The 256704-nt window shown below is 47.7% G+C and overlaps 8 protein-coding genes, 1 long non-coding RNA gene and 2 other non-coding genes across 21 annotated transcripts; 2 read left to right on the forward strand and 9 right to left on the reverse strand.

Annotated features, from left to right (window-relative positions):
* Positions 1-12590: 12590 nt before the first annotated feature.
* BICDL1 (BICD family like cargo adaptor 1) lies at positions 12591-62135 on the forward strand. Of its 2 annotated transcripts, XR_007629254.1 has the most exons (11): positions 12591-12926; positions 17543-17758; positions 42976-43092; positions 45160-45306; positions 46271-46450; positions 46734-46952; positions 48110-48253; positions 51501-51631; positions 54258-54378; positions 55242-55350; positions 57808-57952. XR_007629254.1 is itself a non-coding variant. In XM_050318150.1 (10 exons), the coding sequence occupies exons 1-10, from the start codon at positions 12606-12608 to the stop codon at positions 58006-58008; spliced, it is 1797 nt and encodes a 598-aa protein (XP_050174107.1). In that variant the 5' UTR covers positions 12591-12605; the 3' UTR covers positions 58009-62135. The 2 variants fall into 2 exon arrangements, 1 of the variants encoding a protein (XP_050174107.1); XM_050318150.1 differs by lacking the exon at positions 55242-55350 and having other exon boundaries at positions 57808-62135.
* Positions 52542-54267, reverse strand: LOC126641436 (uncharacterized). The gene is made up of 3 exons (XR_007629255.1): positions 54043-54267; positions 53423-53590; positions 52542-52793 (listed from the first exon to the last, which is right to left on the reverse strand). It is a non-coding gene; the product is annotated as an uncharacterized LOC126641436 (long non-coding RNA).
* An 838-nt stretch (positions 62136-62973) lies between the features above and the next one.
* On the reverse strand, positions 62974-77951 carry RAB35 (RAB35, member RAS oncogene family). 2 transcript variants are annotated; one of them, XM_050318152.1, is made up of 6 exons: positions 77797-77951; positions 74094-74144; positions 73208-73331; positions 66389-66513; positions 66174-66298; positions 62974-65618 (listed from the first exon to the last, which is right to left on the reverse strand). In XM_050318152.1, exons 1-6 carry the CDS (start codon positions 77846-77848, stop codon positions 65490-65492), a joined length of 606 nt encoding a protein of 201 aa, XP_050174109.1. In that variant the 5' UTR covers positions 77849-77951; the 3' UTR covers positions 62974-65489. The 2 variants fall into 2 exon arrangements, with proteins under 2 accessions (XP_050174109.1, XP_050174108.1); XM_050318151.1 differs by lacking the exon at positions 77797-77951 and adding an exon at positions 77518-77611.
* A 4201-nt stretch (positions 77952-82152) lies between these two features.
* On the reverse strand, positions 82153-122385 carry GCN1 (GCN1 activator of EIF2AK4). 3 transcript variants are annotated; one of them, XM_050318457.1, is made up of 58 exons: positions 122354-122385; positions 120303-120405; positions 119630-119693; positions 118950-119081; positions 117665-117797; positions 116928-117020; positions 116712-116846; positions 116148-116216; positions 115960-116068; positions 115468-115542; positions 115079-115207; positions 114804-114854; positions 114300-114398; positions 113852-114025; positions 113043-113195; positions 112244-112336; positions 110803-110878; positions 110509-110668; positions 109416-109605; positions 109175-109299; positions 108657-108835; positions 108391-108484; positions 107562-107675; positions 107163-107361; positions 106553-106708; positions 103801-103982; positions 103475-103555; positions 102875-103018; positions 101974-102101; positions 101607-101796; positions 101147-101217; positions 100238-100403; positions 99084-99278; positions 98663-98909; positions 98091-98212; positions 97667-97781; positions 97017-97196; positions 96473-96693; positions 95697-95765; positions 95432-95570; positions 95127-95323; positions 94651-94793; positions 93761-93878; positions 93387-93602; positions 92882-93046; positions 92341-92502; positions 91797-91889; positions 91415-91558; positions 90203-90472; positions 89976-90089; positions 89222-89452; positions 88412-88605; positions 87735-87849; positions 86598-86694; positions 85630-85778; positions 84926-85030; positions 83437-83655; positions 82153-82850 (listed from the first exon to the last, which is right to left on the reverse strand). In XM_050318457.1, exons 1-58 carry the CDS (start codon positions 122369-122371, stop codon positions 82725-82727), a joined length of 8031 nt encoding a protein of 2676 aa, XP_050174414.1. In that variant the 5' UTR covers positions 122372-122385; the 3' UTR covers positions 82153-82724. The 3 variants fall into 3 exon arrangements, with proteins under 3 accessions (XP_050174414.1, XP_050174413.1, XP_050174412.1); XM_050318456.1 differs by lacking the exons at positions 117665-117797; positions 118950-119081; positions 119630-119693; positions 120303-120405; positions 122354-122385 and having other exon boundaries at positions 85630-85775; positions 116928-117074; XM_050318455.1 differs by lacking the exons at positions 117665-117797; positions 118950-119081; positions 119630-119693; positions 120303-120405; positions 122354-122385 and having other exon boundaries at positions 116928-117074.
* A 305-nt stretch (positions 122386-122690) lies between these two features.
* On the reverse strand, positions 122691-125702 carry RPLP0 (ribosomal protein lateral stalk subunit P0). Its single transcript, XM_050318109.1, has 8 exons — positions 125672-125702; positions 125368-125471; positions 124843-125018; positions 124658-124745; positions 124314-124460; positions 123829-124014; positions 123099-123239; positions 122691-122928 (listed from the first exon to the last, which is right to left on the reverse strand). The coding sequence occupies exons 2-8, from the start codon at positions 125419-125421 to the stop codon at positions 122764-122766; spliced, it is 957 nt and encodes a 318-aa protein (XP_050174066.1). The 5' UTR covers positions 125422-125471; positions 125672-125702; the 3' UTR covers positions 122691-122763.
* A 272-nt stretch (positions 125703-125974) lies between these two features.
* Positions 125975-171669, reverse strand: PXN (paxillin). Of its 3 annotated transcripts, XM_050318111.1 has the most exons (11): positions 171596-171669; positions 146745-146971; positions 146138-146253; positions 144142-144281; positions 143667-143868; positions 143033-143165; positions 132952-133122; positions 132433-132606; positions 131869-131950; positions 131386-131534; positions 125975-129426 (listed from the first exon to the last, which is right to left on the reverse strand). In XM_050318111.1, the coding sequence occupies exons 1-11, from the start codon at positions 171606-171608 to the stop codon at positions 129160-129162; spliced, it is 1674 nt and encodes a 557-aa protein (XP_050174068.1). In that variant the 5' UTR covers positions 171609-171669; the 3' UTR covers positions 125975-129159. The 3 variants fall into 3 exon arrangements, with proteins under 3 accessions (XP_050174068.1, XP_050174067.1, XP_050174069.1); XM_050318110.1 differs by lacking the exons at positions 125975-129426; positions 131386-131534; positions 131869-131950; positions 132433-132606; positions 132952-133122 and adding an exon at positions 136167-138932; XM_050318112.1 differs by lacking the exons at positions 125975-129426; positions 131386-131534; positions 131869-131950; ... (1 more) ...; positions 132952-133122; positions 171596-171669 and adding exons at positions 136167-138932; positions 148831-149411.
* Positions 171670-175536: 3867 nt separating this feature from the next.
* On the reverse strand, positions 175537-175677 carry LOC126641793 (U4 spliceosomal RNA). Its single transcript, XR_007629299.1, has one exon. It is a non-coding gene; the product is annotated as a U4 spliceosomal RNA (small nuclear RNA).
* Positions 175678-176267: 590 nt separating this feature from the next.
* LOC126641794 (U4 spliceosomal RNA) lies at positions 176268-176408 on the reverse strand. Its single transcript, XR_007629300.1, has one exon. It is a non-coding gene; the product is annotated as a U4 spliceosomal RNA (small nuclear RNA).
* Positions 176409-177758: 1350 nt separating this feature from the next.
* Positions 177759-187661, forward strand: SIRT4 (sirtuin 4). Of its 3 annotated transcripts, XR_007629290.1 has the most exons (6): positions 177858-178048; positions 180024-180529; positions 181188-181482; positions 182573-182775; positions 183223-183411; positions 186253-187661. XR_007629290.1 is itself a non-coding variant. In XM_050318743.1 (5 exons), exons 2-4 carry the CDS (start codon positions 180030-180032, stop codon positions 182735-182737), a joined length of 960 nt encoding a protein of 319 aa, XP_050174700.1. In that variant the 5' UTR covers positions 177759-177806; positions 180024-180029; the 3' UTR covers positions 182738-182775; positions 183223-183953. The 3 variants fall into 3 exon arrangements, 2 of the variants coding, with proteins under 2 accessions (XP_050174700.1, XP_050174699.1); XM_050318743.1 differs by lacking the exons at positions 177858-178048; positions 186253-187661 and adding an exon at positions 177759-177806 and having other exon boundaries at positions 183223-183953; XM_050318742.1 differs by lacking the exon at positions 186253-187661 and having other exon boundaries at positions 183223-183953.
* A 1933-nt stretch (positions 187662-189594) lies between these two features.
* On the reverse strand, positions 189595-192504 carry PLA2G1B (phospholipase A2 group IB). The gene is made up of 4 exons (XM_050318529.1): positions 191417-192504; positions 191186-191345; positions 190310-190437; positions 189595-189716 (listed from the first exon to the last, which is right to left on the reverse strand). The coding sequence occupies exons 1-4, from the start codon at positions 191448-191450 to the stop codon at positions 189595-189597; spliced, it is 444 nt and encodes a 147-aa protein (XP_050174486.1). The 5' UTR covers positions 191451-192504.
* A 1203-nt stretch (positions 192505-193707) lies between these two features.
* On the reverse strand, positions 193708-223394 carry MSI1 (musashi RNA binding protein 1). 3 transcript variants are annotated; one of them, XM_050318537.1, is made up of 15 exons: positions 223134-223327; positions 222849-222889; positions 222643-222724; positions 222445-222529; positions 217668-217709; positions 215910-216002; positions 206336-206384; positions 204283-204365; positions 203544-203661; positions 201873-201953; positions 200551-200607; positions 197647-197715; positions 197367-197521; positions 196780-196845; positions 193708-196003 (listed from the first exon to the last, which is right to left on the reverse strand). In XM_050318537.1, the coding sequence occupies exons 1-14, from the start codon at positions 223190-223192 to the stop codon at positions 196804-196806; spliced, it is 1056 nt and encodes a 351-aa protein (XP_050174494.1). In that variant the 5' UTR covers positions 223193-223327; the 3' UTR covers positions 193708-196003; positions 196780-196803. The 3 variants fall into 3 exon arrangements, with proteins under 3 accessions (XP_050174494.1, XP_050174493.1, XP_050174495.1); XM_050318536.1 differs by having other exon boundaries at positions 222445-222724; positions 223134-223394; XM_050318538.1 differs by lacking the exon at positions 200551-200607.
* Between the last annotated feature and the right edge of the window lie 33310 nt (positions 223395-256704).

Genomic DNA, 256704 nt, shown 5'->3' on the forward strand with positions numbered 1-256704 from the left:
AAGTGGTCAGTTTTTCATACCATTTATCAGAAGAAGCCTGATAGCCAATCTCAAAATGACAAAAAACAGCAACCAAAAAGTCTCTGCTAAGTAATTGTTCTTTGCTTACAACATTTCTGAAGCAGAACACCAGCTACCTCTTTAAAACCCTCCAGAAAGCAGCAGTAAAAGCAGCAGAGGAGGTTGGGTTCTACACCAACCCAATCCATCAGGAATAGGTGTTGGGAAACAAAGGTTATTTAGAACACAAGATGCTGGAATAAAAGAGATTTGCACACAGGCTGCAGTGTTTGTTGTGGCCTCTGTCCTCTCTACATTCCCCTGGCTTTCATTCTGATGCCTTTCAGGACCCCACCCTCAAAAGGTGATCTATCATCTAGTTCCTGGAATAAGAGGTCCTGTTTTTCTCTTGAAAAGGGTTCTTTAAATCCTCCTGTTTTTCTGGAATTCTTCAGCTCCCAGCTGAGCCAGAGGCAGAGCCAGGCAGTGCTGGCAGTGCTGTTCAACAGCTGAGTGGAGTCTGCAAAACAACGGCTATTCTAGAGCCAATCTTGCCACCTTATCTGTAGCCTCTTGGGGCAAAAAATACTATTCAGCATTCAAAAATATCCCATAAACAGGCTGAGACAAGGTGTTCATGAATGATGAAGGTACAGTCTCACCAGCCTGTTGTTGACTGCCCAGCTGTGGAATGAGAGAAGGACACACGACTCCCACAGCACAATTCAGGAGTACCAACACATCAGAAAATGGCAACTGCTAAATAACATTTTCCTTTGCATCACTATCAAGTCGTTTGTAAAGGGCTATTTCTGCCCAAGCTGCATATAAATTGCACGTTGTTAGTGGATTGATGCTCTCTGGCTTCATCTGCACAGCGCTTCGTGCCAAAAACCCCGAGACTGCAGGACCTCAGTCGTAAAGAAGAAAATAATCAATAAGCCTGGGCAGCTTGTGACGCTCAGTGACAGATTCTCACTGCCTCTATGGCTGTATTTTAATTTAGACAAAAATAGTCAACACCGCACTTGCATGCAAAAAGAAGTCATCTGCTTCTTATCTAATGTGTAATTCAATAATTCCTATAATTGATCTTCATTGACAGTTTTTGCAAGCTCACTCACCCACACTGCACATATTGTGCTTCCTGACATAATTCCCAACATAGGCAATGATATTTCAACAGAGGAAGCTTGTTAAATCAGGTCAAACAAAATAAAGAATCAGAATGTGCTGCAAGTCCTTGCAGCTGTCTGTCTTTCTACCATTCCCTGCCCTTCCAAAAAAAAAAAAACTCCAATCCCAACTGTTGGCATTTTTGCAATGGGCTAAAAATACAAACCCCAGCTTTGTTAATTGTTGATAGGCTTCTGAAATACATCATCATTATCTCCCTAGATGCTGGACTATTACTGTTGATCAGACATAACTGCCAGTCTTTTATTGCTTCCACAAGGTTTAATTTTCCCTGCAAGTGCCATATATATTCTAATGACCTGCTGAATTAAAAGGATTCTAAATCGGTTCCCAGTTGATGAGATGGTGTTTCTGAGATCAGCCAGTAAAGGGCATTTTCTCTCATAGACAAAGGAACACAAAAATTGTGGAGCTGATAATGGGTCTTCAGGTGTCGGAAAGAGTGATACCTAATTTCAGAGAAACGCAAACAATAGATGCATTTTCCATTTACAGTGATTGTAAATAAAGAGAAACATAATGTTTCTGTTTTATAAACACAATCACTTGCCTGCTCAGCGTTCTCCAACTATATCAAACTACTGTTATTCTTCAAAGAATTGAGATACAGGAAGAATTTAACAGACTAACAACTAATAGATACAATTAATGGAAGCATGTTAGAACACTAGACAGGAAAGGCTGGAGGATCGTTTCCAGAGCATATGCTGGCACAGGAGAACCCCATTTTAATTTTCTATAAATACAACTCCAGCTTTTAAAACAAAACATTGTTGGAAGCACAGAGCAAGGCACTTTTCCAAAGATGTAGATTCCTTTATTCCCAGGTTCTCTTTCCAGCTCTAAGCCCTCATTCTATAGCAGTTAAGAAATGGTTCCCATAAATCACCTCCTTCACCCAGAAGCCTTTTCCCCCATCTGCCGGGGGAGGGCTCTCAGTTTGACTCCCGGCCGTGCTGCTGAATGATTTTCCAATTTCTGGTGGCTTTAGCACTTCAGGTTAGTTATGCTGCACATTATTGAGCTGGTAAGTCATCAGGAGAAAAAGGGAAGCAACCACGGGTGACGCATGTGCAGACACAATAAAAATCAAAGCAACCTGCTCTTGCCACAGCAAGTTCCAGGGAGGCCCCTGCACAGGGCAGGGCTGTTGATGTGCCCCGCAGAGCAACACAGCATTTCCTGAGCTCTGCAGATGTAGCAAGTTATGTGGAAGCATCTTTTTTTTCCCACTGAGTAAGTTCTGAAACACTAAGCAAACAAAAACACTTGAAGGGCAAACCCATAAATATTTCAGTTAGTTGGATGTAGGTTACTCCTTTGGAGTCAAACACTGGAGTAAAACAGGCACAGGGTGTATCTTACATGTCAGACACTGAACAACACAAAACTGATCCAGGGAATAGCAAGGATTCCAAGCTATAGGCCAGACTGTGGCACAGGAAGCCACAGAGCCTCTTTGTAGAGGATATGTAATAATGGAATGTTTGGAAAGTAGTTGTGTCCTTACCTTTTAGCCTTTGCTGAAATTTCCTCCCTTAAATGTAAATTTGGGGAAGTAATATTCATCTATGGGATGTCCTTAAATCAAAACAGCAAGGGAAAATATAAAAATTAATTAAATTCTTTACATCTGACACTGACCTAAAAGAGGGGGAAAAAAACAAACCACCCTGTTTATTTTAATTAAGATATACTTTTAATAGTAAAGTGTTGCTGAAAGAATCCAGATACCCAAATATATGGCAAGCTAACCCACAGCACTGAAATCACACATGTAAGGTGACTTCTGATGACTCTTCCCTTCCTGCCTAACAAGGCTGATTCCATGTGATTCAAAAGATTGTGTCAGGCACAAGTCCAGAAGTTTTATAAAATAACCTGATCTAAGAGAGAGAGGAGAATCACAGAGCAAAGGGCATTCAGCCAAACTCAGCTCTGCTGGAGAGCCTGAGTTGCTGTGGAGCTTTATCACAGCCTCTGCATCCAGGATGAAAGGCCATCAAGTCAGCAAAATATGCACTCGATCTCTCCATCCCCTACAACAGCATGTCAAGTGCTCATCGATCCCAGTGAATTATATTTGGCTGCGTTTTTGGCACGATTCTCGTCTGTCCTGTTGCAGGTCACGCTGCCTTCACACACCCCACGGGAGAAGTTCGCTGTGAACTCACACCCAGGCTGCGCTAAATGTTCATAAATGTCATTTCTGAGGTGACTGAGCTCACCAGGCCTCTGCAGGCACCGAATGCTGCACAGCAAAATGGAAAAATGGGAAACAAGAATAGAAGACACTTTGTTAAGGTAATGCTCGTATCTGAATTTCACCCCCATACAGATCGTGTGTGGGTGAATATTAGATTTAAGCAGTTAACTGAATGCTGAATATTTTAGTGACAAATATGGTCTATGCACTTCCTAAAGTGTCTAGAAGTATGCAAAGCAATAACATGGGAAAGGCAGGATAGAAAGAGAAAGGAAACGTTTAATCTTAAGGTTTATTTTTAGGTGATACATTGAATGAAGGTTTGGCTTTTCCACAGAACACCCACCCCCATGCAGCAGAGCAAAGATTCTGATGAATGTGATACCCAGAGTATCACAGCTTTCTTCATGGCTGGTTTTTTTCATATAATGTAGTTAGTTAATTAGATCTCCTCTGATCAATCACTGAATTACCGCTTCAAAAGGCATTATGATACGATGAGAGTGCCTCGCAGCAGTTAAACACTTTGATTTTTCTGTCCTAACACATTTACAGCTGGTGTCAACTAGGTCCTCCCAGCAGGAATAAAGAAATACTTTTTTAAATTACAAGCACAATTTATCTCACAATTTAAAAGCTGACCAATAAATTTACTGTAATATGGATTCATTCTCCCCACTGCTCTTTTCTGGTACTTAAGAACAATCTCTTTCATGTTTTCTATGTGCCTCATGTTTTGATCTAAAGTTCTCTGGAGCTGTGACCTTCTTTCTTGCTCATGTTCTATTCAGTTCTTTTATACCATCACCATCCCACATCTGTGACTTCAGCTGTGTCACAGCGTCTCCTTCCTTGGTCCTCGGGAGTCCCTCTCAAAACCAAAGCAGTGCAGTCCCCACACGAAGATATTGACAGGAACTCTTTTGTTTTCCTCTTGTGCCGGCTCTTGAAGAGAAATTGTGATCTAAGGGTCACAACTTCACCAAGGGATTTGCGTGACCTGGAACTGGGGACTGTTGGCAAGTTACTGGCCTGGCTTCTCTTCATCCCTCTGGGAAAGAGCAACAGGGATTACAGGACAATGTTACCCCAAGACTTCCCTTGTTCCAGTCTGGACTGCTTGGAAAGCAGACAGTCCAGGAAGGGCTGATGTGTAGTTTAGGGAAAGGTCTGGGTTTGCAGTCCCTCCAAAAGCAGATGCCACTCCACATATGTAACATTCAGGGATCTTTGCACAGTGCTGTACTGAGGAGTTCTGGTGCTTGCAGAAAAACAGGCAAATAAAAAAGCTCTCAAAGATTTGCTTCTGTTAGTGATGCAAGTCCCCAAATGGGGAGAAAAGAGGCACTGGTTTTCTGAGCAGTATAAGTGATGGAAAATAATTTACTTTATAATCCTAAAGAAATACATTTGCCTCATGAAAGAGAGCTGAACTGTTCTGCTGTTGCCTTTCCAGCAGGATAGTGCAGTTTGCAGGTAATTAAACATCAAAAACCGATACCCATAATTCAGCTGTATGTCTTAGCTATTATTTGGCAATTCTTTTTCTCTTGGAAACTCTTACACATAATATGTGCTTAAAATGGAAATTACTCATAGCAAGTTTTATTTCATTGTGAATTGTTCTCCTACAGCAATATGTAACCACATTTGTAAAAACCCAAATCATCTTCTGCCAACTGAAGCTGTCCTGCACTCTTACAAAGTCTGCTATTTTGAATTTGAATGTGCTACCTGCTACGTGGGCAGCAGACCCCAGAGAGATGACACACCAGTCTGGCAGCTCTCCACTCTGTGAAGTGGAAGGGTTCTGACAAATTGAAGGGGATTTAGAAAGCAGCAACTAGAATGAGAAGACATAGGATTTCCATTTTTCTGGAGAGATTAAGACTTGGGTATTTTTAAAACAAGGTTGATTACCACTCTCAAATTAAACACCGCTACTCAGGGAAATGTATTATCATCTGGACACTCATTTCCTAGTACTTGCAGGTCTCCCCATGGCCAGGCCAGAAGAGGAAAGAGATTTCCAGGTGCCCTGCAGAGCCAAGATGAGAAGGGGTTCCTGCTCTGGACCACCCTGCAGAGCCCAGGGAGGCTGAATGTGGTCCCTGCCCTGTGGTATTCACAGACACCACTTCACCCTCCAAAAGAAAGGAACGGACATCTTGAATAGAAGTCACTTGGACTTCTCTGACTTAAATATTCAGAGGTTTTGTTTCTTCTTTTTTAGCGTTGGTTTCTCTCTGAACACCTGTTACAACTGCTTTTCATGAGTTAGTATTTAGTAAATCGTAGGAAGCAATGTAATATTTAATCTACATTAAGAGGCAATAGCTGGCTTTTCCAGCTGAAACTGATACGTGGAAGGTGAAAAGCAGGAATGTTTCCCAGTATGATCCTGTTACCAGAACACTGATAAGACACCTCACCTGCCTGCCCACAGCATCTGGATACCAGAAAGATCAGGCAGCTGACTTTGGGCTTAAGCTGAACGTGTGCAAGGTGGCAATGCTTTTCTAATAACTCAGCTGTTAAAAAGAAATGGAAGAAATCACATCTGAAAGTGTTAGAAAGGGGAAGGATGCTGGGGAATAGCACTGACTACCTCAAGCTAATGCAGGGCCCCTCATCCATGTAGAATGAGCTGCAGCTCACCAGGAGCAACTTAATTACTTCTGTTCAATGGGTTCCCACCCACATGTTTATCGAAGTTCACGCTCCTGAAAAGTGCTGAGGAAACAGCTCAGGGGATGAAAGGGAATTATAGGCAATGGGTGCTGCAAAAGCTCCTTGTGAAAGCTTCTGTGCTGCACATATCCAGGGTGCCTCCACCTGGGCAGGATTGCCTGGCTCCTGAGAATGTGACAGTTCAGGCTCTGGGAATTTTTCCAGTGCTTGGGATTAGTAAGTAAGGGGATTCCTTTGCAGTGGTTGAAAGGGTAAGTTTTGTTTGGGTAAAATACCCCAAACTAAAAATCCCTTAAAGCTGCACATTCCTTCACTTTAAGGCAAGAAACTAGCAAGAGATGGAAAGGAAACTCTGTTAGACACACATCCTCTCTGAAATGTTTAAATGATTGAACGGGAGCAAGAGGTTCTTGTATCAGATAATCAATCATTTGCAGTGTCCAGTCCTCCATAAATCTTGCTCTCAAAGGACAAATCCTTCCTGCCACAGCCACACACAGCAGTGACCACAGCACAGCCAGGGCAAGGTTTTTGAAGCTCATGAGCCCTGCAGATGGAACAGAGAAATGTTCTCAAAATCCAGCAAGGTTGGCAGGGGCATCACCTAAATATGGGCAGGAACAACATCATCTTCAGCTGTGAGCATCCATTAGTCACATATTCCCTAATGAGGGACAACAACTGAGCAGATCCTGCAAGGACACGAAGCTGCTGCTGTTTGCACCAGGGAGTTAGCAGGCCCTAAGGATCAGTAATTACATAAATAAATATATAGCTAATAAAAAAACCCTATTATCCTGTACTTTTTACTTTAAAATTTCTTGTTCCCAAGAAGTGAATCAGGTCTCTCTTCATATAATTTATAGAACACCAGTTTCCATAACAACGTAATTGCTCAATGAAGCAAAAATACCTGGCAGAGTTGCCATTATCATGAAATAATTGACCACAACAGTGAGTGAAAGAGGCTGCATTAAACCCCACATTGCTATGTGCCAACATGTTCAATTACAATGCAATAATGCCAGATCAAAGAGCAGCATTCCTAACACGAGTCATTACAAATCACAGCATATCCCTAAGAAGCAGAACGAGATAATAGCCAACAAATATTTTTGCCCACAACAAAGCACAAAGTCATGTCCAATCATTTAATGGTTGCAGAACTGCATGGCCAACACCACGACAGGCAATTTTAAGATCTCAGGGTTTGCTATAAAGAAACACAAGCAAGAACATCTCTCTCACTTGGTATCTTCATATGAGCAAAGGTACAGGCTACTTTATATTTCTCAAAAGGGGTGTTTGTTCCACAAAGGCTTGTCAAGCACTGTCATGTGGTAAGATCCAAGAGGGAGTAGCTCACACCCACTGCTGAAAACAGATACTTCATTGAAAAACACAGCCCTAGTGTAGATGTAGATCTACATCTGCCCATGGAGCCATTACATCCTTACTCTTGCAGTGGGGTGCAGAAGCAGCAAGCCCCAGAGCCAGGTTTGTGTGGAAGGGCTCAGAGCCAACACCTCTCATGCAGTCCCTGCCCTGCATTGACCCATCCCAGGTTGCTCTGGATCCTGTTGTGCTCACCATGTCCCCAGGACAGTTTTTGTTTCCCTGCAGTTTGTCCATCCCAGAAAGCCTGAAGCACTGCTAAGCGGTGCTGCAGCAGCTCTGAGCAGCAGTGTGTGTGAAGGGGGCTGAGGGCACACACTGCCAATCCCTGCAGCTGGTGCAAGAGTATGGGAGCCATCCCAGGGAAGTGTTGGAAGACTGTCCCTGCAAGAAGGAGCCAGCTTGGACCCTGTGTCCAGAGTCTACCTGGAGCATGGTAAGTCAAGAAAAAGCCCCAGGTACAAAGTAGCCCATGTATCAGCTGAGAGCCAGGTGTGAACCAAAGTTAAATTGCTGCTGTGGTACCCCAAACAGATCAAGCTGATCTGAAATATTGGCCATACAACTCCTCCAACTCCAGGGAAGTTCTGCATGTTCCCAGCACTGACAGCTTTGTTCTGGAGAGGCTGTTTCAGCATGCTTCCAAACTTTACACCTCAAAAAGACTAAAAGCTATGGTACAAAGTATTCACATCTCTAACTCATAGATGTCTCAGCATTATACTTCTATGTTCCATATAACAAGTCCAAACTGTTTCCGTGTTCTTTTCCCTTTGCATCCCTTGTTCCTTACACAGGGGCAGGGTGAGCACAGCATGGTGCTGGCTCTGTCCTTGGGCACTCCTGAGTCACCCAGGCCATGCTTTGCACCTTACAGTCAAGGGATGTTTCCCCTGACTCCGGTGTTATAAGTCACCTTGGTGGGTGAGTGCTCTTTCTGCTCTGATGTATTATTGATAACCCTGGAAAAAAACCAGACTTGTCAGAAACTCTGTGGGGATATTGAGAAAAATGAGGATGGTCTTTTATTTTACTACATGTTCCTTGGCTAACACACTCATAACAGCTTTCTTCTCCCTTCTGTTTAAGAAGAAATTTCTGTTCTTTTCTCCCTTATCAACTTTTGCAAATACACCTTCACATCTTGTATTTCCTCTGCCCAACAGCAGGGAAGACCCTGGCACACACATACCAGGTAGGTTTGGACATTACAGAAGCAAAGAGGAAGAAAGGTCACACATGAGCCTTATCTCTGGCTTTGCAGTTCTGGCCTCATTTGAAAGCAAGACACATGTGTCCTTTAATTATTCATGAGGGTAACAGCAAACTCTGAGGCTGCCTGCACCTCTCACTGCCCATCTTATAGCAGCAGGAGGCTGTGGCACACAAACACCTCAGCACACAGGTCCCAAACAAGCAGAAAAACCTGAAACATTTGCCAGAAATAATGTGCAGTAAGGCAAAGAGAAAAATAAGGCAATTAATCATTCAGAAAAAGGGGGGGCGGGGTGAAGGGGAGAAGGAGAAAGAGAGAATGGCAAAGGAAACCTGATAGCTTGTGCTGCCTCTCCTGGAAGTCTGTCAGCCCACTGACAGGAAGATTAAGGATGCTGATGGGAATTCCTTTCTCACCACAGGCAGCTTTAAAAGCACAGGACAATAATCTACTTTTACAGGTCTGGCTGTGGCTTTCCCACAACACGTCTTTTTCCTCCTTTACTCTAAATAAAAAAGGATGATCCCTTGCAGCTCAGCTTGTTTCCTGAGTGCTGCCTTCACAGCTGTGCTGAAGGTATTGATTGAAGCACTTGGACACTTATTGGATTTGCGACTTTTCTGATGTGTTAAAAATGTTTTGACCTGCTTAACTCATACAGTCCTACATTCTCCAGCATTTGTTGGTGTAACCACTAAAGGTCCAGACCCTCTGCCACACTTTCTTTGTGAAGAGACCAAGCAGTGAAATCCCTGGAAGGCAGAATACAGATTTCAAAGCATTGGATTTAACAATATACTTGACACTGGACTCAAAGAGCCTGCACAGCTTAGAATTCACCTCTCCTTGACCCTCTGGGAAGGACAATACACATTGCTGTACCCACAGCTTAAGCTGGATTGCTGGTTTCAGTGTCTTGCTCTTTTAGGAACCTGTTCAGCAGAGTGAATTGCACTGGTAGGTGGCTTTGAATGGCTCCTTGAGTCGAGTTCTCCAACCATCCCCATGGCTCATTTACTGAATGGGGTAATTGTGGGATGAGGAAATGCAAGAAGGGGAAATTACTTAGGGACAAAGTCAGTGCTGTCCTTTTGCCCCATAAGGACGGAATTTTTTGCTACTGCTTTTTCTATATAGACTTCTAAGTTTTTCATCTGAGCAAAAAAGAATGATTAACCCTCTTACACCACTCTCTTATACCTATGCTTTATTTTCACCCTTGATTCCCAGTTCCACAGAGAAGGCCTTTGTATGTCCTGGAGAAGGTGACATTTTTGTGTTCTGTGATGACATCACTTGCTCTCAGTTCTCTGTGTGCTTGAGTCAGCCTGGCCTTTTTGCATTTTCAGAAAGGGTCATCCCTGTGGTGATTTCCAGGCTGAAGGATAATTTGTGCTGTACACACAGGAACATTCCGTGTTGCAAGAGCATCAGCTCTTGAAATGTTTGATTTAAATCTCTAGAAGAACCACTCACTACTGCAGTCCTGATGTCTCACATCAGGCTTCAGCAGTGCAATTAAAAACCAACAGCCTCTTGTTTGATTTGCTCCATGTAACTAATTTTTCTGTTTTCTGGGCTGAGGCTCTCCAAGGGACATAACCAAGCTTAGCAAGGGGAAGAAGAGCAGAAATGGGAGTCAAGTGTCCACTTCTGGGCAGCAACTGTCCCAGCTCCCAGCTGAAATAAATTCTAGGATCCTAATAGATAATGCCACCATATGACTGTAAATAAACTGTATTATTATATTCCTAATACTTTTTCATGGATATTCGAATGGGATAATACACACAAAATAAAATACTCGTAAAATAACCAATAAAGGAGTTTTAAAAAATAGTAACCTAATATCTTTCTAAAAAGTCAAATCAATAATTAAATTCACAGGACAATGGAAATTTTTACTATTTTTTTAAGTGGAAGTCAATAACATGTGTTGTAAACAAAGCTTTAATCCAAGGTTACTCCAGATACACAGTAATGTTTTGCAATCAATAGGCCCCAAAAGAGTATTAAGCTTGCATAGATGCCTGACTAAGATGGTGACATATTTACAAAACATACCACTGATTTATATGTGTTTTTTCCTCTCCATCCAAGCAATAGCATTTCCTCATCCCTATCCTAACAGCTGCAGCTATGGGTTTTGCTTCAGGCTTTGTTTGGGGGGATTAAAACCATCTCAGTATAATCTCTTTTTGTTTTATACACTGAAGGAAGCATTAGAGATGAAAATTGATGCCACAATGGATTTCAATAATCACACCAGGAGGCTTGCTTTGCTGTAGTAGGCACTTCCAGCAGAAGGTGCTCACAATCAGCTTAAATATTAAACGCCCTCCTGTGTTTAAATAGCGATGATCAAATCTGTGAAAGCACAGCTCCCATGTCAGGGCAGGGGTTCTTTCAAAAGAGCCAGTGCTGTTCCAACCAGCTCACCTTATGGTGAATCCTGCTCTCCAGCAACACAAGTATCAGTTGATTGCAAGGACAAAAGGACTAGAAAAATCAGTGCCTGGGGGAATTGCTATGAGATAAAGGAAGCATCACCTCTGGGTCACCAGCGCAAAAGAAATCACGATGGTCATAATGGCCAACAGTTACCACCGTGGGACGGGTGCTGGCAGCTTGGCACGAGGTACCAGGTGTCTGCCTGGCCCCCGGGGAGCAGGAGCTCACGTTACAAAAAGCCAAGTGTTAACTGACCCTGTGTTAACTGACGCTGCCAAGAAAAGGGCCGAGAACAGACAGGTCCGGCTGGCTGGGCTGTTGGGGCGTATCCCCACGGAAGGCCAAGTCCCAGTGGCAGATGGCCAGAGGGAAGTTTGCATTCCCGCAATTCACGTTCTAACTGTTAGGAATAATCAGCAGCTCTCCAGGGCCCTGGGTCTGACGCGAGACAGGAGCCAGCCCTGCTAGAAAACTGCATCAGTCACCAACTGTCCCAGCCAAAAGCATCCTTGCACTGATGTGTTGGGGCTGTTCCATACAGATGAATGTGGTCTGAATATTCTGTAGAAGAAAGGAAAGCAAGCCCCATGGAAACAGGGTCTACAGAGAAAAACTGTAACACTCATAGTTCCTTTCTGCAGAATCCAGGAATCAAAAGCACAAGTTTCCTTAAAAATGGTTTTGTTCAATCACTATCAATGTATTGCTTGAAATTAGAGCATAATCAGAAATTGAGGCGAATGGGGTCTCAGCAAACACGGCAATATACAGGTTTATGATGCCTTATTCTGCCTCAGCCTCCCTCCTGTGGTGAGACGGAAAGCGATGCTGGGATCTAAGGGGATAGAGAGTCAATAAAACCAAAACTGAAAACCCAACAAGTCCTGCCCCCCACAGACAGAACACTGCCAGGAGCAGAGCTGACTACAACTCCCAACGTTCACTAAGGGTACCTTTAGGACAAATGCTATCCGGGAACATCCCAAACAATCTGAAATTGAAAGCGAGCCCCGGTGGCTGTTGGAAGCTGTAGTCAGCTCTCCCGGGCGAACCACTGAGCAGAAAGATCCCGAGAGCCGCTTTGGTACCCAAAAGATCCCCTCTAGAGCTCAGGGTAGCGAGCAGGCAGAACGCTCTGTGCGCCTTCCGAAGGGGCGCCAAACTCCGCTTTGGGGCTTTCCCAATGTTTTGGGGGGATTTTCGGCCCGGGGCTGCGGCAGGAGCAGCGAGACCTGCCGGCGGCAGGCGGCTCCCGGAGGACCCGCGAGGTGCCGGTGCGGTGCCCGGCGGCGATGGCGGTGCCGCCGGAGGTGCCGGTGCCGCTGCGGAGCCGGCGGCGGGGCCCGGCGGGGAGGGGCGGGGGCCGGGGCGGCGGCGCTCCCGCCCAGCCGCGCGCAGCCGCGGGCCGGGCGCGGGGGGCGCAGCGGAGCGGCGGCGGCGCGCAGGGCCATGTCGGCGCCGTGCCTGCGCCTGCCCGCCGCCGGGTCAGCACCGGCGGAGGCGGACAGCGCCGGCGGCATGGAGCCGCCCGGGGCCGCCGCCCTGGAGCTGGCCCTGGAGGAGGAGCTGGCGCTGCTGGCCGCCGCCGGGGAGCCGCCGGAGCCGCCGCCCGCCGCCGCCGCCCGCGACCCCGAGCTGCTCTCGCTGATCCGGCAGAAGGAGAAGGACCTGGTGCTGGCGGCGCGGCTGGGGAAGGCGCTGCTGGAGCGCAACCAGGACATGAGCCGGCAGTACGAGAGGATGCACAAGGAGCTCACCGACAAGCTGGAGGTGAGGCCCCGCCGCCCGGCCCCGGCCCCGGCCCGCGGGCGGACCCCGCGGAGCGCGGCCCCTTCCCCGGCCAGCCCCGGGCACGGGCCCTGCCGGGCAGCCCACGGGACTCCCCGTGGCCATGACGGGCAAGGAAGGGCCTGAGCGATCCCTCCGAGGCCTGGGGGAGGCAAAGCTGCCGCTTTCTCCCGCCGGTTCCGAGCTGGGGCCGGGCTGCAGCGCCGTGCTCGGGAGGTTCCCTGGGGGCCCTTTCGCCCCAGGATCCAGGTACCACCTGGGGGGAGGAGATGTGCGCGGTGCTCGGCTCATCTCGTCACAGAAATACCTCGGAAGTTAAATCTGCGCAGCAGGTACCGAGCTACAGAGCATATGTGACCCTTATGCTTAAGCTGTTGCAGCTCAGGCATTAGGCATGGCAGGAGATAAGCCCTAATGATACATCTCTGTTAGCTGCTTCCTCCGGAAAATACCTACAGGTATCTGGAGAGAACCGTTTGCCAGGGACTCAGTGGATTGAGCTCTTCATTGATTTTTAAGGACAAAATAGAGCTATTACAAAGAAAAAGGCTTGGGCAGGAAGCTTCTTTTGGAACAACTCTCTTGCACAACTGTGTGAGAGGCACTGTTATTACCGGCACTCTTTTTCACAGAGGTGCTCTTGAAATAGTGTTTATTCCAGTAATACTGCTTAGAAGGTTGAGAAGAGCCTCTCTCACCTTTCTGGGGAGAGTTTGAACACTGCTGGATGAACACTCAAATTTCAAGTCACAGCCCTAGACCAGTTCTTTCTGCACAGTCTTGCATATTCCTGTATTCCTTCCTCCCAGGCTTAACATTTCTCAAGTTCAAGAGGATTTGTAAAGTTACTATATGGCCTTTGTTCTCCTGACAAAATTGCTCTCTATTATTAAACTTGTCACTTTACCCCTCTAGCTGGTCCCTTCCTCTTTGCAGGGAAATCTCTCTGCATTTATTATTCCAACCAAAGAATAGTGAAGGTGACATCTGCTCAAGTTGTTGTTTAGTGGCTCATTTTATCAGAATAGAATTTCCCAGAGTATTAAAACTTGCCAGGATGAGTGTTTTCAGGTTGGTCTTTAAACAAGAACAGACGTATGTGGCGTTGTGCTGACGTGGTTTTCCTTATGAGTTGGAGTAGGATCGTTTCTGTCATTAAAGGAAAAACGCACAAGTTTGGATACTCACTGAGCAGCCTGTCAGGGAATTCAGGAGCCTCAAATAGCACTCACTGTTTGCAAAATGTGGAGATGAAAAGGAGAGGGGGGAAACTATGACTTTATATAGCACTTTAAATAACATCCTCCAAATGTTTACCTCTGCTCTCGGAGGCCCGTTCAGAAGGTGAATGAAGGGACTGTAAACACAACCAACTGTTTACTTCTTTTCATCCCATTACTATCACTCTAACTTCCCAGTGGAATAACAGATTGCTATTTTCCAGGCTACCCATCTGATAGAGTTAGTGTTATCTACTTAAGGGTCATTTTTTTTTTCCGCTGGGTTTGGCAAATCTAACCCAGTGCTACTTCACACAAAAAAAATCAAATTTAAACATTAATCTTCTACAACACAAGCCTGGTAATCCCAGCCTCTGCAGATTAAATGTTGGCCTCCTCCTGTTGCCACTGAAGTGAATAAAATTTCACAATAAGCTTTCCAATTTCAGAGGAGCAGGGAGGAAGGACCCACAGCTGTTACCTCCTTCTCTTTGCTGAGAACTTTCTGATGATGACCAGGTGCAAAGTCTCAGATGAGATTCTTGGTGACAACCTGATATAATGATGTTTAAGCAGCATTTAGGAGAGATTTTCTTCCAGTTCACAGTTGGTTACAAGAGCTCAGTGAAGCCTATTTCACAACAGCCAGGGTGCTGCCCTGCTCCTCAGGTGCTTTGCCTCGAGATTAAATATGTTCTAGTTTTGTGGGTTCATTACTGAGGTACAGCATTCCTGCTACACACCTAACTCTAGCAAACCTTTCACTTCACAACCTGGAATTAAGTTCATTTCTAATCATGGAATTGAAGTCCTCTAATAAATTCTGGTATGTGATCCTAGTCAGTTTTATCCTCTGCAAGGGATTAAAACAGTTAATACCGCTGTTCCTCTGACACACAGAAGCCTGCTGTGTCCAAGCACTTTACAGTATGAACCCTCTCTATCAGCTGGGAAACACCCCCTTGCTTTCATCTCTTTAAATGAGGACCAGCCCAGCTCAGTTAAGTAGAAGAGAAGCTGTTTTCAGAAGAAAAACATCTTCTAGAAAGCAGTTCTGTGTAAAAATCAATGAGCAGCTGGTGAATGGAAAGACACTCAGGAAACAAGAAACTCCCCCACTGAGGACAGCAGTTTGCCCTATCAGCACTATGTGCACAAAACCCCTGTCCAGATCTGCAGCTGTGAAGGTGCTGGGGTGAGGGCAGGCGAGGGGAGACAGCTGCTGAGAGAGGCAGGAGGGACCAGTCAGCATGTCTAGTCTGGTTTATCCTCCTCTTTGCAACAGCCTCTTTGCACCCCTCTGCACCCATAGTTCTGCTTCCTCCATCACAAGAGAATAAACTTGATATTCTTCACGTCCCCCTAATTCCAGCCTTTGTGATGGCCGCTTATTGGAGCCAAGTACAGTGTGGGTTTTCTTTTACAGTGAAGGACTAAAGTGCCTTTTAAATGATTGACAAGGCTTATCAGTGGCTTCTAAATCACATTTGAGTGTGTCTGGGGCACTTCAGCTGCAGTGCTGCTCCTCAGCAGGCTGAAGTTCCATTTTCCATTTAGAGAAGGCCCTGGATCTTTCTGAACGTTGCCTAGCAGTGAAGGAGGCAGAGCTATAAAAGACAGAATTTTCAGTGTGCCACTAAAAGTGAAATTGTGGCTGCTCTAGCCACACTTGGGCTACAAACAAGAGTTCTTTGCAAAGGTTGTCATGGGCCTGGTGCTGGGATCTCATGCCTACCTATTGCATTAAAATATTTATAATACTGCTTAGCATTCTTATTTGCTAAGGTGCTCTCTCCTCTAGTGTCTGAAACACGGGGTAATACTCTGCTATGGGCCACTCTTTTTAATCAGCCTCACATCTGAGGGTTTTTCATGAAAGTCCGGAATTTGCAGAAGGATTTGGAAGGACACAAGCAAGGTGCTGTTACACTGAGCTGAAAGGAACATAGGAAAGGATTTGGAGATAAGGTCAAGAAAGAGAAAACACGGCAAAGCAAAAGAGGTGGAGGATCAGTGATACAGAGGCCAGAGGACTGCTGGGGAACTGGAGGGCTCTGACATTCAGACCTGCTGGGGAAGGTGACAGAGACCCTGCAAGGGAGGCTGTGTGTCATCAGCAGTAGGCACCCAGGGGAAACAGCCCCCTCACAGCCTGTGTTTCTAACAGGCAATAAAAAGCCATTTCACATAAATGCAGCACAATTTTCTTTTCTGCCTAGCAGGTTTATTTTCCCCTCCTCTCAGAAGTGCCATGGGAATTGTTCACCAGGGAATCATACCCTGGGAAAAATGGGCGAGTGCTGCCAGTGTTGGGCCCAGTGGGTTTCTGTTCTTTGCTAAAACACATTCCTAAAAGACTGGTAAATCCAAAGAGAGTAGGAGGAGATTATTCTGGGGGTCGGAAGACAACCAACAAGGAGAGGACTCCTGCTCTTCAGGTTTCCCTGCTAATCCTGGGACTTGGCCATGTCCCCAGTCTGTGATTGTTCTGCAAGTAAGAGTGTGCTTCAGTCACCAGGGGAAATTCAAGCTCAGTTTTGGAGCAGGGATTCTTTCAAACGGGCACAACATAGATCTGCTTTGACCTGATTTGCCGCTCTGTTTCAGTCAAGCCCTCATTTAACTGAGCCTGTAAAACATGCAAAAGTTTCAGATTCAGATTCGTGCTGTCCCTCACTTTCCAGCCAATCCTGAGCAGAGCAGAGTCTCCAGAACTGAGAGTGGTTTCTAAGAAACCTGAGCCCAGAACTTGCACATACATAATGTCTATAGCAACCAGTTCATTGCATCCACTGCCATTCCAGAGCGGACTGCATCAAACAATGGAGTTACTGTGCACTATCAAACTCTCAGACAACTAATTAGGTCAGCATTAGAAGGAGCAAATGGATAGATGATTCAACTGTTGTTCATAAGACCCGTATGACAAGAAGGATGCCTCATCTACATTCCTCATCAACAGTAAGGATACAGTTCGTGTAGTTTTGACTATAAAGGCAATTCTTAAAGAATTATTCTACTGGCCACTGAAATATTGCTTTGGAGTTAAGCTGGGCTCTGCTAAATCAATTGCTCTGCCTGACCTATATATTCTGCCTATTGACATGCAGCCTACTTTACTCTTTTGGCAGTTATTTCAGTAAAAATTCAATGTGCTGATCTCCAGCGGCCAAGGGCAGGCCAATTGCTGGAAATGGAAAACGACTTCAGTGCCAGTGACCTGCCCTGATGTGGGATTGCAATCTCCATGGCACTGGCACGCTCCAGTACCATTCCCTTTCCCGCACAAGGTTTCAGCCCTAAGCACAGACAAGGAAAAGGAGCCACTGTTAACTTTCTTTTTGCTCCCATCCTAACCTCTTCTCTCCCGTTATTTAGCACCTAGAACAAGAGAAACACGAGCTGCGGAGGCGATTTGAGAACAAGGAAGGAGAATGGGAAGGAAGGGTGTCAGAGCTGGAGAGCGACGTGAAGCAGCTGCAGGACGAGCTGGAGAAGCAGCAGGTTCACCTGCGCGAAGCCGACCGCGAGAAGACACGGGCGGTCCAGGAACTCTCCGAACAGAACCAAAGACTCCTGGACCAGCTCAGCAGGGTGAGTCCCCACGGCACAGCCAGGGCAGGCACCCGCCACCCTGGGCACACCAGAGCAGCTCTGCTGTAAACCACCTTTTGGGCAAGTGAGTGGGGAAGTTCCCACTTTAAGGAGAACAAATGGTTCTGCCTCTGGTCGTATTGCCCAGGTGTCCCAGTAAGACATCTGCCTTTGAACTGATTTTACACCTTTAAGGAGTGATGCGTTTCTTTGGTAAAACAGTTATGTTTCTGCACTGAATGGTCATTTACTGCACAGATGTCTCTCACCTGTTTTTCGTACCTTAAAACTGATTTAGAAAATCTGTTTCTAATTTACTAATAGGCTGAACAAATGTAGCATGCAAGGAAAAGGCTGGTCTGTGACAGTGAGGTGAGAGGCTTTTCGCTGGCCTCCCTTTTTTGAGCTACATTGGCTGTAATGTCAAATTGAACATACCATGTCATTCTAGGATGGTGTGTCACTACAGATAACTTTGCCTTGGTCAGATGTGTGAGAACCTACTGAAATTCCTTGGAATGGCATGTTTCATCAAAGAGCTTAACTTGCCTGTGAATGAAAGAGGATTTCTTGTGAGGCTCTACAAATCAGCCTAATTGACTGAATACTGAAAACATGAGTTTCTTTCTGACAGCAAAAGACTTAACAGTTTCTGCCTCCTTCCCCCAGAAGTTATCCTGCCTTCCAGAATTAAGAACCTTGGTTTTTTGTCCCCACTGGACAGTTAGTACAAACCATAATTTTAATGCTTGAGAACACAATTACTCCAGCAGATGAAAGCATTTTCTTCTTACCAGTTGATTATTCCCAAAATAGCATAGAACAAAAACACACACCACAGATTCATGGTGAAGAGGCCCATCTAATGTTCTAAGAACATCTTTCAGACTAGATTCTGTCCTAGGTGAGTTTCTGGGGCTGACATAGGGATTTTGCCTGGGATTTTCACCCCAGACCAGGAGCCTCTGAAATGGGCCAAGTGTACAGGTCTTCACTCAATCTGTGTGTGCAGTTTTCCTGTGCCTCTGCAGGTGAGAAGAGCAAGTTTTGGGTATGACACTCTGTACTGATGCTTGAAGAGATAATTCCTAATTCTGCTGTAGATTTCCTTGTCAAAGACTAAAAAAGCCACTTTGTGCAATTTGATTTTTTTAACTATCTTTAAAAAAAACCCACAAAAATACCTCAACTTCCTTAACTCAGGAACATTACTAAGTTTATCCATGTTTTTAAAGCAGTATCTCCCAAGTGCAGCAGATGAGCTAGAGAATATATTTCACATACAGCATGGATGAGAGATTCCACCCAAGCTTACACAAGTCATGTTGTCAGGTTTCTTATGTGGGGATAAGAACTTATCTCCCATCAGATTTGGTGACCCTCAATAATTTTCTGTGTATGGATGATGTCTGTCACTGACTGGGAAATGTAAGACTTGTTATGGTTCCAGCAAAAGTATAAACTGAAAGAACAGACTAGAAGGTAGGAGAGGAAAACCAGACAGCTTGCTTTGGGCTTTAAACCACATGGGATTATCCTCACATGACACTTGCGCTGCAGGAGCCGCTCACAGCCAGATGCTCAGAGAGAGACATTCAGCTAAGCCTTGTCACAGGAGCCACCAAGTCAAGTCTACCAGCTTGTAATGTCCAAGCATGCGTTTTGTTCCCTTAACTCCCTGTTACTGCCAGAAACAGCCTTCATCGACCCACTCCAGAACTGCCACATCTGAAAAAGCTGAGTCTTGGTGCTGCCCTTCCCTCTCCAGCCCAGCCCTGGCACGATTCGGTGCTCATCGAGTTTGTCACCTGGCCAAAACTTGCCAGTAACTCAAATACAGATGTAGAACTGGTGTAAACAGTCTTCCTAAAGTCAGGAGAATCTGGGCAAATTAAAAGAGAGTGGGGAATGATCTGTTGTTGTTCACAGGGATTTAGCTGAGGCTTTTTAAAATCTCAGCATTATATTAGCACTTGATTACTGGCTGCTTAGTATTCCACATTTGCTGCTCCATAGTGCAGTTGCAGTCTCATGTGTCTGGTCTCTTATTTTGAAGAGGTTATGCATGTAATCCCTGAGGCAGTGGTAGTGCTTAAATCCTGCACCCACATAGTTCTGGCTTCTGTGCCACTCAGGCTTTCAATTAATGAAAAGGACAAATAGAGCTGCATGGATGTGCTTGCCTACAGCCATACTGCCATGGGCTGGACTCCTGTCTGGGATCCTAACTGAGCACTGAGAGAGGAAAGGTCCTACAAAGAAGTGCTGTTACAGCTTCTGTGACCTTTGAGGTGTTGCTGGTGTCCTCCTTGCATTCCTGGTTCTTCATTTTGCACCTGCCTTTTGTGTCGTGGTGGGTTCTTTGGGAGAAGGGGGTTAGGAGAAGTCTGGGATAAGGCAGTGAAAGCCTCACTCAGAGCCTCAACTCTGCCCCATCCAACACTGTGATACCCTGCTTCACCCGCAGGACAGAAGGACAGGCTGCTCTCTGGTAGGAGTCATTCTACACTAGTAGGTACTAACTCTTTAAATTTGAATTTCCACCGTTTTTAGCAATTAACACCTCATAGCCCCATTTCACAATACTCGATCATCTCCCTCCTGGAGAAGGTATTCCCTTGGCATAAGCTCTGTATGTCAAATGACAGTCTCAGCCTCAGGAGCTGCCAGCCCACATGGTCCTGTTTGCTCCTTCTTGAGCCCCTGGGCTTCAGCCTCTTTTACCTCAAAGCAGGGCAGCAGCCACCATCCTACCCCTCCTCCTCCCTGCTCTGATGACATCCTTTAACCAACTAATTAGGCTTTAGGACATTTTTTTAACCCTGCCTTCCCCAGAGATGAAAAGCCAACACAAGCACATGCTTTGTCTGAACGTGGCACAAATGCAAACCAACCATGCACACACCCCCACACACAGATAGCAAGGGGACCTGGAGAGCTCTGTCTTGCAATAAATGCATGGGAGTGAAAAAAACCCATCCTCAATTCCAGCAAAGACTGATAAGGAAAACTCAAGGATAGGGATTTTTAAGTCTGTTCCAATCTCTAAAAATTAGCCTTTTGCCTCTGCCAAGAGGCTAAAATAAGGTCCTTAAAATGATTTGAGGTCTTCCGATGAGGTGATGATATAGGAGAACTTTATATATCTAATAATAGTAAGTAGGCTATAAGGAACTTTGCCTCCTCTTGAAATACAGCCTTTGGTTCTCTGCTTTTGGCAGAATGAAGATATTTCCTGAGGTTATAAGAGCATTAAGCCATGGGGAAAATTTGGTGAGCTGGACCAGGAGTGCAGAGTGAAAGAAACAACTGAGATGCCAAAGATCAAGTTTAAGATCTCCAAAGTAACCTTATTTTTTTTAATTTGCTAAGTGATGATTAAAATCCCTTCTGCACATTGCTTTGATTTCCCTCCCCCTGCCTCAGCACAGCAGAGCAGGAGCTCTCAGCAGTGTGTCCACACCAAGCTAAATGCTGAATTTCCCAAGGAGAACTGCAGAGCTCATCGTGAGCAGGATGCCAGGGTACAAACTGCTCACCAGAAATGCTCAGAGATAAAGTATGGGAGTCAAAGAACAGTTCTGCTGAGAAAGTCAAGGCTTGGGAATTATTACATGTTTTGTTTCCAATTCCTTCAGTCTCTCCCATCTGTTTCAGTTCTCCACTTGGGAAAAAAAAATCCTGTTCTCTCTGTTCTTTAGTTATAAAATTTGAGGGGAGTGGGTATAGGGAAAGCTCTCCTCCTACAGGTGCCCACAGCAGGTAACACAGCTTAAATCCTGTCCCCACCTCTGGGCTTTAGGAGTTACTGATGCAGACAATAATAACAGGGAGCCCTCTTCCTATAATGAGGCAACATATTACTACTTTGTCAGGAAGTGAATGAAAAAAGACTTTCACACTGTTTCTAAGTGCCTTCACCAGATGGCTTTCCCACACATTTCCTGCTACCCAGCTCTGGGCTCCTGGAGCTGTTTGCTGCGTGCAGCTTGGGCGAGGATGGATCCCTGGATCCTTCCCCCTTCAGCTGGGCTTCTTTTATGGCACACGGAGCAGGAGGAGGCAATTTCACAATGTCAAGCTCAGGTAGTTTTTGCAATGCAAATCTGTTTGCGGTGGCAGGAAGAAGCGTGTCATCTTGCACCGCTGAAACAGCTCTTTGTGTTCAGAGAGGAGCTCTGGGTCCCTCAGAGGGGCCCTCAATCACCAAGTTCTTATTTTTACTCAGCATCTAGAGCCAACACGCTGCTACAAAGAATGAGGTGTTCCAGTCAGTCCCTCTGGCACAGCAAGAACATGATCAGGCAGCCCACAAGTCTCCAAAGGAGGTTTTATTTACTAGCCACAAACCCTTCCTTTCAGTAGCATTTCAGTTGGAGGAGTTCTGTTTCTAACTTCATGCTCTAACATGCAGCAAAGCTTCAGAGGACTGGCAGCCACTGCCTGGCTTGGATTTGAGAGAAACAGGTTTTTATTCAAGAATAAGCTGACCGTGTAATGTTCTCCTTTCCAAATCCCTTTTATTTTAAATACATCCTTTTGTGGTCAAGAACACACAAGAGAGGCGAATCTGTTGTCTGTTACTGATTTGAAGAGATTTTTCTGAATGGGTTGGTTGTTGGGTCTATCAGCATAGGAACAATGTTGGTTTTGAGAAATTCAGACTATTCACTGGGAAAAAAAATTACTGGAACCAGTGTGCTGAGGTAGATTCACTGTTCTGGCCCTGACAGAGACTTGTAGCTATTACAGTATGAACTAGCTTGTCTTTAATTCTGTATTTTATCTATACAGGTGCTTAATGCAAGCCTCCTTATGTTTCTTGTTTATTAAGTTGTCTCTCATAGCCTGACAGGGTCTATTGGGAACTTCATGCTTAGCACAGAGGCAAAGGGGTCAAGCTAAATTTAAGTCCTGCTTCAGGGGGTTTATTTTTAACCAGAAGAGGATCTGGGGTGCACCTTGGCTAAAGAAGAGTTGCTCTGACTAGCCCCACGTTTCAAGGTGCAGATCAGTCACTACACTGAATTAATTTTCATTAAAAATTGTCCAGTTTTTGCTCAAAGGGTTTACTGGACCTATTCAGTGAGTAGCTTACTATGAGGAACTCCCCTCTAAACTACTCAGTAGCACAGAGTTTTGTGTAGCAAATCTTGATCTGCATCACCTCTGAGCAGTCTAAATTCAACAGAGGGGGGAGATTGCACGAGAAAAGGCAGCAGCTACTTCAGGGGCTGAAGTACCTGCTCAGGTAGGGCTGCTCACTCCCTGGGGGAGGCACAGAGTCCTCCCAGCACTGCTTTGTGCCTGGCATAAGGCTCTCTTATGCTTCTGTGAGAGGAAACAGATACCACCACAAGACAGAGCCAAACACTGGAGCCAGCAAAGCTCCCATTAACCACATGAAGCATTCCCCAGGTCCCCACCCCTCTGGAGCAGATCCTCACACCACACAGCCAGATCCCTCATCACCCAGGGAATACTGATTAGTGCACAAACAGGAAAGGCTCCTTCTCTCCAGTTGCTTCTCCCCTGGCAGAGAGCACTTGTTAATAATTCAGCTTCATGCCACATCAGGCCTGGAGTGCTGAGGCTTTCTATGCTAAAGCTGTAAATATGGGACGTGACTGCAGCTGCGTGTTCTCGTCTGCAAAGCCCTTCAATGAAATGATTCAGTGCCCTAGAAGGTAGTGAAGAAACATCTCGAGGTCACTGCTGAGTGGCACTTACCCACCATCCCTCTGGAGGAAGGGACACAGGCAGGGAGAAAGGCTCAACCCTGTGCTGAAAGTCTGCCTATTAACCCTATTTTAGGACACCCAGAGCTTCAGGACCCAGCAGGAACAGGGCCATCCAGACACCAAGGCATAAATACAGGAAATGCCAAAGAGGTCATTTCAGCAAAGATGGGTGAAAGGCACCCCTGCAGAGTTTGCCCCAAAATTTTGCACCACTCATTTAATGAAAGATTTTTACCCTCAAATCCTTTAGTTTGAGTGCTGGTGAGCACTGAGGGAATGGACAGAAAGGCAAGGGGCTGTAGTGATAGGACAAGAAGTAATGGCTGCAAATTGAAAGAAGGGGAATTTAGGGTAGATATTAGAAAGAAATTCTTTACTGTGCAGGTGGTGAGACACTGGAACAGGTTGCCCAGAGAACCTGTGGATGCCCCAGCCCTGACAGTCTTCAAAGCCAGGTTGAATAAGGCCTTGAGCAGTCTGGTCTAGTGGGAGATGTCCCTGTTCATGGCAGGGTGGGTGGAACTAGGTGATCTTTAAGGTCCATTCCAGCCCCTTAACATTCCATCATTTTAAGAAAACTGTACATGGAATAATGGCTACTGAATAGCAAAGCCCTCCTTAAGGAAAGGGTTAAAAATTACTATTAAGGTAAAAAAATATATAAAAATGCTACTGTTAAGGCAGTAGAACTACAAAATCCCTGTGAAAGGATGGCAGCCATGGGTCCCGGGGACTGGGTGGGATCCTCATCCCCCCGCGGGGCAGCAGAGCAGGTACCCCGCCATCCCCGGGGACCCCCGGCTGGTTGCTGGATGACAGCACCGCAGGTCCCAGCTGGTGATGTTGCTGTGGCAACCGGGTGTGATTCCTGAGCTGGCGGTGCCACGACAGCGGGCGGACACGCAGGGAAACGCACTCGGTGACGTCCGAGGCAGGCGGGCGGTGGCCGAGGTCCGTCTGCCACCGCCCTGGGCTCGGCTGGCTGCCAGGACGTGCCCCCGCAGCGCCACCTCGCTCCCCGCACCCCGGTACCCACAGTTCCTCCCCCCTCCCCAAATCCCGCTGGAGCTGTCCCAGCCCAACGCAGCCTGTTGTCCCTGCCACCCACAATGAGCTCCCGAGCCTGCTGGGGATTTTGTTTCCTGGGTTAAAAGAAACCCTTCTGAGCGGGTCGCTCAGCCCACAGGGGGTGACTCCACCAGGGCACGTCCCCAGAGTCCGGCTCGGAGCATGGCACGACAGAAATGATTATCTGCCAGAGCCACTGAGCCTCCACGCTGTGCATGGCTCATCTCACACCCTCAGAGCATTGTGGTGCCTGGGGGGAGCAGCAGAGGCTGGACCCAAGAGACATCCCAGAGCTCAGACCTCCTGTCCCACCACCCCTCCTTTCCCCAGGGCAGCACATCAGCAGAACAAGTGTCCAGAGCACTGTCGAGGACAAACACACATAGGTATAAGCACATGGTAGTCAGCCATACAGCTTTTCCCTGCACTTCAGCTGAGCCCAGCTCATAGCCCAGCTTTCTCCTCTAGCCAGTGGTTCTAGAAGAGATTTCTGAAGTTCCTGAAAGGCTTCTGCCTTGAGACAGCAGCAGCAGCACTAAGCTGAGAACACCTGAAAGCCAGAATCCAACACAAAACTGAAGTCGAATTTGTCCTGGAGCGAGGAGATAAAATCTGAGTGCTTTCTTCCCCTTTTGCACTGCAGTAGAAATTTCAAGTGGCTATTCAAGTGGCCCATGTGATTATGTTTATAGGAATTGTTTTATTGTGCAGTAGCTCAGAGGTAGGAACACATGGGCAGAAGAAGTTATTTCAAAATATTTCTGCTTATTCACACTTGCTGTAAACACTTCCTCCAGGAGATTCTAGAAAGTAGGACACAACACAAGGTGTTTGCATCCAGCCACTGCATGACTGGCTAGAACTAGAACTGAACATGATTGAAGGCTTTGCAAATATCTACACAAGAAAAAGCCAATTAAAAGCATTTGGTCTTTAAAGAGCCATTCTGGGTTATAAAGGCTGCACACCTTATAATGGAAGTCCTTAAATTCCTCCTTTTTTCAAGTAGGATTGCTTTGTCTAAATGCAATTTAATAGACAATAGCTCGAGAGGGAGGTCTCTTCTACACTGAGAGAGGTTTGCCAACTGTACTGGGTGCTCTGATAACCCATAAAATCACAGAGGCCCCTTGCAAAAGAGCCCAGAGCTTAACCAACATTTTGTTTAGAATGGCGTTTAGCAAAACCTGGTTTGTTCTGAGCACAGATGCAGGATCAGCAAGACTTGCTGATGCCACAGTGCAGTGCAGAGCTGGCTAATGCTTGGCAGTGCCACCACAGCGATGGGAACACAACACCATCAAGGGGCAAGAGCACAACAGGAAACAACTGATGGATGAGCACATAAGTCAAGGGACCTGCATGACAGAGCAACTGGAGTCAAGGCTGCTCATAAGTAGACCAAGGGAGCATCATCTGTTAACAACCTCATTAGGTATCCTCCTGGAGAGGCTCAGTTCTGTAGCTGCTGAGATGTGCACCAGGTTTCCATATTGGAGAGGATCCCTGTCAGTGTTTGAGGGGGGGACTGTCAAGATCAGAAGTGTTGGGAACAGTTCCATTAGCTGTTGTCACCATCTCCTAACTGTTTTTCCTGGGAAGGTTCTAATGCTGAAGCATGGAAACAACACTTCCAAAAGGAAGAATTTCTTGGGTAGTTTCAGCTGAGTTATGATTAATGCAGATGTGTCATAAATGTAGAGCTCTCACAGAACAATTACAAGATCTAAGGATGTTTGGATAACTAGAGCATCCAGCTCATTGAATTTGCCCTTTAAATACCATTTACTGGTTTCACTGTGCAGTTCATCCGACTTTAAAGAAAAATTCTGTTGCATTTTGTCTTTATTGCACCCCCCTTCCCTTTTGTCCCTCATTCATTCTTCCCTTCTGGAGACGTCTCAAGCATCAGTTGAAGCTTGAGCTGTCACCAGCCCCATGCTGATAGTTGTCTCTGCAGTTTTGCTCCTTAAACTGTTGTGAGACCACGTAATCCCTCAGTTCCTTTGGGGTCACCTTGGCCCCAACTTCCAGTACACCAAGAGAAGAAAACTTAACCTTGTGATTCCCTTGATCTCCACATCCTTGGAAGTCTGGAATCCAGTTCCAGGCTTGGCAGAGCTCTGTAGTGACAGAGGTGCTCTTAGAAAGCTGTTCCATTTGGCAACCACTTAGCCTAAGCTGTTTGTGGTTACTTGTTGAACAAAGCACCATTGTATCTGTTTGCCTACAAGCTCAGGTCCAGGAAAACTGAAGTCTGCTGTAATTCAAGTATTAGACCAGCAGATTTGTTGCTCACACCAGGACTCCAAGGAGGTACAAGCCTTGAGACTTGCTACAGAGAAAGGTCTGTACTTGCAGAAGAGATCCACAGTCCCAATTGCTTTTACAGGTGAAGTGTTTCAGGACCAAGTAAACACCCACAAGTTTTACGAGAAGGGAACCTTTTGGAGAAGTCCTTAAAGAGTTCTCAATTGTTTCTTTACTTAGTTAGCAAGTGACTTGCATAGATTTTATTGCAACACCGGAAGACAAACACTGACAGACTAAGCAGCAATTGTCGGTATAAACCAGTCAAAAAGACCTTAGTGAAGGCAAAAAATCTCCTCTCCACTTAGGTAGAATACAGAAGAGCTCTTGATCTTATAGAATGGGGATGAACTGAGTTTTGAAGGTGTGGATTAGAAATTTAGTGAGCTATGTCCCATACTGAAAATGTACCACCCCAGGAAAAGGCCAGTAGTCAGGCATTACTGTCTGCCAGAGTTTAAGCTTCATTCTTCATGTCCCTTCCATAAAGGACAGCGTGGATAACTTGCAGGGTAAGAATTAGACTGACATGAAGAAAAACATCCTTGTTGAAAGGTTGGCTGAGTAGAGGAGATGGCCCAGAGATTCTACAAGGTCTCCAACAAAGGAAGCTTTTGGGAAGTGGCCAAGCAGTCACTAGTTGGGCAAGGCTGGACAGTTTTTGCACTGATATGAGAAGAACTAGGCAAAGTTAAGCCTTCTGAGGTTTCTCTTTCATGCAGACCAGACTTTCACTAACATCAGGTCAAGCCTTCTTGCTATTTATGAATACTAAAGGAAAGAGGCAGAGAAGCCTGAAGGAATACTCACAAGGAATAAATGATCTCAAAGACTTTGGAACTGACTTGCATTTTCATCTTCATGGGCATAAAGTAATGAAAGAGTGAAAACAAATGTAAGCAGGGCACTATTCAGAGGAAGGTTCCAACCTTTGCTTCAACATGAGTTTTTGAACAGGCTCAGATTTCACAGGAGTCACTTTCCAGCAGATTTATGTTTAGATGAACCCAAATGAGAAAGCCTGAAATGACCATGTTTGTTCAAAAGAGATTGTTTGTAGAATTTAGCAGTGTGATATTTGTCCAAGTAACATCTATTGATCAGCTATGAAGTTGCACAGGGATTTGCCAACTCACATTATTCCTCTAGGTTTGCCTCTATTCCAGAGAGATTTATTTCCCTAGGCTTTCCTCTATGTTATTTCACTTCATGCACAAATTCTTCCAAAATGTTGTGTTGCTTAGTCTTCATTTCCCTCTCCACCTCAGCACAAGGGACCAGGCATCTTAGTGAAGACTAACTAATAAATATTCAAATTTTTTAAGAGCTCAAGGCAAATGCTTATGAAATCCATTTCATTCATACCACCTCTTCCTGGGGCCCTGCTGTGCCTGGGGCAGCAGTGCCATGGGCACAGGCCCTCACCCTGCAGAGCTGCACACAAGGAGGGGTCTCTTAGTCTGAGGCTGCTTTATCAGCAGAGGCTGCAAGAAACCATTCCAGGCATTATCCAATCCAGCAGCTCAGTTAATCTCTGCTTACCCAGATTAACTCTGGCATCACGAGACGCAGCCCATCAGCTGCAGGCTGGCTCTCAGCAGCTCCCCCCTTTCAAAGGAGTACTCAGGCTTTCCAAACTCAGGAAATTCCTTCTGTCTTCCCATCCTTCATAATCCTCCATCAAGAGACAGTACCAGAAACTAAGGAGGTCAAACTGGGGGACAGGGAAGGAGACAAGGCAGCCTTTTGCCCTCATTTGCCTCACCTCAGCACAGGAAGGGAAGATTTGCCCAGTGTGGGACAGCTCCAGCCCACAGAGCTTTAGTGCTCCTGGTCCCAGACCTGGGCCTCCTCCATCAGTCTCTGCCCCTTCGCATGGTCAGTGAGCACAGTGCCAAGAAAATACTTTGCCATGTGAAACAGGGGATGCAGAAGCCTTTCCAAGCATGAACTTGTTCACATGAAGATATTAACTCTCCAGCTTCTTCTAATCTCCCTAAGCAGAGCTAAAAGTCACCCCAGGTCAGGGAAAGTGGCATAATTGACCAAAATACCTGCTCAGACCCACATCCCAAGTAGTCTGTGATGTTAATCCTGCCCACAGCTCGGTGAATGCAAGATAAGCACCCAAAGCCCACAGCCAGGTGGCCATGGGGAACAGCTCACCCTGGGGACAGGGATGGAGGAAACAGCTGGTTGTCTGGAAAGCCCCTGACAAAGCACATACAACCTCCAGGCCTGTATGTACACACACACCTCCTCCACTCTTCCTCCCCCTCACATCCCTTGGCACGCAAGACACTTGCATGAGGCACCTCCTAGTATTTCAGGCACAAGAAGTGGACAGTTTTCATTAAGCCTGTCAGCACCACAGACTGAAAGGGCTTCTTTGTACTGCTTTCCCTGGTTCATACTCTGCTGATACCACAGAGCGCAGGTGGCTGGACAGCCATCTCACAGCACCACAAAAACCTGGTTTGCTTCTTCCACAACAGTGGATGAGGCCACTGCAGGATGAATTGGAAAAATCAAGGCCAAGCTGCTGCTGCTTTAATATCACTGGAACATTTTTTTGCATGTGTACCAGTCCTCCATATTCATCACAGAAGAGACAGTACTTCAAAGGCACTCATATAACCACTTTTTTGGTGCATTCCACCAGCATCGTTAGGCAAATGTCCATAAATACCCTTCTCACATATCTTGTTTCACTCAGATTATCCTTGTCTCCTTGGCAACTGTCAGATGATGTATAATGCTAGCAGGGATTAGCCCCAATGAGCCTCATAACCCTCGAGTAAATTCCAACTCTCTATGAAGGGACCTGACCAAACACTCTTCTTTCCTGGTAATGTTTAAATGTTGCCATAAATAATATTAAATCCAAGAACCTTTCAGCAAACCTGAGTAAAGATGAAAACCAATATGGAGCTTTTTAAGTGGTAGTACTTGTCTTGTCCTCCAAACAAATAAGTTGGAGACATGGATACACTTGGTGTTTCTCATTGTGACATGTAAGGCTGTATTTTGAATCAGTAGTTAAGAAAAGGCTCGTGCTGAAAACTTGGGCTCTGATATCTTTATATTCCCCATCCCTTGGTGCCAGTGGGGATCACACTGGAAAATTCCAAATCCCTGCAAGAGTTTAACAAATTTATGCTCCACTTTAGCCCATTAATTTCTGTAAACCAGGTGGGTTTCAGGTCATCACTTGATGTGCATACACGGTCTGACTTGAGACTTTCTGCTTTGAGACAGCGTTGTGGCTATATAGGAATTCCACAATGTGCCATGGCTGATATCTATTAGACTAATCAACTAGAGAGAGCTGAGGGAGGAGGGGAAAAAAGGTCTCCAAGATTGTTCCAGGAGGTAGGTCACAAAACAGTCAAGCCAAGGGGTGATGGGGAAGCCAGTGTAGGCAGGGTAGTGACAGGCAGAAGAAAATCCAAGTCATGGCACCAGCTGGTTAACAGTGATGCAACCTGGTTTCTTTGCATGTTTCTGTGGACCTGTTTGCTCTCCAGCCATCTGCCAGCTCCAGCACACATCTCATCACATGCAAGACATGCAAGGAAGGGGAGATGGGATCAGTGGCTTAAGGCAGGTGATTTTTAGCACAGATAGGATAAAAATCTTCCTGACTCACATGCCTGTGTACTGGCAGAAGTTCTAAACAGCACCATTTCAGACACTCCAGCACACAGCAGGCGCTTGGGAGATTTAGTGTTGCTACCACAGGCTTGTGCACACAGAGAAATTCAGCTACAGCAGCAGCAGTAATAACAACTGCTGGAAGCTGAATACCATGACCTCCTCTGCCACTGGTCACATTGCTCTTGATTTCAGGCAGCAAAAGGGAAGCAGGGAAGGTAGGGAAGATCCCAGTGTAAAATCCTACTGGAGTAGCAGAAGAACTGGAGCAGGAGATCAGCCTGTGCTCAAGTCCAGGATAACCCACACACACTCGAGCCCTCTCTGCTGAGGATAAAGTGATAAAAGAACATAACTGGAAAGCAATGAAATTTGCCCCACTTAAAGTATTTGCACACTCAAACAGGGCTTTCAAAATGAAGCACACTCCCAACAGTAGCTTGTCAGGGAGCTTTCAAAGCTGAACAACTGCTACCACACCAGTTCTGTTGTGTTTTTCTTGTTGGACTTTATAGCTGGTCTCCTGTTCCCCAGTTAGGGCTAAAAAGCACATGCACAGGGTCCATGCCACCAGTACTGACATTTGCTTAAAAGCACCAGAGCCAAAGCCAACAGCGTTTTCCCTACCCCCTCTCCTTGCTCCCAAAGGCACCTCCAGGCCTTTGTACACTCTGTCCCTCCAAGACAAGTCACTGAAGGTGAAACAGGAAACTTTTGGTGAAGGGAAGCATGCTCCCCTTTTCTCTGTTCATGACAGCTTTATCAAGGGTGCTTTTCCTTACCAGACAAAGCCTCAGCCATCAAACCTTCACCCACCAGGGAAAAGAGATCTTTTCTCAGCATCAGACACACAGGACAGGCTGCCAGTTCTATCTGTACAACATTTCCCAGTCTAAGATCTTGTGAAGTGCTTACAGGTCTCCACACCCCAGTGCCGGTTTGTCCCATGCCTGGGCATGCAGATCAGTCCCCAGACCTGCCTGTCACTGCTCCCTGACTCATCCCAGGCTTCCTGAGAGCTTGTCAGAAAGCAACAGCCTCCATGCCAAAAAAGCACAGCTTGAATGTTTCTTATCCCTCTAAGCAGCATCTTAGTGGGGGAAGAGGGCTTTTGGTTCAGTGACACCTGACCTGCATTTGCAAACCCTTGGCTACAGGTGCAAGTCTAAATCCAACATGTTTGGGCCAAATTTGCTGCCCACAGCCAAGCACAGTCTTTGCAACGCTTTCAGTGGACTCCCAGCTCCCAGGCAGTTACTCTAACACAGCTGCTGGGATGTTGCTACAGCAGGTTTTTCTTCCTCTGGCAGCACTGCCCCTCCCCTCCTTCAGAAAAATAACACAAGAAGGGTTTGTGACTGTGTTGTCTTCCCCCATACAGGACCATTCATGCTTTACCTTTAGTGATGTTTACAGATACACCAAAGCTTGAAACTCAGAGAGAGAGGGGCTCTTTCCAGTCCCTGGTAATGATTCTGCTGCATGTGTATGATTTGGCATAGTATATTTTATATGCCATCCCACAGCATGTGCTGCACCCACCTCGTTTTTCAGCTGTGTTTGCTCTCCACATCTACTTGCTTAATTTTTTATTTCCAAGCACAGCTTTCTGTAGGACCTAAAGTACCAAGATGCCAGTGTGTTTGCCAAAAGCTGTTGTTTAAATATATTCATGCAAGAACTTTTAAAAAGCTGGATTGTAGGAGGACAAAGCCCCAAGGAGAGATCCACATTCTTGTTTCCAGACCCTCCCATCATCCAGAGACTGCCAAAGCTACACCTGTGCAGTCTGTTCAGAGGAGCACTTCACCTGCCAGGCAGGCACGTGCATAGGATCTGGCCACTTAACACAAGTACTCAGCAGCTTCCCAAAAGCTGGGTTACAGGTGTTGTTGGGAAAATTCATCTTCAACTTTGAGTACACCTGCTGTGGCTTGCTTGGGGCTCTAAATGAGAAGTTACTATTGCACATTTGCCCCTGCACACTCTGTGGAGGTTCAGGCTGCTCCCAAGGCCAAGCCCTGCCCTGAGGATCTACGAATTAAAGGCTTAATCCCCTTAGTGCTGACATCTGTGGCACTGCACAGGAGGTAAACAAGTGCTTCTGTGTTCAGGCATCTGCTGCACTGAGTCACGGGCTGAACCTTGGTGGAAACAGAGCAAAGCTGGGCTGAGAGGAGACAAGTGATCCTGTACTTATTACATATGGTAATGTGCAAAGTATAGATTGGGCTTCAGCAGATCAAAGTGCTCAGATGTTGTTACAGACACACTGTAATTATCTTTTGTCAGCGATCACCAGGAGCAAGGTCTGCCTTGTGCTCAAAGTCTGCTCCAAAGACCTTATGCTCTAAACAGATCGTTTCACGCTGCCAGCCAGGGAGAACAATTCAGATATAGCTGGAGGCTGCCAAAGTACAGGAAGAAGCATTGCTAAGCTAAATGGTATCTCCAGAAGCTTTTTGTCTGCAGGTATCCAGCCCAGTTCTGCTGTGCTCAGAATGACAGATCAAATACCTGCTGACCAAGAAATATTTTTAAGTAATGTGTTACCTAACAGCTCCAGAACAATCCTTCAAGAAAGTAGATTTGTACCTTTTTATTTAAGCATTGGAATGTGACGTTCTGCCACATGAGTTTCATATTTTTTTTTTTTTTCCCAAAACTTTGTGATGGATTTACTCATTTTTATGACATTCACTTATGACCCTATTTGCACATATCAGTGATTAAAGCATTTAATGGAATAGTTTGAATCTGTAGCTCTCATCCTGGCCAATATTCACTATAGGGTTTGGGTTTCCTTATTTTTCTAAAGAAACGAGCCACGAGTTCTGCTCTATCAGCTATGAGAAATAAACCCTCTGCACAAAACATCTTTTGTCTTGGTTTAGTTAAGCCAAGCTCCTAAACATTACTTCTTAGCTCTTTGTCCTCTGAGTTTTGAAATAAATTCAACAAGTTTTGGAAGAAAGGAGCAAACACACATCAGCACTGTGTTTTTAAGAAACAGCCTGATAGAAGTTATTTGGACTCAAACTTGGCAGGGATTTAAAAGCTAATAAAACATCTCCAGGTCAATCCACCATAAAATCTACATTTTAGAAAATGTTTCCTCTCTTCCTGTCTGAAGACTTCACGAGAGAGATTAATATATTTTAAACCAACTCCTTGAATTTTGCCCCATCTTTTTTGGCACTCACTCATTTCACATATATGGGAACAGGCACCAACATTTTCGTGCACTCAGACATGTTTGAGCATCAGGTCTACATATATTGGAAAATTTTGGTTTGTATATTACTACTAAATCCTAAACCAGTACATTCTGAGCTTAACAAGGTGTAGAGATGAAGATTTCAAGAGCAGACAGAGCTGCTCTGAGCTTACCATCACATGTTAGATATCCCCAGTGGAGCTCAGTTAATTTTCTTTGAAATAAAGGGGAGAGAGTTCTTAAAGCCAGAGTAAGAGACTGCAGAGAGTTTAATTATTGTCTCTTTCTTCCAGGCACATTTGAGTTTGAACACCTTCAGGCTTAAAGTCTCAGACTAAAAGAATTTCATAAAAAAATAAATTCAAGAATGGAGATTGGCTGTCCTGACTTCTGGCTACCAGGGAAAGACAGCAAAGTCTCTCAGAGCAGGAGGGAATGTTACATTCGTCCTTGCCTCCACCATCATAACCTTCTGCTTAATTTTTCCAAAGGTTTTAATGACCAGGTTAAGTCTTCATGTTTCCAGTTCAGTTATTTCCAAACTAGTCAGGCACTTTGTATGTCATTATCCTATCATCTGACCCATGCTTATGGCTCACTAGAAATTTACTGGAATATTTTTCAACCGTTAGCTCATGTAGAAAAGTCAGACTAAGCTCAAGCAAATCTGGATTAAAAACCCACATCAAAGGTAACAGCCAAAATGCTCTATCAAGATGAAATATGCCTTTTGTCAGGGGAAAAATAACTTATTCATGGAAATTAGGCATTAGAAATGGATTAGAAATTATCTAGGAGAGCACACCACTGAACTTACTGATTCTAAACATGAACCATCCACCTTTCAAACTGTACCATTCCCTCTGCTAGTCCAAGACAAAACTTCAGGAACTGCAGTGTCACACACAGGTGGGGGGGGGGAATGACAGACTTTTCAACCTGAAGGTCCCAGGCCCCCTTGCAGCGTGTTGGACCCAAGCTGGGCTCCACTGAAATTAATGTTGTGGTTCCTCTCAGCTCCATTTGAGCAGCACCAGATCAACTATTGCAGCCATAAGCCCTTTCTGCTTCCACGTGCAGATAGATAACTGAAGTGCAGAGGAACAAACGCTTCATTCCAGGTGATGTGCAGCATCCACACAGAACTGGAAGAGCCTGATAGTGTTACATGTTACATGTTATTACCCTACTCCTCAACAACCAGGAGCTAAGGCTGAGCTGCTGCCAACAAGCCCATATTCAGCTCTGTTCAGAGCCCTACAACAGACACCAGCCTGGGAGCCTCCTGTGCAGAGCTGTCTCATCTCCCACACTACTTCTGCAAGGGGAATTTGCACACAGAGAGCAAGAGCCACTTCGTGCACTGCTTAGCATGGCGTGTCCTCCAGGCACACTTTGTCCTCTGAGTTATCTCCAGTGCTAATTCATTGCAGCATTCAAAGCATCGTGCCTCCAGCAGTCCCTCCCACAGGAAGCTGGCTGACTCATTTTTCCACACACCGTATTTTCCTCTCCACAAGAGCCAAATGCTTAGGTCAAGAATAAAACATAAGAAAAAAATAAAAAGGGAGGCTCGTGTTTAAGCACCTCCTAAAACGTGGGCACAACCCACAGGCACTCGTGAAGCTGTTTCTCTCATTCAGGCAATGAACCTGGAGATGTTACACCCAGAGAGTTGCCCCCATATGGCTCACAACTGCCCTTGCTTCTGTTCTGAACAGCTCTTCCTAATCCTGTAAATTGATTTGGTCCCAGCTAATGGTTTTTGGCCTCAGTCAAACAGTTGTCTGAGCACTTAATAAAAGACAAGATGAAGACCACCATTTTGCATTCATTCCCTAGAGCTCTCCACCAAAGCACTCAGGTGTTTGCCTTACAAACTGGTTCTCATGTATCAGCTAACCTTACAGGAAGGGATAAAAAGAACAATTACATTGCCAGGAAAACCCTGCCTCTCTACTCCATTTTCATGCTTTGCTTAATGATGCAGCAAAAGTTCACTATCCTTATTAAAAGGACTTTTCAAGGACACCTGGAAATAAAAAAGTAGTAGTACCTTAATATGTCCATCTCCAGCAGCACTTCCCGTCTTCCAGCCGTGAGAAACATGGGAAGCAACCGAAGTCAGCCAAGGCAAACATTTCACCTCCCAAAACAGGCAATCCAGCTTCAGCCTGAGGCAAGCTAAGTTTTGTAGAGGTTTCCACCAAGGAACTAAACATCTCCACTCCAACAACGCTTCACCTCAATGAGCAGGTTTCATCCCACCCCCCTAAAAAAAGCCCCAGGTGCTCCCCACTCTCCCTTAGGGCCAGCTGGGCCTCTGCCTCTCAGGTGCGAGGCATCAGAGCTGGTGGGCATTAACCCATTGCCACCCACAGCAGCCACTCCATGACTGGCACATGTTGAGAAGAAACAGCCCACATTCTTGGTTTATTTTATTTTACAACACAAGTAAACAGGAGTGAGGTCAAAGGACACGCCAGGCATTTCCCACTTGTCCTACAGAAGGGAAAGGAAATAAATCTGCAGCAAAGAATTCTCACTTTCTCATTTGGAAAATGAAGGCTCATATTTCTAAAATGTCTCAATCGTGAAAGTAGTGCAGAGCTTAGCATAAGCTGCCACTGCTGCCCTTTGTCTCACAGAATCCTCTCAGAATAGGTTTAATGCTACAGCCACGAGGCTTTTCCCATCAGTAATGTGTCCCGAGCCTGATGCTTATAAAAGAGTCATTCCAGTGCCTTTTCTCCATTAGTCAGTCTCCTGACTTTAACAATCCTTTGGATCTTCGATTTCCTTTTTTTTTCTTGACAAATCCATTTTGTGCAAAAATAATGCTCTTTTGTTTCCTCCTTTGTGCCCCTGCCCTGTTGTCATATAGGACCCCCCAACCCATCTAGGTCGCCTGTGCCAGCCTGTTTCCCACTGAAGGGAAGGCTCATCAGCCTGCATGGCTGTAACAAAGGAGGTCAGGCACTGTGTCACAACATCAAATCCTTCTGTCTGAGCAGATAGGGATTTATGGGATACTCTGAATTAAAGGAGAGAAGGAATAACCAGGAGGAGACCTGCACGCATGTAAAGAAATTTGCAGGTAGCTGAGTGTGAAGGGGTGTGGTACCAACGTACCAAATGTCAGATCCAAAGTAATTTGCCTGAATTGCACTGAAAAAGGTGCAGAGGGAGGGAGACCGGCTGGATCCTACTGAGGCTGCCTCACTTACCTTACCTAAATGAAACAGCAGTCAGGGGTCAGAGCGAGAACACAAAGGGTGGGCTGATAGGTGCTATGGCAGGTTGCAGAGGTGGTTCCTGAGCAGAAAAAGAGACCTGTAAATCTCACCTGCAAAAACTGAGCAGATACAGCCACTCTGGCTACTGTCTGCTTATAGATACTGGATATACAATAGGTGTGTACTGGATAGCACTTGTACGGTCTTAAAAATCCATTTTTTTTCCTAAAAGTATCCCGTGGGATCAGTGTTAATCGTCTCTCTTAGAGATTTACAACCAAAATATCTTGTAAGTGTTGCAGGTTCCTTGACTTCTCATTTTTCCACACACCTTCTCCCACGTTTCTCACACCGGGACCAAGTGGCTACATACCCTGTGTAGTTAAATCCCCCACACCTGGGCAGTAGCAGAGGGAGGGATGAGACAAGGAGAGGATGGTTTGTCCCCACCAGATGGTTTGGCTGGGATGGGGGCAGTGCCGGCCAGCACTGTCCATCTCCAATGTCCTGTGCTGCACTAGGGGGACGTGGGAAGAGGGTCTCTGCAAAAGCCTTAGCCAGGGCCACCCCCCCTCCTCCCTTCAACCATGGTGTTCCTAGGGCTGTTTCTCACACTTTTTACCTCAGTTGTCACTGTCAGACAGTGTTTTGTCCTTTCCTAAGTGCATTTTTCCAGAGGCAGTGGATGACAACCTCAGCCGTGCCCTGAGTGGGGCTGTGGTGGAACCAGCTGTGTCCATCTTGGGGCCGCCCCGGCCTCGCCTCAGAGGGTCCCTCAGCCCCACTGACAGTGCCTGGGCACCTGGACCCAATAAATTCCACCCCCTCTTGCCTCAGCAAAATGAGTATTTAATAATTGTCATTAAAATACTCACTCGCCACACACCCTTCACAGCTTTACTGATGACATCAGCCACAAAAAAATCTCACCCCAAAATGGAAGCGGCACCACCACAGCCCCGCCAAGGTGGGCAATATACACCCTCAGTACAGCTCCATCCTCGTCCCTCATCCTTTTAAACCACATAAAAAACCCTCACTAATAATCCAGCCCCTGGCAGTAGCCAGGCTGAGCTTTGCCTTTTACTCTTCCAGTCACTGTTCTAACTTCACATTCCTCTAATAGTAAGTGATTTCCTTTTCTTTAACTCACCCCACGAGCTTTTTAACCTTATTTTCTCCTCCATTTTGTTGAGGAGGGGGAGTGAGAGCAGCAGGGTGGGTTCTGGCCAGCCCACCACATTTTCCATTGTCTTCTCCACACCCAATGGAGGAGGTGTCTTGGCACAGGGAATCCCTCTGGGCACAGAATTCAGCAAATACAAGCTGAAGCCCTCAAAAGGTGATGAATGCAAGCACCACTATTACATAAGAACTTTCTTGGATAGATTAATGCTTTGAATAATAATTTAAAGTTGACCTGAATTAAAAACTTTGGTAAAAATCTCTCAAAGATTCCCAAACTGAGCAACCCTCGAGTGTGCAAAATATTGGTGGTGGCTTATGGTGCCAGCCTAACAAAATTTTTTTGAAATTATTATTCTAAAGCGAGATTTTTGTTGTTTCCTCCTTTCCTTGTGTTTCAGTAGCCAGATATATTTTCTTTCCAGAGAAGAGCTGGGAATCCAGGAACCTGCAGTCAGGGGAGGCAGCAATTAGTGGTTTGAAGTGTTAATAGGACCACAGTGGGAACGGGGAGTCCCTTGAACTCAGCTATTAGCAAATTAATAAAAGGAGTAACACGATCTCCTGAGTGTTATAAATTTAGCACTAATTAGGACTTCTCTTTCTTAGTTATTTTAGGCAAGAAAATCTTCAATATCCTTTGTTAAATCTGAATCATCTTGTTTGTAGAAGTAAATCATATGGAAACATTGGGTTTTTTACCCATCTACAGTCTATTAAACCCTTGCCATTCTCTCTTTCTTTCTGACATGACTTATAGCTGGATATTTTGTATACAGTTAGTTTAATTTATCAAATTTTCTCCCAAAAGAGGGTTTCCTTTGAATGAGAGTAGTCTACAGGCCAGTAATTTCTCACAGTCCCTCCCAAACATTTCAAAGATCCCCACTTCACAGGAGTGTAATTGCTCCAATTTATTTACATTTATTTATTTGTTTGTTTGTTTATATTCCAGATGTTAAACCTCACGGAGTTATTGTAACTGGCAAGCCATCTTTTTCTGCCAAAGATTTACACAGTTTTGTGTATTTTAGCACTTGGGAATTAATCACGAGAGAAACTTAATCAGGTTTGCAATGATAAAAAGCCTTTAATTAGAGCAGAAGCCAAAACGTCCTCCTGCTCTTCCTTTCTTCTTGCACTGCCCAAATCTCATTGAAACTTTGCCTGAAGTCCAGAAAACAAATCTCACAGTTGATGGAATATATCTAATTGTGAATTGATGTCTATGCTTTTGCAGATATGTTTCAAACCCTGCCTGGTGGCTGTGTTGGCTAATTTGCCCATATCCAGGAAATTAATTCTTTTTTAACTACAGAGCAAAGCTGTGATGTTGGGCAATACATGTCTGCCTTTCTGCAAAGAATATGACTTGTCTCTAGCAAAATCAATGCATCACCAAATGATTGGCATAACCACAAAAGATTTAGCTTTTAATGTTTAGGAAGCAGTGATTGGGGAAGAGAAAGCCCAACAGACTGGCTGAGGCAGAAGAAACTCACTTCCATTCAACAAAAACCATAGCTTATTTGAGCAATAAAGTGTAGATGGAAGGTTACATCTTAATTGATGTCACTAAGTAAAAGAGCATGTTAGAAGTAATCAGCAGTGAGCTCGTGGTTTAAAACACACATGGAACACAGGCACATGTACAGCACTGTGGAGAACTGAAGTAGAAGCCATATGAAAATACACCATAAAGCCTGAAAAACACTGGACACTGTCAAGGTGGCTTTCCATAAAATAATGCAAATTGATGTTAAAATCTCTGGTTTGTGATCAGTTAGAAAGGGTAGTTTGGCAGCAGTGTTAATAACCTCTGGAACAAATGGAGCATGAAAAGGGGGTTTTCATGACCAGAGCTCAGCTCAGAAGGCTTTGTCTCATGTCTGTGAAAAATCAAATCTTTGCAAAGGTGAGCAAGGCATCAACCATTTCCCTGTTTAGGAGAACTGGATGAAGACCTTTCCTCATTCTCTATGGAGGGAAACACATTTCTATTTATTTCTGTTTAACAGTTGGTCAGAGAGTGTTGTCTGCACTGACTAGGAGGCTAAAGAAAGTGTTAATTTTCCTATTCTATACTGAATGAGGTAGGATGTGAATGGTGTGTACTGAGGTAACACTGGAACATTCCATCTGCCATAGGGACCTAAGTACTAATGATAACTGAGTCCTTTCTTCCCTCCATGTGGGTTAGAACTGTGGAATAAGATGTGTGAGCGTGTAAGCTGAGCAGGATGTAGATAAATTTCAGATGATGATTTAATGGTGGTGAATACAAATCTTATAGTGCTGCACTCAGTCTGGTACTGGAGAGGACCTCTGAGGTCAATTCATTTCCCTTCTGTCATAGACAGCCCTCTAAAAGAAACTACGTGATAAAGTGATCCAGCCCCCTCACAAAATTAATTTTTTGCCACCATTTCTACTCCTGTAACAGTGCAGGAGGAAGAATCCTCCTGCAGCTCCTTGGAAATGTAGAAATCTTCCTATTCCCAGCCTTAATATACTCTTATTCAGTTTATTCACATAATTCTTTCCTGCCAAAATTGTGCTTCTGCTTAAATAGCGCTTCTCCCTTCTGTGTGCTCATCCGTGATGTATTTATAGGGAGTCCTCTCTCAGCATTCACTGCAGGAGATAAAACAAGCCATCCTTTTTTTAGTCTCCTTTCGTATAACAGACTTTCCACAATCTGAATCATCCTTGCAGCTCATCCCTTCACCTGCTGCAGTCTGAGCATGGGGAGCAGAACGAGCAGGAGCAGCTATCTGTTGTCTTACCGGGGATTTTTACAGTGCCATTAATAGTCCCTTGTTTCTCGCTGCTATTATTGTGCATTTACACTCTCTGGATGTAGAATTGTTCAAGCATATCAATTATGTTATACAGTGAACCATCAAATTCTGGTGTGTCATCTCCTCTGGTGCCATTTGTGCTCCTTGGGAGTGTGGTCAGCATCTTGCAGGCAAAATCCTTCAGTGCTTTTCATCTGGTGCTTTTTCATCCTTGATAGCTCCTGCAGAGTGTTTCAGCATGAAGATGTTTCAGCAGTCATTACAAAAGCAAGTGAATCATTCAAGAAAAGCACAATCCATCCATCTTCTTTAGTGTCACCAATTAATAGCTGCTCGGGATGCTTTGAAACCTATAGCTGCCTAAGGGAAGAAAAATAACCAAGCCCTTCCCATAGTGCTGTGCTATCATTATACTTTGAGTACCCTGCCCGTGCAAAGAACTTCATTCAATAAGTGAGGTGAGGGCAATATGCAAAGGGCTCTGATGTGAGGCTTTAAAGGAGGGTAAAAGACCATTTATGGCAACCCAGGATAAGAAGGGAACTAAAAAACAATTGGTAGTCAAGAATATTTCTTATTATTGGAAACCATTTCTCATTCCAGAGCCAGTGGTCAGAGCCTGGCTGATTTTGGTAGCCACACTTCTGTCTGCTGCTGCCCCTCCAAGCAAGCAGCGCTGGGGCAACCACACTTTCCTCCACTTGATGGAGCTGGAACAGCCTTTTACTTCATGCTTCTGATTTGGAATAGTTTGCTGCAGACTGTGCAAAATAAGGGACCATTTTTAAAGGGGGGCAGTGTTGCCTTTGTGGGCAGCTCAGGCTGGGTCTGTGTGCTCATTCCTCAAGTCACAGGGTGCTAGAGCAAAGCCATTGCACCCTTTGGTGGGGCTGCTCCTTGGGCGCTCTGTTGTGGAGTCAAATCCTGACCCACGTTTGCCAGACATAAGGATACATTCCCAAAGCTGCCCACAGCTGCTGACCCCCCTCCCTCCCATCTCACCTGCCTACCTGAGACACTGTGGCTGCTGATGGCTTTTGCCACTGGACACACACAGCTCTGTCTGTACCGGGTGGCACCTGTACAGGATGTCCAAGCAGGATGGCAATGCCACCTCTTGAGGGGAATCAATTCACTTCCAGCTAATGTGCCAGAGGTGGAGGTCTGTGCCTAAGTGTAATGGAGCCTGATGGAGGCTAATTAAATAGAAAACCATCCATTTGTGCTGTCTCATTAGGGATTTGTCATAAAAACCTTATGTTCTCTTACAAGCCTAAACAAGTGTGTTCCCCATGTAAAAATCAGCTGTAAAGCTGTCTGGAGGGTAGTTAACATGTCTAAGCTGTCATTTATAAGGGCTGTCTGCAGCCTGGATCCTGCAGGTGGGAATGGCCTTTCCAGTGTCCTCAAACCACCCTGCATAAGTGGGGCATCCCTCCCTCAAAATGGGAAAGAGGGACAAGCCAGTGATCCTGCACTGACAGTCGTGTGGAGCGGATGTTCCTCCATCTGGCCCTGACGGGAGCTGGGAATCAGAGACAAAGAGCACTTGTTATTCTAGAGCTGTGCCAAAGATGTTCAGAGGTCAAGAAAGTATAAATCTAATAGTAGTGTTTCCTGGGGGCTGTGGAGACTGGCTCCCCTCACCTTTGTAAGTGGCCTGGTCTCCTCCTCAATCCCAACTAGGCTACTATTTTTGAAGAGAACTGATTATCCTGTAGGACATGGGAATCATGGTGTTATTTTTAAAGTGGAAGGAAGTTCAGGGCTGTGTCCCCTTGGCTGCCCCGAGGGAAAAATCAGCATGGTGTCAATGGCAGCTCTCCTCAACGTCTGTCCAGGATGAGCTTTTCACTCACCCAAACTGTGCAGGATTCAGAGTTTCTGCCAAAACTGGGGCTTCTGCAGAAGTCACACGAGGGCAGGTCTCCTGTGCAGGAGGAGATAAGTGCTTTGGGTCTGTGGGACCACCCTTGGGGTAACGCCAGCCGGTGTCTCCTTGCAGGCGTCGGAGGTGGAGCGGCAGCTCTCCCTGCAGGTCCACACCCTCCGGGAGGACTTTCGGGAGAAGAACTCCTCCAGCAGCCAACACATCGTGCGGCTGGAGAGCCTCCAGGCCGAGGTGAGTCACCTGTGCTCGGCCCGATCCTGAAAAGGTGGCCAGGGCTGTTTTAACTTGCATAATGACCCTCCCTGAACTGAGTAAACAGAACCTGCTGTTGGAGCAAACAGAGGGATGGCAGCAGTGGGGCAAAGGACTGCCCCAGAGGGAATTTTTGCTGGAGCCCAGGGCTCACTGGGCTGGCTCAGGCCAGTTTCCAGTGCTACCTTGGCCACAGCATGCCTGGAAAATGAATGGATGAGAAGGATCTTCCGGGAGCTAAACCACGGCTGTTCTCCCACAGGGCTGCTGCCCAGTTCGGATTAAACTCTGGGGCACGGTGGGAAGGACTGCAAGGGGTTCTTTTATCCTGTTCCTCATGCTTGCAAAGAAAGCAGCAATCCTCTCCTGCCTCTCAGCCATGCACTTGGAAAAGCAAGGAGCCCCTGCCTGTTTTAACTTTGGTACTTTAGCAGGAATGATACAACTTTTCTTCCTCTTCCCTTCCCTGATGAGGTGTCACTGGGAACCATGTAGGCAGGAACTACACAGGTAGATGGCCAACTCTACTGCCCAACCAGTTTTTTCATTTAAAAGCTGTCTGGAAAAGCTTTCCCTAAAATCTCTCCATTTCTTCTTTTCTCCCACTCCCACCTGCTCCTTGCTGGTCCCTCGCCTTTTCTTCCCCTCCCCTTGGTGTGGAGCAGCAGGTCCTTGAAGTAAGTATGGAGGCTTGGAAGGGTTTGCCTGCGTGTGCATCGCTGTTACCATGCATGCCTGTCACTGTGCATGCCCACCTTGCCTCCTCACCTCCTTCCTGTTTTGCTTTCCAAATCCCTTTCTCCCTGTGTCCTTCCCATGGCCTGGGGCTCATGGCAGAGTGGTTCTTTTTCCTGTTATACAGCTACTCACACTGTGTTCTTTACTGGTTTGGCTGCCAAATACAAACTCTTGCTACAGTCTCCGTATTAAACCTCTTATTTTTCTTTCTCCAACCCCCTCAAATCATGATGGTGGTGGGCAGAGACATCTCAGAAGCCATTAGTCACCTAAGAGCAGTTTCCAGTACCTCCAGCAGCCTTTACCCTACAGAAATACCAAGTTCACACACTTGGCTAATATTCCTTTGTGCAGCCAAATCTTTCCAACAACCTGGAAAGCAGCAAAGAGACAAGGTCCTAAAAAGGCCAAGAAAGCAATGGGAATTTGCTGAATTTGTCTACGGTCCGTGGGTTGAAAGGAGGCCATAGGGAATATTTAGAGTTATACTGGGCTGGTGGATGGCTGGCATACCAGTCCCCAGAGATCCTGTGTGCACTAATCTGGGAAAAGGCTCCTTCTTCTTGGTTAAACAAGAAGTGACCTTGGCTAGTGCTGATTCATCCTGTGCACTGTTCCCAGCTAACTGAGTCACGGAGGGTTTGTTTGGCACACTGTCCCTCCGTCTGAAATCGCTGCCCTTGACAATTAAAAGAAATGAACCAATTTTAAAGGCAACTGATCACTGGGAGGCTAAAAATAAGTGTGGCACAGAAAGGAGTCTTCACAAGGAAAAAGACAGAAAAATCCCTGATGAGGACCTGATGAACACACAGCAATTAAACCATGAGCAGTGCTGTGGCACAGCCCTGTGGGGAGCAGGATCCCACAGGCTCACCCTGCATCCTGCTGGCTCACCCTGTGGTCTCCAGCACTCATAGAGGAGAAAATCCCACCATGCTCAGTCAGGGACAAGTAACTAGACTGGCCCAGTCTAGCAAATATTAAGGTAAAAGGGGTAGGCAGGGATGGTCTCTGCTTAATCCCTTTGGACATTTGTGCCTGCTCCCTGACATGCCAATGCCCACCCAGCCCCTTGGGAGCTGCCTTTGCAGCCTGAAGAAGGAGGAGTTTCCTTCCAGAGCCTTCCTAAGCTTTAAATCACACACACAGTTTCTCTCATACAGGTACAGGATACTTAGGTACATACTTCTGCTTTTTTTTTTTTTCATTTTTGCTGTTTCATTTCTCTCTCCGGAATGTGATTTTCCCTCCTCTCTGCTCCCTGCAAGGCGTGGGGTTCTGACACTGCCTCTCTTTCCTCTGCAGATCAAAATGCTGACGGACAGGAAGCGGGAGCTGGAGCATCGCCTCAGTGCCATGATGGAGGAGAACGACCTGCTCCAGGGAACCGTGGAGGAGCTGCAGGACCGAGTGCTCATCCTGGAGAGACAAAGCCATGACAAGGACCTGCAGGTGAGGAGGCAGCAGTGAGGCAGGGAAGGGATGGGGAAATGCAGTACAAGGTGTGTTTGGGGGTAAAATTGGCCAGGAAGATAATCAAGAACTGGGATCAAAACAACTCCTAAATCCATAGAATAAAATGGCTCATGGCAGCAGGTAAGGTCCCAGGTGTTCCCCATAGGAACAGATAACAGGAGCCCCAGTGACAGCAAAGAACAGCTTAGGAGGGAGATGTGAGCAAGGGAGTGGGACAGGGTGCTGTGGAAATGAGGTAAATATCAAAAGAAGTAGAGCATTTTGGTTGCAGTTCATTTTAGTTAATTTTTTAATAGTAGAATTGGCTCCAGAAAGGGCTTCTTTAGACCCTGCTGTCCCAGAGGGCAATCACTGGCCTCGAGGCTCTCACTGCTCAGACAGTTTCCCATGGTGTTCACAGCCATTGTGTCACCAAACATCACCCCCCAGAGAACCACCTGGCACCTCTGGGGCTTACAGCATCTTGGGAGAGAATAAGATTTTTCCATTTTGCTTCTGTGGGTTAACAACCCCTGGATCCCCAGGTCTGCGAATCAGCACCGAATAATTTTTTCTTTTTTTAACATGTGTTTGTGCATATAATTTTTAAAAACCTGTCTATATCACTTTCTTTTTGGATTCACTTCCTACTGTGTTGTTTTCAGCAAATTGTTTTACCTGAGTCCTAACTTCTTCACAATGTTTCTCATTTTAGTGCTGATTAACCTGCTATTTTTATCTTTCAGGATATTCTGGAGTCTAAACAATGTCTAATGACATTTGGAGATTATTAAGCTCCAATAAATAGCAATACCAGCCAAGAGTACTTTTCTCCTGGCTGGAAACCCTGCTTTGTGTCACTCATTTCTCCCTCTCAGCTCCTTCAGAAACCAAGAGATTCATCCAGTCCATATCACCTCCACTAATACTTTTTTTCCAATACCTTGATTTTCTTCACAAGCTGCACCAAAGCCAGATGGAGCTCCAGGAGGTGCGTCTGTCCTACCGGCAGCTGCAGGGGAAGGTAGAGGAGCTCAGTGAGGAGAGAAGCCTCCAAAACCTCAACACAACCAGTACGTCCCTCCTATCTGAGATAGAGCAGAGCATGGAGGCAGAGGAGCTGGAACAAGAACGAGAACAGGTATTTGCCCTCCAGCCCCTGGGAAAGCCCACAGGCCTCTGGGACCAGCCCCTGAGGGAAGGGGAGTTTAATGCATTTGATGTGGGTTTGGAGCTGAACCAAGGGCCAGAAAATTGGGAACGACACCCTTTTGACCATATGAAGCCAAACCTCTGCATCCATTTCAAAACCAACAGAGCGAGCTTGACAGATATTTGTGAGGTTCAGCAACCGTGTGCTTCACTTACCACGGAAGGAGGATTTCCATGGCCCTGATGTCCCGGGCTCTTGTCTCTTGTTTCAGCTGAGGCTGCAGCTCTGGGAGGCCTATTGCCAAGTGCGGTACCTCTGCTCCCACCTCAGAGGAAACGACAGCGCCGACTCCGCCGTCTCCACAGACTCCTCCATGGACGAGTCTTCAGAAACCTCATCAGCCAAAGACGTCCCAGCCGGGAGCCTTCGGGCAGCTCTCAGTGAGCTCAAAAGACTGATACAAAACGTGCTGGATGGGGCAGACTCCACGGTAAGTTGGTGCCACAGAGACACCTTGGCTTGTGCATGTTCCGGGCCCAGGTGACAGAGCTTGCTGCAGGTTCTGCTGGATCTTGAAGTCCCCAGTCTCCAAGAAAACCTCTGTGGCCCACGGAGATGGGCTGTCACAGTGCACAGCTCCATGTGTCTCAAATGGTCAGACAAGAGCCAAGCACGTGGGGTTTCAGCCCTGCAGTGGTCAGACCACCTAAAGTTTCAAGCTCATGCAATACGTTTCAAGCTTCATGCAACCGTCGTTGGCCTGGGAGTCATTCTGGAAAATTAATAAACATAGGCTTACTTTGAGATTTTCAGTAAGTTAGAGTTTCAGCATGGAAGTACTGCAGATTGCCTTATACATCACAGTTCAGTTATTTCCCTTAGGGTTTTCCTAACCCTACTTTATTAGCAATAGCATCACAAAAGCATCATAACCCCTGTGTGGGTAGGTTCTGTCCTTGCAAATTGTCACTGGGTACAAATGTCTCGGCAAGAGCTGCCAGACAGGTGAAAGGTTTTGCTGGCACAAGATGATGTCTGTGGGATATTGTCCCCAGACTGCTGAGCAGGAGGGAAGGACCACTCAGCATCCACAGGAGTGCAGAATTACAAGGAAACACCTCCCTTTTCACAGTGGCTCAAATCAGGCCTGTTCCCACTCCCCACAAGCTGGTTGCATTGCCAGGATGACATTTAAGATGTTACATTTGAGATGCCATGGTGAGGAACACAGTGCAGACCCTGCAGCTGCAGCCCTGCATGGCAGTACTCACCCTGCTTGTGTAAGGACCCATTACAGCTGCAAGAAGGCTGAGTATAGAGATGTAGTTGTATTTGTTAAATAAAATGTGGACAGTCCTGCGAAAGGTCCACAAACACAGAGACTGTACCCATGTTACCAAACAGCTCTCTGTACATTTGGTTTGTGTTACGCTCTGCATGCTCTTTGTATCGTGTGTAGAAGCACTGCCACTGGCTGAGCATGTTTCCGCTGTGGAGGTGTATGGGAAAAAACATGAAACTCTACCGAGGTCACATTCACATTTTCTTCTTCCTTGTTTAGTACCTCCATCCCAAACCAGTATCACATTAATGCAATTGCCTTTTCTAAAGTGAAATCTGAGCAAGAGATTTCTCTCCCGCTCTCAGAGCTCTCGACGGAGCGACGACGACACGTTAGAGGAACAGATCAGGAGAACAAGCGAGGATTCACGAGCCCTGAGGGAATTAATGGAGGGAGAACGGGGGAAACTGAGGCAGAGTTTGGAGGAGCTGCAGCGACTGCACAGCCAGGTTAGCAATTCCCACACTTTACATGTGGTCTTGTAACACCAGTGTTCATCCTCCAAGACATGCCTGCCATCGAAGAGATCAACATGATAAATGACCCAGGAGGATTTAGGCCAAAACCACTTATGGCTGGATGAGGGAGACCTTGTTAAACCCAGTGCAGAGGATTTATGCATTTAGAATGGGAGTTTTTGACAGGTTGTCTGGGGTCCATCCCAGGCATTGTCTCAAACAGCCAAACTTCCTTTAAACCTTTCTCCCAATCTGCTTTTCAGCCAATCTGTGTTACTTAAGTTCATCTCAGCAGAAGACCCCAAAGTACAAGTCTGCTTGATATGGGGTACTGGAAACCCAAAGGTTTCCAGTCTGACCTAGTCTGCTTGCACTAAGCCCTTGTGAAAGGCACGTACACCCACTGGATGGATATAACAGTGCTGCTCTGCTGTGCACAGAGCAGGGTTTGACCCCTTGCACAGCAGCATCACAAAACCCTCAGAAGTGCACACCCAGAGAATCCTAATCGTGGCCAGCTTGGCACCCCAGGGCCAACAGGGCAAAGGCAATCTCAACAGCAACAAATGATCCAGCCCTGAAACCAACTGCACACCAAGGCACAGAATCCCACTGCACCCACACTGAATGTAGCACTGCCCACGTCTGAGGTCCTGTGCCAAGAGCAGCAAAAGGAGAGAGGCACCCAAGGAGATGCTCTGCAAGCCCTGTCTCTGTGGGACAAGACTCCAAATGCTGGGGAGGATCCAGAGGCTGCAGCAGAAGCATCCTCTGGTGAAGGTGCTTGTGCAGCCCCAGCTGCACTGGAGCAGGGAATGGGATTAACGCTGGTCTTGGCAGTGGTGCTGTATTGCCCTTTTGATGTACCCCTTTGGAGAATAAATAGGAAAACATCCCTGTTCAGAAAGTCAGCCCAGCCTGGGGTCTGACAGCTTTGTGAAGGGCTGTGGGAGCTCCTACCATGGCACAGAAGAGAAAATAGTGAGAGCATCATTAAATACCCCAGCAGTGACAGCTGATGTGTGTGGGGGTGGGAATGGTCCTGCTGACAGAGCAGCTGGTCAGAGACAGAGTGGAGAAGGGGAGCAGCCCTGGAGCCCATCCTTCTCTGAGGACTGCTCCTCTCAGCCATGTGGCCACCACAAGAGACCGTGCTGGGGGTCCAAACTTCTGCCCCAGTGAGACACGAGCCCAGACACTTCTCTGGCTGTGCTGCCATGGTCCTGTGCATCACCCCCAGGTTCCCCTTGCCCTTAAACACACCTGAGGTGGAGGAGACAAGGGCTTGATCACTGCAACCTGGCTGTGCTGACCCAGACCTTTGGAGGCTCTTTCACACATTTTGAGTGACCACCTTCACACCACCCTGCGTGTCAGGATGCAGCACCTCACACATGAGGCCTTGACAGGACACCAGGAAGGAGCAGCACTTGGTTGTTTTTTGCTGTGACTGATCTTCCCAAACTCCCCAGCCAAGAACGACTAGAAGACCAGGCCTGGATTGGATGTCTGGAACCCTATCTCTGCTTTTAGGTGTCCCTGACTACCAAAGCTCTGAATATTTAGTGAACAAAGGGAAAACTGCAGTTCTGTTTTCTTCCCACGCCTCTATGTGATATGAAGAAAGATGGGGCATAGCTACAAATGCAGCAGACATCGCTCTTGGAGAAGCCCTCCAGCCTCGCACAGCAAGTACACATCTCCCACAGCTTTTGCCTCTAACCCATCCTTGCACTTGCTCCAGCTTAATAATTATTCTCACCTCCCACTGAAGAGGCAACATCATCTTCTGTTCAGGTGCTAAAGAAAATCGATGCACATGGAAATCTGGTCCAACCCGGGGGAGCAGTGCTCTGCTGCCTCCTCATCCCTCTGTGCTGTCACTGCTATTGATACAATCAAAGGGAAACTCCTTCTAAATGGCTTCTGGGACCTCATAGCACCACACACACATTCACTGCTCCTGCCTGAGAGCAAGGTGAGCTGGTGGAGATGGGAGTCACCCCTGCCTCTCTCTACACTGCAGAGTGGTTTCACCTCTTCTCCCTGTCCGTCTTCTCCCTCAGGGCATCCCATTCTTACCTGAAGCACAGATAAAACTAGTCAAAATGCCAAACCATTCCCCAAACGCTGTGTTTTGGGCCTCTTGATCCTCTGTCCGCTGGGATTTCTGCAGAAGTGCTCAGCACCTTTCACCACTGCTCTCTGTCCCAACCCTGAGTGCACCCCACGGGGGGGCTGTGGGAGGGCACGGCTCAGGAACAGCTCCCCAGTTCCCTGGCAGCCCTGGGACACCATGGGGAGTCTCTGCACACAGACAGGGTGTGTTCACACCCTCCTCCCCCCGGCCCAGCCACGCCCCGCTAACGCAGATCCTCCCACGCCCTGGATGTGATGAGCCCTTTTTGACTGTCTGCCCTCTATTTAAAGATTTCTTTGAAGATTCAAGCACTACTGAGCTGCATTTAGAGACAGGAGGTGGGTCAAACGCTGGAAGGGTTTTCAGGTGGTGGAGTAGCGTAACAGAGCATGTGTGTGCCCTAGACAAAGAAATTAAACGTGTATGAAATATTGCAAAGCTCTGCTAATGCGATCCTTGCATGATTTCACACCCTATTAACTCACTCTGCACAGGACCAAAACGATAGATCATTTCTCAGACTATTTAAGACTCCACACATATTTTAAAGTCTAATTAAAATTGTAAGATGTGCCAGTAACACCTTCCATGGCGTGAAAGGGAATTTTCACATCCTTTGTCTACAGCTTCGTTCTACAGGAGATGTAATGGCCCCTTCAAAAAATCTTATTTGCTGCTAAATTATGTTAGCAATAATTTAACCCTGGAAAGATCAGAATTACAACAGGCAGGCTCAGAGGATGCATTCACAAGACAAACTGCTTGGAGAGGGGCAATATTTTAGTGCCGATGCCACAGTGACAGCAAAGTCACAGATGAGTCCTGCTCTGCTTTCAGTGCTGTTTCTGCCTGGTACTGAGGCTGTCCTAGTGACCATCTTGCTCAGACCAGCACTGCCAGCATCCCAGGGAAAGCCAGCACGTTCCATGGGGTGTTGCAGCAGCACTAACAGCCCCCTCCCAGCAGACACAGCTTCTCCTACAAGCAGGGGAGCTCAGCCTCCAGCTTGGCCCTTGTGGGTTTTTTTCCACACACAAACACACTCGTGGTGAATTTGCCTGAGCAGCCCTGGGTTTCACACCCTCCCTCTGCCCACAGGTCACGCTGCTGAGCGTGGAGATGACGACGCTGAAGGAGGAACGGGACCGGCTGCGAGGAGCTGCCGAAGACAAGGAGACGAGTGAGCGGCTCCTGCAGGCCATCAGGGACCGGGACGAGGCCATTGCCAAGTACGTGGCACAAACAGCCAAGGCCAGGCTGGGTCAGCAGTTATGGAGGGCCTTGGCAGGAGGTGCCTCTGGGGTGGATTTCTCCTACCCTCTGCAAATCTGTTACAGTGTGATGGAGTGAGGCTCAGCTTCACTGGAGTTGGGAAGTGCTGCCAGGAGCTTGGGAACAGGGCTGGAGATGAGAACTTCTAGAGCTGCCCCATGGCAGGATTGGGGGCATTAAGGAGGATACTGTGAACTATGTTTTTGCCATTCCTAGTGCTGGTATGAGTCACTGCAAGGAGGAGAGGGCTTCAGGGAACCAAATGGTCTGCCCTATTTGTCATATTTGAATTCTTTTGCTCTTCCAGACACACCCTGCTTTCCTGCCCATCCCCATTACAGCCCTGCTTGGGCTTCTTCCCTAAACCATTTCATTTCTCTGGTCACTCGCTCTCCTTTCCTGTTCCAGGGTCTTTTTTGCATCTCCAGTCCTGTAATTCTCTGTTTCTCCTTTAGGGATTCTCCCACTGGTTTGGCTCTTTATTTTCCCCATCCTCCTTGCAGACCTGTGCAGTTCTGCTCCCCTGTACCCTATGCCCCCCTTCCCCAGCTCTGTCCTCGGGCCTGCCAAAATGCCCTGAGCACTCTTTGCCCCAAGGAGAAACATTCCCACCCCTGTGCTCCAGCTAGAAAGGATATATATGTGGTAATCTCTTTAATAAGCAGATGGACCAGGACACCACAAGTCCATCTTCTTAGGGAAACATCTAATACTCAAGCCCCGGGCAAGAGGAGAAGCACAGGAGCATTGCAGCTCCGAAGGTGCAGGAGTTGAATCAGCCTGCACCACCCCTTCACCTTTTTTGAAGCGACCTGGCCGTCCGTGCTGCTCTGGCCCGGGTAGCTGGCTACCCAATTCCCATCGCCATCTTCTGTAACACCTCCATCTGTTGGCAAGGATCAGGAGCATCCCAGCTGCCTGCCAGGCGCAGGGAGAGGTGGTTCTGACATTTCCAGTGCGTGTGGGTTGCTGGTTGTGCCGTGGCTATGGCAACACGCTGCCATCAATCCCCTGGTGATATCCAGCCAGCAAGGGGAGCTCCGCAGCACAAGGCTGGCTGAGGTGCCCAAATCACAGCCGGGAGGGGAAGGGCACAGTTTCTCCAGTCCACTAATGACCCTGCTGGGACAAAGCACCGATAATTACGGCTGACTGTCCTGCAGCACAGGAGCCCCGGGAACGGGACAAGAGGAGTGTGCCGGTGGGGGGAGTGGAGGGTGATTAATGAGCAGAAAGTGGCAGCAAGTGAAAGCAGACAAGAGCAACTTGTTGCTGGAAGTAAAAACATCCCTCCCAGACCGAGTGGGCCGTTCCAGGCACTGAACCTCCTGGGAGGCTCGTGATATGCTTCCCACCTCACACCTCAAGGGTTAAGTCGCTTTTGTTGAACCCATCCCCCGAAAAATCCCTGACTCTGAACAGAAATAAAATCACTGCCCGAGGCAGACATCTGGTGTGGAAAATTTCTGCTTGAAGCTGAAGTTTGGCAACATGGGAAGCAATAGGAAAACAGGATCCTATAATAGGAAGTGTTAAGCAACCAGCACCTGGAATATAAACACAAATTCTCAAATTGCTCTTCTGCAGGGGAGCACAAGGGAGCTATTAGGAGGGGAGGAATTAGCTACAGTTAATAAGATGCAATTATTTCCCTCGAAAATGTTTGCAAGGAAAGATGGTCCCCAGCAAGTCATGTTACAGCTTCCCATCACACAGCAGTTAATTGAAAACTTAAGCTTTGTGCTCACCTGTTGTGCTCCCAGCATGGTGAGCAGCACTTCCCAGCTTGGGCAGCTTACTCCATCCTGCAGGATAATTCCTTTCCACTAGTCAGGAGCAGCTGGAACATCTCAGCCACTCAGGGCCCTTTGGGCAACCTTGTCCATGGTGTCACAGGCCCAGTGGCCATCACATGCCTGGAAAGAAATGCAGCAGTGGTGTTCCCAAGGGCTGGCACAACCCCACTGAAACTGGGATCTCTCCTTAAAGCATGACATTTAATTCAAACAATTTAACAGTTTGTCATTCTTTAAAAGCATATGCTGTGCTAAGCTCTCTTCTTTCATTTCTTCCTTCCTTCAGTCCAAGTCCCAAGTAAAAGCAGAGTTGTGCTCTTTAAAGGTTTTGTCTGTTTGATATTGCAATTTATTGATCAAGTGATCAGACACAGATCATTTGATTTTTAGCACATACTATTTTTGTCTATGCATTAGTAAACAGGAAAAAAAGGAAAAAATATTTATATAAAGATTCTACCTCGTTTCAGATCTCTACCTTTAATGGCAGATCATTCACATTACCCAGGCACAATATTATCTTACACAGCATGCATCTGATTTTCTTTTTGTATTCTTCATAGTGTGCTTACCAGAAATCTGCTGGTTTTATAGTAATGATGTCACCAGCTTTGTCCCACTCTTCAAATTGATTGTCCAGAATCAAATGGAGATGAACAGTTTAGGATGTGAGGACTTGCCAGTGAAAGAAACTGTTGACTTCTCCTCGAGGATATGTTTAACTCTTGCTTTAAAAAAAAAAAGAAAAAAGAGAAGTCATATGCCCCAATTTCTGTCCTCCCCACAGGAAGAATGCAGTGGAGGTGGAGCTGAGCAAGTGCAAGATCGACATGATGTCCCTCAACAGCCAGCTGCTGGATGCCATCCAGCAGAAGGTGAACCTCTCGCAGCAGCTGGAGGCCTGGCAGGTGAGCAGCCTTGGCCCCACGGGGCAGGGTCTGGGTGGCACGTGGGCCCAGAGGCACCTTTGGGTGACTGTCCCCCCTCCCTGTGGGTTTGCTGCGTTCTCAGCCCGTAGGTTGGGGGGTTTGGTTTGGGCTCTGCTGGAGCCGGTGGTGCAGTGGGACTCAGGGGGGTGAGCTGCCTGCCCTGCTCCAAGGGCAGCTGAGAGCTGTTCATGGTGCAGGAACACTCATTGCAACTGGAGAAACACACTGTGTCTCGTGGCTGCGAGCAGAATGGGTAAGGTGCACGTTGCAGAGTAACCTGCTGTGCCCCTGGAGGGGAGGGCTCCGTGCAGGAGGTGTCCCCAGGCAGGTACAGCCTTGGGGACGTGTGGGCACAGCGTGTCCCTGCATTTCCACAAAGGACCAGGAAGGTGGGAGAGTGGGAGACAGAGGGGTTGTGATGGCTGTTGCTGCACTGTTTTCATCAACTCAGAAGATCCATCAAGAAGGAGAAGCTAAAATCCCAGCTCTCCACCAAGGTAAAAAACCCAAACCCATGGCAGTCCCACAGCTGCCCTGGAGATGCTCTGCTTGGGGTCAGTGGGGAAAACCCTCATCAAGCCCTTGAGAGCAGGCAAAAGCGGTCTCCTCCCAGAACCAGCACCGAGAGAGGGATACTTTAACACCAAATAAAGCAGAATCAAGAGGTCTGTGCCATTCAGAGTGATTTGTTGCAGACCACGCAAGGCCCCAACTCTACTAAAAACCAGCCTGACCAGTAGAAACCTTTCCCGTACAACCTCGCTCCTGTCTCAACTCCACTGTGTTTTCGTTTCTCTCTCTTTTTTTTTTTTCTTCTTTTCTTTTCTTTCTCCTGCTTACAGTTTGCTTCCTCAGGGCTTTTTACTATCTGGCTCCTTTGGTTTCTGATCTAGTGGCCTTTCTCAGTTCCTGTACCAACAGCTTTAGTCGTACACCCCTCCTGCCTTTGAGGTGAGCTCCCCACACCCTCGCCAACACCCGCCATCCCCTTGCCTGCTCCATCTGCTGCCACCATCACCCACATCCTTCTCTGCCCTCACCATCATCTGGCAAGAGGGGCCAGTGGGGGGTCTGCATTACCCACAATATTCTGCACACACCCCTCCCACCCCAGCACCAGGCCAGGGCACGAGGGGTAGAACCCCCTTATCCCCACGGTGAGGCTTTACCAGGTCACCATGGGGAGAGCCAGGCTGAGGGGCACATATTATTAACCCTCTGTATCCACATATCTAGGATCTGGAAAACTTCCTGAAGTAGAGACTGGCATAGGAGCTGTCTAGATCCATGTTCTGCTTCAGTTTGGATGGGTGGTATCTGAGAGCTATTTAGTACACTCAGTATTTAGTTCTAGAGTAAACCCAGCTTAGGGTTTAACAACAGCAGCAATACAACAACCCCAGAGCTGCTCCCACCAGCTCTGAGATGAAGCTCAGGCCCACTAGCACAGCAGTGAGTTGTCTCTAACTTACTGACCTAAAGCATTATTACACAGCAGCAAAATAGTTTCCAACCACCTTATGTCCCCAGAACAGGAGCTCAGCCACAGAGGCACAAAACAAGTCAGGTGATTTATGTATTTTGGGGACTATTTTGCAAGGGTGAATGTTCCTGATAAAACAGAATAAGAGTCTCTGCTTTAGCTGGGCATAAGTAAAAGCTTTAATCTGATAGCATTTTGTTCTTGCACCCTTCTAGTCTGCATTTTACCAAGGACTCTCAACAAGATTACTGTGTTCTGTAAGCACGTAATCATACAGGCTATAAAATAGGGCACAAGCAAAAAACCTCCACAGCCAAGTGCTGTTGTCTCTGATTCACACATCTGACAGACAGGGGCCCAAATGCAGTGCACTCTCAATAGTGCACACTGTATTTTTATATATATATATAAAATATTCTATGTGTATATATGTATATAAAAAATATATAAATCATACTCACCCCTTGTTGTGTGGTTGATCAAGGACACAGATCTGCCATGCAGGAGCCTGGGTACCTACTTCATTTACTAGAAGAGGTGCCTTCAAAATCCCAGTGCCATACATTTTCATGTGGCAGCTTCAGCTCTGGAAACCTGTTCCATCTTAATACTGATGTTTACCTTAACCTCTTCAACTCTCCCTCTGCCTTTCCTCTCTCCAGCCCTGCTCTTAAAAGACCCAAAGCTTCCCCAGTCTGTGTAGCTCTGCACCCTCCTGCTCCCCCAGGGAAAGTCCCCATAATAAATTCAGGTCCAGGTCATGGCTACTGGTCCTTTTCCCTGCAGAAAATGCTGCAACAAGAGATTAAACATCGCTCAAGTTTCCACTCCCACTTGGCTGATTTGATTCCACATACAGAGCACCTGGGTCACCTGCTGGGCAATGGCAGCACCTTCCCTTCTGTCCTGGTGCTTCCCTGACGGGCTGCCCTGCATGAGGTGCCAAATGAACAGCAATTCACCACTACAGCCCATCCAGAGAATCCTTGTTCTCACCAGATAGTGCCCTCAGTCTTAATCAGGGACCAAGCTGCTGGAGAACATTTGATTCCTCCTGTAGAGCTCGTTTGTGGACACACATTTTCACTAAGCTGCAGTTTAAACATGCAGAAGTAATGGATTTGAAGGTTTAAAGTCTGTAGAATAGGTAGCCAGGTTTTCAAGGAACACGGCAGCACACCGGTACTGGCAACAGAACTGGCTAATTATTTTGTGTAGAGCAATTCCACAGTGCAGCAAACATGGACAAAACCAGAGAATTTCTGGTGCATCTCCAAAGCCTCGGTTCATGCCGAGCTGTCAGTCAGATTGCTTCCACTGCTCTGCTCTGGGGGAAGGAGCAGGTTTAAGGGATGAGCTCAGTTCTCTTTGGAAAGTCTGGTGCAAAGCTCACATGGGGTCTGGTGGGCCCACACCTTCCCCAGCCCCTCAGCACCTTCCCCGAAGAAGCCCCACTAACGTGGCAGTGCAGGCAGCTCTGCCACACCTGCCTGCTGCCCATGGTGCACACACAGGTCTGCTCAGCACAGACGTCCTTCCTTCTTCTGACATCTGCTTTCAGCTGCATTTGTTCTTTTTATTTATATCTTCCCCCCCAGGGGGACATCCACAAGCTGCAGACAGGGGAGGAACATAGTTCAGGGGTGTCACAGAGTCCCAAGCAGGTGCAGTGCTCCTGGGCAAGAGCACCTGAGCAACTCATCCCTCAGAACTGTGGGATTTCTCTTCCTCACTCACTGAAAAGCCTCACGGCAGCAAGCACAGCTGAGCCTGCTGTCGGGTGGGGGCTTAGCCCTGTCCCCACTCCTGTCATCCCTGCTCCATCCCATCACTGCACGTTTCATCCCATTTCAGCCGCGTCCCGGCGCGAGCTCCCGTGGAGCATCAGCTGCCACTAACACCCCTCTCCTCTCCCTCTGCTGCAGGATGACATGCACAGGGTCATTGACCAGCAGCTGATGGACAAACACCCGAAGGAATGGAGCCAGCTTGCTTATTCCTTCTCCAGTGGCTCCGGCGCCAAGCGGAGTGCCAGACCCTCCCCCGCGTTCAGGCCGGAGCAGCAGGGGGACGAGCCCGTCGGGGCCGAAGGAAACCGTCTCTTTTCCTTTTTCAAGAAAAATTGATTTGAAAAAGAGAAAACTCTCCAACAGTTCCTGCTTCAAGATGGGGAGTGGGGCAGCTGCCCAGCTTGCTGATGGACCCAAGTCTGATCCACTGAGTAAAAAAAGAAGGGGGCAAAGGAGTTAACCCTTGAGACTCTGCACTATTTACACCGCACCTGGTCTGAACCAAATGTTTACATGAATTGGAGATTTGCAAATTGACAATGCGATACTAATAGAAAGAAACTTTTCTTATTCTGTAAGTGAAGTGATAAACTTCAGGGTATATTTTAGGCGCTTGGGCACAGTCCAGTTTCTGCTGTGAAGAATACTCTGATTGTCTTAAAAGCATTCTCATGCTGGAGAAGGAAATAAGCAGCCCCAAGACAGAGCAGTGCAGGGGACTGAGAACTGCTGTCACAGTGAGCACAGGGGGAAGAAGAGGCTGAATGTAAGAGAGGAGAGGGGAGTCATTTATATCACCCTCCAGTCCTGGCAGCTGTGACATCCTTCATCCATTCCACCAAGACTGGAGTCACTCTGGCCCCAGCATTGCCATGTTTTGACAAATGTAGCTTTCTCCGTGGTGGAAGTTGAGCCCTCACTGCAGATCCTGCCTGGGCACCTGCAGCTCCGCATGGCTGTTCACCCTCACTGGGAATCCAGGCTCCTCACAGCTCAGGGCAGGGGGCAGATTGCTGGTGTCACTGTCTGCTCCAGCTCCCTCCTGTTACAGAGGTAAGAGTTGCAGTCTGCAGCTACACAGAATGTTAAGGATTTCTCCCCAAGAGACTGACCATCTACAACAGATTACAGACTGCATTAAAGTTGTGGATGTTCGGTCCTGGGCAGCTGCTGTCCCTCTGATGGCCAAAGGTAGTTGAGGAGCTTCAGCAAGTCACACACCTCTCCCCAAAGCCATGCACACCTCCCAAACAGAAGAAACCTGTCATTTTAACTGGATAGGCCCCCAAAAGCCCAACTAATAATTCACTGAAAGCCTACCCATAATGATGTCAGTCGGTCTTTGACACTGGGTTGGCACTCAGTCCTCAGAAAGCACACTGGCATCTGCCTTCACTGAGGCCAAAGGCCATCAGGGTGTCTACAAAACTCTGGAAAGCCTGCAGGTTACCCTGCCCTATGCAGTAACATTGGCTGGGGCCTGGCAGAAAGGAGGAGTACTCATTTCTGCCTGCAAATGAGTTACTTCTCAGCCCTTTGGCAAGCAGGGAGCCAAACCTCCTATTGATCAAAGACGATCAGAGCCTGCTTTGCACGAGTTGATCAGCATGAAGCAACATGATTTTTCTGGTGTATGCACACAGCAGTGCTGGAAATCCTGCAATACTCAAGTGGGGACCTTCCCTCTGCACTGGATGGGCACCTTACAGCTCTTCTCTTTAACACAGTCTACCATCATAAGCCAGTGAGGAATGCCAGGCTCAGTTCAGAGATGTTCTGCTGCTGTCATGCAGTTTTCACACATTCTTGCAGCTCATGATACCCACAGGCCCTAAGTTGTCTCCCTGCTGCTTTAAGGAGGCCACCACCTACACTGTCCCACAGGAAACAGAGCTGGGTACACCTTCAGCTCTGCCCTGCTCAGCAACTTTGGTGCTAAAACACCATCCTACAGGGAGCTGCTCTCTCTGCTCACTATTTACAGGAACAAGCTTTCTGCTAGAATTAGGTATCAAATACCTTCTTCTAAGCAGCAGGTAAGAGGCTGGTGGCTTGGGTTTTATTATTATTCAAGTTACCTATATGGGATGGAACATCCATAATACCTCAGTACAAATATCCTTTCTGCCTACAAAGATTTGAGCATTCCCATATTTCCTTGTTAGCACGAAACTACCGCACTGATATTAAATCATCTTGCACTAAGACAGCTCCATATTACAACAAGCAGAGTACTCTGAGGTTGAAAACCGTGGTAAAGAGCTGAGTGGTAAGACCCATTTACTTGAAAGCAATGACACCTGGATTGCAGAGCCTGCTCCAGGAAATACTTGGGCAAAGCCCCACCAATACAGCTTGATGCTTATGGGGAATAGGAATCTGAAGTCTCACAGGCAGGGAAGGAAACTGAATCTTGGCCTCTCCTTTCTAGGCAATGCTCAACTGTTGAGTATCTGCTTGTATCCACTTGTGCAAGTGAGGGAAAGGGATGTAGCACAGTGCCGAGTGCTCTCAGGATGGTGAGTCCTCATCTTCCCGTCTTACCTGTACTGTGACTCTCCATAGGACAAAGACATGAGGCACACGCTCAGCATCTCCTGCTGCCAGGACTGTTACACCCATATGCATTAACATAACCTTTGATACCTGCAAAAGGAGGGTTCATGGATGCCAGCAATACCTGTGAACAGTCACACCCTCAAAAGGATGTTCTGCTTACCGTGGGAGAGCCACGTGAACATCTCGGTCCTCACGGACCTTTTTTCTGCCGTCAGCTGTCATTCCCAGACCGCACCAGCTCTCTTCAAGCCACATGCCCAGCAGCTGTGTGGGACTCTACCCTGTGAGGATGGATGGATGGATGGATGGATGGATGCAATCCTAAGGCAAGGGCCTTAAGTTATCCCATGAAGATGCAGCAATGAGAGGACGAAAGGTGCCTTCTGTACATGTTTGCTGAGGAAAGCGACTCATTCAGCTGCAGGGGTAGGCACAGCACATCTCTTCATTTCAGGAGAATCCTTAATCCCATTGCAGTTCTATGTACTGAATAAGAGTGATGGAAGAGATTGCAAGAGGAAAGTCAGCATGTTCCAAGGTGCCAGTTGGGTATGGTTTCTTCAAACTACCCCTTAACCCTAAAGACTTAGTTGCACTACTAAACCCAGAAATACCAGAGAACTGGGTGTAATGAACTGGACAACACACCAAAGGAGACCTCCTTGTGCTGAGCTGCTACTCCACAGGAACAGAAACTGCCTTAACATAGCAGCTAGATATTGTCCTTCTGTCTTCAAAAACCTCACCCGTGCAGTCCTTCACACCCATTTGTCACACTGTGTTTTAACAAGGTCCCGGCTACTTCACTTTGCACTGTCATTAAAACACTCACCTCCATCCTGTCACAGCCAGGAGCCCAGAGTCAGCCTTGCAGTGCTGGTTAGAAGACACTTCACTTGTGGTACTTGATGCTCCCAGGACACACGTGGCATGAAGGAAACATCGGCTCCAGTGGATGAGATGGAGGAAGCACATTAATCCGGCAGGTACTCAGGATCCCAAAGGAGATTTAAGGAGTGGGATCAGCAGCTCTAAACACAACCCTCAGCCCTGCTTTTGAGATAATGGTAAATAAAGTAGTAGTGCTGCACAGTCACTCTTCAAATATTGCACAGAGAAGAGATGCCTGCTGAGATTAAGGTTACAAAGGACTTTCCCACAGTTCAGTAACAGGTGACTGTTTGGGTAAATGTTTGTAATGCTGGCCTGAGGGAAAAGGGATCAGCCTCCCCTTCGCAAACTCTGTAAGGGAAGCAACTGCAAACAAGGACCGAGTGTAACTGAAAGGCAAGTCACTAGCACTTTATCTTATCCCAAACTTAGATCAGCAGCTTGCCATCGAGGTGAACAGCAGGCCAGCTAATGCCAACGGAATAATTTTGCACAGAGAAGCAGGAAGGGAGGCTGCAGGCAGGGCCGATGCACTTGTCCTACTTAGGATGGTAAATTCCAGGTTTGCCTCTCCATCAGGCAAACTCTCTACTCCCCACTCGGCTATAAAAAGCAAGATTGTTTGAACCAAAAAGCCAAGAAAGGAAGTGTCTGGGTGCTGCAGCAATGATTCCCTTGGATTGAGAGGGGAAAAGCACACAGCAGGGATAAGCAGAAAGAATGTATCTATAGATATGTACATATACCACAGTGCTGTAATTTTTGTATGTAGCAGTAATGTAAATAAATGTATGGTTTTTATAAGATACATATTATAAAAATCTATAAAGGCATATTTTTAGTAAAACCAATGCTCTACTTCTTTTGTAAATAGTTCTCTTCAGAATAAAACAGATCATTTATAAGATACCGTCTCAGCTCTCACTGCTTATTGTGCTTAGCTGCAAAACAAGCTCCTTTTTTGAACTGTCATTTAACACCCAACAGCATTTTTAGTGCTGCATCATCCCAAGAAATTCAGCCATGTAAAGCACCTGTGTGTTCAGAAGAGAACAGGCCAGGAGAAAAAAACCCAAAAAACATTTGAAGCATCTGATCTACCAGAGGAGCTGGTAAATCTTCCCACCCTCCAGCCACTCGTGTTGTTTACTGGCTGTTATATGGAGGCAGATTCAAAGTGTAAAGAGTTTAGACACCACACACAGACAGTGACACACCTCCAGCCTGCACCAGCCACAGTTCAGACCGTCCACACGTGCTCAGGATTCCCCTCTCCCTAGTCCTACTAGAACGGTGCAGAGGGAGAAGAGGCACCTCCCCACAGCAGGGTCCCATCACACCTCCCCACAGCAGGTTCCCATCACACCCCCCCAGGAGCACGGCCTTGCCCTGGGCAGCTGCTCGTGCATGGAGGGCAGCAGGGCAAGGGGATGCTGAGGGCAGCAAGCACAGCCACGGCTGCAGAGTTCCTGCACAGATTAATTAAACACACATTCATTTCCTGGGAAAGTGAGGAGAGACTCCAGATGCTTTTTAATCACCTCAGGGGCTGACCCCTGCTGCCTTGGAGGAGCTTTCAAAGCTCGCTCAAGGCTCGTTGTTGAACAGAAAGACAAAAGATTACAGCACAATCACGAGCGTCACGCAGAAATAAGTTACCACTTCCAGCTTACTCTTCATTCACATTTAAAACTAAAATAGCAACTGGACACTTGAAAGCATTAACTGTGGTTTTGTCAATATGCCCTCCCAGGAAAAAAACAATACAGCAGCAGAGCTCACCCCTGGCTTGCCACCCTCCACCTCCAGGTGCTGGACAGCAGAGGAAACAGAGCCTCAAAAAAAAAAAGATTTGGCAGCTTGTAACCTTTATTTTTAGTTTTTTAAAATTATTTAAAAAGCATAATTAGAAACTTTCATTACAGAAATAATCCTAGCAAACCAGTTAGACATTCCATTGCTCAACATTTAGGAAACTTCACATCAGCACCACTAGAGACACAGTCCCCACCCCTTCCAAGTGAATAGTTGTGGCAAGAGCAGAGGTAACTGCTCCTCTACAGCCAGCTCTGGGGAAAAAAAAAAAAATTCCCACTTTAAGCCAGGAAGATGGAAACCTGGATTGGTAGAGTTCAAACTATGGCCACCAAGACCTGGACTCAAAGAGGACCAACTTTTCCATATAAGAGAACACTCCAGGCTTGGGTGCACCATTTCCTCATTTTATTGCATCATTTCCAGTAAATTCAGACATTTTCTTTACTTCTGCCTCTATGAAGTTACTCCCTCCTAGATCTGCACACACACTACCACAAGAGTCCCAAAGTTAACACAGCTGGGCCCTTTAATCTGCAAGGGGTAACTGTCACAGGACAGCTCCATTCCCACGGGAAGGCTCCAGGGATGCCCAGCTGCTCCTGGCACACACCACATTCAACATCAGAGAGCAGACGAGGATGGACTGGTGGGAATTCAGCCGCCACTTTCCACAGCCACTCAAGTCTTACAATTATCAGAGCTCACTCCAGCAGTATCATCCCAGCTCACTCTTATTCTTGGGTTACCAATGCAAGATATGTGAAGAAAAGAGATGGGTGAAGGCAGCTGGATACATATTCCCAGCACCTGAACTGATTAAAAAAACCACGTGTTGCACATTCATTGTTTGCATTTTGTAAAAAGTCTTTAAAGTGATTGACTGTGACGTGATTGTATCATTGGGGCTTTTACCACAACCCGAAAAATCTAAAAAAAATGCAGGCAAAATAAGTGACTAAAATTTAGCCTCTCCTGTGGGAAGAGGGAGGAAGGGAGAGAAGTGGGCTGACTCCAAGCTCAGGGACATCAGTGATTCACATCCTACCAAACTAAGGCCAGCAATTCCATAGGGCCACTCACTGAGACTCTGAGTATGCCCACCTTCAAGGCCTTAAAGGAAGTCACACCCTCCATGCCTTTTAGTCATTTTAAGGAAAAATTATTTTTTAATATTATTTAGGCAATTATTCAGGTGCTGAGCATGTCCTTTCAGCCCAGACATTTGATATTTTAGTTACACACACAGACACTCTCCACCTTTAACTACATCTATTCAGGCTGAGGAACTGAGCCCTTGTTTTCCCGGAAAGGCCAACAAAGGCCAGGAAAACATTGAGCACAGTGAGCCCAGTTTGTTTCCAAGGGTGATCCTCCACCACCACATAACCCAAGCAAGCAAGCTTTCCATTTCTTTGCATTAAACAGCAGTCCTCCTTCCTACCAGAAGAATCCTGGGAATGATCCTGCAGCAGCTTTCATATTCAGACATCAACCCAGAACAGCTGGATTTATTTTCATGCCTTTCTCTCTCTCAAAAAACAAAAGCTTTGCCACCAAAATTCACATTCAAGTTCAGATTGCCTATTTGTGGACAGGGCAACGAGGAGAAGTTTGGGTTTTTTGGCAGAATCACACGGATTTTGTTCTTCTCAAAAGAAATGGACCCTCACTTAGGACACTGGCAGAACCAGAAGCAGAGGTCAAAGGAGTTAAACTTTGCTTTAAAAAAAAAAAACAAAACAGAAAAAAGAAAAGTTTTATCCAAATAAATCCCACTTCTGCAGGTCAGTTTGTTTTCCAGTATCTTGATACAAACTACAGAAGAGCACAGGTACAGCTGGGCTGCAGCACGAGGATCCAGCCACAAATCTGGACCATGGCAAACTGAAATTCAAGGCCCCAGCAGCAGCACCAGCTGCCAGCCCAGGAGCTGGTGACGTGAAACCCCAGGCTCCAGCAGTGCCACCTGCAATCCTGGTACCTAGAAAAACACAGCCTGAGCCCCAGCAAAAGCCTGGGACTCCAGGAGAAGCCAGAGGCCCCAGGGGCACCAGTTGCCAGCCTGGAGCCCGACAGAAATGCAGCCAGAGGCCCCGGGAAGCAGTCGCTGCCAGCCTGGGGCCACCTCGAGTTAAGAACTTGGTACTATTTCTTTAAAAAGATGAATTCTGCAGTCCATGATTGGTTGACATTAAGAAGGCAGAAGCCAAAGCGACAACAGGGAGGCGAGGCTGGTTAAAGCAATATACATTATATACAAACTCTTGGGTTAATTAGTCCACTTGGTAGGCAACGTCCTTCTTGTCTACAAGGCGCACTGGAATGAGCAGGGGAGGAGAGGGGGGCAAGATTCCATCCGATACCTTCTTGGCACTGAAGTGGTAAGGTGCCAGCGCCTCTTGATAGAAAACATGGAGAAAAAAATAATCTTTAAATAACGGCACAAAACTGAGAAAGTCCTCCCAAAGCCTGCCCCAGTGGAATTGCCCGAGTCTAGCTGGAGGGGCTGATCTGTCTGAGAGCAGAGTCTCTGCAGCAGGGAAGGGGCATTAACAGCACCTCTTCTTCCTTTTACTGTTCTTCGTTAGCTTCACCACATCGTTCTGTTGCTGCTGTTGCTGCTTTGCTAAGTTTTCTTTCTTTGCTCGCAGGACAAGCTCTGTAATGCAATTAAACATCTGCAAGAGAAACAAGCGCCGTCAGAGCACCCCAAGACTCGGGCTGGCTCCTGGGGGGTGCTGCTCTTTTGAAGCAACTCCACTGTTCTAGGTATTTCAATAATGCTTCAGAGATCCTCCCCAACCCACTGCAGGCCAAGAGGAAATCCAGTACGTTCCCAACCGACTCCCAAGCTAAATCAATAGCACCTCTATCCCCTTTTCCAAACCAGTAAATAAGAACAGGTCAGTTTGGCAGCTGAGGCCACGAGTGAACACTGGGCAGTCCTACCTCCTACACGCATTCTCCCTCATGACAAGTCTTTCCTGAGCCCATGCCTAATATGTGAGCACTGCAAAGCTACTGAAAACAGCAGCGTGGGCTCCTTCATTTCGCTTCCCCAACTCTTCCAAGCACAGCTGGGTGTGTCTCTTTTTGACATTTTACCTACTCACTTGCAACTCACACAAAGCACTTTATCCTTCCTCCTCAATGGGAAGAATGTAATTTTAAGTTTTTCCCCACACCACTATCCCCAAACAGTCATATCTACACCCCTCTGAACATTATATTACCTCTTCCACATTAATATTTTCTTTGGCGCTGGTCTCAAACAATTGGATCTCCATCTGCCCAGCAAATTTATAGGCATCTTCTGTTTCTACCACTTTTCGCTCTGGGTCATCGTTCTTATTCCCCACTGAAAAAGGAAAGGAAAGAAAAGAAAAGTCAGTTTGGCACTTGGACAGGTGACCCCAGTAAACAGGATGATGTAGCTGTCATTATTTACCTAGTATCCGGCAGACATCGTCACAATTTTGATTAATTTCATGTAACCACCGCTTTACATTCACAAAAGATTCTGCACTTGTTACGTCGTAGACAACAATGACCCCGTGTGTTCCTCTGTAATACCTGTGGAGCAGGAAAGGACAATAAATGTTAACTCAAGCTGGGTATCACCTTCTCAGCTCTTTCACTGAGCCTCCACAAGATTCCTAACAAATCCACAAGTTGCAGCAATCAAGTGCCTCCATTTTCTTTCCATGGAGACTCATATAATTCTTTTATAACAGCTCGATCACATGCTATTCCTCTAAACCTACAGACCTTCCTGCTCATTCAGTCTGTACAAGCAGGTTTCAAAGTCCAAAGACTGGTAATAACTTCCTTGTTCAGGTTGTCAAGAACTTCAAATGTTAATATTGTCTTCCAGCTCCATGACCAAAGGCAGTGAACCCCTGGCATGTCCTCAGGACTGGCTGGGATGTGAACCCTGGCGTTGTACAAGCCCCATCAAGTTTTTGCAGTAATTTTGTTATCTGTGAAAGATCACTTACAGACTAAAATTTCAGCAGATCTCCAAATAAACTCAACCCTCAGTCACAGCTCTCTTGAGCTCACAAAAATTTCTGTCTTGTTGAGCGACTGTGTTCTGATCACACCTTCCTACTCAACAGATCGACTCCATATGTGCGTTCACTGCGCTCTGCTACCTTTAGCCATTAAAAATAAGCTTCATTTCAGTTTATTCCCATTAATCTTGGGCAACCAGCACCTTTAAAAGATGATGAGCAATTCTGATACGCAAGAAAAATATCTGAATTCAAGTTCCAGCATCATCACCTGCACGAACCTACCAAAGGCAGGCAGTGGGTGCACCAGGAAAATGCTGTATAAAAAAAAAGCAAGCTCCACCTTATCAGTTTTCAGTCACATTCACAAGGCTACCAGGTTATGTTCCCTACTGCAAATTAGGCACCCCAAAAAAATGTTATTAAAACAGTTGACAGTGAAGTCTTCACTAGCATCCACTTTTTATGTTATATGTAGCTTCATTCTTTTTCTTTCCTCCTCTCCTATTTCTTATGTACATTAAAATTTTTAATAAATTCAAGAACTCAGCATACAATATTGAGGATTTTCCCTTAAATGTTGACAGTATTCCTAGTCCTTGCTCTCTTACCACAGGTAGCACTCTCCCTTCCACTGCACTTCAGGGATCTCCACCGTGACCGTTCTGCTCCTCTTTGATAATTTATTCCAACTCAGCGAACACACCTTTGAACCTCAAAGCCTTTGAATCCAACCCAAACACACCTTTCAGAAGATCTCAAAGCTTCAGCTCACTTTGCTACTGATGCACTTGTGAACAAGTCACTGTCTCTTCCCACCTCCAGCCTCATCATCCTTCTACAACAGAAGCCACCTTTGTAGATCATCAGACAGACTTCCAGAGAGGCACATACCACTCACAGTCACACACCTTCCTCTCCTGATCTCAGCATCCCTGGGTGTCAGCACTCCTCCATGACATGATACCTGCTCTACAGAAGTAGAACAGTCTGCTCCTACTGCTCATCTGGGCACTTGCAGCAGACAGTCAAATACTTCTCCCACACCATGTTTTATCAGTAATTTATGCTGTACATTCACTTTACTTGGCAAGAACTGACTCAGGTAAGAATTACTTATTCCTGTCCCATAAGAGATCCTGCACTTTCAAATGTTCTATTCCATTCACAGTCAGTTCCTTTCACAGCTTCAAAACTTGCTACAGCACTGCATTTGTGCTTTACTTTGTTACAAGCCCTACTTTAATTCAGAGCTTAGCTCCTTTAGAGGAAAAAGTATTCCATGGCTTGAATCCACATGTTGCAAAAACCAACCCATCCTCTCCTGACTCACTGCACACTGCTTTTGATGAATGCTGTTCTGTGAGCAGCAGAAAGGGACCAACACACTGGATTTCTCCACAGCTGAACAATAAACTAATTATCTCCAAACTCTCCCATATCACCTAACAGCCTTTTAATTCAGCAGCCCTCGGGCTGACCTACCCCTTCCTCCCTAACTGGGAGCATCACACTTGCAAAGACAACACCGAGCCTTTGGAGAAGCGCGGTGGTTCAGCTGCACCTCCACAGAGCTGCTTCGCTCTGCCGTGCGCACCACCCAGCCTGGCGATCCTGTCATCCAAACCAGAGGACCCCACGGAGCATCCTGCTGCTCCCACCTTGCCCACGCACCTAGATTTTCTTCTGAGCAAAGCACACGATGTCGGGGAGCAGAAAACATGCAGCCAGCACGTACAGATCCCACTCCTGACACGTCGTCAGCACACTCTGTTTTCGCTCCGGGGACGAGGACCGTGGGCTGGACCCGGCAGCAGAGACCACCACGGCAACCGAAACTCTGCAGGAGCTGGGAGCTCCAGACACAAAGCACTAACACTGCCAGCCAGTTTATCAGAAATATCTTCCTTTGTGCAAGACAGCAACCCCTGACTCCTGCTGAGTGCCTACCAGCACACGCTGCTTCTATTTTTGGAAAGGAAAATTGTCTGGCACATCGTTCTAGAAAGGTTACCAACCCCTCATCTGCACTAAAATGTCATTTTTCTCCATTGGCTGTCATTACCAACAGCAATAAGTCTGAGAAAGAAGACCATGCCTACCTGTTATTCTCTAACTCTGAAGCCCCATTACACACATTTTCTCTCAAAAAGCTGGTCATGCTGTTTTCTATCAGTTGTTGCACTGCTGTGTCCTAGATAACACTGTAAACTTAACAAGCACAGCAAAGATTCTCCAACCCCCAATACAGGACAGTAGAAAACAAAATCTAATTTGTCCTACCCCATACTTCAACTTCCAGCATGATGCAGTGCAGAACTGCTTTTATAACAAGTTGTGGGCTTTGGCGAGTAGAGAACAGATGGGGCTTTTGGCATTCAGGGAGGAGTAGGTGTAAATTTTGTGCTTTTGGCAACCAAGAGGTAGTTGAGGCTTTGACACAAGGGAAAGAATGTCTTATTTCCTTCCCATCCACATTTTAGGGAAGATGGATACCACAGAAATGAGAGCGGAAGAGAAATGAAGTTCTCAATCTCAGCCCCCCACTGAAGGACTGACTGATGCTGGCTGTCCTCTGCATGGGGGGCACGCTCTGCCATGTACCCTGCAAACCTCCCAAACCACACCTGCTACTGCTCCTGCTGATAAACACCTTAGTGAAATACAGAAAAAAAACCATTATAGACCAGTCAGTCGTGTTTAGAGTGTCCCTGAAAGTATATCCTGTTGAGGTGAGAAACAAATAAACTTGACCTGTATAAACCCCAGGATGCTTTGGTTGGAAGAGTTCCCGAGATCTGAAGGCTTTACACTTGGCTTTAGTGCAGAAAAGGCTTAAGAATGACAGCATTTAAGTTGAAAAAAACCACCTACGTTGCTTATTCTACCATCAGAATTAAATTTAAAGCTTAAAGACATAAGCTTACTGCCTTTGACACATTACCTAGTAATGCTGCAGACTTGGCACAGAGGATCTTCAGAGGTGGTTACCAAACTCACCGTGTCCTTCAGCCACCATCATCCTCCCCTCCACTCTGAACACGGCCTTACTAAGCAGGAGGGAACATCTGCCATTTACCAGGGACTCCCTACTGCAAGATACCAATGAGAAGATTCTCATATTCCTCCTAGTAAATGCTTCCCAATATTAACATCTGGGTTTTTATCAATCAGTTCTGTGAAGCACAGCAGTAGCTAAGTCAGATTTAAAAGAACACAGTGTTATTGACAACATCATTCAGTAGGGCCCATGTGTTCATTTTGCCAGGAAAACATGTCACTGCCAAGTGTGAAGGATAGGCCACTGGTTTAATCCAACTTCTTTGTTAACATTTCACTACTTTGCAGCCCACATTTCCTTGCTCTTTGTTCATGTAGAATTCTAAGAATTTCCAAAGACTTCTAATAATCTGGTTTCATCCTCATCTTTCTTTCAGGTTCCTGGAAGCCCATCTGTTGTCACAGGTCAAACAGACCAGTCTTTTAACAGTCATATCTGGTTTACATGACGCAGCAATTCTACCATCTAAAAAAGTTTATCCCTCTCTTGAACGTGCCATGCCAAGGGACACCAAGGCAGAAGGTCCCTCTGCTATCACTGTTCATCCTGAACTGGCATCTGACAACTATCATGTAAAGCTTAAATCCCTAAACCCACAATCCTGAATCAGGACAAAGCAGTCCTGTCTACAAGAGGAAATCAAGTACAGGGACTGATTGTTCATGCATCTTAAGTGTTCCTGCTAATACAGCTGTGTCCTGGCATGCTAAATCTCTGGTGAATTTAAATTTAATTTGGATGACATTTCATGCCAACCAAATTCACACAGCTTGGCCTCTCCTCCCACAAGGCACCAGCTATCCCAGTGTTTCCATATTTAACAGACAATAAAACCAGCTGCCTTTATACTTCCCAGTATGAAATTCTGATCTAGTTTAGTTTTCTTGAGCTTCTGCAGAATACTCCGGATCAACATGATTTCTGTTCCTTAACAGTTTTATTCCATTTTACAGCTTCTGTAACTGTAGTCAAGTAAAATCAAACTAATACAACCTTTTAATGCTTCCCAATTTTCCACTATTAACTTCCTACCACCTCTACCATTTTGCAGTTCCAAGTCCAAACAGCAGTACTTCCAACCTATTACTGTAATTACCAGATGGGCTCTAATTTCAGGCTTGCTTGCCAGCCTTGGCTCAACATCAATCTGAACTCTGCCTTTCACTGTAAAAGGGACTTCCTGGCCTACTGTAATACTGCAGGAACACCTTTTATATCCTTACCCTCAGTGTAAACCTCAATCTAGTCAAAGACTAGACAGACTACTACATTCTGTTGACAGGGCACTCACACTCCACCCATGATTTGACAGCCAAACCCCTTTGCAAGTACTAGCAAGGTACCTCGATTTGTCACTTAATTTGGGATGGGTAAATCAGTCATAGTATTACTTTGCCAATAAACAGAAGAAAAAAAAAAAAAGGCAGAACCATTTCTAAAATCCAAATCTTATCTCCTGGTTTTACAGGTGATATGATTAGAAATGCTGGACAAGCTTGCCAACCTAGCAGCAAGAAGAGCCCTTGTGTCCATGTAATCAGCATTCCCAAAGTGTTTTCCTCACCACTTTAAATGCACTCAGGCACATGAACTTCTTTACTTAAAACTGCACAAAATTCAAATCTTTCTCCCCAGACTGTAACTACTTCAGCAGAGATAAGGCAGGAAAACTGGGACTTTCACTGGCCCCAGAATAAAACATACCTCACTTGGGTACAAAGCTATGCAAAAGGAGTAGTAGCAGAGTTCCAACAGGTCATGGCACAAACACCCTCAAACCATTTCAGCTTATCTATTTTAAATGTTAATCAAAAAAAAAAAAAGTTACATAAAACACTACACCAAGTCCGATCTGCAGCTATCCCTGCTCACAAAAGGAATCCTCCTTTCCTGGTGTTCCCTGTTCAGGGCTGGATACCATGGCTTTCTAAACTAGCTGGCATCAGCCCCACGACCCAGCGCTCATTAACGCAGCTCCGAGTCGCATCAGGGAATCTGCAAACAGGAAGGCCATTTGCTGACTCAGCAGTAATTGGGGCACTCTGACTCGCCTGTCACAGCTGATGGGGCCGCAGCACCGCTCTGCTGCCTCCCCCTCACCACTTCCTCCCCAGAGCTGCCTGCAGCGCTGAAACAAGAAGTGATGTCACACACAGGAACCCTACAAGAGGCAACTGAGTTTTTTCAAGCCAAGCACTTAAGAAACAATAGGAGCAGCCCAGTAATATCCGTGCGGGAGCGCAGAGGAAAGGGGCGGCGCACACATCAGCTTCGATTTTGCCATTTCTAGCTGTGCAGACGTAACACACATGCAACCAATCTCATTATTTTCAAGTCTGAGTAAATTAACCAATTCATCAGAGATCCTCCTCTAAAACAGGAGCCAAAGGAGAAGTGAGTCATGAAAGACCAAGTGAAACATCTCGGTCTTTTAAGAATTACTATTTTCGGTTAATACCCAAGAAAACAAAAGTTCCATTTCCAAGTGTTCTTCTCCCTCTCCACGCAGTGCAACAGTGAGCGGTCCCACCTTTACTGCCATCAGTTTACACACACATTTTATTCTTAGTTCCCACCGCTGCAGCTCTGGGTGTGGTTTCTTCGGGAACCGGAAAAGCTCTGCACACACTGTTCAGAAGGACAATGAGCTTGAATCTGAACTCCAACCAAGGAAAAGGTTAATATCATGTGGGCGTCCGCTTCAGCAGAGCTCCACACAAAGATAGCTGCTAAAATGCTTTTGTCCTAAAGGAAAAACTAAGTATCAGAAATCCTATTCTTCGATCTCCAAGCTGTTCATTAGTTATATGACGCTGACAGAGGGTTTGCACTCTGTGCTTCTGCAGTGCACTTAATCAGAGGACATCTTGGACAGGCTACAGAGACAAGTTTTCTGCTATATGCAATGAAATTTCTCTGGTTCTACCATTTGGAAACTACCAGCAGAGGAATAAGACAAAGCCACCATGAGAAATGCACAGAAGAGTGAGAAAATCTGAAATCCTCGTCCCAAACCCAGGCCACAAGGTATCACCACCACAATCAGTTCTGAAACAGCTGGGAGAGGTCCCACTGTACAGACAACAAAGCCATGGTTACCTCATCAACTGCAACATCCAAACACCTCAACCCTAACGCTGAACTACGAGACCTGCACCCAGAGCTGCACATCACAAAGCCCAGCGATACTCACGTTGATGTGATAGTCCGGAAGCGCTCCTGGCCCGCTGTGTCCCAGATCTGGAGTTTCACCTTCTCTCCATTGATCTCAACTGTCCGGATTTTAAAATCCACTCCAATGGTGGTGATGTAGCTGCCTGGAGGGAAAGTGTGGGTAAGTGAGAACCCAAGTCTTGTTTATTTTGGATGTCCCAAAGCACGCTTCTGAGCACTGCTTGGCAGCAGCTCTCACACTGGACAGCAGAACAAGGTTCCCCATATCTGCTTACTGTTTAAAATGCCCTAAGTCATGCTGGCCTGCGGATTTTTATCTGCAGAAAACAGCTTTTTTTTCCTAGCCATAAAGTCACTTCTTCCAAACCACCCTTAAAATTTAAAGGTCAGGGCTACAAAACAAAATTATTCTTCTACCGCATCGGTGATCAAGAGTAAGCACCCAAATATCTCAAGAAACAGTAACTAGGAGAGTATTTCACTTGTGAAAATTTTGAGACAAAGCTCTCCTTTAAATGCTTGTGCAAACACTTATTTTGAATACACTCTGTTCTAAGAGTTTCCTCCCAATAAACTGGTTATATGACAAATGTAAGTGGTTTACCACAACATTCAATCAAACTCCAAATGGCTAATGGGATGTCTGCAGAGAGTACAGCATAAGCTCAAACACCGAAGCTATTTCTGGAACCATGTCAGTATTTAAATACTGTGGGACTTTCAGTTGCAAGTGAAGACCAGACAGGATGGCCTGTACAGGCTTATACCAAGAGATGCAAAGTTAGAAAAATGATGTATTCCTAGTACAGCTATCAGTGGGCAAATGCAGAACAACTCCTTGCCAAACCAGCAGCACTGGAGCAAACCTGGAGCATTTCACTTATTGAAGTAAACAAGCCACTCACCTGAGAAGGTATTATCTGCAAAACGCAACAGCAAACTGCTCTTGCCCACACCTATGACAAACAAACACAGCAAGATCTTTGAATACATCATCTTGGGTGTCAGGTAACCCAAAATAACAGTGTTTTGCCCATCCATTGCATTTTTAACTGTAACTCGGGTATTTTCTCAGCAGATCGTTTGGTACCATCCAACCTTGACTGTTCATCTCAGCACTCTCCTCGGAGATTTGACCAAGCACAATCAACCCAAGACTCAAGATGCTTCTGGTAGCAGTGTTGGGGGGGAGGGGTGTCCCTCCTCCCTCCAGCCCTCAGCAAAACCCCAAAAAGTACCTTCTGCACTATGGTCAGTTCAAGAGGTCAGAGAAGAGTAATAACTAAAAGCAAGTTTACAACCAGTAGGCTTAAATCTGCTAAGGAAAGAGCCAAAAATGGGCATGTCCTGCTAATTAACAAGGGCTCAGGAACTACTCTATTGAATTCCACTGCCCACCTTCCATTCTCTGTGCCCTGGTGGAATTTGGACTGCTCTGACAATAACCAGACCAGGGCTTGGTACTGTAAAGCTTATCATGGCCACAGTTTAACGGAAGCCTAAACCTAACAGAGGAATTGGGAATCACTGTCCTGTACTGCCATCCAAAACAGGCCTGTTCCACACCTAACACACCTTTCTGAAGCTGCCAAAATGTTCCACGAAACATTCCTCTAAGTGCTTGGAGTAGCACTTCATCCAGGTTTTCCATAAAACGTTGTTTGCACCCTGATCACACCCTCTTGCAGGGACGCATTTTTCACAGTGCTTCAGACAAGGGCTGTAAGAAACTCGTTCCTGCACAGCCAGCCAGGGGAATCTGGGTATCCGAATGCCTCCACCTTGTTATCTCTGCATAACATCTCTGCTGTTAATGACCTTTCCTCCCCAAAATAAATCTGCTATGGCATGAGTAGGAAATTCAACTTCACCAGGGTAATTATCTGTTAAGTCTCCTCGGGTAGAAGTTATTCAAGGTAATTATTATGATGATGTATAACTTGAAAGTTCTTCTTAATAGAAGACCTATGCAAAGACTGTGCAGAACTCCAGTGGTTCTCAGCTGCTGGTGTGTGATGATAGCTACCAACAAAAAACAAAAGCCAACCTAAAAATCTGCAAAAATTCCAGTGAGCCAGGCCTCACTGGCAAAGAGTTGGAATCACCAGCCATCTGGAGAAGCCATGCTCACTTCTCAAGATTACCAATCTAAGAAGGAAGGGAAAGGAGGGAAGAAAGCTTCTAAAAATACAGTTAGAGTGCACACAGTCAATACCTCTGAGCTCAACAAAGGGAGCAGAGCAGTTCCTGAACTTTAACAGACGACTTGTTATTTAACAGAAGCTAAACTTCTGCAAAGTACCAGTCAGCTAAGAAAAAAGAATAAAATGAAAGAAAAGAAAATTAAATAAAAAATAAAATAACATAAAATGTTTCAGCAAGTGCTATGCTTCTTGGCCTTGGCCTCCAGCTCAATAAAAAGCAAGTAGAGATGCCAGAACCTCCAGACCTGTCTGACCACACCACCTTCTCCAAAGTCAGCTGGCCCTGGGCAACGCTGCAGAGCTGCACATGACACTGCTCTGTCACACTGCCCTGCACTGCACAGCCTGCTCTGCACAGCCTGCACTGCTCCCAGCACGCTGGCAGCTCCCAGGGAGGAGAAACCTCCCGATCTCAGGAAGTTCTCCACGCTCCCGATGACAACGATCTCACTAAACAAACACTGCCTCTGACCCACACTGTTCACACAGAGAGAAACCACACTCTTGGTGACCCCCCACTTCCCACACAGAGCTATTTGAAGATCTGAAGACAAGGCTCGCAGAGCCTCAGCCTGTTGGAGACAGCACAATGAAACAAACAAACAAACAGAAAGGCCCACTGCCCGCACAGTCAAAATTAAAAGCGAATTTCTGTGCCAGGCGGGGTTTCTAAGAGCCACATTTTACTGAATGGCAGAGCGAATTAAAGAAGCAGATGCAAAGCACAGATCATCTGTATTATTTTTAAATATCTGGCACAGCTGAGATCACCAGCAGCTTTCCAGGATGACCTGTTCTAAAAACACACAAACCTACTACCCTCTTGATAGATTTGCATACAGGGGAAAGCAGATGAGCCAGATTCATCCTATCCAGTGTCAGTCCACTTCCTATTGCAGGGAATACATGCCAATAAACAAGGCAAGCAAACTGTTTTGTGAAAGCAGGGACAAAGCCTTCCTGTTGGTGTTAGCAATAACAAAAACAAAGAAAAATCAATACTCAAACTACACAGTGAGATTTAATTACCAACAGAGAACCACAGGCAGCCCGACAATTCTCACAACACTCCTTTCCTTTCACTGGATACACTGTAGGGACTTTGCTCAAGAAGACTCAGCTAAGAAATTTAATTGTTTAAAATGAGGAGAAGTCCTCCTCAGAGTTCTCACCATCCTGTTTATCTTGCCTGAACAGTTTTGAGGCTCATCAGCAAGCAGCAGAGGCACTGCTTTACTCAGAACGCAGCATTTGGTTGTAATAATCCACAGGCTCCCAAAACTGCCTGGGGTTTGAGCTGTTCTGAAGCTGTTGATCTTTCTCCCTCCTTAGATCCCTCCATGCAGACACAGTTTAGCGTAGAATAAACACTTTTAAATACAGCTAAAGCTTCTGAGGGTGACAAATGGTAGGACAGAGCAACTTTACACTTTCACCCAAGAGCTGAGCCTCGCTGCATGCCGGGACCTGCCGCCCCAGGACCACACCTCTGCTAAAGAGCAGGGTGGATGCAATCTTCCCCAGTTTATGGAAATTAAACTGTGAGCTGCTGGAGTGTTACCAACACCGAACTGGACTCGAAGGCAGGAATCTTCCCAGTCCCAGTTCTTATGTACCCAGACTAAAGCACCAGACATGGGCTGAGTTCTCAGCCTTCCAGAGGTTTCTGAAGCTGCTGCAGAAGAATTTACGGGTCTGTTCTGAAGAAACTCACACCACCCCTTTATTTTCTGTTTATAGATGTTTGCATCCTATACTATAAACAGAAATACACAAAGCTACCAGCTCTTCAAGGATTTATTCAAAGAGAGTGATGAACTCTAGAACTGAGACTTCAGGCTGAAGCACAGAAAGAGTCTTAGGGAATAATTAAGATAATAATGACTATTAAAACGTAGTAGTTGCCACACTGGAAACAATGGTCCCTAGGGCAGCCAGCCCTTCCCATCGATCTTTAAACCGCCTGTCAGAAGGAGAAGGGAATTCCCTCCTCATCCCAGCAACAGATTAGTGGGCGCCGTCAAAACACGCGCTCGCCAGGGTTGATGCCGGCAGCACTGCCGGTGCTGTCCTGACTTCTACGTGCCCAATCTGCCTTTTCCTCGAACGCAGCCAAGCTATTTACCATAACATCCCGCGGCAGCCCGTTCCGCAGGTTCACCAGACCAAACCCCGCGAACGCCCGAGCGGGCGCGCCCCCCCATTCACACACAGCGCGGGGGGTCCCGGCACAGCCCAGCAACCGGGGGCGCCCCGGGAGCAGCAGCAGCAGCAGGAGGAGAAGGAGGAGGCCGGCCCTCCCCGCCTCCCCGCGCCGCCGCCCTCAGGCCCCTCACGGCCCGAAGGGGCGGACACCCGCCAGCGGCCTACCCGCGCCCCCGGGGCCGCGCCAGCCGCGCCTCACCGCTGTCGCCGATGATGAGCAGCTTGAAGAGGTGGTCGTAGTCCCGGGCCATGGCCGCGGGCGGGGGCGGGTGCGGGGGCTCGGGGGCTCGGGGCGGCGGCGGCTCCGGCCGGAGCCACTTCCCGGACAAACAGCCGGAACTGACAGCGGCGCCGCCGCGCGTGCGCCAGGCCTCCGACGGGAGGGGGAACCTGCCGGCCGCGCCCGCCGCGCCTGCGCCGGCCCTGCCCCCGCCCCGCCGCGCGCCGCGCCTGCGTGGGGAGACGGCCGCGCCTCGCGCGGGGCCGCGCCTGCGCCGTGGGGAGGGCGAGGTGGGGTGAGGGAGCTGGAACGTCTGGGCGGGGCGGGCGGGGTCGTGAGGGGAGCTGGGAGGGACCCGCCGGGGACCCCCCCGCCCCGAGACCCGGGAGGGGACCCGTGAGGGGACCGTGAGGGACCCGCCGCTCCGGAACCCGTGAGGGGACCGTGAGGGACCCGCCGCTCCGGGACCCGTGAGGCGACCCGTGAGGGACCCGCCGCCCCGAGACCCCTGAGGGGACCCATGAGGCGACCCGTGAGGGGAACCGTGAGGGACCCGTGAGGGGAACCGTGAGGGACCCGCCGCCCCGGGACCCGCAGGGGACCCGTGTCCTGCTTCCCCTCCACGGTCTCCTCCACGGGCAGCTTGTTTTCCCCGCCGAGCGATCACTCAGCGTGCCCCCCGCAGCTCCCCTGTGAGCTCGTGTGAGGGAGGACAAGGCAGAAGGGGAGGCTGCCCCCAGGGAAGCGCTCGAGGCGTGAGGGAGCCCCAGCACTGTCAGCTCCTGACGAGGCACAGGAGCAGAGCGCAAAGGGCAGGAGTGTGTTTGGCAGCTTTAACAAGAAGGTTGTGCACCAAAGCAGCGATTTGTGCAGCTGCGGGAACAGTTCCCATTCAAGCCCAGCCTGCAGGTGAGGAGTCCCACAGTAGAGTGACACGAAGTGGCCGAGTGTGTGTCACAGGCCTGGCGAGTCAGGCCAGTCTGGAATTAAATTCCTGGGGTTTTTAATCCACAAAAGTGCCTCTGTGTGGCTCAGGGTGGGCCTCACATGTATCAGCTGTGCCTGCACCATCCACAGCCCAAATCCACCGTTCAAAGAGCACTCTCAGAGTTGTTTAACACACAGACAGCCTGAATAATATTACTAATAGTTGCACAGACACTGACTACGCAAACTCTGCAAGACCATGGTCACTTTTTATGCAGTAACCACTTCTAGGTGAAGATGTGGCAAAGAAAAGTGCTGTTTTTCCTCTGATTAAATTTTTCTACAAAAGTATTCATACTCGTACTTCAACTCTAAAGATCAAACAATGCAGTTTTGATGTAGAATATGTAAATTACTTAGGACTTCCCAGTTGCTACGATTTTTCAATACATTTGTAAAAACACAGCAACAAAAGCATGTGTTAGGTTTATTTGTCCAGTTTGTATGCAATTCATCTGTAAACAAATCAACCCAGAATGGCTCAAATAGCATGTCTGGGTTAAAGATTTTTTTTTTTTTTTAAGCACATAAAATTGCATCTTCTAAATATTTCTGATCAACGGTATGTCTGTGGTTTTAATTATAAACCTTCCTTAATCTCAACCTTCAAAAAACGTATTCTAGCTTTCAAAGCTCACCCCTGTTAAGGCCCCCCACATCCTGGAATCCACTGAGGATGCCACGTAGCTGCAGGGAGATCCCTTGAATCCAGCTTGCAAACCACCAGCTCAAACCCAAAATGCCAGGGACTCCTATTACCTTTACTTTTAAGCTCATTAAACCTCATCACATGAAAAGTGTGATGATACCTAACAAAACGGACAGTAAGAACTGTGACTTATCCAAAAAAAAAAAATCAAAATATTTGAATATTTTATGCTTTTACATTTGTCTCTCTCCCATTGTAATTTTCGGCACCCCTGTTAAGTTTAAACCTCTCTCATAAATTATTTTTTGATCTTCTTGAAATACACACAGTTCAGCTGTCACTCAGAGACAGTTTGCTTGACAGTTCAAAGATGTTATTACAGTCAGTCTTAGGCAAAAATCATCTTTTACTGACAACTGGTATTTTTAAGACACTTGAAATGAGGAAAAAATTAATTCTTTAGTCTCCGAGTTGGCACAATCAATTTATCAGATCTCATGTTGTGGCAAAAAATTATGGGTATTTTATCTCTGATGTATTATAGTGCAGTGTATAAATAGTTCAGCAAAAAGTAGCTATCGAAATCCAAATCCAGTGTTTCACTGTGACTGAAAAATCAGCATATTCTCCATAAGTGTCAGTGAGCTCCTACCTTTCACTCCTCCCTCTCAACTAAGCTCAGTGCAGAAATTCAGGTGCTGTTCGGGAAGATGAATGAGTTTTTCCACTTGCTGCCACCTAAGTTGGAACTACAAATCATCAAAATACCCTAAGTAACAAAAGATCTTATTGGCTAACATTAACAAGTTGATAAAAAAGGCTTTGTTCAACTGTAATTTCCTTTCCCGTGTTTTTATGTGGGGCATCAACTGGAATCAGATATAATAAAATAGGGAAGCCAAGGTGCTCACAGTCAAGTGCTCAAACAGCCATTCTTCACCAAAACTTGCCATTTTTTCATTCCTTCCTCTCTGCAGTGATGGAGTGAGTGATTCCAGTACAACAGCTGAGCATTTTGCCATCTATTTAGTAGCTTTTGAATGGCATAACATTTTCTACATGTCTCAGTGTAGGGGTTTCTAAGATGGTTTAAGATTTGCAAGTATTTTGAAAGGCAAAAATTAAAGGCAAGAATTAAAACCCACCTTCAGAATGCAGCTAAATGTGGTAAGTAGAACACAGTTTCATTCAGAGCAGTTGGGAAGCACCGCAGTGGTGTAGACATAGTGAAATGCATGAATGCAAGATTAGAAATAATTAGCTAAAGAGTAATTTTGTAGCTTGGCTTTGTAGCTGAACACAAAATAACGTGTCACCAACACAGCAGTGTTGCAACAAAAGAACACCCAGACCTTGCTTAGAAAACATGAAAATCTATGAGAAAATACTTAGAAGATCTAAATTTATTTCATCCAGGAGTGAGAACGCTGAAGTAACAATGCAGTTGCTGCGAAAATGAACTGATGAACTGTTTTCAGTGTCTGTGGGAACAGGACAAGCAGCAATGGACTCAAGGAGCAGCAAGGAAGATTCTGTGTTTTTTTAGATGTGAGGTAGGTTCTGACAGTCTGAAAAGTTTATTTAATTAAATAGATGGCATAGAAAGGTTATAGGATCTCCATCCTACAATTCTATAAAAAATAATTATGTGGACTTCAGCTAGGAATGCTTTAGTTGGAACTCAGTCTATCTTAGGTATAGGGTAAAATAGCTGATTTTCCCAAGTCCCTTCCAACACCATTCCACCAACTCCTACAGCAATTCCCTGCTGTCAGGAGCCTACACCACAGGCTCAGGAGCTGACACAACATCAAGAACCTTTTGACAGGTTCCTGTACTTCTGACCAGAACAAAGCACAGCATTCCCAAATACTCGAGATTGTATTTTGCTCTTTGAGGCACATGGTAAAAACTGAATATTTTCCTGTTTGCTGCTACTGCCACAGCAATCAACAAACTGGTTCTAGCAGAATGTGTGTTCCATGAGGTTCCATTTTCTGCTTTCAAATTTTATGATGTATAATACTGTATTCTCCTCCCATCACCACAGTTTGAGGCATCCAGAGTTACAGACAAGAAAGATTCCCACACACCACCCACACCACCCACCCACTTGAAACAACAAATCTTAATGCTCAGGTGCAACCAGCTTCTGTGAGTTTCATAAAATAGATAAGGCTCACTTAACTGTTACTCTGCATGGAACGTAAACCTTATTTTGCCTTCTAAAAATTCGTATTCTGCAACAAGATTCTCACTATTTCCATCAAGTAGGATAAAAGGTATTAGTAAATGAAAATAATTTTTTAAAAGAGATATATATGTGGCTAGGTGAAATAAAGTACTTTCTTGGAGCAGCACAACTCAGTGACTAAAAAACCAAGTGGTGGAAGTGCCAAGTATCTTGTGAAGTCTTTGAAGACCTAAACACAGAAGACTTTTCACAAGTTGGATAACTAAAAAGCTGTCATAAAAAATACTTTGGAAATCAAAAGGAGTAATTACAAATTACATTAAATGTCAGTTCTGGCTTGGCTTTAAACCCTGGCTTGCCTCAGTTTTGCAAAAGGTTTTTACAGACCACAGCGCTGCCCACTCTACAAACTGTATCCCCTAAACCAAGCAGGTCTGAAAAGTAAATCACAGTATGAGTTTGTTGACAAATGAATTTGTAAAAAGAACAGTTTACAGCAGCAGGATCAAAGTCAGAGCCTTTATTAAATGTTCCTTCTCTAAACAGGCTGCATTTAATCCCCCTTTCCCATCTGTGATTTCTAAGGCTATTTTAAATACTTCGTTTTACAGGGATTTTCAGTCTTCAGAACCGTCACAAGCAGCAAGTTAGCAGTACACAAAAACAATACAACTGAACTTTCACTGAGTTCTATTCCTGCTTCCCAGGGTGCGTGGAAAGACCAACAACACTTCCAGTACTGGAGGTTTTGCACAAACCTTGGAAAGGAAATAGCTGTCACCAGAGTTTAAGCCTGATGTGCTCTAGCCACATCTCACAACTGGCCACAGCTGACCAGTACTGGTTAGTATGTCTGTCTCTTGCTCATTATCTGTTTCAAAAAGGGGACCAAATTTTTAATTTTCAGCTAATGTGGGTCTAATTAAGGCTATTCTGGTATATTTGATACTAAAATACTCTCTGGGAGTCCTTTTCCTGAAATCCCGTCAGAATTAACATTTTCAAAAATGAAAACATTTAAAATAGGTGTTCTGAGTTGAAATGCTGATGCAGCGGTTGGTTCAGTGTTCCCGTGTATCACGTCAGGATGGTGTCATCGATCTGTTCCTCGGAGTCAGCCTGCCCAGCCAGCTTCCGCAGCGACCTCCGGCAGCTCTCGTTGAGGAGCTCCAGGCTGGCAGCATCCAAAATCTTGGAAACCGACTGTGGAAGGAAAGCAGCACCAATTACCAGCTCCTTCTGACACAGCACTCAAAGTAAGAATAAGCGTGAGGGCCTTACGAGCTGTATTTAGCTAAAATCTTTTGAATGTACCAAAATTCTTCATCTGGTTTTACAATTCCAGACATGGGAACTACCCAAAAGCAGGTCCCACTTAGAAAACAGGTCTGGAAATGGATGAAGTAGTCCATCCTAAAATACCCCCTGGCACCACTGCTGCTGCAGTGGGATCATACAAGTGGCCAAAGCAATAAATTATCAGTGCCAACTGAGGGAACTCCAGCTCAGGGGAGGATTAAGGCATTTGTCAAACATGGGGAGGGGGTGTTAAAAGCCTTGATTCAATTAATGCTGCACTGTAGGGTCGTACAGTATCAGTATTGCTGATTTCTTCAGGGCTTAGCATGAGAATACTGCTGAAGGCCTCAGTGCAAATGGGAATGTCCTACTCCACCTACTTCATCAGAGACTTCCAGCACATCCTGAGGCTGCAGGCACCACACAGACCAATGCAGAGTGAGGTGACACAGCCTTGCTACCAACAATGACATTTGCTTGTGTCTCATACCTCAAGCACGTCTTCACCCGCTCTCATCTTCAGAAGGTTGACAATAGCCTGGTCACTGTAGGCTCTTACACTGGTGTTTTTGTCCTTTGTGTTGTCCAGAAGCGCTTTGAGAATTGGTTTAATTGTCTGAGGATCCAGTGGGGGAAGATGGCTTTTATTTGCCCACCAAATCATCTTTTCAGCAACTAATTTTATGTCACTGGATGAGTTCTGAAGACACTGAAGGATACAAAGGTGAAATTAAATTCAGATATACCAAGAATAGGTATATAAAGCAGTTGTTTATATTTTTTCAAATTTTAAGTATTTTAAACTATTCTAAGAAAAGCAAACAGTTTTCAACTCACGGGTACATAAGAGACATAGCTGATACCAACAAGTTTGACTAAACTGTGTAAGAGAAGAACAAATGTTGAAAGCAGAACACCTTTTCAAAGAAAATTTCTAAATATGTGGCTGACGACAGTGTCACATGCTCCTCTCAACTGTCTCAGGAAATGACAATGACCACTGAGTGCAGAAAAGCTGATAGTGTCAGCACCTCTAAAACACACTCACTCAGCAGCAACGGCCAAGTCAGTCTCTGGCTGGAGTGTAAGGTGCATTTCAACAGTGGATTTCACTTGAAAATTTAAGAAATAAGAGCTTTGATTTTAATTTAATCTTAACACATCTAAAACATGAAAGCTAATATCTGAATGTCAAATGCATTACATTAATATGATGATACAAGTATTGTGACAATAGTGGTATTTTATATTTTAACACAATACTACAAACAAACAAAAAAGTAGGATTTCAAACAAAAAAATCTGCTTTGAAGGATGTTGGCCTGCATCATGCCAACTTGCACGTTTGGTAGTTTTTCAAGTAAATTGTAAAGAAATGTAAACTCTGAAAATGTAACATGCTGCAGCATGACCCCTCACTGTATCTACCCCTGTCTACCAAGAGGGATAGTGGGGGGTGGAGGGTGCAGGGAGGGCATACAACTAAACAAAGAAATTCAGCCACACACCTAAAGAAACAGAACAACCCATAAAGGAATTTTGAGGTAGAATATTTAAATAGGTAGGAATTGAAAAAAGGTGTTAAATTCAACACTCTCAGGTAAGGTGAGGGTTGGTATTTGATGCATTTCTAACAAAAAGGTCCTTTGACCTTTAGCAACCTTAAAACCCAACAGCTCCCCACTACTCTTCTCTGCTTCCTTGCCAGCTGCTTGTTACTGCAAAGGAAAAATGCACTTATAAGATTCAGACCCAAGGTTTAGCACAGAAAGCTCAAAAGCAAATTTCCGTGTTAGAGCAGGGAAGGCAGTATGGTATTCACAGTTGCAAAGCAGGCTGATACAGTGATTCTGTCTGTGCTCTGACACAAAAAGAAATATCTAAATTTTCTGAGACTTGATAGAGAGCCACTCTTGAGTTAGCTCAGAGATTCAGATCACATGAGAACACCACCAGGTAGTTATCATAAAAATTCTTACCTTAATAAAGAGGCTGGAAAGTTTGGGAGGCAGGTTGCCTCCCTCTTCCATGTGGTATTTCATGAGAAAACCCATCCCTCTGATGCCACTAACTGCAATGGGGATCTTCAACATAAAGAAGAGAATTGGTGTTACTGCAGCAGAGTTCAACAGCCTTTATAACCAGGCTCATGGTCTGTCAGCTTTTGTGGAAAGCTAAACCCATCTTTCAAAAGAACAATAGCACTAAAGCAGGAAAACATTGGGTTAATGTTATTGGGTAATATGATGAAAAAGTCCCAATGCAACCATGAGCCAGATGGAATAAGGTGGCAGGCCCCACCAAGCTCCGCAAGACCCTACCCCAAATTACTCATTCAAACCCTGATTTAAAATCCTCCTAAACAAATAATTTGCTCTTCTTGTAAACCTGGCCTGTGAATGGCACCTTCCACAGGGAAACCGAAGTGGAATTTACTCCCAGTGAAAGCTACTCTGCAGTTGAAGATTATTTAATCTTCATCTCCACAGAGATGAGAACTTGAAGAACCTGAACAGTTGTGTCATTTCACCATAAAAACTGCACCTAGCCAAGGGAGAATCTCCAGATGGCACTTGAGGGTTTTGTCCTCTTTGGTAACACAGAGAACCTGCTCACACACCTTTCAAAACTACTCCCAACGAGAGCTCGTGACAGCACTTGCCCATCCTGAGGCAGGACTCACCCTGTCGGCCGTGGCGTTGCTGAGGATCATCTCCTGAACGCTGTTGTAGTATTTGGGGGAGCACAGCCTGCCAGGAGCAACGTTCACAGCCACGGAGAGAGCCAGGCTCCGGCCGTGCCTCACCATCCAGTCGATGCCAGACACGTCTGCTGCAAAGGAAAGAACAGAACCATGGCAAAGCTCCCGCCATCCATTCCTCTTCATCTGAGGAGGCTTCTGGCAGTTTGTCAATTCACTGCCATGAAATGGAATAACAAGAAGCATCTAAAGGGATGCCTTGCTTCCTCCACCCCTCCCAAAAAGAGCTAAAACGCAACACCTGTACCAGGCAGGAACAGCACCTGAGCAGACAGGGAAGGTCACACAAACAAGGGATTCTCTTGTTCGACCCAAGTATTTCTGATGGTTCAAAATTATACAAGCTTTGACTCTGCTAAAATTGTAAAAGTCGTGTGTAATTTGATACCAATTAACAGATTCTCTTCATAATCCCACAGGGGAGAGTAATCCATACCACTCTCAAGCACTATGGGTTCCTGTAAAATTCGTGGGTTTTTTCTACCTTGGAGCCAAATTGGTCAATTCTTCAAAAGCATGTGAGGCCATCACATGTGGTCTGCAATTAGCATGAGCCAAAAGGTGGGATGGCCCTCCTGTCTACCCTTGCCTGAACATCCTGCCACCTCCCACCCTCTCTGTGTCAGCACCAGCAATTACTCAGCCATATTGATACTTTTATCAAGTCACCTGATAAGAAATCCAGGGAAAAATAAGTCTGGTTCTGCCCAAATGACAACCAGTACCCCGTGCTCACCGTGTACCAGAGTGCACGAATTAACAGCACAAGTAAAGAAACGCACAAGAAAATACAGAGCAGAGATTCAGTCACAGAGCCTGAACCAGTGCCTGAGAAGGAACCTTGCCTGCCTTCAGAATCAGTTCCAGTGCCTGTGAACAGTTTCACCTACCCAGTAAGTGCTGGTGGAGGACAGTGCTGAGCTCCTCGTCCGACAGGAACGCGCACAGCTCTGCGAGGCAGCCGGCCGAGGCCATGCGGGTGGCGTCCTGAGGGGGAACGGGAGAGCAGGGACAGGGGTTGAGCTCAACACACCAGGGACAGGCAGCAAGCAGAGCAAGTGCCAGAAGATGACAGGAAACAAAAAGAGAAGGAGGAAATAAATAGTAGTATTTCACTCCTACTCCCTGTGGATTTCTGTCAGTTCACAAGGTTTCTTGTACCTAATGGACCTTAGAGCCAAATCCACAGTCAAAAAAGCCAGCAGAGACTGAAGAATTACAGATCTTATCTAAGTTCTGATTTGTTAAATGGAAGTCATAAAGATGAAAGGGAATGTTTTAAAAGACATGTTCACAAGAGTTTACTTTAGGTTCACTTACTATAAGTGTCACTTCTAGCCATCTCTGGATGAGCTCATCTCTGTGATAAACTCTTACTACTTTTAATTTAACACTCCCAGGCTGTTGTTATTTTGGCTTCCTTATGTGACAATCCCATTACTTCTCCTCTCACCAAAAGTTACAACCCAATGGGAATGTTTCAATTTTTCTATTTCTAGAATGTCAACAGTTGCATGTCTGTTGCACGGATTGACATAAGTAATAAATTATTAGATGATTAATTTTAATCTCACAGATGTTACTGTTGCTATCTGCCATATAAAAAAGACCCTATATTACACTTGGAGAGCTTCTTGCTTGTTGGAGAAAAATCTGCCATTATCTGAAAAATTCCTTACACTGAACAACAAAGCCCAGCCGAGAGGCTACAAACACACCATCACAGGGAGGGTACTGCAGGTTTTCTCCAAGATAAAAAGCAAATGCTGACTGCAGAGCTGGCTCAAACCTGTTGGTGAGGAGCTACAGGTCAAACCCACATATGCAGTTGCCAAGGAAACATTAAACTGGCAGATTTTCACAGTTACCAGGGACTGGCCAGGGATCTCCAATTCTTGCCTCTGACTACATCATTAGGAATTTCCCCAGAAGTTATTTTAGAAAATAACTGTTAGACAGTTCAGATTTTAAATGTAAGAGAAAGCCTGTCTACAGCAGGGGTCCCCTGCAGCTGGCTGAAGCGGTACCTCATCGTGTCCCAGCATCCCGAGAAGCACCGTGCTGATGTTCTTCCTAATTGCAGCATCCACCTTTGCACCAGCTCCTCGTGTCACAAACCGCAGCGCTTGCAGCATCGTGTCCCTGGAAGAGAGATTTTGCTCTGGGTACCTGCAGCAAATTCTTGCACAGCAGTTACACTCATATGCCTTACAGTTTGGGAGACACAGGCAGAGCAATCCTCTCTGCACTGCTGAAAACTCCATCCTAGAGACTATTTCCATGTTTCTGTATTTGTGTCTGTCTGTTACAACACAGATGTTTTCTGACTGTTCAAACATTAAAAAAATTCTCAAGTCAGGAAGTCCATGTCTTAGGGCTGTGTGCCCTTAGGATACAAGAACAGCTGCATTACTTCAGGTCAGAATGGCAGCTGATAGTGTCTTTTATCTGAAAGTGGGCTGCTGGGGGTGTGCAGGAGAGAGGAGAACTGGACAGACACCAAGGACTGCTTCTCCCAAACACTCTCACAGCGCAGCTTCTGACCCAGGCAGGCCCAACCATCCACACTTTTTACAACCCTTGGATAACAGTTAACTGCTTTCACTAACATGTTACTCTCAGAACGGGGGTTTTGTTCATCCATCCCAGCCCTTTCCTTCACCCTTTGTCAGCAGGACAATCTGAGCCATCACCTGCAGCTTACCTGATGGCAGAGTCATCGCTGGAACGAATTCCATTCAGGAGCTCCGTAAAGAGAGGATCCACTTTGACGTGGATGACAATGAGTTTCCCGAGAGCATCGGCAGCTTTGAGGCGAACAGCACGGTTTGAGTCTTGTAGAGCTTTGGTGAAGGTTGTTTGCAACTGGGGCAAAAATGGTTTCAGGGCAATCTCAACCTATGCCAGAGATGGAAGAAGGGAAAGTGGTGGGGTCAAGTCAGAAACAGCCAGAGATCAAAGCCTGGAAACAGCATGACCTCTACTACAGGGTTTGTTATCAGAGAGCCCCTGTTAGATCTAATGTGCTACTAAAAGAGGAAAAACATGAAACAATAACTTATCACAAAACCGTCAACCTTTTCAAATGTTAATCTTATTTTCTGCATACTGAAATGCAAAGGTAACGCTGAGAAATCTTACACTGTCACAAACAGCCTGGGCATTCAGAGCACTGAATAAAAGCTCAGCTTAGTTCAAAGACACATAAGATGTCTGCACTTAAACAATTCATAAAAATGGTGGACACGGGAGAGATTAATTACATGGTGGGTTTTAATCTCTGGAAAGTGGGATCAGCATTTAGCAACATTTATGCAAAGACCAGTGATTCAGCAATGGGGGCTTTTTTGGTAGGCCAGAACCTGCTGGAAGAATGCAATCCAGTTACAGTGCTATTCCTAAATATGAAATCCACAGCAGCAGGCATCCCAGCTGTATTTACATGAACAGCAACAGATATTTCTGAAGGTTACCATGGAAAATGTTCACAAACCACCAATACTTTGAATCTTACCTTAGCTAAAAGCAGGCTTAACGTTTCAAGCAGAGCCACCTTGACATTCCAGCTGAACCGATCTCCCAAAATTCGAATAAGCGGCCCAGTGATGCTCACCACAGATGGTTTAAGAGCTTCAGCAGAAGTCAGCTTAATAACCAGCCCCAAGGCCTTTGCTGCCTCCTCCTTCTGCTCTGGATTACCAGTTAAAACACCTTCCCGCAGCACCACGAGTATGGAACTCACTCCCTGTCACGAAAATCGGATAAGAAAGCTTAGAAGCTAAGATGCAAAAAATATGTATCTTATTTTTGCTCCCATTATACACCAGATGCATAAACTTGGAGAGTTTCTCTCAATTTCCTGTTGACCTTCAGCTGCCTGATTCCACTTTGACAGAGCTACTTTCATTTGGTTTGATTTCATGCCTCTCTGCCTTACTAAGCCAGTTGCTATGAGGAAAGTGGTGGCGGCTCAGGGAATTTTTAAACCAGAGAAATTTGGCACAGAAGTCCAATGTTACTCCTCCACAAAAAGCAGCCAGTGACCATGACTTACATGCATAACAGAATTGTCAGAGACCTCATTACAAGAGGACTCTTCTGGAGGGTAACTCAGGAGAGCTGTAACCTACAAAAAGTCTCTCCAACGTACAGGTTTGGAATGCCCGAATAGTCGCAGCTTCTAAGAGCTGTGAAGTCACATCAATCAGCTCTCCCCAAAGGTGGGGTCTTGTGGCTGTGATGAATCCACATCCATTCTGATCCTTTACCTTCTTAGGAATACAGAATCCCGGCACGTGGTCCCCCTTGGCCTCATTCCCTACAATCCGGATATCCCGGTGCAGGTCCTCAATGAGAGCAAGCTGGTTCCCAGCATCTAATTTCTGCAGGAGAGAGGGGAAAGACAAAGATGAGGCAACACGGCATCCAGATATTCTTTGTGAATTCTTCTCAGGACCAGGCATTACCCCTGTCACCTTTTTGAGATGCCTCTCACCTTGGTGATGGAATTAAGCGCATCCCAGCTTTCATTCAGAACCACAGGGTTGGTGTCGTTAAACAGACGAATCAAGCCCGAAACCAAGCTCCTGAGATGACCAGTGTAGTCTGCTTTTGTCTTGGAGCAGTAGATATTCAGCATGACAGCTGCTGCCTGTCTCATGCCCAGCTCAGGGCTGCGGGTCGCTTCTAGCAGATCTTCAGTTATAATTCTTTGTCCAACATCATCTTCCACAGACAGGATTACAGACTGGCAGTTTGCCATCTCCTGAAGAGTCCAAATTAACTTTACATTAGCTCTCAAACAGGACAGAGGCAGATTTAGCCCCAGCAGTTTCTCTTAGAGAAATACTACAACACACCTCACTTGCTAATTGTTTCTCCTTAGCTGCTCACATCACCACTAAAGGCTTGACTCAGTCCTGGAGCAGACACAGGTTTATGACCAATTCTTAACATTTAACAAGTGACCAAACTCTGCTGAACTGATTGCTGCACCAGCTACAGGAGAGCTAATTTACAAAAATTTAGAGTAGCTCAGTCTCCCCCATCTTACTCATCCAAGACAGACTGTGAGTCTTGTCAGATAACATTCTTCTGATTTAGGTAGTTTAATGCTGTGCGTCATAACACTAATTACAAGAACGTCTGCGGGTACATTAGAGATCTCCAGGCAGACTTGGGGCTAGAAGCTGATCTAATGGGCATCCACAGCAGACAGACAACAGGACTCTGTCACTCATTCCTAATTCACTGACTGATTATGTACATGTCTGTCCGCAGTCACAACTCCAGGATGTTCTCTGGAGTCCAAACAGCAGATGTTTTGGAAAGCAGTCCGGGAGCAGTGCTGCATGCAAAACAGGAGAATTCCTTCCTGCAGCCCTTTAATCTCTCAGTCTTCTACACCAAGAATAAATATGAAGTTAACTAGACACTCTGGCAGTTCTCCAGGAATAAGTAAACTGAGAATTGTGTCTTGCAGCAGGCCAAAGAGACTTTTAAATGGATACAAATAGATTTGGAAAGCATACGGTTTTTGACTCACAATATGCCACCAGGCAAAAAGACTCATCCTGGAGAAGCTAATGGACTGATTTAAACATGCAATCTGTGAATCTAGAGAACACAGATTCTAGGCTGGGAAGTAAACCTGATGCACTATGTTCAGGCAACCTGTCACAACAAAGAGCTGAGCTGTGCTACTTGCCAATTGCTCTTCACTGGTGCCCAGCTTCTCTTTGAGTGCAGACATCATGGCAGGCAGGATGACACTCAAGTGCCGTGTCAGAGCGTCCCCTGCCACTGAGGAGAGGAAAGCCAGCACACGGGTGTTCACTGGAGGGGTAGTCAGCTACAAAAACCAAAAAAATAACACCAAAAAATGAGAAAGTTTTTTCAGAAGGAATCTCACTTCATCTACAGCATGAAAAATTTACGCATCACAACCCAAATGACAATGTTTTGAGCTTAAAATGAGAAGAAAATTTCAAATTATGATCCTTCCTTTTGCCATATTGGTCCAAAGAAAACTGGCAGCAAGCAGAGGAAACAGCACAGATATGAAGTTAAAAATTTGTTTCCCGTTGTACCTTTGGCACCAAGTAAGGCAGCACCACACGGCTCTTGACAGCCATAACTTGTTTAAGACCATCCACAGCAAAGTCAGCTGTCTCTTCATTATCCTACAGGGAAAGAGAAAGTGACAAACCTGAGAAATTATCTCTGACACACCAAGCTAAACCCTGTTTCAAGGGACAATTTACCCTGTGATCATATAACCAAAACCAAGTCCTTCTATTGAAAAATGTTCTCCTACTATATAGCAAAACCAAACACACACTCTTCTGTCACATCTGAAAGATTTTCCATTTCAGGCACAGTGGCCAAGCAACTTAAGCAAGGGACAATGGCAATTCCATAGCACAGCCAGGTGTAGCAACTTTTAGGCCTAAGCTTCAGCCACAAGATCTTCCCTACCAATGGCTAGGATGACTCCATGGAGGAGACAAAATACTGCTGCTGTTCCCTGGAAGGTCTGTCTCTAAAATCCTCCTTCTCCTTTATGTAAATCATTCAAAACTTGTCCCACAACATCATTAATCAGGTTGTTGACTAATGCTGAGCAATGCTCACCAGCTGCTTCAGCAAGAAGGGCAGGATGTCTTCAAGAGCCTGATGGCCAATTGTTGAGTGCAGCTGTTCAAATGTTTTGGCTGCAGCCTCACGGACTTCTTCCAGAGGGTCACACAGTGCTTTTCTCACTGTAGGAACCAGGGACTCGGAGAAAAGCAGAACCTGAAGAGGCAAAATTACAGAATATCTAAAGCACAATAGTCACATTTATCTCAGTGAAGTGGCTGAGAATGCATAATTTGCACAACTGAAACTAAATTGCAGTTTAATTGGAATATGTTGGAAGACAAGCAGAGTTAATCAGTACAAACAAGCTGCAGTGCTCTAAGGCTACCTAGTGGAAGATTTTCATGTTTGAATTTACCAACAGATACAAATCCATACATCTGCCTAACAGCAACTCAATGTGGTTATAAGCCCTGAATTCAGTCCACAGAACAAGTCCAGCACTATCTGTATTATTGTGTCTCAAGTGCAATACCTGCACCATAATACAGAAACCTTGGAATCTGGGAATTTCCCCCTTGGACATCTAACTCACCGCATCCCTGCTGGTCGATTTCATGATCTCGCTCAACCCAATGCAGACTCCTTGTCTCTCATCACTCTTGTCTGACTTCAGCCCATCTTCCAGGATAGGAATGATTTCAGGAAGGATCTTCTCTCCTAACTTTCGGACAAGGTCTCCTAATGTCCGTGCTGCAACCTGTCCCCAGAAATGTATTAATTAACTATTTTTCTTTTTATAAAACTTTAGAAGGTGAAACTTGAGCAAATGTTAACTTCTGATCATAACCTACTGTTCACAGTACAGACAGAGCAGTAGGAATGGAAACACTAGCATTATAAATAACCACAGAAAAATTAGTTTTACTCTCATCATAGTTGAGAGAACTTCAGCAGAGAACTCAGACATGCTCATGCTCAGAACATTTAAACTGATGACGGCTTTGAAGTGATTTATAGAGAAGAATTATCCCGTGTTCCTCAGGAATCAGTTTCTACAGTCACCTGCAGAAAGAAGAAGGTGCAACTCCATTTCTCACCGTTCGCTTATCTGCACAAGTACTGGCCAGGAATTTCAGCAGAAGCCCAAAGAGTGTTGGCAAAATTTCCCGCAGCGTGCGAGGAGTGTTCGAGACAACAATCTTCCAGACGTGTAAGGAGGCCTGGCGCACCACCAGCTGGGTGTCAGAGCGGCCCATGTACAGCCCTGCCAGCACCCTGTTCCTCCTCTCCACTCCCAGAGCATTAATAATAGCCTGAAAAGAAATAGCACAAATTGTATTATATTATCCACTCGTGAAACTTACAAAAATACATGATTACTCAATCTGTCTTTCCATCAGGCTTTCCGTGCTGATTTAAAATAAGAGAATTAAAAAAGAAATAAAAGCACAACACAAGAGAACTGCTTTACCTTGTTTGACTGGGCTGTTCCAAAGTTGTCATCCTCTGAGGCAGTTTCTGTGGTCATTTTTCCAGTGACTCCTGAGATATGGAATAGAAGATCTCCAAGGAGCTGAACTGAGCTAAACCTGCCAACAGGAGCAAGTCAAGTGTTACAAACAGGGCGCTCAGGCGGTACCTGTCCAAATCTGACAGGACGTCAGCTCCAGACAGGAGCCAAACATGAGGCAGAGCTGGGTCAGCACTGAAACACTGCACAGGCTGATGTGTAACACCAGTCTGCCAACATGGCTGAAAGCAGCATGCTAAAGAGAAAGGGAAGGAACGAATTCCAAACTGGAAGGGCTGGGAGAATTTCCAAATCAAAGCGATGAATCTGAGAATAGCCTGGCTTCTCAAAAGGAGCAACACATTGCCAGCATCTGTCTCAACCCAAACGACATTCACCTGGGGTAAGAGCACTTAGCAGCACTCAGCTGACACAAATCATTTAGTGCAACTAATTTTTGAGCAACTGCTATCCGCTGTGAGCGCTCCACTGCACATTTCCATACACAGGAGAACAATAACTTACTCAGCATTTGGAAAAATGAAAAACAATACACGAGGGCTAAATATTGCCACATAACTGCCTTGGAAGTGCATTTCAGAGTCACCACCAGAATTAATAATCCAGCAGGAATGCTCTGCAGGTATCAGGAAACCTGATCCAGGCTGGCAGGGCTTTGCAGACTCGGTGTTACAAAGCATCATACTCAAATCAACAAACAAAAAGACACACTTGATTTTGCTTCCTGGGAGGTTCCCTGCATTTCCTCGAGGAGCAACTCAGAGTCTAAATTGCACTAGTTTTTCATCCATGGGAGAGAAATGTCTGTGGATAAGCTGGTTATCCCTCACCTTATCCTCCAGAGGTCATCAAACAGGCCATCCTCGAGCTGTGGCAGGAGCAGTGCGATGGCAGTCTCGGCGTACATGCTGATGATGCGCTGCCCCGCCCGCAGCGCCGTGTCCCGCACGAACTCGTTCTCGTCTGCCAGCGCCTGCACACAGACAGAAAAGGGGCTCTGGAAACTGGGGGGTTCAGCACAATACACAGTAGCTACAGGAGGAAAACAATTGATGTTCTTCTCTCTCAGCCATGAAAAGCAAGTGAACTGCAGAGCTGTGAATGCACAAAAGTGATTTCAAGAAACGGCTGGTGATTACAAATGAAAGACAGCAAGCAAACAACTTGGAAGAAAAAATAATTTATAATTTCAATTCCCCCTTTTTGTCTGACATGTCCCACAATTACTGGAAATGATGATTAAAATCACTCTGGAGACTTTTTTTTAACCTTTGAATAGATAAAATTCTTCACGTCTGCTACATACCTTAAGGATACAAGGAATGATGGGGCCAACATAGGGAGTGAACTTGTCTCCAAAGGTTATTGGCAGGTAGTTGAACATCATGATATAACCATCTCGTACATGTGGAGCAATATCCACTTTACTGGCAGTAGCTACAATCTCTGGCATAAGTTTCTCCAGCTTTTCTACCCCCAAACCAGCCATAACTTCAGCCAGACCTGAGGAAAAAAAGCAGGGAACAGAGCTGATACACACAAGAAACAAGCAGCTAATCTGGTTTAATAGGAGAAAGTCCAAGCTCAGTATTCAGACGTGGCTGTCCCCACCTTGAGCAGCACCAGAGCGATCCACCGAGCTCTGCTCATACGTCAGTGTCTCCATCAGCCACGGCAGCAGATCCTCAAAGCACGACTCTCCCATGCCCTTCACCATGGCTCCCAGTGCCTTTGCAGACACTGTGCGCACCTACAGACAGGGGAAACAGAGATCTGCAACACACCCGCCCCAAGTTACTGCAAGAGATGTGTCAAGCTGGTTAGGATAGTGTCCAGTCTAATGAACTGAAAGAAAAACTTTGCACAAAAGACTTACTTCAGGAACAGGATCCAGCAGAGATGCCTTCAGTCCGGGAGTCACGCTGGGCAGGTACGGAGCCAGATCCTGAAACAAAGAGCCCGGAGAGTAAGAACCAGATTCAAAACGAGAAAAACCGTAAGTCACCTTCAGGTAAAGGACATTCACCCCTTATTATTAGCAAACATCCCTGGTATCCTGAGAGTTTAATCAGTTGCTTTCACAATCCTGCAAATTAGCACAGTTCTGTAAGTCCAAGAAACAACACCAGTTCCATGCAGATCAAAACCTTTTCGACGCTCACTCACAACCCAGCACTTTGTATCTAAGGAAAATCCAACACTCTTAACATTTACACAAGGTTTAAATGTAGAGATTATCAGCACAAAAACTAAACACAGATCTTCAGCCTACAGTCAGGTCCTACAAATGCTTTTCAAACAAACCCTGGATCCATTTGTAAGCAGCTGATCTGTGCTTCACTTGTTTGTTTGTTAAGGTATTTCTTATATGGTAAATATAACAAGACCTTTTTGCAGGGATAAATATGGTACTAACTAGGTGACCAAAGCACAGAGCAGACAGTCTTAAGCACCTGAGAACTGTCACTGTGTTTAGAGTCACGATCTGTTCATTTACATACATTTAATTAAAGAATCTGCATGGATGCTAATATTTTCTACCTTAACAGCAAAATTTCCAAGCCAAATAAAGTCTCTGTAGTGCTTGTCTGTTGTCCCCTACCCAGTAATGTATTAGAGTAATGCAGTTAGAGAGCATTTTTAGCACCACACCTTCTGGTCAGTCAGGGAGTACATGTTCCCAATGATCTGGGCAGCCATTTTCCTGGTGTCTGTGGAACGATCCTGAAAAGCTCTCTGAACAATTGGCATGATCAGTGCTAAGGATGGAGCATCAATGAAATGGACAAATTTGGTATCCAGCAGAGTCTGCAGACACTTCTGGGTCTTCCTGGAGGGGTCAGTGAGAGCATCCAACAGAACTGGAGCGATTGCTGAACATTTTTCAAAAGGAGAGAAAAAACTTTATTTGTACATAACCAAACATGCATTGTCAGGCTGAGCTGGTGTTCTCTCATGGGATGTTTTAGATCCTTCTAAAGGAACCAGCAGCATAGGGACAGGGGAAACCCTATTAACACCAGCTGACAAAATGGACAGGAGCATCTGAAAAGCCCAGAAGCAGACAAGCTGTCAAGCTTTCATGTTATATTCCGTAGGAGTAGTTTCATTTCTATACAAATTTGCATTTGAACCTAAATCTTGCTGTTATAAACCACTGTCAGGCCAGGACATTAGAGATGGAGGCAGTTCTTACCCAGGATCTCTGGGTTCCTGATGACAGACCCAATCTGCCTGAGAGCCTGCTGCCCTGCGTTCTGCACCTTCACGTGGGAATCTGTCAGCACTTCAGTGAGTTTGGGCACGATGTTGGGTAAGCAGGAAGAGAGCTGTTTGGGAGCACAGTATGCCATAGCCCCCAGCAGTTCCACTGAGCCTGTGCACAAAGTACACCAAAAAAAAAGAAAAAAGACAAGACAAAACACAAACCAATACACAGCATTAAGAATCGATATGAGAAGATAAATCACGTTTATCTCAAATTCAAATCTACCAGCTGGAGAACACAAAGAAAGGCTGAGATGCATTAAGACACTCTGTGCTACCTAAAGACACTAAAAAATACTTTTTTTGCTTTTGTACTAGGTAAAAGAAGTGTGGGAGGAAAATTCCAGGTTCTGGTGTACTTCTATAGAGACAGGGATACAAACTGTCCCTGGACTATGCTGGGAGGAAAACAGGTTGCCCAAATGTGTCAGGAACTCATTTGTATCTCCAAAGCTCTAAAAGTTCTACAGATAATAAACCATCACAGCCATCTGTAGGGATGATGGAATGCACGAGGGGAAAGACAGCAAAGGGAACTGTGAGTTACTCTCATCTCGTCAGTCAGATATTGCTCCATACCAGCTTTAGTTCTCCAAGATTCCTCTTCCAGGGCTGCAAGAAGTGATGGCAAAACCAGCTTCACTCCGTGAGTACTCAGATTGCTCATCACGGCTTTGGCACAGTCATCTGCAGCCTCCAAGGAGAAGAGAACACTTACAAACTGTGACACAACACGTGTTTTTTCCCTTCCTCTGAGACTCACTGGGAACAAAGCCTTCATGTGAATAGTGTCTCAGTACAATGATGCAGCTGGCTAAGTAGCTCCCCATTAATGCCCAATGAAATCAGATGCTTTCAGTTATTAAGAAGATCAAATTGTTATTAATGGCAACTCAAGGGATAGGTCATCTTTTCAATTTGCCTGGTTACAAACAGGATTCACATCCATTCCATCTGTCTTTCTCTTAATGCTCTGTGATTGCAGGAAGTGAAGGCACCTTACCTCTCGCACGTACTGGTTCCCATCTCCAAAACAAAGCAGCAAGTGAGGCAGCACATGAACCACATAGGGCTCAAAGAGCTTCCCAAGCATGCTGCAGAGCATCTCGAAGGCAAACAGAGCCCCTAAAAACCCAAAAAGCACAGTCAGAGGAAAATACAACTTCACATAAAGGGGGTGGAAAAAGAAGATTGTTTGCCAAATATCTTGAGAATTCCTTCAGAAGCACTCAAATCTCACAGTTTAAAGTCTCTTGCTTTCTTGCCCTTGTGGCTTGTGCCTGTAGTGGGGATCTGTGGCCTCAGAAAAGGAGCCCCCCCAGCAAAACCTGCCTCTGAAAACAGGAGGGAGAGGCACATGTGTATGGTCTAGCACCAGAAATCCTTCTTCCACCACGATGTGAATGGAGCAATTTTATGGCCTCAAAACAGCCACTTCCCATTTCTTTCTCTTCAAACTTTAGTAAAATAAACGTAGCTAAGCCAAGCACAAGGGTGCAGGCACTTCATCTGACCAGCGTGGTAGCGGGAACAGGGAAATACCGGGTATCTGGAGGGAAAGCTTTTGTCCCTTACCCTCCCGCCGGCGAAAGTTCTTCTTGTCCTGGATGGCATCGGTCAGCGTGGTCATCATCTCCTGCTGCTTGAGAGAGAGGATGCCCAGGCCTTTGACCAGCCCTGCCAGCCCATAGGCTGCACCTTTGCGCTCAGCGTACTTATCCGACTCCAAAAGCAGCTGCATCAGCTTCTGGATCATCCCTCCTGCGTCCTCCTTAATGGCGGGCACCAGAGGTGGTAAACAGCTCGCCACCGATTCCTGAACCTGTAAAACAACCCACCAGCCATCAGACCACTAAATACTCCCCACCAGACTGCACCCCCAATGACACCTTTCCGTCACCAGAACCATTTGTCATCTCTCTGACATCCCTAACAGTATCCTAGTGTTAAACTGCCTCTGTGGGGAACCTGAGCACTCCTCCCAGAAGGCACCTACCTGCTGAGATGGGGTGGACAGGGCTGCTATCAGTTTGCCAACAATCGGTTTCACTTTAGGGTCACTCTTGTCCAGATGTTTTGCCAGTGACCCCATCAGAATGACCACGCTTTGCCTGACAGCATCATAGCTGGCATCATTAGGAGCATTTTTCAGGAATTCTTCAAACACTGGCAAGAGAGAGTTAACATTGTCCTGAAAAACAAAACCACAGAACTTGCCACTAGAGTCCACTCAGAATGAGATTTGCTATGCTCAGTGGACTTGTTTGTTCTTCTCTGAGCCAACAACTGAACAATCACACTGTATTTACAGTTCATTTCATGTGTCACATCACATAAAACCTTGTGCCATCCCGATAGGCAACAAATATTTCCTGCTAGAGAGAAATTAGCTCTTCAAAATTAGATTCCCCGAGCCTGCCAGCGTGATGTTCTGCCAGAAGCAGTGCAAGCTCCCAGGCCTGAGCATCAGTGCCTGCTCCTCCCCATTAGCAAAGGGGGAGCAGAAACATCAAGCAAACTTCACACTGTTTTTCTAGGAAACAGAAGGAAAGAATGAATGTGAAAATACCCAAACTGTCTTGGGCTAACCAGGAATACAGACATCTGTCCAGAGGTGACTGGCACACATGAGGAAATCAGAAGCTGAGCAGTTCCCACCCTGCACACCTCCGCCATGTGACACTGCTTGGGAAGGGCTGGCAGGGAGAAGGATGGTCCTCAGTTCCCTCAATGACTTCAGCTGTTTTCAGTTTAATTAAGCCAACAATCGGCAAGCTTTCATGTTTTGCTTTGCATGAAGCCTGAAAAGGAATTCTCATCTTCCCAGGATTAAAAGATCCATGGTCTGATTTCACTTTTATTACTCTAGTTTTATACCATTTTAAATCCAGTTGATTCAGGGGTATTTCTTTTTTATAGCAATGACAGGGAAGAACCACACTTAGTCAACACTAACAGAACAACTCTGAACACACAAAAATTCCTAACTGAAAGTTTTCAGCTGTTACAAGTAACAGCAATCTCTTAAGAAATTTGGAAAAAAAAAAAAAACTAAACTTAAAAAAAATAAAATCTGTGGGCTCCAAGACACTATCTACAATTCCATCACATCTTTGTTCCACTGCTAGAGAAAGAAACATTCAGACTTACTTTGCCATGGGTGTTGAGCGTCGAAAGAGCTGCATCCAACATGCACTTCCTGACCTCAGGACTGCGATCGTTCAGAGCATCCGGCACAAAAAACTGAAAGAGGGGCTTCACCTGAGAACTGTCCAGATGCTCTGAGAGCTTGTTGAGAGCCAGAGCTATGCCACACCTGTGAAGATGGGGAGCCTGTAAGCTTACTGACTTTTCACAGAATTTGCTTGAGCTCACAGTCACATTTGCTACCAGCAGTACATTAAAAAATGGAGAGAGAAACATAATGAAAACAAAGAGCCTCAGAGCGTCCAACCTCTGTGTATTTCATTACATAACCCCATGCTGCAGCCTCCCAAAAGGTCAACAATCCTCTGCCATATAATGACTTTTATCTCCATTAGGCATTACAGATACTTGAGCCAACTCAGACACCAGGATCACCTCACCTACTGCTGGAATACAGCAGCTTTACAAGGTACATCAGACTAAAGGACAGATTAGCTCAAGACAAGTAGCAGACAAGATGATCTCCAATTAAACCTGTATTGTACACAAGTAAACAAAAAGTTAATTATCCAAATTGGAATTCATCCAGTTCATTAAGGCTTGCACTGCTGCTCTTGAAACAATCAATGGCCCATACAAGAGGTGAGAATGCAGTAAGATAAGACAAAAATCAGACAGTCTCTGTTCTTTATCAGGACACAGAGAAGATAGCATCCAGTATTTTGCTGGAATTAAAAGCATTTCAGCTCTGCCTGCCCAGCCTGCTTGAGTGGCACAAATATTCTCTACCGGAAGGACACGTGAAACCAGCAAGTCAATACAATTGAATATAATTTGTTCTTCTAAATAAATATCAAAAAATCTCATTTGGACACACAGGAAATGATGAGATCAGCCTGAAGATGACTGTACCTTGCTTCCCACTGGTCAGGGGGTGATTCAGATATCACTCGTCCCAAAGCATCCAAAACTGGAGGTGGCCTCTGGAAGGAGAAAATATTTCATCAGAATTCCTTTTCCAAGGACAGGCACACAGAGGATCTGTCAGCCATTGCTGCAGTGCCATTTGATAATACTGCACAGAGGTATGATACTTCTAGCAGAAGAGCATGGTAAAAAACCAAGAAAGTTTAGGCCTCAAATGACTTAAACTGACCCTGCCCTGTCACAGCCTTCCTCTATCACCTAAGGCACACCTTCCATCTCTACAGTGGTGCCATTACTGGTTCAAGACACTGGAGTCTGTGAGAAGCTCAAACACAGCAGCTGTGGCTCAATGCACATCCTCAAGAGAGACAAAAGGAAAAGCAACTCACAGAAAATACAAAGCACAGGCTCATGCCTGTCAATCCCTTAGGACAAGAGTACTTACATAGAGCTTCTCCTGGTAAATCTCCGTGAGTTTGCTCATGACCTCTGCTGCTTGCTTTCTGTACTGAGCTACAGCTCTGGAAAGAGCTTCAGCCCCTGCTTGTCTCACTGCCTCTTCGTGGTAGATGACATCTTTGATCAGCAGAGAGCAGAGGTCGGGCTGCAGCTCCAGCCCCATGGATTCCCACAGCCTGCAGGGCACACAGAGAGGTGACAGGTCACCCTTCAGCAAGGGCAGCCACTGCTACTCGTAATATCGAGGGGACCCAAAGCTCCAGCTGTGGGGGCAAAGTCCTGCAGTAACAACCCACCCAGGTGAGCAGAGGAAAGGCCCCCTTAAAACTCAATCAGCCAAGAACAACTCTCACCTCTCTGCCAGCTTCTGAATCTCATCTTCGACATCAAACTTCACTACCCAGAGGCGCCGCAACAGGTTCAGTCCATTCTTCTCATCGCTGTCTGGGGTTGGCAGAACCATTTGTAGCTCCATCAGTCCCTGAATTAGTTTACAGGAGAATCAGCGCAAGGATCTGATTTTCACAAACAGATGTTTTAAAACACTTAAAACCTTTGCCAAGTCAAGCTCTCAGTAGCTGGAAGTGTCAAAATTCACGTTTGCTTGTGCCTTACAATGCCTATCCTAGTCAAGGACTTCCTGTTGCTAATAGGTGAGCTGGTGAAACTCAGGAATAGTGCTCCACAGGCAGGACATAAGAGAGGCTCTGGTGACTACAGTCTTTTCTGCTTCTAAGTACAGACAAGACAGCTCAGTGAGCTAAGCTGGAATTTGTTTCATGGCAAAGAAAACCAAGCACCCTTGGGTTTTTTCTTTCTATGTTCTTAGAAGTGACTATGCTGAGACTTTCCAATATCAGGGCCTTATACACACACAGGAATTTTTTGACAGTTTCTCTCTCTAAAATTAAGATCTATGCAATTGTAAATAGAAGGTGTTCAGTTGTCCTAAGCACACCTGTTTTAAGAAAACAAAGATGTGGATAAACCCAGAGTACCCCTAAATCAAGCCCAAAGAGCACTGAGCATTATTGTTCAGACTGGCCCCTCCTGCCAAAGACTGGCATCACAGCTGAATCCTCTCTTCCGCAGTGTTCAAGAGTCACCTCCCAAAAATTGTTCAAGATTCACCTCCCAAAAATCCCACACTACCCAAAGACTGGCATCACAGGTGAAACCTCTCTTCCGCAGTGTTCAAGATTCACCTCCCAAAAATTGAAGGAATTCGGTGTGACCCTGAATGATTCCACCTACCCTGAGCGCTGCATCCCGGACATTCATGCAGGGAGACTGCAGGGCCTGCAGGAGCACGTCGATCTCCTCCTGCTCGGCGTAGGCACAGCCGTCCTCCCCGCTGCTGCTGGCGCACAGCGCGGTCAGCGCCTCGGAAGCCAACACCTAAAATCCAGGAGGAAACGTTAGGGATTCCACTACAGCTTGTACTTCTGTCAAAGCAAGAGCAGAGTAGGGGCTGAGTGTCATCACAGGAGGAGAAATGCCCAAAGAATAGTGATAAAACTGAGTTCAGTCCTGCTCTTTGCTTTTCATTGTTGACCTTCCTGCCATCCCTTAGAACAAACCCTGAGAGGAGCCACTACTGAACTTCTGCAGAACAAAGCCTCAGGGAAGGAATAAATGTCACCTGTGGAAGACCAAAGGGTATGTTTGGTGCAATAAAATCCACAGGAAAAAAAGATGTAGACATTTTATTCTAAGATACCATAAACACAGGAAAAATCGGGAAAGTATCAACCACCAGTCTCAAGAGACTTAAACTAGCTGAGTGCACTTCCATTATTTAGGTGCTGATGAAACTTAGGGAGAATCCTGATGGTTATGAAGCTGAGGACTCACCTGTAACCGTGGAGAACCTGTTCCTATCACCCGTGTCAGCAGAACCAGCATGTCCCTCCGGGGCAGCAACTCTGGGCCATTCTGAAAGGTGGAGGGAAGATGAAAAGTTTTATGTCTTGTGACTCCAAAGTACCTTGCCTGTGTATGACATTTATAAAATCACAACCAAAACCTAGGGCTGGACAGGTACCTGTCAACCTGTGACATAAAACAACCTTACATTGTTAACTTTAACTTGCAGAATTAATCTGCTTTGTCCAGTTTACACATCAGCTGTTTAGTCCCAAGGCTCATCTGAACAACTGCTGGATTCCCACAGCTCTCACCTCATCCACCAGCAATGCCTGGCCATTTCCTGATGATCTCAGCTGAGCATGGACCGTAAGGATCTGCAGAATCTTGACCAGGAACTCCTCCTTGTCCTCACTGTCATGAGGTGTCTCAGTCATAACTGCCTTCAGGAGAGGAAAGACCAAGGAAAATGCTGGAGCTGATAATGGGGTAGCACCTGTGAAGAGGAGAAACAACCCTGTGAGCACAGTTGATCTCCCTGTGGCTTTGTTTGTAGCATTGACTGGTATAAAATGTACTCCTGGGTAGCCCATAATGGATGTGGCCAAGCTTCACCCTCATGCACAAACACGCTGTGACCCTAAGTATTGTTAAGTACTGCTCCATCAGTGACTTCTGGCATTTCAGTGCTGGGTTAAGGGTAGGACTTGATGATCTTAAGGGTCTTTTCCAACCTAAATGATTCTGTGATTCTGTTTGGCTTTAATTAAAGTCACATTAGGACTCCAAATTACTTCCAGTGCCTCAACAGTGCAAAAATACACACTGTAAATGAAATTCAAACAATTCAATGGATTAAAGTAGACAGGCAAAACTGAGGTTTTGTCTATCCTGGAAATACTTGCAGGCAGCAGGGGATGGGACACAAAATCTGCTCCATTGCACAACCACAGATGAAATAAAATCTATTTTAGTCACTTTTAAAGTTCATTTGTCCCAAAGCAAGGGCCTGTTTAGCAGCTACATTTCCTTTAAACACTTCCTGCCAAACCAGCTAACCTGTCATTCCAGTCTTCAGCTGGATCCTTGAGAATGAGGTCCTTCTAATTCTGGTGCAAATCTCAACTCCCCTCCTTGAAAAATTAAAGCTTTTGGATTCCCACTGTTATGGATTCTGCTCCTTCCTTCTTACAGAACCTTGGCTATAGGATATAGAAAATGCTCCTTCCAGTCCCTCAGTTAGTCCAGTTAAAATTCAAGTATCAGATGTCTGGGGAAAACGTTTCCTTTCTACATCCAATCTGTGCTGACAGAGAACGCCCAAGTTTAAATTTCCAAGATGCAGATGAAGAGCACTGCAGATACAATACTGCAGTATTAGTCAGCTTATGTAGGGCACAGATACTGCAAAAGTAGTTCAAGGGAGAAATATTAAATCCCATACACACAGCGAGCTCCTATTTAACATGAAAAGCTTTGGTAAAACCCCCTCCATTTCTGATGTGGGATTTTTTCTCTCTGTTTTCTCAGTATCTCTTCGCTTTTACACTTTTGTTTCATTTTAAATTATTGGCCAAGTATTTCCAGGCTTCAACCACTATCCCTATCTATGTAGCAGGAGAAAGAAAGCTTTATCTGAGATGATAAATGTTCTATTTATACAGTAGCTGGTATTGACCAACATTATGGAATATATCTCAGCCTTTCAGCAATGAATGATAAATTTTATTATCCACATTATAAGGAGGTTGGGTCTGTCTTAGGTCTCATGGTAACCAGAGAAATTAACCTCCACTAAATCACATTGCACAACTACATTCCAAAGAACTTTGAAAATAAGGGAAAATCATTTGGGAATATAACATGACTTGTCCAACAAAGTGCTACGGAAACTACTGCCTTTCTCTTTTGCAGAAGTGGAAAAAATAATCAGATATTAATTTAATTAAGCACTGTAGGAAATCTTGAAGGACTGAAAATATTTCCACTTTTCTCTGGAAGTGGATTCAAATGTTAACGAACTTGCACTTACTATGGCAATAAATTGCATAGTGGAGACACTGAATTATCACTGAGATGTTCAGCACTGAAGTGCTGTTCAACGTGGTCAACTGCCACTGCTCAGCTGTGACAGTGACATGTCAGTCCCACCTCTGCACATCTGACTGGCAGCTGAACGGCAAGGGGAGAACTGAACTACGGGGGTGAGGGACCAAACAGAACTCCACATTTCCCTTAAAAATATACACCATCTACCACAGCAGCTTTTGTTGAGTTAGATGATGAACAGCCTCAAAGCCTGGGTGAACCACCTCTAGCGCTGGAGCACAGCACATGCTGTGAGACAACCTGAGCCAGCCCAGCCCCCAAAGGACACACAGCAACCCTCCTCTTCTCTGCTGTTATCATCAGTGCAGTGGCACAAGCACTTGGGCACCCCCCTCTGAAGCAGATTCTGGAAGTGATCTGGATTAAAACTTATCTCTATTAATACAAGAAAAAAAGGTTTATTTTTAACTCAGATCATATTCTCGCACTGTAGAAATAGTGGTGCTTGCCCTCATGTTAGAGAGTGGAAAGAAGTGCTCCTTCTACAACCATGCTGTAATAAAATATTCATGAACTGCAGCACTACACAGCAAACAAGTAGAGGCCACGGGCACTTCACTGCTGAGATCACAGATAACAAGCAATTATTTTGTCTTTCTACTTAGTCTCGCTGAATCCCTTATGCTAAGTAGTGTTGAAAGGTAGGAGCTGTCCTTGGCAAAGATGAGCCTTAATTTCACTGCTATTATTTCTGTATGAACCATTTTAAGAAAAAATACTGCTATTTTCTTTCTACACTTACTACACTTGTAACATCACCTCTACTACTACCAGCACACACACACAAAAAAAACCCTTAAGGTTTTTCATATCTATGAAGAGTTATCTGATTAAAATAAAAAAAAGTGAAGTCTCACTTAGAAAATATTATACAATCTTTGAAAACTAAACCAGCTTACAGTTATTGGAGGGGGGCAGAATGTCAGCAGGATGTACCGTATCTACCATCCCTCTTACCTGGCTCTCCCTTGCCAGTTCGGCTGGGGATGGTGTGGGCATGCAGCAAGCTGACAACTCTGTTCAGAGCAGTGGGCAGCTCTTCCTGGCACCAGGACTCATCCAACTCACATTCTGGTTTCATCAGCCGCAAGGTCACGTGGCTCACCAAAGTACCTGGAATGAAAGAATGAAGAATCCGTGAGAGGACTGAACCCAAAGATTTCTCGAGAGGAGAATCCCCAGGAACAGACTCAAGAACTGTAACAGAGCTCAGAGCAACAGCCAGGCTGCAAAGAGGCACAGAGAGGAGGGCCAGCCCCAGGGCTGACAGGGGACAGCTTTCTTCACAGCACATCCTCTAAACTCTGCCCAGGGGAGATGGTCCCACAGTGACCAACTGCTCCTCAGAGCTGGTCACAATGACCAGACAACTCCTTGTCTTTGGTCCCAGCCCTATCCAGAAGTCGTATCTCTGGGAAATCACATCATCTCCCTAAGAACTGTTCCAGGTGGGTTTTCCTCTTGTCTTTTCTTGGTTCTGATCCACAGCTTGTAAGAGAAAGAATTTTCACTGCCCTGCCACAATAATAATGCACCTTGCCCTTAAATAGCAACTGCAAATACTAACCAAAGGTTTTCAGTCGAGCAGGCATGACACAGGAAGCTAAGGAAAGAAAAAGTTTCTTAATCCTTGGAGCAGCCAAAGGAGATCGAAAAAGTGGCAAGAAGGAACTGATGAGACCAGGGATGTACTGAGTGAGACCAGGAGGCTTTTTCTTTATAACAGTGTCCAGGAGTCCTAGAGCTGTTTCCAGCTCACTGTCAAGCTGTAAGAGAAACAATTCAAAAGGTTACCATAAAAAAACTCCATTGGGAAAAAACCCCAGGTTGTTAAATCTATTTTCTAATAAAAGAAACAAATAGGTGATTGCCAGATATTCTCTATGTTACACCATTTCCCTTTCATCAAAATTACTTGGCTCAAGGGAGCTGCAAAGATGTTGCAAAAAATACAATCAAAACTCACCTCCTTCAACCGTTTTCTTATCTGAGCCTCCCTTTCCAGCTGGGCATGCATCAGCTCCTTCTGCTTGCTTGTCAGCTGCACCTCATCCTTTATTCCTTTCTTCTTCTTTATCTCCTGCAGTAGAGAGCCATGGGCATCATTAGGCTACAGTTATTAACACCAGCCCCTCAATTAGGTAGAGAAGAAAGCTGAACACACTGAGGTTCTTTGCAGTTTACTTTTAAAACAGTATCAAAATATGCTTCCAAATATATCCCTCTTGAGGAAAGACACAAAATGGAAATCAGCAGGTTAACAACACTTGAATGTCCCATTAGCAGCATAAGTTTCTCCCATGTTTAAATTGGTCACAAATTATTCAATATCATTAAAAAGAGCTGTCCTCCCCAGAGCAAAGAGAAGTCAACCTTTAATAAAAGAATGTTCCAGTCAACCTGGTAAATTCCCCTCATTTAACCAAGTTCTTCCCCCCACCCACACCCACTGCCCTGGCCAGGATGAACAGAACTGCTGATGACAAGATGGAAGCACCTATGGAATAACTCTTACTGGGACACACTGGCACAAGACACGTTGAACCAGAGATGAGGAGGAAAAACAGGTACTAGCAAGTAGTAAGTGCTCTCACAAACAGGTAGAATAGCACATCAAAATACAAATATAACAGAGAAGAAATGGATACATACAGATACAAGAGAAGACAACATTTAACTATTCAAAGAAGGTCAGAGAATCTTTTCCACGCATATGCCAGAAGCCATGCAACAAACACAGATGAGTTGCAGTGAAGGTTCTGATCAGCCTGGCTTTCCTGTTCTCATCAACTCACCTCCTTCAGCTCCAGCTCAATGATTTGTTCCTTGAAGGAATAAGCTTTATTTTCCCTCTTCATGTTAGCCTTTTTCATGCTATCCTGTTGAGCACTGAGAAGGAAAAGTAGAGAAAAGAATCATCACTGATCTGGACTGAGATCCAGACACAAAAATCTGGGAACTCCTGTCCAGAAAAAGCATCTGACACACCCAGTCACCCACTGGAAAGATGCCAGCAGTGCTCAATCCCCAGGTGCACAGAGACAAGAAATTTAAGTCTTACCTCTGTATTATAGACTTGTCATACAGTTCTCCCTCGGGTGTCTTCATGATGGCGAATTCCTCTCGAGTAACCTGGCACAGAGCTGGATTCTCCATTGATGCTGTGATAGTGCTGATGAGCTGGGGGAGAACTCTACCAGGTGAAAGCAGAGAGAGAGATCCCACTGCATTCATAGATGACTGTCAGGGAAACGAAGGAAAAAACATAATCAGAATTCCTTAAAATTGTCTCCAAGAAGTATACCCTGCTGAGGCAGCTCCCATTATGTTCCAATCCCTAATTCCTTGTTTAGTGGGTACTTGAATCTTATCTAAAATTCTACTCAGCTGCTGGTACATTCTTTCTCCCTTAAATCCCACCTCCTTTTCACCAGAGGTGTTCTCTTTGAACCTGCCTTTTCCCCACTTTTTAGACAGATGTCCTTCCTTACAGACCAGTTAGTACTGAACTCCTCCAGAAAATTCTCCTGTTCCAAGGTATGTCCCAAAACTAACACAAGGAAAGCAGGAATTAACCACCTGGTTCTCTGGAGTGTAGGCAGTGATCCTGGGCAAGATGTCATTCAGGTGTTTGCTGATGAAGTCTTTGGGATCTATCTTCATCTTGATGAGGAGGGCTGGCCAAAGTCCGGGCTGCACTGCCACTGGCAAGGAGAATAAATGAGCATAATAAAGATGAAGCAGGTTGCTGATACAATGAAATAAAGATGGACAATAAACCCCCATACACTGACCATCAGGGTCTTATCCCTGCTCTTACCTACAGAAGGATGATGGCTCACCAGCAGCATCTCCAGGGCCAGCTTCTCGGGCTCAAAGGAATCCACATCAAGCCCTGCCACGCTTGAGATGACACAGAGAGCCTCAAGAAGCACTCGGGGGGGAATGTACGTCCTTCCCAGCTCCGACAGCTCTCCCGACTCCGTCACCAGCACCTCGTGAGGCAGAACCTGGGTGGACAACACCAAACCTTCCTGAGCCCTGAGCACTTCCCCACAGGAACAGCAGACTGAATGCCAACAATCACCTCCCTGTCAGTAACAAACCCCTGAAGTTTCCAAAGGAAACAAGGGATAAAGGATAACAGCAAAACCAGAGCACAGAGATGAGTGACAGAAAGATTAGGCATGGAGGACTATAGTCAGTTTGGCAAGCTGGGGTAAAATAAAACTAAAATGATCACTTCTGGCAAAGAAGACTTTGGAAAAGGTTGAGCCAGCTGGCTGAGAACAGTATGCCCGACTTCTGCAGTCTAATTTTACCCAGTATCTTTTCAAAAATACTTTGTTCAGGCTGTGTCTGTTACATGGGAAGATTATTTACCAAGTCCCAGCCTTGCTACCTAATCAATGCAACTTAATCTATTACACAACTTGACACGGTGCTGCCCCAGCAGCAAGCCCAATAATACACCGCTCAGTGTTTCCTCTTTTATTTTTCATTTTAGTTGCCATTAAAGTATTTTTATTACATTTGTTTTAAATAGGCAGCCCGAGCTATAAGCCAGGACAAAGGAACCAGAATACAAAGAAAGGAATTAAGCATTTGGTCTTCCAGCAGGGATTAAATTTGCATTAAAATAATAGAAAGCCATGGAAAACTACAGCTTCCTCCCCAAATAATTTAGAATAATATGGTTTTTTGTACATATATAGAAGACTAGGTACACTACAGACATTGATGCTGTAATATGCAGTAATCCAGTAACAAATGGCAATCCAGGAGAACATCTGGAGCTGAATAATCTTCACATCAGGCTGTATGTCAATACTAACAGCAAATCTAGGGCAGGGAGGTGACTGGCAGTACACAAACAGCTGCCTGGGCAGAGATCAACCTTCTTGGTTACTCACCTTGTGAGAACTGAGAACCGCTTTGAGCTCCTCCAAGAGCCCATAGGCCAGCTTGTACCCTCCCAGAGAGGACAGGAGCTTCTTAACTGTTTGGTGGGCCTGCCTGCGAACGTGCCAGGTCCGACTCAGCAGGACGGCAACGAGGGCACGGTGATACTGCCTGAAAACACACAAACACACGGGGGTAGCCAGGGAGGCAGCTCTGCAAACCAGCTGCCCACCAAAGCACCAAGAGGTGCCCACACCAGCACTCTGGGATCAGACAGATCTGTGGCAGAAGTGACCTCTACGTACTGAACTTTACTTTCCGGCAGCCGCTGGGCGTGATCCAAGAGCAGGCGCTCTGTCAGCTGCAGCACCGTGCACATGGCTGTGGGAAAAGACAAATATTTAAAATAGCATGGAACTTCATAAGGAAGCAGTTTGGTTTTTTTTACCTGAAAACAAACAAACAGCAAGCAGGACACGGTAAAATAGCTCCGCAAGCTGAGCCTCTACATAATCTTCTCAGTGAAGCTACAGATAAATCCAGCTCAGGTCTGCCAAGACTGGGAACAGAACCGTGATTTCATAGAAGTGCTGTTAGCTGGAACCCAGGACAATTTTCCCGACCACTGTGTGTGACCTATTTTGGTTTAGGTTGACAGAGCAAAGCAAATGATAAACACCACACTCACTGCACCAATACTTTAATTCCTGAGCCCTCCCCAAACAGCTTCAGTGACACGAAATGAGTACTGAGTGTCAGCTGTCACTGGGCCCTTTGGTTTGTGAATGGATGCTCAACCACATCATAAAAGCAGGAGCAGAAGCCCTGAACCACGGGGTGGGTTATAACCCCCTAAGCAGGGATCTGACATCCAAGGTATCGAGATTTGGGCACGTTAATGATGTCACAGCTGGATGGCTTTGCCTAAATCAGCAACAACAAACCATGACAGTATTTACTCTCAGCATTAGTTCTTGGATCTAACATCCTAAGGGACCATTCCAAAATTTTCCAAATCACGCTGTTTCAGGATATTTGCAGACTTAGGAGGGAAAATGAACGGATACACACACTGCCTTCAGAAAACAGGGACTGCAGGAAGCAAAGGAGAAATTACATTTCCCATTTAGAAAACTTTACCTATTGTACCTATGTACAGAAGATAAATGAATTCATTTCAGAGAAATGATTAATGAACTCTTTTTCAAAACTTCCAGTTTACAATGTAGGTAGTCAGTAATGTTTTCTGTTGGGCACATTCCATTAATTTTTTTTTCAATTAATCTTTAAACACAAGAGATCAAAACAGAGCACAGACACACTAATTTATAGCCCAATTCAATTCTATCTGTTATTACTCTTCCCCCACATTTCTTAAGATTTTCACCTACATTTTTTATTCTCCTGCCTTATTTTACTTTCTCCCATCTTACTGTAAATTTTAGACTTTTCCACATCGCTCAGATTGGCTGCACCTCTTTACTTACAAATGGGAACACCACTCTGACACATTTTGTATTGGAATGATAAATGTGTGATAACAGGTTTGTCAAGAAATAAACTAATTCATTGTCAAGCTTAGACTACAACTAGTCTAGGTGTACTTCTGAAGAGTACACTGTTCATTTTAATCTGAAACTGAATCCTCCAAGGATCACAGAACAGGGCTAACAAAAACATTAGTTCTTGGAAGTACTAAGAAACAGACTTAAACAGCAACTGGATATACAATAACTGCCAATTTACCTTCCTCTGATGCAGACTGCAAGAACTTCTCAGATGTAAAAATTTGTTTTTTCTCATCCAGAATCAGCTGCCAGAAACCACTCAGCTTAGACTCTGACAGGAAAAGAACAGATGTCTATCAAGGATGTTTCAAAATAAGTCAGAATCACCAGTGTACATAAAATACAGTCAAATTCTGTCTCCTGAAATCCCTCAAGTTCCCTCTAAGCCTTACTTGTCTTCAGTTCTAAAGCCTCTCATCTCTCCCATTCAGAACTATAAACATGCCCAAAAACCACCTGCTGACAAAAATGTATTTCTCTGCCTTGGAAATGTGAAATGTAAAGTCTGATTCACCTTAATCTTTCATAGGACAAACCATACTAAACATGAAGGAAAGGAGGGAAGTGGTGTGTTGCTTTTGGTAGAACACACCTGGTTTTTATATCCTGACAGATGTATGAACTCAGACACTTCCTCATGCATTCCAAAACATTACCCAAATAACAATCAAGTAATTTTTTCGATACATCGATCAACTCCTACCATGTAAGGTTTGAGTGAACATCTTCTGTCAGAATGAAGAGGAATATTGCCCTAACTGAATGGAAGCTGGAATTTGCAAAGCCATGGAAGAGCAAGAATTCTTCACTGAATGAGACAGGAATTAATCTTTCCTTGGTTTACAAAATAGCAATGATTTTCTACGAAGACACTGTACACAGATTAGGGAATAGTATCCCCTGCACATTGTCAGGAAGAAGCATTAATCCTCAGAACCTGTTTATATTGGATTCTGCCAGATGTTTTGTGACCTTACCAGTTTGTCCCTCAATTACAGACATCCTGCAGATCAACAAAGCTGCAGCAACTCCTTCAGTTACCATGGGAACCTGAGTACTTTGAGATGCTGCTTTTTCTACTGTCTGGATGAGCATTGGCAGCAAGTCCATTCCCTGCAATAATGTGTCACCTGAGGAGACAAAAGAGACAGGTTACAAAACAACATGGTTGGAAAGTGGTTCTTCTGCTGTCATGAGACAAGGAAAGGAATCAGACACGCACTGGGGGGGGATTCTGAATCTCCCAGAGTATTTGCCAGTCACTACCATTAAACTGTGAAAAGCTAGATGGTAACCACTTCAGTCCTTCCCTCACAGACAGAACAGTCCCACCTCAATACCAGTTCCTGTTCATGGGATGCAAAAGAAAATGCTAATTCAGTTACATTAAAGGAATTAGTTCAAATCACAGGAAGTCTGACTTCAAAGATGAATGTTTCCCTAAGAGAGGGAAAGTACATTCCTGGCAAGCCATGACCATCTGTTCCACTTCAAACATTCAGAAGTTAAGGAATCCCAGAAGTCTAACAACTGTGGATGAAATGCTGCAGTCAAAGTGGATAGGACCAACAGATGAAAATCTCAAGAGGATCACCAAAAGATAATAATTTTTTAAGTTCTTAATTTCAAACACAATAATTTAATTTCTTTTTTTAAAGCTTCCAAGAGTCAAAGACACAGACCAAGATTTCAGTGAGCTGGGTGCTATATAAAACAAAAGCATGGTCCCTGAGCTAGAAATCTGACCATTTAAGTGTAAGACAAAAATAAAGCTGCCCAGTTTTACCTTTGAAGGAGGCCAGCATGCACTGCAGATAGGCATGTCTCACAGCTGATGTCGAGGTTTTAAGGCTGAAGGCTTTCTTGAGCCATTCCACCAGCTTTTTAGGAACCTCTGTGGTGAACCGAACACACCAAAGAGCCAGCACAGAGACTGCATGAACCAACGTGCCCTCGTGCACTAGGGAAGAAACACAGAGCTCATGTCAGTTCAGCAACTGCACAGGGCACAGGAACATAAACCAGAAAGCAGGTAATGATGTCAGAATGCAAGAAAAGAGCACGAGTGCTCCTGACAGGCACTGTGTCCATGTGGCTGCTCATCACAACAGGGCAACACACTCCATAGCACAGCAGCCACGAATCCAGATTTATCCTGAATTACAGGCCATGTGGAAATCTTGCTCAAGATAAAAGCAGCTTAGCAAACACACAACAAAGGCAAGAGATCTCACCTTCTTGCTGCAGGAAAGGGATGAAAAGCTCAGCCATGGTTCCACTCAGAGCTTGACTGGAGGGTCCAGAAACCACATGGTGACTAAGGCTGCCAATCCCTGAAAGGACAGAATTCTCTCAGCAGTTCCCAAACTACCAGCACAAAATCTAAAGCCAATCAAGAATGACCCTTCACATTTCAATCACTGCACAGACATCTTTTCTCTTGTCACTACCTCTGGATGTCACATCCACCAGGTACTAACACTGCAGGATCTCTGTCTTCATTTCTACTCAGGAAACAAGTCTTCTTTGAATAAAATATTTGGCCACCCAGCCAATTACTTTCTTTGAATAGAAAGCCAGGAACTGGTAGGTGGCATCCAGCACCCTCTGTGGCTTCATCTACAGCCAATTCAGAGAGACAGGCAGGGAACCCTGAAGGCTGAAGCACAGATCCCTCCCATTCAGCCTTCTGCTGAATTTCTTTCACCAGAAAAGCAGTTTTCTTCTAGGATCCTCACCTGAAAGGACGCTCATCTTCTGAGCAACAACTGTCAGCTTCCCCTCTGAGCCTGCCAACAAGAAACACATGTGTGACAAGTGACTTACAGACAACTGCTGTGTGCTACATCGAGAATCTTCTCCAAAATACAACAGCTTGCCCCATTATCCCTGAGCCAGGTTGAGCCACCCCTGCCATACGAGCAGCAAAAGACAACAGAAAATACAATACACAGACTCCTTGAGGCTGTCACACCTGTATTCATCCCCACTGCTTATCCTACAATTTACTCACCCCCTAAGATGGCAAAAAGGTGTTTGCCCAGCGACTCCACAGCTGAAGGATCGCTACACTGCCGAGCCAGGTTCCTCAGTGCCACAACCGCTTCATCCATCAGCTGCACACTGTTGGATTTCAGATGACCTGGAAGATAATGCACAAGCTCAGAGTTCCTGATGACAAACTGCATAAAAGCTGCAAGGCAAGGACATATCTTTACACCTGGCTTAACTCTGCTTCTGGAACCGTCACGTGAACTATTCCAGTTCCAAGTTACAGCATCATCCTCCCTCCCATGTAAAACCACCTCTTCATCAGTAATGAAGCTGTTATAGGTGTAGCCAGAAAGTTAAGGAAAGCTTTATTCTGAAGTCATCATTCCCTCCAAAAGTGAGAGCACTTACTGGCCAGTCCTTTCACAATGTCTAGAGCGTACTGGCTGAGATCCAGGTTCACAGACACGAGCAAGCAAGAGATTGCTGAACACAGAAGAGATAATGGCACATTACATTCTGTTAAGTAACTGTTTTTAGCATTTTAATATACCCTTCCCCACAATACACATCAAGAGAGCCAGGGAAGTAAGGAGTAGGAATAAAAAAAAACCTACTGAAATTGATGCCCAGTGAACAGATTAATTCAGTATTATTCTTAGCACTCGGCTGTGAAATCCCATCCTTGGTGCAAACAGTAGCTATCACATACCCTGACACTTGGGATCACATCACAAATGTCGCTTCTCCACCTCTAACCCACAGATTCCAGACAATCCCGCTGCCTGCACTCGCAGGACCAGCAGCACAGTCCAGAGAGACGCTGCCCCAACAGCTCCAGACCTCTAAGGAACAGCTCTTCAGGCTCCTTGACAGAGCAACACACAGAGACAACACACTCACTTTCAATGACATTCTCAGGACTCCGAAGCAGGGACTTCTGCAGAGTTGGCAAAACCGAGTCCTTGAACTCGGCGTGGGACACGTAGCGCAGGAGCGGGGAACAGCTGTCCTGCAAAGGAACAGAGCGTCAGCACCGCCGCCCGCGCTGCCACGGCACAAAGCACAGCACCTCCGCAGCAGTGGCTCACCAGCACGTGCTTCTGGGGCTTTGTCTTGCTCATAAGGATGGTCTTCAAGTAGAAATCCAGGAGAGCACTCTGAGCAAGCAGAAACACTGGGTTACAGCCACATCACAACCTGTACACAGCTCCCAGCATGCTGTCAGGAAACCAGGCTGGACACCCCACCTCCTTCTCCTCTGGAAGGCTGCCCTACTGCTGGCACAGCAGCTTTGCTTCCACCCTCACCTAAGTCGGCCAAGCAGAAGTCACTGCTCTCTGCTCTATCCTGAGCCCCACACTCAAACCACACTGAGAGCTACCTGCTGCCTTTCATTCCCACAACAGGGAGAACGCAGGAAGCTGCAGTGCTGGCAATCCACAGAAATGCCCAGGCAACACCAAACAGCCACACATCTGGCACCTCCTCTAAAGCTCCTCTAAAGGCAGAAGTGCAGAACTACTGAATATATACGGTGAAACATGGGCAGATGCAAAGTAGCAGCCTCACTGAGACATCTGTTCAGCCCCTTCTCCATGATGACAAGTGGTGCTTCTTGTTCCCCCAAAAACCCAGCAGTACAACGGACGTACCTTGTATCGTTTAATAATATCCAGCTCCTTCTGGGCTGTGCAAAACTGCACCACAAGTCCCAGCATCGCAGCATAACTCTGGTTTGGTTCAAGTCCAAGAATGACAGACAGGTACTGATCCACCAGATCCTGGTTCTGAAGAGAAAAGGAGCAAGGCATGTTAACACCAGAGAATCCAGAACAGCTACTGAGTGTGGTACAGAAGGTTCACATCACCTCTTTCCACAGCCTGTTCAGCTTCTTCACGGCCCCATCCACCGCCTGCTTATGAGAACCTCCCAGGACTTCCAAAAGGAGCAAACACTGAACCTGCCACCTGCCAAGGGCAACAGCCAAGAAAACCTTCATGCACTTGCTTCTCAGAGAGCTCATATCAAATAAGACATGCCAAATGCCAGTGATTAAGAAAATCTGCTTAAGAAAATATCCTTAGGTCATGTAAGTTCTTCCCACAAGCTGCCATTCCTTTCATCCCACATGCACCTCTTTGCAGAACCATGAGTAACAGTTTGGGAAACTCCACCTTTGAAAGCAGAAATTTATATCAGATTACATCCCTTCTTAAAATGTGTTTCAACTATAACCCGAGGTGCTGTCAGCGTGGTCACAGGTTCGTGTTGTTAAAGGAGGTGAAAAGAAAGTAAAAAGCTACTTGATACTGTGTGACAGAATCTCACACTTCAAGGGAGGCACAAGGACTTCATGCCACGCTGCAGATACACCTTGGAAGCACCAGCAGCCACCTCTGTATGCACAGCTGCAAGACTGCCCCTCTCTCATGCTTTATACATCTCCTGCTTTCTCCAGCAGAACAGGAGAGATCAAAATACACCAGATTCCCACATAAACCTGGATTTTAACTTCCTGTTATCACTTACATTCAGAATTATTTGCCATGTTTCAGCAACTTAAAGACATTAGAAATATTTAAGTCCTTCTCTCCAAAGGGATACTTCTGCAAACCAAAAAGAACTTACCAGTTTTTTCCATGTTTCTCCCTGTCTCTTGTCAGGTGTTGGAAAGACTGTGCGTACAAGCAGGCATGTCCAGGAGAGCGCCAGCAGAGCTGCAGATCCACTGCTCTTACTGTTGTACAAACAGGATAGAGGTAAATCTACATCTACTAGACCATAACAGACCCATCTTTGCCTGTATCAGAACAGCACCTGACTGACAGGCAATTCTGTCACACAAGAATGCAGCTGAAGCCTTAGCTTTTAAAGGAAATTATCAGCCCTCAGAAGCTGTTTCAGCTCTGGTTTGACACTCAGAGCTTCCAAATGGCACACCAGAGGACAAGTCTTGCCTGCTGGGAATGAGAAACCTCAGCAGGAGAAAGAGACCATTTCTGGATCTTCCCAGCGGCATTACAGAAATGAGAGTTAAATAATTTACCAACTGAGAGTGCCCAAAAAGTGACTCAAGATTTCTCACCTGCTGCTCAACTTTACTGTCAAAAGCTTCCCAGCCTTAGATTGCCAAATCTTCCCTCAGCTCACATTCCCTCCTGGCACACTGCTTGGTTCTGGTTTCTGCCAACTCTCACCCCCTCCCCTCAGCTCCAGGTACCAGATCCCACCTCGCAGCTCCCTGAGGATCCTCACCCCCTTTAGACCTGTACCTCAAAGTGAAAAAATGTACATAATGCCCTTGTACACAAGGCCAGCCACCACGACTGAAGGGTGAATATCCCATCACTGCAAGCCTTGAAACCAAGATCAGGGATTTTTCTAAAGCTGCACTTAGTTCAGCCACAGAAGCACTATAGGATGGCACCCTGTGTCAGCTGGCCTGTGTCAGCTCAGCAGTACCCTAAGTCAGCCTTTGGAACCACAGCTGCTTCCAGAAGTTACCACAAGAGAAGAGCTGCTTGTTGCTCAGCTCAGCCTCCAATTTCATTATCTCCCTGTCTATACTAAGGGATTGAATTCCACCAGCTGAAGACCGGATGGGTAAGGAAATCCCCTCTCCTAATCATTCTGGAGACTGTTTCTTGATAAAAGATCTGAGCTTTAACAAAAGCAAAGTAACTCAAACCCAATCCACCAGCACTAATACCAGGATGCTTTCCCAGAAGACAAGACAGAGGTAAGAGAGGAACATCTGAATGGCATTAACAGCTTTGTCTCCAAAGTTTTTTAACACGTCTGCCAAGCAGCAGCAGAAGAACCACTCTGAACACAGGAGCAACTACCAGCAACCCAGAACCATTTCCACACAAAGCAACTCATGCAGCACCTGGGAGCTCCAGCCTTGCCGCCGATCCCTGAGGACTGCAGGGAGTGCAGGAGGTTTCTCGCTGTTGCCTCGGGCTGGGACTCTGCGAGCTGCTGAAGGGCCGACTGCAGCGCTCTGCGGGACGCTGCATCCCTGCAGGGACAAACGAGAGTCAGTGAGCGTCACAAACCTGCCAACATCACACAGAGCACTCTCTGTGGAGATAGTAACTAGTCTATCCTTTCTGTTCCAAAAAACTGGAAAAGTTTCTGGCAGAATGCTCCATTCCCTTCCCCAAGCGACAACAGTTATGTGGAGGCTCTCCAGCATGTTGCAGAAGAAAACAGGTTCTGAGCAGCTCCTCTACAATACACCATGACTTAATCCTATCTAAAAGTGTCTGAAAGGCATCTAAAAGACACCTCAGTCTTGCTTCACAGGGACATGGGTGTTTACTCTTGCAAACTGAACCACAGGACGAAAGTTTTAATTTCAAAATTAAAGGTGAAAAGCAAGGCAGGTGTTGCAAAACTTTAATGTCAAACCTACCCTGAGAGCCGAATTACAAGATGACACCCTTCAGTGTCACACACATCTCTGTGACGCTGCATGCTAACATTTTCAGATGCTTCAGTCTAATTAATAAACATGTAAATACTGACAGATTAAATCATACAGCCTTTCCACATCAATTTACTCACCGGTATCGATGCAGAGTAAGGCAGAAGAGTTTGCAAAGGCCTTTCACTGCACCCTCTGGAAGATCTGTAACAATGTATTTCAAAATATTTCTTCATAAATTGATGAGCTCTTAATCTTTAACACAAGCACAATTCACAACTGAAATCAGTTAACTGCTCACTTCACATCTGTGAAACTGCTTGCAAGTAAAAGTTCACTCTTTCTGTACATTTTATGCATATTTTTTAAAATAATGGCAAAAATGGGAACACGTGGAATACAGCCATCTTCAGAAAATGAGAGAAATAAGAAAGTTTTAAAAAATTTGCTTCAGCTGTTTTATTAAGACCACCTGAAACCTTCTACACTCCCCTCCCCAGACATGTATCTAAATACTCCATGAGCATTAAAAAAACAGACTGAGTCAGGAGAGAAACAGACAACTGAAGCATTAATGAAGAACTAATACACACAATGCTACAACTACTGACTGGAAAAAGCACACGTGCCAAAAACCAGGGTTCTGTGCTACCTACAAACTCCACACTTGGCATTAACACTGTGATGGAGCACAGGATCCAAATGCTGCCAGCCCTCCCCACACACAAACACCCCTGACACAGCCCTTGAAACAAAACATTTTAACATTCTCCTCCACCCTGGTAAGCAGGACAATGTCCCCCAAGCTCTCACCTTTCCCAGAAATGCATTTTCCCAGCTCGCTGAGGATCTCTCTCCGTTCCTTCACACTGGCTGTAGTTACTTTTACGGCAAAGCGCTTCAGTGTGTCAGAAATCTGAAACCACAAAGAGCAAACAACATCAGATTGCCTTTGATATCAACCCACAGAACACAAACCAGGCAAGTACAACATGTCATCTGCTGCCACACGACCTCTTAGTGCCCAAACGTTGGGCATCCATGGTCTCATCTGCTGGGGAAGGGTCACTTGGCATCACACACCATGAAACTCCGTTCCCTTGCCTGAAGGGTGACTGCTCTGTTTGTTAACCTGTCCCCCTGGCACAGTGCTCATGCTCTCTAAGAGACACTTACCCCTCTAGAAGTAACACAGAGTAAGAGCTAACACAAATAACCTGGAGCACAGGACCTTTGAAAGCCAAAAATAATGCACTACAAGGACTCAGAGGAGCTTTCCCTGTACGTTATAGCCTAAAGCCCAGGCAGCCCTGCCAATGAGACTCCAAACTGCAGACAGCCCAGGGTGACTGTAACTGCCCAATCTGAAAAGCTGACCTGCGGTTCCAGGTGTCAGTAGTTGTGAAATTGTGCGCTGGCACGTCCTCTTTTCCAAAATTAACAAGCACATTGCAGGGATTTTGTCAGCTGGACTTGCCAGATTAGAAGAGGTTGTGTCTTGCTACCAAAGCCCTCCACGTGCCATCAGCCGTGTCCAAGGTTACCCAAGCAAAACAAAAAATCACATCACACAACCCAAAGGGTTTTTTATGCCTGTGTTAATGTGTGCTGGGATCTGCTGGAGGGAGGGGACTGAGACCACTAACCTCTGCATTTACATAAACCAAAACACAGCTCTGCAGGGAGGGCTTTTAAAATCCTGCTCTTAAATTCAGTAACTTTATATCTTAGCAATAATCATCATATTTGGGGAGGGCAGCAAACGAGAATGTCTTTAGAAACTCATCAAAACTGTTCCTTCTCCCCTGAGTCTTTTTCAAAGAGTTTCTCAGGAACTGCTTTCAGTGAAGTTTTTTGCTGACACACTGAAAGGCTAATCCTGCTCAGCAGCTACCTGGGATTTAGGGACCATCCACACCTCCCTGAGCCTGTGACCACTTCACACCCCCAGCTCTCCTTAAAACTGGCTGGAAGCAGGGCTGCACCCCTGAACAGCAAGGACTGGGTCGAGCTGTGGAGGACAACCAACAATTGACAAAACCAGAAGCCATTAAGGAGCTGCTCTGCCTTCAAACCTTCCAATACAGGAGTTCATCCTATGCAAACTCAAACCAAGCTGTGCTTACTCAAGGTGTTTAATCACAAGCAGGCAGATGTACAGACAGGAAAAACGTGTTTAAATTCTCCCAACAGCCTAGAAACTGAAATTACAAATTATGTACAGGACTTCCCCAGCATCTCAGTGACTTAGAGAAACTGCACAAACCCCGACTCCCCAGTCACCACTGAGAAGCAGCTGGGACAGGCTTCACCCAATTGCTTTTTACTTTTATTAGGATTTTTATGTACACACACGCTACAGAGCCAGCCTACAAGCAATGCTGCTGCAAGCAAATACAGACGACAAAAAGGTAATATAATAAAACAAGTTAGGAGGACCTAACTTGAGAAGAGCGGGGTTTGCCTTGGGAACATCCCAAGCCCATCAGGGTTAAACAGGCGGTCCCGGGCGGCTCGGGCACGGGGAGCGGGCACACCGGGCTGCCCCGGCGGGGGGGCGGTGAGAACCGGGGGGCACCGGGGCAGAACGGCGGCCCCGCCGAGCCCACCGAGCCCCGCAGGGGTCGCAGCCGGCGTTGATCGGGACAGCAACGGCGGCTCCCCAGCCGAGCAGCGCCGGCGGCGGGCGGGCCCTTCCCGCGGGCCGGGCACGGCCGCTGCGGGCCCACCACGGCCCCGGGCACCGCGCCGGGCTCCGCCGCCGGGCCGGGGGCGCAGCGGGGCGGGAGCGGCCCCGGGCGGAGCCCCCGCCACACTGCCCTGCCCTGCCCTGCCCGGGCCGGCGCGGCCCGTCCCGCACTCACCTGCGTGTCAGCCGCCATCGCTCCGCCGCGACCCCGGAACCGGTAGCGGCTTCCGGGGCGGGCCCGGCACCGGGCGATGGGCGCTGCCCGCCGGGCCCGGGAGCCGCGGCTGCTCCGCACGGCGGGACCCGACCCGGGGAGCAGGCACGGACCAGCTGCGGGCGAGGGGGCTGCTCAGCCCGGCCGGGAAGGGCTGAGCGCATGGGGCTACAGGAACAACCGCTCCCCTGCAGCTCCTCGGCCCGAGGAACAACCCCTGCAGTACACTGGCCACCTCGGGTTACGTTTTTCCCAACCCCAAGTGATGTGGAGGCTACACCATCAACACAGGCACGCATGAAGGTGTAAAATAGCTTTTTATTTCTTCCATTAGGCCAACTGTGACACAGACAGACAGAGGGTGGCTGCTGTTAGTCAAAGAGACCAAATCCCATGTCCTCGTCAGACTCCTCCGACTCCTCCTTTGCCGCCTCCTTCGCCGGAGCGGCGGCTGCGGCAGCAGCAGGGGCAGCTGCTTCAGCAACCACAGGCATGGCTGCCACGAAGGCAGAGGGGTCTGCCAGGAAGGCCTTCACCTGCAAGGGAGAGGGAGAAAAAGGTAAACTCACAGGAAACAAAACACTTGGAAGGACCAAACCTTTGCAATGGCAAAGGCAGCACTTGCAGCTTGCCAGGAGCCAAAGAGGCATTTATCACTGCCAGTTATGAAGAGCCAAAGGCACTTCAGCTACACCGAAGCCGTTACCTTTTCAGCCAGGGGGAAGGTGTAGTCGGTCTCCACGGCCACGGCCAGGACACGCTTGTACCCGTTGATGATGGAGTGGGGCACAGAAGCAATGGTTGGGTACCCAATTTGCAGACAGATGCTGGCAACGTTACGAACACCCTGCAGAGAGAGAGACAGACTCGTGTTTCTGTGCTCTGGGGAACAACCCGGACTTGAAACCACGGCAGATGGCCAGGTGATGACTTCTACACTGCCAACAGGAGGGACAATCAAGGCATGAAGATTTAAATGTCACTGATCTGTGCTCTCTGGTGATCAGTGACAGAACCCAAGGGAATGACATGGAGCTGTGTCAGGGGAGGTTTAAGTCGAATACTAAGAAAAGATTCCCCCCAGAGAGGGTGGTTGGGCACTGAACAGGCTCCCCAGGACGTGGTCACAGCCCCAAACCTGCCAGAGCTCAAGAAGTGTTGGGACAATGCTCTCAAGTTCAAGGTGGTATTGCTGGGGTGTCCTGTGCTTGGGCCAGGAGTTGGACTTCATGATTCCAGCTCAGGATATCCTATGATTCCAAACAGCCTCGAGCACCTTTTGAAGCAGCATCAGATGAACAATCCCACAAAAAGTACCCCCTGACACGCTGTCTCTGCAGGGCACCAGGGAGAGCTCCTGGCTCTGCAGGACCTTACAGAAAATACCAGAAAATGCCCTTCACTCTGGGGCAGTGCACAAAGGATGGGGTGCTCACCTCCAGGAAGCGCTTGTGCAAGGTCTCCTCGGTGATGTCCAGCACCTCAGGGTTGTAAATGCTGCCATTATCAAAGACCTGCTGGATCACCAACCCAAAGGAGAACGGGGAGATGTTCAGCATGTTGAGCAGGGTGGCTTCGCTGGCACCCACTTTGTCTCCAGTCTTGATGAGCTGCACATCGCTCTGAGGAAATCAGGGGAAAAGGAGTGAATACACACAAAGAGATTCCAGTACATCAGTTCAAGGGGACACAAACACAAATGGTCAAAATGGAGCAAATGAGCCCAACAAATACACTCCACGTTCACTCCACAAGCCAGGCCAGACACTCTCCTTCCAGTCCCCGAAGTGCAGCAGTCACACTGCTCAGACAGTATCTCAGAATTAATGGGAGCTTTGGCCTTCACAGCAACCTCAGCTGCCATAGTCAGGGCCCCCAGTCAAAAAGCAGCTTTGAAAACCACAGCACGCAGCTCACTGACCAGAATTTCAATGGTCCCTCTGGAAATCTTCGTGGTGATGCCCAAAGCCTGGAAAAATGAGGTCTTCTCTGGCCCAAGGCCCGTGTTCTGGGCTGGCACAGTCACATCACAAGGAGCAATAGCACCGGCACGGGCAGCAGCTGGCACCTGAGAGAGAGGAGAAGCTGCAGGAGTGCTCACCTTAGATCTTGTGGGATCATCTCCTTCCTGACACACTGCTCCAGGAAGGACAGCACCCAAGCACACACCAGTGACGCACCTGAACTTAAACAGTTTGTCTAAGGCTGCGTGGGCCAATTCCATAATGACAGCCCAGAGACGTGGTGAGGGCTGATCTCCCCTACCTTGTTAGCCAGCAGCATGTCCCGGATCTCGGTCAGATCCTCCTTGGTGAAGACAAAGCCCACATTCCCACGGATGTGAGGCAGCAGCCTGAAGTGAAGACGACAGCATTCAGTTCCATTTCTCAGACAACATTCCCTCCTCCCAGGCAGAGCACCCCGAAGTGCCCTCAGGCAGCAGTACTCACTTTTCTAGGGCAGGGTTGTTCTCCAGGTGACCACGAATAGCTTTGCGCATCATCGTGTTCTTCCCCATCAGCACAACGGCCTTCCCACGCAGGGACATGCGGATCTGCTGCATCTGCTTGGATCCCACATTGTCAGCGCCCACAATGAAACATTTTGGGTAATCATCCAGGAGTTGCTGTAACAAAAGGAACTCTGTAGCTATGCAAAGACATCCAGACCAGTGTACAGAGCAACATTAAAAACCTCCACATGTTAAAATGCACAAAAAGGCTGTCAGAAGTTTCAGAGTGCTGAGCTCCAGCTCAGGCTGCGCATTTCACTCAGCCATCGAGTCACATCCCTGAACATGTCGCTTCTGCAACCACCGCAGCAGATTCTCACAGGAATAACTATATGGACCGTCTTAATATCTTCGTAATGCCACGTAATCCTTCCTTAAGCAGACACCCTACAGCACCCATCTCTTTAAAAAAGCCCCCACAGCCCGGCCTTCCCGCCTCCCGCTGCCCCGCGCCGACACTCACGATGATTTTCATAAAATAGTTGGACTTCCACGTAGCCCTGTCTTCCCTGGGCATCTCGGCGGTGCTCCAAGGATCGCCCGGTGGGTTTAAAGACGAGATGGGACCTGCCAGAGAGAAGCACGGCTCAGGTGGGTCCGCACCATTCCCTTTCCTTCCCTCCTCCCCACAGTCCGGCCGCGGCCCAGGACCCCGAGTACACCCCGGGTACACTCCGGGTACACCCCGGGTCCACCCCGGGTCCGCTCCCCTCCGTCGCGGCCGCCCCGCCCCGCCCGTGCCCGGAGCCGCCGCGCCGCGCCCGCACCTCCACGAGGGCTCCGGGAAAGAAGGGCCGCGGGGCGGGCCCAACTCCTTTTATACCGCGGCTCACGCCCAATCACAGCGAGCCGCGGCGCTGCCTCCCCTCCGTCCATTGGCCGCCCGCCGCGTCAGTCACCCGAGCGGCGCGTGACGCCAGCGGAAGGCGCGCGGCAGCCGCGCGCGGGCGGGCGGCGGCGCCCCCTGGCGGCGGGAGGAGCGCAGCGCCCCCCTCAGCCCCGCCCTGAGGGACGCGCTCCGGGCCTGATCCCCCCCAGCCCAGGAGCTGGAAACAACCGCGACACAGCCGTGAGAATAACGGTAAAAACTTTATTGGCGTAACTGCAAGAATTTTAAATGGAAGGAAAAAAAAAAAAAGCGGAGTTAGAAGTTTACATGGGAGGGGAGAAAAAAAAATATAATCAAATAATTGTCGACCCAGCGAAGCTTCCCCCAGCCCAGCCCGGACGTGGCGCGACAGACCTTCCCCGGGATAGTGCCCGGTCCGGGGTGCACACACAGACCCTCCCGGAGCACCTGTCACAGCCCCTGCCCGCTCCTCTCCAGGGCTGGCACCCCGGCACCCCCCAGCCCCACACGCGGCTGTGCCACCCCAGAGCTGCACCTGCTACGAACCACACAGGCTTTTGGGACACCACAAGGCGTTATTTGGCAGAGTAGCATCGGTGCGGGATCCCAGCGTGTCAGGCACCAGATGAAGGCAGGAGGTAAATGTGTAATGATCTCAGTTAAGCACTAAGGACACCGAGCCTGCCCTCAGCACCCAGGGCCTTCCTTCCACGTGTGCCAGGAGTGTCACTGACACAACCCTCAACTAGCAGTGAGTGAGGTAGGTAAAGACTCCCCGCACAGGGAAACTGAGGCACATGGTTACACAGTTTGCAGGTGTCACACACAGCGAATGGCAGTGCCAGAAACATCTCACCCCTTTCTGACACTCGGACACAACAGCTGTGTGTCCTCAGCGGCACCAAGGACTGACCTTTTCAGTGAGATAAACACATGCAGCTTAGGAACACCCATTTAAGTCAAATCGACTTCACAGATGGAAAGGCAAATGCATAAGGCTTCTTGCCTCATGAACTCTCCCAGAGCTACACTCAGCCCAGCTGAGACAGCTCCAGTGCTCCCACAGCTCCCTTCGGCCTCACACCCACACACTGAGGTTTTGTAGGGGAAATGAGTGAAACAGTTTCAGTGACCCAAGCAGGGCAGAGCAGCACCACGACAAGGTTACGTGGGACAGTGACCTGCAGATCCCAGCCCAAGGTTGGGCTGGTCTTTGACACAGCCACCCCTGGGCCCCTAATGCACCTGCCAAGCTGCAAAGCACACCCAGATGTCGCTGGGGACAGTGCTGTAGCACTCTGGAGCAGTAATTCCAAACACTGCTCCCTGGGCTGCCTCAGCTGGTACCACAGAACAGCACCGGGAATTCCAGCCAGGTTCTTCCCTCTCCATAGCACCCTCCAGCCAGAGACCTAAAAGTGCTTTAGCAAACACAAGCTAAGCCTCACAATAACCTCACAAATCCAGGCTAAACTGCCCCCATTTTACAGATGGGGAAACTGAGGCACGGTACGGTTTAGTGACTGGCCCAAAGTTACACAGCTAGTCAGGAATAGAATCTGTCTCTCCCAGTTTCTCCTCCGCAGTCACAAGACCTTTTTTCTACAGGACAAAAGGAGCCCCTTCCCCAATACACCCTGCTCTGATTTCAGGTGGCTGAAGAGGAGAAGCAGAGGGCAAAGGTTTGAACTCCTCCCCCAAAGCATCACATTAAGACTTAACCAAACATCCTGGAAGCTGGGCTTTGGGAGAAAGGCAGGTGATTCAATTACAGCAGTTTACAGGTTACAATAAAACCAGAAAACACACTTTTAGGTGACCCAGAGGAGGGGGGAAAAAAAAAAAAGCTATTCACAGTCCACCTGCCTGTGGTAGGGAAAAAAAAATACAAGTCACATAGTCCCCATAGATTCCAGCCCCTCCCAACCCGCAATAAAAAGGAAATATTGAATGTTAGTTCGGCTTAACAAAGCATTGAGGTTATAGATGCAGTAAGCCAGCACAACTGGCACACTGCCTAGAACAGCACAGCTTGATATAAAAGTTGCTTTCTTAAAATCACTTCAAAACCGATTTCTGTATAAGAGGATTAAAAGTAAATTAGATATGAATTCAAAATCAGTGTAGAAATCTACAGTTCTTATCAAAGACAGGATACAGTATTCACTTTGATAGCAAAACTCCAAGTGTGTCACGCACACCTGACCCACGGGACTTGTTATACCAGTAACAGTCAATATAAAAGGTTATTGCTGTAGCATCTCTCAGTAGAACATGTTTAACAAGAGCACAGAAAAGGGAAACACCAAGGGGCTGACAGGTCTCAATAGCAAAGAGGAAGAAAGGATATAAATTTAGGATTTTGATTTTTCTTCTGGCTTCTTAACCCCCTCCACTTCACCCCACTCTTGTGACAGTTTCAGGCCCTGACAGATGGGAGAGTTTCAGGCCAGATAAACACACACACGTCACACTCACTCATAACAAGGATGGATGAAAAAGGCTGCTCTGACCTCTCTGCACCTGCATTTACAGAAGGGATGTTGCCTCTTCCTCTCTCCCAGGAGCAGCAGGAGAGGGGAACAGATGCCCTGAGCTGGCCTGGATGGAGATGCCAGGCATGGGATGTTCCCACAAGGAGCACACATCAGCACTGAGGAACGGTCAGGGCTTGGCCCACCTCCTGCTCCGGTGTGCTGAGAAAAGGCATCGAGAAAGGGCATAACAAACTAGGGGGAAAAAACCCCCCACCCCACACAGTAACATCTTGATTCCTCTTAATTAAAAAAAAAAAAAAGTAAGTGGTATTATCTCCTTACAGTGTAATGGAACTGGAGAGACCCTTGCAGGGCCTTGGCTGCCTGTGCTGGTGCTCTGGTCTCAGCAAGTCACACACACGGTGTGGCTCTGTGAGGGGAGCCAGGGTGGCCCTGAGGTCACAGGGAGCCCTCGCTGGGCTCCCGCTCACCCTGCACACCTGCAGCAGAAGCCTGAGAAGGAGGCGTCAAAGCAGAGGGCTGTGTTGTCTGCAAGTGTCTCGATTTGCTCAGGGAGCTGACACAGGCTGAAACGCACTGGCAAAGACTCCTGCTGCCAGGAGGGGGCTGGGAAGATCTCCCTGCTGGAGCCCTCGAGCTAAGCTCAGCTGTCAGTCACACACACAGACACACACACCGTCATGAGGGATCTCGGCCTCTCTCTACTGAGACACAGCAAGGGCGTTTCCAGTTTAATGGTCCGTCTCATCTCTGGATCTACTGCCTCTCCACAGCAGCAGAAAGCACTCCCCACCCCCACCCCCCTCCTCCCCTGCCTGGTAGGGTTCCTAAATCACAGTAATGTTCAGAGAGACAGAACTGCCAAGGGGGTGGCAGAAAGATGCTCGAGCGCCCGTCGATGGTGCCTCTAACAGAAGAGCTTGAGGAAGCAGTTCTGGCAGTAGGGCTTGTCGTTCTGCTCTTTGAAGGTTCCTTTGTTGAGCTGCTTGAGGCAGAAGGCACAGACAAAGTGTTCAGGGTGAAATTTCTTGCCCATGGCAGTGATGCAGCGTCCCGTGATGGGCTTCTGGCACCCGGAGCAGAGGGAGCCGCGGCGCTCGTGGTAGTGCACCTCGCAGTAGGGCTGCCCGTCATGCTCAAAGAAGCTGCCGTTGACAAACGGGGTGAAACATTCCTGCAGGAGGACAAAGCAGAGGGGACAGGTTGTGTGAGAAGCCACGGATGTGGGGAGAGGCAGCTCCACGAGCTGTCTCTGTGGCAAAGCCCAGCTGTTCTGTGGGCAGGTGAACTGCTGCCCTTCACTACTGTCCTGAGCCTAACTCTGTCCACCAAGAAGAGTTTCCAACAAAAGGCTGAGAGATGGACAGACACAGGCACAAGCAAGGGAATTAACCTGCTCCTTCCCCCAGCTGGCTTCACTTCTACAAAGAAAATACTATGGATGAACTACCAGATGTGTCCAGCCAGGAGAAAGGAAAACACTCCTTCCTCTGAGGTGGGAAACACTGCAGCACCTTTCCCTGTTTGGCTTTTTCTTACTCCAGCTTCCCCACAAGGGCAGGCAGAAGGAGGGACCAACACAGACTTTAATGCAGCAGAATCCTGATGAACACTGGACTGGTTCCAGCTGAGAAAATGAGGCACAATTAATCTTCACAAGTGACCTCTCCACAATGGCTGGCATTAGGCTGGTACACTCTGCAAAGGATTGTCCAGCCTGAAACATCTCCAGCAGTTACACACGGATCACTGCTGGGAGGAACTGTTTGTTCTACAGCACTAATGATTTTGAACAGACAAGGAGAAGAGGATACACCAGCTACATGTGCTAATTAGTGTCCAGAGCTCCTCCTCCCCCTCCGGGTCAGGCAGCTGAGGACTCTACACTTTTGAACCTGCAACAGAAGCACCCACCACCCCTACCACAGTGGGGAGACTCCCGTCCTTGTATGAGTGGGAAACTGAGGCATCAGAGTGTGGGAGAGAGTCGAGGACACTGCCAGATTTGCCAAATATATCAGCAGCAAGGCCCCAGAGGAGAAGCCATGTTTACAGAATCCTGGTGTTGCTGTCCCCTTCCCCGGGGAGGACACTGACTATCACACACAGCTGGACCTCAACATGTGGAAAGGGGTCCAGCAAACAGCAGGCAGAGCTGTTAAACACTCCCAGTACCAGGATGAATACAGTTTGCCTGCAGCGAGTCCCAGACTTTACTAATGCTGACTGTTCAATAAACAGTCTCTTCCCTCAGTCAGCAGGACAGCTGAAAAGTTTGCTCTGATTTAGCAAAAACAGGAAGAGAATCACATCTCCTGTCCTGGAAGACATCCATGTTGGACCCACTAATTCAGGCAGTGCGGCAGCAGGGGGAAAGGAAGGCAGCACTGCTTGATAAAGTCTCAATCTCTGCACAAGAAGGCACAGCCCATCCCAGCCCCAGAGAGTCAGGCACAGTTTCTGCCTCCACTCTCTGCACACCACTGCAGAAGCCACAGACAGTCCCAATGGTACAGTCACAGTTGGATCTGAGCATCACACCAGGAATCAACAGCTTGTGGTTCTGGCTGCTTGATCTGGTTTCTGCCCTTCTCTCCCACTCTAGGAAGCACTGGTTGATTTGGTTCATCTCTTGGGGCCTTCAAGAGTTAATATTTGCAATGCTCTCTGAAAGAGTGCCAAGCATTTAATCTGCAGTATTCCTGTTTATTATGCCTGTTGTATGGAGCCTGCCACTATTTCACTGACTTGCATGTTTGTCTGAACAAGGTCAGTCTCATTAGTTTACATTGTCAGATGGAGCATGGGAGGAAGATCCTCGAAATCTGATGGCTGAGGCAAGTGCTCAGAGAGAAGCTTAGCTTATAATTATTTAAAGGTCACAGAAAATGTCTCTGTTTATCTGTGAGCTGCTGCAGAAGCCCATAATTGCAGCTGGGAACAGAAAGAGAAAGGCAGCTTGAAAGTTCAACGTAAACAGGCAGAGGAACAAGAAGGTGTTTGGTTGCTGACATGTTTTTATCTTGTGGGACTGGCTGCCCTTCACTGCCCCAGAGACGCCTTTTCCCGATACGGGACCAGATGCCTGCAGGGTGGAAAAGAGGGGCCGTGCAAAAGACCTTGGGTTTCTTACCCGACAGACAAAGCACTCGGGGTGCCACAGGGTGTTCAAGGCAGAGATGTAGTTTTCCAGGATAGCCCGGGCACAGCCTCCACACTTGGGAGCAAACATATCAAAGTAGTCCTTGCGGCAATAGGCTTTGCCATCCTTCTCATGAAATCCTGCCAAAGGAGAGGAGAGGCAAAGGGATCAGCTCCCCATCTTCACCTATGGCCAGACAAGCTGTGTGGGATAACCCGTGTGGGTGGGATCATCCTTCCCCCTGCTAACACACACAGCAGAGTTTTTGTCCTGTTCCCATCCCAGCACGTGCATTCTCTTCCTCTCAGGGAGAAGAGATCATTACTGGCAGCATCCTTCCCCCACAAACAGCTCCCTTGGAACTCCAGTAGTTCCCCTGCCCCCTCAGACTGTCCCCCAGCAGCAGCTCTGCCTTACACCCTTGTCTGCATTTTAGGGAGGAGATTGTTTTCTCCTTGCATAAACCAGCAGTACCTTCAGGTCCAAAGAAAGCTCCACACTGGGCACAGAAAAAGTGTTCAGGGTGCCATGTCCTGTCCAAAGCCGTCACCACTTTCTGTTCAGGAGAAGACAAAGTGCAAGTCATGTAAATGATGGTTTCAGCTTGGAGATGAGCGGGGGATGGAGGGAGGGGGGAACACATTAATGTTGGTGCTGACAAGAGCAAGCATTAAAACAGACTGTCCTTTAGAGAGCTGAGTCAATTCGCCCCTGCCTCTGGCTCATTCAGGCTTTCCCCACTGCACACTTTTTTTACCCTAAAAGGATCTTGGGCACTGCCTCCTCCCTTACACAGGGCCCTGTCCAGCCCTCAGGACTAGCACTGGTGCCTGTTACCACAGGCTACCAACACACAAATGCTGAGGAATCAGAATGATGGAGCAATGTGGGGTTCTGAAGGAACGTCACAAAAGGTAAGAGGGACTATGTCCTCTCACTAATGTAAGAATTTGACTGGGCCAAGTTGTTTCCCTTTCAAAGCAAGGACAAAGGAAACACAGAAATCCCTAAAACAAAATCTTCCCCCAAGGGACTCACATCAAGGATGGGCCCGTTGCAGTAGTAGCAGCGAGGGGAGAAGAGGTTGTGGTAGTCCTTCTCGCAGTAGGGCTGCCCATCCCGCTCAAAGAAGTTCCGCGACCCGATCTCCTCCTGGCAGTGGGTGCAGACGAAGTGCTCAGGGTGCCAGGTCTTCCCCATGGCCGTAACCACCTGTTGGGAAGACAAATCATGAAGAACAACTCTACCTCCTCTCCCCCCTAGAGCACATGACAAGATACCAGCTGGAGATCAGCAAGAATGACAAGTTCTACTACTTAAGTGAGCCCTGGACTGGGGTAGCATGAAAACTGAATTACCTATCATCTCAGGAGAGGGCAGTCCCTCAGGGGCAGGGTAGAGGTCACTGGAGGAGCTTACAGCGTACCTAGCCAGTGGATAAATAGAGTACTTCAGTTTCTCCAGCATCTCCAGTCTCTTCAGCCTCACGAAACAGCCCTCCCCATTACTCCCAGCTGCAGCCCAAGGTTCAGCAATGAGACAGCACCTTCCACTCACCTGCCCAGCAATCGGCTTCTTGCAGGCTCCACAGACGCCTTTGGCAACTGTAGCTACACCCAGTTTGTTCAGGTCGGACTGGAGACTTCCCAGCATGGTGTCCAGCTGACTGCCAGGCTTGGAGGCTGTGGATGGCGGGGAGCTGCTCCCGGCTTTCCCCTGTGCCATGAACTGCAGGGAAGAGAAAACAAAAGACTGTGAGTGCTGTGCTTTACCAGATAAATGCCTGCTGTTGCTGCCAGCGGCCCCTCTGCAGAGGGGTTTCCAGGAGTCAGGTCTCTGAAGAAGGCAATGAGAGCCAGGATCAAATACACACATGTATCCTGCCCATGCAGAGACCCTGGGATGTGTAACAGCAGAGCTGTGCACTGAGGATTTGATTTTCCTTCACTGCACATACAGCAGAAGTCACCAGCACATCTCAGGCAGTCAGTAAGTACAGTGCTATCTAAGCCTCTGCCAAAAATCTCCCTTTACCTCATCAGTTCCTGGCCAGCTGACAAAGCAGACGCCATCCAGAGGGCCCCTTCCCCTTGACCTCTCTCCACTCCTATGCTGCTGCTCTCAGTTCTGTCTCCTCTCTGAGAGAGATGCTCTCCTCTTCCTCATCTCACCTCCCTTTCAGCTAGAAAATCTTCCCCCCTCTCCCCACCTTCTGCATATCTGTTTGTCAAGTCCCCTTGGCCTCTCAGGGGGCTCTCATCCCACGCTTGAGCCAAGCAAGTGGAAGCAGGAAGGAAGCAGCTCCCTTGCAGTTGCCCACTGTTCACCTACAGAGAGGGCAGTGCATCCCCAGCAGACAGGGCTGCCTGTCTGTTGTCAGACCTGGAAATATGCCAGGTGGAGGGAAGGGGAGTCAGATATTTGTCTCAGAGGCCTTTTCTGAAACTCACATCACCACAGCACACACAGCTTGGAAAGGCTTCCCAGAGGAGAGGGAGAAATGTTTTACTGAGGCTCATAACTTATAAACAAAGCATATGCTCTCCTTGGCCACCACAGCCCCCTTTGCAGACAAACCACTATAAGGAAAGAGATTATTTTAGCTGACTTTGCACTGCCACAGCTACTGTCAGGTTTACAGACACTCAAAGAAGTCCCTCTCTCAAATGCTTGTCTGGAGCATGTTTTCTTTTACTAAGAGAATAAATTAATACAGGTATAAAATCTACACTTGTGAACAGCCCACCAGTGTGCTGCCAGCACAGCCAGAGGAGCAGGGACATACTGAAGTGCTCAGAGCTGTACTAGAACGTGCCCTTCCAGCCACAGGAGGAGCTCTATTCCCTGTCCTGCAGCTGCTTGTCCTTGCAGTTGATTAGTTTACTCAGTGACAAATCCTGGTTTCTGCTCCTTTGTATAAAAATTCTCATGACATACATAAATTCAGCTTTTTTTATGCACACATTCACACACTCCTCAGCCTTGCCTCACATGCTGCAACGACTCCCAACGGAGCCTGACACGCAGCTTTTCCCCTCCTCTTTCCTCCCAGCCATCCCATAACTTGCAATCTCTCCTAGTCCAGCGGCACAGAGCAGCCCCATCACACCCAGTGTCCTGAGCCTAAAGCAAACCTTCCACCACAGAGCAGACAATGCTACCAAAGTGTTACAGTGACAGTCCAAAGCACAGCACTGCAAGGAGACAACAGGCCTTTGGAGACAAAGCCCATCCAGAGCCCCAGGATAAATCCAGGGCTTCCTGCATAGCACAGCAGGAGGAAAAGGACTGCACTGCGTTGAGAGGAATGCATCTCCTCTCCAAATAGAGGTTTGTGGCCACCAGGCAGGACAGGAATACATGCCACACACAGGTGATAAATTCCACCCAAAGAGAAGGCAGATGAGATGAATTCAGCATGTAGCAACAGAGCACTTCACCTCTGACCTCAGGAACCACACACTCCAGCCAGCCACAGCTGACCCAGTGCAGGCTTACAACCACCTGTGCACACCTCAATGGCTACCTGGTCTGGTGACCCAGCCTCCCTGACAGCTCACAGAGGTTTGTTTCCACCTCCTGCAGTTTACAGGGGACACTCAGCACAGCATCCACATGAATTCATCATGCAAAGGCCCTTCAAATTCCCACCCTTCACCCATGAGATCTGCCATCACTCAAGTTCAGTGAGGAGCTCTAGGAGCAGCAAACCATGCACTACAGGATGTTATCCACGTTAATGCACTGGCAGCTCTGGGAGCAGATCTCAGCACACACTGACCAGAAAAGCACACCATGCTGAGGAAACAAAAGGAGGTCCTGCCTTGCCAGGGGTGGGGGGGCCCAGGGGTGCAGGAACAGCCAGCAGATTGGCACTGGGGACGAGGGGAGGAGCAGAGGTCACCTGGAAAGTACAACAGTTCAAGATGCAGAAGGGTTTCCTTGCTCCTTGCTTGAGAGCTGCCTGTACACTAACACTGCACTACTTGTATACATTGAAACTCCCCAGCACCACAGAGCCACAGCCCTTCCCTGACAGGAGATGCAGAACACACATCTTGATCATGCCATCTCCTCCCCACATCCACTCACACTCTGGACACCTGTCTAAACAGGCAAACACAGGAAGGACTCTTGATCTGCTCCTTCCAGTATGGAGATTTTGCCATCTTTTATTCCCCCCACTTCAAGAGAGATTATGGCAGGGAGAGCTGCAGGTTGTGTTTCAGAGCTACCTTCTTAACCTCAGAGGGAAATGGAGTCCCTGCTGCACAAAGGGACTGTCAGGACAGGCATGACCCACACACCCCAGCAGCTACTGCACAGACACCTACTCTGCAACGCTACGGCTGGGCTTAGACATTGTCCATAAATCCTCTCTCCTACCCAGCAGTTCATACCAGCCCTTACCTGAACACTGTTATTTACTGAGCTATCAAGTTACAAGCAGCATTTGGATTGGAAAACACTGCTAGAAACACAAACCAGAGGAGAGAAGCCTGTTTGCATTTCTGGGAAGAAAGCTTCATCTTCAGTCTGACAGCCAACAGAAACAACTGTCTTGGTGCTCGGGGTCCAGGTCTGGGGAGAACTGGAATGCCTGGGATCCTCAGAAGGAGAGGTGCCCACAACAGAAACCTCATGATAATCATCATCAGAAGTTTCCCACTGGAAGAGAGGCTGGGGAGCCAAGCTGAAGGAAGAGGAAGAGACTGGACTAGGAGCTGGGGTAGATGGCACATGGGAAGGCTGAGGTGGAAATGGGAGGAGAGGTCCAGGGCCAGAGACATGAGAAGGAGCAGCATTAGCAGGGACTGTCTTTGCAGTTTCTTTGGAAGGCTGGAACTGGGAAGAGGCTGCAACAGAGACTGTCCTCCTTGGGAGGAGTGGGGATTCTGGAGGAAAAACCACCTAGAAAGACACAGAGGAAGAAGAAAAGTGAATAAATCCAAAGAGGAACCAACAAGGAACTGGTTGTTACCAGTATGTTTATCTAATCTAAGGGAGAAAACAGCAAGAAAAGAAAAGGAGATTAGAAAACGTGTTGTGTAGCTCAAGGAAGAGCATCATCTTACCCCCAAAATGTCCTGCACAGGTACAGCACTGAGAAAAACAAAGCCTCCCTCTATGACAGGCTTCCCAGTGCGGATTTAAAAATAATCCCCACATGGACATTTGACATGTGATAGCAGCAGGCTGCAGAAACAGATACCATCACCAGCTCCCTCAGATCCCACTCTAATTCCTAAACATCCAGAACTAGAACCACATGCTGCTTCCCTTCACAGGCCAGAGAAGGGTGAACAGAATTAGCCCTTCATTTCAGGTGGCTTAGGACACTCAAACTTAATCTGCACCACCACACAGTGCTATGTGGGCAGAGGGACACGCTGGGATTTCCCAGCACACGTCCCTGCTTTCTACCTTCTCTACTTGCTGTCCACCACTCTGCTCTTCCCCCCGGGGTCTGGCAGTGACAGTGACCCCCTCTGTCAGCCAGGCACCCTGGCTCTGCCATTCCTCCTGTTCCTGCTCAGCGACGCCCAGTGTGTCCTGCAGCTCTTCGATCAAGCGATCTTGGGACTCAGTCTTGTGGAACATGGCAGGACCTAGCTTACGCCTTGGAGAGAGCTCCCGAGACATGGGGTGCACATTCGCTGTCTCTTTCGTCCTCTTGATTAAAGATTTAATCTAAATGACAAAGGTGAAAGTATCAGCAGAGAAGAGCAATGTCACAGCAAGCTCCAAGATGCAACCGCACAAACTCAAAGACGTTAGTGACAATTGCGAGCAGGAAGAGTGATGACATTTATTCCACAATGCCAAAATTCCTCTTGGCACAGCCCAGAACAGTGACTCAGTGCAAGGAAAAACCCCGTAAGAATAATCACAGCAGCCAAAAATAACTGTCTAGAAAAGGAAGGGAAAGATTAACCAGAGGGAAGCCAAGATAGGAGGTGCAGCATGACCACTCCACTGAGCATTACAGAAACCTCAGCATCACAAGGGCACAGAGCAGGCTCTTTGTGTTTGCCCTTGACGGGCACAAGGCTCTTGGTGCACAAAGTGTACTTCCAGCACAGGAAGGAACACCAACAGCTCCAGTAATGAGACCTAAAAAGGCGAGCAGAGGAGCTGCCCTCCCAATCAGGAACATCGTCCAGTGCGATGAAACAGCCCTTGCAACTTTTCAGAGGTCTGTAAGGACTGAACCTCACCCCCAACTAGGCAATAAAAATCCGTTTCATGAGGAAAGCCCTACAAAGTGCCGTGTTCTGTGCTGCTGAGTGACGTGCAGGAGGGAGCACAAGACAAAGCCGAGGGTTCCGAAGCTCTGTGCCATGCAGTGCAGTGCCCCTGCTCAGAGCTCCATGCTGTTAGTGGGGTGAGCCCGGGCACACTCACTGCACACACTCAGCGTTAGTGTGCGGGCAGAACAGTCCCAGCTAGGACTCGTCCTACTCCTACATTCACTCAGTGCCTGCCTGGCCTGATGCAGAAATCCTCTCAATGGGTGGTTTGGAGACCCATGGCAGATCCCATTCAGCTTTCCCAAAGTTTTCAGGAGATTCCGGAGCGGCTGCAGAGCTTCTGAACTGCTCATTTTCCTGGTCTCCTCTGGCTTTGTTCATGTCAGCAGTACCTGCCTTCCTAGGAGTTCTGTCCCTGCCCTGCCTCTTCTTGCCCAGGTCAGGACCATTATCTGCCTTGGTTTCATGAGGCACTTCAGCTTTTACCTCCTGTCCTTGCTCCACTGTAAAGCCCAACTGGTTTTTAGTGTCTGGGAAGACATCCCACCGATCCAGGGCAACAACAGAGGGTTCATACACAGAATCCAAAACGCTGTCATTCTTTGCATGTATCTCTGGTGCATGTGCAGGCAGCTCCAGGGCCCACAGCTCATCTAAAACTGTTTCCACACTTCTGCCTGGGGAGGAAAGGGCTGACTTGTCCCTGAATGCTCCCTGCTGATCCTGCTCTTTGGGTTCCTGCCCCTTCCCCTGACCATTTAAAGCATTTGAAATGGGTACACTTGAGATTTTGGGGTCAGTTCTCTGCTCCTTCTTCTCAGTCTCTTTGGCCAAATCACAGCCCAGACCCCGTGCCTCCACATCAGCAGGCCTACGGAGAAGCTCCACACTGGAAGGCGGCAGAGCCTGGGAGGAGTTTCTAGAAAAGTCAGGCTTTCTGCTCAGCTGAGCCAAGCTTGCAGGAGTCACCTGCTCCCCACGAGTGGCATAACCAGAGGAGCTGCGTGGCGGGGGCACAGGGACTGTTTGTGTCAGACGGGGCACAGGCGGAGGGGCAGCAGGATGCCCTGGAACAGCCAGCACTGCAGCGTCACTGCCTCCCTCAGCGCAGAGCTCTGCTGAGGGGGCACGTGCTGGCACTGTCCAGTCCCCACTGGGAGCTGCACAAGGGTGTCTGCACTGGGGCAGCACTGTTACACTGTTAGGAGTGTCACTGGAGTCTGCTTTTGCTGAGCTGGGAACCGGTTCTAGGGAGGGTTCAGAAATCAGAGACATAGTGGAACTAGTCTGCAAAAAGGAGACAGAAGGATAAGGAGAGAAAGAGATAAAGACAGAGGTAAGCAGAAGGGGAAAAAAACCAAAGAATGAAGCATTTTAACAATCGACTTCCAAATCAAAAAGCCATGTTGATCCAAAGCTTTACTTCCAGGAGTAAGGAAAAAAAAATATCAAAGAGCAGAACCAGTATGACATTGTGCTGATCTTCACACGAGTCCTGCAGCCATCGAGATCCTTTTCCTGTGCCTCCTCCTGAGTGACAGCTCACGTGTTCACCTGCAGCTGTGACAGGGGGCACGTCACAGCCACTGGGAAGCCAGACACAAACCCAGGAATGTCTGGGCTGTGAGGAAAGGTCACTTTTTGAACTTATTAACAGTCAGGCATGTAAATTTTATATTTCAAAGCTGAAAAAAATGCAATCAATGAACAGAACAAAGCATGACATTTTCTTCTTGATACACTAATAAAATGCTCCAGTTGGCTGAGTTCATGGCAGTGAAAACAAAGCTTGAGGGCATTCACAGCAAGAGCAGATGACATGGGCTTTGTTCTATTCACATCACTAATCTCACCTTGGACGTGGCACACACTGAATCTATATGAGTCTGTCAGTCACTCCATGCCCTTGTGAGCATTGCTTAGGTGGCAGATTAACATCTTTCCCTCAGGCCAAAGTCTCCACATTAACATTGTAATAAAATCAGTATTAATTTTGATCCAAAATACACTTTAAGAAGAGCAACTAATGCAGTGGGTTTGGTTCTCTTTGACTTACAGGGTCTTTTGAAAACAAAAAGTCATGGGTCCTTCTTTCCCCATTTCCAGGGGTTCCTGGCTAAACTCCGGGAGACAAAGTGGTATTACTCCTTTTTTCTTAAAAAGGGAAAATCAGAACAGTGGTTTGGATAAGCTCACACAGCAGGTCAACCTAAGACCAACGCTTGAGCCTTCAGTTTTAAAAATGTATCCACAAAGGATTCCCAAATCCAAGAGTTATCCAGACCTGCTCTGATTCCTAGTCATATTTTCCAAAGAAGCCTCAAGCAATCAGATCCTTACACTGTAAGGTAGCAGGGCACATAACTTCCTAAGCCTCATGGTATCTCAGTCTCTGCTTACCTTTCTGAGATGCTTATCATGAATAAAAGGATAAAATTAACCACAACATGCATAAACCCCGTCAGTAGATGGGAGAGTCATAACCTTGAGCTGCCCTAAGGTGCTGCCATCCTGAGGGGCCAGGAGCTGGCACACACACACATATCAGCAAAGTCACAACAGCAGTGCCCAGAAAGGGAAGAGCAGTAGGAGACCAAAGTGCATTTCAGACTGCTCTTCTCCCTGAGTAGCACAGCAAGGCCCACCACAAGTGCATTCAGTAGAAAAGAGGTAATTTCACAGTATTCTGCTTAAGTTGGATGCACCTGTAAAAGTAACCTGGTGCGATCTGTGGTTCACAGCTTCCAGGCTTCCTGATGAAGTCAGTCATTTTCAAGGCAAGACTAACATGTTGCTGAAAAGCCAGTATTTCCAACATATCAAAAGCATACTGGCACTGGGTAAGCACCCAACAGTAACAGAACAGTTAACTACCAGCATCCAGCTATGCAGTACGCAAGGCATCACATTACACAGAAATGGCAGAGGGTGAAAAAACAAGTGCATTAAGTGATCTCAGTGCCTGCTGACCGATGAGCCAGATAACCAAAATCAAATGCACTCTGTAAGCAAAAAGAATGAGCAACTCATTAAAATGATCAAAAGATGACAAAAGGGTGATGTATCAGCCTGTAACTGCACCTCTTACTCGGGAGTACCAGGAAAATCAAGCACCAGTGCCCTCCACTCCTCCCATCCATTGCAACTTGTGGTTGTACCAACAACCAACTCCAGCTAATTACACAGCATACTTAGGTTTTCTGTCCTGTATCCTGCAATGACACACAGGTCTGGTACTCAAACAGAAGCCTTTCATCTTTCACCTTCGGAAAAACTTCACTTCTCCCCTTATATTCAGACACTGGCACAGACCAGAACACATTTTTACAGACAAGCTAACACCACTAGCTGGCACAAACAGAGGAGGTATAACCAAACAAAAAGGACTGAAGGGAAAATGAAGCAACCTGGAGGACAGGAAAAAAGGAAAATAACTTAAAAACAGTCAATGACATCATTAACAAAAGGAAAATGATCACAGAAATCATGTTATTTGTGCTCCAGGAAGAACGTTCGGACACCAGATGATCTCAATGCCTCACAAAAACACAACTACTTTACTTGTAAAGCCTAAATCTTAAAACCTTTCTACATTTCAGTTTGCTCTCGGAGGTCAACCAGAAACCAAGCCAGGAAGGCAGGCAGTGTTACAGAAAGCAGCTTGTCTCTGTCACACAGGTTTTACTGGAGATTCAAGACTGCAAAGTATTGGAACACCCACACTTAAAAATGTCCTCTCCTTGTACCTGGCCAGGAAAACACCTGTGCTGGGCAAGGTCATTCTCAGTTGCCAAGAGCTCACCTGGGAGCAAAGGCTGGAGGCAGCAGCCACACCCTGAGCTTGTTTTCTGAGCCCTGATAAAAGCAGCAGGGCAGGAGGCCACTGTGCTCGGCTCCCAGAGCATGTGGAAGGGGCAGGGCAGGGCACACCAGCAGCACAAGTGTGAATTCTCTGCAGCTTCACTACACTGCAGTGTTTCAACCAGGCTGAACAGATCTTGTGGACACCCTGCACTACACCCTAGGACCTAATATGGAGAAAAAAGGCAACACTAAGGTGTCAATATTTGCAGTTGACTGAATACACACCACACTAAGTCTAGAGAAAACAGTGAGTAACTCCCAGATTCTCACAAAATTAAGTGCACGTGCTGGAAATGGCAGGCTGAGTTCCATTCCAGCAAGCACAAGGTAAGCCAAGCCCCTCAGAGCATGTCTGTTCACTGCTGGGTTCTGAACTGATACACTGGGTCACAACTCTGGGTATTGCAGTGACCTCCATGGAACCCAAATGGCACAGAGAGAACAGCAAAGCTGTCCCTGAATGTCCCCTCTACCTCTCCTCACAAATCAGAAGGTTAGGGACTTTCTTAGGATTAGAAAGCAGACTTGCATGTGTATGTAAGAAAGGCAACCTAACAAAGAGAATATCTAGTATACTTGCTTCTTCCACCACTCTCAGAACAAATTCAAGTCAATAGTTAGTAAGGCTACAAGCAAAGCAGCTGAAAGTAAAAAGGGAGAAAATATTTTTCATTTTGCTATGATTATGGGTAAATGAAATCTCATGAAAATAACCTCCACAGTTAATCATCTAGTGCAGGAATGATAACTTACTTATATGAATGAAGAACAAGTTATCCAAGTGCCAAGGGCCTCATGTATCAAGAGGACCATAGGCAAGTTACTCCTGGAACTATGCTATTATGGGATTTTTATGTGCTACTTGTGACTGAAATAGCAGTTCTTTTCTAATACAATAGTTTAATTTCCAAACAAGAGTCTGAATGGTATTTACCATCCTCTGCCCCCACAAGAGGCTCAAACTTTAATCCCATTTTTAGGTGAATAAGAGGTTTTATGTTCTAAGATAAAACCTTTGAAATCTCCAACTGCCTGATGCAAAGGCTTCAGTGCTGGCATCACATGCCTGGAAGATCCTTCTCAGGGAAAGCACATCAGGGTAAACACACTCCAGAGAGGAGGGTCATCCCACAGAACAGAAGGGCCTGTTCTCTGTCAGTGAGCAGAGTGGTGTCCCATGCCCCCTCCTTCTCATTAAGTTTTAGCACAGCAAAATAATTCACCCTGTACTGAGCAGTAACAAAGCTCATTATCTCTGGCAAACAGACAAACTGCAGAACTGAAGGAAAAACAGATCCCAGAACTGTCTTACCCTGCCAGTGATGAGAATTTATAGCAGTCAAGAACACCTACAGCAGCACTCAGAAAGCACAGATACACCACGGGAAGTTTCTCAGGGCAAGTGTGAGAGGTAAACAGGGCATTCTGGAGACCAAACAAGGTCAGCAGACGTGGCTAACACAGAAGAGAGACTGGGGGTGGGGAGGGACAAGATGAAGTATTAAGGTGTCCTGAGAGGGTACCTTGAAGTCAGAGAGAGATGCCATCAGCTCATCCAGTTCTCGAGTAGCTGAGGAAGCCGAGATGCGAGTCTGCTGCTGACTGGTGACCCGCTGGGGGCTGCTCACCTCACCCTGGCTCACAGTGATGGCAGGCCTGGGAGGGGAAAAAACAAAATGAAATTAAAAAAGAGTGCGTTTAAGCCTGGCAGGGCACTCCTAGATGGAAAGTCCCACTGCTCCCCTGAGCAAGCAGAGAGTGAGGAGTTTCCTCAGCATGGCCCACCCTGGCCAGCCCTCCCCCAGCTTCCCCGTGTAACACAAGCAGGTCCTGCCTCTCTGCCCACTCTAACGTGCACACACACACCACCAAGACACAGACAGTGACTGAACACTCATTTTGTCAGACAGTGGGCACCTGTGGTCAGCTGAGTTTGAACATTCCACCTCTCACACATGACTTATGCGTTTTTTTCATCCAGGAGTAGGTAACAGAGCAGCAGCATCTTCATGTGCCCACTTTATTTCTGACCCTTTAGACAAAGCCCACCTTCCATCCCTTGCTCTCCTGCAGCAGCTGCCCCTACACTACAGAAACCAATCCCACAGGAGCCTGTCCCACCCCACCCAAGCCTCTGACCAGCAAAACGTGACTCACACTGGACTTGGCACGGAGCTCTCCAGCTCATCCAGCAGGCTCTCCACGCTGGGACGCACATCTTCGATCCCACGGGCGCCGTTTCGCTTTGGCTTCTCCTTGGTCGGGGGCGCAGCCTTCCCTCCCCCAGAGCTGCTGTTCTCTGGCACAACGTAGTGAGATCCAGCCACGCTGGGCAGTGAGGGGCTTCTGCCAGCTTCATCTGAAGGAAGGGGAGCAGAAAAGAGCCCTTCAGAGCCCCAGTTCCACACATACATGATCATCATGGGCAAGAACAACAAACTGCCCAGAAATCTTGTGAAACATCCATCCTTGAAGTTGACCTTGCTTGAGCAGGGTGCCCCACCCATAGTAAAGGAACCTTTGATCAAGGGCTGGAGGGGTCTCCCTCAGGAAGGATGTTGGAAGGAAAAACCAGGCTGCTATTCTGAGAATAAAAGTACCCACTCATACCAAAGGTCTTGCTGTTCCTCACCTGCTGGGAAGCCACTGGCAGGTGTATGTTGAACAGCGTTCAGTTCCAGGAGGAGTCTGTCCAGTTCTGAGAGGTTGCTGCCCAGAGAGGAGCTGGTCATGGTGGGAGATGGTTCTGCAGACTTCTGCTTGTTCGGGAAACTAAAGATAAAGGGAAATGTGAAACTTCTGTGTCAAGATACAGCAGAAAGATAGAGGGAAAGTCGTATTAGATTCCCAAAGTTTACACATGTACTGTGCTCTTTTCAGGCTGATGTTTTTAGCTCTGGGGGAAAGAAGATGTGTACTTTGTGACATGACTAAACACAGCCACTGCTTAGTCACATCTCCAGCTGTCAGCCATGAAGAAATATTGGGTGGAATATTGATGGACAGGGCCTTATTTTAGGACTATGAGCTGCCCAGCCCTTTGGAAAGAGTTAATTGTCTGCAGATCTGAAATGCACAGAACAACAGCAGAACCATTAGCTCACATACAGGAAAATGACTTGTTTCTGCTGACACCACACCAAGCAGCAAAACCCTCCGCCCTGAAGTGAGGGAATGCAGGGCTAGCAAGGACTGGAGAGAGAGGCAAAGTACAAACCTCACGCTATCAGCAAAAACTCAGAAGCAATAGGTTATGTGATAACCTCTTACAACACTCAAGTCCTCAAAGTTTTAATTTGGGGACCTCTAATCAATTTATAAGAAAGTAATTTGATATATTTTCTACTGTGTGAAATGCACAAGGCTGTATGAAACACTGGCTGTAATTACAGCTTATCTTACATGGGTGATACCATTTACCACACAGAACTGCAAAGCGTTTCAAAGCAAAACTTAGCACCAATGCAGTGATTTTTATAGTAATTACACTGGGGACACTTCTTCCCACTGTCCATGGAAGGGAAATTTTTTCTTCTAGTTTTACCAATGAAGGAATAACTTCTAATGCTCTAGAGGTTCTCATTTTATCAAAAAGATACTTTCCAAATCCAAAATGGGAACTTCTGCCTTGTGCACAGGACCACATTATGCCCAGAAAGTTAATATCTAACAGGTTTAAGGACTCTGACACCTGTAACACCAGTGACAATCATGAATGCCATAAGGGCACTTCTTATCCTTCTCTTCAAACTGAAGAATAAAATGCAATCTGAGGAGAACACACTTCATCCCAAACCCACACACCAGCTGCAATTCACACCAGAACCAAGCCATGCCAGACCCTTGCACAGGAGGACTTATGGCTGTAATTACTTCCATTTCGTGCTAATTGCATGCAGTCCTCTGAAAAAATTACAATTACTGCCTCCATTGGGCCATCACTGGCTAGGCCTGCCTCTACCCAGAGTTGGTTCTGGTTGGAAGTAACTTCCTGCTCAGCAGAAAGAGCTGGTATGGTTAGAACATGACACCAAAGAAACACCAGTCTCCACGCTGCAAAAAGGTGTCCAGGATGAAATTCTGACTCTTCCTCACTCACCCCCATGTCAGCAGAAAGGTCTGTCCCACTGCACAGGCTACTCCTCCAACCTCTCAGAGTAAGAGCAGCTGCCTTTGTGAGTATAAACTTGTTCTCTATCAATCATCTACTGAGACAGAGATTGTCAGAGGTTCAAATTTACCTGAAAATTCAAGTCACTGCACAGGTACTGAGTTCCCTGGTTTAACCGACCCAGAGGCCACCCACTTCCTAAAGCAGTTTTGTGCTGATTAACAGGGGGGTGGATTTGTCACTTGTGTCTGGATCATATCCTTCACAACACAATCCAGATCCTGCTCTGTCTGATGGACCCTTAACCTCTTGCAGCTGAGCGAGCCAAAGGGCCGGGTCAGCGTTTGAAGGGAGTATGAAAGTTAAGGTGGCGCGTTACAAAAGAGGTAATCACAACTGGCACAAGGCAGCCTGGCACACACGGGGAGCAGTGCTTGCTGCCACTGATAGAAGGCAGCTTGAGCCACAGCAGACTCAAGTTGTGAGTCAGGCTTATCTCTTAACAGGGACAAGATACCTGTAGACGTGTTCCTCTTCACTGGCACGGGGAGAAGGAGAGCTGAGCCCGTCTTTGGGACCTGAGGCACTGGAGCTTTTGGCACTGGAGCTGTATATAGGAGACTGGGACTGAGGCTGTGGAAATGAGATTTGCATTGGAAACAGAGAATACAAAGCAAATATGTACCTTATTGCATTGCAAACCCACACATGGATAGGGCAGAACAAAGCCCAGCAGAATTTAAAAGAAAATTCTGCTCTTTAGTCAAGCCAGCCTTTATCAGATGAGCTACACCAGGAACAACTGTTCCCCACTTCCTTCAGACTTGCCTATGAGTCGCAGCTCTGTGCTGGAAACCCCCTGTCTGCTTCCCACAGGCTACAAGGCAGATGACTAACACTAATCTCATCACGCCACCATTCTGTCAAACAATGACGATGGGTTTCAAATTCTTCTGTGCCATTTTCTCCAGCCAGTTAGTTCTAATAAAGACCCACACCTCCCCCATTTCCCCACTCTGTTCATAGCCAAACTCACCCTCACTTCTCCCTATTCCTCCTCTTTACTCTCCTGAGAGATACTGCGCCCACAAAGCGAGCACTGCGCCCCTCCCACATCCACTTACTTGCTGGTGGCTGTATCTGGGTGTGTTGGGTTGCCACTGGTCTAAGGGGTCAATCACAGTTCCATTCAGGGCCTCATTGGAAGGTGGTGGGGGCACTGGAGGGGGCACAGCAATCTCCTGGTACGTGTGGTTTCCAGTTGGATAGGAGTAGGGCGTTTCCTCTGTGAGAAACACTGGTCGCTTGGAGATATGTGAGGTGGTGGATTCCAGGTCTGCCAGTAAGGCGTCTGCAGGAAAGCAAAAAACGAAAAACAAACACGGTAAAAGCCAGGACTACAGCTTTGTCTCCTTCTTTTCATTCAAAGTATTTGTACCAAAAGGTTTTTAGGAAGAATTTTCAATTAGGGTAATCTACCAAACGCCCTGAAAAACATTACTGCTGCTGAGGAATGAACGAGTTACCCAAACTTCTACTGCAAAGGAAACACCGAGATGTAACAAAGCAGCCAGAAAAGCTGTGTCAGTCTCAGATTTTTGTCTTAACTGGAAATCCACCCAACAGCAGGGATCCGTAGTCTCACTGCCTGCTGCAGAAGAGCAACCCAGGCAAAACCTGCCCGGAGATCTACTCGCAACAGGATATTGACACAGACTAATTACAGGCCCCACATCATCACCGAGTCATTTACTGTGGCCGCAGGCATTGCTTTCTGCAGGAAAGATCTGAGGAGGTGTTTTCTCCAGAGTCTAAGGTAGTGGAAGAAGCATGAAACGTTCAGATCAGTCCACTGGTGCAGCAGAAGTACGTGCTTCCGTTTTTTTAATAGAAGGCCCTCTCAGTACATCACACAAACAGTTAACTAGTTTCCAGAGCCTGCCAGGTAAACGCCATTTTTCTCCTGGAAACAATTCTCAACTAGCTGGGTGGAGACTGCTCACAAATTCCTGAAGAGAAGGAAAACTTCCACCAGCTAAAACACTGTCACTCATGCCAGGGAGAGGACCCACGTCACACAGTTAGCATCTCTCAGAAATGTTAAAGCTGAAAAACGCTCTCCCTCAGAGACAAGGCATAAAAAAGGCATTCCCACCTTTCCAGATTTCTCCCTGTAAACTATCCTCTGCCCATTCCCAACCCTGCCCTCTTCTGCACTGACTCACAGGCAAATCCCAACCTGTTGGACCTTCTGACCTGTGAGCCCACCCTGCAGAGCCCACTGCAGTCCCGGGAGGGGGATCTCCAGCGAGCACCTGCAGGTCTGTGCCATGCTCACTTTCCAAAGAAAGCCTCCCTGGCTGCATTCCCAGCTTTCCGCTGGGGCAGCGGCACTGGGACACACCTCGGCAAGGCTGTTAGAGAGGAGTCAGTTCTCGACTGTGGGAGCATCAGGACATACCTGGCAGGTCCCTTTGGAGATGTGGACTTCAGCCAGAAAATAACACAACTTCAGCAGAATTAGCAGGGGAGGCTCCCTGAAACCCCCTGGGCCCCCCTGCACAGACGCAGCCGCCTTCAGTCTCAGCAGGATCTTTCTCCCGCACACAGCAGGTACTCACACTCAGTTTGGGGTGTGAGGGCTCACCCTGAGCGTGGCCGTCCCGCAGTGTCCCCCACCGGGGTCACAAGGACCTGGAGTTATCTGGTGGCACCAGAATAGCAACCGAGCAACTGCTCGCCCTAATGGCTGCCCACGGCTCCCAGGGCAGCACCTGCCAGCCCGGAGCCACCTCCCAGCACAGCAGACCACAGCAGCCAATGCACTCAGCAAGCCCTCAAGAAATACATTAGAAGAGGACAGTATTACAGCATTAGAAGATGAGGAAGGTGCTGCATTTATATTTGTTCTTCCGAAACCCACAGCTTCACAAAAGAAAAAAAAAATAAATAAGCAGTCCTGCACTCAGAGAACAGAATACAGCCATTAGCAAATTAAATACTGTGTTAAATTAGTTCCATACGCCTTTCACTGAGTTAAAAATATATTCCAAACCATTTAAGTCACAGGCATCTTCCTAGAGGGGCCAAAATACCCCAGAGGCAGATTCTCTGACGGGATATAAGCATTCTGCAGCTGGGGAAAAATGAACTGAATCTTCTTTTTAAGCAAAAGAACAGCTGGTGGATTCCAGAGTGAAAGGCACATACCTCCAGGGAACTGCCGATGAGCTGCAATTCCTACAGTCAGGCAGGTCCTGTGACTGGAGGTTTCATGCACACAACCTCCCAGAGAAGTGCTGGCCGAGAAGGAGTGGTTTTTGCTTCTCCCCTCCAATGACAAAGGCAAATCAAACTCCACCAGGAAGTGAAAATCCCGTGAGGGTGTTGGGCTCCTGCGGCCCTGCAGAGGGGACCCAAACCATTTTTCCACCCTCCAGCCCTTACTGCAGGACAGGCAGCTCTAACTATCTCGCCTCAAAACTGCCCTGCTCGGCTCAGCGCTGTGCTGGACGATCCACCGGACAGAAACCCCTGCCCTTTGCTACGGGCAGAGAGAGCCCGAATACACGAACCCCTTGACTTTCACAAGTCTGCGGAAGATCGGTCTGGGAATACCAGGAGCACTCAGCCCCATGGCTGCGAAGGAGTTAAGATTAATGATTAACTTCCCCCATACCTCCCCCTTCCTGACTTGAGCAAACAAGGCAGAGCCGAGGAACGGGAAGTGGAGGGAGGAGAAAAGGAGAGGAATCACTCGGTTACTCAAACTAAACTTCAACTTTACAACTGATACCGAAGCAGCTGCACGAAGGCACCACCCCAAGCCAGCGGGGCAGGACAGGCGCTCACACACCGTTTTCCCGGTGGAAAAGGACCTCTCCTTGTGCTTGCTCGCCCCCAAGTTCTGTGTCCCCCCTTCCCTGCGCCCCAGCCGCTCCCTCCGAGCTCGCAGCCACGACACAGGAAAAGTCTTCCCCACTTGCGTCCCTCCCCGTTACTGTTTCCGGATCCAATCCCATCAGCAACCGCAGGTTCCCAAAGCTCTGCTGGAATGGGAAGCTGCACCCGTTTAAAGGGTCCAACACGGGCCGCAGAACGTCCCCGGGGAGTGCAGGGGAGAGCGGCGGTGGCACCGAGCCCATCCCGCCCCACGGGCATCATCCTGCCCGAGGGAAGGCACGGGCTGCAAATCGCTCCCTCGGAGGTCATCCCAAGGAGTTCTGCAGTCCAGAGCGCGATCTGAGGCAATTACTCAAAACCCAACGAAAAGGAAATCAACCAAAGGGATTGACGCTTTGCTTTCCATGCGGCACCTCATCCCAAGAGGTCCAAAAGCACTGTGCATTCATTTAGGATTTGGGCAGTTTTTAACACTACCAGAAAACAAATGTAAGATAAGAGATGGTGGGAAAGAAGGGAGATTTATTAAGAAAAAAAGGTGTGTCACTCTCACAAATGGACCAGCAGCTGTAGCCTGATGAACTGTGACAGGGATGCTGTGCCTTGTGCGGTGCTGCACCTCGTGTCACAGCACTGAGTTCACTACAGTGGCTGCTCCTTAAATGGAATATTAAATGCTTAAATAGAAATATTAAAGGCTCGATCGATATGCTGGATAATGAAGTGTTCCTGCCCAAGGTGACTCCTCAGGGACAGCACTGCAGGAGGTGTTAATCATCCACTTAGTCTCCCCCAACCCGTAGGAAGCAGCTGACTGGACCATCCTAAGGCCAGGTCCCACAGGCACCATCCATGAGAGGGCACCACCACATCCTCACACGGACAGAGCAAGGAAACCCCACAGCAGTGCCCACTCTGGCACTCCCTTCACCTCACTCGCTCAGCCCCGCAGAGCCGGGAACGTGTCCCCGTCACAGACACAAACTTTCTGCCGGTGCCACGTGTGCTGCACCTCCCCACGGAGCTGCATCTCACACCGGCACACGCTGCAGAGTCCCGGGGCTACCGCCCAGCGCTCTGCAAGCAACCACACACTGACCTCACCCCCTCTAACCACTGCCCTAAATACTCTCTACAACGCTACAGGCACAGCTCTAGCAGGCAGGATCTCCCAAAGATAAATACCATAGATTTATTTATCTCCAGAGGATGGATTAATGATTTTGCAGAGCTAAAGTAAGCCAGACAGGGTTATACTAGATTTTCAAGCCATTGCTCCTCCACGGGATCACCCCTCCTTCCACTCTCACCCCTACAGCAAGCTACTAACACAACCCACAGACAAAATGTCAACTCATGGAGCAGAATGACAGTCCAGTTTCCAAAGACCTGGTAGAGCTCAGCCTACCCACAGGCACGGGCTGTGCATACAGAAACCTGTATTTTCCACTCCATTAGGCAGCGTGCTGCTCAGTGGGGTGTGAGAAGGAAAACCTGCTAAAATACCACCAACTCAGCTGCTCCTGCTTGTCATGGCTATGCTGGAGCAGTCACAGAGCTGATAAAACCCTAACTCAGCACAAGAGCATCTCAGAGTGTGCACAGCTGGTCCTCCACGGGCTCAGGTAACTTGACCAAGCACCTGATAAAGCTGCATGCAAACATGAGAGAGGACAGAGTCCTCCTCCCTCCACTGGGCAACCCAAAAATTACATGCTCAATTGAAATCACATTCAGGCCTGAGGGCTACTCAAACCACATCCTCCCCAGTATGGGAGGACACTGGTGTTTGCATTCAAGTGGTTTTTCAACGTGAATTTTCCTGTGGAGGAGGGACAGTTAAAGAATGATACCATTTCTGATACCTTTGTTGCTATAAAGCATAAGGCACATGGAGGTCCAGGGACATTATTTTGCTTCTCTCTACCTTCCTTCCCTTTTCCCCAGAATCATTATTAACTATGAGCTCCCTGAATCCCCCACACAGCTCTGCCCCTACGTTAGGTAGGTATGAGTGACCCTTAACACCAACTGTGTTGCTTCAGGGGAGTTCCCAGCATCTGCCAAAGCTCTGCTGCCATTTCAACAGCTCAGGACAAGAACTCTCAAGCTGATGTCCGATGCATTGAACCCTCAGAATAAGCCCTTTTACCAAGAAAACTGGCAAGGTGGAAGAGCAGGACCCATTTACCAGTTCCAGTTACAGACTGCACATTCCTGCACTATCTCCCCAGCCCACACCTCTGTGGGCCGAGGAACAGCTCACGCATTCCAGGGGCTCCAAGGCAGGCTCCTTCTGCCATCGCTGCGTGTCAGCACTCGCTGTCCTGCAAAGGCAGTATCCTCCAGCAGGAACAGCTTGTGTGCAGCCAGGGGCACATTCCTCAGCTTCCCACATCCAGGTCTGCCTGACAAAGAGCAGTAACGCCAGCCTGGGGATCTCAGCACTGCTCTAAGGTACAGAACAGGAATGGGTAACACCAGGGCCCCTCTGTACCATGCATCAACACCCTTTTCCAGAAATCTTAGCCCCCTTAAAAGAATGAAGTTACTAAACAAAAAATTATATATATATTTAGATGTATCTTCCCATGCATATGGAAACATACTTTGTTCATTCTCCCCTTCCTGTGCATCTCAAAAACGCTCTTGGATTAAGGTGACACAGTGAAGCAGAACATTATGCATTAGTTTTGTAAAAACCTGTATGACAAGGCATCAACAAATTCACATTTGCCAACTGACATCAAGCAGCTTTTCAATGCTAATTTTTCCTCAAGCAATAAATAGTTTTCCACTATTCATAAGCAGCTTAGGGGTTTTAATTTATTTTTTTTAAGTGATGCAATTTAGAGAAATCTAAATTTGCTTTCCTCTGTCAAGGAGAAGCAAAGTGTGTCCAGGAGAAGTGTGTCCAGGGTAACTGCAGCCTGTGTGAGGGCTAGAGGGACACAGCATCCTCAGGGAGCTCAAAGACTACAAGATTATTGCCAGGAGAAAGCAACTTCAGATTTCCACGTGCAGTTCATCTCTCTCAAGAACTGAGGATTATTAAGCCACGCTGACACAGCAAATCACAGCATTATCAATATGGTAAGTAGATCAAAAGGATGGCGGTCAATTTTCTTCTACATCTCGTCTGCAGCTGGGAAGGAAATGGAAGCATAACTGAAGCGAGACACTTCAAATGCCTCAGATATCAGCCTTTCTTTTTCAACAGCTGAAAGCCACATCTGTGCATCCATCAAACTGCATGTTCCCTGTAGCTCTGCTTCTTGCATGGGACATCTGGGAAGTGACAGTGGAGACAGGGTTTTTCATCCAGCCACCACACAGAGCAAATATATTCAGGCACAGAGTCCCATCTCCCCCAGATCTCTGGTGCCACATGTCCCTGACAGCCCAGACACAGCACAGTGGGAAATAGGGATGAGATGTCTGAGCACAAACTGCAGCTGCACTGAACAGGTCTCTGCCCCTGCCCTGCTCTTTCCCCCACCTCTACTTACCCAAATAAGCAGAACTGCTACAGGTTTTCCTGGTTTAGGCAGCAGAAGATTCCCAGACGGTTGGCAAATGGAAATAAGAAGCAAGACAGCCATAAGGGCAGCTCTAAATGAGGACATGGACTTTACATGATAACATGTCTCAGAGTAAGACAAGTTGCAGACAACTCATCTGCAGAATCACAAACCATTTTCCAGCCCTTTTCTCTTAACACCTGTAAGATGCTGAATTCAAATCCTTGATTTTTGCTATTCCCTAAACAAACATGGGGAATTGCACATCTAGAACTGAACTCTGAGCTTGCAGCCTCATCTGAGCAGCCTCTTTGCAAAATCCCTGAATCCAAACTTTAAATAACCTCATCAGGTTCAAAGAAGTTCTCTCCTCCACCTTCAGGAGTAAATGCAGCTCCAGCTCACAGATGGGGAGACAGCTCGAGGTGGTAACCCAATCCCTGGCTCGACAGTTTTACATTGTGAGTAACTGCAGAGGAATGGGGAGCCTGGGTATATTTATCCTATTAAACAGCCTTTCAAAAGAAACGTTTCCAGTGCCCTGAAAGAGCTGCATCAAGCAGACTTGTTGGAGCCTTGCTGCAGGACTTCACTGCCCTGGAACTGGACTCCAGAAGGTGTAGGGAGCCCCCAAGACCAACACTGATGGCAGGAATTCCCATTTTAATGGCAGTTTTGACTTTTCTCAGGTGAAAGCAGGCATTGATTTCCAGGTAAAAGACATTTATTAACAAGTTCTTAAGGCTTTATATTCTAATCAATGCTTTTAAATGCAAAAAGATCAGAGACTACAAAAGCAGTAAAATACAAAGACTACATTCAAAAAGCGACCTGAAAAATTCAAAGTGCAAGTAGATGCTCTTAAAACCCTCAAGTTCTCCAGTTCACATGTATAGAAAGCATGTAAAATAGGTTGGCTTATTTTCCAAAACATTTTGAGGAGATGACATTTAAAAATTTTCCAAAATTTAACCAGTATGTCAAGAAGGTAATTAGAATACAGGACACGTAACAGCTCTCAGCTTTCTTGTGAAGCAGGGACAGATTGTTATTTAAGATATAGGAAAGTTCAAGGCACAAAAGATAAGTCATTTTCCAGACCTAACAACTGCTGCAGTATCAGTACAGAGCAGCCACTGGGATTTTTACTTCATGTTGCCTAGACCTGCCTAGAGGAAGTTCAGATTGCATGGTCAAAAAAAAAATTACCCAGCTATTTCTTTAATGTACTGATGCTTATTTGAAGCCTTGTGCTTTCTCATTATCATGAGAAATGTGTCACTGCTTAATAAAGAGAATGTCCAGACTAATATGTGGTATGGTGAATTCTGATTAAGACAATATCCATGAAATTCTTGAAGCTTCTCTGTACTTTGAAACCAAACCTGCACCTCCTTAGAATAAGAAAAAGTTTGCATTTGTGGCACTGATTTACCAAGGTGGGTGGGTGCTTCAGAAAAGCTTAACAGCAAAGGCAGCCACCTCATAGCAGTTATACCTGACTACACCAGGCTGCAGGGACAAACTAAAGCACAACTCATCCTGTGACAGACAGAACTGCTTTCAAAATCAGATGTGGGCAGCCCCTGTGAATCCTGTCTGTGCCAGACCAGCCAGCTTGGCCTGGTACAGCAGCCCATGCACCAGCTCTGACCACTATCAGCAAAGGCCTAAACAAAGACAAGACACTGCAGTGTGAGATGTGGTCTGCACGAGCAGCTGCACCAAGGGCTGTGGCTTCCTGTCCCAACCACGGAGACCCAAGCTGGGGACTTTATCCCAGAGCTTGTGGCCAACTAACTGGTCACAACTAACATGCACTACTGCCACCCCAACCACGGGGTTGTAACAGAGCGTGCAAATGCAGCCTGTGTAAAGCAATTTCAGTAAGTGTTCATCAGTAACTACTCACTGCACATTTGGGGATGAAATGCAACCCCGTGGAGTGCTCTGGCTGTAGTTCCAGCAGAGCTGCCACCACCACTGCCACCACCACCCACTGCCAGTGTAAGGGAAGGGCCGTGGGGTCCCTCCCCCACCCAGCAGGCGACCCCAGGATGTTCCTGAACTTGCCCTGCTGATCACCAGATGCTTTCTAAACTAATTCAACTTACTAATCCAATAAAAGTTTGCTGGGCTGTTGGTTTGGTTTTTTTAGATAAACTCATTAGGTTTCTTGGAAGCACAGCTCCAACCACTCCATGACTTAAGCAGCTTTTAGAAAATGTATTAAAAAGACCAATGCCAGAATTGAGCCCAAGTAAGTGAATAAAGTTTCTGCTTTAAATGGGAAAAGCTCTACTTTCACCTTCAAAACTCAGGCCAGGACAAACTGTAAATCCAGCCCATCCTGCCATTAGTTGAAAGAAATCACCTATCCTCCTGTCTGATTCCCATAATTCATCTGCATCTCGGATGCAGACCAGAAAAACTGCAGCCTGAAAAGATGCAATCAGCAGATATCACAGACTGAAGTGCTCTTATGATTCTGGAGACATCCCTCACCACTACCTGCCACTTCCACCTGAGCTTATTCTGACATCTTATTTTGGCTTTCCAGCCCCAGAACTGTGATAGGGCCCGGTCAGTAGGGCAGCACATGTTATGTACCCACTGGTGTTCTCTCATCTGTGCCACTGAGCTTTTGACAGAGATTCCTGACTATAAAACTCTGAAGAGGAGCCAACTCTGAACACTACAAAAACCCAACAGAAGCCATCACATGAGCTCAGACCTTCCTCCAGATCCCTCTGAGGGGCAAGAGGGCTATTTGTGTATGTGCTAGAAAACCATAAAGGTCACCCACCGCAAGATCCTTCCTGGAACTGGCCACACCATTTCCTTTCAAATTAACACAAGCATTTCAGTGAAACTCAGAGCAGCCCTGTAACCTCAGCAGTGGAGTTTTTGCCCACATGGTGAGGGTGCTGGAATGCTGGCAGCATCACGTGGGGGCAGCAGGTCCCTGTGTAACCCAGCAGGCTCTCAAGGGCACAGCGATGCCGTAGGAAACCAGCTGGCCAGTCTGCAGCTTGGCACCACCACAGTCCCTGGGAATCTCAGCCCCACTCCTTGAGTGAGAACCTCGGATCCACCTCTTGTCATCTTTGATGCAACAGGCTGGGAAACCCTTCAGCTGCTGGCTCCGTTCAGATCACTGAGTTGGCAGAAAGGTAAGACAGCACAGGCTGAGAGGCACTGCAAGTGCCTCAAAGATTGAGTCAGCACAGCTTCCTGGATGAAATAAATCAGGGCTCTCTGGTCTACAACCCAATCTGTGTGAAGGAACCACAAAAGATTTTCCTGTAGGACCAGAATTTTTCCACTTAGCTCTTGAACACTAAATTAGACCCCATCTCAAACTGGCTGAGAGAAGTGAACCACCACCTACAAAACAAAAACACAGTAGTCATTCTGCATTTCTCCAACTTCCTTAGAAAAACTTTCATCCCCTTTCCACTGTTTCAAAACAGTTCATTAGATGGTTGAGATAATGGAAGTCTCACAAAGCACATAACTTCTTTCATGGTCAGAAATATTCCTCAGCATGTTACAAGTTTGCTGAGCATCCTCACACTGAAAGTGATTTGTGATTTAAGTACCATCTCCTTTCAGAGGGGATGCACTTGATGCTTCTGAGAAAGAAATATGGTTTGAATATGGTTTGTTTGGTTTTCAGATAAAAAGCTGCTAAAACCAAGCACAGCCTTTTGAAGGTCTTCAGATTAACCTCAGCTGTGCACTCCACTGCCACGGCAATTCCATTCTGTAGCAGGAACACCAGGAAGAACAAACTCTTCCTGGCACAAAGATCCAAGGACAGCACAGAGCAAAGCAAGGCCATGCAAGCCCAGCTGAAGTTGGCTGTTGTGTTCTTCCCATACTGCCTCCAAGAGGAGTACTCGAACTTAGCAGCAGCACTGTGACATCTCCAGTTTCAGAGCCTGTTCCACCTCCACAGGTGTGTCCTCCCGCTTATTTCTCATTTCCAGAAGTGCTGGGGCAGGGGGGAGGGAAGGGCTATTTCCTGCCCTATACAGCATCCTCTTTTTTATAGCATGGCCTTCTCCACACTTAAAGTGAAAAGAGACATCTTACATTTACTCCCCTCTGTTTACAGTCCTGAGCAGCAAACAGCTCATGCCAAGAGAAAACGCCCTATGTTAAGACCTGCTGCCTAAAACTGAATTCATGTTCCAGTTTACTAAACAAATCAACGTTTTCAGTTTCACAGCACCCAGAGACTTCTGAGAATTCCAGATCCAGCTACACAAGCCTTGAATGCCTCTGTATGGCAATTCACAGTCGACCCACGGTCGTGTGAAGCTAAAGCAGCAAATAATCCCTTGTGTGGCTCCTTTCTGTGCAGATTCACAGAGTCCTGAACAACAGGAAACAATTTCCAAAGATGGATAAGCGTAGTCAAAGAATTCCTCCACCGCTCTATGAACAATCTTCAGCAGGATGAGGAAAAATTTGTCAAGGGTTTGCAAGTCACAGTTCCAGCTGATCTCAACACTTGCACAATGCTGAAGAGCACAAAGCCAGGCTCTGCTTCACTGGACAGAGAAGTTGGAGATTGCACAAGAAGTTTGTGATGCTTCACAGAGACGTAACCAGCCTTAACTCAGCGCTCCAACTTTTGACCTCCAGTGATTCAGACCTCTGTGATTTGAGTACCACTGTCCTCAGATGATTGTCCCACCCACAAGTTCCAGAGCTAATCGCAGTGGAATCCATTTTCAGTTACAGTTTTCAGTCACAGCTGTCGACAGTCTCACACCCTAAACCTAAATCTCCATGTATTCAATTTTATATTGCTATAACGGGCTGTGACAATAAAGTCTGCAGCAACTGTAGGCAGTAGAGTCTGCAGCCACTACACCTGAATTCAGCCAAGGATCACAAATCAGACTCCTCACCCTAATGTTCACACTTCCTTGTCAGCACAGAAGAACCTGTACCTTCCAGAAATGGAGAACTGATATGCAGCCCTGAAGAGCCCAACATAACATGGCAAGCCCACGTTACATCAGAACAGAAAGCAAGTCTGACTCTCAGGCCTGCACTAAAAATATTTAAGTTGGAATTTCTCAGCCTGAATCTGCAGCCTGCTATGAGCTCCACCTGCCACCCAAGTCTTCTGTCAAAATCCTCTCCTTCTGGAAGTGAATTGACTGGTGTTCTGACAGTTATAGTTAGTCTTGTGAAAGATTACAAAGAACAACTATCTGCACAAATTAGAGAGTCTCCATTTCACTCCTTGTGTGTCAACTGTGAAATTGAGAACAGCTTTGGGCTCCAAGGAGGGTAAGTACAGCCTCTGACAGTCCTCTCCTACAGTGGCTCTTCTTGTGCAAGATCTGTTTCTGATCTCTGCCTGACAGCAAACACATCCTCAGGCGTTTCTAGGAAGACCCAGACAAAGGCATTAGCAATGGCCAGTAGTGCCCCAGCTGTCTCTGGGAGGGAGGTGAGTTGGCTCACACAAAAGTGAGGAACATCCGCTCTGTTCAAACACAGCCCCAGCTGAACAGGAGCGAAATGACATCCTGGATGAGACTGGAGCGAGTGTAAACGTTTTACACGAGCCACCAAGCAGTTAATACCACCTCAGTACTGACCTGGGCTGGACTCCAGCCAACATCCTAGATGGGAAGAAAAACTTAAATACAACCAAAAACATCAGTAGCCAATACACTATTTCTGTTTAGTCCCTTATTTACCCTTAGGCACGCAAAATAGGAAGTTTACCCTCCTTGTGCATGTCATAAGAATTTTTATTTGCTGCTGGCTCTGAAAGTTTCTAGAAAGTGGGATGAACATTCAAAAAAAGTCCAACAAGATCTGCTCTCCTCTGCCAAAACAAAAAAAAATATTCATGAAAACCAAACAAGCAGCCACTGAACTGTCCCGTCAGGGAAAATTTCCCAGGGCCAAGGCCTCTGGACAAAATACCAACTCCCTTGTATTCCTACAGGAAGAGGGGCTCAGCCAAGCCAGCTATCTGAGGAACCAGACCCTTCCTGCTACACCAGTGTGCAGCTACTCCAGCAGCACTAGGTCAAAACACAGCGCTGCCGTTTTACAAACATCTGACAAATCCAGCACAAAGGAGACCTCCCTTAAACAGAAAGTCCAAGGATGGGGATAGAAACAGCAGGAAACAAGACACCGTGGATTTTAAACCATGGGTCTGGTAAAAGGAGGAAAGAGAAGCTCAAGGTTTGAGTGCAGAGGTGTGCAGCACCCTGCTACCACCAAGACAACTCTACATGTCCACTGAAAAGAGGTGTGGGGGGTTTTTTTAAACCCTGGGTTGGTATTTGGTTGAGATTTGCATAACTTTAGGCAGCTGGGTCTGACTTGAACTGGAAGTTGCCATAAGCAGCACCGAGGTTACAACACATTCTAATCCAGGACTGGATCACTCTTCTGAGCAGTTCCTAGGCAGCAGAAATCTGCTGTGGCAAATCAGAACAGTGTGGACACTCAGCAGTGGCCTCCAAATCTCTGGGCATCAGCAATCCTCATGTGCTCGCGCTCCAGAGCCCTCAGGTGGAAGTGACAAGTGCGTAGGTTTGACCCCTTACAACAGCTGTGGAGCACTTACCACGTGGAGATCAGAATTTGGTAACTGCTGATTCTAACTCATCTAGGGAAGGAAAACACGTTACGTCAGGATTTACATTGCAACAGAGCACAGGAGTGCCACTGGACAGCGAGCACCCCGGAGTGAAGGATAGAGTTTCACAAGATGCAGAAAGGCGAATTAACAGTTCACCACTGCCAAAAATGGAGAGGTTTTACTCCCTCTTCCAGACATGTGCTGCTGCCATTTACTTGTGTAGGCTGTGGCTCTCACACGACCCTTCTGTGAACCAGTTCAACAGAATATACACCCAGCCAAAAAAAGCTGACTGTCTCCTTTTGGGTCAGAAAAGAGAGGAGCACAGCAGTCAGCAAGAAGGGCTATGTCCAAACAGTCAGAGAGTAGAACAAGGTAAGGATGAGTGAAAGTAAAGCCATCTCTCCCCTTTCAGCAGCAGCAAGCCCTTATATTGACTCAACTGCCAGCAGGACCACTGCCCCAGACACCCCAACATCTCATATTGCCACACAGGTAACCACAGTCAGGAATAAGATTGCCAAAGACTGCTGTGTTCCTCTCCATCCGCATAAGTAAAAATGGGTCTGGACGCAGCCGGAGACAAAATATTGTCAGAGCTTGCACATTCTAAGTTAATTATGAGCCTTTTAAAAAGTAACAGTAACAGGAAAGCATGTGGACCCTCTAACCAGTAAAGGGAAGAGGAGGATTTACATGGTTATGCAAGAATAGGCATGAAACTTGAGGAAAAAAAATAGCATCTTTTAAGCTGTGGAAATCCTATCCATGCAGCATAAACAGAGCTGAATATAGACCCGTCCAGGCAAAGCGCCAGTTACAAAATTTGAGACACACATAAAAGATGATGAAATGAAGGACTGAAATATTAGTGTAAATTCTGAATTCATTAAAAGCATTAGAAGCACAGATTCTGCCCATGAGATGAAGAGTGCCCTGGCTACAAGCAACAGGAGGATTCCAGTAACAAAGGATGGGGACACTGAAGAGACACTGCAATCACATCCATATTTAGAATAGTCTCATTGAGGCATTCCTATCCTGAAGGCTCTTAAATGGGATATGGGAATGCAGACTTGAGAGACTGTAGTCCTTGAAGAGAACATTTTTCTTCTTCCCATTCAGTATGTAACAAGCGTAACTCCCAACAGCATAAATATAAAAGCTTTCAACAAATGCAAACCTACCCTTAAAAAACCAAGACATATGAAGTTTTAAAAGCCGGAATCAATAAAGAGATATGAAATTCCAGCAAATCTCTCCCAGATAGTGGGGATGCCAAATAAAAGGTTAATATATTGATATATAAATAAAGACTTGCTGGCTTGACCTGTCAACCAATCTGAAATGGTTTGTTTTCCTTTTTTTTTTTTTTTAAAAAAAGGAACTTGTGTCAAATGTCATATGTGGTTTAACTGGCTTGTTAAAAATCTAATTACTAAGGAAGTACTCACAAAATGGTGGATTTTTCTTTTAAGAAGTTTTCATTTCTGCAAGGGTTCTCTGCAGCAGGGTGGGAGCAGACTTGGAAGCGACACTAAACTCTTTATAAGCCAGAAAGTGTAAGTCATCGTCAACAATTGACTTTACACAAAGCACTGCCAAAAGCACAGTGTAAACTCACGGAGCAGGGCAGGGGGAAATGACAACAAAATAGTTAACATTTTTCAGTTGTGTGGATCTTGGTACTACTTATAACTATAATAGGTAGAAAGTTTTAAAATCAAGGTTTCAATCTGATGAGCACTGTACTAAAAGGTAACCCAAGTAATTACAGACAGTGGACCAGCAACAGCTCTGAAAGACAGGGTACAGAGGGCCAAGGAGCACATGGTTACAAATCTGGTTAAAGCAGCTACTTTTCACTTTAAAGGAGTTCCTGGGAATGAAAGGAGGACAATGTTTCAGAACTGGTCCCCCAGTCTACTCTGGGAGATGTGGGTGGTAATTTGATGGAAACTGCTGATGGCTCTACAGCTGCAGAGCTCTTAGGGGATTTTTTCAGCATTGGCAGAAGAATGTGGCTCAAGAGTTTCACAATGTCACGACAGAGGCCCGCTGAAAGAAAGGAAATTGTTAAAGCCAGACAGAAAACTAACATTTTTAGAACTGCAGTGTATTGGAGCCAGTGGATGGAGAAGAGCTGGAGAATGTTTAAGGTTTTCTTATCTCTTCCTACATGAGAAGGTAGATGACCTATGGCTCTACCTGTCATCTGGTATCCTGACAGAAGTATTAGGCACAAGTGTTTGGCTGTCTTGTTTCAGCAGCAGTAAGAGAAATAGTGAGGATTTCTTTTTACCAAGAGCAGTATTAATAAAGCAATTAAACGCATGACAGCTTCTTCATCTCAGTGCCCTGAACAGAAGTTATTGTTTTGTTATTTGACAAAGACAAATTTTATTCTATCAACCAAAGGCTGTTTTACTCACAAGAGAACTCAAGCCCACAGAAAACGGCAACTAAAAAAAAAATAAACTGCAAAGACCAAAGGGAAAGCAGATTTTTGAGAGGTAAAGATGAGTAAGAGAGACCAATCTCCAGCACTGACCAAAAATGGAAATGCCAGCAATACTGAAATAGAAGCAGCATGAGAATAAACTTCCCTTTCAGAGGTACATGAAATAAATCCTTCTTCAAATTACTTTCTAAAAAAGGGTTTTCACCATGATTTGATTGTTCCACCACCAATCCTACGATAAAAGTCAACAATCATCTGAGATAACTGGACAGAATATTTTGCACTAGTCTAGAGAAGTAAAGATTCCCAGTGCCTACATTTCTGCTTTGCTGAAAATTAAGTTGACTTCTTTGTCTCAACTCATCATATTCTTCTCTGCTCTGCACTGAACTAGGGCACAGAGGGAAATGGATTAATTTTCCTATCACATACCTAGATGGACATGTAGTTCACATGGACACGTACCTATTCACATCACTATCATCCCAGTACTGCTGAATACTTCAAAATTAACCTCTGACCCACCTCAAACCACAGTGGCATCCACAACCCACAGAGAAACAGAGGGACCAGGCTCTGCCACTTACACAATAAATCTACAATTTCCCACACATGCACAGCAGTACAACTGCCCCCTCACCAAGAACAATATTCCACTTCTATCTCTGCCACAAATCCAAGCCCAAGAGTTTTAAAGCAGTTGGAAAATAGAGCAACCCCAACTCCTTTCCCCCCTCCAAAACAGAAAACCAAAAAAAAAAAAGAAAAAAAAAGAAAAAGCTGTTTCTGCCAAGCAAGCACTGAATACACTGCATTCCATTTCATTAAAACAATTATTCAAAAGCCAGCCAAGAATTACATAAAGCTTCCTCCCTGCACCACCCCCAGCCCCTTCCTTCAGCCCTCCTCCCCAGCAAACAGCCTCCCAGCTCTGCAGGGCTGGGATCACAGCAGAGCAAAACTGCTCTGGGGAAGTGGCACCCAGCACCTCACATCCCACGGGCTGTTCCACCCCACAGACTGCATTCCCCAAGCCCAAGCAATGCACTCAGAGGGCTCCAGAAGATCCAGGCAGCCCAGGAGGTCTCTGAGTTTCCCCCCCACCTAAGCAGCACCACGGTGATCTCTTTCGAGTAGTTTTCTCCCTCACATTTGCTGGTAAAGCAGCACGCAACAAATGAAGCCCTGAACCAACTCCTACACAAAAATGAATGATAATCTAGCAGATTTTCTCTCTAAGTCACACAGCCAGGGCTCTTAAGCATGATCCCAAGGCAGAAGGTGCTGGAGGCACCAGATTTAAGCAATTAAGAAGTACAGGAGCAACAAGCCAGAGCAGCTGTGCTTGGGAGGCACTGCCCAAGGGAACTGCTCGGGACAGCCAAGCAGCAAATCTCAGATTAAGCACCAGCAGGATAGACTGAAAACTACAAGCTTAGGGTTATAAGAACCTGACTGACAAATTCATCCCAAGCTCCACACAGCCACTCCTCAGCTCCCAGCCTGACTGACAGTGCTGAGCTCCTCGCATTTCACAGCAGGAAAGAAAAGGCAGCTTCTTCTGGCCAGCACTGCTCACCCACCCACAACTCTGAGTTGGCCACTGATAAGAGATTTCATGACGTGGATGAAATGGCATTTCATTCCCTCCCCCAGTGCTCCAGCTCTCTGCAGGGATCCTGTCTAACTGCTGGAGCTGCTCACAGCCAGACGGAATAGTTCCAGCTGTGCATCACGCTGCCTAACCAGGCCTACACAGCCCCAAAAAAGTCTCTCACATAAAACCATAACGAACAAGAGCTTCAAAGCAGAAGTACCACTCCTGAGCACCTTCCTCTTGGGGACCACCTCTGCCATCAGCAAGAAATAAAAAACCAAACCTAGTCCCAAGGCTGCTGCTGGTGCTGAGGAATGGAGAGCAGCAGATACAACTAATGGTCAGACAACATGAGAAGAAGAGACCAGCCAAGCCATCATCTTATTCCAACTCGTGGGGCACCAGTAACCTCCAGTGACGTGCAGTTAGCCTTAGGCTCTTCTGCCTGACCCAGCTGAAATTAGTGGCTCCAACCCAAAAGAAACCTTTTCACAGAGAAACCTTGAACTTGTTTAGAACCATGAAAGAGGATAGAACAAGGGCGTACTAAACCTCTAATCCACGGCAAATTATTTACAGCCCTCCTGCCCATGACCTTTTCTACCTCTGGCTTCTTTTACTGCCTCCTGCTTTTATTAAAACCCAGCCTAACCACAGGTCCTGAGCCACCACAAACTTCCCCATTGCACAAAGTGAAATTCCCTGCTCACCTTCCTCTTCAGCAATAGAAATAAAGCAAGATCCTACGAGGCGTCTAGACAGACACAGGATTAATTCTGTCTGCCAGCTCAATTCTGTGACAAAAACATGGGATTGGTTTATTCCTGGAGCCCCCATACAGTTTGATTTATAGCTGAGCCATTTAAAGCACAATTCCCCATGCAAAGTGTCATTCAGAAAGTTTATTCCCTGGAGCGCCATTTACTTTTTTTGATGTTCTTCACATCATTTGCAAAACGTTAAGAGATTTAAACACATGCAATAAACAGTAAAAACCACAAGAAATCAAGCTACACTCCACTGCATGGTGCCAGCCAGACACACTCAGTACCTCACCCAGCAGAGCCATCTGCACCAACGTGGATATGTAGTAAGAACACTGTGAGGAGAGGCATGACAAGCTGCATTGGAAGACTTCAGACTATCTCATCATCATTTAAATAACTTGAACTGAACTTGTTCACAGTGCAGAGACAGTCCAGCACAGGGAAAAAGGAGCCAAGCACTAACAATGCAGGCTGCCTCCCCCTGTGGGCTGCCATAAGTTCTCTTGGCTCCTCATCTTACAGTTGTCTCAAACTGCTTAGATAAATTTCCCATGTAAATTCAGAGTAATTACTGTCTGCTACAAGAAAAAGCTGCATTTATGTGAACAGAAGAAGAGCTTACCAAATTCCTAAACAGCACAAACACAACCTCGGGGACTCAGTTCCTGTAACCGAAACACCAACACCAAACATTGCTCCACAGCACTGCAGTAGCCATTTCTACTTTGTTTACTCCATCAGCATTTAAAAACACACATGCACAGAAGAGAGAGTGTGGATTTTGACACCAGCCAGTCAAGGGAGGCTGTCCCCAGCCAGCTGGTTGCTGCTGCTTTGGGGCCACTTGCAAAGAGAAGAAGCATGAATGGGAAAAACAGCTAAGGGTGATACAAGGAAGTCATCACCCACCTCCTATTTTTATGGTGTATCTTTAGCACGCAACATTCTTTGAATGACTTCACGAAGCTCTGTGGTAAAGGGAAAGACTAGAGTAGAACTACTGTGGGGAACTTGGAAGGGAAAGGAAATCTTTTCTCCCTACTCACAGCCTGTCATAACAGAGGATGAAGAAAGGATGAGCAATCAAGAAAGGCAGAGAGGGAACACTCAACAGGGCTGAGAAGGGAATAAAAACTTGAAAATCTAACTCTAATGTGCTACTGTAAGCTTTTCCAGCAATGTTGACCAGAAAAGCTTGAAAGAGTTATATTCTGATATATTCAGCTGGAAGCTATTTCAGAAACACAAAGATCTCAACCAACATTAACCACACTTTGCAGGTAAGGACTAATTATCCCTGTTTAACAGACAGAGAAATAATATGCCTTAAGTCAGGCCACATTTTTGAGGCTGTGGATAAATGGTTACTTTATGCTATATTAAACATAAACCACAGCTAAAAGAGGTGGCCTCACCTACTTCCCAGTCCACTGTCCACGTAAAAAAATGATGACCCTGAGAAGAATCAGCTTGCTGACCCAGCTAACTGTCCAACAGTTACTGTGGACACAAGGAAGGGAGACGGCAGCAGGGAACACACACCTCACAGTAGCCAGCAGTTAAATCAGGTTAAACCAATCTGAGATCACAACTTCCACTTTCTCTCCCATCCACTTAACTCCAGCCCAAAATGGAAAGGAATGGTGCCACTCCTTGTTTCTGCTCTGCACTGGGTCATCGATCCACTGGCAAATCATTTGTTCAATTTGGGGTGAAAGGCTGGTTTTCCAAAAGATGAGAAATTTGAACTAATTCACTCTGGAGCCTGATCTCATTAAGTAAACAGTGAACACACAAGAGATGGGGAAGCTGAAATCACCATTTTTGGCTGCCATCTGAAACTGGATGACACGCAAGGTGAAATTTTACAAACACTGAAACAAGGACACAAAGGTCTCCACAGTTCCCTACTTAGAGTTTTAAAATATAATATCCTAACAGTCATGACAACCTGTACTACCAGGGCTTGTTCTTAAACATCTGTTAGTTAGGACAGGCTAAAGTGAGCAAGAAACTCATTCCCTAAACCCCATCCTCTCATCAGAGCACAGGGAAGCCTCCCCAGACAATGTCTCACTTTCAGGCAGCTGGAGTAGAAGAGCATCTTCATTAACAGCTTCCGCATCAGACAAAAAGGGACACACAAGATCAGCACGCAGAGCAGGAAACTGGGATCAGAGATCCTATTCACTCCCACTGATTTTCCACTAGCACAACACAACTACATTCAGAATCTGCTCTGGCTGTCTCCAAAGCTGCAGCAGATCCTGGGTATCACAGCTAACACTGATTCAAACAGATTTGTTTTGTGGCCATGGACAGGCTTTTTCCTCCCTCTGGTTGCAGAGATTAAGGAATTTATCTGTCTAGCTGTCTTAGCAGGAGATCAGAAAACCAACTCTGATCTAACTAGAAGTGCATTATTATTGCTTGTCCTACTGCCAGACTTAAGAATTTTAGCCGTCATTTCTGTAATTTTGCAACTTGTTTCATATAATAAATGCACTTTGAAGGGGAAGAGGTGAAGAAAAAGGGGTCCAGAGAAATCGAAGCATTGTGATTCCCTGGGAAAGAAAGAACAAGTAGAGAGAGTTGAAGATGTATGAGAAGTTGCCCATTTCTCTCTCTAGAGGCAGAGATGGTGTCGGAGGATCAATTTTAACCAGGAGGGCAGCTGAACACTTGGGATAAGTTGACCTCTCCCAGCGAGGGACAAAGGAGCTAAAGACAGCACAGAGTCCAGCCTTTCCATGGAAATAGAGCAACAAGAAAAGAAGCCTCTCTCTTCATCACACACTGCTCGAGGCAGAGGACTCCCTGTCTGAGTTGCTCAGGACAATGAAGTCCCTGTTTTACGAGGGGTCACAACAGCTAAGGAGCTGAAACAAGTCAGAACCCCATTGTGCAGAGTATTAGTTCTGTTTACAGCCTTCTCGCCCAGCAGCAGGAAGGGCTCAAGAAACCTGAGCCAGAAGAAAGCCAAGGGACCAAATTACTTTGCCAGTTCTTCCCCCCCAACACCATTTCCTGGGCATAGCTGACCATGAGCCATTTCACAGAAAACTTTCAGTCAAGTAAGACCAAAAGCCACAGCACATGACTCCCAGACTGAAGGAACTGAGTCAGAAACGGGCAAGCGTCCCCCTCAGAAGAGGGACAGACAGCACCGCCCTGCAGAGCACAGCAATCTTCCAAATGTTAGGACAGATGACAGATGGAAACACATGCATGTCCCTCCACACTCCCATGAAAAATCAATGGCAAGATTGCTTCCTTTAGAGTCAACCTTGAGAGGATTAAGGACTGAAGAGAGGGTGGATTAGAGTTCCTAAAACAAAGGGAAACAACTTTTTAAAGCAAAATCTGTGGTGCCACTGAACCTTCACTCCTAGAATTTTGAAAACACATTGCTAGACAAACCTTCTGTGACAGAAGTGAGCAAGCCCTTCTAGAAGTGAGCAAGCCCTTCTAGAAGTGAACAAGCCCTTCTAGAAGTGAGCAAGCCCTTCTAGAAGTGAGCAAGCTCCTTCTAGAAGTGAGCAAGCCCTTCTAGAAGTGAGCAAGCCCTTCTAGAAGTGAGCAAGCCCTTCTAGAAGTGAGCAAGCCCTTCTAGAAGTGAGCAAGCCCTTCTAGAAGTGAGCAAGCCCTTCTAGAAGTGAGCAAGCCCTTCTAGAAGTGAGCAAGCCCTTCTAGAAGTGAGCAAGCACACCTAAAATAAGGACACAGACCAGTTTACATGCCCAGCCAAAACACTGCCATAAATATGTTCTCATTAAAGAGGAATAACTTCTTTGTAAAACACCTTTTACAAGCTCCACTGAATGCTGTTTTGTTTTTGATTGCACAATCCAGTTTAAAAAAATCTGAAGACTTTAAAAATAAAACTAAAATAAAAAAAAAAACAGCAGAAGAGAAACAAGAATTTCAAAGCCATCAAATGAAAGCTTCTAAAAGCAACACCATTTCTGTTTGGAGTAACCAAAAGGTTTCCCAGTAGTGTTTGCAAATAACCCCTTTCAGGAAAAGGCTGTAAAAAACATTCAGAGTCAAAAATCAAACAGTATCTGACTAAAGCAAATGTCAAGCTTCTTTTCTCTTACTCCTCACCACAAAAGACATGACACATTACACAAATTAGGTTTCTTCCTCCACAACCAGGAGATCTTAATGGATCTGTTCCCACATACTACTTAGACAAAGTAGCACCACAGAACCAAGAATAATTTAACATCTAATTCAGTATCTCAGATTGTCTAAACAGAGTATGCGTGGTCGGTCGCTTGTGTGCTGGAAGCACAGGCTGTGCTTTGGCAATCCCCTGAGAGGGACGAGAGCCCCAAGTCAGGATTCTCACTCTTTAGGACAAAGTTGTACTCTCTGTGCCAATTTACAACACTGAAGAGCAGCAAACTCATTCAGCAAACTTCCTGTCAAACTCCAAGCACATCCGCAAAATACACTTCCTTAGAGAGATCCGAGGAAGACAATCTGGACGAGTCTGTCAGCTGCTCTCCTCCCCCCTTCCCACCACGGGCTGTTCTAGTCTATATCCAGCCCCAGCACTGCATGTCCTGGGCCACAGAGGCTCCCCCACATCAAGGGGGTGCACAGTTCCAGCTGCAGAAACAGTTTCCCGTGTGAACTGTGCACTGTAACATCACTTCTTCAATGCTGACGGGGAAAAAAAAAAGGAACAAAGTTTTTTTTCCAACTTCAAATGAAACCTCAATGGAAGACAAATCCATTCTCACACGTTTCATAACCTCTCCAGCCCAAGCACCAAACTGAGATACTTCTGGACCTCCATTTTACGGTGCACAAGTACACACTGATCAAATCCTCCCACTCTGCCATGAGGAAGATTTTTTTATAAAGGCAGAGAGTTAAAAACAAGCACACCAATGGGCTCTGTGAGGGATTCCCTCATGCCCAGCAAGGTCCATCACTCAACAGTCATCTCTGCACCACGCAGATTCAGAAGCATGGTGTGGAAACATCTAAGCTGATTTTACTTGACATCAACTCTGAACCTGCAAGGCATATCAGTCCCAGCTCAATACTACACTGCTTTTGGGCCAAAACTGGTCCTGGAAGCAGTGCAGCTATGTCCACATGGCATTGTGCCTGAACCAACAAGTCCTGCCGGACCAGCTTGACTCTGGACAGAGCCAGCACAGTCGTCTGTATCCATGGCACAGTTAATCCACAACTCAGATAATCCAGCCATAGATAATGAGGAAAGAAAAACAAACAACTCTCACTTCAGTTCGAAAGTCTGACTTATTTCAGGGGAGTTGTATCAGCACATTGTTCCCTTTTGTATGCATCTAAGGTGAAAGGCTTTAGAGAAATAAGTGAGCCATTTGGGGGCTAACAATGATTTGCAGAGAGAAAACAGCTGGTGTGCTTTTCTGTGGTGAAAGTTCTGTACACCAAAGAAAAGCTTAGAGAGGGAAGGGGTCACACTTTTTTTGTTCAACTGCTTACTGTTAATTAGATCTTGTCCAGCCTGAAAGGCTGCAAAAAAGTTGAGACAGACGCGGTGTAATTAAGACTTGATGAAATCAAGTTGCTGAAAGTAGAAGTTCTATTTTCAAAACCAGATCACAACTTTAACCTCTGGTGGTGCCAATACATTTAGCACCTCAGAAGAACAAGCCAGACAAACTCAGAAGTTTTTCACAATTTCTTTGCAGTCCACCTCTAATCCTCCAACAGAAGGAAGGAAGAGTGTGATGAAACCACAGAAGCCTATTCCAACAAAAACTGACTTCCTGGGAAGTCACACTGCCACTATTCAAGGAATGCAGTAGTTGCAGTGAGTACAGTACAGCTCCCATGGTTCACTGAAGAGCATGCTGATGAGACACTAAACTGGAGACACCAAAGCATCCCTACACAGGGGTGCTATCTGTATGCTCACCTCGAAGGGCCACTCAGCAAGTCACTACACAGACTGGGTGAATCCTGTTCTGACTAGCAAGGCATTCCTGAACACGCTAGGAACATGCACCAAATCTCCAAGAGATAACCAGGCTGAGGGATATGAGAAAAGGTAAACAGAACTGTCTCCACTTAAAGAAACAACAACCGTGAGAAGAAGCTGAAGTGGAAATTCATTCTGTTTCCACCACCAGCTGCTCCACCCGGGTAGAGGGTGAGATTTCACTTCCCAAGGATGAATCCTTCGTGGTGCACCTTTCACCAGGAAGCCACACAGCAGATGGACTCCTTGTCCCTTAAGTTTTATCACTGGCAAAATTCAAAGTCTGCTTTCTGAAGGTGTGATCACCAGCTTTATGCCAGCACTGTAATGTGAGCTTACAGGTCCAGGAAAAAAAGGAGCAATTTGCTTGGACTATATCTTAACAGAACGTCTGGTTTCTATTAAAGGTAGGATGGAAGTAACGGATCACGGCCCCTCCCCAGTGTCTGATTTAATCAGTTTCATAAGCGGAACTCAGTCACCCTAATGTCTCCCAGAGCACAAGGGATTTTGGCAGATCCACACCCTTTCCGGCTTGGTACCAAAGGAACTCAAACTCTCTAGATCTTTCCCGTGCGACCAGCTGCCTGACATTTCCCCACTGCACGGTTTCGGATGGTTGCAGCACACCTGGGAGAGGCAGCGGGAGGACGAGGATGAGCTCTGAGCCCGGCTGGGCTCCTCTTACCCCCGAGGGCTCCCCACTCCGTACCCGCGCAAAGTTCTGCTCTCGCCCAAGAGCAGGCTGGAGAGCCTGCGGCAGGGCAGGGAGGCGGTGTCTGTGAAACCCGACCGCGCTCCGCTCCCCGCCGCTCCGGGCACGGCAGCACCGGGCGCCCTTCCCGGCCGGGGCAGTGCCGGGACAGCCCCCGCCGGCCCTGCCCGCGGGCCTCGGGGCAGCGCAGCCTCGGGGCCCGCGGGCGGAGAGCCGGGATGGCCAGCGCGGTGCGCGGGCAGCGACACGTCCCCGGGCGCCGGCGGGCGCGGCCCGAGCCCCACGGAGGGGGCGCAGCGTGGCCGGGCGGGCCGCGGCAGCCGCCGCCCGAGGCGCGGAGAGGCGGCGGTGCGAGCCCCTCACCCGGCGCGGGGGACCCGCGCGGCTCGGGACTCACCCAGGTCGTCCATGGTGCCGCCGTGCCCGGTGCCGCCGTGCCCGGTGCCGCCGCCGCCCCAGCGCCCGCAACTTTCCCGGCCCGCCCCCGCGCGCGCGCCCGCCCCGCGCGCCCCCGCCGCGCCCGCCCCGCGCTGCCCCCCCTGCCGGCCGCGCCGGGAGCCGCGGGGCGGGGGCGGCTCCGAGGGCCGGCCGCGTTCGCCTTCCTGGCTCGGGGGGGAGAAAGCGCCCTGGGAAATGTTGGGAAATGCAGCGCCCGGAGCCGCCGCCCGCCTGCGGGGCTCCGTCCCCGCCGCGATGCCCGCCCTGCCGTCCCGCTCGCCTGCGGGCCCGCACACGGCCGAGGCTGGCGGTGCCCCGGCAGGAACGCGATCCGAACCCTGCGCTCTTCACTAGAGGAGCAGGACCCTCCCAGGGTAGGGTGGGTGCCGGGCCCGGAGGAGCCCAGCATATGGGAAAATTGTGCCCCAAAACCTTCAAAGAAATCATCGTTTCTGAGCCCCGGCTGATTTACCCCATCCAACAAGGGAGGCTGGGCAAGGGAAACCCTTCCTGAACGATTTTCCACAAGCTGTGGCCACCATAAAGGAAAGTCACCAACCACTTCTCCTTCGCTGTGTTTAAAGAGTGTAACGCTCCTCCTGGATTTATCATATGATGGTGTATCTTGAATCACTGCCCACTTGCTTTTCCTTTCAAACCTCTATCAAACCACACACTCCAAGGCAGCAAAGCCCTTGCCTTGGCCGAGCCACAGCACAGCTCCACCCTCATCAGAGCTAGTGTTTACCATTGCACTCTGGCCAAATCGGCAGTAAAAGCAGTTGCTCAGCCCAAATATTCAGCTCCTATTCTGATGAGAGATACACCAAAAACTATCAGTGTGGGAACTGCTAAGGATCCAGGAAACATGACTCTTGTAGCACTTTTCCTTACAAAATTACTACCAAGTCAGAGAATGTTCCCAGGGCTGAACAGCACATGTCCTGTTGTTGAGCTGAGATTACGGGATTTCATTCCCATAAAAACAGAGACCATGAGGTCAGCTGTGAGCAATGTCCAGTGCTGTATTTTTCACTCTCTAGGCACAAACACACCCAGTTTCCCCTGCTAGCACAAGTCAGACATCATTATTTCCTGTGTTAAGTCATGCTATAACGAGAACTATCACTAGGGGGGCAGAGAAATATCCCCTCTCTCATCCCAGCCAATGCTTACAAATAGTCAACAGCCTCCAAGAAATTCATGCCAAGTTTTACTCCAAATCCAGGACTTGTCAGCAAATTATGTCCTTACCTAGATCTAAATACAACACAAATATGAGCAAAGACTTTCATTGTGTGCTTTGCCACTGATGCCAAGGACCTCACCTTACATCCCCATTGCTGGTCTCCCATAGCAAAATTTAAAACAATATTTGAAGGGACTGTTACATTTTCTCAAAACCCATCACTGACTGTGCAATGATGACTTCAGGATGTCACCCCAGGTGCAGCAACATAAACCACTGCCACTGATTGGTGGCAAAGCAGACCTAAGGTCATCAGAAACATGTCCTTTCCTGGGATCTGTGTTTTTCCTACAGCAACACGGCAGGCATCTGTCTTGGCTTGGGTTGTGTTTTTACCTCTGCATAAATAAAGTGCCCACTGTTCATATTGGAGCCTAGTATGCAATTTTTATCTTCACCTTCCTACCATGTCCTTTGGGAGTCTAGAAGTGAGTGCAAATCAAGAAAGCAGTTTCTGTTGTGTCTCAGGGCTGAAATTAAGCTGTCATAGCACTAGTTAGGGTTGTACCTGCAAGAAATGGGTTGTGTCCAAGCTGCTCAGTGTTAAGAATAAAAAAAATAAAAAAGTCATTGCATCTAAAGCTTTGCCTGTGGCTTCAGCATTGCTTTGAAAGGGTTGGGGGAGGTGGGGAGGCAGGGCTGCCACGAGTGATACTATCCTCTAGTAATACTGCTTTTAAAACCAACCTTGTTCTCACTGCAGTGCTCAAAGCCACGTGCTGTTCACAACTGAATTCTTCACACACGAACATTTCTTTCTAAAATTGCCAGTCCCTACCCCTCCTGTGATTGCCTGAGGACTAGGGGCAGGTTAAAACCCAAGCTGCCAAGACAACTTCTCAGTTGCAGGCTCAAGCTAAACTCACTCAAGCATCATTCACTCTCTCCTAACTTTCCTAACACCCTGGAACTACTGTTTTCTCATCACCTACCTGCTTTCTGCCTCAAACTCTCGCTGACTTTGTGAACACCTGCTCAAGCACCATCCTTACACAGCCGGGCAGAAGTAGCTGCAGTTCCCAAGTGATTTCCACCTCCAGCAATCTCTTTCCCCCTGGATCAGCATACCCAAGGTGTGCCCAGAAGGGTTAGTGATGCTGAGAGCAGCTACATCCCTCCTAATTGGTGTTGGATGGGAAGTACTAGGGAATGAAGGCAGGCAGTGCATCAGAGAAATACATGGGGTTTCCTCTTACGCTGTTCCCTGTGGCTACGACACATTGTGATTTACACTTATCTTTCACAGAAGGTGTAACAAGAAGTTATGACCCCAATTTATAGACGGGAAACGGGTCTGGGAGCTGGAAATGAAGTCAGAAAGTGAGTCAACATCAACAAAATCTTGGACTTCAGGGCTTCCTGTATCCACACAACCCGTGTTCAGAGTACTTGCTCAAGGCATCTTTCCTTCTTGTCAAAGCATCGTTTACCAGTTACAGACCAGCCCTCTAGAAGGGTGGTTTAACCCCCACACACTTGACACTCAGACTGCATGGATTAACAGTCCACCTGTCCCCTTCAGGGCTGTAATCTCAGACTGGCTGCCAAACAGAGGAGCGATCCAAGTTCATTTCTCGGTACCACTGATGAAAAGCACCATTAATTACAGAAGATAGTGTATGCAACTTGTCAGGTTTCATCATCAGTCTTTGGTCACTGTTGTGGATAATACCCCAGCATAACTGAACGTTACAAAAAACACTGTTAAAGAGGGAACTCTAGTATCACTACTAAGTTTTCTACCCTGCCTGGCTATAGTTTAAAGCAGCTGCCCAGCTCAGGGTCTTACCGGCAGGGCAGGAGCATCCAGATGGCACACGCGACCGTGCAGAGGACGTCAGAGGAACCTGTCAGCAGCACAAGCTACATCTGATTCATACAAAGTGATGGACAGCAGCTGCTTCCAGCTCCAGTGGAAACTCAGCCCAGGGAGCTGGTGTGCAATGGTTGTTAAATCTCCCTCCACAGCATCTGCTTAGGTATTAAATAAGACAACAGCTGCAAATTAGAAATGGATTCGGTTTACTTATATAATAGGATTTAAACACTAAACTCAGCAGCTTCTTTTTCCAGAGTAAAGGTCTGTGATTTCTTTGACAATAAGGAGTCTTTTTCTTTTTTCTTTTTTTAAGCAAATGATGCCAATGGATATATATAAAGAAATGCACACAAAATGGAGGTTACAGTACTTTACAGGGAAAGCTGTTCCCTAATAGGTTCTGAAGCAATTCTGGAGCCAGTCAAGCACAATTCAGACTTTCATGCCCCTCCAGTTGCTCCAGAAATGCTCCCTCTCCTCCCTGCCTAAACTATCTTCTGAGAGGCCAAGCTCCTCAAAGGATCCTCCTCAACAAGAGCTACAGGAGAAATGTTTCTCTGGTACCTCGGTCCCTCCATTTCCATTTTCCCTGACCGAGTCCTCCTTCAGCAGCTTTACAAGGAAGAGGCAAGAACACAGCTTTTTATGCAAAAGCACCCTCAATTTATTAAACCACGTTTTTGGCACAAGCAACTGCTGGCATCGCTGAGAGTGAACAAAGACATATTCATCGCTTGAAACGAACCTCTACAGCTGCCGTAAATATAACTATCAAAGACCAAGGGCTGGGCTCTAGCAAAAGTTTTCATCTATTTTTCACAATATAATTCAGTCTCCGTAGAGACTGTCAAAAATTGCCAATGCCGACTATATTTCAAGTCGTCATGGCGGGGTATTGGGAAAAGTTTTCAATTAGCAATAATCGCGCCTCGGATTAACCTCATTGGCTACGATACTGCCACTGCGCAAAGCTAACCCGTGCTTCCCGCCGCTGCCAGCCCTGGCCCCGGGGCCGCCGCCGAGCTCGGGGTGAGCCCCTCCGCCCGCCCGCTCCGCCCCGCAGCCCCCCTGGCAGCGCCCCCCGCCCGCTCCGCGCCCCCCGCGCCCCGCCGGGACCGGAGCCACCCGTTTTTCCCGTCGGTGCTGAGCCCCGGGACGGCCGCGAAGGCTGGTGGGAGAGGAGTATGCAAAGTAGGAGCGACGTCAGAGCGGCAGCGCGGTGCTGAATGAAGGGTCCCGAGCGCCCCCGCATCATCCCCGCGGGACCCCCGCCTGGGCACCCCCGGGGTCCGGCATCCCCAGCCAGCCCCTTACCCACCACCTGCTCCCGCCAAAAACGGGGTTTAATAGACTGAGGGCACTTTTAAATAAAAAGTTCGGTTCTTGCCTTTTTCTTTCAATGCTGTGGGAGAAGAAATGGGTCACTGAAAAAAAAAGTGGAGAGAAATTGGGTGGTCGAAAAACCTTACTCCTTCGGGGACCACATCACCTTAATAACATCCTAGTGGAATATGCTGTTCCCTTATTATTTCAAATATCTGTCTTTCAACCACACGAAATCAGCCTCTAAAGAGGCTCTCAAAAATTGCCAATGCCGACTGTATTTCAAGTCGTCATGGCGGGGTATTGGGAAAAGTTTTCAACTAGCAATAATCGCGCCTCGGATTAACCTCACAGGCTACGATACTGCCACTGCGCAAAGCTACCCCTCTTTCTCCCCCTCCCGGCCCCATGGCCACCGCTCCTCCGGGGAGGTCAGAGCGCCCCCGGGCGCTCCCCGCGCCCCGCCGGCCCGTGCCCCCCGCCCGCAGCCCGCGCTCCGCCGGGGCAGCGGGGATGGAGCGGGGGGCGCTGGGAGGATGCCCCGGGGGGCGGCGGGGCGGCCGGGACACGCGGAGGGTGCCGGGAGGGCGCTATGGTAATGAGCGCCTGGGAGAGGGCTGCTCTGAGCCGGGGACATCGCCCAAAATCGCCGTGTCCCATCCCGGGTGGGAACGGGGGGTTTCCCTCGGGGGGCGCCGGGGTGAAACGGGGTCTGCCGGCTGCCACCTGCCCTTTGCACCAGAGCAAAGCACCACCCAAGGGTTCAAAACCACGGTTGAACTATTAAGATAAAAGGCACTAAAAGTGATTTAGACTCACGGGGCTGCCAAAAAGAGAGTAGCGTCCCACACCTCCGCAGGGCCCAGGGGCGCAGGGACGGGCAGGGTGGTACCGCACAACGAGCGAGGAGGATGCGCTTCTTCCTCATGATCACAGTTACACACAGTGCTGGGCACAGGCTCGGCTCACCTGGTCTTGGAAATAACTGCAACAGGCAAGAAAAGTGGATTAGGAAATCGTGCAATGTTTGGAACTGATTAGCAAGAGCTCTTTGGCGACTGCATTCGAAAAGCAGTCCAAGTTACTAGAAAGAGCCCATTGCCTGTAAGACAGGTGAACATCTATTGTCAAGCTGCTACCATGCAGCAGACTGGCCTTCCTCCTACGGATTTGTTCCTCAGAAAAATAAGGCTCCTTTGAAACAAAAAGACCCAAAAACAAAACCCTCCTTATTGCCAGGCAATTGGTACAGCTTATCAGGTGATTATCGAGACTGAAACTAAGCAGAGCGACACCATGGATTTCTGCCAGGGCACACAGAGTCGGCAGCAGGCAGGTCGGCACAGCCCTGACTCCCGAGCTAGAGGAGATGTCTTTAACAGCCCTCAGTTTATTTTTCTTCCATTACTTGTTTAATCACATCATCAGCCTAAAACCTGTTAGTATCACTGAAAAGAAAATACATCTTTTATGGGGACAAGCATTTACAATGCATTTTATCAACGCTCTGACATGCATTTGTATCAAATCAAATCGGATTGTAGTCTTGTACGTTTCCATGAGGGCTGCCATGGAGTTCTCAGCGTTTTCAGATTGACTCGAGTGTCAGGATGTTGAGACACCTTTTCTCTCACCAGCCCTCCCCCCCTTTCTCTGAAGCATGGGAATTGTAGTCTTTGTGCTTAGGGCTTAATTTCCCCGCGAACTACATTTCCCAGAAAGCTCCTCTCCCGGCACTCAGCCCTTTCCTTCCGCGGTCGGGCACGGCAGCAATGAAAAGTGAGTTTCCAGGCATTATTCGCCGTATCCCTCTTATTCCATTAGCCGGGTTTAGTTCGGCTGTTACCCCGCACCCCTTCGTTATCACAGCACAAGAGACCGGGTTGACATGGGAGTCCCTCTGGATTTCTGGCCTGTAACCGTTTGTAGAATCCTGTTTATTTTCTACCTTAACCTTGCCTGATCTTTGTCTGTGGAGCATCTTGGCTGTGCTTTAAAAAAAACCCTCAAGCTCTCCATTGGTACGTTTAAAGAGTTTCACTTATTATGTACAGTAGTTATTTTTTTAATCTGAGAACGTTGATTTTTAAAGCAGCTTTGCATTTGACAGGAAACATTCTGTCCTTTGTAACTTTCCTCCACAGTCCTTCTCTGGTTCATAGCAGCTCTCAAATGTATCTGGTTTTTTTGCCTCCTCTCTCTTTTGGGCCAACCCCTACATTTCTATTTCATTTCCTCTCTGAACATTTCCTTCTGAGAGATATTTTGATAACGGGCAGGAATGAGGAGTTTTCATCAGTTAAAGCAATTTAATTACCATCAAACTGGCTTAACAGCCTTTAGGGAGCATCATGACAAGTTATTATCAGAGCAAATTAGTTTATTGGGAGACTTTGTCCCTTCTAATTAATTCATATGGGAAATTAAACCTCTTTGGAGGGAATGCCCAACACAGCTCCTGCTAAGCAGCAAAACAAGGCAAAAATCATTGCAAACAGCATCCACTGCTTAGATTTAAAAAGCAATACAGACTATGGAGGCAGTCCAATCTTCCCTGTAGTTCAACTGATGATTATGCAAAGCCTTTAGAGCTGGAGATTAACTGAGACAAATCTATTCTTTGCCACTAGCCTCAGTTAAATATCATGATACTTACAGCTGAAATTAAATGTATTTAAATATTGCTTCATTTACTATAAGAGGTCCATTTACTATACTTGAGGGGGGCTGGGGGCTTGAGGCAAGGCCATTTAGATGCACCAGGTTATCTGGCCTGTTGCAATCAGCTTTTAGAGATCATGCCCTTTTGTTAGTAATTAAAGTTCCTCCTCCATCTCCCACATCCCGTACGAGCCCCCTTGCTGAGGGAGATGGTGGGAGGCAAAAATACCCAACAGTCAATTCTCAGTACTGTCACTTTCAAACCTCTTTGTACTTTGCATGCAAAATCCCAGAGAGGCCCAGAAAAAATACTTTCAAAATAGTGAAATGGAGAACGAACTGCAGGCTGCCAGAAAGCTCAAACAAAATCAAAGTCCAAACCAATCCACTGCTGTCTCAACAGGTCCTGCACACAATTCCAGGCTACTTATCAGCAAAGTCATCCTGCCTGTCCACAGCAGGGAATGCTGTTCCTCCCTTTAAGCAGGGTGTCAGTCCTATTCCTGCCTTTCAGGGTGTTGTTTCTGCCCCACACCCATTTGGATGATCCCTTCTTTCTCAGCCCTGTTTGTGCTGGAGAGGCAAAGCAATGCCCCTTCATCTGTCCACTGACTCTGGAGAGGTGGCACCCACAGAAGAGGAGATGCCAGAGGCATTTAGGGAGTGTCCTTATAATCTTCAGTCCCAATTCAAGGCCTGTTATGCACCAGGCCTTTGGGGGGGGGTGGAAACAAACAACCAAAAACCAAACCAAAACACACTACAGAGGAGTCAAGGCCTTTGTCCTGAAAAAAAAAACATTTCAAGGTTGGTTTTCTTTCCCTTCCCACAACACATGTTAAGGATGGAGTAAACAGAAAGGACTGATTTGGAGCAGGCAGAAAATTAAAAAAGCAGAGCAAGGTCTCTTCTGGGGAGGAAACAGCCAGCACCTCTGGGGCAGGCACCACCTGCTTGGCCTTCCTGCCATTTCCTGCACATACCTGGGGAAGACTTTGCATGCTCAGGTCTTTCTGGGCTCTTCACAAGTCCTGTTATGCAGCTGTCCTTCACACCAGGATAGAAGAGCAGGAACCCTACAAGTCAGGGCTGTTAACTTTGTCCTTGTACCTTGAGCAGTGCTCAGTGTTGCCATCTGTCAAAGGGATATCCGAGTGCTGTCCTCAGATGTGGGCTTTAGTTAATGTTTCCAAAATAATTTGTTTCTTTACTAAACAGATAAGAGAGCAAAGAATACGTATGAGCATCATTTTCCAGAGAATCCCAAGAAAATGGCATTAAGGTCATGCTCTTTGCTTTCTTTTATCTTCCTTGTGTTCTGTTCTTGACTTTTAGCTGAACATGTTCTCTGCCAGGAAGTTGTCTGGAGTTTTCAGAACCATCAGATTCCATCATTTCAGATCCCATTCTGTGTCCAGAACCTCTCCAGACTTGACTTTCGTGCCAGCCTGTCTTCCCCCAGATCCCCTGCAAGTAGAGGAGCTTCAGCGCTTTGTTTCTAACTCCAAGAGGCTGTTTGTAATGACTGGAGCTGGAATCTCGACCGAGTCAGGGATCCCAGATTACCGCTCCGAAGGGGTCGGGCTCTACGCCAGGACAGACAGACGGCCTGTCCAGCACGCCGAGTTTGTTCGCAGCGCCAGTGCCCGGCAGCGCTACTGGGCAAGGAACTTTGTGGGCTGGCCCCAGTTCTCCTCCCACCAGCCAAACACAGCGCACCTGGTACTGAGAGACTGGGAGAAGCTGGGGAAGCTGCACTGGCTGGTGACCCAGAACGTGGATGCCCTCCACACCAAGGCCGGGAGCCAGCGCATGACAGAACTGCACGGCTGCACACACAGGTACAGCTGCGGGCATGGGGAGGGTGGGCAGTGCTCCAGCCCCTCCTCTGGGTGACTGACAGGCTGCTACAGCATCACCAGCTGAGAAACGAGGCAACACGTCCATGCTGTGCTCCTGGGGATGATGTGCTTAAAGGTGGTGCTGGGCTGGGGTGGAGAAAAAGATCACAAACCAGTGCTGTTCACAGCAAAGTATTTAAGAAAAATGACCACCACTCTGTTTTTTCAGAGCATTATTTGGATCATTCCCCTTGAAGCCTGCATCAGTTTCCCCTTTCCTTGGTACAGCAAATGTCCTCTTAGTGAACAGGACAAGGGGATCCTGAGAATACAAGGATTATCCACCAGGGCTAAGCAGAGTGGATAGTGCCAGAATTGCACAGCATGAGCGGACTGGAGAAGGGCCATCACAGCCTGTCTGGGATTACCCAGGTTTCCAGATGAAAAAGCACAGCCTGAACTGGGAGAGAGGATGCACAGGGTTCAAAGCACTTCCTCTAGAGCAACAAAGCAACAGTTGGAGGTAGAAAGACCTTGACCTGTACTCTTTGGTAAATAAATATGGACAATTATGACAGGCCTCCTAAGGAACAAGTTACAGGCTCCAGATCTTCAGCTGACACAAAACTCCCCATTAAGACTTTGCTCTGAATTTCAGGGTTTTCTGCTTGGCCTGTGGAGACCGAATCTTGCGTTCTGAGCTCCAGGAGCACTTTGAAGCTCTGAATCCTACTTGGAAGGCTGAGGCGTTTGGCGTGGCTCCAGATGGGGATGTCTTCCTGACGGATGAGCAGGTGCGCAGTTTCCAAGTCCCAGCCTGCCGTAAGTGTGGTGGAATCCTGAAGCCTGACGTGACATTCTTTGGAGACACGGTGAGCCAGGAAAAAGTGAGTTTTGTACACCAGCGCCTGGCGGAATCAGACTCCATGCTGGTGGCAGGATCCTCCATGCAGGTAAGTAGGTGCACCTCCCACACTGCATCCCTGCTACTCTGCCTGCAGCCATCCTGGGTCCCACAGTGTAGGACTACAAATGGCTTATGGATCAGATCAGCCTTTGCAGAGCTTCTTCGTATTTTATTTTTACTGTGGTTGAAATCTGGCTCCACAGGTGACTTGTTTGGGCTTCTCTGTCACTTCATGCTGCCATAAATAACTCCATTCAGACCCCTCTCTGCTGCCTTCTCCATCTCCTGTAGGTTCACAATTGCCCACAAAGCCAAGATAACCTGTCACAAATCAGTCCTCACTTTTTTTTTTTTCTTGAAATTTTTAGCCTTTGGCAGCTTTTTAGGCCTCATGGTGTGCTGTGTGAAATTTCAGATTTTAGGACCTCTAATTCCTTATTAAATTCTCAAAAAGAGAGCTGAAATACATTTCCTTACTGCTTAGGATTGTCCTTTGTATCCCAGTGTATTTTCTCCATTAGCCTCTTATAGATAAGGTAAGGTAATTAAACAACAGGGGTTTCAAAACCATAGAAGCTTTTGTAATAGTGTTTGCATAAGAGAAATTTGTTCAGGAACAAGTTCTATTACATTAAAATCCCCTACTCTAACACCTCCCAGAATGAGATAAAACCAAGGCTGCCTGATTGTGATTCTCTTGGCTTCAGGATACTGGAGACAAATTCCTTGAGCTTGCACTTCTTAAGCTTATAATCCTTTGTACAGGAATGATTGAAATGCCTTAGGTTTGTTCTTGTACCACCTAAGCTGGGCCATGTGAGAACCATCAAAGTGCAGCATTTAAGAACCTATGATGACTAATAAAAGCTGCTGCAGAGATTTACTAAAAGACAAGGATGTTTCCCTTCCAGCTGCTATGAAGTTTCAGTTTCTATGAAATTGCAAATCCTTCACTGACAGAGGTTAAAAGCTGTTCTTTTCTGTGCAATCCTGAAGGAAAACATTTCCTACCTGAACCCTGCATGTACAGCCCCTTTTCCCGCTGCCAACAGCAACTCTTTTCCTTTCCTTACTCCTTTCTGTAGCTCTTCCCTGGCCTAAGCTGCCAGTGATTTTGTCTTCTGGTATTCCTGCAGGTATACTCTGGTTACAGGTTTGCTCTTGCTGCCCGGGAGAAGAAGCTGCCAATTGCAGTCCTTAACATTGGGCCCACCAGGTTAGATCACTTTGCATCCCTGAAACTGAATTCCCGCTGTGGGGAGCTGCTGCCTTTGATTGTTGCACAGGACCCAACCAGCTGAGCTCCAGCAGCCATCAGGAGTAAAGTTATTTCTGCAAGGTGAGTGCCTTCCCTGGTCAGTCACAGGGTAAAAAGATGGGTTCCTGGCAAATGCTGAGACTGAGATGTGCTGACTAAAAAGATGTTCCCACACTGTGCATTAAAATGTGGCTGGAAATTTTCATCTGTAACAGTTATGCTCTGATGGGCCATGATAGTGTTTTCCATGATCATAAACAAAAAGCATACTGAGTGCTAATGCTCCCAGAAAAATGAGCAGGAGTAGCCAGAAGACTCGGCAGCGTTGAATTCCAATCCATTTTTCAGTACGAGAAAACTACAGGGGCTCACCTGTAGTTCCAGAGAACCTGATCACGCTGTTGCCTTTGCAACTGACAATTCCAAAGCTGTTCCTGGTTGAGTTGGTCCAGCTAATCCTAAGCAGATACTGCCGTTTAAAGTAATCAATTCCATCGATAAAGCAGCTTCTTCCTCCCACTCCTGCAGGAATCATCATCTCAGAAGGGGAAGAACCTCGATCCAGGAGGCAGCAGTGAGCCCGGTACGTGGCCGCTGAGGACACCAGGAGAGGGCAGCAAGCCTCGCACGCCTCAGCCTTGCCAGTCGCCTCCATTGAAACCATCAGGAAACAGGATGATGATGAAAAAAAACACTTCTCTGCCTTACCTTGCCGTGGTAAACAGTGCCTTTTCATTCACTGGGACAGGATAATCAGACTGCTGTATCTGAGGATAAAGTACCTTAATTATAATTGTCCCCAGAGGAGAATGAGGGACAGGGATTTTGACTGAGTAACTTGAGGCTACAGCACAGGAGGGCGATGTGGGAAACCCGGGCATCTGCTGGAGGATCCAGTGTCATTAGGAAAAGGAGGCAAGAGGAACTGTAGTTGTCATTTAAAGAAAAGATTTAAAATAGAAGCTGAACAAAAACACTGCTCTTTTAAGAGATTATTTGGAAGCACAGGCTACAGGGCTAACATCTTCCAGCAAGGAGAAGTCAGCATTTCTCTCAACTGTCAGTTGACAAGCTAAACTGCTTCCTATTTGAACCCTTTAAAAATTAAATATTGTTGAAATGCCAGAGGAGTTACTTTAAACTAATCTGACCAGCACTGCTTTCAGGGGGGCTGCTACATTTTCCAGAATGCATTTTCTGAGTATGTTATTTTATTAATGAATAGCTAAGTAGTGAATTAAAATTGTTTACAAGATTGATACTATTTGCATTGTAATTTTCTCTCCCTCCTATGATTTATTTAAGTACACTCTCAATAGCCAGTTTAGATCCATTTTTTCCATTGCAAAAATGCAGAATGTAATTACTAGCAGCTGATGAATTAAGAGGGAAATACAATTAAATCTGTACAATAGGTCTCCCTCAGGAGGTAATCTCAAGCTATTAATAGATGCAATTTCCATACTCCTAACAGGAGATCCATCACTACTGGGTAACCATTTTTTGTTGATCCTGAGGGTGGTATTGTAAGCCATATCAAACCATTTACAGAGTAAGAGACAGAACCTTGCACAAACTAGAACACCGAATTTTTTACTTGACCTTCTGCAGGGATCTACCACTTCCCTTCTGGCTATGAGGGATATTAATTGTTGGGGCTTTACAAATGCCCCCTCCTACTCTGCAAATAACATGTCCTGTACTAATATTTTGACAAGAACTGTAACAAGCAGTTGGAAACAAGGATGACAGAGTCATCTGCTAAAAGGTCAAGTAGCAAAGCAAGGACAACTGACCACGTGATGCAACATTCTTTTTTTGCTTTGTTGTTGATTCAAATCCATGTCAGGCAGGAGAAAGTAAAGCGCAGAAAATAAGGGATGCATAGGCACCCAATTTCTGGAGAAGGTAGAGGGCATTAAGATGCTTAATGGATTTCAAGATTTGGCTGTTGTGAGTCAGAGAAGAGACAGCTTCACTTAGAAACCGAGCGAGATCAGTTCAGGACCCCCACCTGCATTCTGCTCTCATTTAATGGGGACCCCACTTTGCAGCGAGTCAGGTGTCTGCTGTTTGGCAGTGAAGAAAGCACACAGATGTCATTCCATATTTACCTGTCCTGTCCACAGTACAGCTGTCCTGCTAACCAAGGCTTTTGCAGACATTATGGCTGAAGTAGAGCAGAGTTCTCCACACACAGGGAATTTATTTGCATAGGTTTTTCCATGTAGGAAGAGTCACTGATGCCTCCTTAGCAGAGGAGCTGGGGCCGAGTTTCTCACCATCTGCATCATCTTCTGCCCCACCTTGAAACTCCTGTGACATTGGGGTGTCAAAAACAGAGGCTGCAGGTTTACTGCCAATAGAGCCAGCATTTTGAGAAGGTGTGGGAGCATTGCTAAGACATCCAAAACAAGAAAACATTTCAAGTGAAGACTTGGAATTAGCTATGTGACAGGTAACTAAACCTCCCACATCTATCCCTGCCTCTTCTCCAGTTCTGCAGCTGAGCCTGTGGGAGAGGAGTCAGGGTGTCTCTTCAGCATTACTGACAGATGAGTCATATTACCCCAACCCTCTAGGGATTATTCTTTTAAGTCCCTAAGACAATGATTTACAATAAACACACATTACAGTAGATTTCCTGTGCATAACTTATTTCTATATGTTAATGAGCATATCTACAACAAGTATATGTGGCTGAGACAAAGGAGTTCCTTTTTTTTTCCTGCTAGGCTGATCTAATACTACTAAAGTTGACTTCTTTTAGAGCAGGATCAGAGCACTTCAGCTCTTAACATGTTCCCCAAGACACCACTGAGAAGTTCACTCAACTGAGAAATGCCTGAGAGCGCCTAAAGTTCCTGCACCAAAAGCCAGATCTGCACCACTCTAATGCTGATTGACACCTTCCCCTGTCACTCCTTGGGGGCTGGTTGTGTGGGAAGATGCAATGCAGAGAGATAACAGCTATCAGAAGATAACTATGTAATTGCAGGCAGCTAGCAAAGACCTATCCTGAGAAGTTTGTTTCTCAGTTTACTGATGTCATCACCAGCCTGGAGGGAGTTACAGAAACCTCCAGGGCTGAGCACTATAGGATGTGAATTAGCCATGCTGTGGGAAAACAACAAACTCAGTAACATAACTGACCTAGTGTTCAGCTTCATTCTCTCAGACAATGCAGAATTTGCAAGGGAGGAGGGTTTAAAAAGGGGAAGAAATATTGTTCCTGAAAGATTAAAACAAAAGGGCCATAATCTTTGTGTTACTGGCTAAAACTGTGGGAAGTGTTACAGAGCCTGAGCAGTGTTCTCACAGATCCTTTCTTTCTATGTTGTCTGCTTTAAGTCAGTCTTATCCTCCACATGATTCAACCCTTTCCCACCTTTTCTGACTCACAGTTTTTAGACCGGTCCACCAGTAGATCATGGCTTGCAGTCGTAGCTCTGTCCACCTATGGGTGCCAAATGTACACATCAGACAACAGCACAAGGACAGTTTTTTACCATGAAATTAGCTGAATCAACAGCTTATGCTCTTCCCTTTTTCTTACAGCTGTTCCTCCTGAGGTTTGGATAGAGGAGCTGAGAGTACCTCATAATGGCTTTTTCTGCTGCTCCTCTGAAAGTGAGGTTGGAGTTACCCAAAGCAAATAAAAGCCACTTCCTATTTGGTAAATCTTGTCTTTGTTTCTGGGCAAATTCTCAGAGCAAACTGTAATGCAGCCCAGCAGGCTGAGAGAGGTATTTCACACACCGAGCTCCAGTGAGGGCAACACAGCCTGCAGATGGCCTGGAGGGCTGGGTGGCTGTGGTGTAAGTGCAGCCTCCCACATCTTACAGTCACATTGCTCCTACCGACACACCTGCTTGTTCACGACTTCTGGAAAACAACCCAAACCCCTGGGCATGGTGAACTTGGCAGGTTCAGGAACCTGGAGTGAAGGTGACTAAATCTACCTTCTAGAGTGTGCTTCTTCCCCCATGACTGGATGTCACCCTTTCCCAGCCTTTGCAGCAGGAAGGTGAAAGACTGTTCCAGACACCCGCAATTCTGTCCTCTCCCTTCCCACTAAGGAAAGGTACCCAAGTACCACCTTCTGCACCGCTGACTAGACAATGGCAGAGAAGAAGAAAAGCTGAGCCTGAGAGGAAGAGCAACAGTACAAGTGTCCTGTATTGGTCTCAGGCCCAAATAGGAACTGAAACAGGATCATTACCAGAAGCATTGTTGTTTGCTCTCTGCATGTCTCACCTCAGCTGGAACACTTTCCCTTTCATCTCTGCAATGCCCATATAGTTAAGAGTAATTCAGCCCTCCCTGCAGAGCCTGAAAAATCTTGGCCTAGAAAACAACAATAGAGAAAAGGGAGATTAAAGGCTGAGATTTCACTTCTGCAGTGTGAGCCCACAGAGCTGCTGTCCCTCCAGCATCTCTCTGCCAGCTGCAGTGCTCTGTGGGGCCTCAGAGCTCCCCAGCTTGCTGAGCACAGGGATACCTTGTGTTTCAGGTACTTTCTTTCTGGTTTGGAACAAAATACAGGCTGTCACGGCAGAAGATCTTCACACACACCTTGCACTCCCCATACACCGGCAGTGAGTCAGTTCAGGCAATCACTGGCCCTGCTCTTTCCACGACATTCCTCAAAGCCCTAATTAGCAGAACCCCTTCAGCCTCCCCACCTGTGCTGTTCATTAGGGCCCGACACACTACATTTTGTGGGAAGGTTCCCTAAGGATGAATTCCCTATGTTTGAATTTACTGTTAGGTCTTGCACACCACCAAAGCAGCATGGAAATGAGAAGCACGGTCAAGGGACTAAACCTAAGTGCAGGCTTATAAAATCTGTACAGAGTAGGATGGATATAAATTGAAATGGAGCCTTCATTTATCCATTGAGTTTATCTATGGAATGCCCCAAGTGCTGGATGCCAGGAGTAGATACTGCTCACCTCAATCTAGACAGTTCCTATTACAGGCCAAATTTATACCAAAAGGTTCTGAAATGCTTCCAACTGCACCCCAGCAATCTTCTCTGCTTGTGATGATACAGCTCAAAAGTACAGCGTTCCTTCTAGATAGTGAGGGTATTTTACTTTTTTTCCTCTACAACAAGGTTTATCATTTATCACTACAAAGGGATTTCAGTAACATTTACTTAGGAGCTTTACTGTTCTACAAAAAATAATTTCAGAGAATCAGAGCTAGTGTGTGAGCACAGGAGATCTCATCTTTCACTTCCAGCCCTAGGCATGATTCATCTTGGCCACATCCTGGGAGCACATCCAGGATCCTCAGGATTTCTGTGGAGGAACCTAAGTACTCAATGTTTCCAGAAAATTCATGTATACAAACACCCAAGGACAAATAAGCAACAAATACTGGTAAAAACTAGGACTCGGTGTGCCATAAGATGGAGTATCTGGCTGTCACATAGTTCCTTTTTTTCTTTCATTAAAAAAAAAAAAAAAAAGGACAAAATGCAATTTACTGTCCTATCTCATTATCATCCTAATGCCCTAAAAGATCCAGTGATCTTCACTAGGAAGGCATTGCAAGTACCTTCCAATAACATAACAAGCCAGCTTCTTCCTTCTCCATGTTTCTGGTTTCTCAGAGCCCTCTCTCAGATCAGTTCATTCTGGTGAGGAACAGGAGTGAGCAACCCCTGCCCCAGGAGCTCACCCACACCTCCCTAAAGCCTCTGCCAGCAAAACTGGTACCAAGGGCAGGGGGCAGCTTTGGCACAGGACCTTGGCAGGGCTGGGAAACTGGGGCAGATACCATCCCTCAGAGGGGCTCCCTGCGTTCCAAGCCAACATTACCTCCTATCCTGCAGCTCCTGACCGGGAACAGCGCCGGGCAGCAGAAGGGCTCCCGTGGGTGATTACACAGAGCTCCCTCAGAGCAGGGAGCGGTCAAGCAGCTCAAGCCCCTCACGCAGCCGTGCCCCGGGGGGCAGCTGTGCCGTGGCCATCGCCCCAGCAGCCCGACGCGAGGGTGAGGGCGGGCGGGAAGGACGCCCTGACCAGCCCCGTGAGGGCGGGAGAGGTGCCCTGGAGAGCCCCTGCAGTGGGAGGGAGGGTGGGAGAGGTGCCCTGAGGAGCCCCCGGGAGGGTGAGGGCGTGAGGGTCACCATGAGGAGGCCCCGGGAGGGTGAGGGCGTGGAGGTCGCCATGAGAAGCCCCTGGAGCGTGAGGGAGTGTGGGAAGGTCGCCCTGAGGAGTCCCGGGAAGGTGCGGGAGGGAGTGAGGATCACCCTGAGGAGACCTCCGAGGGCGGGAGACGTGTCCTGAGGAGCCCCCGGGACAGGGAGGGCGGGAGGATCGCCCTGAGGAGCCCTGGGAGGGCGACGGAGAGCTGGAAGGGCCCCCTAAGGCGCCCCTGGAAGGAGTGCAGGAGGGTCGCCCTGAGGAGCCCTTGAGGTGTGAGGGAAGGCGGGAGGGTCCTCCTGGGGAGGACCTGCGAAGAGGGGAGAGGTGCCCTGAGGAGCCCCTGGAGTGTGAGGGAAAGCGGGAGGGTCCCCCTGGAGAGCCCTGCGAAGACGGGAAAGGTGCACTGAGGCAACCCAGGCAGGGTCACCCCAAGGCGCCGCAGCCCCTCCCTCAGCCCGCGGATACCTGAGGGGAGGGCGGGGCTGCACGCGGGACGCACCTGCTCGCGGCCCCGCGCGCCCCGCCCCGCCCCCGCCGCTTCCAAGGGCCAATCAGCGAACGCGGGGGCGCCGCGCGCACCTCAGCGAGCCGTGGGCAGAGGGGGCGCGGCCTCCTCTCTCCCCTCACGCCGCGTCCCTCCCCTCCCCGTTCCCTCAGCGCGGCAGGAGGTAGCGGGTCGTTGTAGGGCGTTTATTGAGGTGGTTTTTAAGTTCTGCGGCCCCCCTGAGGGGCAGGAGGGAGATTATTTGCAGTATTTGTCTGTGTCCAGCTTATGGTGGTCGGGGTTGTAGGGCGCCTCGGCGAAGCACATGGCAGCGGTGCGGTCGCAGTTGCAGATGAACATGGAGCACTCGTCGTTCTTGTCTGGAGGAGAGAGAGGAGCGCTCAGACACCGCAGCTCTTTCTCCAGGCACTGCGGTGGCTCAGGCTGGCATTTCTGCTGTCAGGGTGTAGCCGTTTCACTGCTGCCATCGTTTTGGGTGCACAGGATTCTCCCCACTAACCCTCTGCATCCAAAGCTGTGTGCTCCAGCCCGGCCATCTCTGGCCCCTTCCTCCCTCCCCTCCTTCTGTTTGCCAGCCTCTCTGCTTTTTACCTCCGTTCCAGAGCCCTATAAAGGCTCCACATTCATCAGAGGTGTCCAGCAAAAGCCGTGTAACACTGCCCAGTTAACACACTGATCTCTTGGGTACTGCCATTAAAAGGGCTCCCAGAAAAGTACCACAAGGACTCAATCCCCGGAAGAGGAGACAGGCTTCCCTGGGATACCATATATCTTCATAAACTTCAAATTGTGGGCTGTATGGAGAGTATTCACTCCAGTGCCTGTGCGAGGTGTGCCTTTTCTGACAACCAGCCCCCCTGTCTTCCTGCCACAGAAGTGTGAGTGCAACACAGCCCTGTTCCTTCCAAAGAGAGAATGGGGAACATTTAGAGTCATGTCGAAGTGGACGTACTGCTGCATGTAATCTGGCTGTTGGAGCAGCTGAACCTGTAGAACTTAGTGTAGGGGTTGTCCAGGAGGAATCTGCATGATTCTAATTCCATTGCCTGTGTGTAGCAGTTATCATGTACTTGGCAGCACCTGGGAAACAAGGAGAAAAAGGTCAGAAACCACCAGAAATGCAAGCTCAGCTGACGTGTAAGACACACAAATATGCTAGAGTTACTTCGACAAGGCACTGAAAAAAACCAAAAAAACCCCACACCCCAAAACGAAAAAAAAAAACCACCAAAACCACACCACAATCAAAAAGAGCAGACACAAAGGGTTGTGCCAGCTCATAGTCCCAGACATGTGTGGTATACCTGTACTTACTGGAGCATCATCACAGTTGTCTGTTGGGCACAGGGAAAGCAAAAGCCAGTGTTTACCCTACACAGCCCCTCAGTGGTGCTGAGAGCTCACAGCCAACACAGAGCTTGGTGTCTTGGCTGTCAGACTTGTGTGATCTCTAAACTGCCCAAGCCATTTCCTGGCATTTTCCAGCTCAGCCCCGCACATGTTGATGGTTGTGCACTGGGCAGAGCGTGCAGAGCTGCGCTCGGGCCGCTGGCACAACACTGCTGGAAAAAATGCTGGAATGAGGGCGCTGTGCTGCCATAGAAAGGAAAAGAGAGTTGCTGGGATTATATTTTATCTTAATAATAAGGCATCAAGGTGTGACACTGCACATCCTTGTTCCCTTGAATCGATCTGTGAGAAGAAGCTTTGTTCACAGCAGCCGGAGAGTTTGAGCATTTATAGGCAGGGCCAGCTGAGACGAAGCTGGGGCACAAACTGGGAAAGCATAAGCAAGGACAGAGGTTGGTAAAAGCAGGGTGTTATAAACCTGTCGAGCTCGTCCACTGGAGTCCCGCTGCCTCCCAAGCCGCAGTAGCAGCCGTAGCCGTTGAACTCCAGCAGCGGGTGGCTGCCTGGCAGCGTGCACTTGATCATCTTGCGGAACAGCCACACGGCCCGAGAAGAGAAATCGGCGCTGGCTGCGCCCACTGAGGAGAGACACAGAGGTTAGACATGGAGGCTCACTGTTACCAGTCCGGGGGTGAGGGCACCTACACACCCGACAGCAGGAAAAGCAGGGCCAGGAACTTCATTCTTGCAAGACTTGACAGACTGGTGACAAAGGAAATTGGTGTCTTTATACAACAAGCTCACCTTGACATGGGTATGAGATAAACTAGCCAGTATTTATGTTACTAAATGTAGACTTCTTCCATTGGAGATTGTGAGTGGGAGGTTGTGACGTGACCAGTTGAAGGCCAATTGAGTGAAATCTATGGAAGCTGGGAAGGCAAATATTTGCTCTCTAAATTTTTGCGTTTAAATTCTTGTAGTGCTGCTATTGGAAGTCAGAAAGATCTGGATATTTTTAAGGCCTCTCTGCTGGAAAATAGTAGCAGTATGGTAGTTAAGTTGGAAATTGCTGGCACACTAATAACCACCTGTCACTAATACCTGCCACCTCTCTTTATAGTATCCCACTTATCATTAATCTTGTATCTCTCCATGGATTCTTCTGGCCTAATTCAGAGAATAAGGTTCAAGTTGTCCACTCACCTCAAATAACCATTTGGCATGAGCTGAACCAAAAAAAATTCAAGCTGCTCTTTACTTTGAAACCACAGAGAAGAAGAAGGTACTACTAGGCAAGAAACAGGAGCCAAGTGACTTGGAAAGTGTCTGCATCTGGCTTAAACAAGGAGTAGTGCCTGGTTTTACGTGACCTTAAGGGATTTACACTGGAAATGAACTGGGCTTAGAAGTGTCAACATACACAGCAGACTTCGCTAACTTCCCAACTTTTCAAGCTGGGAACCTTGAAAGAAGTTCAAAAAATGGGTAAGAAAAAGCTTCCTGGAATCAGCCAAGGGTAAGTCCAAAACATTGCACTCTCTATTTAGGCCCCAGAGGCTCTGGCGTTTTCAGGGTGACAGGTTTGGCATTTTTACACACTCAAGATACAGATCCTAGCCTTGGTAGTCAGAGTCTGCATTTATTTCCAAAGCACCAAACAAAGCCCTCAGTTTTTCAGAGCAGAGGAAGAGGCAAAGCCCACCTTTCCATAACAACCTAATATACCACAGTGCTTATGCAGGAAACCTTGGGCTCCACAACTGTGTCAGTAAGTTCCAGAAGGGGTGATGAGGACATTTTGTTCCTCACGGGGTCTGAACATATGCTAGGGTGCCCACAGGATCCATAGGATGTTGACACATCCATAGACATGCTGCTGAACAACCAAACCCATTCTGACATTTCTGACCTCTTTGAATGCTACAATTCTCTGGGGCTGCCCACTCATAGGTTACTTACAGCAAACATGCTGAGTTATAGATTGATGATTCTCAGTGTTCTAACAGAGCACTGGACAAACATTAAAGCCTGATGTAAAGGACAGTCCGTACCACAGTTAGCTCAGAAAAAGTAATTTAATCTTTTGTTCATCGATCAATCTGCTGACTTTCCCTTCAATATCCACTAAAGTGTTCTCTCTCTCCTCTGGTACTTTGATCACCTTTACTCTTTTTTTTTAGAATTATTATTTATCTGTTCTCTTATCTATGAAACTCCAGCTCCTTTTTCCTCAATTCTCAGTATTTGAGGTATTACTTACGTTTCCCGGAAAACTTCCAGTACACCAGCCTCTTCAAGTCATAAATCAAAAATGTCTCATGGTGAATTTCATAACTTCTAATTCAACAAGAGGATCACCAAGTGTGGGAAAGCTGGCATGTGCACATTACAAGAGTGCCTCGTGAGAAAAGTCCCAGCAGGGTAAAGATTTTTCCACCCATGCTATTTTTGGTTTCGCCCAACCTGTGCTGTATACAAAGCCACTGGTTCTCAGTACACTCATGAGCACATCCCAGCTTACAGCTGATTCCAACTTACAGACTTGAACCTTAAATTATTTTTAAGCCTTCTTTTCTTAGACTTGCTCAGGGTTCCCTATTTCTCACTTAGAATTCTCCTTTCTCTCGTAGCACTGTCTGTTAAGGACTTTCCATCTCTGCATTTTACTTTCTCAGATCTAGCTTACTTGGCCCACCATAGTAATAGAACCCAGAGCAGGAGTCAAACTTCTAAGCACCACATTATCTCCTCCTTTTTTTGAACCTATAAATACTTACACAAAACCTCTGTAATGCAGAGGAGAGACACAATCTCTTACTAAACCCAGATCTGCCTCACATTATAAACTGGGCCACTGCCAGCAGGAGCAGAACAGCGAGACAGAGCCCTGCCTGGGGCTTTTATCCTAATGGCAGGATGCGACTCCTGCCAGGTCCAAGTTCACCTGAAACCTCCCCCTTCGGAAAACCCTCCCACCCCCAAACGACGACAGAGGAGGACAGTTTTCAAATAATTTATTAGGAATTTAAAACTGAAATCTGGAAAAAGGGTTACAGGTGTGGAGAGAACAAACATTGGAGTGTAATAACTTACTGGCTTAAAAACACAGCTTTATTTTTCTTTTAAAAAAAATGCCCACCCTGAAACCGGAGCCCCAGCCTCCAGGCAGTGGCAGCAGTGGCCAGAGAGTGACTCACAGCCCAGCAGCAGCACAGCTGGCCCGGGATGTCTGGAGGGGGCACAGAAGCAGTTCAGCGCATATACCACGAGGGAGGACAGCGCTGTCCGCAGACCCAAATTTGAAGTATATAGAATAAAAATAAACCCAATAAAATGCAGCTCTTCTTTAATTAGGAAATATTTAAAAAAACAGACATACAGACTCTTGTCTCAGTAACAAAAATTATTGCTTTGTGTTTTCAGTACTGATCTGTTAAGTACCTTCTTACCTAAACACAACTCTCCAAACGCATCGCCCAGGTCAGGACAAGCTCCGGCAGACAGGGGAGAGATGGAAGAGAAAAAGGGCCCTGTGGGTGCCGTGACCCTTCCGGTCCTTTCTTAAATGCCCCTCTCCCTTACAGGGGCTCAGTTTGGGGGAAGAGAGGGAATGATTTTTAAAACTTAAGATGAAGCTGTTATTTCCCTGGGAAAAGAGTTTGGCTGCATCTTAATAAAAGGCTTAATCACCCCCCTTAACAAGGTCTTTGGTTCACTGAAATCCAGACCCAAACCTGCCCCGTGTATTCCTGCTGGAGGCCTCCCCCAGCAGAGTGCTGGTTAGCAGGGGCCTGGACCACACCAGAGGAAGCCCCGGCAGGTTCTGGAGAAGGGACCGGATCACCCCCGCACAGGACAACGGACAAATTCCCACAGTCTTCAGAACACAGAGTAAAGCAAACGGGAAGCTGCAATTCTATAATTCGTATAATCCCTGAGAAGCCCTTAACCCGCCCCCAAATCACCACCCTAATGCTTTTCTCCCCTGTTAACGAATCCCCATCCCAGCGCCCTGCCCTTCAGAGAACAACCACCCAAATCTCCCCCTGGCTGACACCCCTTCCGACACCCTCGCCTCCGGAGGAGGATCCCCTTTCCCAGGAAATCTTGACGCAAGCGATAATGTTTGGAGAGTGAATTCCTTTCTAAGTAACCAAGACAAGCAACGGCGGCAAAGCCCTTTCCCTAAGCCAGCCCAGAGCCGGCACTACGGAGCCCAGGGATGGAGTCTGTACATCGAGCAATTGGAAGCAGCTTTAACCCGCTCAGCAAAACAGCCGATGGCCGGTACATTTCACCCCCGCCCGCCCCCCCCTGCCCCCCTTTCATCTCATCAGAGGTCTTAAAATCTTAAATCTTACAGTAAAAGGTGTACAAAAAAAGAACGGAGTCCTGTCAGGATTCTGCTGGAGAGTATTGCTCACGCTGCGGCTCCAAGTCCAGGACCTGGAGCCGCTCCTTGGAGCCAGGCTGCAGGCGGCAGCCAGGCTCAGCTCGCGATATTTACATATTATACAGGAGGAAAAAGAAAACCCCACGTAAAACTAAACCTAGGAAAAAAAAAAAATCTTTCAGCTGTAAGGATAGTGTTTTTCACTTAGCAAAATATACATTTGTTTTGTTCCATAGCGATGTCCAACGTTTTCGGATCCTTGGAGTTTCACACTTTTCAAAGCCTCACATTTACAAAACAGAAACAATTAAAAACAGTTTCTTTAAAAAAAATAGAAATACAGCAGTTCCTCTCAGCCTCTGCTCTCTCTGTGTCTCTTTCTTCCCTTCAGAACTGCATTCTTGTTACATACCGTGCTTTAAAAACACTGACGACAACAACAACAGAGTTGAAAATATTCAAAACAGTTTCAAAGCCAAATAAAAATACTCCTCAATGAAACCTACCTAACACAATCACAAAGCCAATTCATAAAATATGTCTACTAGCTCGGGAAAGAGCAAACAACAAAAAGAAGGGGCAGCCCCCAAAAAAGATAAAAAAATAAAATAAAAAAATAAAACTAACAGCTAATAAAATAAATAAAAGAAGAATCAGTGGGCTGGGGCTAGGGAGGGGGGAAGCGTAAACCGTCGGTGGTTAGTAAGAAAGCGAGATGATCTCCTCGGGTTCAGTCCAGTGTGGTCTGGTCAAAGGGAGAGATCAGGGCAGGGCGGCAGGAGCCTGGCAGCCAGCCGGCAGTGTGCAGTTTGATTCAAGAGAAAGGTAACCTTGGCTCATCCCCCGAGGCTCACCAGATCCTCCAGCCGCTCGCTGTCCTCGGTCAGGTCACTGGGGAATCTGTGGGACAGCAGGGGAGGGAAGGGACAGGATCTAGAACAACCACAGCTTTTCACGTGCTCCCATGCACCGTGTCGCACTCCTGAGCCCTGGAAGGGCTGGAACATAGCAAGGTCCAGTCATTTTTCCAGCACCCACCTCGGTGCAGCCCCACCAAGCTGCCACGGGCTCCTGCCTGGACACTGTTCCCTACAAGTTTCTGCCCTCCTTTTTTAAAAGCTGGTTGTTGTTTGGTTGTTGGGGTTTTTAAATTTTATTTTAAGCCAGCTCACTTCAGTCACATTTGCAAAGCAAAAACCATCCACCAGTCCCCTCTCTGGCCCATCTGAGGTCAAGAAACAGAACTAATCAGATTTTCCTTCTACCCTTCTCCCAGGCAGGAGATGAAAAACCTTGCTCCTCAGAGACTGGTCTCAGCAGCAGTGGGTACAACCAGCTGCATGGCAGAGGCTTCCCCAGCCACACAGGTGAGCCAAGCTTATCTCTCAGGATCACCACTGGGTTGTGACTCTGGCCAACCCCTTCCTCTTTCTGTCAGTGCTCCATTTCCTTCCTCTTATTGCCCAGACACAAAGTCACTTCTCCACGACACTCCCAGCCAGAGGAGCGTTAGGTAGGCACCCAACTTCTGGTGCAGAAGAGGTGGCCAAGGGACAGGATCAGGCTGGTGAGCCTCACAGCAGCATGCACAGCTTCAGCTGAGAGATCAAGTGCAGGGCCAGCTCAGAACCTCACTCCCCTCTCTTATTTCCCACTCCTGTTCAAAGCTCTCTTACCTCCTGCCTTCTTGGTCCCCAGCTTCAGTGATACCCATTGGTAAAAGCTGTTGCAATCAAGGGACCCTGTGAAGAAAGAGTTAAAACCTCACTCTTAAACAAAAGCAAAGTGAAGGAGAATTACTACACCACAACAAATTCTGTCATGGCTCAGATGCTGGGAAAGCTGGTTTCAGTTGGAGGTGGCAGGTCTAAAGAGCACATCACCCTGCACATCACAGCGTGTCAGGGCCAAGACGGGCTCTTGGAAAGCCTGAGCCAGATCAGAGAAAGGTCTGGAGAACAGGACCTTAAGTGGTGATAAGGAAGACCCAGCAGAGACCAGGGATGTGGGTTCCAAGTGAGCTGCTGCATTCTGCATTGGCTGACTGTGGTCGGGGCTCAGCCAGTGCTGCAGTGGGTGGCATTTCTTAACCAGAAAGCAGGCTGTGGGCTGAGGGCCCCCTGCTGCTCACCTCCATCACCCTGTGGAGGCACAGCCTCTTGCCCTGGCCATGCCACTCTCCATCTCCCTCCCCTCACAGAGCCGACAGGGAGCAGCGAGCCCTAGGGCAGACAGGGAACACTGACCCCGAGGGAGCACTCACCCCTAGGCTGTGCCCGAAGCCGGTGCTCGGGGCTGGACTGGCAGCGCTGATGTAACTGCTGACCCCTGAGTCCTGGTTGGCGGCTCCATAAAGCTCTGCCATCGGCCCGGGGCTGGTGGTGCCCAGGAATCCACCAGTGCGACTGGGGGTGGAACCTACAGCAGGCAGCAAAACTACAGAGTGAAGATCCCAAAAATGCAACCCCGTCCCACCCCCCTCCCGTGGCCCCTCGCAAAGCTCGGTGACAGGACCCCGCCCTGGGGAGGGCAGTGGCAGTTACCTGTCCCTCGCACCACGGCCGCCGCAGCCGCTGCTGCCGCCATCGGTCCATACGCAGTGAGGGGGATTGCTGGAAAAGAAGGAACAGGCATCTCAGGGGCTCCATGGGAAACTCCTCAACAGAAGCCTTCATTTCCCACTGCAAAAATACTGGGTCCATATGTACACGTGGCTTTAGTGCACCACAGGGGACAACAAAGGATGACAACAGGGAAGTGCACAGCCCTGCATTTATCTGTGTCCTTTTGCACAGCCAGTGTCCGGGGGAATGCATGAGCCATGCTCTGCCAAGCCCACACCCCAGAGCAGCCAAGGGCATGACATGGAAGAGCTGAACCAGAAGTGGGCAATTTCAGATATATCCTGTCACTACTTAGCTTGCAAGATGCAGTTAATCTGAAGCTACAGACCCAGATTTTGGCAGTAAATGTGGAGAAAAGCAGCAGCTCAGGGACAGCAGCTGAAGCTCAACGTCCTGAGGCTCAGCTCCTCCTCTGTCTCTTGGTAGTATTCTTGAATAACAGTTTAATAGCCTCTTTCTCCCCCTCTCTCTGCTTAAGATGCACCATCCTCCCCACACTGAGTTTTGCTCCTGCGTTGCTCAAACCCTCATTGTTCATTGTAGAAAAGCAGGAAACATATACCTAGGGAGCAGGAACTAGAAATGACTTAATTAAAACAGTAAGTCTTAATTTATATGTAGCAGTTCTAATTCCCAACTCTACTGCCACAGGCATCCAGCCCTCAGGGCAGGAGGCATCTAGCCAGTATGTTTCTCTTTGCCCTTAAAATGACTGGGTCAGCATTTCATGCTTGAATGTGAAATTCACTGTGATTCTGTTTAGAGCACCATAAAAAGAGGTCAGAACAAATCAATCGCGTTAAGGCTGAAACCCAGACTAGCTTATGAGGGAATATTTAGTAGCAGGCACCAGCCTGTTTCAAGCAAACGTCATATGAGGCTCCTATCTGGGTTAGCCGCTCATTACAGGCCCTGGGCCAACACAGGCATGTTGCTGCTTCACATCACCCCAAAGATGCTGTTCTGGGAAGGAGGCTGCTGGCAGCCACCCTCCTGCCCCATCGCTGCTGCGAGCCCCTAACTCGTGAATGAATGCGGTTTTATTGAGAAAGGAGGCTCGGTCTTCTTAAAATTCCACGTTTTTTTCCAGGAAAAACCCTCCTTGCCTTTGCAATCTTATCTGCTGAGACACCAGGTTTGCGTTGCGGTGAGAAAGCACCTGCCTGCCCACTCCCTGGGCGCTGGAGCAACCATCCCTGCCTGTGCCATGCCCTCCCCTCGGCTCCCCGTGCCAAGCCCATGGAGCACAGCCCGTGTGCGCCGCAGCCACTCCAAGGCACAAGGGCCCTCGAGCGCTGCACAGCTCGCTGGGCCTTTGTGGGAGCGGAGGGGCCCTGCCCTCCACGGGGCCAACTCCAGCCTACACATGGGAATGGCAGCCCGTGGCCCAGCCAAGCGGCTGCACAGGGCCTGTTTAACAGGAGGTAAGCGTAGCAGGGAGGGAAGAATGCCACGATCCCCAGCTGGTACTTCAGTGAGACGCTCGGGACTGGAAGCTAACGTGGCACCCAGCCAGGACACCAGCATTAATAACTTCTTGCTGTACAGAGCCCTGGCCACCGGTGACAGCCAGGCCGGTCACCTCTGCTAGGAAAAGGCACAGGGCAGCCAGGGGTGGACACGGAGGGAAAAACATTTCTGCCAAATCACCAATGTTCCCCAACAAATTTTATGGGTTTTGCTGAAAAACACACATGTAAATAAACAACTGGACCCACATCTCCTTTGTTTGGCAACCAGAAGGCTCAGAGCTGCTTATGCAGCTGCATACATGGTGTCAGGGAGGGGTTTTGTTAAGAGGGAGATGAGATTTAGTCTCCCCTTATCTCCCTCAGGGAAATTTGTTCATTGGTGGCTGCCAACCTGAGCGTCCCCAGGAACTTGAGGATCACACAGTTCTGTGCCACAGAAACTCCCTTTCAAGCCTGTTTGTATTGCTAATTTCAGGAGAGCTTCCCAGGAAATTTTCCCACACCCTTTTATGGAGAAATTCAAACCCTGAAACAGGTGGGGGCAAGGAAGCGCTTGGGAGAAGGAACACCAGGGAAATGAGATGGCACACAGGGAGCAGGGTGCTACACAAAGCTGCTTTTCTACGACAAAAACCACGGACAGGACAGAGCTGGGGAAAACATGGCCATTGAAGGGAGAGTAGACAGAAGGAACATCATGTAGGGAGAACACACTGCACACAGCCCAGGGGCTGAGGATCCAGGGAGTATTTGCACTGTGAGGACCCTGGAAACGGTCCTCTGCTCTCACTTCATTCCACAGCTCCCTGTGAGCACTGCAGGACTCTGCAGAGTCCCACCACACTCACTTCTACCTGGGAAGCCTGTGTCGGAGTAGTTGGGGAGCTGCCCCACCCAGAGCAAGGAAAGCATTCCCTGCAGCCACTCCTGCCCAGGGAAACGGGACTGGAATAACTGAGAATAGCCCCCACACCCTCTCCCTTCCCCCAGCACTCCAAATCTCATCCTTACAGCAGTTCAAAATAAAGTAAGTTGTGACCTGTGGCAGTCACCCTGCTCTCTGCAGTTTTCCATATCTGGTTTGCACTCAGCCTGGGATGAGGAGCTAAAAACAAAGTAAGCAGCAGGAAAGGACCTGCATGGCCCTTTTTACAGGCAATACCCATGGCTCTGATTGCCCCTCCATCTTTCCAGCCCCAGCTTTGGATGGAGCTCGTTCAGATGAAAGAGGAAATAAGGAACGCTTCCAGTCTGAACTGCGCCAGGCTGTGGAGCAGCAACACCGCTGGAACAGCCCAAAGCCCCCTTCTCCCCTTCCAGCTTGTGAGTTTAGGAAATGAGCGGGACTGACCTGTGAGCTCGGGGAGGACGGGGGCACTCGGGAGAGGGGTCCGCTCTACACGGAACTCTAAAAACGAAATGCAAGACAGCTTAGGAACTCATCAACCCCCCGAGGGAGACCCCGCAGAGACACAGCAGCCGGGCTCTGCTGGGGGAGCCGCCTGCAGCCAGACTGTGGCCAGGCCAGTGTCTTCTTTAAACTGATTTATAACTGGTGCTGAAAGGTGCTGCACTCCTGCCCTGAAGGCTGAAAGGATCCATTTATCCTTAGAATAAATGTGGCCAGGGCAGGGTGCGTGCAAGTTTCACTGTGCAGCCTCAGGTCTGCCCTGGAGCACTGCTCTGTGACCTGGCCAATCCGACCTCTTGGTGGCAGCGCCAGCGGGTGCTCCGTACGTGCCACGCTCAGCCTGGCATGGGTTTACAATGAGGCACTTGAAGCCACTACAGCTGGATTCACCGAGAGCTTCCAGACAGCCAGGAGGCAACAGCAACTTTCAGCCATAGTCAGCCTGGGCTTGCCTCAGGCAAAGGGGAAACTTCCCATTCCCAGCCCCTAATATCAAAACTTGATGTATCAACCATCACACTGAGGGATGGAGTAAGGAAGGGATGCTCAGAGTTGCCACTTCTCTGAAAAACAGCAATATGAGTCTATCCATTGAGTGTGCTCTGCCTCGCTCCCCTGCCTGGCAGAAAGCAGGAGGGAGGGGAGGCCCCACAAAGCTCTGAGCAGCTGCGGCACAGCAGGTTCCACCCATTGATCGTGGAGTCCACGTTCTGAGCACATGGCAAGGTTGGGAGCTTGAAACCACCCAGTTTGCGGGGGATCTGCAGCCCCCTGGCCCGGCAGATGCTTTGTGGAGGCCGTGAGTGGTCCAGGTGCTGTTCAGAACACAAGTGCAGCGCTGCAGGCGCCTGCATTTCAGGTGCCCAGGAGTTCCCTGGCACATGGGGTTTAACATTCTGTGCTACTTTCAGAGCGGTGGCAACTCTGGTAAAGAGAGACAGACACACACAAAGGCGGTGAGACAGGCAGAGCTGCGGGGCCCTTCTGTCACAGCAGCAGCCCTACAGAGGAGTTCAGCACAAAGGGCGTCGGAGCAGCCTTGGGCTTTTCCTGCCACGGCAGTGTGAGGATAATCCTAATGAAGGACAGGCTGTTCCCACCTATTCCAGGGCTTCTCCCCTCCCCCTTCCACATCCGTCTCCAATTTAAAGAAAGACCAAACAGGGGAAAGGGTGAAAGGGGCAGAGCCTGGGTCATGGATCATGCCAGGGACTCCCGTCACCTGAAGGCAGAACAAAAAAACAGCAGGGAGCTCCACTCACCAGGAAACTGGTAAGTGTAGCCAGGTGCAATGCCAGTGTAACTTCGACTCGCGTAGGTGGCAGCTTGGAAGCCTGGATAACCTGGGGAAGAGAAAAGGGCTCTGTCAGTGCAAGCTGGCAGGGTCCGTGTCCTCAGTGCCTGGCTGCTCCTGAGCAGCATGACCATCCTTTGGCACTAGAAAGCGGAAATTGGGGGAACAGCAGAAACCCCAGGAGAGTGCTGGGCAGAGCGCACAACGCGTGCGAGCCTGCACAGGAGTTTTAGCAGGCCCGTTTAATTCTTCCTCACTCCAAACATGTAAGGACATGGAGATTTCCTTCTCGAACTCCCAGCTCTGCAGGCTAAGGCTTTGTGATGCATCAGCTGGATTTGCAAACAGGAGATCAGGGAGGAAGGGGCATTTGAACGGCTGAATAGCTCTGAGTCACTTTTGCACCAGAAGTGCCGGGGAATGCAGGCAGAGCACTTCTGCCCAGCTCCAGGCGGGAGGGCAACTCCTGCTGTTCCCGGGGAAGCTGACCACCTATACAGAACAAGCCTCTGAGAACGCAGGGCACTGACTCAGAGATGAATATTTGATTTGAGATCTCCAAAGACATGAATATGTGGATTTCCCAGTGACTCAGCTTGGGCCTCGCTGCTTTAAAATTCAGATGGCTTAGAAAAGGCAAAACCCGAAACCACAGGCTGGAGATTTATTTTCCTTCAATAAGTCAAGTGAAAACATTGGGGAAAAAATGCCCTTTTGGGGGTTTTGTTTCAGTGACTAACTGCTACTCAGCAGGCTTAGCACTGAGAGCCAGGCTGAGTACACCCTGCCCAGCAACACCAGTGATGATCCTGAGCAAACAGTGCTCTTGGGTCAGCTCAGGCCTGGCTCAAATGAATGTGGGAACAGAGAGAAGCCAGGAACAGCACCCGTGCTGGAAGGATCATGCTGACTCTCAGATCCAGGCATGAGGGTTTGCAGACCTGCAAGTACAGGCTACCAATGAGGGGTTTTTTGGTTTTTTTGTTAATCTTTTATCTGAACACATTTGCCTTGGACATGAAACCCAGCCTGCTTGTCACCAACTTCTCCTTACAAGATAGTCCCACAATAAATGTATAGCTTTCCCTGCAATACCAGATAATTCCTCCACCTGAGAGGGAGGGAACAGAGTGAGACAAAACTGAACTAGAACTAAAAGGGCATTTTCACAGTCCTTAAATGGCAGTGGAGACATTTATACAGACCGCTGTTTCAAGCGGAAGTTCAGGGGCTCTTTAATCAACTAATTAATCAGAAAGCCTGCATAAGAGTGGGAGTAAGATGCCTGGGCACAGATTACTCCACACTCAGTTCTGTGGTTACATTCCACGAGAGGCATTAAGGAATTACAGTCCATGTGCTACGGCACTGCAGGTCCCCTGAGGAGCTGCCGAGGAGCAGAGCTGGGCCGGGCCGGGCCGGCTGTCGCAGGGCAGCGGTGACACGTTTGCAGTTTTTCCAGGTGCCACCAGAGGGCAAGTCGCGATCGCAAACAGGTCCCGGCGCCCCCGCAGCGCCCCCGGCCCCGCACGGGGAGCGCTGCCCTTGGCCGCCCCGCCGCTCCCGGAATAAACCGCTAAGCTGCTGCCTGGCACGGCCGGGAGCGGGGGGAGAGCTGGGGAGCTGTCCGGGGGCTTACCCAGCATGCCGATCCCCAGCATGAAGGCATCCATCCCGTAAGGCATGACTCGGGACCGCCCTCGTGCCGAGCCCGTCGGGGACATCACCTCCTTCGGCTGAGCTTTTTTACACTCCACCTGCCACAAGAAAGGAAGGATCAGGCTTTGGCTGTCCTGGGCACAGGAAACTGCCACAGGCACAGGACACCGCCACAGAGCACAGGCAGGCCAGGCAGGGCTGCCTGTCCCAGCTCCAGCCACTGCTGTCATCCCACTCCGCTGCCCTTCCCTGGCATCCCTGTCTCCTACCTGCTCACTGCAGGCCTTCCCTCACCCTGCAGCTGCCAGTGAGGAGCTCAAACACTGCTCTTCTCCTGGTGCTGCCCCTGATGTTCTGCCTGGCTCTGTACCAGGGCCTCAAAGCCTAATTTTCTTAATTTCTGATTAAAGGTAAAACCTGCCCCCTCCCAGGCCACCATGAAGTTTTGTGTGATTTCAGAACCTCCAAGCACGGCACAATTCCTTGTTACAGTTAGCTCTCCTCCCTGAGAACTCACTACTGTGCTGGTTCACCCCCACATGACAAGTTTTTTTCCCACACTGACTGCTGTGATTTTGGGGAAAAGACTCAATCCAATTCCCCACTGCAGAGAAAAATGATTTGGGAGCCAAGTTCCTCACACCCTGCCCCTGTGGCACTGCCCTGCTCGCTCCAGTACCTGTGTCCCTCCTCCCCCAGGTTCTGCCCCAGACACTCACCATCTTGTTGTTGATCTCATGGAAGTGGATTTCACACACTTTTTCCACAATGTCTTCGCTTTCAAATGTGACGAACCCAAACCCTGGAGAAAAGGCAAAACTCCTTGATCAGGTCAGAGCTCTCACAGTTTGCACCCGCTACCCACAGCCTTTTATTAGCAGAAGAAAGGGACAGTACAATCAGCCCTTTCTAAAACAGCTGTCACTCATCTTCCCTCTCCAGCAAATCCTGCTTTTATGCACAAGAACAGGACTATCCCCTTATAGATTCTCCTTTCCTCCTCATCCTGTACTTCCTACCCTCTCTGAACCCAACAGCTCTCAAAACCAGATTTGGGTGTTTTTTAAACTCCGCTATTTGCAAGGCAAAGCACACGGCTGGTAACAGGGGGGAGGATCCGGGCAGACGCTCACACAAAGAGTCGGTGGGGGAACCAACAGCTGCTTGCCAGGACACCACCATCCTCGCTCAGTGCACCCCACCAGCAGCAACACCCTGCAGCTCCCTCGGCAGGCACGGGCCATAAAGCCTCGTGTGAGCAGGCACATCTCAGCAGTGCAGCTGCACAGAGCCAGGCAGACACAGGCACAGCGATTTGCAAAGTTTCACCAAAGTGAGGTTCGTATCTGGGGTAAGGCAGGACAGCGTGTTCCTGGCCCCTGGCCCACGCTCACACCTCCTTTCTCTCACCAACCCCTCTGCTGACAGTTTTGGCAAAGCCCAGCTCGGGTGGGCAGACTGAACTCCTCTCAGCTGACTGCAGCCATTTCCGGAAAACTGAGGCAGGTGGGAGGATGTCTAAGCTTGCTGTACAAGCAAGCTGGGATTAAGGAGAGCTTTCTGCTTTCCAGAACTGGCCAATTCCATGGTGTTTTGAAATAACTTTTGAAAGCAGATGGGGATCCACTGCCCAGAACCCAACCTTTCCTCCATACTGCCAGAAACATTTCTCTATAAACTCCTTTGTCTGTCTGTGACCAGGTCGTTTCACACCATTCACCTCAAGACCCATGAGCAGAGTAGCTCAGGAATTCAAGAGCAAAACTCTGATGCCAAAACCAGTCCTGAGCCCTGTCAGGCCGTCACTAGGCCTGCTGTGCTCTGGGCTGAGCCCGTCACTGCCAACACAGCGGCTGGCAGCTCTCCCTGCTCCTTCCCAAACAACTCTTTAATTGGACCAGTGACTGGGAGGTACCCAGGGCACCTCCCAGCAGGAACAGGGGTTAACACTTCTTCCCCTTTAAGATGAAGCTGGAACAACATCCGAGGCCTGGTTGTCGGAGTAGATTTAATGGCTTTAGAAAAAAGCAAAAACCTGAAGGGCACAGAGGGTGTTCCCTCGCTGCTCTGGGGGCAGAGGTGCTTGGAAGTGCTTCAAACAACATACACAACAGCAGCCAGCACAGGGCTGTTACTGGCACTGGTTGGGAAGAGGCAGTTTGCAGGTTAAGTTGTGGCCAATAAATCTCCGAGTTGGATGCAAGTGTCGAGCCCTGCCTCGCTACCAGGTAGTCGGTCCGAGGACTCACCAGGAAGGCAGGAGGCAAGGATGGCCATGGGTGGGCTGGGTCCGGATGGCACAAATAGTACAGCCTTGCTCCCATCCTGTAACCAGACTCCACCAGCAGAACTCGGGTAAGAAAAGGTGACCTGGGAGCACAAGCAGGCTCCGGGCCGAGGAAGGGGTGAGGAGCAGGCACTCTTCAGGCTCTCGTGTCAGCTTTCCTGGAGCTCAGATTACTCGAGACAAGGTAAGACACACACTGCGGGCTGGAGCCACGGAGGTGAGCGGGCAGGGGAGGGGACCATCTCCTCTCACATATCTGCAACTCGGCGAGTTTACAGCACAGGAAACGCACTGGACAAAAGCTCTCTGTGCTGCAAGGGCCGCTGGTAAAGGATGCAGATGCAAAAGAATGGGGCGACTGGAGGCAAGATAAAGAGCAGCTGCGACCTGCATCCCCTGCTGCTGGGATACCAACCCCTCCCTAGGCCAGGCAGGAGGCAGACCCTCTGCAGTTCCCTCTCCTAGGGCCAGAAGGCTGCTCTCACCTCGGTGTCGGTTGGTCGTTTTGTCAAACATCAGCATCGCGTCGTCCACCTGCAAAGAGAAGGGCTGCGATCAGATTATTGCTGCTGCCACAAGCGTTCTCCAACACAACTGTGCAGAGCTTCCCGGGCCTCCCCAAACCTCAGGGGATCAAGGGCAGACCTCCTGTCCCCTGTAAGGAAATGGTGTGCACACACACACAGAGCAGTCACCACACCAGGCACTTCCCTGAGCCACAACCAGCACGGTTCCCCCACCAGTCCGGGGCAGGTGCTGCCGAGCTGAGCCCCCTCAGCCCAGCCCCTGGCAGCAAGCGACCCCGATTGTTTGCCTGCGGCTCCAGCCAGGGGCAAGGAGCAGGGAAGGCATTGTTCCCAAATCCCAGCCTCAAAGGAGAGGAGAATTAAAGGGGGGGAGAGAAGCAAAGCTGGAGAGGGAGAGGAATAAGGGGCCTCCCAGCGACGGGGGGAAGCGGAGGCCTCAGACAACAGAGCCTGCCTGGGAAAGCTGGGAAGCGCCCCCGCCCCCACCCCAGAGGAGCCTTTCCTCTAAGTGAGGTTTCCCACTGCTGGAGGCTGTAATTAGAGCAAATTTACTGCAAGGCCTGAGCAGGGCTGCCTTCCCGGGGGGAGGGGCGGCCGGATCCCATCCCCCAGCCGGCCTGGGGCTTCTCTCCTCCCCAGCGAGCACATCACCGCCTGGTGCCACTTTCCCCCCCATCTTCCCGCGGGTGCTGCCTTGCAGAGCCTCATCCAAACCGCTCCGTGGGTCAGGCTGAGCAGGGTTAAAAAATACACTTCAATCCCCTCCGTGTAAGCTCCAGTGTAAACCTGTCCCACTGACCCATCCCTCCTCTCTAATACCACTGCCTTAATCCGATTATGAAACTGGACGTGCAAGTGCTCAGGGGAGGTGGCAGCAGTCTCTGGCCAGCAGCTGCCCTGGCCCTCCTCCTCCTCCGCCTCCTCCATGCGAGACAGCCGCTCCCCGGGCAGCAAGTCCTGCACGCCCCCAACTCCACGGGATTGCTGCCTTGCCTCCTCCCGGGAAGCATCTGCATCGCTGCCTTCTCCGGAACAGCCACTGGTGAGGGCAGAGCTGCCCCTACCCTGGCACAGGCAGCCATGAGCTTTGCCTGCGGAGAGCCCACAGCCCCTGTCAGGGAAGGGAGAGGCTCCTACTCTCAGCCCCTCAGGACAACATGGGACACCTGGCTCCACCTCAGTTCCAGGAGGATGGAAGGAGCCCTTGCAAATGTTTCCAGTACCATCATAAGCAGACAGAGATCATATCTGATGCCCTTGGCCTTGTCTAACACATCCACTCCGGGTGACAACAGACAACCTGGCTCCTGCTCATCTCACACTCTTCCTGCCCTGGCTCAGCCTCCCTCAGCCAAGTTAACTAACACCTGAGAAATGTGCCAGGCATCCAAGCTGGAGATATGGGGGACATAAGACTTCAGACAGATCTGAAACAATTCCTCATCAGCTTCCCAAGACATAGGCAGGGAGATGGGCACTGGGGGCAGCTCATCACGCTGCCAGTTCCCCACTGCCCCTTCCCTTCACGATGCAGCACTACTGTGACATGCTGGGGGGAAACTTGATGTTTCAAAATAGTACAAGAGGTTTTATTGTCTGGGTTTGTTCATTTTAAAATCTAGATCCATTCCACCTCCCAGTTCACAAAAAAGGCTGGGAAAAGAGCTGTCCCCCTCCCAAGTAAACACTGGGAGGAAGCTGTGTCAATGGTACTCTGAGGCAGTGCCTCTGCCCAAGACTTCAACTCAGGTAGCTGGAGAACACAAACCCATCACAATAAGAGATGGGCACAAGAAAAAAACTCCCAGTGGTGATGAGCAGAGTCCTGCTGCTGACTTACTCTGCCTGACCTGCCCTCCCCTCTTCTCAGAGCCTGGGAAGCAGGAGCAATTCCAAGTGGTAAAGCCCAATGCACATCCACACAAATCCACAGCACAGTAATATCCTGGGCTGCAGCCTTCCTCCATCTAATATTCTATGACCTGAGCTTTATTCCCAAGGTTCTGCTTTGAGATCAGGCGTCTAATAAGCACCCCAAAAAAGTGCTCCCCTCGCAAAAACATATTTACTATAATACATGTACTCTGAGAGCTGTTTCCTGCCGTAAACTGCACCTTAGACAGATACCTAGGTGTCTATCCACACTGAAATGTGAAATAATCTCACCCTGCTCAACACCAGGGCTTTCAACCCCACGTGTGGCTAAAACTGACGGGATTTTTACTGCCACCAAAACCCACCACGAGCATCTTTACGCCTCCTGCCAGGGGTGGCCTCAGCACAGAGCTCTTGCTATGGGAGTGGGGGGGAGTGGGGTTAGCCCCGCCTAACACCGAGCCTACAAACCAACAACCCAGCAGCTATTGTGGCCGTGAACCACCAACCAACCACCACCACCACCACCACCACCACACACCTCTCCCTCCCTCCCACTCTCCCCTTCCCGGCTGGGCCGCGCTGGGCCCCAACAAAGGGGCGGCCGCCGGCGGGGCCGTCGCGATGGCAACGCGGCCGCCATGGCAGCTGGGGCCCGGATTAGCAGCTCACAAAGCCGCCCTGCAGCGCTTCGATGCCCCGTGGCCTGCGATGGGGGTGCGGGAGGGCACCCAACGGGGGCCTCTGGGCCCCCGTTGGGTGCCCTCCCGCACCCCCATCGCAGGCGAGTCGTCGCTCCCAGGGAAGCTCTCTGATAGCTTGACACCTTCCACCCCTTGGTGCCAGGGCCTCACCACCCTCACAGCAAAGAACTTCCTGCTGAGATCCAGTCTAAACCTCCTCCTCTCGGCCTGAAGGCATTCCCCCACCTTGTCCTGTCACCATGCGCTCTTGGGAAGGATCCTGGGAACCTGGTAAGTCTGAGCTCTGAGGAGTCAAGACAGGATGACTTGGTGCTCCTTGCTCTCTCCTCTCTAGATCCTGAGTGTTCCCGTGCCTCTCCTGGACAGGCAGGAGGAAAGAAGAACAGTTCTTCTCCTGCCAGGTCCTAGAAAACTGTGGGGCCACTTGGAAGAAGAGTGAACAGAGTTACAAAGCCCTTTCCTGAGACAGTTAACTCCTCCAAAGAAATGCTTTAAAAGGGCATCCTTAGCAATTCCTTTTCACACAGTCCCAATCCAATTCCAGAAGTAATAATGAATCCAAATGACTTGGAAAGTCTCTCTGAAAAAGTATTTTCTAAGATGAGGACAGCACGACTGAAACTTCAGCACCTCACACTTAAAGATGCCATAATGGTAAATGATCCATCCAGCCTTGGTCAAAAGGCCTGAGTTTTTTTAAAAGGTTTAATCCCATCCTAATATCTTTCAATCTTCCTGTTTCAGTCCCAGGTGTCTGCAAAGAGGAAGCAAATGGCAGTCTCATGCAGATTTAAAAAAATAATAATTTCCAACACAAGTTCTTTGCGAAATGTTGGATGCACTTTCAAAAGGGTAGATTTTGAAAGTTGAAAATATTCAAGCAAAGGTTTTCAAGAGATGGGCACCTTCCACCTGAACAGCAAACAAAAATGGCTGGGCTGGTCCTAGAAGGAACCACTGCAACATATTTGTAGAAAAGTCAGGCAGAAGAATAATAACTGCAGAGACAGCTTCAATATGGAAAACACAAACCAAACTATCTAGAAACCACTCGCCCATCCTGTCAAGAGAGGGCATTAGCAACTCTCAAGGTTCTCCCAGTTGCCAGGCCGATTCCAGGGAGAAGGATGCATGGACACAGAGCCTGGATCCAGGGAGCAGGTCTGCTGCACCCACACAGCACTACGAGGACCCTCCTTACCCCGCTCTGCAGACCTGCTCCCAGAACTCTGGGAATGAGACTCATCCAAGGGAACAGAGCCTGCTCCATGCCACAGGTGAGCAGCACAGCCTGTCCAGGTGTTCCTGCCCACTCCCACAGGGGCACCTGGCAAATATCAGATGAACCCCAGAAGACCAGAATGACCATTGCTGCTACAGTGTTTTTGGCTATGTGCCTACCAGATGCGGAGCACAGAGAACCCTTTGTTCCAGAGGCATTGTTACCACAGGCCAAACTGCCTCCTGCCGCAAGAGGGGTGATCAGATTCCCCTTCTCCTCCCCTCCCCATCTGTTCACTGCAACCATGTTACGCGTGAGAATTTGCATAAATTGCCCTCTGATCTGTGGAAGAAAATCCAAAATCCAGTTTGGAAATCCACAGCAGGTTGACAAGTAGCTTTGATCCCTGAAATTTCCAGAGAGCGGCAGATTAAGGATTAATTAATTAACATTCTCCCGATCCAAAGTAAGGGAAATCAGGCCCACCATAAGCACAGAAACCAGTCTTCCACTACAGACATTCCCCATCAGTATCTGAAGGTTCTCCCATTAGTCAGCAGGGAAACTCACTTCACATACCCAAGTCGACCACACCATTCTTCTGGCATGTGCACATGAGTATGCATTTGTGACAGACACAAACCCTCATCAGATCCACACCCTTGGATACGGTGGTTTTCTCTTGTCGGGACAGTACCAGAGTCAGCGCCCGAGTGATTTCTCAGAACCTCTCAGGCAAAGGGTCCAGAATTTGGACACAGTATTAGATGGCAGCCTAAAGGTCAGAACCCTCCTCAGACCTCAGCAGATCTTTTTTCTTGTTTGCTTCCAGGGTATTTTTAGAGAGCAGATCTCTCTCTGGGCACGAGCTGCCTCACCGAGAGGCTGAGCCCTCACGACCGACTCATCCACATACGCAGATCACCTGCAGGCCCAGGGAGATGCAGACTGGGTTTAAGCACTTTCCAAGCGCCCTTGGTGCCACCGCTGATTAGTGAGTCATGCAAAGACGTCACTGTCAATGTATTTCCTGCACTGCTGCTTCACGGAACGCAAATGCACACAACAAAACCCTGAGTTCAAACACCTGATTTGGGTCCAGGCCCCCATTTCTTTCAGGATCTCTGCGCTTCTAGTGTCTGGAAGGATCAACTTCTCTCCTAATGGCAAACAGAAGACTGGCTTCACCAAGCAGAGCAGAGATCTGCTTTGCCCAACACCTCCCAAGATATCAACCAGCTACAGAAGACTTTGACATGGAGACAAAGCAAGGATATTACCACGGACCCGAGAATACTCCATCATCTTCCAAGCTACTTGTGATCTGGGCATTTCCTGAACTCAAAGAGGTGTTTGTGTATTTAAAAGACCTTCCAGGAATCTGCCCAATCATTTTGGAGCCTATGCAAATTCTAGTAACAACATCCTGCAGCAAAGATTTCACAGTTTAGATAAGTTCCACGACAAAAGAACTTATTTGTTCTAAGCCTCCTCCTATCCTGCAATTTTTATGACTTTCTCTACCACAAAACTTCATCAGATCAACTCTTCAAATAGAAAGATGATCTGCATTCTTTCAGTTTTGATTTGACACAAATAACCTTGCTTACAAGATCAGAGACCCAACGGACCAAAGAAATTACTCTGACGGACAACCCCTTTTCCTCCCCAAAAAGAATACAGAACAACATGTTCCCACAGGTTGAAGTAGAAAAGGAGGAAGCTGTGACTTGAACTCCTCTGGCATTCTCATACACGTTGAACTAGACAGAGGACTAGCTGTGCCTGAGGTGGTAGTGCAAGATACCTTCCTCCTCTCTCTTTCAGGTTTCAGTGAGGGTGGTAGCCTGAATCTAGAGAGGCTGTTGAAATACTTCCTTGTGCTGTCTAGAGATCTCCAACACCATCCAGCTTAAGCCAAGACACTTAGCCACACATGCTGTGAATGGAAGCCTTTCCAGGACTTCTGTCCTACAGTTGAAAAAATAATCTCCTTTAGAAAGCATGTGCATGGCCTGAGCTTGCATCTCAGAGAGATTTGAGTTTTGGAACCAGAGAAGTGTTTCCTAGAGATCCCACTATGTACAAAGCCCCAGCAGCTGCACCTGACAAACCACAGCCAGCCTGAGATCCCTTCTCAGTCTCTCTCACTGTACTAAAAAAACCCACACCTTTGTATTTTCTCCTTCAGGAAAACAGCAGCCCATATTTTTCAGTCACAGTTTTGGAACAGAAAAGAAAATGAAGTGATCCCTCTTTGAAGCAGAGAAACTCACACTGTATTTGGGATCCTCTTTGAAGCTTCACCTTTTGTGCCTGTTAAAACCAAGTATTTTGATATGAAGAACTGGGGTGCCAGCCTCTCCCTGTCTTCCTTTATCCCTAAGTAACACTCATGGATCTCCTCTTCACACATTTCCATCTTCCTTTTGCCACTTCCATTTTACAATGCTGAGAGAAGGTTTTAGACACAGCAAGGAAAGAAAACAAATCAAAACAAAAATAGGAGAGGGAGCGGAAATGCCAAAATAGAAAAGTCAGACTTGGGAATTTTGTTTTATGAACCAGAAAACCATTTCCTCTGCAGCCCAACTAAACCCCCTTTTTTTTTTCCTGCTAATGGACATCTGAGGTGTGTTGCTTCTGACCCCAGATGCACCAACATGAGCTACCTTGGTAGACTTGAGAGCTGCAGTTCACGGATTTGGACTGGAGAGAACATTATGATAATCTAATTTGACCTCATCTGTTCTGCAGGCCATAGCACTTCCTCTTGTAATTCCTTCAGCATGTGCATGCTTTCTGTCTGGGCTAAAATGTATTTTTCAAAGGCATCTATCTAATTTAAAGGCCTTAAGTGGTGGCAAATCTAACACACACTTAGGCTTGTGGCCTGGGGGTTACTAAGAACGTAACCTTCATGCAAAACCTATTCAGCAGGACTCCCCTGGCCTCGGAAGCAGAGGATGATCCCTCCCTGAAGCTGAGACCCAAACTGAGCTTCCCACTGGATTCTCCAAGATTGACTAAAAATTAACCCTGGGAACCTGGTACCTTGAGCTTGAGGAATCAAGACAGGATGACTTGGTGCTCCTTGCTTTCTCCTCTCTAGATCCTAAATGTTCCCATGCCTTTCCTGGACAGGCAGGAGGAAAGAAGAACAGTTCTTCTCCTGCCAGGTCCTAGAAAAGTGTGAGGCCACTTGGAAGAAAAGTGAACAGAGTTACAAAGCCCTTTCCTCAGCGGGTAACTCCTCCAAGGAAATGCTTTAAAAGGGCATCCTTAGCAATTCCTTTTCACACAAAATACACACAAGTAATACTGGACCTAAATGACTTGGAAAGTCTCTCTGAAAAAATGTTTTCTAAGGTGAGGATAGCACAACTGAAACTTCAGCACCTCTCAAAGAGGCCATAAATTGAGATGAAAACCTCAGAGTCAGATGCCTGGAGCACCTCTAAAGAAGGGATCCTATGAGACCTCTGAAACCTGGGAGGCCCAAAACAGCCACCAACAGAGCCTGTGTATCAAAATCATGTTCTCCATGAGTCACATCTGAAACTGAACACAACAGACCTTTCTTAGCCCTACAAACCATCAGAGCACATTCAGAGCTCAAAATCCCGTAGCTGAAGGCCACGGAGGCTTTCCTCTGAAACACACTTTCCGCTGATCCTACCCATCAGCCACACCGAGCTATCTACTGGAGAGAATCTCAGGGAACAGCTCTCCAGGCCTTGGGTGAATTATTTGAGGCTTAGTCTGGAAGATGGTTCCAGGCCAGGAACGATGCTTTACACAAGAGCTCTGAGGAATCTCTCAGCTGAAGTGAGCAGATGAGTCAGAAAACTGCCCCAAAAACCGCGAGTCAACGTGCCCAGCCCTGACCTCTCCCCACGGACACTCCCCTGAGCCAGGAGTCCATCTGCACCCGCCTCGTGCACGCTGGGAGCGCCGCACGTTGTCCGGGATGCTGGTGCAAATCACACCGAGCTGTGCAGGGCTCTCCCTTCTGCCCAGTCCAGAAAACAATCTGACACAACCAGTTCTTGCCAGTCTCTGACGTCAGGACACCTCTCAGCACACCAGTAAACAAGAGGAGCATAACAGCACAACACCCCAAAAGAACTGGGAAGGACTGCTCAGAGCAGAGCAGCTCTACCTGCCTGCAAACCGAGTGCCCGTGACATCCTTCTGCTTCAAATTAACAGCCATGCAGTGAGGTTAGAAGGGGACTATGCCCAAGACATTTTTGTTTTCCTATCAAATACATCCATCAGCAGGCCAGGAGAACTTGCAAGTCAAACAACCTTCAGGTAACATGAACACCACACCACCTTTAGTGGTGGCACCTTCAATGACACCACTGAAAGTGTCCTCCTTCCTCCTCCTGGGGAGGTTTGAGTTTGTTTATTTCTAATAGAAAATTAAACCACATGGACTTAACAACTGGCAATCAGGGGACATCTGACCACTTTCTCTTAGGACTGAACAGAAATACAGAGTCCCACTCTGCACACCAGCACATGCAGATTTGACTTCAGAAGCTGAACAAAGGTTCTGAGCAAATACTTCTCCTAAACTTTTTGCCCAGAAGTTTCAATAATGTGGCAAAATTGGTTACAAAACTCCTTTTCACCAGGTAATGTACCTTAATATAACATCATCCTTTTGTAGGATCTTTCAAAAGAAAATTAAATTAATACCAAAGCCTTTATGCCCACACTCTGCAGTTTCATGCTACTTCCCTCCATATCCACGATGGTGTCTGCAGCATTCTGGCCATGTTACTGCCCACCAAACTGTGTCTGCCCCAAAACTGGGCAGGAAGGTCACAACAGATACAGAATCCATCACTGCCTACCCCAAAGAGCAAATCCCTGCACAACACCACCAAACAACAGTAAAACAGTGTCCTGCCACAGGGGTGACCGCATTCGGCACTTGGGTACGATGATCCCCTTCAGTTCCTAATCCCATTAAAAATACTGGAATCCTTCAGTCTAATGCTGTTGAGATCACTCCTGAGGATGCTGAAAACCTCCTGATGCAGCTGAAGAGCCAAGACTAAATCCCCTTCCACCCTCTGATTCGGTCCAGACTCACAGTTTGCACACCTGGATGTCATGGACCATGGCACAAGTGACTTCCAGCCACAGAAGTTCACCCTCCCCTGAGCCACCACCTGCCACAGAAGAGCCAGACCAACACAAGGGACAGTCAGAGTGTCAAACTTTCTTTAAATTTCCAAAACTTACACCACCACTTGCCCAAGACTCAGCAGGAGAAGTTTCAGGACCAAAAGGCTTATTTTTCATAAAGGATTATCGAAATACCAATCACAAGAAAATGGCCAAAATCAGAGGTTTGATGCTGCAGCCACTCCGTTAGGAGTGTCTACAAACTTTTCTCCAGCGTTTCAACAATCTGCAAATCTGTGAGCCACACGAGGCTTCTGGATAGGGAAAAACTGGAAAACCATTTCCCTTAGCCGAGGTACCAGCAACTCTGGGAATAAGCAGAAACTCTGTTTCAAATCACCACCAGGCAGGAGTCACTGGCTGTAGCCCCTACAAGGACATTACAGCCAGCCACGTCTGTAACTGACCTTCAATCTACTTAACCCTTGCAAAAGGCTCACAAGCTCCTAATCCCGCCCCCACAGAAGTTCAGAAAACTCCTTTTGCCCCAGAAAGAACAGCTTTGATCCAACACCACTCAAGAGACTTACCTTCCCGAACTGCTCGAAATATTGTTTCACATCCTCCACAGTAGTGTTCACAGACAGACCACCCACAAATATCTTCTTCGTTCGGGTCACCATCTGGAAAAGGGAAGGACAGGAATTCACCAAATAAACCCAGAGTGAGCAGAGAATGAGACTCCTAAGGCCACTAACTCCCCTCTGCTGCCGGGAAGCGCCGGTCCCTTTGCTGCAGCTGAGCTTCCCCCTTCTCAAAGCCCTCTCGCCAAACACAACTGGTAAATCTGTCCCACGCCAGACTGATGCTCTCCCCCTCACACCATCCCATCCTATGTGCCAGCACCCAGACACCACCTCCTCATCAGGCAGCACGTTACCAGCCTCTCCCCTCACTATCGCACCACCGCTCCCTTGGCACTGTGACAGCACCCAAATGTGTGGGGCACAGCTGTCCCCTCCCCAGCCCCGCCACTCTGCACAGCCACCCTGCTCCAGGCGACCCCAGAGGTGCCTGCTCTGCTCCCAGACAGGAGGCCTGCCGGCACAGGTAGGCTCTCCAGACTTTACCCTCCCAGCTCACAGACTGCACAGCATGCAGTCTTGCATGGAATAAGCCTCATTTCACACCCATTCCCCAGACACTTAAGTGGAGCCCGGTCAACTCCCAGTTAAATGTCTTTTGCCTATGCAAGAAGGCAAAGGGAAGATCCCTCTGCCACTTGTCACTGACGCAGCTGGGACAAGGAAGAAAACTAACTACCCTGAGAGGGGCCATGGCTGCCAGGCTGAGGCACACCGACATCCTTTGAACTGGCTCTCCAGCTGCATCCTCCCCTTAGCTGCTTGGCTACACCCCTGCTCTCAGAGGAACACATGGTCCTAATTACCCCAAGGAGCATAGGGCTAATCCGCAGCAATTCCCTGGCTTGGAGAGCAGCCCGTTCTAACACTAAAGCACCTTCTGTCACCAAACTGCTTAATGGAATTAACCCAATTCCTACCATGTGCTTCCTGGCTCCAGTTACTCGGGATACCTGCTCACCAATTGTTCTCAGTGCCTGAACCCCTCACTCCCCTCCCAGCACCAGCCTCCTCTTCCCTCCCTGCTTCTTGACACAGCTTCTCCCCAGCTCTTTCACCCGTAACAGCACTTGGAATAGAGACTCTAAACTTCAAAACTCACATCCAAGAGCCAAGTTAAAGGAAGACCCGAAGGCTGAAGGCAGTCTCCAGCCTGCTGCTGGCTCTTCAGTTAAAAGTTTCTAAGCTGCACACCTGGAAAAAGTTCCTGCCACTGCACATTTCAATGCAAGAGCCTTCTATAGATAAGGTCCAACACAAAACTCATTCTGCCTTTTCCAGTGCTGAAGCACACAAGGGCATTTCACAAAGTGAAATCCTTCTCCCCTTCCCTGCCGTACACCTATTCATACACACAGGTGCACACACAGCACTCTTCCAACCCGTATCACAGCGCAGCACGGAGCTGTTCTGTATCTCCTAAGGCCTGGAACGTGCAAACACCTTCTGCAACCTTGGAAGGACTAAGTTCACCCTGAGCAGCATTTAATCCACCAGCTTTAACTAGTGCATCCTAAAGGACAACCGAGGGGCCTCCTGGTTCCTCCAGTGCCACGCAAACCCCCAGGACTGAGCTCCAGGTGAGTCCTGAGCAAACCCCAGCGAGTGACACTGTTGTGTGCACTGACAGCCTTGCACAGAGGGACAAGATTCACCACCACAAATTTCACCCTTTGGGGTGCAAGGGCTGCCTGCAGTGCTTACCTTGGGCTGTGCTCGGCGGGGGAACGCTACCTTCGGGTCAATCTGAAAGAGATGTGGGGAAGAACAGGTGAACATGCTTTTCCTGCCTATTTACAGGCACAGCGTTTCCTCCATGTGCACGGCTGTCTCTGCCCACGTGGCACCTTGCTAAAAACCCAAGGAATCTACCTGAGGTGCATAAAATTAAGCTGGCTGCAGACATCTTTCCCTCTTAGTAAGGTGTGAGCCAGGGAGACTACAAGTCCCAGCATGCAGTGGTCCATCTCTGGCTGAGCGCTGGCCAGATGCACTGAGAGCCCATCACATGCTGGGATTAACAGGCTGGGCTGCGCCCTCCCGCTCGGCCTGCCCCTGGGTGCCCTGCATCACCAGCCTCATGGTAAAAGTGCTTTCTTTTGCCTTTCTGCTCTTACCCTTCAGTCTGCCTACAAGTACAGAGTTCACCTGGGCAGTAACAGGACAGAGAAGAAGCAGCACACAGGGAGCCCAACATTTCATCCCTTCAAACACAGGGCGAAGCAGCACAAGAGCAGACAGGATGGCACGAATTAACCCGAGGAGCCCCGGCCGCGGAGGCCGCGGCCGCAGGGAACATGCTGCCCCTCTCCCCAGGCTGCGCCGCACACAAAGCCGCGATGCCTCCCTCCCTCCCTCGGCGGGCTGAGCCTCCATTGTGCCTGCTCGGCTTCCCTGTAAACCTGCTGCCGGCCGGAGCTGCCGGCCCCGCGCCGCCATCCAGGTGCCGCGCGTTCTGCTGGGCTCAGCACGGAGGAGCCCGTGCCTGCGTTGGCCTCACACCACCACCAGCACCACCACAAAAGCTGGGACAACACTAATGCAGCTGCAAGTCAAACACCCACAAAGCTTCCTCTCCTTCTCAGCCACCACCTCTTTCTTTATAGCCTATTTTTACAGCAACTCCTGAAAAGTTACATCACATCGGGGATGATCCAGACCTACAAATCAGCTTACAAAGACCTGTAGTAAAGGCAGGTCTGGCTCATCCCTGCACTTGGACAGGCTGCAGCTGGGAGGGCAGCCTGGAGCGTTGTCCCATCAGCCGGGCAGCTCCAACAGCCCAAAAGGAAGCTGTGTTTCTCCAGCTCCTCTCACTGCTTTGTTCAGCTTTCCAGCCTGGCTGCCCTCCCGTCCCGCATCCTTTCACTTGTCACACAGCCCCGGAGCTTGGCCCCCCTGTGCCCTTCCACCAGCTTCTCTCCCTGCCTTCCCCACCTCCATCCTGACTCACAGCTTACAACATAAATAAACTCAGCACGTAGGTAAACAGAGGCAAAAGTGAAGAGCACAAATAAACTCAAAAATAAACCTCCCTCCCCAGGCTCCAAGAGCCAGCAGATTAGCAAACCCTCTGGTGCCTCCCTGGGGCATCGGAACCGTCCAGTCCCTGCCCTCCCCTCCCCGCACACAACACACACCCCCACTGCTTCCTGGCTAGTGCAGACACCCACAGCGAATTCTGAGGACAGGGGACGGCAGGAGACCAGGAGGTTGATGGCAGATAATAAGCAAAAACAATAATCTACTGTCTTTTACTTCTCAGCCAGTGTCATTCAGCTCCTGCCAATAAGATGCTTTCATACTCAGCAATGCTAAGCTCAGCCTCATTTTCTCATTACCCTGAGTGTGATCAACTGGGCAGAGATAACGTGTCCTCCTGGCTGGAGAGAGCAGGCAGTCATTTCACAAATTCTTCTGCACAACCAGCTATTGTTGCAGGTAGAGGGAGGCCGGGGTGCCCGACTGCAGGCGCAGCCCTGGGAACATGCGGAGGGGAGCGAGTTCAGTGCTGGATTCAAGTTACTCAAACTGGACTGCTCCTTGGTGGCTCGAGTCTTTCATAATTAAAGCAAAAGCACTGGTACCTTATTCCCTCATTTCTAGTGTTAAAACAAATAGCTCTGGAGGAGTTGTGTTTCAGTGTCACCCGCTGACGTAATGGATCCCTTTTACAAACCTAGATAGAAATCTGCTAAGAGTGAGAGCATTCAGAACTGCTCAGATTGTATCCAAAAAAACAAAACCCCAGATCAGGCTGCATTGAGTGGAAGTCACCTGAGCTCAAGCCACTTCCCCTTCACCCCAGAAGGCTTTGGGGATGAGGAATACCACTGATGTTGCAGGTGTACCAGCAGGCCAACCAGGTCCTCAGTACAGCTCTTCAAGCCACCTATAGCACCATTTCATAGCTCAGGGCACATAACTCCTGTGTTAACCCAGCTGGTATCGGTGTCCCAAAGCATGGGGAGGGCTGGGAAGGACCCAGGAGACCTCAGGACTGGGTTTGTTCTTTCATCACACCTCCACCACTACCTCCGCCCCACTGGTCTGCGCTGCCTGGGAGCTGCAGATTGTTCCCTCCACCACAAAAGACAAAAACTCAGCAACGGCAACAAAGAAACGACGGGGAGACCCAGCACTGCCAAGTGCTCTTCCCAGAGCATGTAAAGAAGCAGCTCAAGGCAGCAGCCAGCTGCAGCTTTACAAAGTCACGCAAATCTTTCACCTTGAGACTGTAAAGCCAATTCTCATACCAAGTATTTTCAAAAATAACCCTGTAGCCTGCTCCTATCTAGCTTACAGACAAAGAGAAGTCTGAAAAGAACAAGGTTTCCCTGAAGAATCAGGCCAACCACCCTTTCTAGGGTAGGAAGAATCACAAAACAATGAAGCAACAAGTTGAGCAGACACTGTCTATCAAATGCTGCTTGCCAGAAGACACCAAGCCTCAAGAGCAGGCTGTCCTCACAGGACACCAGGCCTTTTCCTGAAAAGTTTCACAAACTCTAAATTAAGATTCAGATGAGTTTCTGTCATTTAACCCACAACTCACAGCAGTGCCTTTCAGCTCAGCAGGGAAAAGGCATATGGAGGCTTCATGCACTACCACAAGACCAACCTCTCGCGAGCCGAAACTCCCCAAAACATCTGACCCAGTTGAAAACCGCGCTAAACAAAATGAAGAAGGAAAGGGGAAGAGGATCAAAGTTCCTAACAAAGGAAGGCCCTGGTAAAATTGCCCCCACTCTCCGTGCCGCACCGGCGGGGCGAGCAGAGCAGATGCAGCAGGGAATTTCAATGGCTGGCCGGTCCCCACGCGCCCTGCGCCATGAGGCCCTTCTGTTCTCCTGCGGAGCCCACCGTCCGCCCCTGCCCTGCCCTGCCCAGCCCTCCCCACCCTCGTGGGCCACACCGTGGGCTGTAGAGTGGCTTCGCACAGGCAGCAGTGGTGGTTCAGGGAGAAGAACGGAGACAGTGTGTGTTTCACCTCACTCCTAGCCCCAAAACACTCTCAGGGTGAGTGCTACAACAGACATCCATCACCAGCCTTTCCAAGATGGGTCTATGCCCACAGACTCATGACAGGGCTAGCTGAGCAGACATCGTGCTTACACAGGCTAGTAAAAAAAAAAAAAAAAAAAAAGAGAAAAAAAGAAAGCCCTGAGCCCTCCTCAAAAGACTTTTCTGTAACCCTCCCAATAGAGCAAAACTCACTTTACATCACGCCTGAAAGGAAGAGGGCTGGGAGTCCTGAGGACCCAGCCTCAGCCAGGAAGGCTGGGGTAGGTTTAACCGGGAGCTCCCGTGGGGAGGAAGGACCTGTGCACATCAAAGGGAGCGATCCAGGCAGTTAAACAGGAACAGACATAAATCTCGCTGCAACTCACGCCGTAAACCCTAAGAAAGAGGGTCTCGCTCTCCCGCCCTCTCCCTCTGCCAAGATAAAGGCTAGAACGCCTGAGCCATGCACTGCAGGAAATAAAGTTGGGCATTTGGACTCCTCGGCAGCCCATGCCTGCAGCCAGAACATCTCCCCTCACTGCGCCAGCCCCTCGCAGCCCCCACCACTCCCCCATCCCTACCCTCACCTTCACCCCAGGGCAGCAATAAGGAAAAGGAATTCAGGGGAAGGCAAGTCACTAAAACTAAAGAGAAGGGACCTCCCACTCAGACACCTCACCCCCACCCCTCAAAACAGCCTGCACATCTCCCAGACGCCACAGATTCACAAGGCAGGACCCGCCACGATACTCCACCAGCCCAAGGAGCCAACAAAATCCTTCTGCTAGCCCAGCCAGGCTCCTCATCAGACCCTACTTGCAGACCGAGGGCTGGAGCCACAGCCACTCCAAGAGGCCGGTGGTGGCCCACATGGGCGGGCACTGGCCACACTCGGAGACAATAAAGTCCTGAACCTCCATGACCGTTACAAAAACTTCGCTTGGGGAAACCACAGGAGAGTGTCCGGGGTGCACAGCACGAGGGCCCTCTGCCGAGTGGGGGGCACAGGCCACCATGGCCGGGGAAGCAGGGCCTGGGCGCTGGGGAACAGCACCCCTGGGGAGGGAGCGGTGCTCGGCAGCACAGGGAGCGAAAGGGCGGCTTCCCTCTCCCCAAACGCAGCCGCATCCGTTCCCGGGGGAAAATCCTCGCCCCAAACGCGTTCAGGTGTCCCACCTCCGACAGAGCCACGGTCACTCCTCAGAGGGGCCTTACAACCGATGGGCAGGAGGAAAACCATCACCAGGATCCACAGACCCACGCCAGGAATCAGCCCCGGGTGAACGGCGAGCCCGGTGCTCGGGCGGCAGCTCAGCTACCCGCCGGCAAGTGGGATAGAGAAGGGGACGATCGATCCGTATCAGGAATCAATAGTTTACAACCTCTAACTGGAAATCAAACACCGCAATCGACGGCTGCTCCGAGCACAGCCGCTCCGCCGGCAAATGCACCCCTGAGATGAGAGAAGTCATCTCACCGTCTTGGAGTCCAGTTCATGTCTGGATTGGGCCAGGACCTTGTCGACGCCAGCCTGGTCCATGAACGTGACGAACCCGAAGCCCCTGAGGCCCGCAGCCCGGGCAGGAAAGGGGATGCGGAGAGAAGAGAGAAAGTTGGTTAAAGTGGCGGCCGGGCCGCGGCGGGGGCGAAGGGAGGCGCGGGCCCGGCCTCTCACCTGGATCTCTTTGTCAGCGGGTCCCGCATCACCAGGCACTCCTTCACCTCGCCGAACTGGCTGAAGTACTCCCGCAAGCCCTCTGCAAGCACAGCGCCCACCGTGGGTGTCCCGGCCCGTCCCAGCCCCGCCGCACCCCCCCGGGCTCGGCCCCGGCCCCGCCACCCCCAGCCCCGGCGGCAGGTGCGGGGCCCCGCGGCGCTCACCTTGCGTGGTCTGCCAGCTCAGTCCCCCGATGAACATTTTGCTGCGGGAGGAAGGAGAGAGCCGTGAGCAGGGCCGCGCCGAGGGCCGCGGTGCCCTGCGGGGTGGCGGCGGCAGCGGCAGGGCCGCGCGGGGAGGGAGGGCGCGGATCGGCCATGTTGGCAGCGGCACCGCCGCCGCCGCCGCCGCCGCGCCTGCCCGGGCCGGGTGGCCGGGGCCGGGGAGGGCGGCCGCGGCCGGGGCCGGGGGGCGGTGGGGGCGGTCGGTGGCGGCCGCCGCGGCGATACCAGGGGTCGTGCGGGGAGTCCGGGGAGGCGAGGCCGGGCTGGCTGCCGTCTGTCTCCATTCGGACCTCTTCTCCCTGCGAGGAGCGGCGCCGCACTCCCGGGGCAGATGAGCGCTGGAAAAGGGGCCGGACGGACAGGCCATGCTGCCCCCTCCCCCGACCCCTCTCCGCCGGGCGGGGAGGGAGCGAGGGAGGAGGGCCCGGCGGGCACAACCTGCCCGGCTCCTCCCACCCCCGCCGGCCCGCCGGCCGCCCTGCGCATAAAACCCGCCGGCGGCGCCGGGGCCGAGCGCCGGGAGCCGCGCCCGCACCGCGCCGGGGGAGCGCGCTCGATGCCGGGCGCGAAGGCGGCGGGAGCAGCCTGGGAGCCCGCGGCCGCTTTGTCCCCGGCCGCGCCGCCCGCACCTGCCCCGGGGCGGCGAACAAAGGGCGGCGGAGCCAGGCCCGGCCCGCCGCGCTCGGGCTCGCCGCGGCGGACCCCGGACACCCCGGCGCGGGTCCCCCCGGTGTCTCAGCGCTGCCGAGCGGCCGCTGGCACCGGGCGGGTTAAAGCCGGCGCGGGGACGGCTCAGGACCAGCCCGCCGAGGGCGCTTCCAGGTCGGGACCGGGGCTGCCTTCCTCACCCCGGGACCCCGGCCGGGCAGGAGGGAGCCGAGGCGCCTTCCCGGAGCCCTGGTGCCTTCTTGCCCCCCGGCAGCACGCGGTGACCCTGCGGGGGTCAGGGGCTGCCCGGCCCCGCACGGCAGCGCCCGGGCTGCAGGACCCCGGGCAGAGCTGCTGCCGGGCACCGCGGAGCCCCTCAGCGCCAGGTACGCACAGCCCGGCCACTCTCCTCTGCCCGCGGCTCACCAGGAGGGGGGTCGGGCTGGCCCCCAAGGCACCGCGGTCTTCTTGCTCATTCAGGCTGACAGACAGACTCGTGCCGAGCTCTACTGCCACACAAGTTCATCCACATGCTGCTTCTGGAGCAGGTCTGTGTACTCTGTTGCTGCTCTTGGGCAACCTGGCCCGAGTGGCTGGAGGAGCTCAGCGAGGAACAAGTGAAATACCTGTAAAGCTTAAGTCAGAGAAGATTTGTAACCTCTCCTGACTGCACCATGCATCGCTCTGGGAGAAAGTACTTGTTTGTGTCTGTGGCATACTGGAACAGAGCAGTGCCCAAAACCTCTGGTGACAGTGCTGTGAGCCCCTCTCATGGGAAGGGGTTATCACAGGGTCTCAGGCATATACCACTGTGCTGCCAAATAATCCCTGCAGGTATCTCTGCCTCCTTCTAGCACGAGTCCCTGTACCCTAGAGTGGGGAATTGACAGCTTAGGTCAGTGCCATCCTCATTTGACCTTTCTTCCCCTTCTCTCATGACTGCTCTTCCACATGCCAATATACCTCATTTCCCTACTGGAGAGGAACCAGGACACCTTTGTTTTAACAATACTCTGCAATAGTATCTTTCATTACATGGGCTCATCCTGAGGCTGCAACTCTGAATTAAATTCATCCTCTGCCCACTAGCTCTGCCAAACCACCATTCACCCACTCCGTTTCCTGGGCTGGGTCAGTGACACCATCCTGTCTCCTGGCCCTGTGCTTGGGCACAGCAACACACTCAGCACCAGACACTTGGTAGCCGCCCCTGGGAACTGAGCTACACAGCATCCCAGCTCCTGCTGCCACTGGTCCAGGCTAGGCTGGTTCTCCAAAATAACCCGCTCATCATTCCACAGGGCTGAAGTCACCACTTTGGGTGGAGATGCCCTGAGAGGCAGCCGGGCTGGTGCAGCAGGGAAATATAAATAACAATGTACAGAGGTGGTACTGCAGCGGGCAGTGATGGAAGGGCTGCATGGCCAGTGGAAGCAGCGGTGCTGAGGCAGCATCCTGGCCATCTCCCCTTCCATGTCCTGGGAAACCTGGACAAAGCTGGGCTGCCAGGAAGCCCCGCTGCTGCCTGCCACGCTGCCCAAGCTCACGGCTGCTACGCTGCCTCCTGGCACCTGCTCTCTCCCATTTGGAGGGCAAATGCTCCAGAGGGGGAACTAATATTTTCAAGTCACCTGGCACAGGTTTTATGCTCCGTAATTGTCCAGCCTAGTCACACTACTAATGCTAATTAAACACAAGAAAGAAACAAAAGAAACAAGAGCCCAGTGTTGGACACACTCAAGGATAACCTCTCTTGGTTTGCTACCAGTGCATTACTATAATTTTAAATGTGTGTTATTTTTAAGACAGTACAAGTAGAGCGCTCTGAGAGACACAGTGTTAAAATGCTGCATTGTGTCCTTTCTTCTTTTTTTGCATTATGTTTATTATTTTATTTGCTTTTTCTTCACCAAAATAACATTGGGGAAGGGAGAAGAGGATTACTGTGAGCTAACATCTGTGAACATCAGAGGAAAAAAAATTGAGCCTTCAGGAGTATTTGGATGGAGGATGTGGTTGGACTTGCATCACTGGGAATGACACCATACCATGTAACTTATTCCAAGGTCGTTTCCAAAACATACACACACTATTTTGTATTTCCACCTTAGGACCCCGAAGTGCTTTGTAAGTATCAATTCATTTATCTCTGTAACTCACAAGACAGTGGGTCTTGCAAAATCTGTTGATTAGTGACAGTAGGAAGCTTTCCTCACCAAGAAGTAAATATATAAAACGTTCCAGACCTTATGATTGGAAAGATGATCTGCCGAATATAAAATAATGCAGCATTGTATTCCTGGGGCTGCAGACAGACAGCTGTAGTGCCTCTGTGGCTGCTGCTGAGAGGTTGCCAAACACCAGCGAGATTAACAAAACTGCTCAGTTTTCTTGCTGCTATTCAGTGTCTCGTGTGTGGTAGAGTGACACTATCAAAATCATGTCCACTTCCTGCTGAGGAGGATGATTGGCAAAGCTCTGCCCAGCGCCAGTGGCAGACACTGGAGTTATTCATGGAGAGAGGGAGGTTCCAAAAAGTGGAGGTTAGGGGAGGGGCAGGGCAGCAGCCGCCTCCTTTCCTCCCTCATCATATAAGGCTTAAGGAGAGATTGTGTCTTGGAGACCTGTCTGTAGCCAGGAGGTTTGGGCAGCCAGGTACTAGGAGAAGTTTTGCTTTTCATTTAGTTTGGACAGTTGATAAACAATTCTGAACTGGAATTCAAATCATTTTTGTAATACTTGCATTACAATGCCGACCATGCAAACCTGGAGGATGTTAACTGTGGCTCCGTGGGCAATGCCAGGCTCTGGCAGTGGCTTCCGGTGGTGCTCGTGCCTGTTTTGGGAGGGATGCTGACCCTCTGGAAAGGCTGATGGCAAAGCACAAGGCAGCCTGGCAGGAGCTGGCTTGGGGCAAGAGTCAGGCACACAGGGGAAGAGGAGCTATTTAGAGAAATTTAATTGTTTAGATTCCACTCAGGTGGTGGGGGAGAGACAGAGTCAGCAACAGGAAGAGAGGAATGACTGCAAAAGTACCAAGGGGTTTTTTTTTACTTCATGTAAGAAACTTCACAGAGCAAGATTCACAGGGGAAAACCACCTACATGGTGCTTTGAGAACAGGGTGGGAAGGAATACAGGAGAGGAACAGCGCTGCATGCAAGAGAAATATAGATGTGGGTGAATAAAGAGCAGGAGAAACAGAAGTAGGAAGAGTAAATAAAGACAACTGGGATAACTGGAAGAAAGGAGTGAGGGAATGGAGAGAAGGAAACCACCCCAATTACCACAAAACAGCAAGAGGGATTGGAGCCTTGGGGGAAAAAAAGGGTAAAGAAAGCTGCAGGTGATGGAAAATAAAACATCAAGAGAACTTGCAGCGTAGTGAATTCAGTGTAGGGATTCAGCATAAAACAGCAAAAAGGCGAGGTCTCTGAAGGACAGTAGGAGATTGCAAGCATCCACCCGCTGCCCTGGAAATGATGGCTAAGGGAAAAATCAGAGAGCCCTTCCTGCTATTCTCCCTCTCTCCAAGTTCTAAAAACTACTACATGGTGTCTCGTCTCCGTGGTCCTGTCTAAATCAGTCCAGTAAATGAGGTAAAGCCCTGACTGCCCGACTCCAACACCGGGGCTGCTCCGAGCACCGAGCGCACCCAGCACCGCACCAGCCTGGCCACAGGTGCCACCTCCTGCAGCAGCCTGCAAAGGATCTCCCCTCTCCAAAGAGGAGCTGCAAACATTTTCACTTCTCTTAACACTCCAAAGATTGCATACAAAGTGACAGAAAGCAACAACAAATTTGAAAAATGAGACCTCTCTCCTCTAAGGTGCCCTGAAGCTCCACCTTCCCTCTAACATTTTAGTTGCTATTTGTCCCAGACTTCCATCAGTCACTGCTTTCTGCTCTGTCCTTGCTCCTGCCTAACCCCTTCGTAGTCCTCACTGCAGCAACCCGTGGAAAGGGGACCTTTCTCAGAGCAGCCACTGTTAAGAAGCTCTTCCCCAGCCCAGAAGCAGAACATTGCCTCCCGCTCTTCCCCTCCTCGCCAGGAAGCTCAGAGCTTCCTATGGTGGGAAACAGAGGGACCCTGCCATTAGAGAAGGGAGATGAGAAGAGGTGCAACCAAAATCCTACCAGATGTGCCAGGCTGTTTTAAAGAAGACTGATTAAATTGTTTCTTGTGCTTACTGAAGGTAAGGCAATTAGCTCAGTTGGCACAGAAGGAGATGTTAGATATTAGGAGAAAGCAGCAACTACAAAGATGGCTAAAGATGGGGGAGATCAGGCAGGAAGGCCAAGAACTCCCCATCCATGAAGATTTTTAAGAACAAATTAAGCAAATGTCAGTTTGGAGATCACATTCTGTTTTGTCCTTGCATGTTACAGAGCTGACCTTTCAGCACCACTCTGAACCCCCAGTTTGCACAGTTTCTTCATCATGTGAGGTGAAAGAACAGAAAGAGTTTGGAATAAAGGAGGCAAAAGTGAGGGTTTGTCTAATGGAAAGGGGAGTTGTGAGTATGTTCCAATGGGGGCTGGTGAATAGGAATAACAGAGAAGTTTAAAGGCCATGGTCCACATGTCAGGGCAAGTAACAGTGCAGCAAACACCACCAGGACTGGAGAAGAGGTCTGGGAATAAGTTGGATGAACAGGGGTAACACAGAAAGGTCTGGGTCAGGTTTGAAAGCATCAGCCAGTGCAGTGCAGAACATCAGTCAGATACCATTAGACAAAAGGAGTTTCTGTATTAAGATTTTTTAAAAGTATTAAAGTTCTGAATTAAAAATCCTGTGTCCCGGGGAGGGGGGTGGGTAACCCCCAGCACACCACCACAACGCAGCTTTTCCAGCCCAATCTGCTGGGCCAGGCAGGGCCCAGTGATGCTGCACTATCCGTGGATCTGCACATCCTCTGCAGGTCTGATGCATGTGTGAATTATTAATCTGGGGCTGAAGTCAGCACCATGTCAAGGACCTCTAAAACCTGCCTTAAAGGAGGCAGAGTCCAAGGGAATGGAGGAACAAGGGGAGAAGAGGGCTCAGGGGAAGGAGGACTGGATTCCCTGCTGAGATGCTTGCAGGAGGCAGAAAATCTGGGTCCTGGCACTGTCCCAGAGCAGCACTAGAAGGAAGAGACACTCACAGGAGCAAACAGAACTTTTGGCTCAACATATGAACAGGAGCTAAGCAAGCAGAAGCTGTTTCTTCATCCCCTCTCTTTCAGGATATAATCGATTTCCTGCCTCTGCTATAACAGTTGCACTGGCTTTTAACTCTCCCATTTCTTCAGGACTGATTTTCTAATCTAAGCTGATGGGACTTTTGCTCCTCAAATCCCAACAGCACTTCTCAGAGGATGACATTATAGTATTCTGGTACTATGATGGTGTAAAGCAATTGGGACTAAATAACTGTTCAATGTACAACATTGAGAAGGTTTGCAGATTATTTGGAGGAATGAACAGAAAAGAGCATCTTCAAAATCCAGGGTGCATGCTGGAGCTCCTGAGATGGGAAAGGTTCAGACCAAGGCAAGTGCACAGGACAGAAATACACACTGTAAATCTTCCTAAGCAGCTCAGCCTGTCCTGGTTCCTCAAGGTTTTGCCAAGGTATTTTGTTTGTACTTGTCACATGACTTACATCAGGCATCACATCCTAATCAAGATGGACACCGGTGTCTTCCCAGGCAAAGCTCCCATCCTCAGATTGCAGGAGCGGCTTAGCTGCTCTGTGCACGTAACTCCTGCCTGAGCCTCCTCCCTGCTGAAGGGGAAGGGAGGTGAGAGGCTGCCAGGGACCAGGGACACTTGGACATCTCTGGTTGTTCTTCTGTTTGCTGTAGAACAGTCTACAGCAAGGCACAAACTGGCCCAGCGTGTGATGTACTCAGAGCTGCTTTTCTACAGCAGAACAGACTCTCAGGGCCGGGAGTGGTGTCCTCCAGAAAGGAAGGGCTTCCCCCACCCCAGAGCACAACATCCTCACTCAGTCCTACAGGCTCCTGATCCTCCCAGGCTAGGGAATATGAAATGGGATGGCTGTTACTAAAGGCTCCAGTTTCAGCAACCTTCACTGGCTTTTAAATGTGTAGAGTTTGGAACTGGAAAAGGCTCAGAATCTGTCCTTTGGTCCCAGGACACAGTGACTGCCCCTGCCCACACACCCAGTGAGCTGACCTCTAACAGAAGACAAGCTCTGATTCTGCGCTGCTCATAGTCCAGTGGGAAATACTTTGCTCCTGCTGCTACTTGTCCATTCTTGCCCATCTTTTTCTCACTTTTCACAGCCTTTAAGCATTTATCTTTTCACGCCTTTGCCTGCTCTGGATTTCCCTCAAGGCTGATTTTGCTACATTAGGGTCCTTGTGCCATTTTCTTTTATCTTTGTTTGGTTTTTGGTCGCAGGTAGTAGAATTTTCCCCACCTACCTCATGCCCATGCAGTTCCAAGAGCTGAAGTAAACTGAGTCCCTGACCTTTTTCCCAGCAGGAGCAAGAAGTGATTCACAAACTATATTCCTCAGAGCTCGCAGCTGGCTGATGGCCAAAGCAGTGCAACAGCTCAGGACTAGCTCCCAAAGTAGCTGTCCAAGGCATTATTTAGCACAGGGCTGAGACACAGGCAACATGGAGATACTCCGACAAAAGCAGGGAGAGAGGGAGGAGCAGCAGGAAACCTCTCTCATGGTGGAACTTTACTAAAAGTAGGAATGAAACAGTAACCTCTACAATCCAAAGTTCCTATCAGATACACGCATTAAAATGGGGAATAGTAACTTTAAAAAACACACTCAAGGTTCCAACAAAAATTTAATTAAATGTGTTTAAGATTTTAGTTCCATCTCCCTGCCATATTCCTGATTTATCACTGAGCAGTTCTACTCCCCTGTTTGCAGGAATGATTGGTGCCTTTCTGGAGACACCAGAAGAGAGGACTCTCACGAGTTACACGTGAAATAGAGGGATCATACTCTGGCTTAAGACATCCTGACTCACTGGACTTGTAATCTGATTACACGGGTGTTTTTGGAAGCCCTGTGCAGTATGTCCTGCCGTGCTCCAGCCTTTCCCCTCTGAGGGTCACCACGTTTGCCGCTTCACAGACACCCCTGGGGTTTGGAAACTGCCCACTTGTGACGGATGGAAACAGTGAGGAGTCTTCCAAAACTTCCCACTGATTTTAAACATTTGAGTCAAAGAGCTGGAGATGCAGTAAACATTCCTCATTCCAAAGAAGGCCTGGGGAAGCTCCCAGCACACAGCATTTTTGGCAAAACAAGCTTGTGGTGTCTCAAGGTGTGCACCCAAGATCTGTGTTCGTTTATTTGTAGTGGCACAGGTGACTGGTCAAAAATGTAATGCTCAGGTAATTTATACCTTCTTTATGTTTTTAACTGCAATAACACCTTGGCCTCTGTTTACTGGCACGCTGCTGGACACCCAGAAAGCTGGTAAAAATGTTTTCCTATCTCAAATGCTATGATGTTCCTATAACAGAAAGTTTGTGAAAAAACAAACAAACAAACAATCAAACCACAAACAAAGTTTGCGATTTAAAACCAATCACATTTTGGAGGGTGAATCTAAAAGAGCCTCTCTGGTCTTTGAAGAAACGTGGGAATAAAAGAGGCATTTTCTGGGAGAGCAGCTCTGAGGCCAAACAAGTTTTTGAAGCAGGAAAGCTGCTCTTACACACTTCTGCTGTGAGGCAAACTGTGCTCAAGTGTGTTGGTCATTTTGGAGCCTTGAAAGCAATGCAGCGTCTGGTAAGTTCATTCCCAGATGCTGGAAGAACAAGGGATTGTGGGAAGCAGTGTAAGATGGGGAGGGATTTACTGCAGAACAGAGAAAAAGCAAATCAATGAAAGTTTGTTCAGCCTTCCTTCCCTTTTGGTTTGTTTTTAGCGAGGCTGCAGCAGGAAAAATTTTGAGATTTTTATGCTTGTGTTGCTTTAAGGACAGGAATGCTGGAAACGGAGGTATTTGATACCTTTGCTGCTAATTACAGTGCAAGCTCCCAGTGTCCTGACAATGCCCTTGTCCCTGACCTGGAGGGGCCTCACTGTCTCAGGGTCAGCTGTAATTTAGTTTTAGGTCAGACCTGGGACTCTCCTGCCAAACTAACTGCACTTTGTTTTGAAGTAGAAACCATTTACTAGCAAGTCTGAGACCATCAAACTCATTTCACTAACAAGAAACAGGAACAAAGAGCAGAGCCCCAGAGACGAAGGTCAGTGTTGGACACGGGGAGAGCTCAGCTGCGTCACGAAGGCAGGGGCCGTTCTCCCACCGAGCCCCACAACCCCCTGAGCCCAGATCTTCTGCTCTCTTCAATTAAGCTTGTTTATTACAGAGAAGCCTAGGGACCAACTAAGCTGTGCCAGGCCTAGGCCCTAAACAGGCAAACAGCACTGGCAGCCCCCACCTTAGAGTGCTACTACACAGTTGCTGCATTTCGCAGGCGGCTCAAGAGGAGCGAGATCTTCAGTAAAGCTTTTGAGTTGTTTGTTCTGCTCGAACCTCTTCTCACAGATTGGCCGGGTGATTTGGGCCAAGAAAATTCTGTTTTACTACTTGAAAACCGAGGTTTTTCTTCCCTACCTCCAAAAAAACTCCAAAACCCAAAAATGCTTCGAGATCTCCAGAAAGAACATGTTGCAGAAAATAACTCAAAGCTGTAAAGGGAAATACTTTTTAACTCCCTCCAAATAATCAGCACTCCCTAACTCACAGGGAGTGAAGTATTTTTTCAAACCAAGAGATTTTGATCTGATCTTCATCCCCCTCACCATACTGATGGACAGATTCCACTGTCACAGTGCCACCCAGCATTACCTGAAATTAACTTGTCACCTAATGAACGGTTCTGTACAATTTGTGGGTCAGCACGAGCACCCCATGCATTTTGTGTCTTGTCAGAGTCCCTGCTCTTCTGCACTTATGTGGACATAGGACTGGGTTTGCTGGGGGAAAGCCTATTCACAGCAAAATGTTTTTTCAACTCTGCACATCATTGCAACAAGAGGCCAACTTGCACTTACAGGAAAGAAGCTTGGTGAAAAATGGGTGCTAATTTACTAAATAGCAAAAGTCTCTCGACATCAAAGGAGCATTCCATGAAGGAGGCAGACAAGTATAGACCCAAGTATGCTCTTTGGGAACAGTAAAACACATTCAGCTCTAGTTACTGGCCAGAGCTGGGGTTGGTGAGAGGTTGGTTGTGACTGTTCACAGCTATAGCAAGGGACAGGACCGCTGAGGAATGTTCAAATCTTTCTATTATGAAAGTTGACTAGAAGACTGCAACACACCCTGAGGTGTGTTAACACTTGTTCCCTGCCACGCTGGACAGCTGCAAGGCAGTGTGGTCAGAAGAATTACCAGTCCTACACACTCTGAGATGAGTTTAAAATGTAATACCCTCATTGTCGGACACCACAGGTCCCTAACTACCTGCAAACCCAAACTGCTTCTCTCAGCATTGGTGCCTCTGCAAATATCAAACCAGTTTCCAAGAGCTCATCTCAGTTGCCAGAGCTCTTCGTGGGACAGGTCCCAGCTACTCAAGAGCTGGATACGTCCTTCGTGGCTCCCGGAGAAACCCACGTGTTCCGGGAGCGATGCAATTGCCATGTACCAGAACAAGGCTCTGGAGCAGAGCAGATAGCTTCCTTGGCAGCTGGCCTGCAGTGCTGGAGCTCGCTCCCAGGAGAGAGTAGAGGGAGTAAAAACCTCACTGCCATCAGAGCAAAGCGCTCAACCTGCTTCTACCAGAGATTTCTCACAAGAGCGAAAAAATCCAAAAGTGTCTCTGCAAATAGGAGGCTGCAGGAACAGAGAAAAGATAACCCAGTTAACGTCAGGCACACAGCTCTGCCACCAGATCAGGTAACACCGACCAGTGAAGCACAGGCAGAGCCTGTTTTACACCTGGAAGACTACCCAACTAACATCTGGACAGAGAATTGCCTCCCTACTTAAAGCCACTCAAACCCCAGATCTGCAGCTGCGAAGCTTTCAAGTAAGGTTTTTAAATCTGGAAGTTGAATAGCATGAAATGTATTCTATTCCCCAGATGACCTTATCCAAGCTCATTTTCAAGGCACAACAGAAGACACAGCTACCCTCAGGTTCCCAGGTAGTGCAATTTATACCCCGAGGCAGATGAAAGTACAAACTACTTGGACTCAGAGTTTGTGTGCTTTTGGACTCCCCTGTTACTTCAGGTGTCACCATATCTGCATAACCTCTACAGTGAAGAGAAAAGGAGAGGGTTTTCACTCGTTTCAAGGAAGGCTGAGCTCTGCCCACAGACGAGGCAATTTTCTGTCTACACACAGAGGACTCCACCCAGAGGAGCTGATTCCCAAGAGCACAGCAGAGCCCCTTCGGAGACAGCTCCCAAGGCTGGAGCTCCTGCAGAGCATGATGCAGGCTCACCCCCAGTCCAGCAGGCTCCTGGGAACAGGGCCATAATGACCATGGACTGCCCAGTCAACCACACAGAGGTCATCTCCCATCCTCTGCTCCACTGCCGCCGAGGAGGGGCTGTGCAAGGTGGAGCACGGAGCTCTGGGCAGGGCTGTGCGGGTGGCAGCCCAGCCTGGGAACTCAGGAGCAGCAAGGAAGGAGAGGATGCTGGAGTGGAAGTGATTTGAATTAGAACAAACTGGCTGCTGAATAGAAGCTTTTATTCCAGCATGGAGAAGGCTTTGTTAGTCAAGCACATGTGATGCACAAAAGCCTCCACTTGAATTCATTGAGTTTTAATTGGTTCTCAGGTGGGGGAGGAGATGGGTGTTAGGAATTAGGGATTCCTTAAAGAGGCAATATCATTAAATCTTAACGCCTCTTCCCTCTCACCCCCGGCTTCGGCTTAGGAGTCTGGCCTCATTCAATTGTCTCATGTTAGAGAATCAGAAAAACTGAGGGAGAGAAAGGGTGGGAGGGGGAGTCACTAATAAAGCCTAAAGGGAGATCAATGAACTAGGAGGGTGAGGGGCAGGAGGAAGACTGAGAAAAGAAAGAGGCTGCTTGGGAGAGGAGGGAGGTCACACGCAGGCAGGGAAGGCAGGAGAACCTCAAAGGGATGAGGGAAAGAGAATGATGCCATTTGAGTCGGCGCTTTCTTTTCTCCCTGCATTCCTTCTTTTATTGAACACTTAAAACTTCCCTTGGAGATCCTCTAGCTTGGCTCTGTGAGCCTGTGCTCCAAAATAACAGTTGACCACCAGAAGGAAGGAAGCAAATCCTGGGATGGGCATGGAGGGCATGTGCATGGGGAATAATAGCAGTGAGAGAAACCTGCTTGGAAGGACCTCACAGGAGCTGGTGCTTGTTTTGCCAGACACAGCATGAATCAGACAAAACTTTTGTTACTAAGAGTCTGCCACAGACATCCCTGAAACAAGGTCCTTGTGAGTGAACAAGAAAGGGAGTCATTGGGAGCTAAGGAGATTTCCCAGTAGGTGTAGTAGGAGGTTCAGCACCCAGCCCAGGGACCCTGGGTACCTGTGAGCCAGACCCTGACAGACTGTTGCGATGTGGAACACACATCTCACAAATGTACAATGATTTCCATCAGTCCAGTACATCACAAGAGAATGAATTAATGTTGGTTTAACTACTGCATTTGGAATTTAGATAGGTAAGTGAATGACATACCAAACACATTGCCAGCAAACACCAACTCGAATGCATTTTCTCTGGAGTTCCTGACAGAAGAACACTGCTTCTATATTTAAGCCAGACAGTTTATCCTGTACAAAGCCACACACAGCAGATATTCTTTACAGGAAGCACTGCCTACTGTTTCATTATAATTCTTCAGGACAAAATTGGACTGCACAATCTCTGCTTGTAGACACTATGGCACTGATCTCCCCCAAAACAGGGGCAGTGCAGCTGATAACTACACAGACTCAAACAGGAGGTCTCTGACTTCTGTGTGAGGACAGTGTGGGATGCTGAAAACAGTATTCCCATGATGGCTTCTCTCTGAGAGACTGTCTGATCAGTCACCTACTGTGGTGTGAAACCTGAAGGAAACACAAGATCCTCCACTGACACAGACACAGCTGTGGTACAGGGTAGCTCTCACACACGTGGGTTATTCACGTGTTTCAGAGCACAGGAAAAAAAAAAGAGATTGGTGATTCCCCCATTGGAAGTGTCATAGGATCCAGTTTTCCAAACCTCCTCTTTGAAATAGGAGCCTAAGTGTCATTTAGAAGTGACATATAGACTGCAATCTCATTTGGTCCTTAACTCCAGCTCAAAGCAGACGTGGTCTCCACCTGGCAAAGGCACTCGTGAGCAGTGGGCCGTGACAGTGCCTGGCACCAGCTACAGAGAAAGCATTTAACCACACATGGAGAAGAGATAACACCACTTGCTTGATTCCTGATACTGCGAAGTCTACACACAGACTCTGCCAAGCTGCCCGCTGTCACCACTTGACCAGTGACAACCAACAAGAGCCCTGCCCTACAGGAACAGCAGGGCTTTCCTCCAACAAGGGAGCCTCCCTTGGACAGCTCACACAGGAAAACACAAAGAGCCCCCCAGATCCTATTAGGGGACATTCTTTTTCCTTTCCAAGCAATGTTTACTGAGTGCTTCAGTTTGCGTCTTCTCATAGTGCACCTGCATTATAGGTAGCATTACACATCGCAGACAGATTTATTTAATTTTCTATCTTAAGAGTTTTAAATAATTCACAGGCATAATTTCAAATTACATCTGACTCACTTGAGGCAACCAGCTGCTCTTCATCATCAACGGTAACATTTGTGGGTTCATCTTATTGTGCACAGCTCTAAACACAATCCCTGCCCCGTCAGAAAGTCACATCCCTCTGCGCAGGACTAAGCAATTGCACTGCTTCCTACAACCCTGCATTCCATGTTAGAGATAGAACAACTCCTGTGTCTATCTTCCCAGTAACAAAATGTAGGAAAAGGCTGTCTTAGTAAGGATGGGCAAGGTCATGCCTCCAACACTGTTCCTTGTATTTATCCTAGACTTGTTGCCCTGGATGCATTTGCCCTCCTCCCAGTAGTTTGCTAGTAACAGGCTTTCCTGTAATTGTTTCCTTCTCTTTCAGATATGTTCAGTGCATACTTCAGTGCTGGAGTATTAGCTTTCCCAATTCCACCTCGTTTCTCAACAGTCTCCTATTTTGTAGCTTCCAATAGGATCAGACCATTTGTGCCTTTGGAAAGAAAAATAATTGGGGGGGAAAAAAAAAACCCTCTTAGTATGCTCAAATATCTCGTTGCTCTCCTATGGTTTTCAGTGGATGCCTTTGGTGGTTGGGATCCTCTTGCAACATTTTTCCTAGCAAGTCCCATTTCCGCAACCTCTTGGTATGCGACAGCAGGCACTTCTGAACTGCTTCACTACACAAGCCACAGATTTGTCTGTCACAAACAGTGTCAGTTATCACAGCATCAAATTTGCTGTGTGCAGCAGGTCTCCAAGACTGCCATGAATTGAAAATTGTTTTGCTACCTCTTCTCAATGCCTGACGGAACAGGTATCTCAGCAATCAGCAGTGGCTTTGGGGCAAAGTGTGACTGACACATCTGCAGCAGCTATCCAGTTAATTTTATTCCTGGCCTGTTTCGTTACATTAAACCTCACGATGCTCACCATATTTCCTCCTTTCCCAGCAGCAGAGATAGCAAAACCATCCTTTCAGCTCCAGAAGCAGTTTAGCTACGGCTGCTCCACCGATTAGACTGGCTTCACCTCACAGGTCCTCCTGCATCCAGGAGATTGCCTCTTGCTTTGTGAGTACTAAAATCACAAAATGAAGCCAATCCTAAGCAAAACTCAGCCCTAACAAGAGATCACTGACAGTTTCAACAGCACCACAACAGATCCTGTGCCAAGCTAGTGGTCAGGCACAAGCTTTTACTTTCTGGTATCCTCTGTGAAGGGGCAGATTTGTGTGGCTGCTGGCATAGTTTCAAGAGCTATAATATGAAGACCACCTACAGCACGGGTCTGGTCAGAGCACTCATACAGAAACATAGCCTACCCTCCTTGGAAATCTCTTGTTTCTACTCCAATGGACAGGCCCTTGCAAGGACGCTGGGAGCACCCATCCTTTGCTCTGTCAGTGGCCACATCAGCATCCTGTGCTGAGCCCAAGGGTTTCCTGCAGCTTCCCGTGCTGCTTCACCTGAAGCTGCAGCCCCCAGGCAGGTTCCACACACAAGCTCCTGCTCCAGCCCATGCCAGGCAGTAGTACCTGCAGGACCAGCCATCACAGCTTCTCTGGGCCCAAAGGCCACATCCAAATTTGTGCAGGAGGAGGCCAGAGCTGCACTGGAGCCAGGCTCTCCGTGTTACAGACAGAATGAGGCTAGGATGACTAATGAGAGAAGCCAGCGCTGCGGAAGCTTTCCAGCCCAGTGCCCTCACAGGTTTCTGTGTGAGGTGGTAGCATTTGCACATTTATCAGTGTAATACTGCACACTTACTGTTCCTTAAATTTGCACAAACCCCCGTCTCCATGGGCCTGCTGGACAGTGGACCTTGCTTGGAGAGATTTTTACAAATGCACATCACTACTCTGATAACCACATGCAAGTTCCTATTGGGAACTTCAGGGGAGAGCTCTGCACTTCAGTACGTTGGCTCATTGTACCTAAACATGTTATTTCTCTGAATGATACCAGTGCTCTGTCTCCTGTGTTTTGACAGGTAAGTAGACGAGGGGCACTGTGGCTTTAAGAAGGTCATTTCCACTGTCCTGCCGCTGTAATTAGCCTGCTAAAGAAAGGGCAGAGGCTGGAAATTGGATTGAGCAAACCAGGCTTTAGCCGCAGGATGAAGGCAGAGCCCCAGGATTGTTATGTTAATCACCTGAGCTCAGCAGTCCCTGCCCTTCAAACCAGCACAAACCCAGTAACAAATCCAGGACCCCTTTGCGGAGCAAACCCAGGCTCCAGCTGCCCCAGGACATCTCCCTCCACCTCCTGGGATGCTGGGGCCACCCCTGTGGACAGCCGTGGTGGCAGCCGGAGGGGATCCTGTGCCTGGCCACAGCCTCAGCCCGTGGCCATACAGCTCCTCTGATCCAGAGCGCCGGGACTCAGCTGCCAGTGGGGCCAAGACTAAATGGGGGTCACGGGTGACTCCGTGAGCTGATGGGAAGGGCTGCTTTACACCAGCTGAGGATCCAGCCCTGGCCGTGCTGAGTCAAAAGCATGTCTGAAAGCACAGATTGCTCACTGCTATTTCCCCGATGAAAAATAGCATTAAGAACAATAGGCCAGATTCGTACTCGGCACAATAACGGCTGTAGGCAGCGGGCGGGTTCGGGTGGGCGCCACCCCTCTGCAGAGACAGCACAAGCCACCCCCCACCCCGGTCCTGGGGCTGCCAGTCCAATGTCTTCAGCACCACAGCCACCCCAAGTTAATTCCAAGGGCAAGTCCTGGGAGTACAATCCCTGGCCTGTCCCTGAACTGTCTTCAGGAGTGCAGCTGCACTCTGTGCCAGAGCTGTCACCTGCACCAGACACTGGTGTCACCTCATCAAGAGGCGCTGAACAAGCCAGCAGCTTGGCCCAAGGTGCCCTGTGTGCTGTAGGGACACGTTTGTGGCACAGGCAGTGAGAGCTGGCCACGAATCACTCCCAGTCACAGCCGGCTGCCTGCTGCCTCCTGTTTTGTCCTCGCCACCTCTCCCCTCAACGGGATACAAGGCTGGGGTTTACCTCACTGTGCTTTACTAGCTTGTATCCCCTGGAAACGTGCCTTTCTGCCTCCTCTCTGCTCAGAAACTTTGGGCTAACAGCCCTCACCACCACCACCCACCTTCTTTTTAAGGCAGCGACCCAGGCTGGCCATTGTCCCCTCCTTGTTGCCCCTATTTTCTTAGGGCAAGCTCCCGCCTCTCCCCCGCGTCGGGCCAGCTGGGGCTCCGCGTTACCTCCCTTGTTCTTTGGCACATTTTTTCACTGCACCCCATCGCTGCTGGGGAGGGGGAGGGAGAGGAGGAGGATGGGAGGGCAGTGTCTGGCTCCGCATCCAGCGCGCCGGATGGCATGGTTTTGGAGAGGCCTGGCTTAGTGAAGTTATTCAAGCCAACGGCAGCCTGGCAACCGGGCGGCCACAATGGGAGCGCAGGAGGAGGAATGTTTCCACATGCCTGATCAATGGGAGCAAGGGAGACAGCAAAGCAAACAGAAGCTGGGAAAGAGACACAAAGAGAAAGCAGCCTTTTCTCTGCTCAGTTCCTTTCATTTGTCACAGCTCTTTGTGCAGCTGATGACAACGGAGGCCCTTCGGAGGCTAGTTTTAGGGAGTTTGGTTTTTCTAATTAAATAAAATGCCGTGTCCTTTTTATTCACTTGTCACCTTCTCGCTCGCCAGAAAAACCCCAAGAGCAGCCCCATTAGCACTTGAGCCTCCTGCTCCACGCACCTCCCAGGAACCCCAAGCACCTCTTTCTCCCTGGGAAGGTAGAAAGGCACAAGCACCCCCTCAAAATAGCTCCGTGCTGGACACGCTGCCCTTCCCGAGCACCGGCAGGGCCCTGCTTGGGGGCTGCAGCACAAGCCACCCGCGGCCCCCCGGCTGCTCATTATGGGAATAAAGAGCCCAGCGAAGAACAACCTCTCTGGAGGTGGCGCGTCCCGCAGCAGCTGCTGACCAGACTAACGGGCAACTTTCTATGGGAAAGAGGCAGCGTTCAAAACAGGGTTAGAGGAGAGTTGCCTTGGAAACTTCGACCATTTCTGCCGAGGGGCTACGATTTCCCTCGAAAGGTCCCAGACAGGATTTACCTGGGAGCCGACTGTGGGGCAGAAACTCCTGCAATCTGCAAAGCAGCTGGGGGATGGAGGCAAAGGAGGGGTTTCAGGACAGAGGCACCAGCGTGCTGGTGCCGGGTTGCGTGGTGACAAACAACTCCAAATCCAGCCCTGTTGCATAAGCAGTGGTGGGAGCCCAAAGTTGTTTCCTCTAATTACTATGCTAGAGTTCACAGCGACAGGCCTCCTCTTGTGCAGGAGTTTACTGGAAAGGTCCTCCCTGGCTCGAAGGCAACACCAAGCAAAGCAACAGGAGAGAGAGTCTGGGGGTAAGCTTTTCTGCACTGAGGCCAGAGCAGAGGTTATTCTGTCTCTTTTTTAAAAAATAAGTCTAGTTGAATGTATGAAGCCCTAAAGAATAGAGAAATCTTTGGGCTGCTGAGGAATAGGAGGCAGGACACCACACCTCCACCAAAACACAGGCTTCCCCTCCTGTAAACAACTCCATCACCAAGCAGCCAGCGCTGCAGAAGCTCAGCTCCAGCCCCCTGAGCATCATGAGTGCAGGAAAAGGATTAGTGATCCTGCATGTGCTTTACGAGGAGGGAACTTCTGTTTTGAACATGGCAGTGTTTGGGATCTCACCAGGTTAGGATCAAGATGCAATCAAACCATGCAAAGGAGCTCCAGCAACACAAGTCAGTGAATGGCAGCATGAGCTCAAGGATATAGAATGAAACTCAATGCTCATCACGGATGTGGCCTTGGTTCAGCAGCACAGGAAAACCCCTGCCCACTTCTAACAGCCAAAGACACAGCCAGCTAAATACAGGCTTCTCAGTCCTCATGGGCAGAGGTTCCAGGCTCCCCAGGTGAACAGCAAATTCTTCTGATACCACTTCTTTCCATTTCCAGGACTTCCACTGAGCTTAGGCATAAACCTCGTGGGTTCTCAGCAGTCCTGTGTCTCAGTCAATCAGTGGGGCTAATATTGCACCAGATATTTTGGCAGTCAGGCTCTGAAGTGATCAGGATGTGCAGTCCTACCAGCTTCTGGTGTCCCTCCACCTGAATTGCACTGCACACTCCGCATTCTCCCCCCTCCTCTGGGGGTTCAGCCACACCTGTGTTAGCAGCTCAGGGTAAAAGAAGACCTTCCCAAGCCATTTTTAGAACAGCTGAATTCCAGCAGTGTTGGGGTTTCCTCTGCCTCACTCTGGAGGCATGAGGGGGGTGACACACTGCCTCAGTCTCACTGTTTTCCCCAACTCCCCACCTGACATTTTGCTGGATAATAATGTTTGTGAGGTGTTCATTTAACAGTGTAATTGCCTCTAAATAACAATAATTACAATTACTAAAAAAGAAGATTCTACCCTACCCGTTAACACCAAGTTGTTTGTTGCCATATAATCAGCAAACTTGCTTTTGGGAAGCATCCCGATTTCCATATCGAGTATATCACTGCCATCCCAGTCCTGCCTGGCTCTTCCACTGCCCCCAGACATGTGCTAAGGGCCAGCCTGCAGCTGAAGGAAGATCAGGAGCCTCCCCTCCCCAACTTCAGAGGGATAAAAACACACTCCACAGACATTACCTACTCCTTCAAACTTATTCCAGACTTCCTTGAGCCTTCTTGTAAGGAAGGAGAAATCCACCTCCACTCCTGCTCAAAGGATTGCTTTCATTAAGGCCTCTATAGATTTGCAGTGACAACTATTTGACCTGCTTCAAAAATATTCATGAGACTCTCACATGCATTCACTAAGGGCAGACGAGCAAAATCCTCAGCTCACGTTCTCCTGAGGTCTCAGGGTGCTGATGGCAATATACATCCTAATTACAATATACACCATATAGAGAATGAGACCTTGTCAGCTCTGGTGAGGCTTTCTTTGAGTCGAAGAATCTGGAAGTGATTGCAAATATTTCTCAGTAGATCAGAAAAAAGTCTAACCACGTGCAAATATCTTTAAGTAATTGCCCTTTTCCCTGGCCCCAGTAAGAAGCTTCCAAGGCAGGCCACAGGGAACTTTTGAACTATACAAGGAAATGTAGAAGCTTCCATAGCTTGGGTTGTGCAGAACAGCAAAAAAATTAAATTCTCAGGTATGAAGACTGCCCAGGCAGTTCATTATGGTATTCACTAAGCTCTGAAACAAAAAGATTGCTCTTCTTTACAGACTGTGCACAGTGTAACATGCATGGGACAAACCAAGCAGAAAAAGCAGCATTCACTCCCCACAGAATTCCAGCCAGCCACTGCAGACTTCCAGAAATGTTGCAGAGCGGTGCAAAACGTAACGCAAGTGGTCCCTTGTGGGGAAGAAAAGCAAAGTGTGTTCCTTCCTAACACAGTCACTGCAAGGCAGAGCAGTTCTCACATAGCTGGTGCTGCTCTTTCACTCTTGCACCTGCTGTGAAGACACCATCCCGGTAAGTACCAGCACTCTACAGCTCCCTGCTCTGCCTCCCTCAACAAGACCCTTCTGTGCTGCCTATGGATTCATCCCAAGATTACATTCTTTGGTAGAAGGACAACCTGCTGATGGACACATGCAATTAGCAGCCTGCTGACAGGTGCCCTTTCAGCCTGTCTGTGGCCCCTTTTACTCAGGTAAAGCTGGCACAGTGATCCAGCCACTCATCCTTTGTTACAGCTCTATAAAGTGGAGGAAATAATTCAAAAAGCCTTAAAGGGAACCTCAGGGTGGACAGAGAAAACGTGATAGGTATTTCATAACTGAGGGAGAGGCGGCATTTTATCACTGTTGAAACGGCTCCCACTACTGAATCAATAACTGCTTGAACTTTTTATGATTCTCCTTAGCAAAGGTAACACCACAACAAGGCAAAGAGCTACCACCTGCAAACAAATAAACAAGTAAATCTCAGAGGGGAGAAGAGGTGGGGCGGAAAGAGAGCATTTCTTTCACGAAATACTGCATTAATCCCAACTGAAAGGGGAATACTTCCTCCAACAGCCTCCCTTTCAGTCCTGTGACAATGTGACCTTGATGCAGACAGTGCACAGGTGATGCAGAGAGCACACAAAAGGCACTGCCCCCACAACCTGCTGGTGTCCTGCAGGTTACAGAGCACACACCATACCCATGACCAGTTCTCCCAGCAGCCTAATTACATAACCCTGCCACAGGGGTCAGCCCCCAGGAAAGGCAATATCCCATCAGAGCTCCTTGAGATCACTCCCACTTACGTCAGTCCCACTGGCACACAGGCACCACAGCCTTGCACAGCTGCTTTCTGAACAAAACTGGAAGCAGAGCGATCCCAACTCATTTTGGGATGGTGCAAGCAAAACAACTTCACTTGGTTACAGGACAGACTGCAAATGTTTATTATAATGCCCTCTTCCGCCCACAGCCCTCCAGCCCTGATGAAAATCAGAGAAACCCATCCCTTTGGGTACAGTCTGTTCTTGGCCACAGCACATGTGGGTGCCAGAGACAAAGCACAGGGCAGATCCAACCCTGTTTACTTCACCACTTGAGACCCTGACCTTGACCACGCACTTGGCAGAGGAGGTGTGTGGTGTTCAGAGGTTGCTCCCCCCAGTGTTTAGGCTTTTCCCCTTCCTCATGGATATGTTACACAAAACACAGCCCAAGGTTACCACAGGTACAGAGTTGTGAAAACCAGACATCCTTTCTTTAAAAACCCAGCAGTCTCCCCTTGGCCTGCCACAGCCTGCTCAGACATTCCTCCAAACCCGAGGAAAGTGGCTTTTAACCTGCTCCCATTTACAGAACAACTTTTACAGGTTTTTCACTAGAAACATGGACCTATACATAGTGACCTTCAGCCTGCTGAAAATACACCACAATTTTGTTGTCAAGCATATAGTAAGAATCCTTACAAGCAGAGAAGGGGTTAAGCTGGGTCAACCAGGATAACAAGAAAAAATTACAATCCATTGTCTTTACCTAGGGAAGGAATGTTCCTTTGCTCCAGTGAAAAGCTGTGAATTGCAGAGAGCTCAGGCAGGCTGACTCGTGCAGCCCATCCCTCATTTTGCAGTGATCAGCCAGGCTGTGCAGTGCAAGGGAGAAATCTCTTCTGGCTTGCTGTCTGAGTTAGTGTGGGGGACCAAAGAGTGCTACCCATAACCACCACTGGAATTAAAAAGCCATTTGTACAAAGCCATCACTAACCTCCTACAGCCTGCCAAGGTCTATGACCAGGCACAGAAGTGCCCTCCTAATAGCTCTGCAAATTCCCTCTCAGAAAGGCTGTGACAGCTGATCTCCCAACTGGGAAGGGGATGCTTACAGGTGGCCACCGTGATGTGCATCTCAATACTGGGGGCCTGCCAGAGGCAGAGTCCTGCACAGATCTGGGGGAAGTGGATTTCATTACCCCAGAATTGTGTCAGTGCAGCAGGTCAGCCCTGTGCTGCATCTTCGCTCTGTCCTGCTTGCTACAGAAAGTTGGCTCATACTGTGGGAGCAGCAAAAGCTCCTGTCTCATTTCCTCTGTCATCTGTATTGTCTTAGCATTAAAAGCCACATGAACCCACAGAGATAAATCCACCCACCTCTGCAATTCCGGAAGTGTTTGCATCCTTCTATCATACTAAAACTGCCACGCTAATGGTGCCCAGCAGCAATTGCCCATCCTGCCTCTTGGTCATGTCAGAATAGCTCTTAGTGATCTTCTGTCATGCTAGAAGAGTTTCTCAGCTTGTCTCACGCCTTGTCTCACCAGTTCTGGTGATACTGGAATATCCAAAAGGCATCCCACAACAGCCCATCACAAAAACAACCACAGGGCTGAGTACCGAAACTGGCCACTGTGTCTGCCAACAGCTCCGAGGAGCTAATTTGAACCAGGCCGAGCTGCACGGACTCAATAATTAAGAAAGAATGTACGTGAGGCCAGTATATTAAGGGGTGAGAATGCACTTCATGTCTAGAGAATTAAACCATTGTAATCAGAGGAGAAAAAAAAAATCTGAAGTAAAATCCTTGCATAGACCTTGACTATTCCCTCAGCAGGACAAACCTGATGACTAGTTGTTGTTTACAACGATAAGGTCAGAGGAAAGGCCATTTCCTCTCAACAATTGTCAGAAAGGATTAAAACCTGCATTCAGGCTCTCTTTGAACTAGCAGGTACTCCATTCCCCGATGGTATCAGGATCCATTCAGAGAGGTCTCCGGCAGCCTCCGGGGCATGTCTCCATAATGCCCCCATTGTGGCAGTATGCACAGCACCACTTCCTGCGGTCACTGCAGCTTTATGAAGCTTCACCCTTGTGGTCCCGTACCCAGGGCAGGAAGCAATCCTGCAATCACTGCTTAATTAGTCATTTCCCAAGTCTGCCTCGGATGAGGGCTGCTGCTGCTTGTCAGCTTTTGGAGCGGGAGGCTGGGAATCAGAAACATCGCTACCAGACGGGAAGAGAAGTTGCTTGCAGAGTTTGAGGTGCATTACACTGAGCTCAACGGGCCACATTCTCCATTTCCAGTTTGGGTTTTTTTTTTTTCCTAAGTAGAAGGATTTGAGAGGATGAAGGGACTGTTGCACCTTCTGCAAGTCAAGACAAAGGCTGATTTATAACAGAAGTGGCTTCGTTTTTGTTGATTTGTTGTTATGGGCTGGGCTTTGGTTGGCTATGGTTTTGATTTGGTTTTTGGTTTTGTTGTGGTTTTGGTTTTGTTTTTTTTTCCCTTGAGAAATAGCATCTTTGATAAAAAGCACATACTTCAAGAGAGATCTGTTCCAGGAATTCCAGTTGCATACTTTTCCTTTGTGGAAATCAGTATTTCTGATTCTGATTCTGAGAGGCTGGATAGGTGCAGTTACAGCTTTTCCAAGTGAGCTCACTGGAAGAAGTACCTCTTACCATACAGTCACCAATTTGAAAAGAATGAGAGTTACATAGTATTAAAATATTTGTCTAGATAATGAGTGTTTGTGTGTGGAGGAATGCTAAAGGAAAAAATATGTTTGTTTTGAAGCCCAACTGTTTCGAAAAAACATGATGATTTTTCTGTTTAACAAAATTAATTAGGTATTTCAGTGATATCCAAAAGGCCTGTTTGGGCATTTTCAGTGTACTGGGCATTGTTGAGAAAAGCTTTTCAAAAGAAATAAATAAAAAATACAATTATTTACAAAGTCAGATGAAGCTATATGAAATAACTGTTTTCACTTTAAAGACACAAATCAGAGGAATTGCTCTGATCAAAAACCCAATGTTCTCAGAGTTTCTTTTTGTAGGAAAGTTTGATTTAAAATTAAATACATTCTGGAATGGAAAAGGTTTTGTAAGCTCAACATTTTCAAGTAAAAGGAGAACTTCTCTCTTTCTCTATTCCCAGTTTCCTTTTCTGTAATGAAATAATTAGAAAAGCGGAGTATGTGATAATTTCCTTGTGACAGTGGGACAGCCCTGCTTTTGATAAGTGTGTGTGAAGCAGGGAAAAAAAATCAAAAGAAACCCCCTAACAGATCAGTGATCCCAATGAGAAATTTACATAAATTTCAAGAAACTGGAGTCCACAGAAGACTGATAAGAGAAAAACTGACTCCGATGTGGACTAGAACTGGTGAGGGAGTTATAACATGAATTATTGTAGATATCATATGAGATATCCTGCTCTCTCCCCAGATCTAACGTGCAACTTCTTACAACCTTGCTCAAATCATATCTTGTAACCTGCTGGCTCAGTCTCTGCACAGGGTTAACGCACACAGCTTCCAGCAGCTCGGAGTGCAGGCAGAAAAAAATATGGTTTTGCCACAAAAAATTGTGCAAGTATGTCTTCAGAAGGGTTTTTCCCACCCTCTCTTTCTCCCTCTAAAGCCACACTAACCCTGTCAACAGCCAAATGCAGAAGACATGGGGGTGAGACAATGCCACATGAGCACCCTTTCTCCTCAGCCACTCAAGGAGACGAGTGGCATCTTCTCCATGCTCCCTTTGCTCTTCTGTGATCTTCCTCTTAACTGAGGTTTCTTGTGAAGTGTCAAAACACAATAAGAAAAATTATTGTTAAGACCGACACTGATGAGGGAAGGATGCAGGAGAGAGCTGTGAAGAGCTCAGGAACACCTGTGAGTTTATCAGCTCCATCCCCTCACCTGGGGGAACAAAGGCTCAGCATCCAGCATTTCCACAGCACCAACAGCCATCAATAAATTGCTCTCCTAAGAAAAGAACAGATGTGACAAAGATTGTTCCAGGGTTTGTAGCAGACCACAGCCAAAGCAGAAGAGTCTAAATGTGCTGGGCTGGGATGGCAAGGGAAGTCACAACTGGGTTCCATCTAGGGGAATTATTCTTACACTCAATTCATCAATTTACGGGCAAGTGATTCCACAGGCAACGTTGACTTGATTAAACAGAGCCATAATGACAGTGAGTGTAGGGAAGCATCCAGCCAAGTATGCAAACTAGCCTTCTCAGCCTGGAATAAAAGCTTTCTAACCAATAATTTCATGCCTTTATCTATACGATCATTAATACAGATACCAAACAATGCCAGCTCGACGTGGTGTCAAAGGCTCTGACAGCCTCTAATTGATAATAAATAATTCAATTTCTGTCCCAATCCAAAACTGCTGAATCTTGGGACATGTTCCAAATAAATGATTAAAAAGAACTTTGAATGTAATTATATCTAACACAATTGGGGATATTGCCCAGATGAAATTTACAGCAACTATTCAGAGCTGTGAAATTTCAATGACACTGGCAACTCCTTATGCCTACTACAGAATGAAATGTGTTTTACCCAGGCAGTGGCACAGAGGGCATTTTTTATCAACAGCTGTATGCCAGCAACTCACTCAGGCCAACCATCCTTCCCACAGAGGTGCAGTCTTTCCCAAAAACTCTCAAGAAAATTTGGGAACAGGGTTCTGCCATAGTCAAATCTCCATTGTTCTGTACATGCAGAACTGGATCTTCTTTCTAATATACAGCTGATTTTCTCCTCCCTCAAAATCGCTTACATTACAATTAACAAAAGTTTCTTAAGAAATTAACACTGATAGTTCCTGGAAGGAAACTAGGGCAAGGTGTTTCAACAAGGAAAGTGACTTATCAGCACAATCCTGAAGGGATGAATGCAGCATCTCAGAGGCACACCAGTTGTTCCCAGTTATTTCCAAACTCCAAAGCCAGAAGGATCTCTGAACACTCACTAGTGAAAACACAGGATACATATTTACTGAAACATCCTCATACAAGATCTGACTCCTATTTTTCCCTCTCTTGTGTAAATCCTTGCTGAAATCTTACTTTCTGAATCTGTAAATGAGGGATGATGACATTAACTGTGATTTATTTGGACGCAAACTGTTTTGAATTTAGTTTTCTTAGGAGAATGGTGTATGCCACTGACCTGAAGAAGTGATGACTTTTAAGAACCTTGTAGATGTGCAGCAGTTATTTTACTGAGCTCATATGGAAACAGTAGAAATGCACTTCCCCTGTAAAATCTGTCCCATTTCTTTATTCCCAGTTCCTTCTGGAAAACTCAGTGTCAGCATCACTGGAATCCCCAGGCTCACAAGGCAGTGACAGCAACCAGTGTGAAGATGCCCCAAGAGATCTGTATTGTTTATCTACAACTCTCATGACTCCCTGGACCTACTTAGGCTTATTTCTCAGCCTTTAACATCCAATTTGCTATTTACGAAGACACAAAGCAACAGAGAAACCCAACAGCTCTTCATTGTTCACAACACACTATTCTGGACAGTCATCTGTGTTTACCTGGCAGAGTGGAGGCAGCAGCCAGCCTGAAGCAAAGAGATCACCTGCAATGTCTGCAAGATATTAGAACATATGAGAAAATAAAACAGGTCCATAATTTGACTCAACTGCCATGATCAGGTAAGCCAGGCTTGTTACTTCAAGAAAAATTCCCTTACAGGTGAGAAACCAAGTGATTCTTTATTGTACATCTTCTTATATCAGATATATTCTCTGAAGTGTCTACTACTGATCCCTGTAATAAAGAAAATGTTATATAAACCTATGCTCCAATCTAGTGCTGACAGGCTAGTAAGAATAATGAAACCCTGATGCCTTCTTTTAAAAAGGAAGAAAACTTATAAACTACTATTAAAACCTAATATTTGAAATGACTGGATTTTCTTTCACAGCAATATTCAACATAAATTATAACTTATATAAAGTAAGTTATATAAAAGTGTGTTTGTGTAAGTAGATATAAAAAGGAGAGCAACTAAGAGATTTAAATATCAGAAAATACAAGGATGCTTTCCTTATGCAATCTCAATTGCACACACAAACTAGCCAAAGATCTCATCTGTCTTCATAGCCTTGGTGATGTTGATGTTACTTTCCAGGATAATGGAACAGTGGAACCCAGGCACAAAATACTGTAATGTCACAAATCACTCTGGAAAGTTGCTGAGAGAACTGGATTGAGCTCTGTGACCCTGTAACATTTTCACTGCCAGGCCACAGGTACAGAGTGTTTGTTCACAGAGTAACTTAACAATCATTAATGCTTTGTGGTTAGGCCATATATCTATAGGAAATGTGTTCCTAACACTTTGTTATGCGAAGTTCATTAAACACGAGTTTGCAGCAGGGAGAAGCAGAAATGCAGATGTATTAAAAAGATGACCTCACCTCTTTAAAATGTTACTGTCATGTCTGCTGCAAACATTCATATCTACTCCATTTGCAGTGGTGCAAAGATGGGAACAGGCTGAGCTTGTATCAGCAGCCATACTCCAAGGGCTCCAGCCTTCCTGAGCAGGCACAGGGTTAGCGCTGCTGAGGTGAACTCAGTTTAATAGGTTGCTACTTACAGGCTTAGACTGATTTACAGGTGTTTGCCCTGAAATATGACCATCCATGTCATCACTACTAATCCTCTCCCATCTCTGCAATACTCCCACTCCAACAGACAGCTATTTTCGGAGCAGAAAACCCACATACATACCAAAAACCAAGAGTGCTCTCTAAATCTCCTCCCACAGGAAGGGCAGCCTGACTACCACACACCCGACAAGTTGTCTGGAACAGCACAACACCAAGCCCTCGGTTGCCTCCGTCACGGCGGGTGTCAGCCACCTGCATGTGACAGTAATAACAGGGATGTCACGGGCACAGCACACACAGACCTCGCATCCTCCTCCCTGGCAGCCTGGTAGAAAACCTCCTGTTGGCAGTGCAAAGCCCAGGAAGCATAGCTGGCTGCTCCCACTGTGTCCAGGAGAGCAGCATTTCCATCTTTCTCTGCTGAAGACCTTTCCTTTGCTTTCTCTCTCAGGCTTCTGATCTCTGGTCTGCAACGGACTGTCCCTCCAGCTTGCAGCCCAGTTTGGGGTCCTGACACACTGCTGGAGACCCAGGCTGACAGATCCAATGGCCAGGGCACTGTGACACCCTGGACCAGGTGAATCAGTTCCTATTCCCTGCACACACTGCTCCAGCACCGTGCTAATGATTTGCAGACGTACATGAGAACAAGGTTCATAGTCTAACTATACTAAACAAAAAATTATCTTGGGATTGAATGCAAATTTACAAAAGGAGATAACCTTTTTCCCTTAAGTAATATATCACATAGGTACTGACTGTGTTGCATTCATCTGTCTCTAAGCTGAGCTTACAGACTACTGGGTATGGTTTCTATAAATCCACCACTCACAGCAAAACGCAGCTTCTGAGGAGCTCAAGGCCATGCCAAGTCTCACATACTGAGCACAAGATCTGGTATCCTCGCTGCTGTTCTTTGCTCCATACCCACAATACCTGCATTTTAGCTATTCTGAAGCCCAGCAACCCTCCCTGTCACTTCAGGATTTTTACATGGCAGATATGTTGGTATGGCAGGCCATGGGGAGCTTCACAGCTTTGCAGGGCACACTGAGGGACAAGTGCCTCATCCATGAACCACACTCAGGAGAACTGGTGTTAGAAGGAAAAGCCTGGTGTTGGGGACCCTTGCCCATCATGTGGCCCAACACATCTGCCTAGTGGGAGACACACAAACCTATCACAGAGCCCAAACAATGACTCTGAGATCAGGATCTCAGTCAATTCAGTGTATTCCACAGCTTAGAGAATCTTTACCCTGAAAAGAAGTCCAGAAAGCCCCTAGAAATTTTCACAGACTTTCCAAGCAGCCAAGCAGAAACCAAACATTAAGCCAAACCACACAAGTTAGAGACAGAGATAAAACTGGATGAAAGTGCACAGGGAATGTGAGTTTCACATCCAATCTAGCAGAGAAAATTCATCTTTGTGCTGCTGTAAAAGAGTCACATTGGAGCTCACAGCACCGCAGGAGCAATCCTGCCCAGATTCCCCTCTTCTTTTCAGAGCTACAGAACCAATACCTCCAGTAGAAGCTGATGGTGCCTCTAAGTGCTGGCAGTGCAGGGATCCCACTCCCTGCAGCACCAAGTACAAGGGACCCCTCACGTGCTTCATGTTTCATCTCCATCCCTCCTATTCTTGGCCTTAAAAGTACAGCAGTATTTTGAGTTATCTGAGTGTGTGCCAGCAGACTGACACTGCCCTTCCATTTCTGTGGATGTTACCACTCTCCAAAAGTCTTCCTTGGGATAGACAGCTGCATGAGTATATTTCTACCCTGTTCAGTTTTCCCAATGGCTTCCTCTTTCTATCCTCTTTCCATCCCCTCCCAGCTTTTTCCAATATATCCTGCTTCTGTTGTTCCTCTGCTATGTGAGCAGTTCTCTGTCTATTCTTCTTTTTTTCTTTTTTTTTTTTTTCTTCTCTAGCTCTGCACAGCAGCTACTTGGTAGTTGCTCAGAATCCCAATAATTTAGGTCAAAAAGCCCAGTGAATCTGATGTGGTTTGTTTCACATAAAAAGAGTGAAATTGAAAACCACCTTATTCTTCTCAACTGAAATGCTGCATCCCTATTAATTCAGGTGTATAAATAACACTCTCTAATACTGCATCAAGGGCTCTGCTGTGTGATTAAACCTGCCTCCCTGACCTGTAATTAGAAACTTTGCCTCTGAAAGGCAGTTTGCAGAGAGAAAAGGAGAAAGAAAGAGAGAAGGAACCAGCTCTCAGACCCAACAATTTTGTTCTTAATAAATTATTCAGAGTTTTTGAAAGTTGAGATGGATTTCCATCTGCTAGCATTAAAGACCCAAAGGGAAGAAGAATTGAAGGATTCTCACAGCAGAAAACAACAGTACTGAGCGTGGGGCTGGAAACCAAAAGCCTGCTGAGAAGTTCACTGTGCCCTGTGCCCATCCCTGCCCTGTTCACTGCTGCCTGTGCACACCTGGACTTCCAGCAGCTCTCAGGGCAGTGCAGAGTGACCCTCCACCAGAGTCCCACCAAGCTAGAGAGTCGTGTGTTTGGGATATAACACTGAAGGAAACCCCTCAAATTCCCTGAATGTTTTACAAACATCAGCAGAATCAGATAAAGAACATGCAAAATAGTGATGGTCATGAGTACAGAAACAATACAGGGATGAGGCTGCGTGGTCCCACACCAGGAATATATAACCTTTCCAAGACATGTAATTTAAAGATGAATTATAAATGATTAAACTGATTTTTTGCTCCAGGGGCAGTTAGACAGCACAGACCATTGTACTGTTAGTGATGGTAGTCACTGTTAGGTGCAACTCCAAGGTACAGTTGATGTTATAAGGTGAACTTCTCCCTTGGAAGTGTGGAGATAGTAAGTGGGTTTTTTTCTCCTGTAATCATAGTAAGAAAAAATACTATTCCTTCAGCCAAATGTAGATTCATTTTAACAAAAAAAAAACCCAAATACAACACACAAATTCCAACTTTTGCAGTGGATGTCAGTTATCTATTCTCTTTCCATAAACTGGGGATAGAACAGGCTTTAGAGCACCGGATAACACAGGTGATGAACTGGCCCCAGGATGAGAAGTCTCTGGCCTTGAGTATTTGGCAGCTGTTTCCAGAGCTCTGCTTGACTTCAGATCAGAGAGGTTTTGTGATGAATTCCTCCTCTGGTTACACCTATAATCTTTGTGTTGAGGGTGTGACTGACATCATAGTTTCAGTCTTTTATGTTTTCAGGCTCAAGTTTGCAAGGCCTCACACCCGGAGAATCCAGAGTCTGATAATTTTCTGCATGACTGTCTTTGTCTAGGAACTTCACAAGGTTGATCCAGGGTTTCAGGGAAGCCTTATGAACTGAGACACCAGGCTTAAGGAGACTTACATGAGAGAGGAGAAGCCTAACTTTTACACATCAAGGACCCTTTGGTCAAAATACCAGACCTCACTGAATTCTCCAATGCTTCATATCTTCTACTGCGTTTTTTTGAAAGGCACAATTTTAACACAAAGAGCAGGTTAAATCTACCAAAATATTACACTGTCACTGGTGGAAATGCCTTCATTCCAGTCTGCCTAAATTCATAAATGTATGAGGTGCAGAGCCACTGAGGACCACAACCCTGGTAGGAGGGTGTGGATCCATGAAACAAAAGAGTCCTTCAAATTCAACAACAACAACTTTAAGTAATCTTTTGTGTTTGCAATGTGGTTGAGTCCAAGTTTATCACAGAGCTGCCAGAACATAAATCTGATACAAACTACTTTGGATTAGATAGCACAGCAGAAAGAGCTTTACTGGGATATTGTGACAACTTTCATGAACTTTTTAAAGAAACAGAACATGGAAATACTAGCAGTGCTGTTAAGTTATTGCCTTGTGGGCTTGAACACCCAGGACTAAAAAGGGAAGAAGAAGAAAAAAGCTAACAAATTCAGAAAATAGAGCAGTACTTGAACCTTGTATTAAGCTGTGTTTGTTTTTCAACTGGACTTTTAAGTCACTTGTAGTTAAAGCTGAATCCCGTGAATCCAGAGTGCTGTACCTTCCTCAAATGCAACCATGGGATCTCCTCCCCGTCCCCCGTTTTCACAAGTCCTCAGTGTCAACTGTGTCACTTCACTATGCTTGCCTTTGAGGGTCTCTCTCATCTTTCAACACTGGTATGCAGGTACATAAGTAAAAAGAGCTAAAAAGGACTAGGAATACACCAACTTCCAGGGACTACCTGCCTCTGCATGGTATCTCCACCCACAGGCAGTGCCTGGCAGTCCCTGAGATGCCTCCCTCTGCACCAGCACAGGGAGGAGCAGCATGTTCAGGGTGAGTACTTGTGTGGCTCTGCTCGGAGCTCTGTCCAGCCCTGGGCTCCACTCACCTGCTCGTCTTACTAAGCAGTTTCTCTGGTTTTCAGCAAGTCATATATGGCCAGAATCAGCCTACCTGGCTTGAAACCACCTCTCCCATCTGCTGCCATGGCCCCTCTTGCTCTCAGCAGCCATCAGAGCTGCTCAGAGTGAGGTGGCTGCCCATCCTCTACTTCTTATTTCATATGGGCAGTTCCCCATCTACAGCCACTCCTTTGAAGATTTTGCTCTCTCGTGCAGGGATTTATTCCATGTCTCACTCCCCCCCTGCACAAATGCCTCATATGTCACCTCTCCAGGTCTCTCAGCTCCCCCTCCAATGCCTGGGGCATGTATATGCCCACGAGCAGGTTGTGTAGGGGTTACTGTGATCCCGGCATTTTCCTCTCCAGGAATCCCTTATCCTCTCCTACAGTAGGATTTTAATGCCCCATCTACCTCCACTCTCTGAATAAATGGGTTCTCTAAATATCACTACCAGGGTTCCTGTGCACACTTACAATACTGTTCTAGCAGGGTGACCTCAGCTCCCTCACATCGGGGTTTCTGGGTGTTCCTCATCCTCTTTCCTTCCAACTTTGGATCTCCATTCTCCTCCAGTTCTGCAAAGGTTGCATACAAGCCCTGTATTTATCTGGTGACAGATCTTTGAGTGTGCTCACATGATAACTTTTCTAGAGTGATTAGACAGAGATGAGATAAAGGTATTGGTATGCAAGAGCTATCACCCAGTTGCTGCATCTACAAATGCAGTGGTATCTGCTTCCCAATTTTCCCTTTTTGATTTCCTAGTATTTTCACAAATTAGTGCTGTTGTCTCTCACATGAATAATAGGAAGTGTCCAAAATTTTTGCAATTAATCAGATGGATCATTTAGAAGTTGTGCTGTTCCATGAAGTGAGACAGAAGTGATGTCCAGATGAGCACACAGCCTCACAGGTTTAGCCTAAGACATTATGAAAACCAAAGGGAAACGTTTATCATTCCAACCTTGAGCTGAATGAACCATAGTGGGATAACCTCCACTTGATCTTAGGAAAAACAGGGTTTAGGTGAGGTGTTCTTGGTGACATCCCCAGTGATTTCCAGATCTCTGAATAAAAGATGGATCTGATGGTTTGCATGATTCCCAACCTCCAGCCTGAAATGTGGTACTACATTGGAAAAAAAATAGGAGGAATTGTTCCGCATCTATTAAACACCTCCCCTGTTCCTCAGTACAAATATTTTTCTAGCCCTCAGAATGCAGAGAGGGTTCTGAAAATCAAGCTGGGTTTCTGTGGATCAACAGAGATGCCATTCCTACATCACAGCTTTGCAGATATGATTAAAGCCTGAAGCACAATGCTGTGCTCCATGGGACATATCTGACCCACACGCTGCCTTTTCAACTCTCCTTCTTCTAAATCATGTACATTATGACTGAATAGGAAGAAAACGTGTAAACAAGAACAGAAAAGGTCGTTGCAAGTTCATTAATTCTGATCACTTAATAAGCTGTAAATTGAAGTGCATGAATTCCATTCTCTTGAACACCAGGATAAATTTGAAGAATCTCTATTGACTTAATTTACGCTGATATGCATTAGAATAGTTTCTGGCACAGTAAGAATCAAAATAATTATTACAGCCACATTCAGGACCAAAAGGCACCTAGTTCCCATTTAGTAGCTAAATGAGGGCCAGACTTAAAAAAGTAAAGAATTAATTTTAAAAAAATTCATCTTCATTACGTCTTAAAGGTGGTGCAAAGGTATGGCCACGGAGCCTGTGAAATTTAGGGCTGCAGGACTGGCCTGAGGAAGCAGGGTGACACTTTGCACCTACCTGATGAGAACACTGTGCTGTGCAAAAGAGTGACTACTGTCCTCTGTGTCTGCTTCTCACAGAAGACAAAGATGAACTGCATACAAGGAAGCAGAGCTGTTTGAATAACTTTGCCAGGCCCATATTCAGAGTGGAGCTGATACGTTTCAGAGCTCTTTGCTTGCAGGTCCCCTCAGGGGTCATGAGGACTCCAGGAAGATATCTTCCTATGCAAAGACAAACATTGTTTTGGAATTCTTTACTCTGTGGTTTGGATGCTGTCCATAAAATCTTACACTAGCTTTCCTGGAAGATAAAACAATTGGCCACTGCCAGGGATCAAAAGGCATCCCAAACATCTTCATGAATACCTTAATTTTCTGA

Source organism: Myiozetetes cayanensis, unplaced genomic scaffold (genome assembly GCF_022539395.1).
Source record: "Myiozetetes cayanensis isolate MyiCay16 unplaced genomic scaffold, myiCay2020 scf21, whole genome shotgun sequence".
Taxonomy (NCBI): domain Eukaryota; kingdom Metazoa; phylum Chordata; class Aves; order Passeriformes; family Tyrannidae; genus Myiozetetes; species Myiozetetes cayanensis.

What these genes read in the sequence shown, in the direction of transcription:
- BICDL1 (XM_050318150.1), top strand. Translation starts at nt 12,606, where the DNA reads ATGTCGGCGCCGTGCCTGCGCCTGCCCGCCGCCGGGTCAGCACCGGCG. An exon ending in TCCTGGACCAGCTCAGCAGG is followed by an intron (nt 17,759 to 42,975) that starts GTGAGTCCCCAC and finishes GTCTCCTTGCAG; the next exon opens with GCGTCGGAGGTGGAGCGGCA. An exon ending in GCCATGACAAGGACCTGCAG is followed by an intron (nt 45,307 to 46,270) that starts GTGAGGAGGCAG and finishes TTTCTTCACAAG; the next exon opens with CTGCACCAAAGCCAGATGGA.
- RAB35 (XM_050318151.1), bottom strand. Translation starts at nt 77,596, where the DNA reads ATGGGGGGGCGCGCCCGCTCGGGCGTTCGCGGGGTTTGGTCTGGTGAA. An exon ending in TGCAGATAATACCTTCTCAG is followed by an intron (nt 73,332 to 74,093) that starts GTGAGTGGCTTG and finishes CTTTCCCTCCAG; the next exon opens with GCAGCTACATCACCACCATT. An exon ending in CGATGTCTGCCGGATACTAG is followed by an intron (nt 66,299 to 66,388) that starts GTAAATAATGAC and finishes TTCCTTTTTCAG; the next exon opens with TGGGGAATAAGAACGATGAC.
- GCN1 (XM_050318457.1), bottom strand. An exon ending in CATGCTGGCCTCCTTCAAAG is followed by an intron (nt 113,196 to 113,851) that starts GTAAAACTGGGC and finishes TTGTCTCCTCAG; the next exon opens with GTGACACATTATTGCAGGGA. An exon ending in TTTCCAGCCTCTTTATTAAG is followed by an intron (nt 83,656 to 84,925) that starts GTAAGAATTTTT and finishes TGTATCCTTCAG; the next exon opens with TGTCTTCAGAACTCATCCAG.
- RPLP0 (XM_050318109.1), bottom strand. Translation starts at nt 125,421, where the DNA reads ATGCCCAGGGAAGACAGGGCTACGTGGAAGTCCAACTATTTTATGAAA. An exon ending in ACTATTTTATGAAAATCATC is followed by an intron (nt 125,019 to 125,367) that starts GTGAGTGTCGGC and finishes CTTTTGTTACAG; the next exon opens with CAACTCCTGGATGATTACCC. An exon ending in AACAACCCTGCCCTAGAAAA is followed by an intron (nt 124,746 to 124,842) that starts GTGAGTACTGCT and finishes TCTTCACTTCAG; the next exon opens with GCTGCTGCCTCACATCCGTG.
- PXN (XM_050318110.1), bottom strand. An exon ending in GAAGAGGAACACGTCTACAG is followed by an intron (nt 144,282 to 146,137) that starts GTATCTTGTCCC and finishes CTTTATCTTTAG; the next exon opens with TTTCCCGAACAAGCAGAAGT. An exon ending in AGCTCCGTGCCAAGTCCAGT is followed by an intron (nt 143,166 to 143,666) that starts GTGAGTCACGTT and finishes TTCCCCTCCCAG; the next exon opens with GCCTGCCATCACTGTGAGCC.
- SIRT4 (XM_050318743.1), top strand. Translation starts at nt 180,030, where the DNA reads ATGTTCTCTGCCAGGAAGTTGTCTGGAGTTTTCAGAACCATCAGATTC. An exon ending in CTGCACGGCTGCACACACAG is followed by an intron (nt 180,530 to 181,187) that starts GTACAGCTGCGG and finishes TCTGAATTTCAG; the next exon opens with GGTTTTCTGCTTGGCCTGTG. An exon ending in TGGCAGGATCCTCCATGCAG is followed by an intron (nt 181,483 to 182,572) that starts GTAAGTAGGTGC and finishes GTATTCCTGCAG; the next exon opens with GTATACTCTGGTTACAGGTT.
- PLA2G1B (XM_050318529.1), bottom strand. Translation starts at nt 191,450, where the DNA reads ATGAAGTTCCTGGCCCTGCTTTTCCTGCTGTCGG. An exon ending in CCTGCTTTTCCTGCTGTCGG is followed by an intron (nt 191,346 to 191,416) that starts GTGTGTAGGTGC and finishes GTCTCTCCTCAG; the next exon opens with TGGGCGCAGCCAGCGCCGAT. An exon ending in CAGCCAGATTACATGCAGCA is followed by an intron (nt 189,717 to 190,309) that starts GTACGTCCACTT and finishes TCTCTCCTCCAG; the next exon opens with ACAAGAACGACGAGTGCTCC.
- MSI1 (XM_050318536.1), bottom strand. Translation starts at nt 223,394, where the DNA reads ATGCGCAGGGCGGCCGGCGGGCCGGCGGGGGTGGGAGGAGCCGGGCAG. An exon ending in GACTCCCCGCACGACCCCTG is followed by an intron (nt 222,890 to 223,133) that starts GTATCGCCGCGG and finishes TTCCTCCCGCAG; the next exon opens with CAAAATGTTCATCGGGGGAC. An exon ending in ATGAACTGGACTCCAAGACG is followed by an intron (nt 217,710 to 222,444) that starts GTGAGATGACTT and finishes CATCTCTTTCAG; the next exon opens with ATTGACCCGAAGGTAGCGTT.